The 285,428-nt window shown below is 48.1% G+C and overlaps 5 protein-coding genes, 1 long non-coding RNA gene and 1 pseudogene across 18 annotated transcripts in view; 2 read left to right on the top strand and 5 right to left on the bottom strand.

Annotated features, from left to right (window-relative positions):
• BAIAP2L1 (BAR/IMD domain containing adaptor protein 2 like 1) overlaps positions 1-92,826 on the top strand; it is a 109,323-nt gene extending 16,497 nt beyond the window's left edge. Inside the window, exons 2-14 of the mRNA XM_054494920.2 lie at positions 21,574-21,649; positions 28,892-28,978; positions 63,577-63,638; positions 63,746-63,817; positions 66,810-66,947; positions 68,547-68,699; positions 71,889-72,056; positions 73,574-73,721; positions 77,943-78,150; positions 79,345-79,422; positions 81,488-81,668; positions 91,720-91,757; positions 92,235-92,826. Of these exons, the coding sequence (XP_054350895.1) occupies positions 21,574-21,649; positions 28,892-28,978; positions 63,577-63,638; positions 63,746-63,817; positions 66,810-66,947; positions 68,547-68,699; positions 71,889-72,056; positions 73,574-73,721; positions 77,943-78,150; positions 79,345-79,422; positions 81,488-81,668; positions 91,720-91,757; positions 92,235-92,310 (1,485 nt within the window). The 3' untranslated portion in view covers positions 92,311-92,826. The remainder of the gene's footprint in view (positions 1-21,573; positions 21,650-28,891; positions 28,979-63,576; positions 63,639-63,745; positions 63,818-66,809; positions 66,948-68,546; positions 68,700-71,888; positions 72,057-73,573; positions 73,722-77,942; positions 78,151-79,344; positions 79,423-81,487; positions 81,669-91,719; positions 91,758-92,234) is intronic.
• Positions 59,505-59,554, bottom strand: LOC129041814 (U7 small nuclear RNA; annotated as a pseudogene).
• A 1,480-nt stretch (positions 92,827-94,306) lies between the features above and the next one.
• Positions 94,307-103,879, bottom strand: BRI3 (brain protein I3). Of its 2 annotated transcripts, none has more exons than XM_054494921.2 (3): positions 103,503-103,879; positions 103,065-103,167; positions 94,307-94,720 (listed from the first exon to the last, which is right to left on the bottom strand). In XM_054494921.2, the coding sequence occupies exons 1-3, from the start codon at positions 103,720-103,722 to the stop codon at positions 94,588-94,590; spliced, it is 456 nt and encodes a 151-aa protein (XP_054350896.1). In that variant the 5' UTR covers positions 103,723-103,879; the 3' UTR covers positions 94,307-94,587. The 2 variants fall into 2 exon arrangements, with proteins under 2 accessions (XP_054350896.1, XP_054350897.1); XM_054494922.2 differs by having other exon boundaries at positions 103,581-103,864.
• A 7,200-nt stretch (positions 103,880-111,079) lies between these two features.
• Positions 111,080-132,279, bottom strand: LOC134739917 (uncharacterized). Its single transcript, XR_010127028.1, has 3 exons — positions 129,206-132,279; positions 116,072-116,907; positions 111,080-111,794 (listed from the first exon to the last, which is right to left on the bottom strand). It is a non-coding gene; the product is annotated as an uncharacterized LOC134739917 (long non-coding RNA).
• A 1,703-nt stretch (positions 132,280-133,982) lies between these two features.
• On the top strand, positions 133,983-170,761 carry TECPR1 (tectonin beta-propeller repeat containing 1). 7 transcript variants are annotated; one of them, XM_054495348.2, is made up of 26 exons: positions 133,983-134,089; positions 134,665-134,796; positions 140,035-140,278; positions 141,134-141,316; positions 141,513-141,635; positions 142,616-142,741; positions 144,943-145,117; positions 145,236-145,336; positions 147,584-147,685; positions 149,304-149,449; positions 152,314-152,804; positions 153,253-153,398; positions 154,270-154,425; positions 154,939-155,088; positions 155,194-155,351; positions 157,129-157,256; positions 158,178-158,280; positions 161,185-161,281; positions 161,407-161,486; positions 162,570-162,626; positions 163,117-163,297; positions 163,766-163,901; positions 164,514-164,606; positions 168,263-168,369; positions 168,492-168,611; positions 168,766-170,761. In XM_054495348.2, exons 3-26 carry the CDS (start codon positions 140,054-140,056, stop codon positions 168,877-168,879), a joined length of 3,498 nt encoding a protein of 1,165 aa, XP_054351323.1. In that variant the 5' UTR covers positions 133,983-134,089; positions 134,665-134,796; positions 140,035-140,053; the 3' UTR covers positions 168,880-170,761. The 7 variants fall into 7 exon arrangements, with proteins under 7 accessions (XP_054351323.1, XP_054351324.1, XP_054351325.1 ...); XM_054495349.2 differs by having other exon boundaries at positions 134,665-134,821; XM_054495350.2 differs by lacking the exon at positions 147,584-147,685.
• Positions 170,762-170,816: 55 nt separating this feature from the next.
• Positions 170,817-174,892, bottom strand: BHLHA15 (basic helix-loop-helix family member a15). Its single transcript, XM_054495352.1, has 2 exons — positions 174,747-174,892; positions 170,817-174,016 (listed from the first exon to the last, which is right to left on the bottom strand). The coding sequence occupies exon 2, from the start codon at positions 173,960-173,962 to the stop codon at positions 173,390-173,392; it is 573 nt and encodes a 190-aa protein (XP_054351327.1). The 5' UTR covers positions 173,963-174,016; positions 174,747-174,892; the 3' UTR covers positions 170,817-173,389.
• Positions 174,893-178,916: 4,024 nt separating this feature from the next.
• Positions 178,917-279,450, bottom strand: LMTK2 (lemur tyrosine kinase 2). Of its 6 annotated transcripts, none has more exons than XM_054494812.2 (14): positions 279,028-279,450; positions 248,823-248,950; positions 244,816-244,960; positions 234,568-234,641; positions 231,145-231,263; positions 226,563-226,650; positions 214,280-214,413; positions 200,905-200,989; positions 199,041-199,162; positions 195,156-195,305; positions 191,453-194,411; positions 182,470-182,602; positions 181,989-182,231; positions 178,917-180,704 (listed from the first exon to the last, which is right to left on the bottom strand). In XM_054494812.2, the coding sequence occupies exons 1-14, from the start codon at positions 279,125-279,127 to the stop codon at positions 180,676-180,678; spliced, it is 4,509 nt and encodes a 1,502-aa protein (XP_054350787.1). In that variant the 5' UTR covers positions 279,128-279,450; the 3' UTR covers positions 178,917-180,675. The 6 variants fall into 6 exon arrangements, with proteins under 6 accessions (XP_054350787.1, XP_054350788.1, XP_063524177.1 ...); XM_054494813.2 differs by having other exon boundaries at positions 279,034-279,447; XM_063668107.1 differs by lacking the exon at positions 195,156-195,305 and having other exon boundaries at positions 279,028-279,435.
• Positions 279,451-285,428: the final 5,978 nt, after the last annotated feature.

Raw genomic sequence — 285,428 nt, 5'->3', positions numbered from 1 at the left:
TGCCACCATGCCCAGCTAATTTTTGTATTTTTAGTAGAGACAGGGTTTCACCTTGTTGGCCAGGCTGGTCTCAAACTCCTGACCTCAGGTGATCTGCCCGCCTCCATCTCCCAAAGTGCTGGGATTACAGGCGTGAGCCACCATGCCCGGTCTGGAGCTCTTTCTTCATTCATCTTTGTGTTTCCTGAGTCCAGGATGGGGTGGGTTCAACGTAGGCATAATAATAAAGGTCACAGAAATGTGTAGATTTTTATGATGTTTCAAAGCCCGAAATGTGAGACTTTACAGAGTTGGTGGAATGAAACGTAAGTATACACACATTCACATGTTACCTCTCTGTCTCTCCCACACATGCACAAACTTACACAAAGAGGAAATCCCAGAAAAGAGGCATATTTTCAGATTCTGGTTAAAATGTTACTTTTAAGACTGAAAGTTATGGCCGGACGCAGTGGCTCATGCCTGTAATCCCAGCACTTTAGGAGGCCGAGGTGGGTGGATCACCTGAGGTCTGGAGTTCCCGAGACCAGCCTGACCAACATGGAGAAACCCCGTCTCTACTGAAAATACAAAAAAAAATTAGCCAAGCGTGGGGGCGCATGCCTGGAATCCCAGCTGCTTGGGAGGCTGAGGCAGGAGAATCGCTTGAACTGGGGAAGCAGAGGTTGTGGTGAGCCAAGATCGCACCATTGCACTCCAGCCTGGTCAACAAGAAGGAAACTGTCTGGGAAAAAAAAAAAAGATTTAAAGTTATGTTACATGGTAGTCATCTTGGTACAGCAGCTTAGAATAGGAAGGGTTGTGTTTCCATTCTTTCTTTTCTTTTTTTTTTTTTTTTTTGTTTGTTTCTTTTTTGAGACTTTGAGACAGAGTCTTGGTCTCTTGCCCAGGCTGGAGTGTGGTGGCGCCATCTCAGCTCATTGCAGCCTCTGCCTCCCGGGTTCAAGTGATTCTCCTGCCTCACCCTCCCAAGTAGCTGGGATTACAGGCGCGTGCTACCATGCTCGGCTAATTTTTTGTATTTTTAGTAGAGACAGGGTTTCACCGTGTTGATCAGGCTGGTCTTGAACTCCTGACCTCAGGTTTCATTCTTTCAAATAAGAACATGTACCTCTAAGAACAAAGCAAACGTGGATACTAGTATTGTCCTAGTAGGAATTTCAAGAAATGATTTTTACTTCAGTCTTACAGGCATTACTTATTCCCTCTGAAGTTCAGAATTTAAAAACCTGCTTCAATTCTGGGGCAGGGTTCCACAGTCCCTCATCTGATGGAGGCCGGTGTGGTTGAGACATTGTTCCAAAGTTTGATAGCTTGCTAATTGCCAAAGCTTCAACCTGAAAGCTTTCCTGGCATTGCCAAGAAATAAACATAACTATATAGGGTTATAGTATCTGTGGACCTTAAATCTAGTATAATCATCCACACTTAACTACAAGGGAAAGTGATTTTGAACGATTCCATTCATAGGCAAATGTAAAACCTTTGTCTAGTAATTAAAATAGAATGAAATTTTCTAGTCTTTTTTTGAATTTTATTTTTTTATTTTTTGTAGAGACACAGTCTCCCTGTGTTGCTTAGGCTGGTTTCAAACTCCTGGCCTCAAGCAATCCTCCTGCCTTGGCCTCCCAAAGTGCTGGGATTACAGGCGTGAGCCACTGTACCTGGCTGAAATTTTCTAATCTTGAACTAGGTTAAAGACCATTATTTTTTCCTTCAAATTACTTTCTCAGATGGGCTGAGCTCAGTTTTCCTGTACATTGTTCTCCCTCCCCACTCTTTTTTCCAAATTAACAATTGAAAACCTAGATTTTGGCTGGGCACAGTTGCTCACGCCTATAATCCCAGCACTTTGGGAGGCTGACGCAGGCGGATCACGAGGTCAGGAGATCGAGACTATCCTGACTAACACGGTGAAACTCCCTCTCTACTGAAAATGCCAAAAAGCCGGGCGTGGTGGCGGGCACCTGTAGTCCCCGCTACTCGGGAGGCTGAGGCAGGAGAATGGCGTGAACTCAGGAGGTGGAACTTGCAGTGAGCTGAGATATCGCCACTGCACTCCAACCTGGGCGACAGAGCAAGACTCCATCTCAAAAAAAAAAAAAAAAAACCCTTAGATTTTTTACCCTAATGTGGGTGGGGGTAGCTCTGGGACTTAATTTTCTTAACGGGCTTGATACTTTTGTCCAGAAGATGTGAACAGTTGTAGGACATCCTTCTTTCTTACCTCAGTGTATTGGGGCCATGTTTTGGCTTAATTGTGCTTTAGCTGCAGAATAATTCTTGCTGCCTAAGGGAGTAGGAAGCAAAGAGTTTGTCACAGAAATCTGTTTCTTTAAGCAACGAAATGAAAGGTCGCAGCAATGTGATTGCGTCTAGTAATATATCAGAAGAGGCAGCGGTGCATGTCTTTCAATGATCACACTGGTCCCGATTGCTTGGTTGGCCTTAGAGAGCTCAGGCTCTCATAGGTGCTCCCAGGACTCTGAGAATATTCTTCTATGACAGGCTAAGCCCAAAGACTACCTGCATGCCCAGTGGAGGCTCAGGCCACATTGCTAGGGATGGGGCCTCGTAAGCCTGCAGGCCTCTTGGCTTCCTTTGTGCTATGACCTTTGCACCTGGAAGGACAATTTTGTAGCAATAATTCTGTATAAACCAAAACCTAGATTGTGGGTGAAGATGGGAAAAGAAGAATGAAGTCAAAACAATGATTATGTCATAATGAAATTCTCACGGAGAGTTTTCTCAGTGCGCTGAAGATTTCCTAAGAAACCCCGCCTTTTAGAAGGACACAGTAAGGACTTTTGCCTGGAAAAACATTTGCCAAACTCCCTCCCCAATCATAGCTGGAAAAACAACTGCTACGCCAGCCGGAGATCTGCCTCAAAATAGCTGGGTTATCATTTTCTACTAATGGGTCAAATTGATTTTCACCCTAGAAGGGGAAATGGCTGTGGACGACTCCATAGGCATAAATGCTTTGCAGACCAGTGGTGCATGTCCAGCTGTCTGGGACCCATGTTCCCAAAGGATGGGGGATGACCTGTGTGTCTCAGTATGCCGGGCTGTGCTGTGGGCAGGCTAGTTAGAGACCACCAAAGAATGAGCAAAGGCACCCATCTCTGTGGCCATTCCATAACATTAGAGATTTAGATCCCTGAATCCTGAGCAGCCTGTAATGGAAGAAGGGGCGGGGCAGGGGGGGGCGGGGTCAGGTGGTGGCGATGGTGGTAGTGGCGGCGGTGGTGGTGGTTGTTCCTTTTTTTATTTAACAAAAAAAAAGGACCGGGTATGGTGGCTCATGCTCGTAATCCCAGCACTTCAGGAGGCTGAGGTGGGAGGATTGCTTGAGGCCAAGAGTCTGAAACCAGCCTGGGTGATGTGGTTTGGCTCTGTGTCCCCACCCGAATCTCATTTTGAATTGTATTCATATGATTTCCATGTGTTGTGGGAGGAACCTGGTGGGAGATAATTTGAGTCATGGGGGCGGTTTCCACCATACTGTCCTCATGGAGTGAATAAGTCTCACAAGATCTGGTGGGTTAATCAGGGGTTTCCGCTTTTGCTTCTTTATCATTTTCTCTTGCCGCCGCCGTGTTACAAGTGCCTTTCGCCTCCCACCGTGATTCTGAGACCAGCCGCGTGGAAGCGTAAGTCCAGTGAAGCCTCTTTTTCCTCCCAGTCCTGGGTATGTCCTTATCAGCAGCATGAAAACAGACTAATACACTGGGCAACATGGCAAGAGCCCATCTCTAGAAAAAATTTAAAAATTAGCTGGGTGTGTTGGTGCGTACCTGAAGTCCCTGCTACATGAGAGGCTGAGGCAGAAGGATCGCTTGAGCCTGGGAGTTTGAGATTACCATGAGGTCTGATCACACCACTGCACTCCAACCTGAGTGACAGAGTGAGAGTCCCTATCTCAAAAAAAAAAAAAAAAAAGCATTTTTGAGGTGTAATTTATACGTTATAAAATTCACTCATTTTAAGCGTACAATTTAATGGTTTTTAGTAAATTTATAAAGTTGTGCAGCTGTCACCACAACTTAAATTTATTAACACTTTTGTCACCTCAGAAAGATCCTTCATCCCCATTTGCTATCATTACTCATTCTCGCTTCCAGCCCCAGGCAACCACTAATAGATTTTCTGTCTCTACAGATTTGTCTTTTCTGTACTTTTTATATAAATAGAGTCATACAGTATTTGGTCTTTTGTGACTGGCTTCTTAGCGTAATGGGTTTTATCCATGTTGTAGAGTGTCTTAATATTTTATTCCTTTTCTATGGCTGAATAATATTCTATTAAATGGATATACCACATTTTGTTCCTTCACCAGTTGATGGACATGTGGGTTGTTTCTAAACAAGCTTTTTTTTAAGAGGCCACATTAATGCCTTGTATTTAACAGGTAATTTAAATGACAGCTTAGAAAAACATAGGATTGGGAAGCAAAATTCACAGACAGCCCTGGTATTTGCAGATTTGTAAGCCTGTTAGGACTTAGTAGGTAGAAGGCCGAGCCTGGCAGCTTTTGTGAACCTTGGTTGGAGTTATCGCCTTGAGCTAGGGAAGTTGCAAGCAGTGGCACCATTACCTAATGCTCAATTTTCGAGGCTAATTGGCCCACGGGGACTTTGTGTCTGTAGCGATGTGTTCAGATGAGCTGGTGGAGCTGAAGGTACAGCCTGCAGCTGGTTCATCCGTGGGTGCAGGCGTCTCTTATGAAATACAGATGTCAGAACCTGCTGCTGCTGAGGACACTGTGAGGCATTAAATCAGATGATCCAGGCAGTGTTCTTGGTGCTGGAAATGTGATGGTGGTTACATTAAGAGTCCTAGCTTTGGCTAGGCTTGGTGGCTCATGCCTGGAATCCCAGCACTTTGGGAGGCTGAGGCGGGCAGATCGCCTGAGGTCAGGAATTCGAGACCAGTCTGGCCAACCACGAGGTCAGATCACGAGGTCAGGAGATCGGGACCATCCTGGCTAACACAGTGAAACCCAGTCTCTACTAAAAATACAAAAAATTAGCCAGGCGCGGTGGCAGACGCCTGTAGTCCCAGCTACTCGGGAAGCTGAGGCAGCAGAATTGAACTGGGAGGCGGAGGTTGCAGTGAGCCGAGATCACGCCACTGCACACCAACCTGAGCGACAGAGCGAGACTCCATCTCAAAAAAAAAAAAAAAGAGTGAGCCTTCTGCCTTGGCCTCCCAAAGTGCTGAACCATGGATGTGGTGGTGTGTGCCTATAGTCCCAGCTACTGGAGAGGCTGAGGCACGAGAATTGCTTGAACCTGGGAGGCAGAGGTTGCAGTGAGCCGAGATCACGCCACTGTACTCCATCCTGGGTGACAGAGCAAGACTCAGTCTTAAAAAGAAAAAAAAAAAAGATCCCTAGCCTTGATTACATGTAGTTTCTACCAAGGAGACAGAGAGTAAACAGATAGGGAATATCTTATACAGTATGATAAGCACTGTAAAGAAAGAGAAGCCAGGAACAGAGCTAGAGAGAGGCTGGGGTTGCCACCATTTGTGGAAGAGGTCAAGGAAGGTGTCTCTGAGAGTTTGTGGGAATGGATGTGACCTGTTTGGAGAACAGCCCGGAGGCCAGCGTGCCTCAGCCCAAACCCAGGTGGAGCATGCAGCTGCAGGCAATGTCCTGGCTTTCAATGCCTCTTCCCACCCTGTGTTAAAAGGACAGAAGTCACTGATGACATTCACTTATGATAGACCTGAGAACTGAGGCTAAAACACACCAGGAAACTACCTTTCATCATTTCTCTCCCCATGCTTAGCTATTTCCAGTCATGTGTTATTTTTTAATGCTGATGAGAAATAGTGTATGGCACTTTTTTCTGTTCGTTTTTGTTTTTGTTTTTGTTTGTTTTTTTTTTGAGAGAGTCTCGCTCTGTCGCCCAGGCTGGAGTGCAATGGCGCAATCCCGGCTCACTGCAACCTCCGCCTCCTAGGTTCAAGCAATTCTCCTGCCTCAGCTTCCCAAGTAGCTGGAACTATAGGCATGCGCCACCACGCCCAGCTAATGTTTGTATTTTTTTAGTAGAGATGGGGTTTCACTATGTGTTGGCCAGGCTGATCTTGAACTCCTGACCTCAGGTGATCCGCCCGTCTCGGCCTCCCAAAGTGCTGGGATTACAGGTGTGAGCCGGCCTTTTTTTGTTTTGGTCTTTTTTTTTGGAGACCGAGTCTCACTCTGTCGCCCAGGCTGGAGAGTCAGTGGTGAGATCCTGGCTCACTGCAACTTCTGCCTCCCGGGTTCAAGCGATTCTCCTGCCTCAGCCTCCTGAGTAGCTGGGATTACAGGCGCGTGCCACCACACCCAGCTAATTTTGTATATTTAGTAGAAATGGGGTTTCACCATGTTAGCCAGGCTGATCTCGATCTCCCGACGTCTGGTGATCCGCCCGCCTTGGCCTCCCAAAGTGCTGGGATCACAGGCTTGAGCCACCGGGCCTGGCCTAGTGTATGGTACTTTTTAAAAGATACTATTGTTTGCCTATCAGGCAAAAAGTATGACAGTACCAAGTGTTGGGGAGAATGTGGCAAAACAGTACTTTGGCACAGTGGTTTCCGGCACGGAAATGGCTACAGTTGCTGTCTTCAAATTTGGGAGTATCTAACAAAATGGAGAAATCTGTCACATACCCTGTGTCTCTGCAGTTCTGTTTCTGGGTAAATTCTTACCTGTATGTACAAGGAGACATGTATCATTCCTTACCACGTCATTGTCATTAGCAGAAGCTTGTAAGCCATGTAAATGCCTGTCAGTCAAGAAATAGATGGGTAAAATGCAGTCTCTTTATATGATGGGATATATATGTATATGTATATCTATATATAAATGAAAAGATTTATTTCAAGAAATTGGCTTCCGTGATTGTGGGGCTGACTGGTCCAAGATCTGTAGGGCAGCCTGGGAGCTGGTTTTGCAACCCTTAAGCAGAATATCTTCTTCCTTAGGGAAACCTCAATTTGTCCTTAAGGCTTTCGACTGATTAGATTACACCCACCCTGATTATTGAAGATAATCTTTTATTTAAAGTCAACTTTAAATAAAAGTTGTAGTGTAGATGTTGACCATATCTACAAAATACCTTTATAGCAACACTGTGTTTAGACAACACTGTGTTAGATTAGTGGGTTGGTTTGTTGTTGTTTGAGATGGAGTTTTGTTCTTGTTGCCTAGGCTGGAGTACAATGGCATAATCTCAGCTCACTGCAACCTCCGCCTCCCGGGTTCAAGTGATTCTCCTGCCTCAGCCCCCGGAGTAGCTGAGATTACAGGCATGCACCACCACACCCAGCTTTTTTTTTTTTTTGTAAAGATGGGATTTCTCCATGTTGGTCAGGCTGGTCTCAAACTCCTGACCTCAGGTGTTCTGCCCGCCTCAGCCTCCCAAAGTGCTGGGATTACAGGCATGAGCCACCGCTCCCAGCCAGTGGGTTGGTTTTGTTCTGTTTTTTGAGACAAGGTCTCCCTCTGTTGCTCAGGTTGGAGTATGGTTGTGCGATCGTGGCTCGCTGTGACCTCGACCTCACGCAATTCTCCCACCTCAGCCTCTAAGTAGCTGGGACCACAAGCACACGCCATGCCACCCCACCTGGCTAATTTTTTTTTTTGTTTTTGGTAGAGACAGGGTCTCACTATGTTGCCCAGGCTGATCTCAACTCCTGGGCTCAAGCCGTCCTCCTGCCTCAGCCTCCCAAAGTGCTGGGATTACAGGCATGAGCTCCCATGCCCAGCCTAGATTAGTGTTTAATTGACTGAATGCTGTAGCTTTGCTACGTGGACACTTAAACCATCATAAAGGGATACCGTGTAGAAGTTAAATAGGAAGAACCTTGGTCAGTACAGACCAAGGTGAGCAGATCTCAGAAGTATAACACTGAATAAAGAAGTAAGATGTAAGAGTGAAATGTATTATGTGATACCATTTAAGGATTTATGTAAGTATTTTTTAACACACAAAGCAAAATTTTATGTTAATCTTGACTAAATATATACGTGTGTGTGAAAATATAAAATATCGGCTATATATTTAACAGCAGTCTGAATTAGTGGCTCCCCCAGGGGAGAAAAGAAAGGGTATGAGACTTGGATGGGGTGACTAAGGCGTCCTGTCCTTTTATCTCTAGTGCTTTAGTGCTTTTTCAGCAAAGGGAACCAGTGACTGTTAACTATTAGTAATTTTTTTTTCTTTTCTTTTTTTTTTTTTTTTTTTTGAGATGGAGTTTCGCTTTTGTTGCCCAGGCTGGAGTGCGGGGGCGTGATCACCACAACCTCTGCCTCCCAGATTCAAGCGATTCTCCTGTCTCAGCCTCCTGAGTAGCTGGGATTAGAGGTGCCCGCCACCATGCCCGGCTAATTTTGTATTTTTAGTAGAGACGGGATTTCTCCATATTGGTCAGGCTGGTCTCGAACTCCTTACCTCAGGTGATCTGCCAGCCTCGGCCTCCCAAAGTGCTGGGATTACAGGCGTGAGCCATCACGCCTGGCCAACTGTTAGTAATTCTTGTGGGGACTACAGGTGGTTGTGGATTCTACACTCTCACAAATTTTTTTTTTTTTTTAGACGGAGTCTTGCACTCTTGCCTGGGCTGGAGTGCAGTGGCCGGATGTCGGCTCACTGCAACCTCCGCCTCCCAGGTTCAAGTGATTTTCCTACCTCAGCCTCCCGAGTAGCTGGGATTACAGGCTCTCGCCACCACGCCCGGCTAAGTTTTATATTTTTAGTAGAGATGGGGTTTCACTATGTTGGCCAGGCTGGTCTCAGACTCCTGACCTCGTGATCCACCCGCCTCCCAAAGTGCTGGGATTATGGGGTGAGCCACCACGCCTGGCCTTTTTGTTTTTGGTTTTTTGTTTTGTTTTGTTTGTCGTTGTTTTTTTGAGGCAGGGTCTCACTGTGTCACCCAAGCTGGAGTACAATGGCACAATCTTGGCTCATTGAAACCTCCGCCTCCTAGGGTCAAGCACTTCTCCTGCTTCAGCCTCCCAAGTAGCCAGGACCACAGGTACACACTGCTACGCCCAGCTAATTTTTTGAATTTTTGGTAGAGACAGGGTTTTGCTATGTTGCCCAGGCTGGTCTTGAATCCCTGACCTCAAGCGATCCTCCCACCTTGGCCTCCCAAAGTGCTGGGATTACAGGCATTAGCGACCATGCCCGGCCAGATTCCCCTTTTTCTTTCTTCCATTTTATTTATCTTTTTTTTTTTTTTTTAATGGGAAAGAAAAGGAGAGGGAGGGTCAGGAGTATTTGTTTGCCCAGGCAGAATTGCTCCACATTATGCTATTTAGATTAATTATATTCACCAAAAATCAGGAGTAAGATTACAAGAAAGCTTCTAAAAGAAAAAAAAAAAAAAGTACTGTAGAGACACCTACAATCACTCATACCAAAATATGTCAGTGCTCTGACCTCATAAAATGCATTTTCATCTCACTTTTTTTCACCATTCATTTGAAGGAACTATTGAGGCCTAAGGCAAAGGCCAGTAGGGAAACTGCCTGGAGCTGACTCCACCCCACCTCTTGCTGCTGGTAGGACCTTCAGCAGGGTTTTAAAATTCAACATTTCAAAGTTTTGGTATCTTGTCTGTAAAGTGGGGTTAATAACAGCCACGATGTTAGGATCAGTTGAGACGATCCATGTAAAATGTTAGCCATAGAGCCAGATTCATAGTAGCCCTCTGTAAATGTTAAAATGTGCCTCAAATGGAAAAAATTAATGACACAAATGTTCTAGGGCCAGATATGGTAGCTCACACCTGTAATCCCAGCACTTTGGGAGGCTGAAGTAGGAGGATTGCTTGAGTCCAGGAGTTCAAGACCAGCCTGGGCAACATAGCAAGACCCCGTCTCTACAAAAAATCCAAAAATTAGCTGGATATGGTTTGCGTCTGTAGTCCCACCTACTCAGGAGGCTGAGGTGGGAGGAGTGCTTGATCTCAGGAGGTCAAGGCTGCGGTAAACCATGTTCTTGCCTTTATACTCCAACCTGGGCAACAGAGCAAGACCCTATCTCAAAATAAATAAAATGTTCTCAACTGAATAAAGCAGAAGATCATAACACCTTCAATGTCCTTTGTCCCGTACCCTTCTCCAGAGGTGCTGTGTTCGTGATCTCCCTCATCCTGACAATGACACCAGGGTGGAAGAGCTGATGCCATTTAACAGGAAGTGGAGGTTCCTGGAGATACTTCTGTAAATAGGAGTGTTCCTCTGTTTGGAGACTTGACTCATATTTTAGAGCTTTTCTCTTAGAATATTAATTACTACAATTGGTTCAGTGTGTACTGAGTATCAAGTGCTTGCAGAGTACATGATAAGCACTCCATAATGTTAAGCTACCTCACTGAATCCTCATGCCCCTCGTGAGCTAGAAAGTATCATGATTCCCATTGGTAGACAGGAAGAGACTCAGGCTTTCTAGAGGCTCACAGAGGTGGTGATGTGATTTGCCCAAGAATTCAAGGCCAAATTTTCTTTCTGCCAAGTTCCCCACACCTTCCAGGCCCATTGCTATTGAGATGGCATCTTATAAGTTATAGATAATGCAAACTAATACATAATGCAAGATAGCTCATATAATAGCTAATATAGACCAATAGGTAACCAAAACATTACTCATATTTGACCAACAAAAAGCATTTTTGTGGGTTTATATATTTCAGTGAGTATTTCTGATCTAACTCAATTCCTCAAAGAGAAACATCTCAGTTGTCTAATTTTTCTGTACTTGGCTTGTGCTTCAAATTCATGATGGGTATGAACAGCATGACTCTTGTGACCATCTGTTAGCCCACAGGCAGCTGTCTCCTTGCCAGATTTGCTTACTAATACTTTCCCTAAAGGAAGAGCAGGTGATCAAGTATTGGTGATGTTAGTCCAGGAATAGCAGCTTCCAGCAACACTCAAGGAAGAAGGAAGCAAGATTTCCTACAAATAAAATTGATCTTGACCGGGCGTGGTGGCTCACGCCTGTAGTCCCAGCACTTTGGGAGGCCAAGGCGGCCAGATCACCTGAGGTCAGGAGCTCGAGACCAGCCTGGCCAACATGGCGAAACCCCATCTCTACTAAGAATACAAAAATTAGCTGGGCGTGGTGGTGGGTGCCTGTAATCCCAACTACTCCTTAGGCAGGAAAATCGCTTGAACTCAGGAGGCAGAGGTTGCAGTGAGCCAAGATCAGGCCACTGGCCACTACATTCCAGCCTGGGAGACAGAGCGAGACTGTGTCTCAAAAAAAAAAACAAAACCCCAAAATCGATCTTGACATATCCTCAGTTAACCCTTGTTACAGCTATTTTTGCTACGTGACATTAGAATGTACCTTGATTGGTTTGAACATTTGTGATATCACTCGGTTAATTTGTATGAGATCGTATAGAATAAAATAATATATAAAATTTCAAGGATACTTAAATTACAAGCCACAGGACTGCATATTTACTTAGAGATTCTTAAATCACTTTTAATGCTTATTTATCATAAATGTTACACTTTTAGCTGAGAAAAACAAAGCACTGAAATATCAAATAATTTGCCCTTGTTCATATAGAGAACTTTTTTTTTTTTTTTTTTTTTTTTGAGACTGAGTTTCGTTCTGTCACCCAGGCTGGAGAGCAGTGGCGCCATCTGAGCCCACTGCAACCTCCACCTCCCGGATTCAAGCAATTCTTCTGCCTCAGCTTGCCAAGTAGCTGGGACTACAGGTGCCCGCCCCCACGCCCAGCTAATTTTTGTATTTTTGGTAGAGAAGGGGTTTCACCGTGTTGCCCAGGTTGGTCTCAAACTCCTGACCTCAGGTGATCCGGCCGCCTCGCCTCCCAAAGTGCATGGATTACAGACGTGAGCCACCACACCTGGCCTATACAGAACTACTTAAAGAAACTAAAAGAGGGCCGGGCACGATGGCTCACGCCTGTAATCCCAGCACTTTGGGAGGCCGAGGCAGGTGGATCACGAGGTCAGGAGATCGAGACCATCTTGGCTAACATGGTGAAACCCCGTCTCTAAAAATACAAAAAACTAGCCAGGTGCGGTGGCAGGCACCTGTAGTCCCAGCTACTCGGGAGGCTGAGGCAGGAGAATGGCGTGAACCCAGGAGGCGGAGCTTGCAGTGAGCCGAGATCACGCCACTGCAGCTCCAGCCTGGGTGACAGAGTGAGACAGAGTCTCAAAAAAAAAAAAAAGAAAGAAACTAAAAGAGAAACTAATTTTTAGAAGTTTAAAGTCCGCTCAGCTTCATAACTGAATTAATGTATACTTTATTATAAATATACACAGTTAATTTATGTATAGTTTCATATTGGTAATTCTTTGAAAATGAGTTATAAAAAGTCCAAATGCTAAGGAAGTTAAAACCAACATAAGATTGCGTCATTCATTTCTCATAATTATTCATAGTTCATAATTATGATCTGTAACTCTACGGAGGCAGTAGAAATGCCGAGGTAAACAGGGCAGCTAGAAATCTGGTGGATAGTGTGTGCTGGTTCCAGCAGAACTGTTCTCCAACATTTTATTTAAAATAGCTAATCACTAATTTTCTAATACTGCTAAGGTTTTGCGGTAGAACCAAGCTTCTTTTATGCGACTCAGCACAAGTAGAAGAGTGATATTACCATTAGCCTAGAATGTATTGTGCAACCATAACTATACATGCCCTCCCTGGATGGAAATGAAACTCATTCTGGTTAAAACCAGTTTGGCAGAGTATCCTCCTTGCCAGGCAGTTATCGATAGAGATATAGACTAAGCTATTGCTATTTTTTTTTCTTAGTAACAGTGCTGCTTGGCCCATTTATACTTTTTCTGTTCACTTTGTTAAGATTCACTTGGTATCCTAAGCCCTTTAATTCTTAGTGCCAAACTTAAAATGGATTTGTTCATTACTCCTGATGACTCTTAACATTGTAGGCTGTTTAACAATTCAGGTCTTCACAAGCCTTGCAGTAGCACTGACCTTTGCCTCAACTACAGCTCTCCCCCAAAATGTGGGACCCTTTCTATTCATGAGTGCGTCCACAACTACTATAAAACTTTACAGATTTTGGAATACAAAGGCAGCACTGCTTTTTTGTCCCTGGATTTAAAAATAACATGTACTTCAGCTAAAATAACTAGGTGCATGGCCAAGAGCCAATATAGGAATGGATTTTCCACTGTTAAAAAGACCAAAATTGGCCAGGCGCGGTGGCTCACACCTGTAATCCCAGCACTTTGGGAGGCCGAGGCGGGTGGATCACGAGGTCAGGAGATCGAGACCATCCTGGCTAACATGGTGAAACCCCGTTTCTACTAAAAATACAAAAAATTAGCTGGGCGTGGTGGCGGGCGCCTGTAGTCTCAGCTACTCAGGAGGCTGAGGCAGGGGAATGGTGTGAACCCAGGAGGCGGAGCTTGCAGTGAGCCGAGATCGTGCCACTGCACTCCCTGGGCGACAGTGTGAGATTCCATCTCAAAAAAAAAAAAAAGCCAAAATTTCTGGGAGGAAACATTTCTGTAGCTGAACCTAAGTACAGTAATAAAGAAGTATATATGTTGAACTTTTCAAGCTTAAGAACTCAGTATTGACTACAAACTGTAGTCTCATCTTTTTTTTTTTTGGAGACGGAGCCTTACTCTGTTGCCAGGCTGGAGTGCAGTGGCGCAATCTCAGCTCACTGCAACCTCCACCTCCCGGGTTCAAGGGATTCTCTTGTCTCAGCCTCCTGAATAGCTGGGACTACAAGCGCCCGCCACCATGCCCGGCTAATTTTTGTGTTTTTAGTAGAGACGGGGTTTCGCCACGTTGGCCAGGATGGTCTCGATCTCTTGACCTCGTGATTCACCCGCCTCGGCCTCCCAAAGTGCTGGGATTACAGGCGTGAGCCACTGCGCCCAGCCTAGTCTCAAGTCTTAGTTGAACTTTTTTTTTTTTTGCCCCCTCTGGTAGAATCATTTGGATAGGGATTTGTGTATGGTGTTAACTGTGGAAGTTCTCATTGGTTGTTCTTGGTATTTTAAGATGTTAGGGTTATATGTGAACATTTTAAGAATTATATCAGGAAATTGGCTGGGTGTGATGGCTCATGCCTGTAATCCCAGCACTTTGGGAGACCAAGGCGGGTGAATCACCTGCGGTCAGGAGTTCAAAACCAGCCTGGGCAACACAGTGAAACACCATCTCTACTAAAAAAACAAAAATTAGCTGGGTGTGGTAGCAGGCGCCTGTAATCCCAGTTACTTGGGAGGCCGAGGCACAAGAGTTCCGTGAACCCGGGAGGTGGAGGTTGCAGTGAGCCAAGATGGCACCATTGCACTCCAGCCTGGGCGACAGAGCAAAACTCTGTCTCAAAAAAAAAAAGAATTATATCAGGAAATCAAATGAGACCTTCCTCCTATTGTATTTGGAGAAGGAATATCCGCAGGAAAGAACAGATCTGGGCTGCTTTCTGTGGTGCTCATACATTATTGAGCAGGGTCAGCTCTCTGTCAGTTTTCTTATATTTTTATCTACACCCAGCCTCATAAGAATATCATACAAATGTTATTTTATTTTTTGAGACAGGGTCTCGCTGTATCGCCCAGGCTGGAGTGCAGTGGCACGATCTCACTGCTACCTCCGTCTGTTAGGTTCAAGTGATTCTCCTACCTCAGCCTCCTGAGTTGCTGGGACTATAGGCACCCACCACCGCGGCCACCAAATTTTTGTATTTTTGGTAGAGATGGGGTTTCACCATGTTGCCCAGGCTGGTCTCGAACTCCTGGGCTCAAACAACCCACCTCCCTCGGCCTCCCAAAGTGCTTGGGATTACAGGCATGAGTCACCACGCGTGGCCTGTAAGAATTTTCAGTAACTTTAAAATAGTTTTATCTTTTAATTAGAAAGTAGCTGTGTGCTAATGAAATTATCAGATTTTGAAAATGAGTGAAATCTCAGAGTGCTAATGGGGAAGTAAAATGGTGCAGCTGTTCTGGGAAAAAAAAAAAAAAAGTTTGGCAGTTTCTTAAAAAGTTAAACACGTGCCTACCGTGTGACGCAGCCATTGAACCCCCAGGTTATCCTAGAGATAGAAAACGTAAGCTCACATAAAAACCTGTATGTGATCGCTCATAGCAGCTTTGCTTGGAATTGTCAAAACCTGGAAACAAGCCAGGTCTTCAACAAGTATGTGGATAAACAAAGTGCAATATATCCATACCATGGAAGGCTACTAGCGAAAAAAAAAAAAAAGTGATAAACTACATCCAACAACTTGGATACATCTTAAGGCATTGTGCTGGGTGAAAAGGGCAAATCTTAAAATGCCACATATGATAGATTCCTTTTTTTTTTTTTTTTTTTTTTGAGACAGAGTCTCGCTCTGTCACCAGGCTAGAGTGCAGTGGTGCGATCTCGACTCAATGCAACCTCCGCCTCCTAGGTTCAAACGATTCTCCTGCCTCAGCCCCTCAAGTAGCTGGGATTACAAGCACGCGCCACCACACCTAGCTAATTCATGTATTTTTAGTAGAGGCGGGGTTTCACCATGTTGGCCAGAATGGTGTCAATCTTCTGACCTTGTGATCCACCCACCTTGGCCTCCCATGATTCCTTTTTTTGTTTTGTTTTGTTTTTGAGATGGAGTCTCGCTCTGTCACCCAGGCTGGAGTGCAATGGCACAGTCTTAGCTCACTGCAACCTCTGCCTCCCAGATTCAAGCAATTCTCCGGCCTCAGCCTCCTGAGCAGCTAGGATTACAGGCACATGCCACCACGCCCACTGATTTTTGTATTTTTTAGTAGAGACGGAGTTTCACCGTGTTGGCCAGGCTGGTCTTGAACTCCTGACCTCAGGTGATCTGCCCAACTTGGCCTCCCAAAGTGCTGGGATTACAGGCATGAGACACTGTGCCCGGCCATGGTTCCTTTTATATAGCATTCTCACAATGACAGAATCATAGATTGAGCTCAGGAATTGCCAGAGGCGAGGATTGGTGAGGAGGGCGTGATTATTAAGTGGTGGCACAAAGAGGCATGTGTGTTAGTGGAACAGTTCCGTATTTTACTTGCGGTGATGATCGTAGCAACCTACATGTATGATAAAATTTCATAGAAATGATGAAACCCGGCCAGGCGTGGTGGCTCACGCTTGTAATCCCAGCACTTTGGGAGGCCGAGGCGGGTGGATCATATGAGGTCGGGAGTTCAAGACCAGCCTGACCAACATGGCGAAACCCCATCTCTATTAAAAATGCAAAAATTAGGCAGGCCGCAGTGGCTCACACCTGTAATCCCAGCACTTTGGGAGGCCGAGGCGGGGGGATCACAAGGTCAGGAAATCAAGACCATCCTGGCTAACAGTGAAACCCCATCTCTACTAAAAATACAAAAAATTAGCCAGGCGTGGTGGTGGGTGCCTGTAGTCCCAGCTACTCGGGAGGCCGAGGCAGGAGAATGGCGTGAACCCCAGAAGCAGAGCTTGCAGTGAGCCGAGATTGCGCCACTGAACTCCAGCCTGGGCGACAGAGCGAGACTCTGTCTCAAAAAAAAAAAAAAAAAGCCAGGTGTGGTGGTGCGCACCTATAATCCCAGCTACTCAGGAGGCTGAGGCAGGAGAATTGCTTGAACCCGGGAGGCAGAGGTTGCAGTGAGCTGAGATTGTACCACTGCACTCCAACCCGGGCAACAGAGCAACACTCCATCTCAAAAAAAGAAAAAAGAAATGATGAAACCCTCCCCCAAAAATGAGTGATACAAAAAGTGGGAAAATCCAAATAAGGTCTGTAGTTGAGTTAATAGAACTGTAGCAGTGACAGTTTCCTGGGTTTGATAATATACTATGGTTATAGAAGATACCATTGCAGGAAGCATACCTGGGAACTCTGTGTATTATTTTTACAACTCTTATGAGTCTTAAACTATTTCAAAAAAGCCCCAAAACAAAAGAATTGAGAAGAGATGACAGAAATAACAGCTGTGGACAGACCAGCCTGGACAACATAGCAAGACCCTGTCTCTAAAAAAAAAAAAAAAAAAATTTAATTACCTGGGCATGGTGGCACACACCTCCCAGCTACTTGGGCAGCTGAGGCAGGAGGATCACTTGAGCCCAAGGGTTTGAGGCTACAGTGTGTGGTGATCATGTCACTGCATTCCAGCCTGTGCGACAGATCAAAACCCTGTCTCAGAAAGAGAGAAGGAGGAAGAAAGGGAAGAAGGGAGGGAAGGAAGAAAAGAAAGAAAAGGAAGGAAAAGAAAAAGAGCAGCTGTGGCTACGTACTGAGGCTTCACCATCTTGTAGAGAGGATCGTGGGGGAGTTGGCTGGCTCTGGGGCTTCCTGGCCACTGGTTGCGCGTAGGTGCCAAGCACCTGACTGCGTCTAGTGATACCAGGTGAGCGGGCTTCCAGGCAGGCATGGGAGAGGCACCTTGGGTATTTTATTTTCTTCCTTTTGAGAACCCATTAAAATGATGGCAAAGGAATTAAAAACAATACCCAATAAATCCACAGTGCAAAAAGACCTGGAAAACATCCATTGACAAGAGACCTAAAGAAATCTGGGGTGATAGAAAATGGACAGAGAGTGCTCAGTGACCTCAGAGATCCTGAAGAACCTGGGGAAAGGAGTCTGATGGGAACTGAGCCATTCACCCCGGGGGCCCCAGAGGCTGAGGACCGGGCCGCAGAAGGTGGGGGCGGGAATCGGAGTCTGGTGTGCAGGGTGGCAGAGCTCCTGGCTTCCCTTCCCTACCCCAGCCACCACCACTAGCAGCTCCCTCTGGCAGAGCAGAGATTGAACCTCAGGATAATCTGAGGTGCTCTAGACTTGGAAACAGCAGCCAAGGGTGGAGGAGGCAGAACTCTGAGCTGAAAACAGAGGAATTCCCTGAAAATCAGCTCCGAACTGTCCAGTCCCGGCCCCCTTCCTGACTGCGAAAGCTGACCATCCGATGATTGTCCCCTACCCAATGACAGGAAATTAGAAACTTCTCAGCAGAAGCCCAGTGGCCTCTGATGACTGTAGAGTGGCCATTCGCTTGGAATGAAGCCAGCAGGTCAGCCACTACCCTGTGCACACACCCACAGCTTCCAGCCAGCAGTGACAGGCTGCACGCCTAAATACAAACTGACCATCAGGGATCACCACACGTTTGAGGAGAGTCTCTAACATGAAAGACAGGGATATCAAACAGTGAAAGGTAATCAGGAGATGATACGGGAACTGGAATAAAACACACCAAAAAATTCAGACAGGAGAAGATACTGCATCTATAAAACAAGAACAGGAGAGTACTTTTAAAAAGAAGCAATCAAAAGGCTGGGCGCAGTGGCTCACACCTGTAATCTCAGCACTTTGGGAGGCCAGGGCGGGTGGATTGCTTGAGCTCAGAAGTTCTAGACCAGCCTGGGCAACATGGCGAAACCCTGTCTCTACCAAAAATACAAAAAATTAGCCAGGCGTGGTGGCGCATGCCTGTGATCCCAGCTACTTGGGAGGTTGGGGCGGAAGGATCACTTGAGCCTGGGAGGCCGAGGTTGTAGTGAGCCAGGATCACACCACTGCACTCCAGCCTGGGCAATGGAGTGAAACTCCATCTCAAAAACCAAAACAAAAAGAGCAATCAAGAAACATGAACATGCTTTTAGAAATTAAGATATATCAAATTAAAAAAATAGAATTGGAACATAAAGTTGAGGATATCTGTTAGAGTTATAGAGTAAAACTACTGAAAGTGGAAAATCAAAAAAGATTAGAGAATAAATCCAGGATATATAAAATCTTCATCAGAGTTCCAGAAAGAATGAAGAGACAAGAAATAAAACAGGAACGATATTTGGACCTGAAGGACATAATTTTCCACATGGCTAGGGGTCCCACTGAGTGTCCAGTAAAATAAATGAAAAACAAAAAAAAACGTTGGGACAGACCATGGTGCAATTTCAGAACACAGGAATAAAGAGAAGGCTTCCAGAAATAAGCTTTAAAAAAAAGTCACATAGGAAGAAATGGCAGCTGACTGCAGCAGACCCGGCTGCTAAAGACAGTGGAGTAATATCTCTCTGAGACATATCCTCACTCTGTCACCCAAATTGGAGTGAAGTGGTGCAGTCACAACTAACTGCAGCCTCAAACTCCTGGGCTCAAGTGATCCTCCCACCTCAGCCTCCCGAGTAGCTGGGACCACAGGCACAAGCCACCACCCCTGGCTAATTGTTTTTATTTTTTGTAGCGATGGGAGTCTCGATATGTTGTCCCGGTTGGTCTCGAACTCCTGGGCTCAAGCAGTGATCCTCCCACTTCAGCCTCCCAAAGTTCTGGGATTACAAGCATGAGCCATCACACCTGACCAAGTGATGTCTTAAAAATTCTAAGGAAAATAGTTTCAATCTATTCTGCTCTACTCAGCAAAATAGCAAACAAACATCAAGGTAAAGATAATTTTAGACACATGGGGACTCAGATTTACCTCTCATGCATTAGTTCTTAGATCATTTTTGGAGTGTGATCTCCATTTTGGAGAAATAGGAAGACGTGGACCTACCTGGCTGACAAGAGCGCTGCCACAGGCCACCAGGAGAGCCATGCTAGGGCAACCGTGACAGTCAAGCCACACTGAGCAAGATGGTGGAGAGTGCTTAGAGGAAGTCAGGGGAAAAACGGAACGGGAGATTAGCTGAGAGTTTTGTACATTTGAAAAATAACACTGATAGGCCTCAGCCAAGTCTAATACAGCATGGGGACAAGTTTAAGGTAGATAAACAGAAAACTAAGCAAAGGTGGCGGGGCGGAAAGAAACAATTATCCATCCCAGGAAAAACAGCCAGGCTTTACTGAGAAAGGGAACCATCAGCCTTAGTACAAAGTCATAATGAACACTGACTATAGTTTCATCAGGAAAATGCCATCTAATTGCATAGAGAGTCCATTGGAAAGGAAGAGTGAGAGGTATAGAGACCTGAGGCCTCATCTACTGTCCGTAGGAAGCTGCAGTTACTCCCCAAAATCAAGAAATCAAGAATATTAAAATATATATATACTCAAAACTGTAGCAATAAATACAAAAATAGGAGCGCAGTTGAAAGTGCTCTTGGGCGTAAGACCAGGGCTATGGAAAGGTCGAGGCGTGGGTTGTTTTTCATTGTTATCACTGTTTGATTAAAAACAAGAGTCGTCCTATTGTCTCTCTCCTCTTTATTCATTTATTCTGAAGGGTATGTGTGTAAAGCACCTGCCTCTTTGAATGTTGGGTAGTTGTTCATTCTTTTTTGCATCTGGTCGTCTATATAAATGGAGCATGCATTTGGGGAAGGGGTCGATGAGACTTGAATGGTCTCTTTGGGGTGGTTAATATTGTGAAGCTTGTTGTTCCTAGACGGAACAAACACATACAATCACCACGTGTTGTGAGTCGTGAAGTCTGAGTACCGTAGGAATGACTTATTGTCTGTACTTCAAAGTTAGGGTATTTTAAAATTTAGACCCACATCCTAAATAGTTTGTCTTATACTTGTCCTAGCATTTGTCCTTATGACTTTCTACTGATACAGGAATAACACGTGCTAAAATGAAACCTGGACACTGGCTGCACCATGAAATCCATGAGAGGGAAACAGTGCTTCCTCATCCTTAGCTGTGTGCACAGGGTCTGGCCCATGGTAGTTACTCCACACACCTTTAGTGAATAAACCAATCAGTGGGAAAATGCCAGGGAGGCCGGGAGCAGTGGCTCATGCCTGTAATCCCAGCATTTTGGGAGGCCAAGGTACTCGGATAACCTGAGGTCAGGAGTTTGAGACCAGCCTGGCCAACATGGTGAAACCCTGCCTCTACTGAAAATATAAAAATTAGCTGGGTGTGGTGGTGGGCTCCTGTAATCCCAGCTACTCGGGAGGCTGGGGCAGGAGAATTGCTTGAACCCGGGAGGCAGAGATTGCAGTGAGCCGAGATCGCGCCACTGTACTCAGCCTGACAGACTGAGACTCTGTCTCAAAAAAAAAAATGCCAGGGACACCCAAAAAGAAGTTTCCAGGTAGGCCTGTGTCCTGGGGCCATCAGCAACATGCCACCAACGCCCCCTTCCACATCCCTCCCCTATCATTAGGCAGAGTAAAAACAAAATCTCCTGGAAATTTCTATTCAGTGGATAGAAATTCATTGAAATCTATTCAAAACATTGCCTTTGTAATTAAGTACAGGTAGCTGATCCTGCACAGGCATTCCTTAACACTAGAATGAGAACCATTAGCAATCCACTGAAACCCAAGAGGATGCCAGGCACACAGTCCCTGCAGCGTATGGTAGAGACGTGAATGCCTGCTGCCTACTCCGCTTATAGCAGATTCCAGGCAGCCTCTCGGGCAACTGAGAACTGCCAGGGTTACGGGCACCTTGCCACCTGTGAGCCTTGTTCCATCAGGTAAGGGAATAGGTGTGCTTCATTATTTTTACATCAGCATTCATTACTTTGTAGACTGTGCAGTTAGGCATCCATAGCTATCCTGGGCCACACAGTGACAAAATCTGAAGATGACTCGGTTTATTGTTTATTTTATTAATTTGTGTGTTATGTTTGTTTGGCAGAATGTTATGGAACAGTTCAATCCTGGGCTGCGAAATTTAATAAACCTGGGGAAAAATTATGAGAAAGCTGTAAATGGTAAGTCTGTTTTTCTGAATTGATTATATATAAAGCCACTCAGTAAATATTTAATTATTTTTAAATGCTTAGTATTGAATTTTTAAATATCTTAAAGTGGTTAAAATTGTTCACAATGAATTTAATCTACAGAACTTTGCAATGACAGTACACAATGATATTAGCGTATTTGAAACAAGTCAATTGAATGAAAGCAAGGCTACTATAAGTGATGTCTTTTAACTATAAAATGGTGCTTTCTACTTTTAAAACCAAATTCTTGGTAAACAAATATAAAATGTGTACATAAGACATTTGTAAGTTAGGGTCCTACAGCACAGAAATTATTCTCCTTTTATGTATATAAAAGAATTTCTTGTCTTTAGATGTATCATTTTTTTCATCTTTTTTTCCTGATGTGTCACTTTTGAAGTTACATGAGAAACAATATTTTTAGCTTGAATGAAATTAGCTCATCGTGGTGGTGCGCGCCTGTAGTCTCAGCTACTCAGGAGTGTGTGGCGGGATGATCACTTGCGCCTGGGAGGTTGAGGCTGCAGTGAGCTGTGATCGTGCCACTGCACCCCAGCCTGAGCAACAGAGTAAGGGCCTGTCTCAAAAAAGAGAGAAAAAAAGAAATTTTTTTTAGCCTGAATGGAAAAACATCTAAATTAAATGGTTGGACTTAGGTTCTCATTTCAAAATATATGCTTCATTTAAAATGAACTTGAGTATTGGTATTGGCCTGTCTTTGTGATTAAAATGCGTCAGTGATCACCTTAAAAACTTAAAAATGCTAGCAATCACCAAATTCTAACATGGTCAAGACAGTTCTTCCCCAAAAATGTAGCAAGTATCACCCCAAAACACTCAGACCCCAGTTTCACCCTCGCGCATAGTTCTACTTATGTCACCAAGCAACATAAGTAGAAATGTAGTTTCTGACAGTTAGATTTGAAGGCAGCTTCAGATCAAGTTTTACATCTTCTTCTTATCTCTTCTTTCTGTTTTTTTTTTTTTTTTTTCCAGACAGAGTCTTGCTCTGTCGCCCAGGCTGGAGTGCAGTGGAACAATCTCGGCTCACTGCAACCTCTGCCTCCCGGGCTCAAGCGATTCTTCTGCCTCAGCCTCCCAAGTAGCTGGGATTATAGGTGTGTACCACCATGCCCGGCTAATTTTTGTATTTTTAGTAGAGATAGGATTTCACCATGTTGGCCAGGCTGGTCTCGAACTCCTGACCTCAGGTAATCCACCCCCCTCAGCCTCCCAAAGTGCTAGGATTATAAACTTGAGCCACCACACCCAGCCTCTTATCTTTTTTGCCATACCGGTTGCTCCCTGTTGATATTTTGAAAATAAACCTGTGAACCTGCCCCAGGAAAGGGCGTGAGCTGGCTAGACTGTGGACTCTGGGTGAGGAGGAGCACCATTGTGTGTAGTCGCTGGAAAAGTATACTGCTCATTTACTCTCTTCTGCCTCGCTGTGCTTTCGGGGATTTCAGCAGCAGGAAGTGCAGCACGTCTGGGATTTTGCTCCCTTGCCCTCCAGCGGTCCCCATGACTTCTGCAGGTGCCCCCGTCCTCCAGACAGCCAGAGCTGTGCACTGCTGACTCTCCCCCGAAGATTGCTTAGTCACAAGGCCACAAAGTCATTGCTTTAGATGTCCTTGTGAAGGAAATCACTGTGACCTGCAGTGTTTTTTTTTTCTTTCTAGCATGAGCTGCCTCTTTTTTTTTTTTTTCTAGCATGAGCTGCAGAGTTTTACAAGGTGAGCCAGTGAGCTGCCTACAGCTTAGCTTCCTGCTAACAAGGCTTCTCCCCAAAGGGCTCTTGCCACTTTAGCACCTCCTGGGGAGTAAATACTTCAGAAAGTATTTCCAGAATTTCTGCAGGCCATCTGGTTGTGCCTCTGCTGAAGCCATTGAGAAACGTAGGTAAACGTGTAAAGTCCTTGGTGAGAATTTGGAAATAGTTGAGGCTGCCAGGTGTGCAGTTCACAGTTATGTTAGAATACAAGGCAGGCTGGGTGTGGTGGCTCATGCCTGTAATTCCAGCACTTTGGGAGTCTGAGGCAGGAGGATAGCTTTAGCCCAGGAATTCGAGATCCCGTCACTACAAAAAAAAATTTAAAAATTAGCTCAGGCCAGGCGCGGTGGCTCATGCCTGTAATCTCAGCAATTTGGGAGGCCAAGGTGGGCAGATTACCTGAGGTCAGAAGTTCAAAACCAGCCTGGCCAAAATGGTAAATCCCTGTCTCTACTAAAAATACAAAATTTAGCCAGGCGTGGTGGCACGTGCCTGTGATCCCAACTACGTGGGAGGCTGAGGCAGGAGAATCACTTGAACCCGGGAGGCAGAGGTTGCAATGAGCCAAGATCATGCCACTGCACTCCAGCCTGGGCAACAGAGTGAGACTTGGCCTCAAAAAAAAAAAAAAAATTAGCTGGGCATGGTGGCATGCACCTGTGGTCCTACCTATCAGGAGTCTGGGGTGGGAGGATTGCTTGAGTCCAGAAGTTTGAGGCTGCAATGAGCTGTGATTGTACCACTGTACTCCAGCCTAGGAGACAGAGCAAGACCCTGTCTCAAAAAAATAAAAAATAATAATAATAAAAACCCAAGTCTACAGGTGAATGGCTAGGAGCATTGTACAGACCAGTGTCATGAGTGGTGTGGGTTGGTGTGGCCTAGAACAGGGAGGAGGCCCTGCAGGAGCTGAGCCATCTACCAGATGTTAGGTTTCAGCAGGCAGACACTACTGCACGCATAAAAGACAGCAAGTCGGCCGGGCGCGACGGCTTACACCTGTAATCCCAGCACATTGGGAGGCCGAAGCGGGCAGATCACGAGGTCAAGAGATTGAGACCAGCCTGGCCAACATGGTGAAACCCCATCTCTGCTAAAGTTACAAGAATTAGCCAGGTGTGGTGGCGGGCGCCTGTAATCCCACCTACTCAGGAGGCTGAGGCAGGAGAATCGTTTGAACCTGGGAGGTGGAGGTTGCAGTGAGCGGAGATCGTGCCATTGCACTCCAGCCTGGTGACAGAGCAAGACTCTGTCTCAAAAAAAAAAAAAAAGACAGCAAGTAAGCCAGGACCTGGGGTCCACACTGGCATGGGTGGCACACTGTTGGGGTGTGGGCGGGATAGGGTCAGATCACTGTACACTTGAATGCACACGGCAGAGCTCGTTATGCTGTGTCACGCTGCATACCTCACTGCCCTCAAACTTGGTGGCTTCAGACAGCAACACTTTCTTATTTCTCCTATAAAGGCAGGGCAGTTCTCCAGACCCTCCAGGCTCACTCTTGCACCTACAGTCTTCTGTGGCCCGTGTGGGGCTGTGGGCTGGATGCAGCCCTGCAATGGGGTCTTTCCCCTTCAAGGAGGCCAGACTCTGTCCTCACTCAGTAGCAGTGGTGTCCTAAGAGTATAAGCCCCAGTGCCCAGCAGCTCTCAAGCCCCTGCAGGAGTCATGCTTGCTGATAACCCGTGGGTCAAAGCAGGTCCCACGGCCACGCCACCTGATAGGGGACCACATACCGGTGGAGTTCCGGGAGATGTGATTCCTGGAAGGCCATTACTGTAAAAATCTACCATGGGCTCTGGGGTGTGTGACCTTACCTCATAGGCAGTGGGAGGACACTAAAGGCTTTGAGCAGAATGTTCACCCAATGAAACCATATTTTAAGGAAAAATTATCAGGTAGAAGTACATAGATTGGTCTAGACTGATGAAGTATTTGGCCAATCACTAAAATAGAACTACGCTAGGTATGGTGGCTCATGCCTGTAATGCCAGCACTTTGGGAGGCTGAGGTGGGAGGATCGCTTGAGCCCAGGAGTTCAAGACCAGTCTGGGCAACATAGTGAGACCCTATTTCTAGAAAAAATAAAAAATTAGGTAGGTGTGGTAGTGTGTTCCTGTAGTCCCAGTTGCTCAGGAGGCTGAGGTGGGAGGATGGCTTGAGTCCAGGAGGTGGAGGCTGCAGTGAGTTATGATCACACCACTGCACTCCAGTGTGGGCAACAGAGTGAGACCCTGACTCTTAACAACAACAACAACAACAAAAAAAAAACTAATATGCTTCTTTCCTTAAAACAATAAGTAGTAGAAAATATCTTAATGTGCTCACAAAAGGGAAGCAAAATTATGAAAGTATTATTTATCTCTTCTGGCTAAATTTCATAATTTTCAAGTTAATTTAACTTTATCATCATAGCAAAGATATTTTACAAGACTGAGAAGGTTACATGGTTTTCAATGTAAGTCAACAATTAATGAAAAATTGTGATTTCATGTGTGGATGCAAACCAAACATTTTGCTTAAATATTGTGTAATCCTGCATGCCATTCCCGCACTAATTTGCTTTTCAGATGATCAGTACTTTACAACTTAAAATCTTCATACTAAGATGTTCCATCTTACAACTTGACAGTTTCCTGGCTACACACCTTGTTTTTAGGTGGAGTCACTTCTTTCTTAGTTCTAGCCGAGACCAAAGAATCAGAAAGCACCATAATTTAGAGCTGAGGAAGTGAAGTGCCCAGCCAGAGCTGTGTGCCTTCCCGCTGACTCAACATTGACCTTGGGTATGTCCAGAATATCTCCACTCCGCTGCCCTTAGCGCAACGGGCTATGACATTGTGGACCATGTCTCAACATCATTGGATAGATGAACTAAGTATATATATAAATGCTAATTGCTATTGTTCTTTTTACATTTACACTTTAAGGTTATTCTGAGTGTTATAATAGTACGGTAGATAGAGTATTGTGTTTCCTAAAGTTGGATACGTATATAGTAAAAACCATAACTTTTATATATATATAAATATATATATATATATATTTTTTTTGAGACTGAGTCTCACTCTGTCGCCAGGCTGGAGTGCAGTGGCGCGATCTCAGCTCACTGTAACCTCTGCCTCCCGAGTTCAAGCGATTCTCCTGCCTCAGCCTCCCGAGTAGCTGGGATTACAGGCATGCACCACCACACTCGGCTAATTTTTGTATTTTTAGTGGAGATAGGGTTTCACCATGTTGGCCAGGATGGTCTCAATCTCTTGACCTCGTGATCCTCCCGCCTCAGCCTCCCAAAGTACTGGGATCACAGGTGTGAGCCACAGCACCTGGCCATAAATTTTTAACTCTACAATAAATCCTAAAGTAGATTAATTTGCCAGAAAAAAAAATACTACTGTTTTGGCTTTTCATACCTTCAGCTGGACCTGCACATGAATTAATTCTGCGGCTCACAACTATAATCCAAACACTTTGGGAAGCTCAGGCAGGAGGATCGCTTGAGCCCAGGAGTTCAAGACTAGCCTGGGCAACAGAGTGAGATCCCTACTCTTAAAAAAAAAAAAAAAAAAAAAATATATTTTTTGTTTTGTTTTAGAGACAGAGGCCTCACTCCGTTGCCCAGGCTGGAGTACAGTGGTACAGTTGGGGTTCACTGCAGTCTTGACCTTCTGGGCTCCAGCGATTCTCCCACCTCAGTTTCCTGAGTAGCTGGGACTACTATAGGCGTGTGCCCCCACCACCATGCCTGGCTAGTTTTTTTTGTTTCTTTTCAATAGAGATATGGGGTCTCCTTATGTTGCCAAGGGTGGTCTCGAACTCTTGGGCTCAAGTGATCCTCCTACCTCAGCCTCACAAAATGCTAGGAGTACAGGTGTAAGCCACTGCACCCAGCCCCTTTCATTTTTTTTTTTTTTTTTTTTTTTTAAATTAGCCAGGAATGGCGGCACGTGCCTATGGTAGCTACTCGGGAGGCTGAGGCAGAAGGATCCTTTGAGCCCAGGAGGTCAAGGCTGCAGTGAGCTGTGATCATGCCACTGCACTCCAGCCTGGGTGAAAGAACAAGACTCTGCTCCTAAAAAAATAAAATAAAATCCACCTTGTTAAAACAATTGCCCATTATACATTGGGGCATTGCAGCTGGTATAGCCTCTGGGATTCCCGAGGGCTCTTTTAGCTTCAAAGCTGTGTGGTCTCCAAAGCTCCAGGAGAAACTGATTTCTATGTCTGAAACCAATCTTAGAGTAAAATTCCAAATAAATGCTTTTCTCCAAAATTACACTAACCAGGCTGGGTCTCTATCATACACCTTCAATACCCTCAAACCTAGATTGTAAAGTGAAAAAAGTATATTAGCACCTTCCATTTGTTCATCTGTCGCTCACATTCTTAGGGCATTTTAAGGATGAGCAACCTTTGTTTCAGAAAGGGTAAGTAATTTGCCCCAGGAGGTCATGTAGTTATAATTTAGTCTTCAGAATCAGTTTGAAGGGGGCAGTATTATTTTTAAGATAATTAGAACCCACCTTGTAGCAATAAAAGTTTTCCTGTCTTTGCCAAAAAAGAAAAAAAAGTAGAGCATTCAGTTATTTTTTCAGACAATTGTGTTGCTTTTTGGAATGATAATATATTTCAAATTTCATATATTCTCTCCTGGCAATAAATAGGTTGGTTGGTTGTGGCTCAAAATGTCTTTTTCAATAGAAAAATTAAGCACTGCCATCAAAGGACCAGGCTCCTAGGCCACCTCACACAACTCCTCCTAACTAAGAATGTTGCAGACCTGGAGTGCTAGAGAAGAACTAGCTCAGAAAAGATTTCTGGCTGGAGAGGATGTGTTTCTTTTTTTATTTTTATTTTTGAGACAATATCTGGCTCTGTCACCCAGACTAGAATGCAGTGTCACGATCTCGGCTCACTTGCAACCTCCACCTCCTGGGTTCAAGCGATCCTCTCACCTTAGCCTCCCAAGTAGCTGAGACTGCAGGCACACTCCACCATGCCTGGCTAATTTATGTATTTTTTTTTTTTGTAGAGGCGGGGTTTTACCATGTTGCCCAGGCTGGTCTCAAACTCCTCCCACCTCAGCCTCCCAAAGTGCTGGGATTACAGGTGTGAGCCACCGTGCCCAGGCAAAGCCTTAGTTCAACGTTAGGAACACATCCACTCTGAAACTGGCATCAGGAGCAAGCTGAGCCTTCTCTGGACTTTCAGCACCTGCTGCTGAAGGTTCCCCGGGGCTGGTCAGAGATGAGGATCTCATGGGGCTGTCCCGTGGCTGGGGGGCCTCCACCCCGGCACCGCTCTCAACACAGGTCTTACCTCCTGAGAGCCACACCTGCCACAGCCCAAACCTTCCTGCAGCCAGAAGGGACCGAGGGGTGTTTGGAAGAAAACTTGTGTCGCTTCCTCCTTTCCTTGTCTAAGTGACGATTTTGTGTGTCACCTTTCGTGTCTAGCTATGATCCTGGCAGGAAAAGCCTACTACGATGGAGTGGCCAAGATCGGTGAGATTGCCACCGGGTCCCCCGTGTCGACCGAACTGGGTGAGCGATCTGTCCCTTTATACATAAACCCCACTTGTCATCCTGTGAACCCCGAGAGAAACGCGTGGGATGGCTCAGTCCAGAACAGAGGAGAGATCTGGGCCAGCATGCTGCGGTTCTACTTCATCTCGGTCTGTGGAAATTGATGCTTAGTCGGAGGGTGGGCTGGGGCTGGGGCTGGTGCCGGAGGGCGAGTGTGGAGGCCTTGTTTTCTGGCCAGCCTCCCTCCTCTCCTGGGAACTTGAGCTTTTGCCCTGGGTGCCTGGGCTCTCACCCTTCCCCCTGGGAGTTTGACCTACATTCCTGATGGGCGAGCCGGGCCTCCTGGGGCCTCGGACTGCGGCCAGAGTGTTTCCTGTGACTCACCTAGTAGAAAATCCAACTCCTTTACATTGCTCTCTTGGCCCTTGCCTCTTCCCTGGTTGCTTTCAGCTGTGATTTTTCCGGTTCTGCTGGTATGAATCGCTCTCCTGTGCAGGCAGAGAGGGCGGTTACACCCTGGGCAGTGCCCGCTGCCGAGGGGATCTGAGCTTCTGTTTACAGAACACTTCATTGTCGGGAGGTAGGGAAGGGTGGGCTTTTAAAACAGCCCCACACAGCACTCTCATTTTAAAAACTTGTTGAATATGTTTTATTGCACAAAGGGTAAAATTTCCGGCTTACCCGGAGGAAAATCATGGTAAAGTGTGTGTGTTTGAAGAAAAGCGCATCCATGTCCAGTTAAGAAGTGAAGGGGAAGCAGAGGAGTGGGGGCATCACCAAGGGAAGGTGCGGGCAAGTCACATGGTTTCTCGATGGGGTTGGCCTGAGGGTTTTTAGGATTGTTTGGGAAGCTCTTAACTGACCCATAAAAGACAGGGACAAATGAGAGGCCTGACAGTGGAGTTGGGGAGCTGGGCTGTTGGGTGCAGAGGCGATCTGGGTCCTCATGGTTTCTGTATAAAGCCATAGGCACACGGGAGACCATATGCTGGAAGTGATGCCCTGTTAGTGAATAAGTCAGTACTGCGAGAAAGAGATCTATATATTTTTTAATTTTTTTTTTTTTTTTTTAATTGAGATAGAGTCTCGCTCTGTCACCCAGGCTAGAGTGCAGCGGCACGATCTCGGCTCACTGTAACCTCTGCTGCCCAGGTTCAAGCGATTCTCCTGCCTCAGCCTCTTAAGTAGCTGAGACTACAGATGCCCGCCACCACGCCTGGCTAATTTTTTTGTATTTTTAGTAGAGACGGGGTTTCGCCATGTTGGTCAGGCTGGTCTCGAACTCCTGATTTCAGGTGATCCTCCTGCCTCAGTCTACCAAAGTACTGAGATTACAGGTGTGAGCCACCACGTCCAGCCTATATATATATATATAAATAGGCTATAATATTATATATATATAAATACATTTATATAAATATATATAAATATAAATAAAAAATTATATATATATTTATATATATTTTAGGGGTCTCTCTGTGTTGGCCAGGTTGGTCTTGAACTCTTGGCTTCTAGGATTCCCCCTGCCTTGGCCTCTCAAAGTGCTAGGATGACCGGCCTCACCCAGCCCAGTACTGCTATATTTAATAGACTCAGTTACATGCAGAAATTTTCCAAAATCCTGCTTGTGCCCTGGTTGGTGCCATAATCCTGCATGTGCCAGCGAGGACTGAACTGTAGTAACTCTGTTCTAAGCACGATGAATTTAATAAAATACGGAGGCTGCCGGATGTAGACAGAAGCAGACAGCAAAACCTAGGATATTTAGGGGAGTCGTTGAGATGATTATAGGGTTCCAAAAATAGCATGAATAAAAAGAAACATCCTTACATTAAAACATATGGTGCTCTGACTCACCACACCCAGTTTGCCTTTTTAATGTTTTATGGGTCCTGCCACTGTTTAAATAAGACTTCTGCTCCACACCTTACTTGAGTCAGCCGTGAGTTCCTAATGTTGAAACAGCTATTTCCACAGCAACGATGTTGGTATAAACAACACAGGCTTAGAACTTTCATTTCAGTGAGGAAAATATTTTGTGATGGTGAAATTTCTTTCATGTGCATGCATATATATATATATATATATATATATATATGGGGTTTTTTTTGTTTGTTTTTGTTTGATTTTTTGAGACGGAGCCTCACTCCATCACCCAGGCTGGAGTGCAGTGGCATGATCTTGGCTCCCTGCAGCCTCTGCCTCCAGGGTTCAAGCAATTCTCGTGCCTCAGCCTTCCGAGCAACTGGGATTACAGGTGTCCACCACCATACTCGGCTAATTTTCATATTTTTAGTAGACACATGGTTTCACCATCTTGGCCAGGCTGGTCTCAAACTCCTGACCTCAGGTGACCCACCCGCCTCCGCCTCTCAAAATGCTAGGATTACAGGTGTGTGCCACTGTGCCCGGCCACTTGTGCGTATGTATTTTATTCAGAGGGAACAGAAATAACTTTCTGTTTTATTTAGTTTCAAGCTGTCCTTTTGCTTAATACTTGCTATCTCATGGGGTTACTGGTTTTTCTTCTCGTTTCTAACAATTCCATGGTACAATGCTATCTCAGGAGGAGTTACTTTCTTGACTGGCTCCATTTTTCTTTTATTGATACAGTTCAGACTAAAAAGGCACCCCGTATCTGTTTAAATTCCCTGTATGGAAGAGTCATGGACAATTCATAGAAAAAAAAAAAAAAAGACCAAAGATAGATTGTATTTTTCTCATCTTCCAAGAAGATTTTATTGTCTAGTTACTCCGTTTTGGTATTTGGTATTCACAACTTCATCATGGAACTTTATAACTCTCATATGAGAAAACTCGAAGGGGTGTTATCACATACATGAAAATCATGAATCATTTCAAAACATTCATTCTGTGCGCCTCGAGGGTCGGCCTCTGTGACAGCGGTGCCATTTCTGATGTCTAGCAGTGGACACTTAAACTTAGCTCCCTCCTGGCATCGGCTCACTCACTGCTGTGTGAAAAATGTAGGATGCTTTTGCCCAGAAGTAAAAAATAAAATACCCAATGAACAGTGAGTTAAGCAATCCGCATCTCTATTATTCCACATGAGGAGCGGCAGGTTGTCAGTTAATCATCACTAGGGACCCAGGTTCCTTCTCTCTGTCTTCTCATCCTATACTCATTTCCTCATGGTGCCAGGATGGCTGCCACTACCTCTCCAAGCATCACATCCTCTCTCTCCCCATTGTCTCCAAAGGCAGGAAGGGGAATTTCTTCTCAGGTGTGCTGACAACCTTTGCCCCAAAGCTCCAGCACACAGCGCCTTATACCCCATGGCCTAATTTAGATCACACTCCCAGGACCCAGCTGCTAGCAAAGCTCCCCAGGCATGAGCCAAGGAACACCAGGGCAGAGAGGGTGTGGCTGTTAGGAGATGGCCTGGTGACAGCCCCCACGTCGGCATCTCTGGTATTAAAGGTCTGTTTTCAACAACTTTCAGTGAAAGGGCAGGACTGATAGAAATGTTAGCGGTGCTCTGGGTGTACATGGTGCTTCTGCGTTTTGTGTGTGTGTAAGTGGAGTGATGTTTTTCTCTCTCGTGGGCTGGTGTGTGGTTTTACCAGCATGCGTATACTTCAGACTTCGTAATTGTGGCCGGGTACAGTGGCTCAGGCCTGTAATCCCAGAACTTTGGAAGGCCAAGGCGGGCGGATCTCCTGAGGTCAGGAGTTCGAGCCTAGCCTGGCCAACATGGTGAAACCTGTCTGTACTAAAAAAATACCAAAAAATTAGCCAGGCATGGTGGCGCATGCCTGTAATTCCAGCTACTCGAGAGGCTGATACAGGAGAATCACTTGAACCCAGGAGGCAGAGTTTGCAGTGAGCCAAGATCGCGCCACTACAGTCCAGCCTGGGCAACAGAGTGAGACTCCATCTCAAAAAACAAACAAAAACTTCATAATTGCTGTTTTTTCAGGGCCCTCCCACTTTTTTCCCCAGAAGACCACAGCCATCCTTTCCAGTCTGTTTCTATTTGGGAAGGGGGGATCTAAGCACAGAGGAAGAAATAGGGACCGTGGGGTAGGGGGCCTTAGGGTAGCTGTAGGTTTTTTCTGCTGATTTTGTTTTTTTATTTTTGTTTTTGTTCTTGAGACGAAGTCTCTCTGTGTCGCCCAGGCTGGAGTGCAGTGGCGCGATCTCGACTCACTCACTGCAACCTCTGTGTCCCAGGTTTAAGCAATTCTCCTGCCTCAGCCTCCTGAGTAGCTGGGACTACAGGTACGCACCACCACGCCCAGCTAATTTTTGTATTTTTAGTAGAGGCGGCGTTGTTTCACCATGTTTGCCAGGCTGGTCTCAATCTCTTGACCTCGTGATCTACCCGCCTCAGCCTCCCAAAGTGCTGGGATTACAGGCGCGAGCCACCGCGCCCAGCCTTCTGCTGTATTTTTTTTTTTTTTTTTTTTTAAGCCTTTGGGTATCTTGTAACCATGGACTCTGGTGCATTTCCCCTGCCTCTGCCTCTCTCCTTTCTTTTTCCTCTTCTCATCTTTCTCGCTGCCAAGGTACCTGAATGGTCTGGTCAGCAGCCACTGACTCATGGTTGAAAACAGGGGGAATAGAGAAAATTAAAAACCATCACCCGTGATGTGAACACTCTAAGGCAAACACTTTATCATCCTTGTCTTTCTTTCTAGCCTTTTTTTCCAGTGAGTATGTTCTTTTTTTTTCCCCCTCTTTTTGAGGCAGGGTCTTACTTTGAAACCCGGGCTGTACCATCACGGCTCATTGCAGCCTCGATCTTCTGGGCTCAAGTCATCCTCCTGCCTCAGCCTCCCTCGTAGATGGGACATATGCATACACCACCATGCCTGGTGATTCTTCTGCCTTAGTCTCCCAAGTAGCTGGGATTACAGGCATGAGCCACCATGCCTGGCTAATTTTTGTACTTTTAGTAGAGATGGGGTTTCTCCATGTTGGTCAGGCTGGTCTCAAACTCCCGACTTCAGGTGATCTGCCCCTATCGGCCTCCCAAAGTGCTGGGATTACAGGCATGAGCCACCGCCCCTGGCCGTATTTTTTTTTTTTTTTTTTTTTTTTTTTTGTAGTACAGATGGGGTTTTACCATGCTGGCCAGGCTAGTCTTGAACTCCTGACTTAAGGTAATCCACCTGCCTCGGCCTCCCGAAGAGCTGGGATTACAGGTGTGAACCACTGCACCCAGGCTGACAGGGGACTTTTCAAGAAGGGGATGAGAGGTTGTCGTTAGTGTCTGAACGGCTGGCAGGTGTCATGATTAGCGGTCACAGTCCCCTTGGAAGTGGTGGTTTCACTGGGGTTCCGACCATAAACGCCAGGAGTTAAGGGGTAAGGATGGTGGAAATCACAGAGGCGTAGCGTGGGTGTGGCTCTTCTTAGAAGTATTGCTCCGCTCTTGTGCCGTCTTAGAAGTATTTCCCTGCTCTTGCGCCACGTGTTTCCATACAGAAACACGGGTCTCCAGACGTGTCCACTGCGTGCCGGGCACTTCTGTTGTATCATTTCATCCTCAGTAGCCTCCTGCGTGACTTCTTCCTCAGGGGTTGCAGAGTGCAGTGTTTCTTCAGGGTGGCTGATAGGCCCTAAGGGTAAACGTAGCCGTCACCTTTTTCTGCATGGGCCTAAGAGATAACAAGAGATAACCTCCATGGGCAACCACATTGGGTCACATGTCCCCCCAAGGGGTTTTGCAGCCAAGCTAGGCAGAGCATGGACTGTGGGGCTGGTTACCCCTCCAGGGATGGTAGGGACGTGGGTGCTGCCTGGGTTGCAGAGCTCACCCCGCCCAGGCAAGTCCGGGAAAGATCCTGTGACCCAGGACAATCAGGCCGGGCCACATCTCACTTTCCCCTGAGACTGCCGGATAGCATGCCGCCTGGCACCTAAGAGATGCTCGGGAGTGGTGACGTTGCCACATTCCTGCTGTTAACTTGTGTGACCCCGGGCAACCCTTCACCTTTGGCAGTGGGTTATTTACTCACCATGGAGGTGACAGCCACGCCTTCCAGGTCATTAGATGAAATGAGATGATGTGCTTTGTGGCTTCTGTATCAAAGACTAGAAGGATGCCTCTCTGTTTCTACTTCACACATTCGCAAATATTTCAGAATTTAAAAACAGTGGCAATTTTTTTCATTGACATTCTTCTCCTCATAAAGTAGGTAATAAAAGTTTGTAAGAATATATAACATTTTTCTTTTCTTTTCTTTTCTTTTCTTTTTTTTTTTTTTTGGAGGCAGAGTCTCACTCTGTCACCCAGGCTGAAGTGCAGTGGTATGATCTTGGCTCACTGCAACCTCTGCCTCCCGGGTTCAAGCGATTCTCGTGACGCATCCTCCTGAGTAGCTGGGATTATAGGTGCCCGCCACCATGCCCAGCTAATTTTTGTATTTTCAGTAGAGATGGGGTTTTGTCATGTTGCCCAGGCTGATCTTGAACTCCTGACCTCAAGTGATCTGGCCTCGGCCTCTCAAAGTGCTGGGATTACAGACGTGAGCCACTGTGCCTGGCCAGAATATATTTTTCTTGATTATTCATGAACCAGTTGTTCAAGTCTCTCCATTGTATCTTTGTTTTCTGTTTCATTGGTGTCTTCTTTACTGTCTTCCATGTATCTTTGAGATGACTCTGTTATTCTTTTTCTCATTTCTTTTTTTATTATACTTTAAGTTCTGGGATACATGTGAAGAACGTGCAGGTTTGTTACATAGATATACACGTGCCATGGTGGTTTGCTGCATCCATTAACCCGTCATCTACATTAGGTATTTCTCCTAATGCTATCCCTCCCCTAGCCCCCCACCCAACAACAGGCCCCGGTGTGTGATGTTCCCCTCCCTGTGTCCATGTTCTCATTGTTCAACTCCTACTTAGGAGTGAGAACATGCGGTGTTTGGTTTTCTGTTCCTGTGTTAGTTTCCTGAGAATGATGGTTTCCAGCTTCATTCATGTCCCTGCAAAGGGCATGAACTCATCCTTTTTTATGGCAGCTCTTTTTCTAATTTCTTTTCTCTTTTTTTTTTTTTTTGAGACAGAGTTTCGCTCTGTCGCCCAGGCAGACAGAGTGCAGTGGTGCGATCTCGGCTCACTGCAAGCTCCGCTTCCTGGGTTCACGCCATTCTCCTGCCTCAGCCTCCCGAGTAGCTGGGACTACAGGCGCCTGCCACGGCACCCGGCTAATTTTTTGTATTCTTTAGTAGAGGCGGGGTTTCACCGTGTTAGCCAGGATGGTCTCGATCTCCTGACTTCTTGATCCACCCGCCTCGGCCTCCCAAAGTGCTGGGATTACAGGCATGAGCCACCGCGCCCAGCCTTTCTAATTTCTTAAGTGGTACATTTAACTCATTAATTTTAAAAACAGGCAGCCGGTTTTGCATGGTAATGGCATCATAAAAATGTGCAAGCTGAAACCACACGAAGTCATCTTGATACTGCAAAATTATGTTGTTCTATGACCTTTAAAAATGTTTGTTAAAAACCCTCTCATTGTCACTTATAAATGTATAGGGCAATTAAAAAATAGGAAAACTAATATTAGTACACTTTAAAGCATTAGAAACATTGGGAATTAGAGTTTTTCTTTGTAAAAATCCTATCAGGAGTGGTGTAAATAGTGCTTGCCACCTTCTTCTCATGACTTACGATAGGGCGAGCATCTTTTCTATGCTTTAGCAAATTGCCATACTCCTTGCCAAATTTGGATCAGCTTCCAACATTTTATCCTTGCGATTACAATGTTGTGAAATATCTTCAAGAGTTCCTTTAAGGTGAAGTTGTTTTTTTGTTTTGTTGTTGTTGTTGTTGTTGTTTTTGCTGGCATCGCTTTCCCTGAAACATCTTCAACCTTTTCATCACAGCCACTTGGCTCAATTACGTTGATAAGTTTTGGCCTCACTCAGTTCCTGTGGCCATTCATCCAGTGCCGCAAAGGCCAACAGTGTCAGCATTTCCAGTCAGATATTTCTTCTCTAACTCCGTCTACGTTTGACTCAGTGTTGCTACTTTTCATTTCATTTCCACGTCTTCAGTTTTGTTGGCCAGTTTCTCTTGCAGTTACTCATTTTTGTAACATCACCTGGGTTATCACTGGGAGACAAGGAGGCAGCACAGCTACACACTTGGCTGTCTGTGGGGATGCTCTGCTATCCTTGCACCAATAGCAGACTGTCTTAATTACTGCAACTTTCTAATCTTGGTATCTAGTTGCATAAGTCCTCTAGCTTTGTGTTTATTTGAGAGAGTACCTTGGCTATTCTAGGACCTCTGCATTTGTTTATATTTTAGAATCAGCTTGTCAATTTCCACTTTAAAAAATTCGCTTGGAATTTTGATTGGAATACATTGAATTTACAGGTGGATTTAGGTGGAGTTGACATCTTAGCAATATTGGATTTTCTAATCCATGAAAATGGTAGATGCTTTCATTTATTTGAGATTTCTTTCATTTCTGTAGCACTATTTTGTATTTTTTATTGTGGAAGTCTCCTTTTTTATAGACTCATTCTTTATGTATTTTGTCCTATTGTAAGTGGTATTTTTAAATTTTTATTTCCTAATTGCTGGTTCCATTGAATTTTTTATTTCAGTGCCTGTCTTTCATTACTGGAAGTCCTATTTAGTTCTTTTCTGATATCTGCAAGTTAATTTTTTGTTGTATTTATTTTTATAGCAGCTTGAGATACAGTTCACCCATTTAAAGTATACAGTTCACTGGTTTTTAGTATATTCACAAAGTTGTGTGATTATAACCACAATTAACTTTAGGATATTTTCATCACCTCAAAAAGAAACCCTTACCCATTAGCAGTTGCTTCCCATTTAACTCCAACCGTATCCAACCATTCATTTGCTGTACATCTTTAACACTTGTTATTGTCTCTTTTTTTTTTTTTTTTTTTTTTTTTTTTTTTTTTTTTTTTAGTATAGCCATCCTATAAATGATTTTACACATCCTATAGTGTGAAATGGGCTCTCATTTTGGCTTTCATTCACATCTCCCTAGTGACTAACGACATTGAGCATCTTTTCATGTTCTTACTGGCCATTTGCATATCTTCTTTGGAGAACTGTATATTCAGATCCTTTGACCATTTTAAATTAATTTTTTTTAATTATTGAGTTTGCAAATTGACTTTTAGGCTGGAGTGCAGTGGCGTGATCTCAGCTCACTGCAATCTCTGCCTCCCAGGTTGAAGCGATTCTCGTGCCTCAGCCTCCCAAGTAGCTGGGACTACAGTACCCCGCCACCACACCCAGCTAATTTTTGTATTTTTTAGTAGAGACAGGGTTTCACGATATTGGTCAGGCTGGTCTCGAACTCCTTACCTCAGGTGATCCACCTGCCTCAGCCTCCCAAAGTGCTGGGATTACAGGCGTGAGCCACTGTGCCCGGCCATCCTTTCATGTTCTTACTGGCCATTTGCATATCTTCTTTGGAGAAATGTCTGTTCAGATCCTTTGCCCATTTTAAATTTTTTTTTTTATTATTGAGTTTGCAAATTGACTTTTGTCATTTATAAAGCCGTTCCCTTGCTTGAAGTTCTTGAGAGTCAAATTCCGCTAGGTGTTTTTATTGTATCTCTTGATGACCGTTCATGAAGGATTCTTTCTATAAGGCTTTTGTCAAGTCCTCTTATTGTTCTCTTCCATGTCGGGCTGGTTTTTCTCTTTACTGCGGGTGTAAATTTTTTTTGTTTTTAAAGACAGGGTCTCGCTATGTTGCCCAGGCTGGTCTTGAACTCCTGGGCTCAAGCAGCCCTCCTGCCTCAGCCTCATGGAAGATGTAAAAGTTTTGCCATTGGAAATCACCAGGAAATGAAACGGAGAAATGCCAAGCAATGGGAGAGCCTCTCTGATTCTCTGAAAAATAATATAGTTCACTTCTTTTTCTTTTTTTGAGACAGAGTTTCGCTCTTGTTGCCCAGGCTGGAGTACGATGGCGTGATCTCAGCTCACAGCAACCTCCGCCTCCTGAGTTCAAGCAATTCTCCTGTCTCAGCCTCCCAAGTAGCTGGGATTACAGGCATGCGCCACGCCTGGCTAATTTTTTGCATTTTTAGTAGAGACGGGGTTTCACCATGTTGGTCAGGCTGGTCTCAAACTCCTGACCTCAGGTGATCCGCCCACCTCAGCCTCCCAAAGTGCTGGATTACAGGCGTGAGCCACCACGTCAAGCCTACTTCTTAGGAAGAAGATACACTTTGATATACATATGCAAAATTTGCAAGTTAGTCTTAGTATCTAAAACTTAAGAAATAATGACGGATTTAAATGATCTGCAAATCTGTCAGATCTACGTTTTACCCCCACCAGAGAACTCATTTCTTGATTTTCCTCCTTAAAATAAAAGGTCCTTTATGAATAGAATCTATTCTATTAGAGAGATGATTCAGAAAATGTATTCTTGCTCTTTTTTCAAGTATATTTGAAAGTGATAGAAAAAATTGATGATTTAAAGAGAAATACCACATTCTAGTTGTTTTCATGCTGAATGTTCTCAATGACTTGAAGACAAGAGTTAGCATATAATTTGAAACCTTTCATTTTGCTAAAATATCACCTTTACCAGATGTACCTTAACTGCAGGGGTGAGCAAACTACAGCCAGGGATGACCAGGGTCTGCTTATAAAGAAAGTTGGTTGTTTGTTTTTTGAGACGGAGTCTTGCTCTGTCACCAGGCTGGAGTGCAGTGGCGCGATCTCAGCTCACTGCAACCTCCACCTACGGGGTTCAAGTGATTCTCTTGCCTCACCCTCCCTAGTAGCTGGGACTACAGGCACCCGCCACCATGCCCAGCTGATTTTTTTTGGTATTTTTAGTAGAGACAGGGTTTCACCATATTGGCCAGGATGGTCTTGATCTTTTGACCTCGTGATCCACCCGCCTCGGCCTCCCAAAGTGCTGGGATTACAGGCATGAGCCTTCGTGCCAGCCAGAAAAGTTTTATTGGAACACAGCTGTGCCCATTTGTTCCTGTCTGGGGTTATATTCAGGATACAGTAGGAGAGCTGAGTGGCTGCAGCAGAGATGTTTGGCCCACAGGTCCTAAAATTTTTGCAATTTGGCCCTTACCCAGACAGTAGAAGATCTCTTGTGTCATACAGTTGCTTGCTTCAGTTGGGGTAATCTTGTGAGGGATTTGGTATCCTTTTCTCCAAAGAAAAACCACTAGTGTCTGTGTTTAAGGTGCATTAACGACATAATCCTAACAACCACAGTAGCATGGGGTAGTCAAGTCCTAACCTCTTCGTCTTGTTGGGCAGAACAAACAAACCGTCAACCCAAATCCAGAGGTCTGTAGTCAGGGTTTGGCCAGTAACATATTTTAATCCAACTGTTTATTTTATTTATTTATTTATTTATTTTGAGACAGAGTCTCACTCTGTTGCCCAGACTGGAGTGCAGTGGCGCGATCTTGGCTCACTGCAAGCTCCACCTCCTGGGCTCAAGCAATTCTCCCACCTCAGCCTCCCAAGTAGCTGGGACTACCGGCGCCTGCCACCACACTCAGCGTGTGTGTGTGTGTGTGCGTGTGCGTGTGCGTGTGCGTGTGCGTGTGCGTGTGCGTGTGCGTGTGTGTGTGTGTGTGTGTGTGTGTGTGTGTGTGTTTTGTTTTTTCCCCCAGTAGAGACAGGGTTTCACCATGTTGGCCAGGCTGGCCTCGAACTCCTGACCTCAAGTGTTCCACCCGCCTCAGCCTCCCAAAGTGCTAGGATTACAGGCATGAGCTACTGCGCCCAGCCGCTCCCACTGTTTAATTGTTAAATAATAGGTCATGGGGTCAAATTCATGCCACTCAACAGGTTGTCAGTGTGTGTACCTAAAGTCACTCATGTGACTTTATCACGTGTGATAAAGTTAAATCCTTTATCACACGTGATAAAGGTAAATCCTTCATCACCTGTACACAGTTCAGTTCAAGGCAGCACAGCTACCCAGCAGTGCCCATTTAAAAAAGGAATGTGACATTTTCATAAACTTCTAGTTTTGTTCCTAAATCAAGCAAGGTTTATTTTTATAACTCAGAAAATATTGAAAAGGTGAAAGGGAAAACAGAAATGGTAAGGGGAAAATGTTTTGCCAAAATCTTTAGAAGAAGCTTTGAGTCAGTTTTTTCATCCTTAAAGCAGAGAAAAATAAAGGATGTTCTCATTGACCTCTCAGGAAATAAGACTTTCTTTGGGGAGTTTATAAATTTGCTTTGAGCTTTTTAGAGCTCACCATTATGTAAATTTAGGCTATGTTATTTTGTTGTAGTTTAGTCAGCCATTGCATTTTGAATCATTTATTGTTTGGGCCAGTTTCTGAAATTGGGCACAAAACAGAAGATTTTATCTCCTCACTATCAGGGAACCTAGAAAATCATGGATTTCCTTTAATCATTGATAGAATGCTTATGGATCATGCAGTTTTTAAAAACTATATTATATATTTGTCTTGCTGATACTCAGAATCCAATCTGACAGTCTTTGGTCTAAAAATTAGAGCAGAAGTCAGGCACGGTGGCTCAGGCCGGGCGCAGTGGCTCACGCCTGTAATCCTAGCACTTTGGGAGGCCGAGGTGGGTGGACCTGAGGCCAGGAGTTTGAGACCAGCTAGGCCAACATGGTAAAACCCCATCTCTACTAAAAATACAAAAGTTAGCCGGGCATGGTGGTGTGCACCTGTAATCCCAGCTACTTGGGAGGCTGAGGCACGAGAATCATTTGAACCTGGGAGGCGGAGGTTGCAGTGAGCCATGATTACACCACCGCACTCCAGCCTGGATGACAGAGCAAGACTCCGTCTTAAAAAAAAAAATTTTTTTCAGAAAAAAAATTTCTGAAACATTTTTGAAATGTTACTAATTCACAACAATATTACAAATATATTCCTAAGATCTGGATAAAAGAATTCGTATCACAGTAGGGAAAGAGCTGAGCTGAGCTACAGCAGTTATACTTGACCAAAATCACTTATCTTTTAGTTACAGGTTAGACTCACTTTAAAGAGATTAAAATTCTTCCACAAAAATAGCAAAGAAACAAGAGGAGATTTTATTTACTGAACACTGTACCTGCTATATGCCAGGCACAGTTCTAAGCACATTATAAATGTAATATTAACTCCTGTAATCGTCGTGACAGCACTGTGAGGCCCGTGCTTGTTATTTCCATTTTACAGATGAAGAGACTGAGGTACAAAGGCAGTAACTTGCTGAGGTCACATATCTGGTCAGTGGCTGGTTCATCTGACCCCAGGCTACCTACCAGGTATATGACATAGTCTGCCAACTTAATTTTCTATATGTCCAAAAGATGTGCTTTTTTAAAAAATAAAAAATTTTTTTTAGAGATGGGGTCTTTCTGTGTTGCCCAGGCTGGTTTCGAACTCCCAGGCTGAAGCAGTCCTCCCACCTCAGCCTCCCAGAGTGCTAAGATTACAGGCATGAGCCACTGCACCTGGACTGTGCTTTTCTAATGTGCTTTACTTTATGGCTGTCAGATTTTCCTGCCAATTAGAGTTCAGCAAAATAAAGGATTATGTTAAATCGCAAACCATCATATGGTCTGTGCTGACTAACCATGTGAGTATGAGTCTGTATTTTGTTGGATATTTCTCAGCTGTAATCACAATTTTGCCGGTTTTACTTAGAAGCATTTATAATGCAATCATTTATTCCAGCTTTTTTTCTTGAGTAATTTCAGTTTGGGGTTTGGAAAATAATTTTTTTCCTGGAAGCAAGCACATGATAAATGCCTTTAGACCTTGAAGGTGGCTTTTCTCATCTCAATTTTTGGGTGGATGTTCTTTCTTCTCCCTTTTGGAGCAGGAAAGGTCTCAGCTAGAATAATTAGAGAGAAAGGTAGGGTTATAATTTATAAAACCTGTAAGAGACAAAAAAAAAAAAAAAATTAGCTGGGCCTGGTGGCAGGCACCTGTAATCCCAGCTACTCGGGAGGCTGAGGCAGGAGAATCGCTTGAACCCAGGAGGCGGAGGTGAGCTGAGGTCACACCATTGCTCTCCAGCCTGGGCGACAGAGCGAAACTCTGTCCCCTGCAAAAAAAAAAAAAAAAACAAAAAAACCTGTAACAGCATGTACTCTGGAAGTCCATGTGTCATGTAAGCACATTGGTATAACTATGTATACATTCCTAAAGTTTAGGAAGATGTTCTGTATTGTAAATTGTACTTGTTTACAAAAGTTGTTACAAGAAGAACATTCCATCTCTCAGCTTTGAAGTCAGTATATATATACTCGATGTACTATAATTAGTAAATATTACTTACATAGCCGGGCGTGGTGGCTCACGCCTGTAATCACAGCACTTTGGGAGGCCGAGGCGGGTGGATCACGAGGCCAGGAGATCGAGACCATCCTGGCTAACACGGTGAAACCCTGTCTCTACTAAAAAATACAAAAAATTAGCCGGGCATGGTGGCTGGCGCCTGTAGTCCCAGCTACTCAGGAGGCTGAGGCAGGAGAATGGCGTGAACCTGGGAGGCAGAGCTTGCAGTGAGCCGAAATCGGGCCACTGCATTCCAGCCTGGGTGACAAGGCAAGACTCTGTCTCAAAAAATAAATAAATAAATAAAAATAAATAAATAAATAAATAAATAAATAAATAAATATTACTTACATAGAAGCTAAATCATCAAATCGAGATTAGCCATTTCATACTTCATGCTTCCAGATTGCTTGCTGAGCATATCCTAAGTGTCAATCTGAAACGTCATTGCCTGTTTTTCATTGTAACTTTATTATGTTTGCCCGTTCTCTTAAATCTTTGGATTTTTAAGTGTTTGAACAGAAAATTGTTTAAACCCAATTTTCACAGTTACTCAAATTGGTCTTTTTCTCCTTGAAGTATATTGTATGTCCTAGTAACTCAAGATGGAGACGGTGTAAGTGTCCCTGTCCTCACGCTGTCAGCCACAGCCAAAGGACAGCTGGCCAAAGGGCTGCAACAACTGGGCCGGATAATTGGCCTGTCATGGTGAGGATGTGGCGCAAAGGACCTGGGGCTGTGCCTCTGTCGTCATCACCATCCTTGTTCACAAGCGCTACTTACATCCTCTTACAAATAGGTGTGGATTTCTTACTTTTTCACAGCACCATGCTGCGCCTGCAGTGAAGGGTCAGGAACAAAAACACTAGGTTATGACACCCAAATTGGGGAGTGGGGTTGAGAGCATGCCAAGAAAGAGCTGCTGCGGTCACACGCACAGGTAGTAGCAAAGGGCGTAGCTCCCGTGACAGGTTGAAGAGAGGGATACTCAAAGATGGATGCGGCTAGAATCATGAAGCGAGTGAGGCCTGGCCACGCCAGATGCACTCCCAGGCACACCATGGTGCCACGGTGGAGGGTAGACAGTTCTGGTGGGGGGGGGTTAGAGTCTTTGTTAGTGCATGTGGGGTTCTAGAAGTTTTTTGGTCTTTAGCAACTTGGGAGTAAATGTACTTCCTTATGTACTCTTTCCTCTTTCGAGTGACTTAACAAAACTGTTAAAAGTAAGAGTGCCAACAAGCACATGAAAAGATGCGCAACATCATTAGCCATTAGGGAAACACCTATCCAAACCACAAGATAGCTACAGCACACCCAATAGAGTGGCCACAATTAAAAAGTCAGACAATAACAAGTGTTGGCAAAGATGCAGAGAAATTGGAACCCTTGACCATTGCTGGTGGGCATGTAAAATGGAGCAGCCACATTGGAGCTGTCTGCCAGTTCCTTAAAACTCAAGCATAGAATTACCGTGTGACCAAGGATTCCATTCTAGACACCAACCCAAGGGAAATGAAATATATGCCCACACACAGTCTTTTTTTTTTTTTTTTTTTTTTTTTTTTTTTTTTTATAGACAGAGTCTTGCTCTGGTGGTCAGACTGGAGTGCAATGGTACAGTCTCACCTCACCTCAACCTCTGCCTCCTGGGTTCAAGCAATTCTCCTGCCTCAGCCTCTCAAGTAGCTGGAATTACAGGCATGCACTACCACGCCCAGCTAATTTTGTATTTTTAGTAGAGACGGTGTTTCTCCATGTTGGTCAGGTTGGTCAGGCTGGTCTCAAACTCCTGACCTCAGGTGATCCACCCACCTCAGCCTCCCAAAGTGCTGGGATTAAAGGCGTGAGCCACCACGCCCGACCCACACATAGTCTTGACCACAAATGTTCAGAGCAGCACAATTCACAATAGCCAAAAGGTGGAGGCAGCCCAGATGTCCGCCTGCTGATAAGTGGAAAAACAAAATGGAATATTATTTAGTCACGAAAAAGAATGAAGTACCACTATATGCTGCAATACGAGTGAACCTTGGACATGTGCCACATCAAAGAAGCCAGATAAAAAGGCCGTTTATGGTATGATTTTGTTTATATGAAACGCCCAGCGTCAGCAAATCCACATAGAAAGCAAATTTTGAGGCTTCACGTGGGAAATGGGAATGGGGAATGGCTGCTTAACGGCATGTCTTTTTTTTTTTTTTTTTTTTAAGATGGAGTCTTGCTCTGTCTCCCAGGCTGGAGTGCAGTGGCGCGATCTCAGCTCACTGCAAGCTCCACCTCCCGGGTTCACGCCATTCTCCTGCCTCAGCCTTCCAAGTAGCTGGGACCACAGGCGCCCGCCACCACACCCGGCTAATTTTTTTTGTATTTTTAGTAGAGATGGGGTTTCACCGTGGTCTCGATCTCCTGACTTTGTGATACACCCGCCTCGGCCTCCCAAAGTGCTGGGATTACAGGCGTGAGCCACTGTGCCCCGCCTAACAGCATCTCTTAAGGTAATGAAGATGATTTTGAACTGGGTAGTGGTGATGGTTGCACAATATTGTGAATGTACTAATGTTACCCTTGGTAAACTTATGTATATTATACCACTAAAAAGAAGGAGTTAAGTATGCCAATATGGGGTATCCTAATGAATTCATACTAAAATCAGTAAAATAGGCATTGTAATAACTCAAGAGGCTAGGTGTACATATTTGTTTGTTTGTTTGTTTTTTTGGAGATGGAGTCTTGCTCTGTCACCCAGGCTGGAGTGCAGTGGCGTGATCTCGGCTCACTGCAACCTCCACCTCCTGGGTTCAAGCAATTCTCCCACCTTAGCCTCCTGAGTAGCTGGGATTACAGGTGCACGTCACCATGCCCAGCTAATTTTTGTATCTTTTTAGTAGAGATGGGGTTTCACCATGTTGGCCAGGCTGATCTCGAACTCCTGACCTTGTGATCCACCCTCCTCAGCCTCCCAAAGTGCTGGGATTACAGGCATGAGCCACCGCGCCCGGCCACATACCCAACTATGAAACCTGTAGGAGTAGCAGTTATTTGACCAGTGTTTTCTGGCACTCTGGAATATTCAGGCAGTCTGGCAGCAATGCCATTAACATCTGATTGCCGCCTTATTCTCCTCAACTGTTCACACAAGAAGGTATCTGAGGCCAAGGCGGGCGGATCACTTGAGGTCAGGAGTTCAAGACCATCGTGGACAAATGGCAAAGCCCCGTCTCTACTAAAAATAAAAAAATTAGCTGAGTGTGATGGCACACGCCTGTAATCTCAGCTGCTTGGAAGACTGAGGCAGGAGAATTGCTTGCACCCAGGAGGCAGAGGTTTCAGTGAGCCAAGATTGCACCATTGCACTCCAGCCTGGGCAACAGAGTGAGACTCTCTCAAAAAAAAAAAAAAAAAAAGGTATCTGAAAACCAGAATTGGGTCCTGGTTAGTCAGAGATCTTTCAGACAATGTGCCACACACTTTCCAGCACTTCCCACGTGCGCTGCCTCGTAACCTCGCCGTGACCCCGTGAAGAGTTTTAGTTGGCCCTGACTCAGTGCGCTTTGCACAGTCAATGAATTTTATTAGCATTAATGGAAATACGAAATTCAGGAGTCTCATTTAGTTTTCACAGCAGTCCTCTCAGGTAAGAGGTATTATTCCCATTTTATGGACAAGAAAATGGAAGCTTAGGTTAAGCCGCTTGTCTAATTTCATCCAACTAAGGAGTACACACAACAGGTAAGGAGCAAAGTTGGGGTTTATATTCAAAGTCCCTGATTCCATGGATAGTGAAATATTCACCACAAAACTCACGGCGCTCAACCTTAGGCCTTTCCAGTCTCTCCACCCCTTCTAAAACCTTGTAGGGCACTTCATTTTCAATTTGTAGTTTTGTATTCTCTTTCTTAAGGGCAACCCTTAAATGTTGGATGCCTATGCAGGGAGCAAATCATGAAAGCAGTCTTCAAAAACTGGAAGACCAGGCATGTAAGAGAATGATATATTTATGCATTTATTTTATTTTATTTTTTTGAGACAGAGTCTCTCTGTGTCACCCAGGCTGGTGTGCAGTGGTGCAATCTCCACTCATTGCAACCTCTGCCTTCCGGGTTCAGGCAATTCTCCTGCCTCAGCCTCCCAAGTAGCTGGGACTACAGGCATCCTCCACCACACCCGGCTAATTTTTGTAGTTTTAGTAGAGACAGCGTTTCACCATGTTGGCCAGGCTGGTCTCGAACTCCTGACCTCAAGTGATTTGCCCACCTCGGCCTCCCAAAGTGCTGGGATTACAGGCGTGAGCCACCACGCCTGGCCTATTTATGCATTTATTTATTTTACTTTCAAGTTGCATTTTGACTCGGGGGGTGCATATGTGGGTTTGTTACCTGGGTGTATCATGTGATGCCGAGGTTTGGAGTATAACTGATCTTGTCACCCAGGTAGTGAGCATAGCACACAATAGTTACTTTTTCAACCCTTATTCCCCTCTCTCCCACCCCTCTTCATAGTCCCCAGTGTCTGTTGTTCCCATCTTTATGTCCACGAGTACCCCATGTGGAGCTCCCACTTATAAGTGAGATATGCGGTATTTGGATTTCTGTTCCTGCGTTAATTCACTTAGGATACTGGCCTCCAGCTGCATCCATGCTGCTGCAAAGGACATGATTTCCCTTTTTATGGCTGCGGAGAGGAGGATTTAGACCTCCTGTGTATCGTTCCTTCAGTCCAGTTGAAGGAGGATCCAGGAAGCCAGAATTTGGTTCAGTATAAAAAATGGCCTTGGGACAAGCCCTTCTGTAAAACCTGGACAGGAACTGTGAATGGGTGTGCCACTGCAGTGTCTCAAGAATGGGACTGAAGCTGAGGGAAGGTGTCCCGGTGGTCCTTCAGGGGCATCTGCTGGAGGGGAGTCCCAGCGGGGGAGCTGGCAGCAGTTACCACCCCTGTGCCACTGCTGCCCGCCTCAGTGATAAACTTCTGGTAAGGCAAGGATGTGAGAATTGGATATAGTTAAGGATGAGCTTAGAAATGTTTGTTGATTGACTAAATGGGTGTATCAGATAAGAGTATTGGGCTCTAATCCAATGAATCAAATTTATCTGGGCTTTCTTAAAATCAAGGTCCTCATTTACAGCATTAATAAGACTTGGTCCCCACCTTCAAGATACCTGCAACGCAGTAAAGGAGATGATGAAATATATACACACATACACACACACGTGTACATTTATACACATAGTTTTAATACAGGATGGAATGCAAGAGTAAAATGGTACAAAGGCTACAGGATTTCATGGGAAGAGATGATCCCACCTATGTGGGGGTGGAAGGAAACTGAGTGTCAGGGGATATGTAATATTCCCATGGTCAGCGTTGGGAGTGGAAAGGGTGATCTTTTCTGGAGAAGGGAACAGAAAAAAGGGATGGGATATTTCCATTGACCTGGGATTTAGGGCTCATGGAGAGGATCATGGGAGATAATTTTTTTTTTTTTTTGAGATGGAGTCTTGCTGTGTCACCCAGGCTGGAGTGCAGTGGCGCCATCTCGGCTCACTGGCAACTCCGTCTCCCGGGTTCACACCATTCTTCTGCCTCAGACTCCTGAGTGGCTGGGACTACGGGCGCCCGCCACCATGCCTGGCTAATTTTTTGTATTTTTTAGTAGAGATGGGGTTTCACCGTGTTAGGATGGTCTCGATCTCCTGACCTCGTGATCCGCCCGCCTCAGCCTCCCAAAGTGCTGGGATTACAGGCGTGAGCCACCGTGCCCGGCCAGAGATAAATTTTTAAGAACTTGGCCAGGCACGGTGGCTCACACCTGTAATCCCAGCACTTTGGGAGGCTGAGGCGGGCGGATCACCTGAGGTCAGGAGTTCGAGACCAGCCTGACCAATATGGTGAAACCCCACATCTACTAAATATACAAAAAGTAGCCGGGCGTGGTGGGGGGGCACCTATAGTCAGTCCCAGCTACTCGGGAGGCTGAGACAGAATTGCTTGAACCTAGGAGGCAGAGGTTGCCGTGAGCCGAGATCGTGCCACTGCACTCCAGCCTGGGTGACAGAGCAAGACTCTGTCTCAAAAAAACAAAAACCCCTTAATGAGCCTCGTTATTTTGTGTGCCAGGCTGCAGATTCTGGGTTTGTATGTTCTTGTTTCAAATTGAAGTAAGAATTAGTATTATTAGGACTAAAAGGTTTTGAGTTATTAAAAAAAAACTGACTAATATTTTAGAAGCATGGGTTCAAAGGTAAAATAAAAATTACTAGGTGACTAAAGAGGCATATTAAATGGTGAGCTCTTTACAATGAAGCTGGACTTTTAGGCTCCAGAATAAGTCTGTTCCTATAACTCTTGGGTGCACTGTTGCTGGTCTGTGTGACTCAGGCATCTAAACTCGAAGGCAGGGCTGTTAGTAGCTACCATTTTTATAACTATAGAAATTTGTGACCTACTCTCTCTTTTTCTCCTTATTTGATAAAACATTTTAATCTTATGCTATGTTTATTCTTCTGCCTAATTTCTCATTTCATATTAACATTTTAAAATAGCTTATGAGTCCCCCGGGAACTTTAGAAACGTACTTTCATTTTAAAATGGGAATTAAAATTTATGTATTTTTTAAATGTATACCTTTACTGAGAAATGAACCTAATAAACATCAAACTCAATTTCTAACTTTATTATTTTCAAATGCCTCTTTTTACATAATTAAAACCTGTGCCATAGACTTTGTGCACCGCTTTTTAAAATGTAACCTTCCACACGTGAGCCTTGGCACCATCGTGGAGCCGTGCCAGGGAGGGAGATGAAGACTGGAGTACTGGGATTGGGTACAGGGTTGGTTTCTTCTTGGTTCGTGGGGAAAATTGTCCCTTAGTTTGGGGGAGGGGGTAGTTATCCCTTGGTATTCTGAAAATGACATAAAACCAAATACCTAATAATCAAGAAACTGCAGTAGTTTTTCTTTCATATTTAAATACCAGTGTGCTCATTCATTTTTTATTTATTTATTTATTTATTTTGAGACAGAGTCTTCCTCTGTTGCCCAGGCTGGGGTGCAGTGCCGCGATCTCACCGTAACCTCCACCTCCCAGGTTGAAGTGATTCTGCTGCCTCGGCCTCCCGAGTAGCTGGGATTACAGACGCCCACCACCACGCCCAGCTAATTTTTTGTATTTTTCGTAGAGGTGAGGTTTCACCATGTTGGCCAAGCTGGTCTTGAACTCCTGACCTCAGGTGATCCGCCCGCCTCAGCCTCCCAAAGTGCTGGGATTACAGGCGTGAGCCACCTTACCTGGCCCAGTGTGCTCATTTAAATGAGCATCTCCTGTCTCGTAGGCATTGTTCTAGTCACTAGGGATAAATCAATGAAACAGAAGTCCCTGCCATGAGTGAACTAACATTCTAGTGGGGTGGACAGATAAACAAGTCTAATATCCAGGTAGTAATAAGGCAAGGGGCCACCGAGTGATAGGAGGGGTGGGAGGCAGCTGGTTTAGGTAGGGTGGTCAGGGACATGCACTGGGGGGGATCTCATCAGGCAGGTGTCTGGGGAGAACATTCTAGTGGGAGCTGGCAAGTGCAAAGGCCCTGAGGCTTTAGTGGGCTTGGGTCATGCATGTAAGCCAGTGTGGCTGAGGGGCAGGCGAGGAACGAGGTCTGCAGACAGAAGGCATGAGGCTGGGTCGCATAGGGCTTTGAGGGTCCTGGCAAGGGCTCTACCTCTTAACCCCGGGTGCAGATGGGGCCTCTGGAGGTTGTCAACTGAGGAGGGATGCCACCTAACTTTTTTTTTTTTTTTTTTGAGATGGAGTCGCATTCTGTAACCCAGGCTGGAGTGCAGTGGCATGATCTCAGCTCACTGCAACCTCTGCCTCCCAGGTTCAAGTAATTCTCCTGCCTCAGCCTCCTGAGTAGCTAGGATTACAGGTGCCCACCACTAGGCCCAGCTAATTTTTTGTATTTTTAGTAGGGACGGGGTTTCACCTTGTTGGCCAGGCTGGTCTCGAACTCCTGACCTTCTGATTCGCCCGCCTCGGCCTCCCAAAGTGCTAGGATTACTAGTGTGAGCCACCGCGCCGGGCTTGCATACTTTGTTATACTTTTCGGAGGAGACATCTTTACTAAGTACTACCTTAGGCATTGGAAGACTAGATTGCACCTCACTGAAAAGATGTGACATTAAAATATCCAGAATGTTGTCTTTTTTTTTTTTTTTTTGAGATGGAGTCTTGTTCTGTCACCCAGGCTGGAGTGCAGTGGAATGATCTCGGGTCACTGCAACCTCCGCCTCCCGGGTTCAAGCAATTCTCCTGCCTCAGCCTCCTGAGTAGCTGGGATTACAGGCGCACGCCACCACACCCGGCTAATTTTTATATTTTTGGTAGAGACAGAGTTCCACCATGTTGGCCAGGCTGGTCTCGAACTCCTGGCCTCAAGTGATCCACCCGCCTCAGCCTCCCAAAAGTTCTGGAATTACAGGTGTGAGCCACCACACCCAGCCCTGTTCCTTTCTTTATGTAGATCCAAAGTTCTGACCTATGTGATTTTTGTCTCTGAAGAACTTCTTTTAACATCTTTTCCCAAGTCAGACCTACTGGTAACCAATCCCCTCAGTTTTTGTTTGTCTGAGAATGTCTTTATCTCTTCTTCACTTTTGAAGGATGATTTTGCTAAAGAATTCTATGTTGGCGAATTTTTTTCTTCCAACACTTAAGTATTTTACTCCACTCTCTTCTTGCTTGCATGGTTTGTAAATAGAAGTCTGATGTCATTCTTATCATTGTTCCTCTAGAAGCAAGGTGTTTTCCTCTGGCTTCTTTTAAGATTTTTCTTGGCCAGGCACGGTGACTCACGCCTGTAATCCCAGCACTTTGGGAAGCTGAGGCAGGTGGATCACCTGAGGTCAGGATTTCGAAACACAGTCTGGCCAACATGGTGAAACCCCATCCTTACTAAAAATACAAAATTAGCTGGGTGTGGTGGTGCATGCCTGTAATCCCAGCTACTTGGGAGGCTGAGGCAGGAGGATCACTTGAACCCGGTAGGCGGAGGTCACGGTGAGCCGAGATCATGCCATTGCACTCCAGCCTGGACGACAAGAGTGAAACTCTGTCTCCAAAAAAAAAAAAAAAAAAAAAAAAGATTTTTCTTTTTGCTAGTCTACAGTTTGAATATGCTACACCAAGGTGTAGATTTTCTAGTATTTATCCTGTCCTGTGTTCTCTGAGCTTTTTGGGTCTGTGGTTTGGTGTCTGTCATTAACTTTGGAAGATTCTCAGATATTATTACATCAGTTTTTATTGTTTTTGTTCATTTGTATCTTTTTCTCCTGGTATTTCCATTGTGGGTATTTACACCTTTTGTAATTTTCCCACAGTTCTTGGATATTCTGTTTCATTTTTTGTTCTTTATTCTCCTTGCATTTCAGTTTCGGAGGTTCATGTTGACATATCTTCAAGCTCATTCATTCTTCCCTTGGTTGTGTCCAGTCTACTGGTGAACTTATCAAAGGCATTCTTTGTTTCTTCATTTCAGTGTTTTTGATTTCTAGTATTTCTTTTTGAATCTTTGAGTTTCTATTCGATATAGTTTGGATATTTGTCCCCTCCAAATTTTATGTTGAAATGTGACCCCTACTGTTGGAAGTGTGGGCCTAGTGGGAGGTATTTGTGTCATGGGGGCAGATCCCTCGTGAAAGGCTTGGTGCCCTCCTTGCAGTAATGAGTGAGTTCTCACTCTATTAGTCCACGTAAGATCTGGTTGCTTAATAGAGAGGGCACCCCTCCCACTCTCTTGCTCCCTCTCTCACCATGTGACATGCCTGTGCCCACTTTGCCTTCTGCCATGAGTAGAAGTTTCCTGAGGGCTCGCCAGAAGCCAAGCAGATGCTGGTACCACACAGAACCATGAGCCAAATAAACTTCCTTTATTTTTATTATTATTTTTTTGAAACAGTTTTGCTCTGTCACCCAGGCTGGAGTGCAATGGCGCGAACTCAGCTCACTGCAACCTCCGCCTCCTGGGTTCAAGCGATTCTTCTGCCTCAGCCTCCCAAGTAGCTGGGATTACAGGCGTGTGCCACCACGCCCAGCTAATTTTGTGTTTTTAGTAGAGACAGGGTTTCATCATGTTGGTCCAGCTGGTCTCGAACTCTCCTGACCTCAGATGATCCGCCCGCCTCGGTCTCCCAAAGTGCTGGCATTACAGGCGTGAGCCACCATGCCTGGCCTAAACCTCCTTTATTAATGAATTACCCAGTCTCAGGTATTCTTTATAAGCAACACAAAACGGACTAACACACCATCTCTCTGCTTCCGTTACCCGTCTCTTCTTGCACGTTGCCCATTTTTTCCCAGTAGAACCCTCAGCGTATTAGTCATGGTGGTTGTTAGTTCTCTGTCTGATAATTCCAGATTCTCTACCACATCTGAATCTGGTTTTTTTTCTTAGCATGCCTGTAATGTTTGTTGCTTTTAGAAGCTGAACGTGACGTGTCGGATAATAGGAACTGAGGTAGATGAGCCTTTAGTGTGAGGATTTATGTTTATCTGGCTAGGAGTTCGCATGGATTTAACGATAGAGGAAGCTGTTTCTGTAACGGAGTCAGAGGCTTTGGTTTTCCTCTGATATCCTTGTTTTTTGTCTCTGCTGTTGTCTTTGGTTTTCCCAAGAAAATTCTTCTAAATGAAGCCTGGGTCTTACGTACGGCTCTGTGCTGTAATCCACAGATATTGTCCCGGAGCCCTGTTGATGGATGACTTGGTGGTCAAGTACTAGGGAGGGGAAGAATCTTCCTCTTATGTTTAAATCCCTGTGTTTGGATGGGTGCGGGGTGATAGGCCAGAGTTCCTGGGATGCCTTTCGGAAGAGTTTCTGAGTCTTTTTTTTTTTTTTTTTTTTTTTCTCCCTTTACTTGAGACAGGAAGACTGGAGGGGGCTGTCTTTCCCTGGTCGGATAAGGCTTTATTACAGCAGATTCCCTTGAGGCCTGGCCTTCTATACAGAGAACATAACTGGAACAGAACAAAGCTCTGGGCATATCTCAGAATGTTTACCTCCCACCCCCTCTGCCAGAAGCCCCAGGGGAAGTTTCTCCAACCTCCCCAGTGAGAATGTGGTGGGACTCCTAGACATAAAACTCATGAAAGTGTGGGGACCGCCCGAAAAGACTGACCCCCTGAAGTTTTCAACTCTCAGACTCCTCCATGCCAAGCCCCCAGCAATTCTTCCATTGCAGTGTAAGAGTTTCTGCCAGGAATGGCCCCAGCATTGGTCTCTGCTCCCTGTGAACTGTGAGTCTCTGCATCACCCTGTCTGTCCAGTTTTCAGGGCACATCTTTACCCTGTGAGCTTAGTTCTGTCATGAATCTCAGAATGACTGTTTCTTATTTTAGCTTGTTTCCATTTGTTTAGCTTATTCTTATTATAAGGGAGTGACGACCTCTAAGCTCTTAGACGTGCTGGAGTGGAAACCGAAAGTGCCTTGCAATTGTTTTTGCATCAGCGATGACCAGATGTGTGTGTTCTCTGACGGATCAATCCTGATGGATGCATCTTAAACTATAGGAGAAATGTCAGCGCTTCAGACTGAGGTTCTCAGTATTCTGTTTAAGGTTTTAAAAGATAGAGGAAAATAGAGTATACTCTACAGGTATGTTCCCTTCGATAATAGGAGATTGACAGTTTTTCCTTTGAGGACTCTGGGACTGGAGAAAGAAAGGCTATGACAGAAGTATCGAGCTGAATGTATAGATGGATATGTGTAAAGTGCACCCAAAAATGGTGACTACAGGCTGAACAATCGCATGTGTGGATTTTATTTCCAGAAAACAAGTACTCGCCCAGAAAATGGCCTGTTAAGGAGTGTATGGGCCCATTTTTGTTGGTGTGTATCCCGAATTTTTTATTTCATTTTATTTATTTATTTATTTATTTAGAGATGGGATCTTTCCATGTTGCCAGGCTGGTCTAGAACTCCTGGGCTCAAGCAGTCTTCCCACCTCAGCCTCTCAAGTAGCTGGGACTGCAGGTACAAGCCAGTGCATTATTGAACCCATCTGCTCCACGTGTCTGGACTCGGGCACCTCAGCAGCCAGTGTTTCTCTCCAGAACACTGGAAAGCACAGTACCCACCAAAGCCTGTGGAGCAGGCACTCTACACAGAATACCACAGCTCTAAGAAATACTGCAGAAAGAGGTTAGGGAACTTCCCAGGGATGCACAGGTACTAAGAGACCTGTCTGACGTCATTGCATCTTCCTGCGGATGCTGTGACCTTTGCCCCGTCTTCGTGTCCTTGAGTTCTCTGTAGAGGCTGATCCAGAACCTTCTGCCTTCTGAAGGCAGAAGCTGCGTCCAGTATTTTCCCTTTCATGGTGCCTGGCCCTTCTCCAGCCTCCTCAGCCAGCCTTCCCATCTTCCTCATGAGCTCTTCTTCCTAAAGATCTTGTATTCTATTACTCAGAGGTCAGCAGTCGCTTCTGACTTTTTAGTATGAAAAAAATCAATGTCCTTTGAGCAATCCATTCTAGACTTATATATAAAATGAAGGTGTGTCTAAAAGGGAACCCATTTTCCAAAAAAAAAAAAAAGAAATGTTCGGGTTTCTGCTCGCGGCTCTTTTTGGCTTTTCACCTCCAAGTCTTCAGCCATGCCTCTCATTTTCTAAAATTGAGGTTGCCAGAGATTTTACTGTTAAGCAAAGCGTTAATAATATTTATCCTGTTAACACACTTCTCCCTTTGCCCTTTACCTCCCTCAACCACACTGGATTAACCGCCGGAGGCAGATAAAATCATTTTATTCCTCTCTAAAAAGAAATAAGTAAATCTATTTAGTAGTGCAATAAAGAATTGGCACAGGCATGAACCCACGTCAGAAATGCTAAACAAGGATGAATAGTCAGGAATACAAAATCTTCACTTTTCTTTTTTTTTTTTTTTTTTGGGACAGAGTTTTGCTCTTTTCACCCAGGCTGGAGTACAGTGGCGCGATCTCAGCTCACTGCAACCTCTGCCTCCCGAGTTCAAGTGATTCTCCCGCCTCAGCCTCCCAGGTAGCTGGGATCACAGGCGTGCACCACCATGCCCGGCTAATTTTGTATTTTTAGTAGAGACAGAGTTTCACCATGTTGGCCAGGCTGGTCTCAAACTCCTTACTTCAGGTGATCCGCCCGCCTTGGTCTCCAGAAGTGCTGGGATTACAGGCGTGAGCCACCACAACTGGCTTTTTTTTTTTTTTTTTTGGGATCTTGCTCTGTTGCCCAGGCTGGAGTGCAGTGGCATGATCTCAGCTTACTGCAACCTCTGCCTCGCTGATTCAAGCAATTCGCATGCTTCAGCTTCCCAAGTAGCTGGAATTAGAGATGTGCACCACCACACCCGACTAATTTTTATATTTTTAATAGAGACAGGGTTTCATCACATTGGCCAGGCTGGTCTCAAACTCCTGACCTCCGGTGATCCACCCGCCTTGGCCTCCCAGAGTACTGGGATTCCAGGCATGAGCCACCATGCCTGGCCGGGATCCTCACTTTCAAATACCAAATCTCCTTGATTAGATTCAGATTGTGTGTTCTCAGCTGGAATACTGTCCAAGTCATTTTGTGTCCACTGAGTATAAAATTTGAGCACACAGTGTTCATTTTCCTCTCATTTGTTATGTTAGTTTTGATTGTGCATTGAAGGTGTTGTCTGGTCTCTATGCTGTATAGTTAATATATATATATATTTTTTAATCACGACTGGTAAGCAATTTGTGGGGAAAACACTTTCAGACCATACAAACCTCTCTTTCCTCGTCAACACTTGTGCCCTAGTTGAGCATCTGTTGATGATTTCTGCCCAGACAAGTCTTCCCTGCCCTGTGGTGATGATTTTCCATCTCTGTACTCCCTCTTCATTTACTGATTGGCACTGTGCAACTCTACTTCTAGCAAGAGCTGTCCCTGGTCCCCCATTTCTGTTTTCTAATCTGTTTACTGTGGACTCACAGATTCCTAGACTTTTCCAGGACTTATAATTTATGACTGCCTTTATTTTGGTGCTCAAGTTGTCCAGTATGAGCTTCTTCATGGCCAGTACTAGCTCCTTCAAGCCGGCTCTTGTGGCATACCCGCTAGTTAGTTAAGTTAGTTAGTTAGTTTTGAGCACAGTGTACAGTAACTATAGTCTCCTTGTAAGACATTGATTAGGATGTGGTGCCATTGTTATTTAAGTCAGCAGCTAGACACGGAGGAATGATCCATGCAATGCTCACCCTATCACTTATTTGGGGTCACCCCTACAAGCACTTTGGTTGTTTGTACGTGTTTTTGTTTTGGTTTTTTGAGACTGTGCCTTGCTCTGTTGCCCAGGCCAGAGTATCGTGGCACGGTCATGGCTCACTGTAGCCTCAACCTCCTGGGCTCAAGTGATCCTCCTGCCCCAGCCTCCCGAGTAGCTGGGACCACAGGCACGCACCACCACACCTAGCTTATCATTGTGTCTTTTGGAGAGATGGGGTTTCACTGTGTGGCCCATCTCCTGGGCTCAAGCGATCCTCCTGCCTTGGCCTCCCAAAACTGGGAGCTGTGATTACAGATGTGAGCCACTGCACCCAGCTGCTTCTGCAGTGTTGGTGCTGACCCCAGGAGGGCACCTCACCTCCAACTGCGTCCAGGGACTGCAGGTTCTCAGATGCTGACAGAGCCTTTTGAATTTGATCACGTTTGTGGTCGCTAATCTGCCTCTGCACTGATTCAGTGTAGGTGACTCTAATCTTCAGAGCCCATACTCGTTTATTTAACGCATCCCGTGTGTGTTTTGGGGAGCGGTTTGCTTTTACTTCCACTGTTTTCTCCTCATCCCATTTGAAACTTGGAAAATTGTCAGAAAAATTCAGTCCTTTTTCCAATGACATTTTTATTTTTATTTTTTTTAATATGTATATATTTTTTGAGACGAAGTCTTGCTCTGTCACCTGGGCTGGAGTGCAGTAGCACGACCTTGGCTCACTGCAACCTCCGCCTCCTGGGTTCAAGCAATTCTCCTGCCTCAGCCTCCTGAGTAGCTAGGACTACAGGCACGCGCCACCAAGCCCGGCTAATTTTTGTATTTTTAGTAGAGATGGAGTTTTCCCATGTTGGCCAGGCTGGTCTCGAACTACTGACCTCAACTGATCCACCCACCCCAGCCTCCCAAAGTGCTGGGATTACAGGCGTGAGCCACCATACCTGGCCTCCAATTATTATTATTATTATTTTTTTTTTTTTTTTTTTTAGAGTCTCTGTTGCCCAGGCTGGAGTGCAGTGGCCTGATCTGGGCTCACTGCCACCTCTGCCTCCTGGGTTCAAGTGATTCTCCTGCCTCAGCCTCCCTAGTAGGTGGGACTACAGGCACCTGCCACCACGCCCAGCTAATTTTTGTATTTTGAATAGAGACAGGGTTTCACCATATTGGCCAGGCTGGTCTCGAACTCCTGACCTTGTGATCTGCCTGCCTCCACCTCCCAAAGTGCTAGGATTACAGGCGTGAGCCACTGCACCTGGCCTCCAATGATATTTTTAATCAATTTTACTTTAATCTGTGCAGCATAGCTTTAGAACAGTACTAGATTGGCTGCTTCCAGTTTTTACTGTCTGACTTTACTGTCTGACTCCACTTGTAGTGATGTGTAGGAAGTAGTGCGTGACTCAGGCGTTGCTCTGCATTCTCTGGAAATAAAGCAGGTTCTGATTATCCATGATCAGATATAAATGGAAAGAATCTTTATGCCTACATGTCCTATGCGGTTCAGGTGCATTAGTAATCCCCATCTGGTTTCTCTAAATTTGTACTGTGAACTGATGAAGGAAATATATTAATAGTCCAATGACTGTATTCTTTTTCTTTTTCTTTTTGGAGACAGGGTCTTGCTCTGTCTCCTGAGTAGCTGGGACTACAGGCATGTTCCATGAAGCCCAGCTAATTTTTAAATTTTTTTTGTAGAGATGGGGAGTGGTCTCACTGTGTTGCCCAGGCTGGTCTTGAACTCCTGGCCTCAAGCGATCTTCCCGCCTGAACCCGAAAAAGTGCTGGGACTCTCATTGAGACACCACACCTGGCCCTGTGTTTCTAATGAAAATGTTCTAGGCGTTCATACCAATAATCTTCCTGAAGTTTTGTTCTTTTTTTGTTTTAACTCCATACCACCTATTGGCTAAATGCATCTCTATATAATAGTGTCCAAAATGTTGGGCATATTTGTTCACAGTTTCTAAAATCAGAGTGATACCACCATCAACCATTCTTTTTTTGTTGGGGATTTCCACAACCTGCTAGACAAACTCTCGCAGAGCTGTAACACTCTATGTGAATTATTTCTGCGAATATCGAGGAAAAATTGATGGTAGAAAATGTCTTTGAGTTATGTTGAGTTCCAGCTTTTGAAATACGTGTATATTGCCACTTATTCGACTGAATCACAGTACTGTAATGACGGCGCTGAGTTTCTTCCCAAAAGGGTGACTCCAAATGTAACCGGGGGAAAAAGGAAGCAGGCGCCCCAGTGTGCACAGCACAGTGGTGTGGTTCTTATTGGGGCGCATGCTTAGCTTTGCTTCATCTGATTCCAGGCTGTGCCTGCTTCGCCCTACCCTCAGGGTTTTTTTTTCCCCCTTCTCAAATGTAATTTCTGAAAAAGTAGGTTACCGAACTAAGAGCAAACAAACCCATGTGGCATCGCATTTTAAACATAAAGTAACACTTGCTCTATTTAAGATGAAACTTCTGCAGATCGAACATAAAGAGTGTTTTCATCTTCCGCTTCAAGATACACTTTCGGCTACTTGCAGAATCGCAGCCAAGATGTGTGTTAATCCTTTCTGTGACCGCGGACTTCGCGGCTGCCAGCTGCTGTGAGGCCGACATCTGAATTGCAGGAGCAGTGAGGGACAGGAATAACAAGGCCAGGTGTTGCCCGCCTGCCCGCAGAGTGAAAGAGCTGCTTCACTGCGCCTCTCCCCCGCGCTGCAGGAAGCCACGGGCAGGAGCATGGATCGTGCTCAGAGGCCCGGCCAGGCCAGAGCACCAGGTTCAGTGGTGTTGGCGTCCACCCTAGCACACACCTTGGTTTTGGCAGCACGCTTCCCAGAGATCCACATTATATAAGGCTGTGGAAATAAAGTTCATGAAAGAGAACAGTATGAGAAAAAAATGTGAATGTGTTTCCTCTAGCTCAAACCACCGAATGCTTTGAGCCACATTATTTTTAGATGTTTATTTATTTATTTATTTTAAGTAGATCTCCCTTGCCAAGAATAGAGTGTCTGATTTTCTAAATAACTGGAGTGGGTTTTGTTGTTGTTTATATTTCATCCCCAATGAGGAATTGTTTGTGGGTTTAAAATAGATGTGAAAGTAACTGAGATTGTATCTGAAATGACGGAGGGGCTATAAAATGGCATACTAATGGAATTATGCTCTTGGCTGTGTGAAGGCGGCTTTTGTGAAGAATTCTGGTCTGTCGGTTTTCTCATGCCGCGTTCTGGAAGATGAAGCCGGCGTTGCTAAGGATGTGGAGTGGGAAGCTCACTTACTCGGAGGGTGGAGCCCTGAGCGCTGGGATGGTTCTGTCCTTACTCCCCGTGTTTAGCCATTGAGTTACTCTGTCAGAGCGCCGTAAAATCCCACAGGGTTTAGGGACTAGGTTATATACCTGTCACAAGCCCTGCAAGTTCTGCTTCTCTGAGAGCCTCTGACCCTGCCTTGTCTAGGTAGCACCGTTTGCAGAGGGCTCTGAAGTACAGCTCGGGAGCTGGTTTCCCTGGAACACCATGGGGGGAGCAGGGGAGCGACATGTTACGCCTGCATTTTGGAAAGATCCCTGGCATCTGTGAGGAAGGTGATCCGGGAAAGAATAAGCTGGGAGTCCAGAGAGAGGATGAGAGATGGAAGCAGGCATTGGGGTTGGGCAGGCATGAGAGAGGACCTCCTCGAAAGCCCACGTGGTGGGACGTGATTGCTGGGGGTGGATGGGAGAATCCTCCGCCATCTCTGGTGGAACAGATCACCTGGTGAACATGTCTTGGTGGCTTCCCACGCCATTCCTCATGCCTTCTGCCCTGGGCAGGGAAGAGATCACAGAGCTTAGGAAGGGACATGGCTGCACCCTACAGGTGGCTCTGATAATGGCCTCGTATCCCTAAGGGATCGTCAGGTATTACATGTGGGCGAGAGGTTGATCCTTGGCTGGCTGGCAGCTGAGAGCTGGAATTAGAGAATGCAGGGCAGCCAGAGAGGTCACTTTGAGACATGTCGAGGATGAGGTGTGCCCGATGGGACGTCTGCGTGGTCGTGTTCAGCAAGGGTTGAATCCTGAGCTGGGACAAGGGAAGCCTGGGTGGCCAGTGTCAGACTCAGATGTCTTCAGATGTACCTAGAACAGGACACGATAGGGTCATTTGTATGGTGATCATAGCCGAGGCCATAGTCCAGTCTGTGCTTTCTCTCTCTCCCCATATTCTACCACAGTCCTCATTCTGATCCCTCCCCTGCAGCCTCTCAGTTCCCCACTAGAATTCCTGTTTTGGGGGGCGGGGAGACAGGGTCTCACTCTGTCACCCAGGCTGGAGTGCAGTGGCGCGATCCCGGCTCACTGCATCCTCCACCTCCCAGGTTGAAGCAATTCTCCCACCTCAGCCTCCCGAGTAGCTGGGATTACAGGCACGCACCATCATGCCCAGCTAATTTTTGTATTTTTAATAGAGATGGAGTTTCACCGTGTTGGCCAGGATGGTCTCGAACTCCTTACCTCATGATCCTCCCACCTCAGCCTCCCAAAAGTGCTGGGATGACAGGCGTGAGCCACCACACCCAGCCTGGAATTCCTTTTTATCTGGCCGCTGAGCTGTAGGATGGTCCGCTGGCACATTTTGCTGTTGGTCGGCATTGTTTGATGGTGGTGGTAATGGTGGTTCTAGATGATTCTATGTGTTTCTCCCATTTCTTAGGTGTCAGACCCTAGGAAACCCATTTGGTTCCTGCAGATAAGTTGGCAGAGAGAGGCCCTTGTTCACCTTTATCAGATGTCACCCGTAGGAAGGTGGCAGAGAGCTGGCGCACTGCCACTCACTACAGAGATATGATTGCAAACCCGGGGGCCTGATTGCTGCCCTCGGCGGTGAGGCTCCTCTATCCTGGAGCATCCTGCCCGTCACGTGACTGTGCTTGGTTTCAGGGGCTGGTGTATTCCCAGGAGAGGCAGGGCTGAGCACTCTTCCTGCTGCGAGTTCCCCTGGCGTTAGTATTTTCCAAAACATTATAAGAACTAACATGAGAAAAAAGAAATAGCCTTTATCTCTCGTGCCTGACAGATAATCAGATTACTCTGGGGATTCGATAAAAATAAATCATTTTTTATTCCTAGAGTTAGCTACTGTGATGACTGAAGTAATCATTTATGAGACAATTTCAAAATTTAAATCAGATACATAGAACTTGGCTTAGGGAAAAAGTACATATAGAAAGGGCCATGCGGGGCCATGTACAGTGGCTCACACCTGTCATCCCAGCACTTTGGGAGGCCGAGGTGGGCGTATCACTTGAGGTCAGGAGTTCGAGACCAACCTGGGCAAGATGGTGAAAAACCCTCCCCACAAAATGTCCCAAAAAAATAGCTGAGCGTGGTGGTGCACGCCTGTAGTCCCAGCTACTTGGGAGGCTGAGGTGGAAGGATAACTTGAACCCAGGAGGTGGAGGCTGCAGTGAGCCAAGGTCGCGCCACTGCACTCCAGCCTGCGTGACAGAGCCAGACCCTGTCTCAAAAAACAAAAGACAAAACAGACTAATGTGAATTTGGAGAGAATTTGCATTTGTCTGATTAATTATGTTGTAAAAGCTGTTTGCTCTCAGCTGTGTCCCCCTGGAAGCCACTGTGGGGACCCTGTCGTGCTCCTGATGTGTCTCAGGGATGATGCTTAGAGACCCTGAGGACAGTGTATTTCTGTGTTTCCCTGTCCTGTTTCACTTTTCCTAATACTTTACAAAACTGCAATGGGCCGGGTGTGGCGGCTCACACCTGTAATCCCAGAACTTTGAGAGGCCAAGGCAGTTGATCACCTGAGGTTAGGAGTTCAAGACCAGCCTGGCCAACACGGTGAAACCCTGTCTCTACTAAAAATGCAAAAAATTAGCCGGGCATGATGGTGCATACCTGTAATCCAGCTACTTGGGAGGCTGAGGCAGGAGAATAGTTTGAACCCGGGAGGGCGGAGGTTGCAGCGAGCCGAGATCGTGCCTTTGCACTCCAGCCTGGGCGACAGAGCAAAAACTGTTTCAAAACAAAAAAATACGCAATGGCTTCCCGCTAACATATCTGGTTTTGTTCCCAGGACATGTCCTCATAGAGATTTCAAGTACCCACAAGAAACTCAACGAGAGTCTTGATGAAAATGTACGTGATCTGTGTTTCTATTTACAAAATACACTCGTTTCAGGTTTTAGAACTTATTTTGCTTAAAGTTTCAAATCTGGTATGAATTTATTTCCTTTTGTTAACAGTTTAAAAAATTCCACAAAGAGATTATCCATGAGCTGGAGAAGAAGATAGAACTTGACGTGAAATATATGAACGTAAGTGCATGGTTTTCCTCCAGCCCTAGCCTTGGGCTGCCTGACCTCCCAGCCTGGGGAGAACTTGTTCCCGCTGTTGACTCATCAGCAGCAGACAGGAGTGAAGCTCCGTGTTGATGATGCCCAGATGCATGAAACCGACAAGCTCCCTTTGGGATGCGTGGGCCGGTTTTCCCTAACACTTGGGATCTTATTAGAAAGCATAGGGGCCAGGTGCGGTGGCTCATGCCTGTAATCCCAGCACTTTGGGAGGCCGAGGCAGGTGGATCACTTGAGGTCAGTAGTTCAAGACCAGCCTGGCCAACATAGTGAAACCCCGTCTCTACTCAAAATACAAAAAAAAATTAGCCGAGCATGGTGGCACGTGCCTGTCATCCCAGCTACTCGGGAGGATGAGGCAGGAGAATGGCTTGAATCCGGGAGGCGGAGGTTGCAGTGAGCCAAGATCGCGCCACTGCACTCCAGCCTGGGCGACAGAGCAAGACTCCATCCCCCCCCCAAAAAAAAGCATAGGAAAAAGTATTGCAGGAAATCACACTGCTTCCAGAAAGCGTTGTCTTCACAGAACACATTCACGCTGTAGGACATTTGTGCTTGTGTCGCTGCAGCTGATGCAGACATAACACTTCCTAAGCCAGCAGCACTTCAGGCTGTGGGTGGTGTGCGGGAGAGCGCTGTCCCGGGGCTCCCGGTGTGCCCTGGCCCATCTGCAGAGACCGCTCCTGCATGGCGCCCCTTCTCTGTGCGCTATTGTCCATTCCAGCAGGTTTCTCCAGGTCCCCTTCAGGGTGGCCCTACAGCCCCGGTATTGAGGGCTCTTGCCATCTTCCCTTGCTGCTATAGAGTACTTAACTTTCTCCTGCCACCCAAAGTCTCCTTTCTGCTCACCCAGACCCCCGTGTGGCAGTGAGTGTGCGAGTTGCCCTGGAATCATCCCTCCCCTGTCGTCCTCGTGAGGACTGCTGCCTGGCTGCACCCTCCCGGCAGGAGGCCACAGGACCCGGACAGCTGCTAAGGTGCATTTCATGCCAAGTGATTTACATACGTTATCTAATTGTCATCCCTTCAGAAACTCCAAAACATAGACACCGTTCTTTTTTTTTTTTTTTTTTTTTTTTTTTGAGATGGCGTCCTGCTCTGTTGCCCAGGCTGGACTGCAGTGGCATGATCTCGGGGCTCACTGCAACCTCCACCTCCTGGGTTCCAGCGATTCTCCTACCTCAGCCTCCCAATTAGCTGGGATTACAGGCACCCACCACTGCACCCGGCTAATTTTTGTATTTTTTAGTAGAGACAGGGTTTCACCATCTTAGCCAGGCTGCTCTCAAACTTCTGACCTCGTGATCCACCTGCCTCCACCTCCTAAAGTGCTGGGATTAGAGGCGTGAGCCACCGTGCCGGCCAGGCACCCTTCTTATCTGCACTTCACAGATTATAGGGAAAACAGGGATTTGAATTCTGACGCCAGTCCCTTTAAGACCCTGTGTTCTCTGGGCGTGGTGGCTCACGCCTGTAATCCCAGCACTTTGGGAGGCCAAGGTGGGTGGATCCGAGGTCAGGAGTTCGAGACCAGCCTGGCTAACATGGTGAAACCTCATCTCTACTAAAAATACAGCCGGGCGTGGTGGTGTGCGTCTGTAATCCCAGCTACTGGAGAGGCTGAGGCACAAGAAGTGCTTGAACCTGGGAGGCGGAGAATGCAGTGGCTTGATCTCGGCTTGCTGCAACCACCTTGGTGGCTGAGTGCTTTGGATGGGACTTTGAGACTTTGGGTGGCAGAAGAAAGTTAACCACCCAGCATCAAAAAGCCTTTGAGGAAAGAAGGAATAAAAAGAAAGAGAAGATGTCCTCAGAGACTTGCCTTCTGGTTGGGGGCTCCTCATTTAAACAGTAACCTTTAGAACAAAGCCAAGACATTAAAGTTGAATGAAGGGGGCCATGTGAACTGAGGGGCGAGGGCTCTAACCAGCATGCAGATGGTGTGAACTGCAGGGTGACGGTTCCAGCCAGTGTAAGGATGGTGTGAAATTAGCGAGGGCCCCGGCCAGTGTGATGATGATGTGAACTGCGGGGTGAGGGTCCCAGCCGGCATGCAGATGGTGTAAATTGCAGAGTGAGGGTCCCAGCCATCGTTCAGATGGTGTGAACTGTGGGGTGACAGTCCTAGCCAGTGTAAGGATGGTGTGAAATGGGTGAGGGCCCTGGGCAGTGTGAGGATGATGTGAACTGCGGGGTGAGGGTCCCAGCCATCGTGCAGATGGTGTGAACTGTGGGGTGAGGGTCCCAGCCATCGTGCAGATGGTGTGAACTGCGGGGTGACAGTTCCAGCCAGTGTAAGGATGGTGTGAAATTAGCGAGGGCCCCGGCCAGTGTGAGGATGGTGTGAACTGTGGGGTGATGGTCCCAGCCAGTGTAAGGATGGTGTGAAATGGGTGAGGGCCCTGGAAAGTGTGAGGATGATGCGTACTGTGGGGTGAGGGTCCCAGCCATTGTGCAGATGGTGTGAACTGCAGGGTGACGGTTCCAGCCAGTGTAAGGATGGTATGAAATGGGTGAGGGCCCTGGGCAGTGTGAGGATGATGTGAACTGTGGGGTGAGGGTCCCAGCCAACATGGAGATGGTGTGAACTGTGGGGTGACGGTCCCAGCCAGTGTAAGGAAGGTGTGAAATGACGAGTGAGGGCCCTGGGCAGTGTGAGGATGATGTGAACTGTGTGGTGAGTTGTCCCAGCCAACATGCAGATGGTGTGAACTGAGGGGTGAGGGCCCTGGTCAGCATGAGGATGGTGTGAAGTGTGGGCATGGGGACCCCAGCCAGCAGGAGGATGGTGTGAACTGGTGTGGGTGTGGGGGCCCCAGCCAGTGTGAGGATGGCATGAAGTGAGGGTGTCAGGGCCCCGTTGAGCCACATACAGTGGAAGTGTGAGCAAAAGCAACTGTGTGACAATTTGTATGGTTACACAATAAAATAAGCACAGCCATTTAACTTACAGGCAACTCTTAAAAGATACCAAACAGAACACAAGAATAAATTAGAGTCTTTGGAGAAATCCCAAGCTGAGTTGAAGAAGATCAGAAGGAAAAGCCAAGGAAGCCGAAACGCACTCAAATATGAACACAAAGAAATTGAGGTGAGCTTTTCAGCAATATCTTGTTTTCTTTTGTTGTTGACAATTTGTACAGTTTAAGAGGGGGTTGTCCAGGTGCGGTGGCTCATGCCTGTAATCCCAGCACTTTGGGAGGTCGAGGCAGTAGGATCATATGAGGTCAGGAGTTTGAGACCAGCCTGGCCAATGTGGTGAAACCTCGCCTCTACAGAAATTAGCTGGGGTGATGGTAGTAGGTACCTGTAGCCCGAGCTACTCAGGAGGCTGAGGCAGGAGAATTGCTTGAACTTGGGAGGCAGAGATTGCAGTGAGCTGAGATTATGCCACTGCACTCCAGCCTGGGTAACAGAGCGAGACTCCATCTCAAAAAAAAAAAAAAAGAAAAGTTTTGAAGTTGATCTCATGGAAGTGGGGAGTAGAATGATGGTTACCTGTCATTCTCTAGATAGCTGAGGATGGTCAGTGTGTCAACTAGGGGGTGGATGAAGGAGAGGTTGGTTAATGGGTCCAAACATACAGTTGGATAAAAAAGTTCTAGTGTCCAATAGCAGAGTAGGGTGACTATAGTTAACAGCAATGCATTATTTTAAAATAGTTAGAAGAGAGGTCTTGGAATGTTCCCAACACACAGAAATAATAAGAACTTGAGGTGATGGGCACCCAAGGACCCTGCTTTGATCATTATCACATATGCCCTATAAATATATAATCTATGAGTTTTTAAAAATAAGCATTTTGACTGAGAGCTGAAGGCTGTAGAGTTTTCCTGAGTTAAGTATAATTAATCAGTGACCTCCTGCCAAAACATGGGCTTTTTATCCTGGCTCTGAAAGAAGAAGGGACTCTCCATGATCAGTGTTACTATTCCCATTGTACAGATGGGGAAAATGAGGCTTAGGTTAAATCATATTTTATTAGTCCGTTTTCATGCTGCTGATAAACACATACCCCAAGACTGGGCAATTTACAAAAGAAAGAGGTTTATTGGACTCACAGTTGCACATGTCCGGGGAGGCCTCACAATCATGGCGGAAGGGAAGCAGGAGCAAGTCACATGTTACATGGATGGCAGCAAGCAAAGAGAGAGCTTGTGCAGGGAAACTCCCCCTTATGAAGCCATCAGATCTTGTGAGACTTATTCACTATCACAAGAATAGCATGGGAAAGACCTGCCCCCATGATTCAATTACCTCCCACCAGCTCCCTCCCGAAACACATAGGAATTATGGGAGCTACAATTCAAGATGAGATTTGGGTGGGGGGACAGCCAAAGCATATTGTTGGCATTTGGAACTGGGTTTGAACCCAGAACTTTCTGGTTCCAGAGCCCATGGTGCTTTCCAGTAGGACACGATCATATCTCTGGAGTACAAAGTAATATTTGTGCAAATTGCCCTGTGGGAATGTCAAGCCCTTGGGCAACTTCTCTCTGGACACGAGTCAGGGACCTCAAGGAGAACGATGGTATCTACTTAGGTCAGGTTACAGCATTCTTTCCTCTCGTGTATTTACTGTATTATTCAAATAAAGCAGGCGTAAAGATGGCAGAAGATAAACGTCAGACTGCATGCTATCTGATGCTCATGTCATCCTTATGTAATTATTATTATTATTTTTTTTTAGTACGTGGAGACCGTTACTTCTCGTCAGAGTGAAATCCAGAAATTCATTGCAGATGGTTGCAAAGAGGCTCTGCTTGAAGAAAAGAGGCGCTTCTGCTTTCTGGTTGATAAGCACTGTGGCTTTGCAAACCACATACATTATTATCACTTACAGGTGGGTGTGGTGGCAAATTGCCTTGAGTGTATTAATAACTTTATTTCATATTTAAATGCCCCAGAAGGCTGGGCCATGGCCCACGCCTGTAATCCCAGCACTTTGGGAGGCTGAGGTGGGCCTGGGCAATATGGCAAAACTCTGTGTCTATAAAAAATAAAAAAAAAAAACTAGCCAGTCATGGTAGCATGTGCCTGTAGTCCCAGCTACTCAGGAGGCTGAGGTGGGAGGATCCCTTCAGCCTGGGAAGTTGAGGCCGCAGTGAGCTATGATTGTGCCACTGCACTCCAACCTGAGCAACAGAGCGGGACCCTGTCTCAATCAGTCCATACATACAGAGATACACATACATGCACGCCACTCACCTTCCACACATGCCCAGTATAAAGCAGTGGGCCATTTTGCCAATGAAAAGATCCCAGAGAAACTGTTTTTGGCTAACTTGAACATACAAACTTATAGAAATACAGCTGAAATGGTCAAATGTCCGTGTATAATGTTTAATTAATTAATAATACATCCATATTTAAAGTCCTTCATAAAATAATGCTTCATCATTGAAAAATAGCACGTGTTTGCTCTTCTCACCTGCGAGTCAGCTTTCCCCAGGCCCTTTCTGATGTGTCCTCAGCATCAGTGTCTTCACCATGGCTGCTGGTGAGTCCCAGCGGGCCCAGGTCTACCGCACCTGGGCGATTTGAGATGCTCCCTTCATGGGTCCGTGTCCAGGGGTCCCGGGCAGCTCTGCCCCAGCCCATGGGCCCCCATTCACGCACATCAGGACAGCTGGGCTCAGTGATGCGTTCATTCCTCTTGGTGGTATTGGTTCCTGGTTTATTCAACTGAATGACCTCATCACCTTCCTTCCAACATACACAGCTGTGAGGTTCGAACCCCCAGGAATCATTATGCAACACATGTCACATTTCCTTTCCTTTGTTTTAAATTATGAACTCTGTTGGGCCTTTGTAAACATCCAAAACTAGCACTGGTTGAGGTCAGAAATTCATTGTTTTTCATAGTAAAGTTAGAGAGTGTTCCAATATAGGAGAAGCTTTGCAAAAGCTTGAATATAAGTCAGCTTTGTCTTTGTTTTAAAGGAAAAATACTTTGGCCTTGTATGTATGCAAATGTTGTATTTTCTGTAAACTTTTTACAACTTTAAGGAATATTCAGGACTGGGCATGGTGGCTCACGCCTGTAATCCCAGCACTTTGGGAGACCAAAGTGGGTGAATCACTTGAGGTCAGGACTTTGAGACCAGCCTGGCCAACATGGTGAAACCCTGTCTCTACTAAAAATACAAAAATTAATCACATGTGGTGGGCACCAGTAATCCCAGCTACTCAGGAGGCTGAAGCAGGAGAATTGCTTGAACCCAGGAGGCTGAGGTTGCAGTGAGCCCAGATCACACCACTGCTCTCCAGCCTGGGCAACAGAACAAGACTCTTTCTCAGAAAAAAAAAAAGGAAGAAAAAGGTATATTCAGCTCCCTAAACTAAATAAGATTTAAAATTAGTACAGCAGGCCAGGCACAGTGGCTCATGCCTATAATCCCAACTCTTTGGAAACCAAGGCGGGAGGATCACTTGAGCCCAGGAGTTCCAGACCAGCCTGGGCAACATAGCGAGACCCTGTCTCTAAAAAAAAAAAAAAAAAAAAAAAAACACAACAGTTTAGTTTTAATTAGCCAGGTGTGGTGGTGTGCACCTGTGGCCCCAGCTACTCAGGAGGCTGAGGTGGAAGGATTGTTTGAGCCCAGGAGTTCGAGGTTGCAGTGAGCCCGGATTGTGCCAGCGCACTCCAGCCTGGGTGACAGAGCCAAAATCCTCTCTCAAAAAAGAAGAAGAAAATGGTTACAGCAAAGGAAATAATTGCTGTATTAGGTGATCACTTTTGTCAACAGCACGTCTGTGCTAGTTTCGGGAATGTAGAGTTCACTTTAGAATCTTCTCTTCCCAGAGTGAGGGCATCCTGTGGCACCGGGGTCGCAGGCTGGAGAGGGCAGAGGTGACCTGGAGGTTCTCTTCCTGCGTGACGTCCCCACCATGTCATGAGGCAGCCTAGCACCTTTTCAGGGAGCTCCAGTTATCAGCAGAGTCTTTCTTAGACTTAACCATCGGTCCCAGTAATGCTTTATAGAGTGACGCAGACCAAATCTGCTCCTTTCTATACTGGAAGTTTCTTCGAGTATCTGAAAACTGGTTTTGTGGCTTCCCTTAATTCAGCTAAAGCGCCCCAGTCCTTTCTGTGGAGTTGGGATGAAGCAGGCCCAAGCAGCTGGTCCACGGTGCTGCAGAGTGTCAGGGTGACAGTTGGGGGTGGGGTGGCATTTGGGGACAGGGGTGGTGTGAAGGGGGGTCTTTGCCCTTCCCCAGGACTGACATCAGCCCCCCACCACTCTTGATAAACTCAGAGGCTGAGTAAAAGCAGTGTGACTGCCATGCACACAGCCGCAGGACAGACTCCTGCCTCCCCTTTTCCAACCAGAGTGCCGTTCAGAAAAGGTGTTCACTGGAAGCGCTTGGGGGACCTCTGAGAGTCCAGTTGTCAGGAGCAGAGCCAGGCTTGTGGGTGCTGGAGGGGTGCTCTGCCTCCAGGGTTGCAGGTTCTCGCCCCTGCTGGTCAGGTCTGCTCTGCAAAGCCTTGTTTGGCCTGTGGTGGGGGCGTCCCTCAGCACTGCCCACCACTCACCCACAGTGTCTCTTCCCCATAGACAGGCTCTCAGGACAGTGTCTGATTCGCTTCTTTAATGTCTGAATTGGTCAGAGTCAACTCCCGGGCCGGTGGCCTGTGTTGGCGGCACTGCTTTTAGTAGGAGTGGGAGGGAGAAAGTGATGGTTGGCGTTTCTGGGGCCACCTGGAAAACGGGATTCATATAGATTGCTCACTCCCTTTGAGTTTCTGTTCTTGTTCTTAACCATTTACCATCCCCGTATTAGTCCCATGCTCTGTATTCACACTGAGGGAGCAGAAAATTTCCTTTTGAGTCAGAGCCATTGCCCCTCTCAGCCGGTGAGACACAGCTGATCCTCTAGGTGCTTAAAGTGCTCACCGAGTTTAACCCAGAGCCCCCACACTCCTGGTGCTAAGCCAGTAATCTGTTATCAGCGATATGACATGATGTCATTTTTCTCAGCTCTTCAGACAATCATCTTTGTCTTTAGTCTTCTTCTTTTGGCTTTGCAGTCTGCAGAACTACTGAATTCCAAGCTGCCTCGGTGGCAGGAGACCTGTGTTGATGCCATCAAAGTGCCTGAGAAAATCATGAATATGATCGAAGAAATAAAGACCCCAGCCTCTACCCCCGTGTCCGGAACGCCTCAGCCTTCACCCATGATCGAGAGAAGCAATGTGGTAGGAACCAGTTTTCTCTTCCAGATTTCAGTCGTGTGTTTCCTAACTTGATCTGAGCCAAATTTGCTTGTGTTGGTGGGAATCACAGGTCCTCCTTTATTACTTCCAGGACCACCTTTTCGCACCTCTATCCCCTTACCTTTAGGGGCGAAGGTAGCTGGGCACATGTTTGTTTTTTGTTGTTGTTGTTGAGGTGGATCCTTTCTTGCTCTGTCACCCAGGCTGGAGTACAGTGGAGTGATCTCAGCTCACTGCAACCTCCACCTCCCGGGTTCAAGTGATTCTCTTGCCTCAGCCTCCTCAGTAGCTGGGATTACTGGGGCGCACCACCATGCCCGGCTAATTTTTGTATTATTAGTAGAGACAGGGTTTCGCCATGTTGGTCAGGCTGGTCTCAAACTCCTGACCTCGTGATCTATCTGCCTCAGCCTCCCAAAGTGCTGGGTTTATAGGCATGAGCCACCATAAGCTGGGCACATGTTTTATACTATGTTTGGCGCTATTATCTTTGTTTTGGAAATTTTATCCTTACTGTTTTGTTTTTTTGTTTGTTTTGTTTTTAAGACAGAGTCTTGCTCTGTCACCCAGGCTGGAGTGCAGTGGCGCAATCTCGGCTCACTGTAGGCTCCGCCTCCTGGGTTCATGCCATTCTTCTTCCTCAGCCTCCCAAGTAGCTGGGACTACAGGTGCCTGCCACCACGCCTGGCTAATTTTTTTTGTATTTTTAGTGGAAACAGGGTTTCACCATGTTAGCCAGGATGGTCACGATCTCCTGACCTCGTGATCCGCCTGCCTCGGCCTCCCAAAGTGCTGGGGTTACAGGCGTGAGCCACCACACCCAGCCATACTTACTGTTTTTATTTGTAATCATTCCAACTAAGTTTACTCCCAAGGAAGGAAGTATAGGTATCTCAGAATAAATTAGACACACTCTGATGGCATTCATCACAACTTAAGGCACTTCAGGAAAAAAAATAGGCATCAAAGTATTCACAGTAATGAATTCACACATTTGTAGTTTGCTGATCTTTGAACCTGGGCTCTATGTGGAGACTGGGATGCAGCAGGTACTTTGAACACATGGATCCACTCTTTCTGCCCATCTCAAACCCCCTGAAATGTGGCCAGGCATGGTGGCTCACACCTGTAATCCCAGCACTTTGGGAGGCCTAGTCGGGCGGATCACTTGAGGTCAGAAGTTTGAGACCAGCCTGGCCAACATGGTGAAACCTCGTCTCGTCTCTACTAAAAATACAAAAAATAGCCGGATATGGTAGTACGTGCCTGTTGTCCAGCTACTCAAGAGGCTGAGGCACGAGAATCACTTGAACCTGGGAGGCAGAGGTTGCAGTGAGCCGAGATTGCGCCACTGTACTCCAGTCTGGGCAACACGGCGAGACTCTGTCTCAAAATAAATAAATAAATAGCCTATTATTTAAAAAAAAACAGCCTTGGGAATCTGTGTAATTCCAATTCTGCATTATACTAATATTGGACTAATAAAGAATTTTTCACAGGTTAGGAAAGATTACGACACCCTTTCTAAATGCTCACCAAAGATGCCCCCCGCTCCTTCAGGCAGAGCATATACCAGTCCCTTGATCGATATGTTTAATAACCCAGCCACGGCTGCCCCGAATTCACAAAGGGTAAATAATTCAACAGGTAAGAGATTCAGTCTGATTTATTTGAAGATACCTTTTACATTTGTTTTAAGATAAGCTGTGAAATAAATATTTTGGATAAATGTATTTGCAAGGTCTGGAGGTAAACAAGCAGGTATGGTGGATACATTCAGCCCTGGCTTTGCAGAGCGCGAGTTCAGAAGAAATACAGGACTAGACTGTGAGACGCTCTGATAATTGATATATTTCTCTGACATTTACCAGTTCTATGCACTGACTGATGTTTATCCAGAGTAAACATACTGTTGAGAATTACCTATTTACAAATAAATGGAGGCCAGGCGTGGTGGCTCACGCCTGTAATTCCAGCCCTTTGGGAGGCCGAGGCAGGAGGATCACCTGAGGTCAGGAGTTTGAGACCAGCCTGGCCAACATGATGAAACCCCATCGTTACTAAAAATACAAAAAATTAGCCGGGCATGGTGGTGCCTGCCTATAATTCCAGCTACTCGGGAGGCTGAGGCAGGAGAATCGCTTGCACCCAGAAGGCGGAGGTTGCAGTGAGCTGAGATCACACCACTGCATTCTAGCCTGGGTGACAAGTGGGAAACTCTGTCTCAACTAATCCATCAGTCAATCAGTCAATAAATAAGAAACATGCATAGCCTTGCTGTGTGTTCCATATTTGGTGGCAATTGTAATAAAACTTTTTTTGCAATAAAATAGGCTATAAAAGTTCACATTGAAATGGGAAAGGTTCCCTTGTCCCCCTTGCAGGGCCTGCGATGGGGATGTGGCTCGCCTCTTCAGTGCCCCGGTGCTGAAACCTCTAGGGGAGTAGACAGACGGGCAGGCTGTGGGGCTCCCACCTCACAGCAGTGTCTAGGGATGAATGTTTACAGCTGAAGCCCCAGTGGGCGCATGTTACTGTGAGCTCTTTTAGTTTTAGTTTTAGTCTATAGGTGGCTTGTGTTAACCAGCTCAATTACACCCTCTACCTTGTCACAGGGAAAGAGGGTTTTCTGTATCCCAGGTTCTTGCCTTGGTGTACTGGAAGAATCGGATCACACGTGGGCTTGGAGAATGAGTGCAAGGTTTTATTGAGTGGAGGTAGCTCTCAGCAGATGGGGGATGGAGTGGGGAGGTTTTCCCCTGGAGTCGGGCCACTCGGTGACCTTGGCCAACTGTCAGAGCCCAACTCCATGTCGTTCTGCTGTTCAGTGGCCTGCCAGTGTGCTGGAGCCTGTCGGTGCCTCCCTCTTGACACCTAGCCACTGTGTTTGTTCCTCCAGCAACAGGCTCCTTTCAACATTCAGCAGCTTGTGTGTCTGCCTGCTTAGGGTCTTGAGGGTTTTTATAGGCACAGGATGGGACATGGCAGGCCAGGGTGGTCTTGGGAAATGCAACATTTGGGCAGGAAATGCCTGTCCTCACCTAGGTCCTTAGGAGTGGAACCCTAGCCAGAGACCACACCCTCCTCTACCCAGCACTTTCCTTCCCCAGTTCTGTATCATTTAAAGGGACCACGCTCTTCCCTTCCCAGCACTTCATAATTATCAACATGACAAAATTATGATTATTAAGCTTACCAATAAGCTTGGTTTTGAATTTTTTTTTTTTTTTTTTTTTGAGATCAAGTCTCACTCTGTTGCCCAGGCTGGAATGCAGTGGCGCGATCTCAGCTCACCACAACCTCTGCCTCCCAGGTTCAAGCGATTCTCCTCCCTCAGCTTCCCAAGTAGCTGAGACTACAGGCATGCACCACCAAGCTTGGCTAATTTTTGTATTTTTAGTAGAGACGGGGCCTCACCATGTTGGCCAGGCTGGTCTTGAACTCCTGACCTCAGGTGATCCACCCGCCTGGGCCTCCCAAACTGCTGGGATTACAGGTGTGAGCCTCCATGTCCAGCTGGTTTGAATTCTAATCAGTGTTTTTCAGAGCACCGCATGCTCTTTGAAGAACTTCAGTTCCAACTTGGATTTCTTAATTCTGTTGACTATATTTTAACAAGTTGGGGCCGGACACAGTGGCTCACGCCTGTAATCCCAGCACTTTGGGAGGCCGAGGCGGGCGGATCACGAGGTCAGGAGATCGAGACCAGCCTGGCCAACGTGGCAAAACCCCGTCTCTACTAAAAATACAAAAACTAGCTGGGCGTGGTAGCTCACACCTATAATCCCAGCTACTCAGGAGGCTGAGGCACGAGAATTATTTGAACCCAGGAGGCGGAGGTTGCAATGAGCTGAGGTTGTACCACTGTACTCCAGCCTGGGTGACACAGTGACAAAAACAAAAGTTGGAGCCAGTTACTGTCTGCAGATGTTGCCGGCTTTTTCACTAGTCAGACCCTGTCCTTCTGCACGGTCTTTAGCACCAAGGACTCTCGAGACCTGTGCCGTGGCCCCAACCCATCCACATGGGGTGTCTCACAGGCCCCCATGGTGTGAAGGTTGCAGCAGTCAAGCTGTTTGTGAGAGAGAGCCCCTGGACCAGAGCGTTTGAAGCTATTGGGCAAAAGAACAGAGTTTTCCAGAATGATGACTAGGATGGCCCAGCAGAGGAAGATGATGGTGTGTAGGCATTTGTCTTTGAAGGAAGTCTTGTCAGTTAACTAAAATACACGGTTAAAGTATGTAATACTCTATGCGTCCCAGTGATTCTGATGACTCTGGTTCTTACTGGTAAAAGCAGAATGAAAATTGCTGGTGGAGGGTTGGGCGTGGTGGCTCATGCCTGTAATCCCAGCACTTTGGGAGGCCGAGGCAGGTGAATCTCGAGGTCAGAAGTTCAAGACCAGCCTGGCCAATATGGTGAAACCCTGTCTCTACTAAAAATACAAAAATGAGCCAAGCATGGTAGCACGCACCTGTAATCCCAGCTGCTTAGGAGGCTGAGGCAGGAGAATCACTTGAACCCGGGAGGTGGAGGTTGCAGTGAGCCCAGATCACACCACTGCACTCCAGCCTGGGGGACAGAGCAAGACTCCGTCTCGAAAAAGAAAGAAAATTGCTGGTGGGTTCAACATCAGCTAGGTAGAGAGTGGCAGGTTAAGGGGGCGCAAGGTTTATGTTGTAATCGTGAAGAATCTGCAAGAATAAAGCAGCCAGAGATCTTGCATTGTTTTAAATGAAAGATGCTTGCTGTATTACTAGCCTGGGAAAATTTGAATGGAAAAAAGGCCAGAAACAGTGGCTCACAGTTGTAATCCCAGCACTTTGGGAGGCCAAGGTGGGAGGATCACTTGAGGCCAGGAGGTCAAGACCAGGCTGGGCAACATAGCGAGACACCGTCTCTACAAAAAAATTTAAAAATGAGCCTGGCATGGTGGTGTGTGCCTGTAGTCCCAGCTACTTAGAAGGCTGAGGAGGGAGGATCCTTTAAGCCTGGGAAGTCCAGGCTGCAGTGAGCTGTGATCCTGCCACTGCACTCCAGCCTGGGCAACAGAGTGAGACTCTGTCTCAAATGTATATACATACATATATATATATATATTTTTTTTTTTCAATCTTTTTTTCCCTGGAGTGGAAATATCAGCCTGTGTTTGAATGGAGACATGAACAGCACAGCCTCGTGCTCATGGGTAGAGAGTATGGGACGAACCTGCCCTAGCTGGTTGCTGGCCCAGCCACTTGCCAGCTGTGGGGTCTGTCCTGTAGATAATAGCAGCACCTTCCTCCTGGGAGCCTGGCGGGGTGGCAGCTGTGAGACATTGAGATCGGTGACTGGCACCTGGTGAGGACTTTGTAAATGGAACTCATCCTCACCTCGTCCTTCTTAGGCCTGGGGGTGAGAAGCTGAGCGGCCAGCATGGCAAGACCGACTGCATTTCCAGCTTTCTTCTTTTCTTTGTGGACATTGGCAATTGGGTTTGAACTGTGGCCCTAGCCTGCCTTTGCGATTGGAATTGCGAGGGCAGTTTGGCATTGGAGCGGTTTGCCTCTCTAAGAAGAGCCATCCTGGCTAAAGCAGAGTGCAGATCAACCCGGCACACACTGCCTTGTCCTTGGGCCTGGAAAAGAGCCCGCAGGGATCCTCTTCTGCATGGTGCATGCCTTCAGGCTGCATGCTGCCTCTGTTTCTCAACAGTCTCTGTCCCTTCTGGGCAATGATCAAAGCGAGGAAATAGGACAGGGTCAGTTTCCGTGGAAGGAGCATTGTTGGCAAGATGAGAACAGGTGGATTCCTGGGGTTTGCTCATTGGAATGTGCCTCTTGATTCTCATGCTTTGAAAAGCCATTACTGCTACACTCCCTCCAACAGGTACTTCCGAAGATCCCAGTTTACAGCGATCAGTTTCGGTTGCAACGGGACTGAACATGATGAAGAAGCAGAAAGTGAAGACCATCTTCCCGCACACTGCAGGCTCCAACAAGACCTTACTCAGCTTTGCACAGGGAGACGTCATCACGCTGCTCATCCCCGAGGAGAAGGATGGCTGGCTCTATGGAGAACACGACGTGTCCAAGGCGTAAGTCTGGGCGTGATGGTCCCCGCAGGGCTCCAGACGGCCTGTCCCTTCCAGAGCAGCCAAGCTGCAAATTGTCTTTGTGGACATGCTCACGTTTTAGCCAAAGTTAAGTTTATGGTTTAGTTCTAGTTTAGTTAAGTTATTCGATCCCAGGCTGTTTTCTGTATGTCTGTGCATGTAGAGATACATTTGGTGCATGCATACTTATTAGAGCATATGAAGTCACCTGTCTGAAAGTAGTTCAAACATTCTTTTGTTTTTTAAAAAAATTTAGCATTTGGCTGGTGCAGTGGCTCATGCTTGTAATCCCAGCACTTTGGGAGGCTGAGGCGGGCAGATCACCTGAGGTTAGGAGTTCCAGACCAGCCTGGCCAACATGGTGAAACCCCATCTCTACTAAAAATACAAAAATTAGCTGAGCATGGTGGCAGGCGCCTGTAATCCCAGCTACTCGGGAGGCTGAGGCAGGAAAATCTGGGACTGAACCTGGGAGGCGGAGGTTGCAGTGAGCCGAGATCTCGCCACTGCACTCCAGCCTTGGGTGACAGAGCAAGACTCCGCCTCAAAAAAATAAATAAAATTAGCATTTGATTTATTGAGGATAATCTGCATATCAGATATACTTTGTTAAGGTTTAGCACGTAGGTAGTTTGAATGCAGTCCTCTTAATTTCAGCCATAATTATGTGCACAAGCTTTCCTGTAACTAGCTTGTCAGTTTTCTAGACAGATTGTTCAGATGTATTAAATAAAACCAATATGAAAAAAAGGGGTAATCCAAATCAAATTAATGTTATACATACAACGTATATTGCTTTTTAGCTAGGCATGGTGGTGCACACTTCTAGTCACAGCTACTCGGATGCTGAGGCAGGGGGATTGCTTGAGTCCATGAGTTCAAGGCCGCTGTGAGCTATGATCGCACCACTGCACTCCAGCCCGGGCAACAGAGCAAGACCCTGTCTCCATTAAAAAAAAAAAAAAAAGAAAAAAGAAAAATTGTTAATAATACACATTGTTCAGTGTATGTGAAAGTCCATATTTACCTCTTAAAAACCTTAATTTCATTTCCTGCACACGTGGGCGTTTCTGGAGGAGTGGACCGGTCTGCCCTGAGCTCTCACCAGGCTGTTCAGGGCAGTTGCCATCCGCTTGTCTACCACTGATAGGGTCTTTTCTCCCTCTTTGCCGGTAGGAGGGGTTGGTTCCCGTCGTCGTACACGAAGTTACTGGAAGAAAATGAGACGGAAGCAGTGACCGTGCCCACACCAAGGTAGCCCTGAACGTGGCTGAGCTCTCCCGGCAGCAGAAACCCCTGCCCTGTCGTTTCCATAACACACCACCATCTAGCTCTGTCGCAGGCCCTGCCCTAAGCCTCAGCTCTCGTGGACTAGTCAGAGATGAGACCATGACTCACAGTGCTGTCTGCCGTGATTTCTGTTGTCCCCGAGCTTTGCTGCCGTGAGGAGACCCAGCCCAGGCCACCTACTCCCCGCAGTCCTGCAGCCCTCTGAAACTCCCTCCCTGTGCCCTGCACCTCCTGGTCGCTAAACCCAAAGCATGTGTTTTCCGTCCTTATCTTACGCTTATCTTACCGTTCTTATCTTACAGCCCTTAACGCTGCTGTATGCTTTTTCTGGAATGTTCTCTGGCCCCAGCTGCTTGACCTGTGCTCTGTTTGTCTTCTGCTTCACCAGCTCTTTGCACCCCTCTTCTGCCCATCAATTAAACATCAGTGTTCTTGGAGGTCACCCTGGGTCTGTCCTTCCTGCCTGTGCTGGGCCATCTCGTCCACTCCCATGGCTTAAAATACACTGATGGGCTTTGCTGAGCACCTCCATGCCGAAAACCCCCAAATCCCTGTTCCAGATCAGATAATAACAGTAGTTACTGCCTAGAGACTGTCCAAAGGACTTTGCATTGATTTGCTCACTTAATTCTCACAGCAGCCCCATGAGGTGGGCCCCTACTTTAAAAAATGAGGAAACTGGCCGGGTATGGTGGCTTGTGCCTGTAATCCCAGCACTTTGGGAGATGGAGGTAGGAGGATTACTTGAGGCCACAAGTTCAAGACCAGCCTGCACAACATAGCAAGACCCCCATCTCTACAAAAAAAAAAAAACAATTAGCCAGGGCAGAGTGGCATATGCCCATTGTCCCATCTACTCTGGAGGCTGAGGCAGGAGGATCGAAGTTCACGGAACCCCCATAACCCATCCAGCTAGCCAGGTAGAAGGCCTCCAGGTCCGACGTTGCATTCCCCAGGGTCTGTTGCTGTCTGCAGTCTTCATCCCTAGCAGAAGAGCTAAAATGCCATTGTGCTGGGGAACAAAAACTGAGTAACACTTTAAGGATGTTAAAATTTCAAGTGTTTACTTTTTTTTTTTTTTTTTTTTTTTTTAAAACTCTTAGCTCATTGCTCACTCCAGCTTTTGCTAGTCTCCAATTTCTTTCCTTAGATTAAATCAATCAAGAGCCAGCCCCTAGTTTAAAAGCTTTCCTCTCTTTTGTCATGTCTTTTAAATGATTTTTTGGCCAGGGGCAGGGGCTCATGCCTGTAATCCCAGCAGTTTGGGAGACCGAGGCGGGCCGATCACCTGAGATCAAGAGTTCGAGACCAGCCTGGCCAACATAATGAAACCCTGTCTCTACTAAAAAAAAAAAAAAAAAAAATACAAGAAAAATTAGCCGGGCGTGGTGGCAGGCACCTGTAAACCTGGCTACTTGGGAGGCTGAGGCAGGAGAATCACTTGAACCAGGGAGGCGGATGTTGCAGTGAGCCAAGATCACACCACTGCACTCCACCCTGTGCAATAAGAGCGAAACCCCGTCTCAAAAAAAAAAAAAAATTTCTTGTGAGGATATGTTTAGAAACCGCTAAAAGCATTACAGTGTTTTAGGCTGGGTGTGGTAGCTCACGCTGTAATCCCAGCTGAGGTCAGGAGTTCGAGACCAGCCTGGCCAATATGGTGAAACCCCATCTCAACTAAAAATACAAAAAATTAGCTGGGCACACTGGCGTGCACCTGTAATCCCAGCTACTCAGGAGGCTGAAGCAGAAGAATCGCTTAAACCTGGAAGGCAGAGGTTGCAGTGAGCTGAGATCATGTCATTGCACTCCAGCCTGGGTGACAGAGTGAGACTCTGTCGCAAAAAAATTTTAAAAATACAGTGTTTTGTATTGATACATGTACTGTGTGTGTCTGTGTGTGAGATCAAGATCAGGTTTTGACTGGTGATGTACCGTTACTGTTGTCCTTGGTCAGGGATACGGAGGATGTTTGGGGTTTGGTGGTGAGACATTATCTAACATGTGCTGTGTCCTTTTTGGGTTTGAGCCCTGCGCCGATGAGAAGCATCAGCACCGTGAACTTGTCTGAGAATAGCAGTGTTGTCATCCCCCCACCCGACTACTTGGAATGCTTGTCCATGGGGGCAGCTGCTGACAGGACAGCAGATGCAGTCAGAACGACATCCACCTTTAAGGCCCCGGCGTCCAAGCCCGAGACCGCGGCTCCTGTGAGTAAAGCCACAGCGGGGCGTCCTGTGTCCTGGACTCGCCATCCCCGACTGGGAGGCACAGGTCGCTGTTCCTGCGGTGACCGCCTTGCTCTGCTCTGTCCCCAGGGGGAGGGTCGTGTCCCCGGGGAGGAGGGAGGAGGGGCCTTGCAGCCTTTGATCCTCTAGATTCCCTTCTTTGTCATGCAGCCTTTCACCTCCTTCAGCCCTTCTTTCATGTGGACTGTATCTTGTCAGAGTTTACACACAGTCTAGATTTTATTAGGTTTCTTATCTCTCCTGCCTGGCTGCAGTCTTTTAGCCATTGAATCACCATTTTCTTTCATTTTCTTATTTTCTGAAGAGAGGCTTACGTTAAAAGTGGTAACTTCATCTTTCTTCAGAAAGTCTTTATACTCCCAGGCACTGCGGATGTTATCTTTAACCCTAAACCCTCTAGGCACGGGGTTTAGGGTTAAAGATAACCCTGAAAGATAACCCTAACCTGCCTCTGGGGGCCCAGCATGGAGGTCCTGGGCTCCCGGAACCAATTCATCCATTCCTGCCACCGCACATGTCTGCTGGGCACCAGGCCCTGGTGCGGGCTCTCCAGCTAGAGGAGAACAAGGCCAGACTCTGCCTGCCTCTTCAGAACTTCTGTTCTGGTGATAGGAAGCAGACAATAAAAAATAAACAAAAACACCGACGCTAGAAGCCATGCAGAAGAATAACACAAGGTGAGGTGATGGTGGGGTAGGGAGCAGCACAGCTGGACATCACTCCTGGGCTGGGTTGGCCGAGGTTAGTGTGCCCTGGCGTGAGACCTGTGGGTGAAGGGGAGGAGGCTGGGTGGTGGTGTCTGCACCCCTCGCTCCAGGAGCTGTCTTGCTTTGCGGAGAAGGAGCCAGGCCCCTATACCTTGTATCTGGGGCCTTTGTTCAGCTGTGAGTGGTGCCCAGGCGTGGAGTCTCTCGATGATATGAAATGGATGTGCTTCTAAAATGTGCCTGCCCCGGACCTATACATGAGCCTTGAGGAGTCTGGGAACGTAGACCTGCCTCGTTGTAGACTACAATGGCATGGTTTGGTTTAGGAATGCTAGCTTTTGAAACTTCATTCAAAATGTCTTTGAGGCCAGGTGCAATGGCTCATGTCTGTGTAATTCCAACACTTTGGGAGGCGAAGGTAGGAGGATCACTTGAGCCCAGGAGTTTTAGACCAACCTGGGCAACACAGCAAAACCCTATATAGACAAAAAATATAAAAATTAGCCAGGTATGGTGGCACATGTCTGTAGTCCCAGCTGTTCAGGAGGCTGTGGTGGGAGGATCACTTGAACCCAGAAGTTCGAGGCTGCTGTGAACTGTGATCATACCACTGCACGCCAGCCTGGATGACAGAGACCCTGTCTCATAAAAAAAGAAAAGAAAAATGGTTTACAGTGTAGTAGTTTGAATCTGGATCCAAATCAGCTCCATACATTGTAATTGGTGGATAGGTTTTGTGAGGCCTTTTCTAGCTGCAGGTCCCCCCCTCTGCCTCTTGTCCTTAGCAGCCTCTTTGTAGAAGAGCCAGTCATTTGTCCTGGAGGGTGTCCCCCATCTGGGTTTTGCTGATGGTGTCCTTTCTGCGTTCCCCCATGTCTCCTGTATTTCTTTAATTTGGTAGTTAGACCTCAGGCCCTGCTCAGAGTCTGTTGCTGTTTTGCTTGTTTGCCTGTTGTGTTTTGCTGGAGCATTTCACCAGTGAGGAGGCACATGTGGACATCCGTCTCTTTTTGTGATGTTAGTAGCTGTTGATGTTCGCCTAGCCTGCTGCTTTATTGAGGTTGGATAATGCCTTTTAAGGTAAAAGAATCTTGCCCCCAAAAATCACAGCTCTGGCACTGTAAGTGAGAGCACTGACACTTTGGCCAACCCTGGATAGTTTTCAGTGTTAGAAAATGAAAACGTGTCATTGTCAGTGTATTTACCGTGTGGATAATGCTTGGTGAAGAAAGTACTGTCGCCGCAATTCTTACTGCAGGGAATTGGATAAATGGAAGAAGCCTGGTTGTAAGTATCAGTGTACTCAGTAATGACAGATTCCTCCTTACTTAGCACTGGGGAGTGGAAAGGTGACCTGGCTTCATTCTTAAACCTCTTCGTTGGCTGGATCATGACATTCTGTCAGTGTCGGGAGGCTGCCAGCACACGGTGCACACCTTTTACCGGCTTCCCACTTCCTCGGACAGCAGAGCTTTAAGCACACCACTGTCCCCAAGGGCCCTGACCTGGAGGGCTGGGCTGAGCTGGGGCTGCCTGCAGGGGCGACCTGGTGTCCTGTAGCCTCCACCAGCGCAGCTGGCCCATGTGGACACCACCGCCACCCTTCCCACCTGAGCTGGTATTCTCAGTTCACACCTGCAAGCTTCAGGCTGTCCTCTCCACAGGAGAGATTCCCAGTCATCCTGTCCCCAGCTGCCTCCACGGGCCGCACCTGCCAAAGCTCACTTCCCCACAGACCAGCCTCCCTCTAAACCCCACCACACACACAGACACACACACGCACACACTCACGCGTGCACACACACCATCATCTTCAGGTTCCCCCTTTCTGTCTCGAAAGCTAGAAGGCTGGGCCGGGCGCGGTGGCTCACGCCTGTAATCCCAGCACTTTGGGAGTCCAAAGTGGGCGGATCACGAGGTCAGGGGATCAAAACCATCCTGGCTAACACAGTGAAACCCCGTCTCCACTAAAAAAAAAAAAAAGAAAGCTAGAAGGCTTTCAGGCTTTCATTTTAGCAGCCTTTCATTTCTGGTTTCATCCAAGAACATTCAAAAGACCCAGATACCTCATGAGAATACCCTCCTTATGCAGATTCTAATCATTTCAGTTGTCATTGATTCTGCACGTGTTTGAGTGCTGACTGCTGATTAACTTCATGATCACTGAAATCGATGAGAAGACCCGTCCAGCACAGGGGTGGAGGTGACGCCCACAGGGAGGTCATGTTTATCACTGATAGCAACTGAGATTTCCTGGGCCGCAGACCTCTGAGGCCAGCAGACTTCTGTCAACACAGTCACATGGCAGTGAGGGTATGGCTGTGGGGGAGGGGTTTTGAGGACACAGATGAGACCGTCCCATCAGCATTCATCCAGCCGGCCTCTACTGGGTGGCCTAGAGCCAAGCCCTCAGGACACAAAGAGGAATGAGACCCACGCAGGGGTGGAGTCTAGGGAGCGCTCAATGCATGGGGCGAGGACAAGGGGAGAGGCCGGGGTTCCTGGGACGCATCAGGGGAGGCTTCTAGGCGGAAAGCGTTGGAGCCAGGCTCTGAGGCATGAGCTTCGGCAAAAACACAAGACCTGGGTGTTGCGGTGACTTGGGGGGCTCAAGAGCTGGGGTTGGGCAGCAGCCAGAGAGGCAGGATGAGCCCCCACACTGCTGCCTGGCTTCTGGCTGGACTGCGAGGGGAGTGGTGCCGCCGGCCCGTGGCGCCCTCCTGTCTTTCGTACCTTCACAGCCTTCGCACCTCACGGTGGTGCTTCCTGAGCGGTGCCTGTGCTGGGACCTCCTGGGGAGGTCGAGGGGTCGCGGGGCCTCGTGAAATGGAGAAAGGGAGGCACAGAACAGAAGAATGGCAGCTGCTGTCCAAGGCCCACGGCAGGTTAGAAACCCGGTTCCGAAATCTCAGCCAGCAGCTTCTTGGCCTCCACATCAGTACACTTTCCCGATAAGACACGCCGCGGTCATCCGCGTGCTGTTACTCTAACATCCTATGCAGACTGCAAAAGCATTGCGGGGAGGGACCGCAACTGTCACCCGCATCCAGCCTCTGTAGACAGCGCTCCTGTTAAACAAGTGACCACATTTCATCCAAACCGATCCCAGTCAGGAGTTCCGGGAGTGCAGCTGTGGGAAACGGCCTACAGACGCATTGGTGCTGCTCCAAGGGCGGGAGCAGGGGAATGGCCGTGTGTTCTGGGCCTCCTGGCCTCGCAGCCTCCTGCACCAGCAGGGAGCACGGATCAAGCATCTGTGTGTCAGAGACGAACAGCACAGATGCAAATGTTCCCTGCCCAGTCCAGCAGCCACAGGGCACCCAGGGCAGCGGAGCGCTTGAAAAACGAATGGTGCAACAAAGCAACTAGACGTTTACATTTGTTTGTTTGTTTATTTATTTATGAGACGGAGTCTTGCTCTGTCGCCCAGCCTGGAGTGCAGTGGCATGATCTTGGTTCACAGCAACCTCCACTTCCCAGGCTCAAGCAATTCTCCTGCCTCAGCCTCCCAAGTAGCTGGGACTACAGGTGCGTGCCACCACACCCAGCTAATTTTTGTATTTTTAGTAGAGACAGGGTTTCACCATGTTGGCCAGGCTGGTCTCGAACTTCTGACCTCAGGTGATCCGCCCGCCTCAGCCTCCCAAATTGCTGGGATTACAGGCGTGAGCCACCACGCCCGGCAAATTTTATTTTATTTTAAGTAGCCATATACAGCTAGTGGTTGCCACATTGGACAGTTAGGAATAGATCATACAAAATAGTACAGTGTTCCATTTAAAAACTTGCTGTAGCTGGGCACGGTGGCTCGCGCCTGTGATCCCTGCTACTAGGAAGGCCAAGGGGGTAGAATCACTTGAGCCCAGGAACTCAAGTCCAGCCTGAGCGACAGAGAAAGAACCCGTCTCAATATATATATAAAAATGAGAAGCTTGATCCATAACATGGCGGTCAAGAAGCAGGTACCATGGCTGAGGCTCAAAAGATGGCAGCCTACCGGGCACAGTGGCTCACACCTGTAATCCCAGCACTTTGGGAGGCCGAGGCAAGAGGATCATTTGAGCCTAGGAGTTCAAGATCAGCCTGGGCAATATAGTGGGGACCTCGTCTATATAGAAAATTAACTAAAAAACCAGCCAGGCATGGTGGCTCATGCCTGTAATCCCAGCACTTTGGGAGGCCGAGGCAGGTGGATCACCTGACGTCAAGAGTTTGAGACCAGCCTGGCCAACATGGTGAAACCCTGTCTCTACTAAAAATACAAAAAATAATTAGCTGGGCATGGTGGCAGGAGCCTGTAATCCCAGCTACTCGGGAGGCTGAGGCAGGAGAATCAGTTGAAGCCGGGAGGCAGAGGTTGCAGTGAGCCAAGATCACGCCACTGCACTCCAGCCTGGGCAACAAGAGGAAAACTCCATCTCAAAAAACCACCAAAAAACAGAAAGAAAATTAAAAAGCCAGGCATGGTGGCATACACCTGTAGTCTACTCAGGAGCCTGAGGCGAAAGGATCGATTGAGCCCAGGAGGTCGAGGCTGCAGTGAGCTGTCATTGTGCCACCGCACTGCAGCCTGGGTGACAGAGCAAGACCTGTCTCAGAAACAATGGCAGCCTTTGCCACCTGAAAGCCCCGGGGGGCTCTGGTACCCTTGAGGGCCGGGGACACAGTCCTGGAATTAAGTGTCTCAGCCTTTTTATGTCCACCTGGATTAACTTAGCTTTCCCTAACCAAAATGCCTAAACCAGCTGATGATATTGGGGAAAGCTGTGTTATATCCCAGGCCAAACACTGGGATCCATGAGAGCTGGGAAAGCATCCTCATGTTTTTTTTGTTTTGTTTTGTTTTGAGACAGAGTCTCACTCTGTTGCCCAGGCTAGAGTGCAGTGGCACCATCTCGGCTCTCTGCAAGCTCCACCTTCCGGGTTCACGCCATTCTTCTGCCTCAGCATCCTGAGTAGCTGGGACTACAGGCACCCCCCACCATGCCCAACTAAGTTTTTTGTATTTTTAGTAGAGACGGCGTTTCACCGTGTTAGCCAGGATGATCTCGATCTCCTGACCTTGTGATCTGCCCGCCTCAGCCTCCCAAAGTGTTGGGATTACAGGCATGAGCCACCACTCCCAGCCCCTAATGTTTTTTAAAAGCATTTTTATACATAGTTTTATATCCAGCTCCTGTGAGTTGCAGCTCGTGTAACCCTGGAATGCTTAGGCTTAGGTGTCCATAGAGCATCCCACTCACCTGGGAAGCCCCACAGCTGCCTGTGACGGCACGTCTTAGACGATCTGAGAGCAGGGGCTTCTGCCCGGGGGCAAGGGAGACTTGAGAGGACTCAAGCTGGGGGCTTGCCACAGGTCACATGATATCTCTTAAGTTTTTATTAATAACGATAAGATCCTGTTATGTTGCCCAGGCTGGTCTTGAACTCCTGACCTCAGGCAGTCCTCCTGCCTCGGCCTCCCAAGGTGCTGGGATTACAGGCGTGAGCCACTGTGCCCGGCCTGAATTTTTTTAATTTACGTATTTTCTACTGCAGTTCCAAGTGAGGAAGTATTGGCTCCCTCCCAACATTTTAAATAAGCACACGGCTCTCCTTTTTAAAAGCAAGCCTGCATTTCACAGCGCACGTTCACATGGCGTGAGCCCCTCCTGAGAGCAGCCAGTGGCCCGTGTGCAGGCCTGCACGCATCTTCGTTTGTGTCACAACGTGGGCACCTCGGCTTCCAAAAAGATCCCGGTGACTCGGAGCAGTTGGCTTTTCCCTGTTTGGGCCTCAGCGTCCCCCTTTTGAGAATAAAGGGGTTGAACTAGATCAGAAGTGAACTGGAAGACAAGTCCGGGCCACAGACGAGGACTGGAATGGGTTTTCACACTGAAGACAGGTGTCAGTGAGTCTTCTGTTGCGAGTAACTGGCCTCCAGCTGGCTTGGAAATGTTCCTTAGGGATGTTCCGTTCTGCTCAGGAGCAAGGCCACCTACACTGGCCCTGTTCACTCTGTCCTGCCCTCTGCAGTGAGGGCCACCAGCATTCTCTGCTGCAGCCCAAGGAAAAAGTGGTGCTGGTGCTTCGAGCTGCCCGGGACCCCTCTGAAAGCCAGGTCAACTAGTCGCCCAACCTGGGCGCATGGCTATGCGGTGGGCACCCCGGAAGCTCCGTACAGTCAGGAAGGGGGTGTGGACCAGGCATCGAGTGATGGGTGGTCAGCCAGTGTCCACACACGCATTTTGGATTCTTGGATTCTTGCGGGAGATGGGGGATCACAAGATGTGAACACCCTGGCCACAGTCAGCCGCTTGCTGGCCTCGCTCTATAGTCTCCAGTTGCAGCCCAACCACTCTCATAGTGGCTGCTGGTTTCGTGGCCTTAGTGGTCTCCTGTCTTGTTGGGGACACAGGACATGCAGCAGGCAGTGCCCGCGGGGCCCTGGGTGCCGGTGGCAGTGCTGTCTCTGGCTTGGAGGTGTCCCCCACTGCAAGGAAAGGGAACAGAGAGGAGGGCAGGTCTAGGTTCAGTGACCACCACAGTGGGCTGAGTGTGAGGTGTGCGGTTGAGACAGGGACGCAGGGAGGATGCTGTGAGACCCTTGGGGGCCACCAGATAAGAGGCACCATATGTGCCAAGCCCCTGCCCTCGTGGGTGTCCTTTGCGGTGGAGAGGGAGGCAGAGAGGCTCCTGCCAGCCTTGTATCCAGAGTGCTGAGGGTTCAGGTCCCTGAGAAACATGCAGATGTTAAACGGGAAATCTGCCTGAACACATCCAGTATGTTTTTGTTTTTGTTTTTGTTTGTTCTGTTTTTTGTTTTTTGTTTTTTAAAGATGGAGTCTCACTCTGTTGCCCTGGCTGGGGTGCAGTGGTGCAATCTCAGCTCACCACAACCTCTGCCTCCCGGTTCAAGCGATTCTCCTGCCTCAGCCTCCTGAGTAGCTGGGATTACAGGCGTCTGCCACCACGCCCAGCTAATTTTGTATTTTTAGTAGAGACGGGGTTTCTCCATGTTGGTCAGGCTGGTCTCGAACTCCCAACCTCAGGTGATGTGCCCATCTTGGCCTCCCAAAGTGCTGGGATTACAGGCATGAGCCACCGTCCCTGGCCGAATACATATTTTAAAGTAAACATTGTATTACAGAATACCACAGACAGAAAAGCACACAATGAATTTTCATGATGTGACTCCGTATACCCAGCAGGACGTTCCCGGCCCCCATGATCACCCGGCATGGCCCACCTCCGTGACCATCCCTTCTCCAACACCAGATTCCCCAAGCCCTGGCACAGAGATGGCCGTCTGGGGTGGCCCCGTAGGGACAGTCGCTCAGCACTGTGTGGTGACCTGCTGTCTGCACAGAAGCTGGTTCTGGCTCTCCCATTGATGGGTGTCTGGTGTTTCCGGTCTGGGCTGTTTCTCCAGGGCTGCCCAAGTGTCTCGGTGCCCATGGGTGTGTGCCCTGCTTGTTCCTACAGGGAGCAGGATTGTTGGGCCCCAGGCGTGCATGCACAGGGTTAGCCCGACACTGAGTGGCTTCAAGCTGTCATCTCAGGCGTTCTTTTTCCTCCTCAGTCCTCCTGGCAGGAGTCGGTGCTTCTTGCTGCATTCTTTGTGAGGATTCACTGGGACCGTTTTAAAGTCCTGTGGGGGCCCAGGAGGCTCTTAACAAGCTCCGGGGTGTGCTTGGGGTGGGCAGAGGGTGTTTCTGGTTTCTAGTTTGGAAAGCGCCTTCCCCTAGCATAAGCTGCACGTGGGAGGGAGACGGTGTTGGCCCCAAGGAGTCCGATGACTCCAGTGGGAGAGGAGGGGAGGGTAGAGCGGAGTCAGGTTTGGCATGAATCGCGCCTCAGGTCCAGCCACGGCCCTTCTGCAACAAGGTCCACGAATGCCAGCACCGTGAGCACATGCGACAGGCACCCTGGTGCATTTAATCATAAATCAGCCCATCATAATCGCAGAGCACGAGCCTCACACCAGCAAGGACTTCCTCTGAGGCCTGCTAGGGAAGCGTTGCGTTCCCCGCAGGGAGAAGTCACTTTTGCGGCCATTTAAAGCCCTGTAGGATGTGCAAGGCAGGTCAGTGGCTTTGTGCTCCGGTGATGAAAAGCAGACAATGAATTGGCCCCAGCTGCCCTGCCCAGGGGGTCTGGGGAGGGTGGGACAGGTCTCAGGCCACAGCCCTGGGGCTCCCAACCTGCCTTCTATCTCCACAGTCCGTACACCCAACATGCAGTGGAGGCCTGGCCTGGGCCTCCATGTCCAGGAACGGCCTGCGCTCTAGCGCTGGCATCGGGCATGAGAGGGCCTCCCCTAAGTCAGTCTTGAGAGGTCTGCGTGCTCCCTGAGACCCCCCAGGGGTGCTGGGACGCTTCCTGGGGCTGTCAGGACAGTGTGGCCGGGCCACAGGCTGGTTACACAGTGGTTACACAGTGTTACACTGCCCTCTCCTGGGCGGCTGCCTGACTCCGCTCCCTGTGTGCAGGCAGGAAAGATTGTTAAACCCTGCAGGCTTTTTGGAGTGAGGAAAAGAAGGCGCGCACACACCTGGCCCTGGCTCGCCCTGGGTGGCAGGTGCTGGAAGGAGGTGCTCCCCGCCCGAGCCCTGCAGGCACCTTTGCACTTTGGTTCCACCTTCTCTTTTCCTCAGTTTGAGCTTCCTACAAGATCCCAGGCTCTAGCAGCCCCAAAGCCGGTGGGGTTTTATTTTTACTTCCTGTTTCTTTGTGTCATGCTTCAGGAGTCACCTCCCAAAAAGCACACCCCAGTCACTAGATTCTGCGCTCAAAAGACCGTGCCTGAGGACCTGCGGGATCTCTGTTTCCCCCGGGTCTGAGAGGTTCTGTTTGGCACAAATATTTTCTTCTGTGATGTCGCTCTGTTGCTCAAGCTTCATGTTGTGAAACTGTTTGCAAGTTTAGCAGGCGGCTCGTTCACACATGAGCTCCCGACATCACGGGTGACCCGCGCAGGCAGTGCCATGCTCTGTTCACGCTCTGATACCTGGGAGGGCCGCTACCGCCTTTCAGAGCGTTTTCTGTTCTTGCCTTATTCTTCCAAGTGAATTCAGACAGTCTCACAGATTGGGACAGGGCACTTTTAAACATCCCTTATGTTTTAGATGTCTTTACCTCCAATACAGGCCAGTTGCAGCGGCTCACACCTGTAGTCCCAGCACATTAGGAGGCCAAGGTGCAAGGATCACGTGAGCTCAGGAGTTGACCAGCCTGGGCAACATAGCAAATCCCCATCTCTACCTAAAATAATTTTAAAAAGACCAGTTCCAAGCCCTCCATAAACTTCTTTATCTTTCTCACAGAACGATGCCAACGGGACTGCAAAGCCGCCTTTTCTCAGGTAGGCGTGGCTTCTTACGTGAGCCTCAGCATGTGACATTGCTCTTCCCCGTAGTGTCACCCGGAAGGGCCTTCGGTGCCCAGCCCAGGGGGTCCAGCCTGAGAAAGGCCTCGGCCTGTGGAGCCATGGGGGACTGCGGCCCCCTGCTCTCTTTACCAACTGCTTTAGACCACCCTGGGAGCAGGGCCTGCCCACCCCCGAGTGGCCCCCATATCACACACAGTGCAGGACTAAAGAGGTGTGGGTGCCCACGTCCAGAACGCTTAAAACCTGGGATCGTTCTGCAGCGGGTGGTATGGTGTAGGAATCATCACTGAGCAAAACTTTCACACTCAGAAAACGCTGCTGGGACCTGTACAAGCTGGGGAGGTGGTCAGCCGCCCAGTCTCACAGGGCAAGAATGGGTTATTAGCACTGTTAAAATCCAGTTTCCCTCGTAGAGCGGAAGTTCTGAAAGATTTTTCTTATGCCCTGCAGCGGAGAAAACCCCTTTGCCACTGTGAAACTCCGCCCGACTGTGACGAATGATCGCTCGGCACCCATCATTCGATGAGAAGGCAGCCAAGGACTCTCCCGGGCCTCTCCGGTTCTCCCTTGTGGAATGATGGGCGTGTCCTATCTGCCACGTGCTGACGGTCGGGAAGCTTCAGCGGAGAGGCCTAAACTGTCGCCTGCCTGAGCAAATCATGCTTCTGTTTCACGTAGTTGGGTTGACACGTTTCTGCCTTTAAGATAAATGAGTAATAGTCTAATGACCAGCTCAGTCATTTAAAATATTTTCTTCCTATTCTGTTCAAGAAACAGTAAACTTGGTTTCAATCTTTACTGTATTTTTTTAAATGAATTTTTTTCCTTAATAACAGCCAGAATAAGGGATAGTCTATGCTTTCAGGACTGGCTTTCTGCACCTGATGTGAATGAGACTAGTTTTATTTTATAAAACATGTGCTCTTAATAGCATTATGTCTAAAGAAGATATCACATAAGTTTGCATCTTAGCATGCAAATCATAATTTTAAGCAATATAAATTATGAAAATACTATATAAATGTAATTTTTTAACTTAAAATGTTTAATCAAGTGTACAGCTTCCAAAGATGGAGAAACCCCCGCCCTCCCTCCAACCACACCAGAGCTGTAGAGTGCTAAGACGCTTTGCCTGCCCTTATCACAGCCACCCGTAGCACTCGACGAAATTCTCCGAGAGCTCCTTTTCTTGGTAGTTAGGAGTCACCGACGGATTCGCCGCACACGGCCCATCCAGGACACAGGCCTGGGCGTCGGAGTCATGGCTCCTTGTGTTCTCACTCAGCTAGTTGGCCAAAGCTGCATCCATTACCACTACACTCAAACTGCTCGGGGTCCTGGTTTCTCCGTGTTTGAATCAGGTACGGACTCTCAAAGGATACGTGTAAAGCCAGGATGACCTCTGGTGCCTGGAGAGGGCGGGTTTTTCAGCCTAGCAGCCATGACGCCCTCAGAACCTGGCCCTATGGTACGGATGTGAGGACTACGCACTGGCTGCCCTGAGCCCGGGGCTGGAAATCACCTCTGGCTGCCAAGGATCTGGACCTATTTTGGAGTGGAGAGTCATAGTTAAAATTCCCAGCCAGGCCCAGGTACGGGAATCCCAGCATTTTGTGAGGCTGAGGCAGGTGGATCACCTGAGGTCAGGAGTCTCTACTAAAAATACAAAAATTAGACATGTGTGGTGGTGGGCGCCACTCAGGAGGCTGAGGCAGGAGAATCACTTGAACCTAGGAGGCAGAGGTTGCGGTGAGCCAGATCATGCCGCTGCACTCCAGCCCGGCCGCTCACCGTGTGTGTTGCGGGGTGCTGGGGCTGTGACTTATCCCCTCTCCTTTGGCCTTGCCATAAGTGTAGTATCCTATGAGGCTGAGATTGGGAAAGGTTACATGCAGGTAAGCCAGTGGACGTGGCCGATGCTTCAGGCTCCTTCCAGCCAGGTCCAGCAGTGTCACCATCTGCTTCTCCTGGGAGGACCAACCAGGCACCCCCCCATGAAGGGCTGCAGGCACCATGAACTATGTTCACAACCCCAGTCTGTCCTACAGAAAAGGCTGCAGCCACGTGAGAATTCAGTCCACACAAGCCCCGTGGCATGTTCCCCACTTCAGACGCAGGGCTCAGGGAGCCCCATCTGGCGCCGAGGGGAACTGCTGGGGTGTGGGTGACACCTGGCCTTTGGCGTTCCGCCTTGGGGATGTTTCTGGTTTTGTTACGGGGTCGAAGAATAGGACCTGTGGGTCTCGGATGCAACCCGCAGGTCCCGTGGCTCACCCAACCCCAGGTTCCGCCTCCCAGACCAGAACAGGGGGATGGCCTGGTCCTTGGCACCGAGGTGCCTGCTCTGTAAATATCAAGGGATTATAACTTTAATAATAAAGCAGAACTTGAAAACATTTTCTTGAGCTGTAAGCACCTGCTGAATACAACTGTGGTCAGGACTGGCCAGGGGAGCACTGGGGGGCGTCGTTCCGGTCTTTCCTGGGTGTCTGAAAGCACCGCGTAAGCAGCACCAGGTCAACAATGGTATGAATCTCATTTATTGAAAACATTATTTCTCACCTTTCTCAAATTGAAGACTGCAAAAAATAAAAGCAGTGCTTTATTGAGTTGTCATGAGCCTCGGGCGGGAGCAGCAGCGCTGCCTCTCCGCGCTCCGGGAAACCGCAGCTGCCGTGTGCCACATCGGTCCCACCTCGCTTTACAAAACAGTCCTGAAGCTTAATCAAATAAAACTATTGTACACAACATTTACATTAGAAAGAGAGAGCTGGGTGTAGGAAAGCCGGGCCTGGTGTTCTCTTTAAGCAAAGGTGGCTCCACAGTTGGGGCATCTTCGCTTCCTCAGGGCAAAACAGCAGATGAACCCGAAGGGGAACAGGACGATGGCCAGGAAGATGCCCAGGAAGGTGAAGCAGTCTTCCAGCACCCCAACCCTGCAGCAGAGATGGGCAGAGAGGGTGGCACCATAAGGACCCGGGCAGCCAGAACCCTCACCCCTCCCACCCTCACATTCAAGAACCAACCAGTGGCCATGACTGACATGGGGACCTCTGGTGAGTGAGAAAACAGCCCCCCACCGCCCAGCTACAGCCCACTGGCCTGGAGAGCCCCAAGAACCAGCTGCATGTACCCGTTCATAGAATGGCCATAGCTATTTAATCACTACATGTAACATTCAAAGAAAAGGGGAAGAATAAAACAGTTGAAAGGACTCATCAGTTAACCTTGAAAGGCAAGGCAGGGTGTGTGGTGGCTCACGCCTGTAATCCCAGCACTCTGGGAGGCGGGTGGATCACCTGAGTTCAGGAGTTCAAGACCAGCCTGGCCAACACGGTGAAACCCTGTGTCTACTAACAATACAAAAATCCGCCAGGCGTGGTGGCACATGCCTGTAGTCCTGGCTACTTGGGAGGCTGAGGCAGGAGAATCGCTTGAAACCAGGAGGCAGAGGTTGCAGTGAGCCGAGATTAAGCCACTACACTCCAGACTGGGCGACAGAGCGAGACTCCATCTCAAAAAGTAAAACCTTGAGAGGCAAGATCATTTTGGTGCCACAAGCCACAAACATCTGCTCTTAGAAAAGGAGCAACTAGCAGCTTAGTGATCCAGTCAGGTTTGGGCTTTTATTCGATTTCCGTTCCTTTGGTGGGGGGGTGGGTTAATGGGAGACTACAGTCGGCCATGTTCACACAATGTCTGAAGGCCACTTATGTTGAGAAATGTGATCTCAAAGCCGCCTCTTCAACAAAGTTCAATGTAACAGACTAAACTAAGACACCCGCAGGGCATCCCTCAAAATCGTGCGCCAGTGAGCCTAGGTTCAGTGACCTAAAATCATCATCGAACCCAACTGTCAGTTTCAGAGGCCCTAAAAGTAGGAAGCCAGAAGCCGAGTGCTCAGCTCAGCTCCTTAGGCTATTTCTGGAAAGTTCTGGACACAGCTGAAATTAACCACACTAGCCAGCTCAGCCCAAATGAGAAAAGCTTTGCTCCCACCAGACAGGCAGACCGCAACGGGCTCCTTCTGGGCCTCCTGGGGGCCCAAACCCCCCATCCAGCCAGTACTGGAGTGAGTGAGTACTGGAGTGAGTGGGTGGGGCTGTCTGACAGGTGATGGGACCTGCTGCTTAGGGGGGAAGGGGAGCCTACAGCAAGGCGGTGCGGTCACCTGCCTGCGACAGGGAAGCGTGACTACCTGTACCTTGCTAAGGGGAGAAAACTTGGCCATCTGGGGAACCCTACTCCCATCCCAGCCCCCTGCATGTTTCCAAGCTGCTTCCTGGGGGTCTGGACTCATGAGGGCCACTGCCCCCACCCCTGCTGGGCAAGGCAGGCTGGGGAGCCCAAACCCCACCCACAGAACCTGTTCCCTGCTTCTCCGGGGATTATGGAAAAATAAACCAGAATATTCTGAAGTCGGGCTTTCCACTGCTGAAAGAAAAAGTTGCAAAGTGCGGTGGCTCATGCTTGTCATCCCAGCACTTTGGGAGGCCGAGGTGGGTGGATGACCTGAGGTCAGGAGTTCAAGACCAGCCTGGTCAACATGGTGAAACCACGTTTCTACTAAAAATACAGAAATTAGCCGGGCGTAGTGGTGGGTACTTGTAATCCCAGCTACTCGGGAAGCTGAAACAGAATTGCTTGAACCCGGGAGGCAAAGGTTGCAGTGAGCTGAGATCGTGCCACTGCACTCCAGCCTGGGCAACAAGAGCAAAACTCCGTCTCAAAAAAAAAAACAAAAAAAAAACTTCATGCCCACCTGCCTCCCTCCAGGCTACTCAGGGAGGTCCCTTCAGCAATCTCCAATGGAGTTGGACACCGTGGCTCACGCCTGCAACTGCAGCACTTTGGGAGGCTGAGGCGGATCGCTTAAAGCCAGCAGTTCAAAACCAGCCTGGGCAACAAAGACCCCCCCCTCAACAAAAATTTAAAATTAGCCAGACACGGTGGTACGTATTTGGAAAAGGGGGATTGTTCAGCCGATTTTGGGAAACTTTTCTCCTAGAGTCCCTATGTCCATTCGTTCTCAAAAGGCTCTGAGAAGTCCTGCGGCACTCTTGTACCCAGTGTTTCCCAAACTCACACAACGCCACCTGTCTGTGTGGAGGGGCTGAGCTGGGCTGCAGGACACACCATGAAGCTCCAAGGCAAAGCCAAGCAGAAGACCGGAGTCTGTCAGGAAAGTTTCTACTTCTTGTGTGGGCTTTTACAAAAGTGTCCCCTATCTAAGCACCACAAGGTCGTCAGGCCACCACACTGCTTCAACCTTGCCCAGGGCTGCCCCTGCCAGTCCAGACTGGGCAGGACACCTCTGCCCAGCCCTGCCGAGTGCAGCACGCCCTGCCTGGCTCCAGGACCTTCTCCCCCAGTGCCACAGCTCCCAAGACCACACTGTTGAGGTGGGGGAGCCTCGGGAAGGCCGAGCACCAGCTGTGTCCCCACAGATGGCCATGACAGGCTCTGGGGGAGCTGGAGGGAGCCAGTGGCCTCGGGCCTCTCAAGGGAGCTTCCTCTTCCCTTTTCTTCCTGGCATCTACGGTCAAATCCCAGGAAACACACTGGCTGTATATTCCGGTTAGAAAATGTCCCATGAAAAAGCAGACAGGGAGGGTGAACCCCCTGAGAAATCCTTCTAGGGGAGAAGCCCGCACCCCCCTGGAGTGGTCCCCAGTGTCACCAGGCACCCCTCAGCCAGCCCAATCAGTGACCATCTGAGCACTTCGCCTCACGAGCAAAGCTGCTGAGAGGCAGGGCTGCAGGCAGAGCTGACTGCCTGTTCAAAGGCCCAGAGATGCCTGGGAGGAGGCTGGGCAAAGGGGTGTGGGTGGGGAGCCCGCCCAGGGGGTGCAACAGAGACATCCAGGTGTGATGGTGCAATGGGCGGGGGTGGGGCTTCACGGTACTGCCTGGGGGCCCCGCCCACACCAGCCTCCCACCTGCAGCTGCTGCTTGGGCCTGGGACCCAAGTCCAAGGGCAGCAGCGCCCTCCTGCTTCCTAATTCTCCATCCAGACCCAAAACCTACCTACTCTGTCAGAGCTGAGAAGTGCAGGAAGGCTGCTCACTCTTGCTGCACTCCCACTGCCACGGGCCAGGGCGCCGGCCCACCTGAGTGCTAGGATTTCCAGCAGCGCCAGCCCAGCCCACCCTGGCCCCGGCACCTCACTTCCCAGCACCTTGATTCCCAGCCCCGGGGCTGCAAGCAGCACCATGGGCCAAACCTAATGCGCTGACCCCACAGCCTCCAGGCACAGGGAAACACCCTCCTTCTTCCAACCCACGGAATTTCCGTCCAGACCCATCCCATCCTCAGCCAGAGCACAGGGCTGGGCCGTTTGTGCCACCCTGGCCTGAGCCGCTCAGTCCGGGGACCCACTCTGGCACCTCCTAAGGCAGCCTCCCCATCCCTGGTCCATTCAACCCCCGCCCTCCTGCCCACCTCCACGCCGCTTAAAGAGAGGGTAGGAGGGCCGAGGCCCCCAGGTCTCTGGGGAGAGCGAGCCTGTTTCCCTGCAGTGCCGCCCGGGAGCTGGACAGATCCAGCCGTCCCAGGAGGCTCAGGCCTCCGCCAGCAACAGAAGGCTGTGATCCAGACCCGAGAACCCCGGCCCGGGAGAACGAGCACTTGGGCCTGAGAGCTCTGAACGGGCTTCGAAGGCCCGAGGGCTGGCTGGGAGAGTTCGGCCCTCACCTCTGGCTCTGGGGTCAGCCTGAGGGTGGGCAGCATACCCTACCCCCAGGATTCCACAGCCGTACCCACAACTTCAAACACCAAGAGGCGCTGAAGGCAGAACTCGCTGTCACTTGACAGCAAACTCACCTGGCAGCAACATGTGACCTGAACTGGTGTGTGGCTATTTATAGTCGTAATTTATCCTACTTTATCTGAATATTCATGTCTTGCTGCAGAAATATTAATGTTTTAACTGCAGTACTGCCCTAGACCTCAAAGGGAGTGTTGGCATCATTTACTTTTTAAAACCCCAAATCTTCTGAACTGAGAAGCACAATCCAGCTTCTAGGTCAAGACTCCCCAAGCTGCAGGGCAGGCCCGTCCCCAGCACTGGAGGGCAGAAGGGGAACCCCTGCCCTGGAAAACCTGCGGTCCCCACAGCCTCGAGTTCTCCCCCTTCCAAACCCGGAAGAGCCCACCTGAGTTGGTGGGGTGGGTTTCAACCTTCTCAACCGCTCCGGTCCTGACGGCTCCCTCTAGCCGCCCCTCCCCCACTCTTGCGCAATAGGCCACGAGGCCAGGGAGGGACCATGGCCACTGGCGAAATTAGGGAACTGACTAATTCCAAGAGCACTCCCTTAAGGCGACTCCAATCCTGCAGTGAAAGTGGCCAGTCATGCCACTGTCATCCGCCCGGAGCTGGGCCCTGGGACAGTGGAGGCCGCGGGGCTCCCGCCTCACCAAGGACAGAGGGGGCTGGCAGCAGGGCTCTGAGCTGCCCAGGGAGAAGGCCATCCTCGCCCTTCCTGTGTCCCCATAGGCACTTTACAGGAGGCTGAAGCTCAGGGTGTATCCAGGGACTCCCAGCCGGGAAAGGCGTGGCTGGGATCTGAACCCGGATGGGCTCCCCAGTCACGAGCACCCATCCTGCAGGTCCCAGTTCTCCCTCCCAGGCAGCCCCCAAAGGCAGTGTCCCAGGGGACTGGCCCCAGGGCACCCAGCTGCGCTCTGTGCACAGGGTGGCCTCAAGGCACCATCCACGCCTAGGAACAACCCCAGACCACCACCCCGCTGGAAGGCCAGGCCTCACCAGGAAAAGGGGAGACACAGGGCTTCCTCAGAGGGCTGCAGGCCTGAAGCCATGTTCAGCGCAGGGCGAGGTGGCCCCAAAGCAGCTCCAGCCAGCCTCTGGCTGTCCCAGGGTGCCCACTCCCCACAGGGGAGCTGCCTGGCTTAGGGACAGTTCACCAGGACCTCCCAGGGCCATTCCCAGCAAACCCAATGGCCAAGGCCAGCCCTCGCCTCCCCTGTGGAAGAAAGGCCTGAGCAGGTGCCCGGAGACTCTGCCTGCCACCACACCCACCCCAGCATTGCCACCTGGCCCACAGCTGGGGGGCTGAGCCCAAGGTCAGAGACTCAGGAGGCCACCGAGGCAGCACTTGGGCCCCGAGGTCCGCAGCCTTGCCCAGCAAGCAGCCCAGGCCCAAGCTCCGGCCCATCCGCTGCCCCCACACCTCAGGCCAAGACTGTCAGGACGGGAACAGCCCACAGGTCATGCATATGGGCAGAGCCATCCCAGCTAACTCAGCCACTTCCTCAACCAGGGGAGTTCTGGCTTCCAGGTCACAGGTGGTAGGAGGGAGCAGCCCCTCCACCTCTGTCATCTGGAAGTCCAAGGCTGTCACAGGCTCCTTCCCCTCCAGCCCTTCCCAGGCTCCACAGTCCCCACCCCGTGCCCTCTACAGCCCACCTCTACCCCCCAAGGGCCGTGGCAGCCTCCACGCTGGCCACTGAGCCACACCCTGGGCCTCTGAGCGACATCCGCCCTCCACAGCTGTTCTTTTCACCTTCCCTAGGAAAGGTGAAATCCTTTCCAGGATTTCCTCTCTCTCTGGTCACCCCCAAAACTAAATACCCAATGACAGCCCAGCCAGTACTCATGGGGGCCTGGTGCAGGCCAGGGGCCTTCCCCACTCCTGCCTTCCCCGCTTGCAGGGCGCAGGCTCTGCTCCAGCCCAGGAGAGCCTCCCAGCACAGCCACCTCATCCTGCACCTAGGTACAACCACACCCCCAGCAAAGAACGACTGGCCTCCCTGCGCAAGGGAGAACCTGGTTTCAGAAAGGCCCAGGCCTTGGGCAGGGCAGGGCAGGGTAAGGTAAGGTAAGGTAAGGTAAGGCAGGGCAGGGCAGGGCAGGGCAGGGCAGGGCAGGGCAGGGCAGGGGTGAAGCAGGAGGGTGGGAGGAGCAGGGACATATCCGCTGCCGGGCTGCGGAAATGCTTCCTCATAAATGGCTAAAAAGGGCAGACAGAGTCAGGCAGCTTCAGCAAAGGCCTGGCCAGGGCAGCAGAGCCATAAGGGACATGGGCTTCTCTGGCCAAGCCTCACTCAGAAGGACTAACAGACGTGTGACTTGGGCAAATTCCTGCCATGCCACCAGGCAGGGAGGGGGACAGAGCCCGGCGGGCTGGACCTGGGGCAGGAGGAAGTGTGCTCATGTGAGTGGTATCCTGTCTCCAGGGCCCGAGACGCCAGGCGGCGGCCAGACGTGTGTGTTGTGTGTTCAGGGAACCGTCTCCACTCTCCTCGAAGAGAGGAGTGGCCCAGGGACCGCACACCCCACCCACGCCAGCAGCAGAGCACCCAGCCCCCTGCTTGTCCTCTGGCTACCACAGGGCACAGAGACCCATCCCATGCCAAATGCAGCTGCAGAGGCAAAGCCTCGGGGAGCCAGAGCCACTCTCCAGCATCCAGGGCACCACGGGCAGAGCGCAGGGACGTGTGTGCTGGGAGGGCCTGGCTGCAACCCGAGGGGTCGCCGGAGGATCCAAGAGTGCTCTGGTCCCAACTTAAGGGACTAAGGACCCCCCAACCTTGTCCAGAGAGGACCCAGCCTCCACCCTGCCTGATGCAGCTGCCCAGGGGCACAGAGCAGTGATCAAGTAACCAAGGACCCTACCCCTGCAGCCTCTGAGGGCCGAGCCCAAGATCCTTCCCAGCAGAGCACAGCCTGACCCCGCTTCAGGTTCTGCATAACTGGAGAGCACCTCCAGGTTAGCGGAAGCCATGGGCCTCCGCAAGGACACAGCTCCCACCCAGGGAAGGGGAAGTGGCAGGGCCAGTGCCCCTATACCGACAGCAACTGCGCCACCACCTGGGCGCCCCCCAGCCCTGGGATATCTGGGCCATCCCTCGCTGCCGCTGGTCTCCCACCTCTCCAAGTTCAGGGGCTTAGGCAGAGAAGAGCTAAGAGCCTCAGAGACACCTCACCAGACACCCCCACGTCCCAGGTGGGGAAAGGCCCCGCTGTTCCTGGCAGGACCAGGACCGGAACCCGGCTCCTCTGGCAGGCTGGACACCAGGATGGCAGGGCATGGACAATGACACGCAGGCAGACCCTCTGCTCCTCCATGTTCTGAGTCCCCTCCATGTGCCTTCACACTCACACAGCTCTGCCAGCCCCCACAACCCGGTGCAGCTCCGGGAGAGAACTATGTCCCGAAAGCAGCCAGCGCCTGCCCTCCCTCCACCTTCACTCCAAAGGCTAATGTTTCTGCTGGGTGGTGACCAACTGTGTCAAACTTACGTCCCAGTTAGGGTTTGTCACAGGGTCCCTGTGCAGGCAAGCAGCCACAACCTGCCCCCGAGGTCCCAGCCTCTTGTCCCCACCTCTAGGATGCCTCCTTCCCAGGAAGTTGTCTGCTAAGTCTCTGAAATCACTCACTTCCCCATGACTCCACTCTAGGCCTTACACACACCCTTTTGAAATCAAGTCTAAGTCCAAACCAGGGTTTCTTAATTCCATCTCAGCGGCTTCAACTTCCTCCTCCCAGACACAGCTGAAAACCCTGTCCCCGCCAACTCTGCCCCTACTTTCTAAGCAATCTGAATACCCCCAGCTACCAAGGGTTTATATTTAATTAATCCTTATTTAAACGTGAATCCTCAAAACCTCCATAAACAAGCCTCTAGCTGCACCTCGGGGCCCTACAAAAACCAAAAAGTGTGTGCAGGTCCAATGCGAGGATTTGAAAAAAATAACTCCTGCCTCAAAGAAACAGGGGGTTTCCATTCTGGTCCAGTTCGTGGAAGAGCGTTTCAAGCCAGCTTTGAAAAAAGCAGCTCTTACAGCCGTCGCTTCTCCCACTGAGGTCTCTCCTGCTGGTGCACTTACTTCCAAATGCCCCTTCCGGGAAAACGAAACCTTCCGCCACCTTCGACGATCAACTGCAGAGTAAACTTGCGGAAATGGAAGGAAAAAGCAGACACCTGATTCCTTGCAAGTCCCAGAACAAAGACGAAAGGACCACGAGTCCCGTTGTTACCATTTCTACATCGCAATCACTTGGGGTGCAATGCCCCAAAATCTAGGAAAAGGAATCCACCCTTTTGCCCCCACAAAATGTGTTCAGCGCCAAGGGTGAGCGGACCCGCGCTCTCCCACACCGCATACGGGCAGCCTGTCTGTCCCTCCCATAAAGGGCTCTGGTCAAGATCCAAGTCAAGCCGGACCCACTCCCACAAGCAGAGATGTGAGGGCCTGGGGGTTAGGGTGGGGGTCCTCAGCGCTTCCACGGCCAGTCCCCAGGCTGCAGACCCACTCACCTGCAGACGGGACAGCCTCCCACGACCACGATAGAGTTGGCAGGATAGCGGGTGACGGTCCGGCTGTGGATGTTGTAGACCCTGGGATGGTGGGTGGGTATCCCTGTGGGCAAGAAGGCAGGTCATTAGGGTGCAGGGAGGAGAAATCGGACCGCGACGGAGACTACTCATCCGGTCCCCCCAACCTCCACCCCGCTAAAAAAGCCCCCGGTCTTTTCCACCCTCGGGACGGCCACCGCGGGCCTGATTCGGCGCTAATCTGCCAACAGCGAGCGCCTCGTGACAGAAAGTTCATCTGGGGCAGGGATCCGGCCCCGCCGGGTTACGACGGGCCCGAGGACGACAGCCCCGGGGGGGAGGCTGGCCCTCGGCGGCGCGGGGTCCCGAAGCCGGCCCGGGGACCTCCAGCTCCAGGAAGGACACCCGGACGGGCCCCACCTGCCTCCGGACCCGCGTCCCCCGACCGGGCTTGCCACCTCGGAAGCCGCCGGCGGGGAAAGTTGGTTCCGGGCCCACCTGTGACGAGGTAGGGGTAGGGCGGCGGCGGGGGCGCGGCGGGGATGGCGCCGTAGCCGTGCGGGCCGCACGCGTAGTCGCCCTGGCCGGCCTCCAGGTTGTAGGCGGGCGGCCGCTCCTGCAGCAGCGGCTTGTGGTCCATGGCGGCCCGGCCGCGCCCGCCGCTCCGGCCCGGCTCGGCTCGGTCGGCCCCGGCGGGGGACGCGGCGGCGGCGGCGGCGGCGGCGGGGACGCGGCGGACCGGGTGGCTCGGGCCCCTCTGAAGCAGACGCGGGGCGGGGCGGGGCAGGCGCGAGCCGCGGGCTTCCCCCGCCCTCCCCGGCCCAGTCACAAGACCGGGGTCACGTGGGCGACGGGAGGCGGGGCGCGGGGGCGGGGCCGGCGGGGCATCTTAAAGGGGCCGCACCCTCCCGAAGCCGCCCCGCCGGCTGCGCCTCTGCACTCCGCCCGGTCCCGCCGCGCCGCGGCTGCTCTCTAGACCTCCTGTGGCGGGGAGACCCCCCCCCATCCCCCCACCACGACCCAGAGAAGCCCCATAGGGTCGTGACCTTCAGGGCTCGCGGATACACCCCCACCTCCCCCTACGCCCCGATCTCCCAGGCCGGCCGAGGTCCACCTACCCGTGGAGAAGGGGGAGGGCGGGGCCTGGGAGGGGGCGGCGCCGGGTGGGTCCCAGGCCGCCCCAACCCCAGCCCTCTCCAACCCCAGCCCTCTGCCCCCACGATCGCCAGCGCTCCCAGCAATACAAAGGGCACACCCGGGCGTGCACCCTAGCTGCGGCCTGCGCGGTGCTCAGCTGCGGCGCATTCCCTCCGTTTGCCTTTTTTTGGACAATTAGGTGATTTACAGGGGTAGTAGCCAGTGCTTACAAATAACTCCCCCGTTTGGGGACAAAACCATAAATACTGGGCACCTGCCGCGTCTCCTCAGTTTCCCTAATCTTCAGGCAGCCCTGCCAGGTGTTTTGCTAACCCCTGGAGGATAACACGGGACCGGGCTCAGAAGGGGGAGGGGTTTGGCTGTGGCAGGTGCGGGTCAGAGCCTGTATGTAAACCTGGGTGTTTTCTGGCCTCGGGGACTGCGTCAGGCACCCTCGTTGAAACATTTCCTCATACAGGGCTTCACGGGTTTGCCAGGACAACTTTAAAACGAACGATTGGAACGTTCAGGATTGCTTGCGTCCTTAGCGCCTCTGCACCTTTTCAGGGGCACCTGTATCCGTTACTGTATTCTGTCTCCAGTTTTCTCACCTGCATTTTGATCTCACCTGCACTGTAGCTCTGGGACGACTACAGCTCTTCTCGAACTGCGCCTTTTTAATTTAAAAAAAAAAATTGTAGGGGGTGCTGGGGGGGCTCTCTTGCTCTGTCACCCAGGCTGCAGTAGAGTGACACAGTCATTGCTCAATGCAGTCTCGACCTCCTGGGCCCAAGCCATCCTCCCACCTCAGCCTCCTCAGTAGCTGGGGACCACAGGCGCACGCCACCATGCCCAGCTAATTTTTAAAAATTTTTGTATGGGATCTTGGTATGTTGCCCAGGCCAGTCTCAAACTCTTGGCCTCAAGCAGTCCTTTTGCGTCAGCCTCCCAAAGTGCTGGAATTACAGGTGTCAGCCCCTGCGCCCGGCCTTATTTTTATTTTTTAATGGGGATCATCATTCACATATATATATATACACATATACGTATATACACATATATGTATATACACATATACGTAGATACATATGTATATACATATATACATATATATACACATATATATGTGTGCATATATATATATATAGTTTTTTTAAAACAGAGTCTCACTCTATGGCCCAGGCTGGAGTGCAGTGATGCAACCCTGGCTCACTGCAGCATCGACCTCCTGGGCTCAAGTGATCCTCCCATCTCAGCTTCCTAAGTAGCTGGGGACTACAGGTGCACGCCACAGTGCCCAGCTAATTTTTTTTATATTTTGTAGAGATGGGGTGTTGCTATGTTTCCCAGGCTGGTCTCAAACTCCTGGGCTCAAGTGATCCTCCTCCCTCAGCCTCACAAGGTGCTGGGATTATAGGCGTCAGCCACCAAGCCCACCTGACCATCATATTTCTTTATCACAAGACCAGCTCTTCGAAGCCCATTCCCATCGATCTTGTACCTCCTGTCCTAGTCATCGTACCCACAGTCCTCGAAAGAGGAACTGAGGGGTGGTCCAGGTACACTAGGGAACTGAGGGGTGGCCCCTGGCACTAACGAGCAGCCAGATCAAGAGTGAAGACTGGGCTGGGCATGGTGGCTCACGCCTGTAATCCCAGCTCTTTGGGAGGGTGAGGTGGGTGGATGACTTGAGGTCAGGAGTTCAAGACCAGCTGGCCAACATGGTGAAACCCCGTCTCTACTAAAAATACAAAAATTGGCTGAGCATGGTGGGGGGTACCTGTAATCCCAGCTACTCGGGAGGCTGAGGCACGAGGATCACATGAACCTGGGAGGCAGAGGTTACAGTGAGCCAAGATCGTGCCGTTGCACTCCAGTCTGGATGACAGAGTGAGATTCCATCTCAAAAAAAAAAAAAAAAAAAAAAAGAGTGGAGACTGGCCAGTAGTGGCCAAGGGCTTTGGAGCCAGTAGAGGCTCTGGTAGACAGTGAGGAGGCCATTGTTCCTGGGGGCAGCTGTCCAGGCACTATAGGGTGACAGCCCCTGGCCAGAGAATACTGGGGTGCAACCTCGTGCCTCATCAACCATGAAGAGATGTGGCTCACGTCAACCCTCCTAACACCTGGTCAACCAGGGCCACCTGGATTCTCCTCCCAGCCTCGGAAACTGCTGAAGAGTAGCAGCTGCAGGCCCGGTGATCTCCTTTCCTATCAGATCAACAAAAGCTGGCACATTTCCCTTCAATTTCATGGTGAATTGTCCCTTCACCGCTTGCCTGCATTTCCTGATAAACCCTACAAAATCCATAGCCGCTGGTCTCCTTCTCTTCCAATCATTGTTTTTGCCCCAGCAATGCCCCTGGGTTTGGAACTCCAAGTCTGTGAATGCTGAGGTGTGACTTTGGGATGTCCCGGCATGGCTTTTACCAGTGCTGCCCTCAGACACAAAGCAGTTCCTGTCCCTCCAAAAGTGCAGCGTGTGGAAGATGGAACTGCTATCCTGGGCTCTGTGTGCAAGCCCTGCGGGGCCAAAGAGGACGATGACAGGGACACAAGTAGCAGACAGGGAGCCAGACAGTAACTGTGGTGGAGGCAGCTTTGTATGGTGAGAGGGTTGGAGGTGCCACACACAGGGTGGTGATGAGCCTGGGTGCCTGGAGAGTTCCAGGGCCACAGCCTGGCTTGGAAGGCCAGTGGCGAGTCAGCCCCAAGGACCAGTGGCAGAGCATTCCAGGCAGAGTGAACTGCAATCCCAAAGAGTACACAGTGGCTCATTATATGCCAGGACTCGTCACTTGGTGTGGCCGGAGCCCTGGAAGAGTCTCTAGAAGGCAGAGGTGGGGCTGGCCAGGGGAGGCGGTGCCGGGCATTGGAGTTGGGATAGCATCCTGTAAGAGCTTATTGGGGAACTGCGTAGAGTTTGAACAGGGGAGTGTGAGCATCAGATTTCAGTATTAGAAAAATGTCTTTGAAGGGAGGGGCACAGTAGCTTCACCGTCATCCCAGCACTTTTGGAGGCCAAGGTGGGAGGATCGCTACAGGCCAGGAGTTCGAGACCAGCATGAGCATCATAGCGAGACCCCCGCCCCCTGCCTATCTCTACAGAAAATTTAAAAATTAACTGAATGTGGTGGCGCGTGCCTCTAGTCCCAGCTACCCTAGAGGCTGAAGTGGGAGGATCACTTGAGCCCAGGAGTTTGAGGCTGCAGTGAGTCATGATCGCACCACTGCTGACAAAATAAAGTGAGGCCAGCAATCATCTTGGCTGCTATGTGATGATAAACTCGCATGTGCCAGGCTCTGTACACAGCACTTTATATGCTTGGCATCTCTGCTCATCCACAGGACCATCCCATGAAAGTGGGCATTCCTTTCCCCCAGGTGCTTGGTGAGGAAACTGAGAACTGGGCACAGTGGCTCATGCCCGTAATCCCAGCACTTTGGGAGGCCAAGGCAGGCGGATCACTTGAGGCCAGGAGTTCAAGACCAGCCTGGCCAACATGGCGAAACCCTGTCTCTACTAAAAATACAAAAATCAGCCAGTGTAGTGGTTCACGCCTGTAATCCCAGCTACTCAGGAGGCTGAGGCACAAGATTGCTTGAACCTGAGAGGTGGAGGCTGCAGTGAACTGAGATCACGCCACTGCACTCCTGCCTGGGTGATAGCAAGACCCTGTAAAAAAAAAAAACAAAAAACAGGGGCCAGGCACGGTGGCTCATGCCTGTAATCCCAGCACTTTGGGAGGCTGAGGCGGGTGGATCACCTGAGGTCGGGAGTTTGACACCAGCCTGACCAACATTGAGAAACCCCATCTCTACTAAAAATACAAAATTAGTCAGGCCTGGTGGCGCATGCCTGTAATCCCAGCTACTCAGGAGGCTGAGGCAGGAGAATCACTTGAACCTGGGAGGCGGAGGTTGTGGTGAGCCAAAATCGTGCCATTGCACTCCAGCCTGGGCAACAAGAACAAAATTCTGTCTCAAAAAAAAAAAAAACGGCCAGGAGTGGTGGCTTACGCCTATAATCACAGCACTTTGGGAGGCTGAGGCGGGCAGCTCACTTGAAGTCAGGAGTTTGAGACCCGCCTGGCCAACATGGTGAAACCTCAGCTCTACTGAAAATACAAAATCGGCTGGGTGTGGTGGCTCATGCCTGTAATCCCAGCACTTTGGGAGGCTGAGGCGGGTGGATCATGAGGTCAGGAGATCGAGAGCATCCTGGCTAACATGGTGAAACCCCGTCTCTACTAAAAATTACAAAAAATTAGCTGGGCGTTTTGGTACACGCCTGTAGTCCCAGCTACTCGGGAGGCTGAGGCAAGAGAATCACTTAAACCCAGGAGACAGAGGTTGCAGTGAGCCAAGACTGTGCCATTGCACTCCAGCCTGGCGACAGAGCGAGACCCTGTCTCAAAAAAAACAAAGGAAACTAAGGCACAGAGGGCCTCCATACGTTTCCAAAGCCTCCCAACCAGTAGAGGTGGGTCTTCAAACAACAGATGTACCACACTTAATCCTAGGATCACCCCACGCTGCCTCCATGCCAAGTATACAAGAGAAGTATGCCGCCTCTTGCTGGATTTTTTGTTTGGTTTGGTTTTGGTTTTTGTTTGTTTGTTTGTTTTTTGAGATGGAGTTTTGCTGTTGTTGCCCAGGCTGGAGTGCAGTTGCAGGATCTCAGCTCACCGCAACCTCTGCCTCCTGGGTTCAAGCGATTCTCCTGCCTCAGCCTCCCGAGTAGCTGGGATTACAGGCATGTGCCACCACGCCCAGCTAATTTTTTCGTATTTTTAGTAGAGATGGGGTTTCTCCATGTTGGTCAAGCTGGTCTCGAACCCCCAACCGCAGGTGATCCGCCTGCCTCGGCCTCCCAAAGTGCTGGGATTACAGGTGTGAGCCACCATGCCCAGCCTCTTGCTGGTTTTAAGAGAAATGCATTCCTATCAAAGACTTGGAATACATAAATATGCGTATGTTTCAGATTGCCAAAATTCTGCTACAGAGCAGAATACAAAATACAAAATACAGAATACAGAATACAAATACAAAAGTGGATACAGTCCACTTTTGGATTTCTTTTTTGTTTTTTTTAGAGACAGAGTCTTGCTCTGCTTGCCTGGCTGGAGTGCAGTGGTGCAATCACAACTCACTGCAGCCTCAACCTCCCGGGCTCAGCGACCTCCCACCTCGACCTCCCACCTCAGCCTCCCCAAGTAGCTGGGACTACAAGTGTGCCATCACCACACCTGGCTAATTTTTAAATTTTTTTGAGATGGGGTCTCCCTCTGTTGCCCAAGCTGGTCTTGAATTCCTGGCTTCAAGCGATCCTCCTACCTTGGTCTCCCAAAGTGCTGGGATTACTGGAGTGAGCCATTGCGCCCGGCCTTTTATCCACTTTTGTATTATGCAGACATTTATTTTTCTTTTTATTTTTTTGAGACAGAGTCTCACTCTGTCACCCAGGCTGGAATGCGGTAGCATGATCACTGCAACCTCCACCTCCCAGGTTCAAGTGATTCTCCTGCTGCCTCAGCCTCCCCAGTAGCTGGGATTACAGGTGTGTGCCACCACACCCAGCTAATTTTTGTATTTTTCGTAGAGATGGGGTTTCACCATGTTGGCCAGGCTGGTCTCAAACTCTTGACCTCGGCCTTCCCCAAGTGCTGGGATTACAGGTGTGACCCACCGCACCAGGCCTCATGCAGACATTTAAAAAATTATTTTTAGTACTGCCATTCCCATACAAATGAATGCATGTGATTTTTGTTGCTCTGTGTGAATGTTTTCACTGGGGGCACTCAGCAAGGAGACCTGGCTGGACAGTGGAGGTCCTGGCCCCCGCCTGGGGGACGAGGGAGATATCTTGTTCCGGAAACCTTGACAGTCACCATTGACTCTCCTCCAATGCACCAGAGGAAACCTAAACCAGGATCATGCCCTTTCTTGAATACTCTTGAGAAAGGCTGATAACCCACCACGTGAGCTTCTGGGAACACACAAGCAGCAAGTATCTCACATGGTAGAGACTGGGACCAAAAAGAAAAATAAGAAAAAAAAAAGGAAGCAAATATAATTTCAAAATCCAAGGCTGTAACCAATTACAAGCGCCTGGCTCAGGGAAGGCGCTTGCCAAATATTTGCTGAATATTTGCTAAATGTTTATCTTAGATAAACACTTTAAGTTCTGAGTTTTATGGTTAGCCTGAGGTAAGCCTTACGGTTCTACTAGGCAAATATTTCTAAATATTTTATAACTTAAGCACGTAAGTTTCTACATGACACAGACAAAAATTTCTCTTGCTGAGTGACAAGACAAATTATATCACAAGTCATGTGTGTATATATATATATATATATCCTCTATGTATGTATTTACATATTTAAATCTATATTACACTCTTCATTCTCTAATGGGGTAGTCCTCACTACATAAATCTGCTTGGTAGAACATACTTAACTCACACAATGAAACATAGAAAGCATTTCTTTTGTAATCCACATTTTCAAGCACTTGCCACAAGAACAATGAACAAATTCTGGGCCAGATATGGTGGTTCATGCCTGTAATCCCAATACTTTGGGAGGCCAAGGCGGGAGGATTGCTTGGGGCCAGGAGTTCGAGACCAGCCTGAGCAACATAGTGAGACTCTGCCTCTACAAAAAAAATGTAAAAAGAAAGCGCAGTGGTTCACACCTTTAATCTCAGCACTTTCGGAGGCCAAGGTGGGTGGATCACTTGAGGTCAGGAATTCGAGACCAGCCTGGCCAACATGGTGAAACCCTGTCTCTATTAAAAACACAAAAATTAGGGCTGAGCACAGTGGCTCACACCTGTAATCCCAGCACTTTGGGAGGCCGAGGCAGGCGGCTCACGAGGTCAGGAGTTCGAGACCAGCCTGGCCAGCATGGTGAAACCCCGTCTCTAATAAAAATACAAAAAAAAAAATTAGCCGGGCGTGGTGGCACACACCTGTAGTCCCAGCTACCTGGGAGGCTGAGGCAGTAGAATTGTTTGAACCTGGCAGGCAGAGTTTACAGTGAGCCGAGATTGTGCCACTGCACTCCAGCCTGGGCGACAGACGAGACTCCATCTCAAAAAAAATAAAATAAAATAAAAAATACAAAAATACAAAAATTAGCTGGGCGTGCTGGCGCATGCCTGTAATCCTAGCTTCTCAGGAGGCTGAGGCAGGAGAATGACTTGATCTCAGGAGATGGAGGTTGAAAAAAAAAAATTAACGAAAGCACAAATTCGGAATGGCAAGTTTCTGGCTAAGTAAGTTTCCAAGCTGCTGTACTCAAAACCCCTGAGAAGCAGCTGCAGGATTAACAGATGCACCGATACCTCCAGGCTAAAACGTGGATGTGAACACATTTCTGGCAACACATGCAGAATTCAGTGGACACCTTTTATCTCTGCTATATTCAGAGTAACAGAACAGGGTGCTTTTCCAAGACTTCTTCTTGATCGGTGGCAGGGTGGAATCCAATAAAACATCAGCCAAATTTGGATGTCGAGGGCAGTGAGTTGTGATTGAAACAAGTGGTTCTTATTCAGACTGTTCTATCTCCTCCCTGGGGGACAGGCACAGGTCAGTTAACCTCAGGGAGCCAGGCTTTCTAAAACCAGAGACCTCAAGCATCCTTTCCGAATTATAATCATGTGTATTCTTTGGGGGCATTTTTATCTCATCACCTTCCAGAATGACAGAGTCATCATTTCTAAATGCAACTTCACGGCCAGGTACGGTGGCTTATGCCTGTAATCCCAGCACTCTGGGAGGCCAAGGAGGGAGGAAAACTTGAGCCCAGGAGTTCAAGACCAGCCTGGGCAACAAGATCTCTACAAAAAATAAAAACCAGGCTAGGCGTGGTGGCTCACGCCTGTAATCCCAGCACTCTGGGAGGCCGAGCAGGTTTGGAGTTCAAGACCATTCTGGCCAACATGGTGAAACCCCATCTCTACTAAAAATACAAAAATTAGCCAGGTATGGTGGCGGACACCTGTAATCCCAGCTACTTGGGAGGCTGAAACAGGTGAATTGCGTGAACCCACGGGGCAGAGGTTGCGGTGAGCCAAGATCACGCCACTGCACTCCAGCCTGGGTGACAGAGCAAGACTCTGTCTCAAAAATAAAAAATAAAAATAAAAAAGCTTAGCCGGGCATGGTGGCATGCACCTGTAGTCCCAGAGACTCAGGAAGCTGAGGCGGGAGGATCACCTGAGCCCGGGAGGTGGAGGCCGAAGTGAGCTATGATCGCACCAGTGCACTCCAGCCTCGGTGACAGAGCAAGACCCTGTTTCTAAATAAATAAATAAATGGAACTTCAGGGGAGAAGGCAGCAGCATATCCCACTGCTCTCTTTTGTGTTGAGTACCGTGTTGTGATTCATACTTCCATATTCTGTCGTCACGATTAACCCCAGAGCCATGATGAACAGATATTATCATCCCCGATTTACAGATGAGGCAAGAGCCGGGCTGTTCATTGAGCAGGTCCCCTGAGCCCTTTGTGGGCCTTATCTCTGTATCCACAATGCCTCAGATGTAGTAGGAGCTCACTAAATGTTTAATTGAACTCAAGGTCATGTGCCCACAATCATTTGACTGCTAAGTGGGGATTCAAACCTAGGTTCTCCCACCTCCAGACTCAAGCTCTGGTTCCTAGACCATAAAGGGCATCCTCTCTTCAGGCTAGAAGTATGTCTGGATCATGACATAAGGCCATTCCTCATTTTAAAAAATCAAGAGCAGCCAGGTGCGGTGGCTCACTCCTGTAATCCCAGAACTTTGTAATCTCAGAAGCTGACGCGGGAGGATTGCTTGAGCTCAGGAGTTCGAGACCAGCCTGGGCAACATAGCAAGACCCCATCTCTTTTTTTTTTTTTTTTTCTGGAGATGGAGTCTCACTCTGTCGCCCAGGCTGGAGTGCAATAGTGCAACCTCGGCTCACTGCACCTTGAACTCCACCTCCTGGGCTGGCTCAAGTGATTCTCCTGCCTCAGCCTCCTGAGTAGCTGGGATTACAGGCACCCACCACCACGCCTGGCTAATTTCTGTATTTTTAGTAGAGATGGGGTTTCACCATGTTGGCCAGGCTGGTCTTGAACTCCTGACCTCAGGTAATCCACCCGCATTGGCCTACCAAAGTGCTGGGATTACAGGCGTGAGCCACCACGCCTGGCCCCCATCTCTATTTTTAAAAATAAAGAAAAAAGAAAAATAAACTGAAGCCAGGCATGGTGGCTCATGCTTGTAATCCCAGCACTTTGGGATGCCGAGGTGGGCAGATCATGAGGTCAGGAGTTCCAGACCAGCCTGGCCAACACAGTGAAACCCCGTCTCTACTAAAAATACAAAAATTAGCTGGGTGTGGTGGCAGACACCTGTAATCCCAGCTACTTGGGAGGCTGAGGCAGGAGAATCAGTTGAACCCGGAAGGCGGAGGTTGCAGTGGACTGAGATCATACCACTGCACTCCAGCCTGGACGATAGAGCTAGACTCTGTCTCCACAAAACAAAAAAAATTTTTAAAAATAAAATAGGCCGGGCGTGGTGGCTCACGCCTGTAATCCCAGGACTTTGGGAGGCCAAGGCGGGTGAATCACAAGGTCAGGAGATCAAAACCATCCTGGCTAACACAGTGAAACCCCGTCTCTACTAAAAATACAAAAAATTAGCTGGGTTCGGTGGTAGGCGCCTGTAGTCCCAGCTACTCGAGAGATTGAGGCAGGAGAATGGCGTGAACCCAGGAGGTGGAACTTGCAGTGAGCAGAGATTGCGCCACTGCACTCCAGCCTGGGCGACAGAGCAAGACTCCGTCTCATAAATAAATAAATAAAATAAAATAAAATAAATTGAGAGTGCCTAGATGGCAGGGAAGATGCCAGTGGAGATGATTGATGCTCTTTGGGATCTCACTCGATAGTTTTGGAGATTACGAGTGTCATTCAGGGAAAATGAGGCACCTCTGTGACTTTTCTATTCTCTATCAGATGACAATGAAAGTTATCCTGATTGTTGGCCAGGCGCGGTGGCTCACGCCTGTAATTCCATCACTTTGGGAGGCCGAGGCGGGTAGATCACCTGAGGTCAGGAGTTCGAGACCATCCTCGCCAACATGGTGAAACCCCATCTCTACTAAAAATACAAAACTTAACTGGGTGTGGTGGTGCGCACCTGCAATCCCAGCTGCTCAGGAGGCTGAGGCAGGAGAATTGCTTAAACCTGGGAGGTGGAGGTTGCAGTGAGCCAAGTTCGCGCAACTGCAGTCCAGGCTGGATGACAGAGTAAGACTCCATCTCAGAAAAAAAAAAAAAAAGTTATCCAGACTGACAGAAGGTCTTTCCCTATTGGATCTGTTAGCTGTGGTTTAATTTATGATGGCATGTTCTCACTTATATGTGGGAGCTAAACGATGGGTACCCACAGACATACTGAGTGGCAGAATAGACGTTGGAGACTGAAACAGGTGGGACGGCAGGAGGGGGGTGAGGTCTGAAAATTACCTGTTGGGTACAGTGTTCACGATTCTGGTGACAGGTGCACTGAAGGCACAGACTTCAGCACTATGCAATACCTGCATGTAAGGCATCTGTCCTTGTGGCTGGCTGGCTGCAGTGTCTCACGCCTGTAATCCCAGCATTTTGGGAGGCCAAGACAGGAGGATTGCTTGAGCCCAGGAGTTTGAGACCAGCCTGGGCAACACAGCAAGACCCCGTCTCTACAAAAAAATATTTAAAAATTAGCCGGGCATGGTGATGTGCACCTGTGTTCCCAGCTACTCAGGGTGCTGAGGTGTTTTAAGGCTGGGAGGTTGAGGCTGCCTTGATCTGTGATCGTGCCACTGCACTCCAGCCTGGGCAGCAGAGCGAGACTCCATCTCAAAAAAAAAAAAAAAAAAGCCGGGCGCGGTGGCTCATGCCTGTAATTCCCTCACTTTGGGAGCCAAGGCGGGCAGATCACTTGAGGTTAGGAGTTCGAGACCAGCCTGGCCAACATGGTGAACCTCATGTATACTAAAAATACAAAAATTAGCTGGGTGTGGTGGTACACACCTGTAATCCCAGTTACTTGTTAGACTGAGGCAGGAGAATCGCTTGAACCCAGGAGGCAGAGGGTGCAGTGAGCCGAGATCACGCCACTGCACTCCAGCCTTGGACAACAGAGCGAGACTCCGTTTCAAAAAAAAAAGAAAAATAAAAAAGAAATCTGTACTTGTACCCTCTGAATATATAAACATTATATTATAAAACTGAAATAATCTACGATGGTAGAGAGAATTGAAGTGGAACTTGAGGCAAACTTGTCCCCAATCACCAGAGCTCTGAGTGTGGTGACAGGAGGCATCATCTTTGGTTAGGATGAAGCATAAAAATGACCACTCCCAGGCTGAGATGGAGAGGTCACTTCCTTTGGTTAGTAAGGGAGCGGCTTTCAGGACCCACCCCCAAACGATGATGTTTAGGGGACCCTCTCAGGGCCTACAAGGATCTGGGTCTCCTCCTCTCCGTCATTATTCTGTTTTGCCAGCAGTACCCAGAACTCGATTCTGCTTCAAGCCACAGAGTGGAGAAGACACCGAGGCTTGGAGATGCTGTTTCATGGAGTCTTGGCTTTGTGGAACATGTGAGCTTGGGGGGCAGCAGTGGGGAGGGGTTCTCCAAAGAAGAGAGGCTGCCATGGTGAAGGGACAAAGGGAAGGAGCCCCCAGGGCCTCCCGATGCCACTGCGGCAGGAGGGTCCCCTCTCCTCTCCCCCATCCCTTCTCTTCCCCAGCAGGTACCCCCCATCCTCTCTCTGGCCCAGCCCACCCTCCGCTGCCTCCCTGGTCTGTTCCGGGGGCTCCTACCTTCAGCTTGCACTGTGGAGGCCATGGCCGTTCTTGGGGACACGCCCAGGAATGATGCGGGGGTGCCTCAGTACGGGGCGGGGGAAAGCCCCCTTAAGCTCCAGCAGAAGCCAAGCAGTCACCGGTGGGCCAGCGACCGACATGAAGGAGGGACCGGACAGACAGCCAGGGGGAAGGAGCCATCGGGGGTGTTGGGAGGCCCGGGAGGAACTGGGCAGAGCCAGGTCTCGCCGGGGACAGAATGTGGCCTCACAATCCTGCCCCACCGCCAAGATTCTCAGGTTCTGAGCCTGGAGTCCGGCTGCTAGCCAGTGACTCATGGTGCCCACAGCCAGGTGCCACCACTCGGAGCAGGAACGGTTTGGGGAGAAGCTGGATTAATACCAATGCCAAGGGAATCCTTGATAAAAACACTGACTTATGAGAAGTGGCAACGGAGAACCAGCCACATGAACACAAAATGTGACAAGACAATGCCCAAGTTGCCAAGTGACAAATGCCCAAGCCAGCAGCTCAGTTTCAGGCTTTCCCTGAGGCCCTAGAAAGTGTCTTTAGGGGCCAGGCGTGGTGGCTCATGCCTGTAATCCCAGCACTTTAGGAGGCCGAGGCCAGCGGATCACCTGAGGTCAGGAATTTGAGACCAGCCTGGCCAACATGGTAAAACCCTGTTTCTACTTAAAATACAAAAATTAGCTGGGCGTGGTGGTATGCACCTGTAATCCCAGCTACTAGGGAGGCTGAGGCAGGAGAATCACTTGAACCCGGGAGGCGGAGGTTGCAGTGAGCTGAGATCGCACCATTGCACTCCAGACTGGAGGATAAAAGCAAGACTTTGTCTGAAAAAAAAAAAAAGAAAGTGTCTTTAGGGTCAGTTGAGGTGAGCAGATAGTCTGATCCATGAGTAGACAGGAGTGGCCCCTCAGTTCCATGAACTAAGCCCCCCTCAGAGACCCCCACCTCAGGCTGGGCTCATGCCTGTAATGCTCATGCCTATAATCTCAGCACTTTGGGAGGCTGAGGTAGGAGGATGGCTTGAGCCCAGAGTTTGAGAACAGCCTGGGCAACACAGCGAGACCCCATCTCTACAAAAAATAAAAATTAAAAAAAAAAAAGATCATCATTCATTCATTCTAGTGGATCATTTTCCTTACTTTCCTGGGACAATTCCTTTTTTGCATTTATAATATAGCATTAGAAAAAGGGATATGGGCCGGGCGCGGTGGCTCACGCCTGTAACCCCAGCACTTTGGAGCCAAGGGGGATGGATCACCCGAGGTCAGGAGTTCGAGACCAGCCTGGCCAACATGGTGAAACCCCATGTCTACTAAAAATACAAAAACTAACCAGGTGTGACGGTGCGCACCTATAGTCCCAACTACTCAGGAGGCTGAGGTGGGAGGATCGCTTGAGGCCACAAGGTCAAGACATGGCCTCCCAAAGTGCTGGGATTACAGGCGTGAGCCACCATGCCTGGGCTCTTCAGTTTTTGAGAAACGCTTTTCCATGGAAACACACAAACACACGATCCTCTTGTATTCCTCTATCCAGGAACTATGACTTGTAGTCTGTCGTGTGTGTGTGTACAGCCTTATTGAGGTGTAATAAGGGTGTCTTGCTTTTTTTTTTTTTTTTTTTTTTAAGAGACAGGGTCTTGCTGTGTTGCCCAGGCTGGTCTCAAACTCCTGAGCTCAAGTGATCCTCATGCCTTGGCCTGCCGAAGTGGTGGGATTACAGGCGTGAGCCACTGCTCCTAGCCCTTGTGTCTTGCTTTTAAAGCCTACACAGCCTTCTTATCCATCTCATGACCTAGACTAGTCCCAGCCCCTGTCACCTGCAAGCCTCCTGTCTCTGCGTATCCCTCCCACCATCAGAGTAATCTTCCTTGAGTGGCTGTGCTCAGCTGAGCCACCAGCTCTCCCTGCTTAAAAACCTTCAGTGGCTCTCGGCAGCCCATGGTGTGAGATCCTGGCCCTTCAGCGTGCCATTCGGGACCACCCTGCCCTGCATCCATTGACCCTGAGTGCCCAAGAGAAGCACCTTCCACACGAGCTGGTCTTTTTTTTTTTTTAGAAGGAGTTTCGCTCTTGCTGCCCAGGCTGGAGTGCAGTGGCGTGATCTCTCCTCACCGCAACCTCCGCCTCCCAGGTTCAAGCAATTCTCTTGCCTCAGCCTCCCGAGTAGCTGGGATTACAGGCATGTGCCACCATGCCAGGCTAATTTTTCTGTTTTTAGTAGAGATGGGGTTTTACCCTGTTGGCCAGGCTGGTCTCGAACTCCTGATCTCAGGTTGTCAGCCCACCTTGGCCTCCCAAAGTGTTGAGATTACAGGCGTGAGCCACTGCACCTGGCCTTCTTCGTGTTTTTCTTAATTTGACTTCCTTGAGATCAGCAGGCATATTTATCTATGGCTCCCTCTCCATACCAAAATCAAATTATCTTTGTCTCACTCATTCCACTGTGGCTGACAGACCCTAGGGTGGCTCCCAGCCTCTCTGCCTCCTATGTAACCCCCTTTCCTTGAATTGAACTCTATCTTCCTTCTAGCTAATAGAATATGGAAAAGATGAAAGGGTTTGGCAGATGTACTTAACTGAATTGAGTTGCTTTTGAGTGCCTCAAAAGGGAGAATATCTTGGGTGAACTTGTTTTAATTAATAGAAGCCCTTGGAAGAGGGATTTGGCCCTTTTGGAGGCTAGAGCCTCTCTGTCCTGCTGGCCTTGCAGAAGCAAGCAACTATGTTGTGATCAGCCCCCGGAGAGGGTCATGTGGCAGGAAATGGCAGGTGGCTCCAGGACCTGAGGGAAGCCAGCAGTCAGCGAGACACAGGGTGCCTTCCATCATCGGTTGCAAGGAAATGAATTCTGCCAAGTTGGACGAGCTTGACAGCAGATTCTTCCCCACTCGCACCTCCAGATGAGAATGCAGGCTCTCCCTCCAACACCTTGACTGTAGCCCCAAGAGACCCTGAGCAGAAGACACAGCCAAGCAGTGCCCAGACTTCGCCCGTGGAAACTGTGGAAGAATAAATGTGTGCTGTTGGGAGCTGATAAATTTGTGACCATTTGTTGTGCAGTGTCTTAGTTTCTTTGGGATGTTATAACAAAATATCTTAGACTAGGTAATTTATAAATGATAGAAATTTATTTCTCATGGTTCTAGAGACTGGGGAGTCCAATATCAAGGCCCCAGCATATTCAACGCTTGGTCAGGGCTCACTCTTGCTTCATAGTTGCCCGCTTGCTGTGCCACCGTGTGGCAGATGGAGTGAACAGCTGCCTCAAACCTCTTTTTTTCTAAGTTATTATTATTATTATTATTTTTGAGACAGTCTTGCTGTGTCGCCCAGGCTGGAGTACAGTGGCACGATTTTGGCTCACTGCAACCTCCTGCAGCCTCCATCTCCAGGGTTCAAGCAATCCTCCTGCCTCAGCCTCCCGAGTAGCTGGGATTACAGGCACGTGCCATCATGTCTGGCTGATTTTTCTATTTTTAGTAGAGACGGGGTTTCGCCATGTTGGCCAGGCTGGTCTCGAACTCCTCATCTTACATGATCGCCCGCCTCAGCCTCCCAAAGTGCTGGGATTACAGGCATGAGCCACTGTGCCCGGCCTATGTTTTTCTTTTTTTTTTTTGAGATGGAGTCTCACTCTGTTGCCCAGGCTGGAGTGCAGTGGCGTGATTTCAGCTCACTGCAAGCTCCGCCTCCTGGGTTCATGCATTCTCCTGCCTCAGTCTCCCGAGTAGCTGAGACTACAGGCGCCCGTCATCACGCCTGGCTAATTTTTTGTATTTTTAGTAGAGATGGGGTTTCACCATGTTAGCCAGGATGGTCTCGATCTCCTGACCTCGTGATCCGCCCGTCTCGGCCTCCTAAAGTGCTGGGATTACAGGCGTGAGCCACCGCACCTGGCCGTTTTTCTTAATTTGACATCCTGTAGATCAACAGGCATATTTTATCTTTGGCCGCCTGTGGAAGCCTTTTCATACTGCAATCAAATTCTCCTTCTTGTTTCTCTGAATCACTTCCACCGTCTGCCCCCATCTCTGACCTTTCACAGGCGCTTACTGAACACTTACAATACCTAAAGATCTATGCCTGGCAGTGAAGGAGCTGGTCAAACTGTGCATTAAGAAATCCACATTCCTGGCCAGAGAGAGCCTCGAGCGGGAGGCCTTTAGGGACACAACACCATTTACCCACCACGGGGCATGGATATGGCCCCTGGTGACTTGTTTAAAGAAAGACAGAAGGAACAGGAGGAATTCATGTCATCCCAGGCATCTGTCCCAGCCCTGCCGCTGAGCTGATGAGCTCGAAGGGACAATGACTGGGTTTTTGACAGTTCAGTATGTGAAAGAATTCAAATTTACAGCTGTTGGAATTTTAAATTATTCTGACCTCTGAGAGGAATGTGGCTAGGTGACTTGACTCACGTGGCATGCAGCTTTTTTTTTTTTTTTTTTTGAGACAGTCTTGCTCTGTTGCCCAGGCTGGAGTGCAGTGGCACGATCTTGGCTCACTGCAACCTCCACCTCCCAGGTTCAAGCGATTCTCCTGCCTCAGCCTCCCGAGTAGCTGGGATTACAGGCACCTGCCACCATGCCCAGCTAATTTTTGTATTTTTAGTAGAGACAGGGTTTCACCATGTTGGCCAGGCTGGTCTCGAACTCCCGACCTTGTGATCCACCCACCTTGGCCTCCCAAAGTGTTGGAATTATAGGCATGAGCCACCGTGCCTGACAACTTCTGTCTTTTTTTTCTGTAAATAATTAGGAAGACTAGGCTGGGTGTGGTGGCACATGTCTATACCCACTGCTTTGGGAGGCTGAGGCAGGAGAATGGCTAGAGCCCAGGAGTTCCAGACCAGCCAGGGCAACATAGTGAGACCCTGTCTCTATAAAATTGTTTTTAATAAATAAATACTTAGGAAGACTAAATGGAGCCAGAGATAAGACCCTCACAGATTACGATCCCTACAGAGGGAGTAATAAATTATCTTCCTTGAAACTACACCAATAAAATTGCTGTAATGTATACACTGGTCTCGTATGGAAAATGTAATCCTGGCAGGGCGTGGTGGCTCATGGCTGTAATCCCAGCACTTTGGGAGGCCAAAGCAAGCAGATCGCTTCAGTTCAGGAGTTCGAGACCAGCCTGGGGAACATGGTAAAACCCCATCTTTACTAAAAATACAGAAAAAATAGCTGGGTGTGGTGGTGCATGCCTGTAGTCCCAGCTACTCGGGAGGCTGAGGTAGGAGAAACACTTGAACTTGAGAGGCAGAGGTTGCAGTGTGCTGAGATAGTGCCACTGCACTCCAGCCTGGGAGACAGAGTGAGACTCTGTCTCAAAAGAAAAAAAAAAAAAGGCAGACACGGTGGCTCATGCCTGTGATTCCAACAATTTGGGAGACTAAGGTGGGCGGATCAACTGAGGTCAGAAGTTCAAGACTAGCCTCGCCAACATGGTGAAACCCCATCTCTACTAAAAATACAAAAATTACCCAAGCATGGTGGCGGGTGCTGTAATCCCAGGTACGTGGGAGGCTGAGGCAGGAGCATCACTTGAACTCAAGAGGCAGAGGTTGCAGTGAGCCGAGATTATGCCACTGCACTCCAGCCTGGGTGACAGAGTGAGACTCTGTCTCAAAAAAATTAATAAATAGCCAGGCATGGTGGCTCACGCCTGTAATCCCAGCACTTTAGGAGGCTGAGGTGGGCAGATCACCTGAGGTCAGGAGTTCAAGACCAGGCCTCTATTAAAAATACAAAATTAGCTGGGCGTGGTGGCGGGCGCCTGTAATCCCAGCTACTCGGGAGGCTGAGGCCGGAGAATCGCTTGAATCCGGGAGGCAGGGGTTGTGGTGAGCTGAGATCGCGCCATTGCACTCCAGCCTGGGCAATAAGAGCAAAACTCCATCTCAAAAATAAATAAATAAATAAGATACAATAATTTTTTTAAAAAAGAAAATGTAATTCTGCTAAAACTTCTGTCTCTGCCTATCTCCGCCAATGTAAGCTAAATCTTAACTTCTCCGCTTCAGAATGCTGGCCTTCATTTGTTGGGAGTTGGTGTTCCCGGGTGGTCATCCTTGAGCTCTATAACTAACTGTATTTTCTCCATTACATTATTTAAGGTGGACAAGTATGCCAACTCCCCTCTGTTGCTTGGGAAATCTGGATGTCTTTGTAGGTGTGGTATAATAAGAAATATATTTGACTTCTGTCCCTAGTTCTTGGCTCAGAGCACCCCTTGACCTTGGAATTTCCTGAGTGATAGGCGTGTCTTTTGTTATTAATCACACCTGAGTTTCTGCTAATATGGTGACTTTAGCCCCTCGATAGTGGCTGGCAGTCAGAAAGACCAAGTGATTAGAGTTGGAATTGTAAGCCCCACCCTTTGACCTCTGGAAACGGGGAGGAGGCTGGAGATTAATCTCTATAAGAACTTTTGGGCCAGGCACTGTGGCTCACACCTGTAATTCCAGCACTTTGGGAGGCCGTGGTGGGAAGCTCACTTCAGCCCAAGAGTTCAAACCAGCCTGGGGAACATAGCAAGACCCCATCTCGACGAGAAATTTAAAAATTAGCGTAGGAAGACTATAGTCCCAACCACTCGGGAGGCTGAGGTGGGAGGATCGCTGGAGCCCAGGGAGGTCAAGGCTGCAGTGAACCAAGATTGTGTCACTGTACTCCAGCCTGGGCAACAGAGCAAGACCTTGTCTCAGAAAAAAACTTTTGGCCAGGCATGGTGGCTCACGCTTGTAATCCCAGCACTTTGGGAGGCTGAGGCGGGCGGATCACCTGAGGTCAGGAGTTCCAGACCAGCCTGGCCAGCATCGTGAGGCCCCGTCTCTACAAGAGTACAAAAATCAGCCAGGCATGATGGCAGTGCCTATAATCACTTCAACCTGGGAGGCAGAGGTTGCAGTCAGCCGAGATCGGGCCATTGTACTCTAGCCTGGGTGACAAGAGTGAGACTCCATCTCAAAAAAAAAAAAAAAAAAAGAACTTTTGATTGAGATCTGATGAGGAAGGTGGAGTGCCCAGAGAGGGTGTAAAGCTCCATGTACCACCGTCTCTCCATACCTTGCCCCATGCACCTCTTCCATCTAGTTGTTCCTGACTTTTAACTTTTATAAGAACCTGGTCGGCCGGATACGGTGGCTCATGCCTGTAATCCCAGCACTTTGGGAGGCCAAGGCAGGCGGATCACAAGGTCAGGAGTTCGAGACCAGCCTGGCCAATATGGTGAAACCCCGTCTCTACTAAAAATACAAAAATTAGCTGGGCATGGTGGCGGGTGCCTGAAGTCCCAGCTACTCAGGAGGCTGAGGCAGGAGAATCGCTTGAACTTGGGAGGCAGAGGTTACAGTGAGCTGAGATCACACCACTGCACTCTTTCTAGCCTGGGGGAACAGAGTGAGACTCCATCTCAAAAAAAAAAAAAAAAAAAAAATGAACCTGGTCAACATAAGTGATGTTTCCCTAAATCATTCTAGCAAATTTTTAAACCCAAGGATGGGGTTGTGCTGTTAATCTGGTTTGGATGTTTGTCCCCTGCAAATCTCATGCTGAAACGTGACCCCCGGTGTTGAAGGCACGGCTCAGTGGGAGGTGTCTGGGTCATGGGGGCAGATCCCTCATGAATGGCTTGGTACCACCCTCATGGTAATGAATGAGTTCTTGCTCTAATAGTTCATGCAAGATCTGGGTTTTTTTTTTTTCTTTTTTTTTGGGCAGAGTCTCACTGTCACCCAGGCCAAGGAGGGTGGATCACCTGAGGTCAGGCGTACGAGATCAGCCTGGCCAATATGGTGAAACCCCATCTCTACTAAAAATACAAAAGTTAGTTGGGTGTGGTGGCGCGCGCCTATAATCCCAGCTACTCGGGAGGCTGAGGCAGGAGAATCACTTGAATCTGGGAGGCGGAGGTTGCAGTAAGCTGAGACTGCGCCACTGCACTCCAGCCTGGGCAACAAGAGCAAAACTCCATCTCAATAAATAAATAAGTCAATAAATAAATGGGAAGCAGAGCATAAAAGTTTGGAAATTTGTAGCCTGGCCATGTGGTACGTAGAGAAGGAAAGAACATTTTCGGGGGTGGAATTCAAGGAGCTTGTGGAGCAATCATTTGGTAGAGAGATTTACATGACTAAAAGGGAGCCAAGTGCTAAGAGTCAAGAGATGGAAAACAGGCCTGGAAGCCATTTTGGAAGTCTTCAGGACAGCCCCTCCCATCACAGGCCCAGAGGCTTAGGAAGAAAGCATGGCTTCAGGGGCCAGGCCCAGGGCTCCACTGTCCTGTGCAGCCTCAGCACACTGCTTCCTACATTTTGGCTCCAGCTCCAGCCGCAGGCCAAAGGTCCCAGATCTAACGGAACTGCTACTCCTAAAGGCACGATCTGTAAGACCCGGCAGCTTCCACGCGGTGTTAAACCTGCAGGTGCACAGAATGCAAGAATGAAGGAGGCTTAACAGCTTCCACCTAGATTTCACAGGGTGCATCAGAAAGCCCAGGTGCCCAGGCAGAAGCCTGCAGCAGAGATGGAGCCCCTGCAGAGAGACTCTACTAGGGGAGTGCTGAGGGGAAATGTGGGGTTGGATCCCACACATAGAGGCTCCACTGGGGCACTGCCTAGTGCAGCTGTGGGAAGGGGACCACTACCCTCCAGACCAGACCCAAGAAAGGTAGATCCACCAGCAGCTGGCATCCTCAGCCTGGAAAAGCCACAGGCAGCAGACTCTAACCTGGGAGAACAGTCATGGGGGCTCTCCCTTGACATGGAGTAAAAGGAGATTAAGCTTTAAGGCTTAATGTCTGCCCTGCTGGGTTTCAGACTTGCCTGGAGCCTGTTACCTCTTTCTGTTGGCCAATTTCTCCCTTTTGGAATGGGAATGTTTACCCATTGCTGGTATCACCATTGTATATTGGAAGTAACCAACTTGTTTTTTATCTTATAGGCTTTTATCTTACAGCGATTCTTCTGCCTCAGCCTCCCAAGTAGCTGGGATTACAGGTGCTCGCCACCATGCCTGGCTAATTTTTGCATTTTTAGTAAAGATGGGGTTTCGCCATGTTGAACAGGCTGGTCTCAAACTCCTGACTTCAAGTGATCCACCCACCTGCCCAGGCCTCCCAAAGTACTGGGATTACAAGGTCTTGCTATATTGCCCAGGTTGCAATGGCTATTCACCAGCAGAGTCCCACTACTGATCTGCACCTGGCTACTCAGGCAGCTGAGGCAGGAAGATTGCTTGAGCCCAGGAGTTTGAGGCTGTCGTGTGCAATGATCACACCTGCACTTTGGCTTGGGCAATATAGTGAGACTGCATCTCTAAAAACAAAAAAAGATACTAAAGATAATCTCTCTACAAAATGTGATTTGAAATATGTACATAATGGCTGGGTGCAGTGGCTCATGCCTGTAATCCCAACACTTTGGGAGGCTGTGGCGGGTGGATCACTTGAGGTCAGGAGTTTGAGACCAGCCTGGCCAACATGGCAAAACTCCGTCTCTACTAAAAATACAAAAATTAGCCAGGCATGGTGGTGAGCACCTGTAATCCCAGCTACTGCAGAGGTTGAGGCACGAGAATCACTTGAGGCAGAGGTTGCAATGAGACGAGATCACGCCATTGCACTCCAGCCTGGGTGACAGCGAGACTGTATCTCAAAAAAAAAAAAAAAAAAAAAAAAAAAGAAAAGAAAAAAGAAAAATGTAGGTAAAACCAAATTAATAAGTATTATAAATACACATGTATTATTTTCATTCTCAAAAAGTTGAGCCAACGTTTATAAAATTATTTGAAGGAGTTTTGACCTATTTCATTTCCAGCCTATGATGGTTCATCCTTCCTCAGCAACCCAAGAATTCTGACTAGCTGTGTGAACTTAGGCAAGTTACTTTCTCTCTGTTGACAGATGGGGCTGATAACAGCTACTGGGTCTGCCCTTACATGTGGTGAGCTCCAAGGAAGGCTCTCTCAAATAATCGTGAGATCACGCCACTGCACTCCAGCCTGGCGATAGAGTGAGACTCCGTCTCAGAAAAAAAAAAAAAGTTAGTGGCTGGGTGCGGTGGCTCACACCTGTAATCCCAGCACTTTGGGAGGCCAAGGCCGGCAGATCACAAGGTCAGGAGTTTGAGACCAGTCTGGCCAACATGGTGAAACCCTGTCTCTACTAAAAATACAAAAATTATCAAGGCGTGGTTGTGTGCGCCTGTAATCTCAGCTACTCAGGAGGCTGAAGCAGGAGAATCGCTTGAAATCAGAAGGCGGAGTTTGCAGTGAGCCAAGATTACGCCACCGCACTCTGGGCTGGGCAATAAGAGCAAAACTCCATCTCAAAAAACAAAAAAAAAACAAAAAAATTAGCCAGGCATAGTGGTGCAGACCTATACTCACAGCTACTCAAGAGGCTGGGGGTGGAGGATTGCTTGAGCCCAGGAGGTTGAGGCTACCGTGAACTATGATTATGGCACTGCACTCCAGCCTGGGTGACAGAGCGAGACCCCATCACACACACACACACACGAATCATGTGATGCTGTCACTTGATAAGTTATCCCATTCATGTAAAATTAGGTGAGTTGCTCCACCTCCCAGGCTCAAGTGATCCTCCCACCTCAGCCTCCCAAGTAGCTGGGACTACAGGCCTGTACCACCATGCCCAGCTAATTCTGCATTTTTTAGTAGAGACAGTATGTTTAGTAGAGACACTATGTTGGCCAGGCTGGACCATATGTGCTTTGTAAAACCCTTCCTTAATTGTAAAACATAAGACACAGAGAAAAGCATATCAGACATAAATCTTGTGAATTATTTTAAAGCAAAACCTGACACCACCAAGGTCAAGCATGAGAATCTTGCCGGCCAGGGCCAACCCTCTGTGTTCCTTTGCTGCCCCAAAGGCATCCACATCCTAGTTGTTGTAACATTATGCTAATCACCTCCTTGTCTTTATACCTTTTTTTTTCTGAGATGGAGTCTCGCTCTGTTGCCCAGGCTGGAGTGCAGTGGCACTATTTCAGCTTACAGCAACCTCTGCCTCCTGGGTTTAAGTGATTCTTCTGCCTCAGCCTCCCAAATAGCTGGGATTACAGGCGCACACCACCACTCCCAGCTAATTTTTTGTATTTTTAGTAGAGACGGGGTTTCACCATGTTGGCCAGGCTGGTCTCGAACTCCTGACCTTGTGATCCACCCGCCTCGGCCTCCCAAAGTGCTAGGATTACAAGGGTGAGCCACCGCGCCTGGCCGTCTTTATACTTTTACTACCAAACATACACTCTCAAACACTATAATAAAGTTCTTGGCTGTTTTTGAAATTCGCATGTCAATGGGATCACATATATTCTTTTGTGTTTGGTTTTTCTCTCCTTGGCATATGTTCAAGACTCACTCATGTTGTTGCATTTAGTTGTACTTCATTGTTTTGTTACCAATAATATTACACTGTATTAGGTTGGTGCCAAAGAAATTGTGGTTTTTGTCATTACTTTTACTTATTTATTTTTGAGGAGTCTTACTCTGTCACCCAGGCTGGGGTGCAGTGGTGTGATGCGATCTCAGCTCACTGCAACCTCCGCCGCCGTTGGGGTTCAAGTGATTCTCCTGCCTCAGCCTCCCGAGTAGCTGGGATTACAGGCATGTGCCACTATGCCCAATTAATTTTTGTATTTTTAGTAGAGATGAGGTTTTGCCATGTTGGCCAGGCTGGTCTCGAACTCCTGACCTCAGGTGATGCAGCTGCCTCGGCCTCCCAAAGTGCTAGGATTACAGGCGTGAGCCACCATGCCTGGCCTTTTTTTTTTTCTTTTTTTTTTTTTTTTGAGATGGAGTCTCACTCTGTTGCCCAGGCTAGAGTGTAGTTGCATGATCTCATCTCACTGCAACTTCCACCTCCTGGGTTCAAGCGATTTTCCTGCCTCAGCCTCCTGAGTAGATGGGATTACAGGTGTGTGCCACCATGCCCAGCTAATTTTTGTATTTTGAACAGAAACAGGGTTTTGCCATTCTGGTCAGGCTGGTCTCAAACTCCTGACCTCAAGTGATCTGCCCACCTCGGCCTCCCAAAGTGTTAGGATAACTGGTGTGAGCCATCGCACCCACTCTGTCATTACTTTTAATGGCCAAAACCGCAAGTCCTTTTGCAGCAACCTAATGTGACTCCATAACACCGATCATGCATTCCACTACAGGTGGACACCTGGGGCTGTTGTTACATAGAGAATGCTGGTAAGGTGTGTACGTACAGCACCTAAATCACTGCTGGGCCACAGCACAGTCCTAGCTTCAGTTCTATGAGGTCATGTCACTGATTTCCCCAGTGATGGCACCAGCTCGTACTTCTACTCCCTTAGCCTGTCTGGCAGGCAACTCATTGTGGGTTTAATTTGCATTTTCCTGCTTATCGCTGTAGTTGAGCACTTTTTCATAAGTTTATTGACCATTTGTTTCTTTTTCTTCTTTCTTCTTTTTTCATTTTTTTTTTTTTTTTGAGACAGAGTCTTGCCTTGTCACCCAGGCTGGAGTGCAGTGGCACGATATCGGCTCACTGCAACCTCCGCTTCCCGGGTTCAAGCGATTCTCCTGTCTCGCCCTACCGAGTAGCTGGGACTACAGGCATGTGCCACCACGCCCAGCTGATTTTTTGTATTTTTAGTAGAGACAGGGTTTCACCGTGTTAGCCAGGATGGTCTCAATCTCCTGACCTCGTTATCCGCCCGCCTCGGCCTCCCAAACTGCTGGGATTACAGGAGTGAGCCACCGTGCCCGGCCCTTCTTTTTTCTTTTGAGACAGGGTCTTGCTCTGTCGCCTAGGCTGCAGTGCAGTGGTGCAATCACAGCTCACTGCAGCTTTAAACCTCCTGGGCTTAAGCGATCCTCTTGCCTCAGCCTCCCTAGTAACTGGGACTATAGGCACGCACTACCACACCTGGCTAATTAAAAAAATGTTTTGTAGGGATAGAGGCTGGCTTTGATGCCCAGGCTGGTTTCAAACTCCTGACCTGAAGTGATCCTCCCACCTCCGCTTTCCAAAACTCTGACGTTACAGGCATGAGCCACCATGCCGGGAGATTACTGGCTTTCAGAGACGCATAAGAGAATGTTGTGGAAGGTCACACCTGCTGCCAGGTGCCATCAATCCTCAGGACCCTGTTTGCCTGGGATTTGCTATGGAAGGCTCAGCAGAGCAGAGACCAGGAGGTGCTTCAGTTGTTCACAGGTCCTGCCTTTGGCGATGGTTAGTGGAATCTGTTTCTGTGCTGGAAAGAGAGCTGACAAAGTTGGGGTGAGAAACATCACACTGGACTAGGTTAATTACATGAAATGAAACTCATTTGTGTAAATTACTATAAAACACAGCGCAAGACATTTTAGGTACGATAAGTGGTTTGACAAATTATATTTCTGGAGTCGAAATATACAGACATGTTCCTTGTGAAACATACAGGCGTAACACAGATTGTAGGTTGGTTTTGAACATACTGTGCAAGTTTACCATCATCAGAAGCTCCTCAAATTACTGTCAGGAGCAGTCATGTGGTGTCGTGCAGAGTAATGTACGAAGTGAGCTTCCAGCCACTGGTAAATACAGAGACCATATGGATGCCTACTGGGACACAAACATTAGGGACTTCAATTAAAGGGAGATAGCAAGTTTTATCTTGTTTGCTGGAGAGTAGATTCTGTTGAGCCAGGGACCTGGACTTTTCTTTGTCTACTCCTGATCCTTGTTATACTGCAAAGGGGCCTCGATCCAGACCCCAAGAGAGGGTTCTTGGACCTCACATAATAAAGAGTTTGGGGCAAGTCCATAAAGTGAAAGCAAGCTTATTAAGAAAGTAAACGAATAGGCTGGGTGCAGTGGTTTACATCTGTAATCCCAGCACTTTAGGAGGCCAAGGTGGGCGGATCACTTGAGGTCAAGAGTTCAAGAACATCCTGGCCAACATGGTGAAACCACGTCTCTACTAAAAATACAAAAATTAGCTGGGTGTGGTGGCGTTCACCTGTAATCCCAGCTACTCAGGAGGTTGAGGCAGGAGAAACGCTTGAATCTGGGAGGTGGAGGTTGCAGTGAGCTGAGATAGTGCCACTGCACTCCAGTCTGGGCAGCAGAGCAAGATTCTATCTCAAAAATAATAATAATAATAAAGCAAAGGAATAAAAGACTACTCCAGGCCAGGCGTGGTAGCTCACGCCTGTAATCCCAGCACTTTGGGAGGCCGAGGTGAGCGGATCACCTGAGGTCAGGAGTTCGAGGCCAGCCTGGCCAACATGGTGAAACCCCATCTCTACTAAAAGTATAAAAATTAGCCGGGCATGCTGGCGTGCGCCTGTAATCCCAGCTACTCAGGAGGCTGAGGCAGGAGAATCGCTTGAACCCAGGAGGCGGAGGTTGCACTGAGCCAAGACCGCGCCACTGCACTCCAGCCTAGGTGACAGAGACTCCACCTCAAATAAAATAATAGTAATAATAATAAATAAAAAATAAAAGAAAGTAAAGGAATAAAAGAATGACTACTCTACAGCCAGAGCAGCAGCATGAGCTGCTGGACTGAGTATACTTATAGTTACTTCTTGGTTCTATGCTAAACAAGGGGGTGGATTATTCATGAGTTTTCCAGGAAAGCAGAGGGCAATTCCTGGAACTAAGGTTTCCCCTCCTTTTCAGACCATATAGGGTAACTTCCTGACGTTGCCATGGCATCTATAAACTGTCATGGCACCGGTAGGAGTGTCTTTTAGCATGCTAATGTTTATAATTAGCGTATAATGAGCGGTGAGGACAACCAGAGTCACCTTCATCACCGTCGTGGTTTTGGCGGGCTTCTTTACCGCATCCTCTTCTATCAGCAGGGGCTTTGTGACCTGTATCTTGTGATACCAAACCTGCTGACCTCCTGTTTCATCCTGTAACCAAGAATGCCCAGCCTCCTGGGGATGGAGCCCAGCCGTTCTCAGCCTCATTTTACCCAGCCCCTGTTCAAGATGGAGTCGCTCGGGTTCAAACGCTTCTGACCCTTGTACTGTAGCACTGACCTGATCAATGTATCCTACTGTGAAAGGAAAATAAATCTCGGGATCCCAAGATCACTAAGCCAGAGAGGTCAAGCTGAGGGTTGCGTCAGACAAACCTGCCTCCCGTTTTATTCTTCAATAAGATAGCTAGAAAGTTCAAAAGAGCTACATACCCCCCTCACAATTTCTCCACAGACAAATTCCTTTTGGGCCTCAAGATCTTTGTCCTAAAACAGTTCTGATGAATTTTCCCTGGCAATGTAAATTGATAGCTTATCTTCACAGGTACAATGCAGAAAGTCATCCCTCCGCTCACTGAAGACAAATGCATATGGATTTCTTCCTCTGCCCTATTGTTTATACAAAAATGCAGATTCACCGAGCCAGACAGTGAATAAGGCATATGTGACTATTCCTCTACCCACTCTCACATGTAAATTGTGTATTCAGTGAAAGGCTGATCACAGACTCAAAACAAAGCAAACTTCTGGCTGGGCATGCTGGCTCACGCCTATAATCCCAGCACTTTGGGAGGCTGAGGTGGGTAGATTACCTGAGGCCAGGAGTTCAAGACCAGCCTGGCCAACATGGTGAGATCCTGTCTCTACTAAAAATTAAAAAATTAGCCTGGCGTGGTGGCACACACCTGTAGTCCCAGCTACTCAGGAGGCTGAGAAAGGAGAATCACTTGAACCTGGGAGGTGGAGGTTGCAGTGAGCTGAGATCTCACCACTGCACTGCAGCCTGGGCGACAGAGTGAGACTCCCTCTCAAAAAAAAAAAAAGAAAAAAAGAACTTGGGGTAGGGGGACATGGGTCCCCAGCCCCTGAATTCAGGAAAACTGTATCGAACTTTGTCACCACACATGAAAACTGCAAGGGGCCACAGAAAGCTCCTAATTCAATGCCTCTTTTTCATTTTTTTTCAATGCCTCTTTTAATGTGGAAACTAAAGCTAAAGAAGAGATAAATGGCTACAGAGTGTCACAGGCAGGACAGAACCCAGGGCTCCCTACCTCTAGACTGTTTCTCCAGCAGTCTACCAACCACTCATCCTCCTCCTTTTTTTTTGAGACAGAGTTTCACTCTGTTGCCCAGGCTGGAGCGCAGTGGCACGATCTCAGCTCACTGCAACCTCTGCCTCCTGGGTTCACCCCATTCTCCTGCCTCAGCCTCCCGAGTAGCTGGGACTACAGGCGCCCGCCACCACACCCAGCTAATTTTTTGAATTTTTAGTAGAGACGGGGTTTCACCATGTTAGCCAGGATGGTCTCCATCTCCTGACCTCGTGATCCACCTGCCTCAGCCTCCCAAAGTGCTGGGATTACAGGCGTGAACCACTGCGCCCGGCCCACTCATCCTCCTTCTGCTAATAGTACCCTCATCTTCCTCTGAGGAGCCATCCCCTGTGCCTGGCTGAGCCCTTATGCTTGAGGGGGGCTCTGCCCACATCTCCAGATGAAGTCCACAAATGCCAGTCCCTCAGGCCCAAGCTAAAGTCAGGGTCAGACACAGGACTCCGCAGAGCCATCTGGGGTGAACAAGAGGCTTCTGGGGGCGTTTTCTTCCACTGGAGCTGACCTGTGTGGGGCTTCCCCAGACATGAAGGCCCAGGAAAAGCCTGTCTGCAAGCCCAGAAATGAGACAGAACTTGGGGGGGGAGGGGGAGAAGGAATAGGTCCCTAGGTCCAACCAGGTGACATTGTTTTAGCTCAATGTCAGGTAGTATCTAGCCTTTCACCAGATGCCCTTTTTTTTTCTTTTTTGAGAAGGAGTTTTGCTCTTGTCGCCCAGGCTGTAGTGCAGTGGCACAGTGGCACGATCTCAGCTCACTGCAACTTCCACCTTCCCGGTTCAAGCGATTTTCCTGCCTCAGTCTCCCGAGTAGCTGAGATTACAGGCATGCGCCACCATCCCTGGCTAATTTTGCATTTTTACTAGAGTCAGGGTTTCACCATCTTGGCCAGGCTGGTCTCAAACCCCTGACCTCAAGTGATCCGCCCGCCTCGGCCTCCCAAAGTGCTGGGATTACAGGTATGAACGGCCGCACCTGGCCCAGACATCTTTCTTTTTTCTCCTTTCTCCATCCTAACCTTGCCAGTTTTCTGCCAGGCGGGATACAGTGCTTTCAAATCCCAGCTCCATCGCTTACAACGTGAGTCGCTCCACCTCTGAGCCTGTGTTCGCATTTGTAAAATGGGAATGACGCCGCCAGCTCTTTGGGTTGTTGGGAGGATGAAATGAGAAGACCCAAGTAAAGCACTTAAGTCAATGCCCGCCACCCCGGAAGGTCTCGCATATTACTATTAATATATTAGGCCAGCTTACACTGGGTTTTGTCACTGACAATAGAGTTTGAGCAATCCAGGGCCTGTTACTGACACCACACCATGCTATAGTCACAAAATCACATATGCTTCCAGGACCCCTCCTCGAAAGAGTAAAGCTTTAAGTGTAGTGTGTGCTCAAGGGCTACGTTTCAGTTCGATGGATACCAGGAAGACACCTGTTCCCTGCGTCCTCTCCACGCCCCAGGCCGGGCGCCCACACGCTGCTCCTCCTGTCGCCGCAGAGCCACGCACCCAGGTACCCTCCCCGCTACCCCTTCTCCTCGCCTGCAGGGGGTGTCCACACCGCCCTCTCCGCTCCTGCAGACCGGGTCCCGAAGGGCGGCCGGGCGGTCCACGGGCCGGTGTCGCGCCGCCAGAGAGAACGCGGGAACTCGCTTCAGCCGACTCCGGACTCCTGACCTGGCACGACCCCGGAAGTGGGCGGGCGCGCGACCTCGAAGCCAGCGCCGACGCGGCGCACCGCAGCCAATCGCACATCCCAGGCCGCAGCGTCCTGGCGAGGCTGGCCAATGGGCACGGGGCCTGATGCCGCTTCCGGCCCACCCTCTCGCCTGGGCCCCGGGAGGACCGGTCCGCTCCTCCCGGACGCCGAGGACCTACCACCGCGACTCCGCCCCGCACGGTGCGGGCCCAGGTGAGTGCAGCGCGGCACCCCAGCTGCAGCGGCGGCCAGGGCCGTGGGAAAGGTTGGGGCGATGAAGGGCCGGGCACGCCGCCTTCCCCACCACCCCCAGGCTGTTTGCTCGCGGGGAGGGAGGAAGGAGGGACCGCACTTGTCCTCTCGCCTGCACACCTGGAGGGTGCCGCCCCCGTGCCTTGCCCTGGAACGCCCACAGGCTAGCGAAGTGGCCTGGTGCAGGTGACGCCCACATTCCAGCCTTTGAACTGGAGACAGGAGAAGCGGATCGCGGGATCCTGGTTGTTTTCGAGAATCACGCAGCAAGGGGCCTGCCTAGCCCTCTCCCTGGGCATTGATGGGAGCAAATCTGCTTGTCGTAAGATTAGCTTTGGCAGATGGTCAGGGCCCAGAGCTCCGACATATGCTACTGGTGGCAGTGCAGGGGCCCCACCTGTCACCCAAGTGCACAGCACTGGGCTGAACGCCAGGCTGACTCAGGGCACCTCCTGCCCGGTGGGGCTGGGCGGACCCTATTCTTCAGGAAAGAATCAACTACCATGCAAGTTCTGCTGCTTTTTCCCACCTTTTAGGACCCCGATGTCGCTTTTGAACAGCCCCTGCACCTGGCAGCCAGCGAGCTACTGTAGTAGGCATTGCCGACTCTGTTTGCATACCGGATCGGAGTGACAGTGTAATAGAAAAACAAGCAAGAAACCTTTTAGGTAGGACTCCTAAGGCTCAGAGGAAGTAAGTGCTTGCGGAGCGTTCTTGGTACTGTGTCTTTTCCTCTACCACATCTCTGTCCCCGCCTCTCTTGGGTGCTTTTTTTGGTCTCTGAAAGGATCTGTGAATAAACTGAGACAGAAAGGCAGATGGCTTTGAGGGTGGCGAGCAGACCTTCTTCGTGGAACGACTGAAGGTTCAACTCAAATTCATCTTGTAGAAATTCTTGGTGAATTCGAGGCTGCTGATTTGGAAGATTTTCCTCCGTCTCTCTAACCCTACAAAACAAACAAGTCCCAGGATCCCTGAATCATGGGGCTTCATGTTCCAACCCCCCTTTCAAGAGTCCTCTGACCCAGTGACCCTGTGTAAGTTGTCTGATCAGCTCACAGCCAGAAAGTGGCCCATGAGGAGCTAGGGAGAGCCTCTTGGCAGAGGCAGAAAGAAAGTATGGCTGACCAAGGATGGTTACCGCATGTCAGCTGTAGCTGGGAAGTGACGACGGGTGCCTGGGTCTCCACTCTGAAGGGAGTTTGTAAATACAGCAACCCCCCACCCCTTCCTTTCACTGTAGCAGAGTCTCCTCCCATTAACTGCCCAGAAGATTCAATGATGTCTATGAGGAAATTAGTGCTTAGTCATTTATCTGAAGGAAAGTCAAAATCTTTCATTGAGCTCAACCTGCAGACTGAGTCTAGCTAACCTGCTTGCTTATCCAGTGAATTCTGAGCTATCTTTGTTTTGTTGTTGTTGTTGTTGTTGTTTGTTTTCCTTTTTGAGACAGGGTCTCACTCTGCTGCCCAGGCTGGAGTGCAGTGGCACAATCATAGCTCACTGTAGCCTCAAACTCCTGGGCTCAAGTGATCCTCCTGCCTCAGGCTCCCAAGTAGCTAGGATCACAGGCATGTGCCTGGCTAATTTTTTTTTTTTAACTTTTTATTTTTGTAGAGATGGGGTCTCCCTGTGTTGCTTAGGCTGGTTTTGAACTCCTGGGCTCAAGCGATCCTCCCACCTGAGCCTCTAAAAGTGCTGGGATTACAGGCATGAGCTACTGCACCTGGCCTCTGAGCTGTCTTTGAAGACTAACTTACATTTAACACTATAGAAAGTGACAATTAAAAAAAAAAAAAAAACCTTCATCTTCCCCTAGCATTTTATTGAAGATTTTCACACATACAGCCAAGTTGAAAGAATTATACAGTCAGCATCCCCATCCTCACCAACTAGATTCTACTATTGACACTTTACTTGCTTTATCACATATCTGTCCACCAATTATGACCTTACTTTTCAAGTTATTTGTGGCATTTATTTTCCCTGGAGAAGTATTTCTGTTTTAGATCAGGGAGTTGGCAGTGTGTTGGAGGTAGGTGGTGGTGATTATCCTTAAATGTTGTTTCAACACCCACTGTGTGCAGAGACTGTTATGGAAATGAAGAGGCTGAAGACTCAGACCTGAAAGGGACTTGGTTTTTTGTTTTTCTTTCTTTCTTTTTTTTTTTTTGAGATGGAGTCTTGCTGTGTTGGCCAGGCTGGAGTGTGGTAACACGATCTTGGCTCAGTACAACTTCCTCCTCCCAGGTTCAAGCGATTTTCCTGCCTCAGCCTCCCAAGTCAGCTAATTTTTGTAGTTTTAGTAGAGACGGGTTTCACCGTGTTGGCCGGGCTGGTCTCAAACTCCTGGCCTCAAGCGATCTGCCCGCCTTGGCCTCCCAAAGTTTTGGGATTACAGGCGTGAGCCACCACGCCCAGCCCCATTCTGCCTTTTATAGATTAGGAAATTAAGGCACAGAGAGGTTAGTTAGCTTTTGGTGGTACAAGAAAGTGAGGACCCCAGAATGCAGCATTCTGAGATCCAGGCAGCTCTGGACTCTCTTAGTCACTGTGAAGGTGCTAGAGGGACGCTTAGTCCTGATCAGTGAGGCACGAAGGGTCATCAGGGGTCCCAGCTCAGTTTCAAAGCTGGTGTTCTGATTTTCTCATATGTTTGACGGGCATTGTTGTCCTGGGGTGGAGGAGGTCAGCTGCTCTGGGAGGAGCTCTTACTCCCGGGGCTTCCTCCATTCTGCTGGGCAGTCTCCCTCCTATTCTTTTCCCCTGCTTCCTGTTATGGGAGTTTCCCAGAGCTGAGCTTTTGTTCTGCTTCCTGTCTCCCTGTTCCTCACCCTCTCACTCACTTCCTTCTCAACCTGCATTCCGTCTTCTTGGTGTTTGTAAGATATACCTTGTCCCGGCCGGGGCCAGGGGCCTATGCCTGTAATCCTAGCACTTTGGGACGGATCACCTGAGGCCAGGAGTTCGAGAACAGCCTGGCCAACATGGCAAAACCCCATCTCTACTAAAAATACAAAAATGGGCCATATGTGGTGGTGCAGGTCTGTAATCCCAGCTACTTGGGAGGCTGAGGCAGGAGAATCACTTGAACCCAGAAGGTGGAGGTTGCAGTGAGCCGAGATCATGCCACTGCACTCCAGCCTGGGAGTAGAAAAAGACTCTGTCAAAAAAAAAAAAAAAAAAAAAAAAAGATATACCTTGTCCCCAAAGAGCCTAGTTTTTTTTTTTGTTTTTTTTTTTTTTTTGAGACGGAGTCTCGCTCTGTTGTCCAGGCTGGAGTGCAGTGGTGCAATCTCGGCTCTCTGCAACCTCCACCTCCTGGTCCCAGCGATTCTCCTGCCTCACTCTGCTGAGTAGCTGAGGTTACAGGCACGCGCCACTGCGCCTGGCTAATTTTTGCCTTTTTTTTAAATAAAGATGGAGTCTTACCATGTTGGCCAGGCTGGTCTCGAACTCCTGGCCTCAGGTGATCCATCCGCCTCGGCCTCCCAAAGTGCTGGGTTTACAGGCATGAGCCACCGCACCTGGCTTTTTTTTTTTTTTTTTTGCCAGTGGCAGCTGCTCCTCTTTTCAGACATGCTTCTATCTTGTGTCATCGTCACAGTCACCCGGCCGTCTGGAGCACCCGCATGGCTCTGGCATGCTGCGGGAGCACTGGGCCCAGCCTCCAGGCACCTAAATAAACTCTGCTTGTCTCCTTTTGCTCCGGTTTTTAAGTCAGACTGGCCATGTCTTCATCTGTAGGCTCTTTCCTGTCTTCAGGCCCCGGGGCAGTGTTCCGTGTTGGATCTAGGAGCCGCCCTGTCGGGCAGAGCTTCTCAGGTGATGGCCCTGGTGGCTTCATCCGGTAGCTCTGTGTTTGGCTGCCTTGTGCCTGGCCACCTGGCCCTGCCACAGTGGAAAGACTGTTCCTATCAGGAGCCAGGGCTCCTGGAAGGACACCCCTGGGTGCAACAGCACTGTGGGCCCTGGAGGTGGGGCCAGGGGTGGTCAGTGGCAGAGCTTAGCAATAGCCTTGGCTATGCCTACAAAGCACAGAGAAAGAAGAGAGAAAGGGCTGGGTGCAATGGCTCACGCCTGTAATCCCAGCGCTTCGGGAGGCCAAGGTGGGAGGATCGCTTGAGGCCAGGAGTTCAAGACCAGCCTGGGCAACATAGCGAGACCCCATCTCTACAAAAAAATTTTAAAAAATTAGCCAGGTACGGTGGCACATGCCTGTAGTCCCAGCCACTCAGGAGGCTGAGGCAGGAGGATAGCTTGAGCTCAGGATTTCAAGGCTGCAGTGAGCTATGATTGCACCACTGCACTCCAATCTGGACAACAGAGCAAGATATTCTCTTAAAAAAGAAAAAAGAAAAAAAAAGAAAGGAGTAGAGAATGGCAGAAGAAGAGAGCTGGGGGAAGAGAAGGAGGGAGTCACTGAAGGCGCATGAAGAGAAGACCCCTACGTCCTTGAATTCACATGGTCACGTTGGCTCTGGCTAGAATGCCCTCACTATGCCCAGATAGAGGCCAACATGGCGGGGAGACCTGCCCACTCTGGGGAAGGACCCCTGGGAAGGCAGTGGCGTACTTATATCTTTTGAGATTCAACTAAACCTGTAAGCTTTCATTGATTCTTTTGAAAACAAAGATCTGGCCAGGCATGGTGGCTCAAGGCTGTAATCCTAGCAGTTTGGGAGGCCGAGATGGGAGGATTGCTTGAGACCAGGAGTTTGAGACCAGCTTGGGCAACATAGTGAGACTCTGTCTCTACAAAAAAATTTTTTTAATTATCTGGGTATGGTGGTGCATGCCTGCTGTCCCAGGAGGCTGAGGCGGGAGGATCACTTGAACCCAGGAGTTCGAGGCCGCAACGAGCTGTAATCAAACCACTGCACTCCAGCCTGGGCGACCGAGCAAGACCCTGTCTCTACTTTTTAAATTCTTTTTTTTGAGACAGGGTCTCCCTCTGTCACCTAGGCTGCAGTGCAGTGGCACTGTGTCTGCTCACTGCAACCTCCATCTCCCCGGTTTAAGCCATTATCCTGCCTCAGCCACCCGAGTAGCTGGGACTACAGGCACACACTACCGTGCCTGGCTAATTTTTGTATTTTTAGTAGAGATGAGGTTTCACCATGTTGACCAGGCTGGTCTTGAACTCCTGGCCTCAAGTGATCTATTTTTAAATTCTTTCAAAAACAAAAAAGAGGCCGGGCGTGGTGGTTCATGCCTGTAATCCCAACACTTCGGGAGGCAGAGGCAGGTGGATCACCTGAGGTCAGGAGTTCGAGACCAGCCTGTCCAACATGGTGAAATCATGTCTCTACTGAAAATACAAAAATTAGCCAGGCGTGGTGGCGTGCACCTGTAGTCCCAACTACTGGGGAGGCTGAGGCAGGAGAAAACCTGGGAGGTGGAGGTTGCAGTGAGCCAAGATCCCAAGATCGTGCCATTGCACTACAGCCTGGGCAACAGAGTGAGACTCCGTCTCAAAAAAATAAACAAAAAAACAAAGAATAAGCAGTTGGCCGGGCGCGGTGGCTCACGCCTGTAATCCCAGCACTTTGGGAGGCCGAGGCGGGCAGATCACAAGGTCAGGAGATCGAGACCAGCCTGGCCAACGTGGCAAAACCCCGTCTCTACTAAAAATACAAAAACTAGCTGGGTGTGGTGGCAGGTGCCTGTAATCTCAGCTACTCGGGAGGCTGAGGCAGGAGAATTGCTTGAACCCGGGAGGTGGAGGTTGCAGTGAGCCAAGATTGCGCCACTGCACTCCAGCCTGGGCGACAGAGTGAGACTCCATCTCAAAAAAAAAAAAGAGAAAAAGAATAAATAGTCACAGTAGAAGTCTCCCAGGTTTCACATGACTCTGATGTCCCCTGGGCTGGGAGCCTGAACGCTGGCCCTCGTTCCTGCCGCAGGTTACCTCCAGCCTCCGCCATGCCCAACTCAGTGCTGTGGGCGGTGGACCTCTTCGGGAGAGTGTACACGCTGTCCACAGCAGGCCAGTACTGGGAGCTGTGCAAGGACTCCCAGCTGGAGTTCAAGCGCGTCAGCGCCACCACACAGTGCTGCTGGGGCATTGCCTGTGACAACCAGGTCTACGTGTATGTGTGTGCCAGCGATGTCCCCATCCGCCGCCGAGAGGAGGCCTATGAGAATCAGGTAGCGACCCTCATGGTTGGAGCTGCCAAGCGGGTCAGTTTGCTGGGTTATTGGTTAAAATGACGAACCACAGAAGGGAAATAGAGTCCCCAGATTCCCCACCAGTTCCTGCCTTCATTTCCTTCCTTGTACTTAAAATCTGTGTTGCTGCCAGGCGTGGTGACTCACGCCTGTAATTCCAGCACTTTGGAAGGCTGTGGCGGGCAGATCGCTTGAGCTCAGGAGTTTGAGACCAGCCTGGGCATCATGGCGAATCTCTGCCTCTACAAAAAAAATACAAGAATTAGCAGGGTGTGGTGGTGTGCACCTTTAGTCCCAGCTACTCAGGAGGCTGAGGCAGGAGGATCACTTGAGCCAGGGAGGTGAAGGCTGCAGTGAGCCATAATCGTGCCCTGCACTCCAGCCTGGGCAACAGAGCAAGACCCTGTCCCCCTGCACCCCGCCCCTCCAAAAAAAATCCAAGTTGCATAGTATCCAGGGTCTTTGAGGCTGAAGCCACTATTGTGTCCTCACCAAAGCAGTCTGGCCAGGTCCCCATGAGAGCAGGCTCCAGTGGTTTCTGGGAGCCCAGGACAAGGTGTGCCCTCCACCGCCTGCCCTGCTCACAGCGCCGTGGCTGGCAGGACGGTTCTTTGCCCTTTGGGGCTGCGCTGATGTACTTGCTGGCTCATGATGAAGTGGTGTGGGGATCCCCAGTTGCTGGGTCCCACACAGGCCCTCTGCTCACTTCCTATTCTGGAGATCAATGATGGGGTCGGCTGGGCAGGGTCAGCTGGTCCTGGAGATACCTGGCCCGCCTGGGTTCCCGCCCAGCAGGCTTGGGTCCAAGGCTGCCTCTGTGTCCCCGGCCCTCAGCGCTGGAATCCCGTGGGCGGCTTCTGTGAGAAGCTCCTGCTGAGTGACCGCTGGGCGTGGAGTGATGTGAGTGGGCTCCAGCACCGGCCGCTGGACGGGGTGGCACTGCCCTCGCCGCACTGGGAGTGGGAGTCTGACTGGTACGTGGATGAGAATTTTGGAGGCGAACCCACCGAGAAAGGGGTAGGTGAACTCGGGACCCTCCATGACTGCCCTGTGGGGAGGGGGGGCCTGGGGCTCCGCCTGTCGCTGCTTCTGTCTCCTGCACCCTGTGGTGCTTGAGTTCGGGTGTTTTAGGCCACACCCTCCCTCCCCACCTTCCCCAGCTCTTCAAATGCCTTCCCCGCAGAGCCTGAGAGCCCCTTCCTCGGTGTTTCAGGGGTGGACGTATGCCATCGACTTCCCCGCCACCTACACGAAAGAAAAGAAGTGGAATTCTTGCGTGCGGCGCCGGAAATGGATCCGGTACAGGAGATACAAGTCCCGGGACATCTGGGCCAAGGTCTGTGTTCCTGAATGTGGCTTGGGGGCAGGATAGGGCCAGGACAGACTGTCACATGCAGCCTCCTCTCCGCCTTCCCCACCTGTGTGCACCAGGGGACGCCACGCCCACCTCGGGACCTGGCCTTTGAGCTGTTTCCTGTCCCGGGAACACCACGGCACTGTGTGTCCCTTCACTTGGGAGATAGTCACACAGGGAGCCAGGCCAGGCCCAGGACGGCACAGAACTTGCCCTGATCCTGGTGTCCAAGCTGCTGTGTCCCAGACCGAGCCTCCATCTGGCACTCTGTCCCCCTCAGCCAGGGGAGGCACCTCTGGCTCTAGTGTTGCTCCATGACCCAGAGGAACCTCCCAGCTTAGGGAGCACAGCCCTGGATCCGGGTCTTGGCGTGGTCTCCAGTGAGTGGAGGCCTCCCTGGGATGTCCAGGGCTCTCAGGTGGGACTGCCCCTGGGACTGGGAGAAGCCAGGAGACCAGGGAGCTGGCCCTATTTTTTTTTCTTTTTAGAGATAGGGTCTCGCTCTGTTGCCCAGACAGTGCTCTGTTGCACTCTGTTGAGTGCAGTGGTACAGTCACAGCTCACTGCAGCGTCGAACTCCTGAGCTCAAGCAATCCTCCCACCTCAGCCTCCCTAGTAGCTGGGACTACAGGCATGCACCACCATGCCCGGTTAACTTTTAAATTTTTTGTAGAGGCTGGGTGCCATGGCTCATGCCTGTAATCCTAACACTTGAGAAGCCAAGGCAGGTGGATCACTTGAGGCCAGCCTGGCCAACATGGTGAAACCCTGTCTCTACTGAAAATACAAAAATTAGCCGGGCAGGGGCCCCCACAGTCCTGATGCTGCCTTCCCTGTGAATTAAGGCAGCTGCAGGCTGGGCTGGAGAATGAACGTCCAGATGGCAGGCGGGCGGTAGGTGGGTGCACGCCCAGGTGCCCACTGGGCGCTGACTGCTACCGCTTCTCACTTTCTTGCTTCAGATCCCCTCGAAGGACGACCCCAAGGAGCTGCCCGACCCCTTCAGCGACCTCTCTGTAGGGGGCTGGGAGATCACGGAGGAGCCCGTGGGCCGCCTGTCAGTGTGGGCTGTGTCTCTGCAGGGCAAGGTAAGGCCAACCCCTCTCTCTGCCCTGGCTCTCCACGATCCCACCTCCTGTGGGTCCTGTCCTGTGCACCCCCTGGGTCTTGCTCCTCCCAGGAGCTCCAGCCCCCCCACCCCATGCCAGCTCCTGGCCTTTCTCTCCTCCGAGCCCCCAGCGTGCTGATCAGTGCCCAGCCTCAGCTCAGGTACATCAGTGCGGCCTCCTCAAGACAGATTCTGAGCTCCCTGCCCGCTCCCTGCTGGTGCCTCCCACAGTCTTCAGGAATAGTGTGGGGGTGGGTGTGTGGGTGACAGAAGGTATGCCAGTGGACGGATGGGTGGTGTGTGGGCAGAAGGATGGATAGGTGGGTGTGTGGATGGATGGGTGGATGGATGGGTATGTGGGCAGATGGATGGGTGGGTGGGTGGGTGTGTGGATGGATGTGTGGGTGTGTGTGTGGATGGATGGGTGTGTAGGTGGGTGTGTGGATGGGTGAGTGAGTGGGTGGGTGGGTGTATGGGTAGATGGATATATGGGTATATGTGTGGATGGATGGAAGGTATGTGCAGATGGACAGATGGGTGGATGTGTGGATGGATGGGTGGGTGGGTGTGTGGATGGGTGGGTGAGTGGGTGGGTGGGTGTATGGATAGATGGATAGGTGGGTATATGTGTGGATGGATGGAAGGTACATGCAGATGGACAGATGGGTGGGTGTGCGGATGGATGGATGGATGGGTGGATGGATGGGCAGATGGATGGGTGTGTGGGTAGATGTGTGGATGGATGGGTGGGTGGGTGTGTGGATGGGTGGATGGGTGTGTGGGTGGGTGGGTGAGTGGATGGATGGATGGGTGTGTGGGTGGGTGAGTGAGTGGGTGAGTGGGTGTATGGATAGATGGATAGGTGGTTATATGTGTGGGTGGATGGAAGGTGTGTGCAGGTGGACAGATGGGTGGGTGTGCAGGTGGACAGATGGGTGGGTGTGCAGGTGGATGGATGGATGGGTGGATGGATGGATGGGTGGATGGGTGGATGGGTGGATGGGTGGGTGGGTAGGTGGGTAGTGGATCTGTGGCTGTTTAGAGAGAGGCAATCCTGTCTCAAGGAGTTTGTGAACTAAGCAGAGGAATCGAAGCAGCCCCTGAGGGCAGCAGAGGCCCCGAGGTTCCTGAGCTCAGGGCACTGACACTCGAGTCACGGCTTTCAGTTGCACAGCAGGATTCTTCAGTTGCTCTCACCACACACTGACCACAGCTCCCCAGTGGGCTTAGCAGTTATCAGAAGTTGTGGGTTTTGTCGCAGCCCCCCTCTGCGGCCACGTTGGCCTGGGCATAGGCGAACACAGTTGCTTCCTCAGCCCTGCTGAAGGGCGGTGGCGAGGGGCCAGGCACAGTGAGGGCCTGGCCCAGGACTGAGCCCCCATCAGGGCGCCATGCCTATCTGGATGCAAAGAGAGAGAGGGGAGAACAGGGGCCCCAGAGCTGTGTTTGTGTTCCGGAATGTCAGCCATGAGCTGGTGCTGCCTGCACCACACCTGTGGTCCATGAGAGGTGGCACCAGGACCTGGGCTTCTGTAGAAGCTGGGGAGACAGATGGGCCACCTGCTAGCCAAAGGGAGGCTCCTAGGCCTAGTCCTGCAGGGCCTGCTGTAGGGGGATGGTGGCAGGATTGGGAGGCTGGGTCCCCCATCTGAAGACAGCCCTATGGGGAGGGTCCCTTGCCCTTTCTGGATCACGAAGTGACATGTAGTCTCCCCCAGGTAAAATGAGCCAAACAGTTCGGACACTCTGAGCACGTTGCTCCCAGTCTTAACCATTCAGTGAAGGAAAAAAGAACTGACGTCTTAGATAGTTTTATGAATGGGAGTTGGAGCCTCCCCTGGAGCCGGGTGTCGTGAGAGCACATCGCCACAAGGGGGCGTGGGACACACGGGCTGGCCAGAGTGGCTGGAGACCCACGTGCCTGAGACTGGAATCAGGTGGTGGGTGGGTGTCCATGAGTGGGTGGGGTTGGGGGCGTCACCTCAAACAGATGAATGGAACAAGTGTATCCCCCAGGACCGCCAGAATCCAGGGTTTGCATTTTTTGGCCGGGGTAGGGGTCAGGAGTGAGATCTGGACGGTCAGGGGACATAGGTCCTACCCACCACCACACCGAGACCCCCATGCTTGGCTGGTGTGAATGAGTTGATGCAGGTTCTATGTCCCTGTCTTGCGTCCCAGGTGTGGTACAGAGAGGACGTCAGCCACTCCAACCCCGAAGGGTCCTCCTGGTCCCTGCTGGACACCCCCGGGGAGGTGGTTCAGATCAGCTGTGGGCCCCACGACCTCCTGTGGGCCACACTCTGGGAGGGGCAGGCCCTGGTCCGGGAAGGAATCAACAGGAGCAATCCCAAAGGTGGGCAGCCTGGCCCCCCCACCCACATACCCTGTACTGGGGAGAAGGGTGAGGGTCACTCGCTCCCCAGCTGTCCAGGCTGATGGGGGCCACTGGGGGTTTCTTGGGGGCCCGGTAGGAAGTTCCTGGTCCATCGTGGAGCCTCCTGGATCTGACAATGGGATCATGCACGTCTCGGTGGGAGTCAGTGTGGTCTGGGCTGTCACCAAGGACTGGAAGGTAAGATAGGGATGAGGCTGGGCAATCACTTGAGCCCAGGAGTCGGAGACTGCAGTGAGCTGTGATCGCACCACTGGACTCCAGCCTGGGTGACAGAGCAAGACCCTGTCTCAAATTAAAAAAAAAAGAAAAACCCAGGCCGGGTGTGGTGGCTCACGTCTGTAATCCCAGCACTTTGGGAGGCCTAGGTGGGCAGATTGCCTGAGGTCAGGAGTTCGAGACCAGCCTGGCCAACATGGTGAAACCTTGTTTCTACTAAAAATACAAAAAATTAGCTGGGTGTGGTGGCGGGCACCTGTAATCCTAGCTACTTGGGAGGCAGGAGAATCGCTTGAACCTGGGAGGCGGAGGTTGCAGTGAGCCGAGATTGCACTACAGCACTCCAGCCTGGGCAACGAGAAAGACTCCGTCTCAAAAAAGAAAAACCCATTAGAACAAATCCGGCACCAGCCGAGCACCATGCATTGTTTGTTGCTGAAATTGTTGCCAATCTCCAGGACGTTTGGTGCCGTAAAATCCTCCTCCACCCACACGCTGGTACCCAAATGCAGCAACTGCGAGTATCACCTAATAGGCTGCAACATTTCGAAGAATCAGAAGCGAATTTCCTGAAGCCCTCGGTTAACCGAGCGCCTCCCCATCCTCTAGTCACTGCTTGTCTTTTGCATCTTATCAGTGGCAAGTCCAATAAAACCAGCTGATTTCCGATTACTCACAGGGTTTTTCTTTTGTTTTTTTTTTTTTTTTTTTTTGAGATGGAGTCTCACTCCATCGCCCAGGCTGGAGTGCAGTGGCGTGATCTCGGCTCACTGCAAGCTCTGCCTCCCAGGTTCATGCCATTCTCCTGCCTCAGTCTCCCGAGTAGCTGGGACTACAGGCGCCCGCCACCACGCCCGGCTAATTTTTTGTATTTTTAGTAGAGATGGGGTATCACCGTGTTAGCCAGGATGGTCTCGAACTCCTGACCTCATGATCCGCCTGCTTCAGCCTCCCAAAGTGCTGGGATTACAGGCGTGAGCCACCATGCCCGGCCAGTCATGGGGTTTTTCTAACTGCTTGTCAAGGGGGTTTCCCTGGCCCGGGGGATGGACAGCCCACACGTCTGCGTCTGTATCTCCAGTGCTGAAGCTCTCAAGAACCTGAGGCCACTCCCAGCCCACAAAAATACAGACCAGACTGTCCCCTACATTGGATCCTGGTCACCCCACTTCCCAGAGACCACAACTTCCAAGCCCCTCTTACAGCAATGTGTCACTTTCTTTGGATTAAATGGGCAACATTGGATTTCTTTTTTTTATTTTTTAATTTGAGACAGAGTCTCGTTCTGTCGCCCAGACTGGAATGCCATGGCGTAATCTCAGCTCACTGTAACCTCCGCCTCCTGGATTCAAGCGATTCTCCTGCCGTGGCCTCCCAAGTAGCTGGAGTTCCAAGCGTGTACCACCACACCCGACTAGTATTTGTAGTAGTTTTTAGTAGAGGCAGGGTTTCACCATGTCGTTCAGGCTGGTCTCCAACTCCTGACCTCAGGTGATCCACCCACCTCAGCCTCCCAAAGTGCTGGGATTACAGGCGTGAGCCACCGTGTCTGGCAGCATCTCGGGAGTTCTGATAGCACAAGGTCTCCAGTAGGTCTGAGACTAACGGGGCCTCCCAGGCCACCATGGAGAATGTATAAGAACAGCCCAGATGGAATGCCAGGTGGCGGGGTGGAGCATGACCAGCCGCTGAATCACAGAGCCACAGGTAGTCTGGGAAAATCTAGTGGGAGTGTGTGTGTTTTTACACGTTGACATGAAAATACTTTAAGTACTTCTTGAAGTACTAAGAATAGACCCAAAATAGGGGTCTTGTTTTTTCTAATAATGAGCTTTTTAAAAACTAGTTTTCCTAAATAACAGTATTAAGGCCGTTGTCTTTCACAGGGACCAACTCAATTCAAATAAAGTAGCCTTTTCCAAGCGTTAGGCTGGAGAATGGGCAGGAAGCTGCCAGGACACATGTGGCTGAGGCCAGGGGATCCTCAGCCCTCGTGGGACAGTGCCAGGCACAGGAGATGCGGTCGGGGTGTGGGAAGAGCAACGTAGATCATGGATAAGGGCTTCCTCGCTAAATGCTGTGCCACTGCTCATTTGTGACGTGAACCAAAGGATCAAATTATTCACTTGTTCTCCCTGAGGCTTAAACGAACGAACTGTCTGTTTCAGTGGCCCTCCAGGAAGGCATGTTTATTTCTGACTTCCCCAGGTGTGGTTCCGAAGAGGCATCAACTCTCACAATCCCTGTGGCACCAGCTGGATTGAGATGGTTGGTGAGATGACGATGGTGAACGTGGGAATGAACGACCAGGTGTGCACGTGGGTCCGCAGCCCCTAAACAGCAGGGGTCTCAGAATGGGGGCTCCTGATGCCACACAATAGCCCAGTGGCCCCTTCCCACTGTAGGAGAGCCCCCCACTCCATTGTACTGAGCAAGAAGTTCTTTCTGAGGTGCCAGGCTTCCCTCTGCTGCCACACCCTCCTCCCACCCCCCCTGGTGGCACAGCACCCAGAGGCCAGGGGGAGACAGGCACCTGCTAGTGCACAGGAGTGCTGAGCCCGAGGTGACTCAGCTGAGCCTGAGCCTGAGCCTGCCAGGGCCAAGGGACAGAGATGCCACAGCCTACCTAGCCAGGCCACCTGGGCCCTTTAGCAAACCTTACTTCTTGCCCAAAGGCAGAAAGTAGGATGCCTACCCAGAAACCTTTTCCATGGAAAGTGAGGTCAGAATCAGGGAGGTTACTTTGCATCTTAAAAAAAAAACACACACACACACACCACGGCCAGGTGTGGTGGCTCACACTTGCAAATCCCAGCACGTTAGGAGGCTAAGGTGGGAGGACCACTTGAGCCTAGGAGTTTGAGACCAGCCTGGGCAATATAGTGAGACCCCATCTCTACAAAAATTTAAACATTAGCCAAGTGTGGTGGTGTGCACCTGTAGTCCCATCTACTCAGGAGGCCAAGGCAGGAGGATTGCTTGAGCCCAGGAGGTCGAGGCTGCAATGAGCCATGATTGCACCACCGCACTCCAGCCTGGGTGACAGAGTGAGATCCTGTCTCTAAAAAAGACACCAAAAACATTCCGGGCACAGTGGCTCACGCCTGTAATCCCAGCACTTTGGGAGGCCGAAGCGGGTGGATCGCCTGAGGTCAGGAGTTTGAGACTAGCCTGGCCAACACAGTGAAACCTCGTGTCTACTAAAACTACAAAAATTAGCTGGGCATGGTAGCACGTGACTGTACTCCCAGCCACTCTTGAAGCTGAAGCAGGAGAATCAGTTGAAGCTCGGAGGCGGAGGTTGCAGTGAGCCGAGATCACACCACTACACTCCAGCCTGGGCGACAGAGCAAGACTCCATCTCAAAAACAAAACAAAACAAAACAAAACTTAGCCGGGTGTGGTGATGGGAGCCTGTAATCCCAGCTACTCGGGAGGCTGAGGCAGGAGAATCACTTGAGCCCTGGAGGTGGAGGTTTCAGTGAGCCAAGATTTTGTCATTGCACTCCAGCCTGGGCAACAGAGCAAGACTCTGTCTCAACAGCAAAAACAAAAACAACAAAACCAGGACCACCTCGGGGTTCACTGGGGGCATCTGCTTCCCACCAGAGGGCACACGCAAGACAGGGAGGCAGGTGAACCTCATTTCCTAACACAGCGTCCCCCAGCCCCGCCACTTCCCCTGGACCTTGTCACCTTGAAACCGTGGGTCTGCCTGAGGTCAGGGAGACGGGACCAGGTCGCAGCTTCTCCTGAGCCCCCTTCCAGTATTTGACTTCTGTGCCCACCACACAGCCCCAGCATGGACTTTCCCAGCCCACACACACCTGCACATGGAGGACCCTGCCTGCATTTTGCACCCCTAGGAAGTGAGAAGAGCCCCCGGGCCTGCGCCCAGCTTCCCTGGAACACAACCTCTCTCTTCCAGGTGTGGGGCGTTGGCTGTGAGGACCGAGCCGTGTACTTCCGGCAGGGTGTCACCCCCAGCGAGCTCAGCGGGAAGACCTGGAAGGCCATTGTCGCGGCCCGAGAGTGTGACCGGTCACACTCTGGCAGCTCATCTAGTCTCCTCAGGTGACCAGGGGTGGCAGGGTGCGCAGAGGTCAGGCTGGGATGGGCTGTCTAAGCCTAGGTGGTCACGTCCAGAAGAGGCTGCCACCTGCCCCACTGGGTCTTGGGAGTTGTCCCAGGCAGGAGAAAATGGGTCTCCACTCACAAGAGCCACAAGAGCCAAAGCCCTCCTGCCTCGGTCCCACAGAGAAGAGGTCCTGGGGGCAGCCCCGGGTGGCCGCTGGAGGTGTTTGACACACTCTGGGCTGCTGGTGGCGGCAGCCTGGGAGCAGGGTAAGGCTGGGCAGTCGTGATGGAGGTGAGGCTCGACCCTGAGCTGGGTTGTCCCATTGGGTCCAAGGCTGAAGATCTGGGGCAAAAACAGTTTCTCTGGGGTAGAAGTAAAGGCCCCTCTGTCCAGGGGAAACAAGGACAAGACAGAGGGTCTCTGCCTAGCCTGCAGCAGTGGTCTCAGGGTCAGGCATCGGGGTCTCCTGGAGGGTTTGTTCAGACTTTGATCTCCGGGTCTCACCCTGAGTTTGTTTGAGACTTGGTATTTCTCACCAGCCCCCAGGTGATGCTGCTGCAGTTTTGGGGCTGCACCTGGTGGTCCGTGGGTCTAAAGAGCATGGACAAGCCCCAGCTCTGCCTACCGGCCGTGAGAGCACAGGCAGACAACTCAGTGGATGAGCTGGGGACATCTCAGCTCTCCAGCAGGCGTGTCCACATCATGGGCGTGGATGGAGATGGTGCTCAGGGCCCGGGCTCTGCAGCCGTCCACGTTCCCACCTGTAGTTGTGACCCCTCCCTAGCCCCCGGTCCATACCCCTCTGGGCCCTGAGCCTGGTGGTTGCCACCCTGCTGTGCTGTCAGCCCAGAGGGCCAGGGAGGACGGCCAGGGCAGGTGTTTGCTCATGTGTCACCTGAGGGTTTAGTCTGCTCAGATGGTTGGGTTTTTTTTGGTTTTTTTTTTTTTGAGACAGTCTCACTCTGTCATCCAGGCTGGAGTGCAGTGGTATGATCATGGCTCACTGCAGCCTCAAACTCCTGGGCCCAAGTGATCCTCCCACCTCAGCCTCCCAAGTAGCTAGGATTACAGGTGTTCACCATCACACCTGGCTAATTCTTGTATTTTTAGTATAGACAGGGTTTCCCCATGTTGGCTAGGCTGGTCTTGAACTCCTGACCTCAAGTGACCCTCCCATCTCTGTCTCCCAAAGTGTTGGGATTACAGGCATGAGCCACCGCACCTGGCCAGCTGGTAGTTTTTTTTTTTTTTTTTAGATGGAGTCTCGCTCTGTCGCCCAGGCTGGAGTGCCGTGGCATGATCTTGGCTCACTGCAAGCTCCACCTCCCGGGTTCACGCCGTTCTCCTGCCTCAGCCTCCCAAGTAGCTGGGACTACAGGCGCCCGCCACCACACCTGGCTAATTTTTTGTATTTTTAGTAGAGATCAGGTTTCACCGTGTTAGCCAGGATGGTCTCGATCTCCTGACCTTGTGATCCTCCCGCCTTGGCCTCTCAAAGTGCTGAGATTACAGGTGTGAGCCACTGCGCCTGGCCCCAGCTGTTAGTTCTTAAACTGGAAAGCACATTAGAATCAGCTGAGAAGCTTCAAAAACTACAGATGCCAAATCTTTATAACTTTGAGGTTAGCGATAACTTCTTAGATATGACACCAAAAGCACCGGCAATGAGGAAATACAGATAAGTTGGACTTCATCAGAATTAAAAACTTTTGTGAATCAAAAGGACATTATCAAGAGAGTGAAAAGTCAGTGGAAGAAAGGCAAGGCTGGGTGCGGTAGCTCACACCTGCAATCCCAGCACTTCGGGAGGCCAAAGTGGGAGGATTGCTTGAGCCCAGGAGTTCAAGGTCAGCCTGGACAACGTAGTGAGACCCCATCTCTACAAGAATTAAAAAAAAATTATCTGGGTGCTGTGGCATGGGCCTGTAGTCCTAGCTACTTATGAGGCAGAGGTGGGAGGATCACATGAGCCCAGGAGGTCGAGGCTGCAGTGAGCTATGATCATGTCACTACACTCCAGCCTGGGCAACAGAGAAAGACTCTGTCTCAAAAAAAAAAAGACAATAACAAATGCTAGTGAGAACATGGAGAAATTGGAAGCATCATGCACTGCTGGTAGGAATGTGAAATGGTACAGCCACTGTGGAGAACAATTTAGCAATTCCTCAAGACATGAAACCCAGAACTGCCATGTGAGCCAGCACATCCACTGCTGGGTGTATACCCAAGAGGCTTGAAAACATGTTTTAGTCCATTTTGTGTTGTTATAAGGGAATCCTGAAGCTGGGTCTTTTTTAAAGAAAAGGGATTTATGGTCGGGCATGGTGGCTCACGCCTGTAATCCCAGCACTTTGGGAGGCTGAGCCCAGCGGATCACTTGAGGTCAGGAGTTCAAGACCAGCCTGGCCAACATGGTGAAACCCCGTCTCTACTAAAAATACAAAAATTAGCCAGGCGTGGTGGTGCATGCCTGTAATCACTCAGCTACTCGGGAGGCAGAGGCAGGAGAATCGCTTGAACCTGGGAGGCGGAGGTTGCAGTGAGCCAAGATTGTGCCGCTGCACCCCAGCCCGGGTGACAGTGAGACTCCGTCTCAAAAAAAAAAAAAAGAAATACTAATTCTAGATCTTCACTCTCAGATATGTCGATGTGATTGGTCTGCAGGGTGTCCCAGGTGTCAGCTCCCTGGAAGCAGGTGCTGATGTATACCTTGCACAGAGGAAGAGACAGGAGTTCAGAGAGGTTCTGACTTGCCCAGGGTTCCACAGGCAGTCATGGTGGAGCATGCTGGAGCCAGGCCTGCCTGACAGCGCCTGTTCCCCTGCAAGGGAGTGATGGGTCTGCCCTGATTTGTCCCCAGTGCCGGCTGCTTCTTCGGTGATGAGGTGAGGGGTAGTGGCGAGTCTGCCCCCAGCGACACTGATGCCTCCTCGGAAGTTGAGAGACCAGGGCCTGGCCAGACTCTCCCTGCAGAGCCTCTAGATGATTCCAAGAATGCCATGGAGAACTCAGCCTCAGGCCCAGGGGCTGGCAGGACCACAGAAGATACCGTGGAGGATGCCTGCCCAGCCGAGGGCAGCAGGGAGGCCAGACCCAACACACACCCCGGCCCAGCCCCTACCCCGGCCGAGCTGCCCTGGACCAATATTGACCTCAAGGAGCCCAAGAAAGTGCCCAGCCACTCGGCCGCTGGCTTCCCCGAGACCACCAGCCTCTCCTCGCTGGGGCTCTTCCCGCTGGGCTTGGAGGAGCCGTATGGGGTGGATGACCACCCGCTGTGGGCCTGGGTGTCGGGAGGCGGCTGCATGGTGGAGGCATGTGCCGTGCCCAGGTGGTTCACTGTCCAGGCGGGTAAGGGCTCCTGCAGGGCCTGGGGGCATCCACATGGCCAGGTGCCCTGGGGGTGTGGGGTATGGGAGGAGGCCGGGGTGGGGGGGCTCGGGCAGGCCTGCTGTCCTCCCTGGATGCCTCACTGTGCTCAGCAGCCCTGAGCCAGACATTGCGCTCCTCTGTGGCCTCCAGAGACCAGCCTGAGGCTGTCAGGACCTGGAAGCACAGTGGCCAGTGCCCCTTCCCCTGTCTGCAGCCCCTCCCCTGTGCTAGCGGTGGTGGCCGCTTTCTAGGCTGAATTACTTGGGGAGAGCAACTTGTCCATCAGGATGAAGAGTGGAAGGAGGCTTAACAGAGAGCGTAGCTTTTGAGCTAGAAAGGGCTGATTTGGTGGAGGGGAGTGCCGTGGCTTCCTGCCCAGCTGCGGGCAGGACGGTGCCCCGGCCCTGAGGCTCTGTCTGCCCCACAGGCCTGTCCTCCTCGGTACACATGCTGTCCCTGTCCATCACACCGGCCCAGACCGCTGCCTGGAGGAAGCAGATCTTCCAGCAGCTCACAGAAAGGACCAAGCGGGAGCTGGAGAACTTCAGACACTATGAGCAGGCCGTGGAGCAGGTGGGCGTCCCAGTGGCTGTGCACACATTTTTTTTTTTTTTTCCAGCAATCATTCATTAAGCACCTGCTGTGTACCAGCTCTGAGAGAAACGGATGCCTCCATCCCCCGGTCTCCCTCCCAGATGCAGGCATAGAGAAATGAGCTCAGGGTTTCTTCGTCCATCCTGAAGACTTTGGTTTGGGCCCCACTGTGTTCCGGACTCACTGGAGGCCCTGGGGACCCAGAGACGGCAGCAACCTCAGAGGGTGGTGGGTGGGGAGGGGAGGGTGACCAGGGAGGGGAACCACGTCATCCTCTCCCTGCTGGAGGGAACCCTGGGAGCCCAGGGGTGTAGCGTGTGATTGCAGGGAGTTAGCACAGAGGGCGGCCGGAGACCCCACCCATGGGCCGACCCTGCTTCTGCCCCGCTATCCTGTGGCAGAGCCTGGCCCTCAGAGGCTCACAGTCAAGTGTGGGGGTGACAGGGAAGTCACACAGAGCATGTGACCCACCTCATTCCAAAGGCCCCTGGACACAACTAGGCTGTGGTTTGGGTTCTAGCTCTGCCACTGGCTCACTCTGTGACACCAAGCCAGGCACGGAACCTCCCGAGCCTGTCTCCCCATGCAGAAGGTGGGGTGGCAGTGCCCACTCTCTGGCTGTTTGAGAGAGAGGAGGTTGTATGGAACAGCCCTGGCTCAGCCTGCACCTATCGGGTATCTGGCAGTGTCACTGTTATCATTAGCGTAGGAGGAGCTGGGCTGACGGCCGGGAGTGCCGGGTGGGCCCTACCCCAGCCCTGCCTCCTCCTCTGGGCTCCCCCAGCCCCGCCCTCCTCCCCTGGCACCCCGGGCCTGCCTGTGATGGTGTCCACTGCCCCGGCCTACGCAGTCGGTGTGGGTGAAGACCGGGGCGCTGCAGTGGTGGTGCGACTGGAAGCCCCACAAGTGGGTGGACGTACGCGTGGCCCTGGAGCAGTTCACGGGGCATGATGGCGCCCGGGACAGCATCCTCTTCATCTACTACGTAGTCCACGAGGAGAAGAAGGTGCCCGCAGGTCCCACGGGAGATGGGGCCAGGGAGGGGACACAGGGCTGGGGTACCAGGGGAGGGGTACAGAAATGGGGGTGCCCAGGGGAGGGGTACAGAAATAAGGGTGTCCAGGGAGGGACACAGAAATGAGGGTGCCCGGGGAGGGATACAGAAATGGGGGCACCAGGGGAGGGGGTACAGAAATGGGGGTGCCCGGGGGAGGGGGTACAGAAATGGTGCCCCAGGAGAGGGAGTACAGAAATGGGGGTGCCCAGGGGAGAGGGTACAGAAATGGGGGCACCAGAGGAGGGGGTACAGAAATGGGGGGTGCCCGGGGAGGGGGTAAAGAAATGAAGTACCAAGGGAGGGGGCAGGGCTGGGGGTACCCAGGGGAGGGGGCAGGGCTGGGGGTGCCAGGAGAGAGGGTGTCCGAGGGCCAGGATCCCAGGGCAAAGCACAGTGGGGGTTGCCCTCCAGAGGCCTCCTGCCCTGGGTGACAGCCCTGCCGGGCGCCTGCTCTGTGAACAGTACATCCATATATTCCTGAATGAGGTAGTGGCGCTGGTCCCGGTGCTGAACGAGACCAAGCACTCCTTTGCACTGTACACCCCCGAGCGGACACGGCAGAGGTGGCCGGTGCGTCTGGCTGCCGCCACCGAGCAGGACATGAATGACTGGGTGAGTGGCTGGTGGTCCCCTCAGGCCGGGGGGAGGGACAGCCATGGTGGGGCAGCCTGGCCTGGCCTGGCCTGCTCAGCAGTGACTGGCGTTGTGGCACACCAGCTCGCCCTGCTCAGCCTGTCCTGCTGCGAGAGCCGGAAGGTGCAGGGCCGCCCGTCCCCGCAGGCCATCTGGTCCATCACCTGCAAGGGGGACATCTTCGTGAGCGAGCCCAGCCCGGACCTGGAGGCCCACGAGCACCCCCTGCCCTGCGACCAGATGTGAGTGGGCCGCACTCCGGGTGGGTTCTGGGGCCTGGCCTCACCCCGAACTCGTGGTTACAGAAGGGGGATCCAGAGGACTGGAGTCCACGCAGGGTCAAGCTTCTCGCTGACCAGCCAGAGGCACGGCCACTGGTTCCTAGGCCCCCAAGTCCCCCTGGGCCTGTCCATAGACCCCAAGAGGGGGCACCAGAAGCCCCACTGGGCCCAGGGTGGGTCAGTGCCGCCCAGCAGCCTCTGAGCATCGGGAGGAATGTGGAGTGTGGGTGAGGGGCACAATTCTCCACCCCAGGGGGCTTGCAGGCCATAGCAAAGCAGTCACATCTCTCCACCTGCACAGGGCACAGACCCGGTGCTCAGCCACCTCCAGCTCCAGCTGAGCGGCCTGGGGCCTGGGGGCAGAGAAGAGAGAACCGCTGTGGGAGGAGAGTTTGGGGGCGTGGTGAAGGCAGAGCTGGTGGGGTTTGAAGTCCAGCGGGAGTGGGCGGAGAGAGGACTTGACGTTTGGCACTGGGAAGTGCCGGTGGATACCGGACCAGGGGGACCCGGAGTAGCCAGGCTGGAGTGGGGTGAGGGCGGGGCCGGGCGCACAAGCCTAGGAGGCATTGTTCTGCTGGGGACATTGAGAGCCACAAGGCGGGGCTAGGCAGGTTGACTCACGCCTGCAATCTCATCACTTTGGGAGGCTGAGGTAGGAGGATCACTTGAGGTCAGAAGTTCAAGACCAGCCTGGGCAACATAGCCAGACTCGTCTCTACAAAAAACAAAAAGAAACCAAAAAAATTAGCAAGGCATAGTGTCACGCACTTGTAGTTCCAGCTACTTGGAGGGCTGAGGTGGGAAGATCACTTGAGCCCAGGAGTTCAAGGCTGCAGTGAGGTGTGATCACACCCACACCACGGCACTCCAGCCTGGGCAACAGAGCGAGACCCTGTCTCAGAAAAAAAAAAAAAAGCCACAAAGGGGGAATGAGGTTCCCTGGGGGGGATCTGAACTGAGTCCTGAGGAGGAGGGCCCGGCAGGGGACATGGGGGCTATAATTCTGTCCCCTGTGGGACAGAGGCTGCCCCGGGGGTGTTCCCAAGCTGACGAGGTCCTGGGCTTCATTACCCATGGGCACTGGGGCTGGGGACATAGTGAGCCAGAAGCCCTGGCTGCAGGAGGAGACAGCAATATCCTGTCAGAGGATTCAGACTACCTCTGGTGACAGTGACAGTGACAAGGTCTCAGCCACAGGAGGCTGTGACCTGCACCAGCCACAGCCTGCACTCTGCCCGCCCAGGAGGCCATGCTGTGCTGGCGCCACCTCCCATCGACACCCTGGAAGCCCAAGGGCCGTGCTGTCACTCATGCAGAGGATTAGACGTCATGTCCGGCTCTGTTCTGTGACATTCAAGCCTGGCTGCACCTGCCACTGTGGCCAGCCCGTTCCCCCAGGTCCCAGACCCCAAGGGGCCCTGTGAAACACGCCGCTGGCCTCATCCCCCTCCATGTCACCATGGGGCTGAAGTGGGTGGGTTCCAGAAGACTCCCAGCCCGTGGAGAGGGTCTGACCTGCACAGCCCCAGTGCCGAGACCCTGCACCTCTCGTGGGCTGAGTCTCTTTAGCGTTGATTAATATGAACATGGAGGTCAGGCAGGGTGGATGGTCTGTGCTTGGAGACCAAGGGCTGGGAAAATCCCAGAACCACGGGAGGCCACGGAACAAAAGGGCGGCCAGGCAGGGTTGGAAGGTGGGGCCTGAGGGGTTTCCACCCGCCCTCTCCCATCCTTCCAGGTTTTGGCGGCAGATGGGAGGCCACCTGCGGATGGTGGAGGCCAACAGCCGGGGCGTGGTGTGGGGCATCGGCTATGACCACACGGCCTGGGTGTACACAGGTGGCTATGGAGGCGGCTGCTTCCAAGGTGAGGGCGGCCCGCGGCCCCCCCGGAGCCTTCCTGGGCGTTCTTTCCTCTAGTCCCCGTCTGGGTTCCCTGCCCAAGGCCAGGGCCACTGTCCCAGTGTTCACACTCGGCTAACAGCTGGCCGACAGGTGACCTTCACCACTGCCAGCCTCCACCCGGGATGGTCCCTGCCAGTACCCACTTCCAGCTGAGGGCCTCGAAGGTTCCAGAGAGGCAGCGGCCAGGGTCCACCGGCATGTCCGGCCCCTCATTTTCAGGGCATTCGGTGGGTTCTTCCTTCAGGGTAGGCACTCGCTGAACTTCTGTGGCCCCCCGATTTCTAGGAGCCAGGGTCCCTCTGTTCCTGCTGGAAAACGAAGGCAGAAACAGACACTGAAATGGGGCGTTCCAGGTCACAGCCCACATGCCCCACGGGGGAGCAGCTAACCCCGGAGAACTGTGGTCCCCTGACACCCCAGGAACGCATATCTGAGCAGGCTTTCCAGCTTCCCTGTGTATGAGGCAGGAATGACCTCTGTCTTCATTTTACAAGTGAGGAAGCCGGGGCTCACAGAGGTTCCGTTGATGGTCCCAGGTGCCTTTGGTAACAGAGTGAGCTGGGTGGGCCTCATGTCTCCCTGGTGCTAAGTAGGAGGGCAAGGTGGGAAGAGGTGCTGGAGGGGTGTGGATGGGAGGTTTAATGCACAGCAGGCTGTGCTCATCGAGGTTGCATAATCCCAGAATAATCACAGTCCCAGAGGAGAAAACCCAAGCCAGGCCGACCCCCATGAGATAAGCTCAACAGGACTGTTTGCCCCTCTCCGCTGACCTGGCTCCAGCCCGCCCTCCCCGTCTCTCTGGGAATCTGTGCTTCAGACGGAAAGCCAGAGTCCCAAGCGGAGCGTATGTGGCCTGGGTCCCAGCAGCCACCTCTCCCCACAGGCCTGGCCAGCAGCACCAGTAACATCTACATGCAGTCAGATGTGAAGTGTGTTCACATCTATGAGAACCAGCGCTGGAACCCCGTCACAGGCTACACCAGCAGGTAGGTGGCACAGGTGCCCGGCCAGGATGCTGCCTGGCACAGGCCTTAGTCCTGGCAAAAACAGGACAGCAACATCCACCGTAGCGTGGAGTCCAGCAGAGCCTGATGTCAGGCCCCCAGCAGGAAACTAACCGGATCTTACCACTCACTGAGATTTCTTTTTCCTTGAATCTTTTTTTTTTTTTTTTTGATACAGAGTCTTGCTCTGTCACCCAGGCTGGAGTGCAGTGGCATGATCTCAGCTCACCGCAACCTCCGCCTCTTGGGTTCAAGCAATTCTCCTGCCTCAGCCTCCCGAATAGCTGGGATTACAGGCGCCTGGCACCACGCATGGCTAATTTTTTGTATTGTTAGTAGAGACAGGGTTTCACCATGTTGGCCAGACTGGTCTTGAACTCTTGACCTCAAGTGATCTGCCCACCTTAGCCTCCCAAAGTGCTGGGGTTACAGGCATGAGCCACTGCGCCCGGCCGAAAGTCTCTAACTGTATTGACAAAGTTTCTACCTCCAAGAAATGTATGTAATTCCTTCTTAATCAGATTCTGTTCCTGATTCAAGCACCAGAGATAGAAGAAAGAGAGGTTTTGTACTTTTGTTTTCTTTTTCTTTTTTTTTTTTTTTTTTGAGACCGAGTCTTGCCCTGTCGGCCAGGCTGGAGTGCAGTGGCGTGATCTTGGCTCACTGCAACCTCTGCCTCCCAGGTTCAAGCGATTCTCCTGCCTCAGCCTAACAAGTAGCTGGGATTACAAGCATGCTCCACTATGTCACGGCTAATTTTCGTATTTTTAGTAGAGACGGGGTTTCACCATGTTGGTCCGGCTGGTCTCGAACTCCTGACCTCATGATCCGCCCGCCTCAGCCTCCCAAAGTGCTAGGATTACAGGTGTGAGCCACCGCGCCTGACCTATAGTTTTCTATATTGGAGCTTTGACATCTTTTATTAGATGGTATTTCATATTTTTGGACACTATTATAAGTGGCATATTCAAAGTTTTAAATTTTTTTTTAGCTTTTTGAGGCTGTCTAAAGAAATGCAGTTGATTTCCTCTCCTGCTTTTCTTTGTTTTTTTTGTTTTGTTTTGTTTTGTTTTTTGAGACACAGTCTCACTCTGTCACCCAGGCTGGAGTACAGTGGCACGATCTTGGCTCACTGCAGCCTTTGCCTCCTGGGTTCAAGCGATTCTCCTACCTCAGCCTCCCAAGTAGTTGGGATTACAGGCACGTACCACCACACCTGGCTGATTTTTGTATTTTTAGTAGAGACAGGATTTCACCATGTTGGTCAGGCTGGTCTCCAACTCCTGAACTCTCGAAGCCCGCCTCAGCCTCCCAAAGTGTTGAGATTACAGGCATCGTCAGGCGTGAGCCACCGCGCCTGTCCTCCACTTCTGCCTTTTCCAAATTGATGAAATAAACACTTAGTAATAGAAACAACAAACTCTCTGACGACTCTAATCTCACCAGCCAAAGACAGCAACTGCGATTAGCATGTGGGGTGTGGCCTTCCAGCCATCCTGTGTGTCCGTGTTGGGGGCAGACAAGGCCAGGCACAGGGAGGTGGCTCCATGGCCTCACTGTTCCGTACCCAGAGTGGACCCAGTGTATCTGACTTCACTCAGCCTTGGACGTCTCGACCATATGTGACCTTTTCAGCGTCCTATGGAACCATTTAAAGGATGTCCCTGTGTGTAAATATTTGTGTGTCTGTGTGTTTACCCCAGTAAATCAGGGGATTTGAGATTTTCTAAGGCGGTTGGCACATATCGCCAAAATATTTCCATCCTGAAAACCTCCGCCTCAGCTGTGGGCAGTGTCCACACAGCCTGGCAGCACGCTTGTATCTCCACCCGCTCCTCACATCCTCCTCAGTTCCGACGGAGGGCAGGGCAGGGCAGGGCAGGGCTGCGCGCCCCCATCTGTCTCAGAGAGGCCGAAAGGGCCACAGCTGGTCATCACAAATGCGTGCCCCAGCTGCGTTCTCCAGGCATCTCAGCCTCAGCCGCCCCCAAAACTGCCCTATGGGCTGCTTCCTGCCACTGGAGTGTCCTGTGGTGACACTAACAAAGTACCACAGACCACATGGTTTGAACAAGAGAAATGTGGCCACATGTGGGGACTCATGCCTGTAATCCCAGTGCTTTGCAAGGCAAGATCAGCCTGGGCAACAAAGCAAGACTCCATCTCTACAGGACATTTAAAAATAAATTAGCCAGGTGTGGTGGAATGTGTCTGTAGTCCCAGCTACTCAGGAGGCTGAGTTGGGAGGATCACTTGAGCCCAGGAATTCGAGGCTGCAGTGAGCTATGATCATACCCCTGCACTCCAGCCTAGGTGACAGAGCGACAGCCTGTCTCTGAAAAGTAAGAAAGAAAGAGAGAGAGAGCGAGAGAGAGAAAGAGAGAAAGAAAGTCTTCTCCCCTCTATGCATGTGTCTGTGTCCAAATCCCCCCCTGCCTTTTTTTTTTGAGACGAAGTCTTGCTCTGTCGCCAGGCTGGAGTGCAGTGGCGTAGTGGCACAATCTCGGCTCACTGCAACCTCCGCCTCCCGGGTTCAAGCGATTCCCCTGCCTCAGCCTCCCGAGCAGCTGGGACTACAGGCATCTGCCACCACACCTGGCTAATTTTTTGCCTTTTAGTAGAGATGGGGTTTCACCATGTTGGCCAGGATGGTCTCGAACTCCTGACCTCAGGTGACCTGCCCGCGTCGGCCTCCCAAAGTGCTGGGATTACAGGCGTCAGCCACTGTGCCCAGCAGGCTGTCACCTCTTAGGAGTGCGAGTGCCTGAAGGTGGCTGGTTCTGAGACTGGAGCTCGGTGCTTCCCTGTGGGGTGTTATGGGGGTGTCTGAGTGAGCCAGTTGGTTACCCAGTCGCCCTCGTCACCCGCCCTGTCGTCCTGCCGCAGGGGTCTGCCCACGGACCGGTACATGTGGAGCGATGCCTCGGGGCTGCAGGAGTGCACGAAGGCTGGCACGAAGCCCCCGTCCCTGCAGTGGGCCTGGGTGAGGCCCCGCTGCCCCCTGGGGGGTTGGGAATCTGCCCTCCCACCCCTCGTTGCCCCTCCTCGAGTGTTCTGACTGCCCTCTGGATTTGGGGGGTCCCAACTTCACTGACTCACTCCTCCCAGGTTTCCGACTGGTTCGTGGATTTCAGCGTTCCGGGGGGCACGGACCAGGAGGGGTGGCAGTATGCCAGCGACTTCCCTGCGTAAGCCTCTCCCTGCACAGGGCCTTCGGGCTGGGTCCTGAATGTCAGGGCCCTGGAGTGTGTGGCCTCTGGCCTCACTGCTCTTCCAGGCTGGACCCTGGCCCCTAGGCCTGGCCAAGGAGCAGACCCCTGGTGCCAGCCCTGCTACTGGAGGGGGAGGAGCCAGCGGAGGGGCCGGGAGGGGCCCAGGGGAGTGCTCCCTGCACACGTGGCACCCCTGGCCTCCGTGCGTGGCATGGGTAGGAGCGCCATGGCTCCCCCGCGCCACGTTCATCCCTGCTGTGCCAGGCACGGGCTCTGGGAGGATCAGATGGTGGCATCCAGGGCACCAGATTGAGGGGCTTGAGGAGGGCGAGTGGCCTCGACAGCCTTAGCAGGGTGAGCTCTGGGGGGCTTTGAGCCAGGCCCTGAGTGTTGGGGGGCCCAACACGAGATGTTAGGTGAAGGGGCAGTGTGAGCCCCTTGGAGAGATGCAGTCGCTGTCGCGAGGCCCTGGACCCTGGCGGTGCAGGTGCACGGTGTGGGCAGGCCCTTCACGGCACAGTCTCAGCCTGTTGGAAGATGGAGCCAGGACAGCCTGAGCTGGGGCCCAGAGCCAGGTGGCTTCTGAGCAGACCAGGACCGTCCCCTCGGCCACAGCCAGGCCTCCTGGACCACCCTCTGCTCAGCCTCGGGCCTCATCCTGACCAAGGGCTCTTGCTCCCCAAAAGGGCTCTGACGGGGCCTGGGGAGGGGAGGGCTGAGTCCCCTTAGCCTGACCCCTGACAAGTGACTGCTCTGCTCCAGCCCCAGGGAGGCCCCGACCCCCTTCCCCAGGGAGCGCCCTGCCCCTGGGAGGCCCCAACCCCCAGGAGGCCCTCCCTGCAGGTCCCTGGGGCTGCACTCAGCCCTGACCCCGCCGGGGCAGCCAGGAAGCACCTCCTGAGAGCCGCGCGTGGTGACACCTCCTCCTCTGAACCCCATCCGTGACTTCCACCCAGTCCCCATGCCCTGTAACGGGTAGAACAAGAATGTTTACATGCACGGTCCCTTTCCGGAAACTTCCACGAAGTGGCCCTGATTTCATCTTCTTCCTCCTTGCAGCTCATACCATGGGTCCAAAACGATGAAGGATTTTGTGAGGAGGAGGTGCTGGGCCAGGTGAGGCAGGGCTGCGGGTGACTGTCACGGTCAGGCTCCTGGAGGAGCCGCCCCTGAGGGAGCTCTGGTTCCCCGCACCCTGGGCCAGATCTCCTGGCCTCTGACCTCAGTCCCAAGGGAAGAATCAGTGGGGAGTAGGGTGAAGAGGGAAGCTGAATCTAAGTAAATGTCAGCCCAGGAAATGCCCGCAGGCTCCCAGTGCTCTCTGGTTTCAGAATAGTTTGTTTTCATGAACAAATAAGAGAAATGTCACTGGCACACTCCACCTGTGAGCTGGACAGAGAACGGGGCCTGGCTGGAGCTGGGGGTGGGGGTGGGGGCCTGGCTGGGCCTGGATAGGGGTGGGGGTGGGGAGGAGGCCACCTCTGGGCCCCTCTTTCTACCCACCCCAGGGTTGGCTGCTTTCCTCCTCCTGGCTCCAGGGGCAGAGGCCCTGGAGCCTGGCAGTCACCTTGGGGTCCCCGGGCTGTGTCCTCTCTCCACTGTACAGAAAATGCAAGCTGGTGACCAGTGGGCCCTGGCTGGAGGTGCCCCCCATCGCCCTCAGGGACGTGTCCATCATCCCGGAGAGCCCGGGTGCCGAGGGGAGCGGGCACAGCATCGCCCTCTGGGCCGTCAGCGACAAGGGGGATGTGCTGTGCCGCCTGGGCGTGTCGGAGCTCAACCCTGCGGTGAGTGCTGGGGCCAGACGGATTCTTCTTAAAATGAGACCCTTGCTCTGGAGTCCGGCTGGGCTCGGACCCTGCTCAGGACAAGCCCCTAGGACCAGTGGACACTGCCTGTGCTCCGAGTGGGTCCCTGTGCCCTGGGGCAGTTGGCCCAGGAATGAGGCCGGTGGGGCGGGGGTGACAGAGGTGGGCCCAGGGGACACCGCGGCTCTTTGGCACCCGGTCCTTGGTGGTCAGCACCCCGGTGAGGTGCACACGCCCATGGAGGCGCTTTCCCTGCTCGCAGGAGGGTGAGATGCGCCCAGGATTTCAACAAGCACCGAGATCAGGCCGGGTGGGGCTGTGTGACTCCTGGCTGTCCCCCAGCCACCTGTGCTGCCCACCCGCTAGGCCCATTTCTGCTGGGCCTGGAGGTGGGGCCCTGGGGGTGGAGGTCCTGGTGACCTCAGCGCCCCTCCTTGCCGTCCCCAGGGCTCCTCCTGGCTGCACGTTGGCACCGACCAGCCCTTCACCTCCATCTCCATCGGGGCCTGCTACCAGGTGTGGGCCGTGGCAAGGGACGGCTCCACCTTCTACCGGGGCTCTGTGTACCCCTCGCAGCCAGCCGGTGAGTGCCGCGCCCCAGGAGCCCCTGCAGTGTTCACCTTCCGTCCAAGCTGATGTTTGCTGAACATCTTCTCTGGGCCAGGGTCCCCCAGAAGCCGTGTCCCCCTCCCACTGGGACTGACTGGGAGGTGGTCACCCTGGTGATGGGGCAGCCAGAGCCAGGCCTGCCTGGCCCTTCCCGGGGTGGCCCCTGTGTCTCGGCCCTGCAGGGTCCACTCCACAGTGACCAATCTGGTGGCCGCCCGGGAGGACGGGCTGTGCTGGCTTGTTCTTCTCCAGATGTCCAGTGTCCAACACGGGGACGCTGGTACTCAGCTGCCCTCTGCACAGGGATGGGTTAGCAGGGCAGCCCCTGAGGCTGGGTCTCCACCATGAGCTGCACAGGAAGCCTTCATGTTGTGCTGGCAAGATGAGTCCATCGGAGCCCGCCACGGCTTCCAGAGACCCCAGGCACAGTGCTGGGTGGACGGCAGGGCACGGGTCAGCTCTGTGTGGCCCACAGCTGACACCAGGCTACACATCCGAGAGGCAGCTGGGGACCGAGGCCCACAGCCCCACCTGGCCCATGCGAGCAGGAGAAGGCCGCATGCCTGAGTCAGCGTCCCCTTCACAGGTGACTGCTGGTACCACATCCCGTCCCCGCCGAGACAGAGGCTGAAGCAGGTGTCCGTGGGGCAGACGTCCGTGTACGCCCTGGATGAGAATGGCAAGTTGCTCTTTTTTTAAATTTTTAATGTTTTGGCTGGGCATGGTGGCTCACACCTGTAATCTCAGCGCTTTGGGAGGCTGAGGCCAGCGGATCACCTGAGATCAGGAATTCGAGACCAGCCTGGCCAACATGGTCTGCATGACACAGCGAGACTCTATCTCAAAAAAAAAAAAAAACTTTAATTTTTATGGGTACAGAGTGGGTGTGTATATTTATGGGGTACATGAGATGTTTTGATACAGGCATGCATGCATAATATCACCTCAGGGTAAAGGGAGTATCCACCTCCTCAAGCCTTTATGTTACAAACAATCCAATTATACTCTTTTAGTTATTATTATTATTATTATTATTTTTTTGAGATGGAGTTTTGCTCTTGTCTCCCAGGCTGGAGTGCAGTGGCGCGATCTCGGCTCACTGCAACCTCCACCTACTGAGTTCAAGCGATTCTCCTGCCTCAGCCTCCCAAGTAGCTGGGATTACAGACACGCACCACCACACCTGGCTAATTTTTATATTTTTAGTAGAGGCGGGGTTTCACTATATTGGCCAGTCTGGTCTCAAACTCCTGACCTCAAGTGACCTGCCCACCTCGGCCTCCCAAAGTGCTGGGATTACAGGCGTGAGCTACCACGCCTGGCCCTCTTTCAGTTATTTTAAAATGTACCATTAGCCAGGCGCAGTGGCTCATGCCTATAATTCCAGCACTTTGGGAGGCCGAGTTGGGCGGATCACTTGAGATCAGGAGTTTGAGACCAGCCTGGCCAACTTAGTGAAACCCGTCTCTACTAAAAACACAAAAATTAGGCCAGGCGTGGTGGGTCACACCTGTAATCCCAGCGCTTTGGGAGGCCGAGGCAGGTGGATCACAAGGTCAGAAAATCGAGACCATCCTGGCTAACAGTGAAACCCCATCTCTACTAAAAATACAAAAAATTAGCCAGGCGTGGTGGCGGGTGCCTGTAGTCCCAGCTAATCAGGAGGCTGAGGCAAGAGAATGGCGTGAACCCCAGAGGCGGAGCTTGCAGTGAGCCGAGATTGCGTCACCGCACTCTAGCCTGGGCAACAGAGTGAGACTCCGTCTCAAAAAAAAAAAAAAAAAAAAAGCCAGGTGTGGTGGTGCGCACCTATAATCCCAGCTACTCAGGAGGCTGAGGCAGGAGAATCGCTTGAACCTGGGAGAAGGAGGATATTGATTGCAGTGCACCAAGGCATGCCACTGCACTCCAGCCTGGGTGACAGAGCAAGACTCTGTCTCAAAAAATAAAATAAAATAAAAATAAAAATAAATAAAGTAAAATGTACCATTAAAAAAATTTTTTTGTTGTTTTTGAGACGGAGTTTCACTCTTGTTGCCCAGGCTAGAGTACAGTGACATGATCTCGGCTTACTGCAACCTCCGCCTCCCAGGTTCAAGCGATTCTTCTGTCTCGGCCTCCCAAGTAACTGGGATTACAGGTCCCCGCCATCATGCCAGGCTAATTTTTTTGTATTTTTAGTAGAGATGGGGTTTAGTAGAGATGGGGTTTGTATTTTTAGTAGAGATGGGGCCATGTTGGGCAGGCTGGTCTCGAACTCCTGACCTCAGGTGATCCGCCGACCTCCGCCTCCCTAAGTGCTGGGATTACAGGCAGGAGCCACTGCGCCTGGCTCTGTTGTTTTTTGACTTTATAATAATGGCCAGTCTTGCAGAAATAAAGTGGTATTAATATCTCAGTGTGGTTTAGATTTGCATTTCTCGGATGATTAGTGGTGGTGAGCATTTTTTCATGTTTGTTGGTCATTTGTATATCTTCTTTTTTTTTTTTATTTGAGATGGAGTTCTGCTCTTGTTGCTCAGGGTGGAGTGCAGTGGTGAGATCTCGGCTCACTGCAACCTCTGCCTCCCGGGTTCAAGCGATTCTCCTGCCTCAGCCTCCCGAGTAGCTGGGATTACAGCCATGCACCACCACGCCCGGCTAATTTTGTATTTTTAGTAGAGATGGGGTTTCTCTATGTTGGTCAGGCTGGTCTCGAACTCTCAACCTCAGGTGATCCACCTGCCTTGGCCTCCCAAAGTGCTGGGATTAAAGGCATGAGCCACCGCGCTCGGCCGCATATCTTCTTTTGAGAAATGTCTATTCATGTCATTTGGCCACTTTTGGATGGGATTATTGGTTTTGTGTGTGTGTGTGTGTGCTGATTTGTTTGAGTCCTTCTAGATTCTGGTTATGAGTCCTTTGTCAGTTGCATAGTTTGCAAATATTTCCTCCTATCCTGTGGGTTGTCTGTTTACTCTGATGATTATTTCTTTTGCTCTGCAGAAACTTTTTAGTTTAATTAGGGCTCATTTATTTATTTTTATTTTTGTTGCATTTGCTTTTGGGATCTTAGTCAGAAATCCTTTGCCTAGGCAAAGCCCTTGAATAGTTTTTCCTAGGTTTTCTTGTAGAATTTGTATGGTTTTAGGTCTAGATGTAAGTCTTTGATTCATCTTGAGTTGATTTTTTAACATGGTGAGAGATACGGATCCAGTTTCATTATTCTACATGCGACTATCCAGTTTACTCAGCACCATTTATTGTATAAAGTGTCCTTTCCCCAATTTATGCTTTTGTATGCTTTCGCAAAGATCAATTGGTTGTGGGTATCTGGCTTTATTTCTTGGTTCTCTCTTCTGTTCCACTGGTCTATGTGTCTACTTTTATAGCAGCACCATGCTGTTTTTGTTACTGTAGGCTTGTAGTATAATTTGAAGTCCAGTAATGTGATGCCTGCGGATTTGTTCTTTTTGGTTAGAATTGCTTTGGGCATTCAGGCTCTTTATGGGTTCCATATGAATTTTAGGATTTTTTTTTTTTCTAATTCTGTAAAAAATGATGACAGTATTTTAATAGGAATTGCATTGAATCTGTAGATTGCTTTGGGCAGTATGATCATTTTCATGATATTGATTCTTCCACTGATTCATCCCATACTCATCAATCCATTTGTTTCTGTCATCTATGATTTCTTTCAGCAGTGTTTTGTAGTTCTCCTTACAGAGATCTTTCACCTCCTTGGTTAAGTACATTCCCAGGTATTTTACGTTATTTTTTGCAGCTGTTGTAAAAGGGGTTAATTTGATTCTCAGCCTGGTTGCTGCTGGCATGTAGCAGTGCTACTAATTTGTGTGCATTGATTTTGTAACCTGAGACTTTCCTGAACTCATGTCAAATCTAGGAGTCTTTTGGAGACGTCTTTAGGGTTTTCTAGGTATTTGATCCTATCATGGGCAAACAGAAACACCGTGACTTCCTCTTTTTCGATTTGGATGCCCTTTCTTTCTTTCTCTTGCCTGATTGCTCTGGCTAGGACTTCCCTTGTCCACAGTTTCTGCCTCAGCAGAAAGAGGATCAGGACGCCGGCCATGCCCAGCACAATAGGGTGATTATGAGGCTTGGGGGATGCCCCGAGTGTGCAGAAGGCGGAGCTGGCTACAGCCCAGGCTCCTGAGTGTGGAGAAGTGGAGGAGGCTGTGGCCCTGACTCAGGGGCCAGGACCCTCCTGCCTCCCCGGCAGCTTCCCAAACCCCGAAGTGGTTAGAGCAGGATCTGGCCACCGGCTGCCGGGCCACACGGGAAGGAGGGGCCCGGAAGGTCTTCCCCTTTGACCCTCACTGCTTCTCTCCCCAGGAAACCTGTGGTATCGCCAAGGGATCACGCCCAGCTACCCGCAGGGCTCCAGCTGGGAGCACGTGTCCAACAACGTGTGCCGGGTGTCCGTGGGGCCCCTGGACCAGGTGGGGGTACTCGGGGTATCGGGCACTTGGGGTGCTCTGGTTCCGTCTCTGGTCTCCCCCATCCCATGCCCAGCCGTCCCACGGCAGGTGGGGCTGAGGGCTTCATGGGGTCTGTGCTCCAGGTCTGGGTGATCGCCGACAAAGTGCAGGGCAGCCATAGCCTGAGCCGGGGGACAGTGTGTCATCGCACCGGAGTGCAGCCTCACGAGCCCAAGGGCCACGGCTGGGACTACGGCATCGGGGTGAGCGGGACCCGCAGCCTGGGGCTGTGTTGTCACCTTGTGCCTGCACTGGGTGCTGGAGATGGGGACGGCCACTGTGGGAGGCCCCCAGGCAGAGCCCCTCCAGGATCCTCGAGTCCCCGAGTCCCCTGGTGACGCAGCTCTCTCCTTCCAGGGAGGCTGGGACCATATCTCTGTCCGGGCCAACGCCACCAGGGCCCCCCGGAGCTCGTCCCAGGAGCAGGAGCCGAGTGCCCCACCAGAGGCCCATGGCCCCGTCTGCTGCTGAGGCCTTCCCCACACACCTACATGCAGGGACGGTGCCCAGTTTGGGGGATCAAGGCTGAGCCATTCTTGTGCTGGAGTGTGCACTGTGGGAGCGATGTAGCCCAGGCGGACTCAGGAGGGAACCTGGCCCCAAGGCTGCGGCCACTTCAGAGGCACTGGCTGAGACGGCCCTGAAATGTGAAGCTCCGCGGACACTCCCGCACGTGTCCCCGTCTGCGAGAGTCCCCGGGGTGTGGGGCATGGGGTGGAGCTGCACTTCCCAGAGGCCCCTCCCACCCTTCCCTTCCCGTCTCCCTCCTGCCTTTCCAGGACTAGAACCCAGAACCTGGAGCCCTCCGGGAACGCCGGCCCTGGGGCAGCAGAGCCCAGGACGGAGCCCTTCTGAGCCGGCATCTCAGACAGCACCCGGGCCCCACCAACCCTCACCAAGAGAGACGGCCGTGGGGCTCAAGGCCTCTTTACCATGTGCAGTGACCATTTCTCAGAGCAGGACTTGCAAAGAGGCTTTAATTTCAAAAGTGAAGGAAGGCGGCCGGGCGCTGTGGCTCACGCCTGTAATCCTAGCACTTTGGGAGGCTGAGGTGGGCAGATCACCTGAGGTCAAGAGTTTCAAACCAGACTGGCCAACATGGTGAAACCCCATCTCCACTAAAAATACAAAAAAAAATAAAAAAATTAGCAGGGCGTGGTGGTGGGCGCCTGTAATCCCAGCTACTCGGGAGGCTGAGGCAGGAGAATCGTTTGGACCTGGGAGGCAGAGGCTGCAGTGAGCCAAGATCGTGCCACTGCACTCTAGCCTGGGCAACAGAGCGAGACTCCATCTCAAAAAAAAAAAAAAGTGAAGGAAGGAGACAGCAGATTGGAAATAACACTGGAGTGGATGGGATGTCCTCTTCCCTGAGGGGGCCGGGGTACCAGACGGGAGGCTGGGAGAGGACGAGAGGCTGCCCCGTGGCTGGAGGCAGCGTCCATGTGCGCAGTCACCATCATCAACCCCCATTTGGCCCCTTCCCCAGATGTGCTGGCGACGGGCTTCTTGGATGTCAAATCATGTTGTAGGGGGGTGCAGACTGCAGGCTTCTGTGGGGAGCAGTACTGTGTCCGTCGGCAGTGGCCATGGGACCCTCAGCCCGTCCTGCACGTGGAGCAGGGCGCACAGTCACCCTCCGTCCTGTGGCAAGAGCCCAGCCTGGCCCAGCCCGGCCAGGCGAGGCAGAAAGTGTCGGCCAAGTGGCCCTGAACCCCATCCCGCAATCTCTCAGCTGCTTTTTATCCCTTTGTGCTCCACTGGGAGTTTGCTTCCTCCACCTGGACACTTTGCCCGGGAGGTCATCAGAGCCCAACCCCAGGCTCTGCTCGGTTGGAGAGGGGATGACTTCGCCACCACCTGACCTTCCTAGGGTCCTGGTCTCACTGTCAGCAGGGGGTCTGTTGTGTGTATTTGTACAGTTTTGCTGTATGGGGTTTGTCACCCAAAAGCTGATGCTGAGGAAGCCCTCCCTGGGGCCCTTCCCGTGGGCATCTGAGAGACCTGGTGCTCCAGTGTTTCTGGAAGTGGGTCCCAGTGCCGCCGGCTGTGAAGCTCTCAGATCAATCATGGGAAGGGCCTGGCGGTGGCGGCCACCTGGAACCACCCTGTCCTGTCTGTTTACATTTCACTATCAGGTTTTCTCTGGGCATTACGGTTTGTTCCCCTACAACAGTGACCTGTGCATTCTGCTCTGGCCTGCTGTGTCTGCAAGTGGCTCTCAGCGAGGTACGGGGAGGGCGTCACCCTGCAGAACGGCAGAGCGACGCGTCCCCTCGCTGCTGAGCCCCAACTGTTTACCTGCCCTGCATCACTTCCTCGGATGCTTTACTCAATAAACATTTTTCCTGGCGCATCCATGCCCCGGTGTTTTTTATCGATACGTTGATTAAAACGCGTGGTTCCCCGTGTGCCTGAAGCAGACATTGCCGTGAAATTTTTTATTTTTGTTTTATGACACAGCATCAATTTCATGAATACTTTGAAAGGGCCATTAGAAAAAATAAGAGCCAATTTGGGTCATTTGAGAAACATTTTCAGCACAATTACAGCGGGGGCACAGGCCGTTCGGCTCCAGCTGGGTTTTCCCAGACGCAACAATTGCGGTTCTGGCTTCTCCGCTGGTGGGGATCGGGCTCGCGCCTCCGGAGCTCTCAGGGCGCCTGTCTGCCGGGGGGGTGGGTACATCCACAGCCCTGGGGGACGGCGCATGGGGTAGCCCAGGAACGGCATGTGGGTCTCTGACCCACTTGTGCAGGGACTTGAGGGAACTCATCCCGATGGCCGCGGCAGGGGCTCCCCACAGGATAAAAGGATCCGGCCTGGCCTTGGGGTCCAAGAGGAGGGCCAAGGGAGTGGACCTGGCCCCTGTCCCCTCTCCTCCTCGAAACACTGGACACCCTGAAGCGAGACTATGGCTGCTGAGGATCCTGTGTGATGTGGCCGCGGGGCGTCCCCTCTGGCCTCAGGGGAAGAAGGACTGGGTGGCTCGGCCCAGGTCACCCTCTAGGAAGCAGAGGAGGTACAGATGCCAGTTCTGGGCAGAAAGAAAGAGCCACTGAGGCCATTGTCCTGAAGGCGGTGACCCCCAGGCCTTCCTGTTGCCCCCCGGGAAGCCCTGGGCTGCGCTGGACACCAGGCCGGGTCTCCATCTCCTGGACTGAGGCTCTTCTGGGCTTTCAGGCTTAGCTTGTCGGTCCATTCAGCAAGTTCAGGGGCGGACTGAGCCCTGCTCTGGCCATGGTTGAGCCGGAAACAAGAGCTGCCATGTTCATAGCACCTGAGTACCCCCGCCGGGGAGGTCTCTGTCATCTCGTGTCCCCGCTGGGCAGGTGCCCCGCAGCAGGGGAGCCCCGGGCTCTCTCTGTCCCAAGTTCCCAGCTGCATCCAACCTCAGCTCACAGTGGTGGATCACCCTGACCTTCCAGAGTGCCCCTCCCAAGGGGCAGACCCAGCGTCCTGGAGTCCCCACTCCAAGCTGTGCTGAAGGACAGCTGGGGAGGTAGGGCCAGGACCAGACCAGGCCTCTGATAAAATCTCATCGAAATGAAACCAATGTGCCCAGGCCACCTTAAGGGGCCCTGACCAGGAAAGTTAGGCCTGAAGCTGCCAGTGCCAGATCCTCAGGGTGTTACCTGTGTCCTTATGTGGCTAGGCCTAACCCCAAGTGCCACGACCCCCAACTTGGGGAGGGCAAGGCCACCTGGTGGGGATGGGCCAGCCAGAGCCCTTGGTCCCAGCTGTGGCAGCCACATCCCTGGCCCGGCTTGGCCCTGAGGGCCTTTGGGACATCTCTGGGCAGACGCATGAGGGAGGGGAGAGTCAAGTAGCCAAGTCCGGCAGAGCCAGTGAGGCAGGAACGCCCAGCAGAAGGAAGCTGGGCTTGGGGCAGCAGAGACGTGCCAAGCCACCAGGCCCGGCCATGAGGATGAAGCACCTGGGCGGGGGAAGGGACGTACCTGCCACCCCAAGGCTCCACCAGGCAGAGAGACCCAACGGGCTGCCAACTCAAACCAGGACCCAAGCACGTCGTAATGTCCTACAGACAGCCAATTACATGATAACCCCCCATCAGTGAGAATAAGTAATGGCGGTGGCAGGGGCTGGGTGGGGGGCACACTCGCTCCCCGCACAGGCCAGGGCTGAGCAGGAGGCCTCAGATCAGCTCCTGGGGAGCAACCCAGGGCCTTGGGGCTTCTCTCCCATGCCCAGAAGGGCTGCTCCAGGAACACCCAACCCTGTCTCCTGCTCCAGCTCCACGACGCCCCTCACACCCTGCCCCAGACCCTCCACAACCAGGCACAGCCTGGGGTCAACACATCCAGGAGTCCCAACTCGGAAGGAGGGAGGAAGAGACTCCAGCCCCTCCCCACCATTCAACTTTTGAGGATGAATTGAAGGTCATCCTGATTAGAGTTTCTGGCAGCTCCAACCATCTCGGATTGGCCCCACTCCCCGAGCAGCCTTGGGCTCTGCCGGGCTTGTCCCGGGACTCAGTTTACCCCAAATGAGGATGCTGAGCCCAGGCCCCATGTGGCCCTATAACAAAGGTTGGAGAGGGGATCCCTTGCTGAGGCTTTGGCCTTGGAAAACCTGCAGGTAAACCTTTTCCTGGAATCTCCCTTGCCCTGGAGGAAGTCAGGGTGAAGAGACGTTAGTTCCAAGGCTAAGGAGGCCTTTCAACTCCGGCTGAGACTGCCTGACTCAGTGAAAAATCAGGATCCGACTGGGCCCTACCCAGAGGTTTGGGCCTCACGGCGCTGTCCAGGGCCACAGCCGCAACTAGGCCACTCGCTGGTCCCCAGCGGGGCAGGAAAAATTGCTCCAGGGAAGTGGCTGAATGTTCGGGGGAAAATGGAACCGCTGAGGCCGAGTCCTTGTGGGGTGTCACCACCCATCTGGGGCTCGCGGCTTGGAGGGACTGGGGCTAGGAGGAGCAGGCCGGGCAGCTGCGGCCACCACCACCCCCACCCAGGGCTGGGTGCTAGGTGCCCTCTCGGAAGCTGTGGATCTGCGTGGAGTACCTCTGCAGGTGGCCCTGGGGCTGGGCCTCGGTGGCCCCCAACGCGCCCCCCGCCACCTGCTGCTGCTGCTGCTGGTAGTGCTGGTAGAGCTTGGGGCCCGGCCCCTCCAGGCCCGGGAGGCGGCTGCTGGACATGGTCAGGATGGTGGCCGTCAGCGATTTGATGTAGTTCTTGGCCAGCGTGAGCGTCTCGATCTTGGAGAGCTTCTTATCCGCGCGCACGTGCGGGATGACTTCACGTAGGGCCTGGAAGGCGTTATTCAGCTTGTGCATCCGCTGCCGCTCCCTCTCGTTGCTCTCCAGACGCCGCTGGATGCTGCTGTCACGACGGCCAGCGGGCCCCGAGGGTCCGGGCCGCCTGCGCCTGCCCTCGCCTGGAGCCCCTGCTGCGGCCCGGGCCGGCCGGCTCCGCAGACCCTTGGCCGGCTCTGGCCCCGGGTTCGGCAGGGACCCGTCTGGCGTCCCTTCCCCGGGGGTGGCCTCTGTGTCCTGCACCGGGGCCCGGCGCCGCGGGGGCCGGTTCTTGGTCTTCATGGCCCTAGACTGGCTGTCCTAGGAGCTGGTGGCAGGGAGGTGAGGCCCTTGGAGCTGAAATCCAGAACACAGGACACTCTGTGTTCACCCCACATGGCCAGGGGACCCGCTGGGGTGCCGTCCCCGGCAGCTTCCTCCTTGCTGACAGCAATGGTACCAGGGGCAGGGGTTAGCGCTCCGCGACTGGAGGTCCTTCTGTTCACACGCTTAGCCCTGGGCTGACCCTCCACACACCCACGCCCTTGCTTTACCTCATACAGACCTCTGGAACCTGTCCTTGTCCCTGCGTCCCCGTTCCCCCAGGGTGACTCACCCTGACCCCTAGATCTTCCTCTGGCTCATGCCCCTCACTGCCCCCCGAGTGCCTCCTGAGCTCGGTGACCTTTGACACTTTGCCTAGACCACCCTGAGATGCGTCCCCCACCCTAGCTTAGGGGGCGTCTCTGCCGGAGGCGGCACTGACTCCTTCATCCCGTGGGCGGGCAGCGACTCCAGCCACCAGGCTCTCGCTGTCCTGACCCGCTGGACGTGACACGTGCAGGGACAGCACTGGGGCCAGAACCGCTGCGGACACGGGGCAGCCGTGGAGGTCAGAGGTCGGCAATGGCCAGGGCCTGGCGGCAACCCCCAATCCCACCACGTGGATGGCCCCCGTGGGGGCTCCAGACAGACCAGAAGTCCCCCACCCGGGTTTCCCCACAGCCCCCACAACCCAGCCGCCAGGTCCTGCCCCTGGGTCCCCTCCCCGCGGCCCTCTAACCCGAGTTCCCAGCTCCCGGGTTACCTGGGGATCCGCGGCCGCACGCGCCGAGGCTGCCCACGGGGGACAAGGACACGTCGCTTTAGCCGCTCCGGGCGGGGCCGCGGACGCATGCAAATGAGCCCTCGGGGCGGGGCCGGGGCCGGGTGTCCCGGCGGGCGCGGGGCAGCAGTGGCGGCACCTGCGGGCGGACGGCCGGCCGGCGCCTGGGGCTCCCGGACCAGGTGGCCACGCAGCCCCGCCCCCAGCTTCCGCCCCGCCCCCAAGATAGACAACCTCCCCCGCCCGCCTCTCCCTATCCTCTCCCTACTGCCCCCCCACCCTCGTCCCCCAAGACAGCCACCCCCGCCCGCCTCTCCCCATCCTCCCCCGACAGCCCCCCACCCTCGTTCCCCCAGACAACCTCCCCCACACGCCTCTCCCCATCCTCCCCCGACAGCCCCCCGACCGCCCCGAGATACCCTCCCCCCATCCGTCTCTCCCCATTCTCCCGCTACAGCCCCCCCAAGACAGCCTGCGTCCCCACCTCCCCTACTCCCGTCCCCCGACAGCCTCCCCACAACCTGCTTTTTCCCATCCTCCCCCTCAATTTCCACCCGCACTTTCCGCACCGGCCTACCCCATATCCGTGCCCGAGACAGCCTCCCACCGCCCGCTTTCCCCGACCCTCCCCCTGACACAGCACCCCCGCATCCATGCCTTCCGCGATCCTCCTTGCCCGGCCTCTCCACTCGTGGCGGGGTCCCGGGCCCATTCCGCCAATGGGAAACAGGTCTCTGGGTGCCGCCGGACGGAGAGGTGGCCCGGGTTCAGGCTCAGCACACAGAGCCCAAGTCCCAGGAGCACCCCGAGACGAGCCACTCCGCGAAAACGCGGGCATCTCCCAGGGGCTCCCCTGCCCCGCCCCCGGGATGTTTAGCGGAACCTGGGGCTCCTACGGGCTGAGGGCGGAGCCCGAGTTGGGGTGGGGGTGGGGGTTCCTTGGGCAGGTGTGCAGTCCACGGGAACGCCTATTTGTTTTTTTTTTTTTTGAGACTGAGTTTCGCTCTTGCTGCCCAGGCTGGGGTGCAATGGAGCGAGATGATCTCGGCTCACGGCAACCTCCGCCTCCCGGGTTCAAACGATTCTCCTTCCTCAGCCTCCCGAGTAGCTGGGATTACTGGCATGCACCACCACGCCCGGCTAATTTTTGTATTTTTAGTAGAGACGGGGTTTCTCCACGTTGGCCAGGCTGGTCTTGAACTCCTGACCTCAAGTGATCCACCCGCCTCGGCCTCCCAAAGTGCTGGGATTACAGGCGTGAGCCACCACACCCAGCCAAAGCAGCATCTTGCTCAGGGACCATTCGGGGCTGCTAGGGGTGCGGTGACTGCGAGTGTCACGCTGGCTGGCAGGCCTGGGCTCCACACTCATGGGTCTGGCTGCTCTGTCTCAGTACCTCTGGGTGGGAACTCAGGTTCTGAGCGGGGTGGGGGGCCGGCACAGAAAGGCTGGCTTGGAGCCAAGGTTAGTTAGTTCTTCTCTTGGCCTAGAGGCTCATTTGAGGCTGGGCCAAACGAGGTCCTTGGAAATGAAAATGCTTCCGAAATTCATGAGTGCAAAGGCATGGATTATAGACACGCTTCAAGGTGGCAGGAACACTAAACAGGTTTGGTTTTCCAGTGGTTATACAAAGCTTTATGTCCTCGGGAGTGCGGGGAGTTTAGGTCTGTCACGCAAGCTCCAGAGGGTCCAGGGCAGGGGCCCGGGGCACAGGCTGCGGGCGCTCACAGCAGGGCAGGGCCAGGCCACCCACCCAGATGGCCCTTGCACGGTGGACAAAACACAGAAGAAACGCGGCCAACAGAGTTTATAAATATATAACTATATTTATTTTGAATATTAAATAGTTTTTAAATTACAAGCAATTTATTGAATCACACTATGCATCAATATACAGTAAAAATCTTACAATTTAAAAATGTACACAATTTAAACTGAAAGTTCATTGACTGTTATATTGCCATGAACCTCTTCTGCCTGTGTTAAAGGACAGCACGGAGGCCTGGTGGCTGTGACGGCCCCCTACGTCCTCCTCTGCAGACGGAATCCGACGGTGGATCCATACACCAGCCCCATGATCAAGATCCCGCTTGGCACATGTAGGCCTGAGCACTTAACCAGCACGTGTCCAGGCCGGTCAAACTGATCTTCACAGGCTGTTGGTAATTCAACACTGTCAACGCATCTTTAAGAATTTCTTTATAGATGAAAGAGAATGTTCTTTGTTAATAAAGACTTGAGCCAACCCCATTGCTACTTAGGAATATTGTTTTGGAGATTTCCATCGGAAGTCACTGCGTATACCCATTCTTTTTTTAAGGCTACTTCTCATAAGGCTCATGTTTTGAAGCCACTCTAACAGAAGCCCAACCTTTGGTGTCTAACCCTTGGTTCACTTCTGAATTTTCAGATGATGGGCTGAGTCAAGGAAGAGCAGGTGCTGCCTTCCTTCCACTGGGTCCCTGGGGACAGACATGCAGTAGGTCCTTAACTCTACAAATACCCTATTTTGGGAAACAGGAATAAAAGGAGGGGTTCGGAAAGGCCTTTTACAGCAGCAAGACAAACCAAGAATTTTCTTAGATAAACCCATTTCTATAGAAACGATCGAACCTGTACATTTAAAAATAGAACGAACGCTGTTTGCAATTCGGCTTGGTCGAGCTTTCTGCACCCTTACGGTGAATGGCTTCTCGTCCACACACACACGGGCCAAGTCTCAGAAGGATTTGGGGAGCACTTTTTCTGTGTTGCCCTTTCTGGCTTATTGACAGGATCATTTGAAAAGACAAATTCGCATCTAGCTAGGAAGGAAATGAAAACTAGATTATTTTTGTTATAGGATTTAAAATGCACAAACTCCACCAAAATAGGACTGATTCAGATTGATTCTGGGTTGCTACCCCATAGAAGGCCAGAAAATATTCTAACCTTCCCCCACATTATCTAGAGAATGCCACTGATTTCACTGTACAACTTATTAGAACAAGTACATTTTGAAAACCCACCACTGATGACCAACTTATTAGTTAAAAAATAACAAAACAAACAACAAAAACCTGAACTGAACACAGCACATGCTGACATTTCAAAAATGGGCTGCAATTTTTATTCTACTTAAATTTCCTGTGTATTGCTTGGATTTCAAAAAAACATGTTAACCCACATGTTGATTATAAATATAAAATCTCGCCCCTCCATGCAACACCACACTAAGATCCACTACCCCCCAACTCAATGTATAAAATGCTTTTTTGGCAATTAATTATGAGAGACTCAAAATAAATAAAAATGGGAATTATATTATGAAAAAAAAATTTTTTTTTTTGAGACAGGGTCTGGCTGTACCCAGGCTAGAGTACAGTGGCATGGTCTCGGCTCACTGCAACATCCATCTCCTGGGCTCTAGCCACTCCCACCTCAGACTCCCAAGCAGCTGGGACTACAGGTGCACACCACTATGTGCCCAGCTAGTATATATTTTTTTCTTTCTTTTTTTTTTGTATTTTTAGTAGAGACGGGGTTTCGCCATGTTGCCCAGGCTGGTCTTGAACTCCTGGGCTCAAAGTGATCCGTCCGCCTCGACCTCTCAATGTGCTGGGACTGCAGGCATGAGCCCCCGCGCCCGGCCAAAATCTTAATCCTAGTGGAAAACTGACAGCCCCAAAAGGTCAATAAATGTACTCGAGGCTGACACTGTATAAGAAGACGACAGATTCCATGATCTGCGTGACTTTGGTCATTAAATCTGAACTCCTTAAACCTGCAATTGAAAAGGTAGTATAATCACGTCTCATTTCTCCTCAGCCAAGACTAATCTTAGATGTAAAAACTGAGAAAACTCAGGAAGTCCCCACAGCAAGAATTCAGAGTCATGGCAATTTTGGCAAAATCATCTTCTAATGCCCTGTTAATTAAAAAAAAAAAAATTCGCGCATCCCGAGAGCCAGTGGTGCTCCCCACACAGCCCAGGTGGGCACCGCGTCCACCCCATTCCTAGACAGGAGTGGACTCTCTCCATCCTGAACGTCTTGCTGTGGAAAGTTATTGCTTAGTATAAAAAATGAGAGAAGTGGGGTGGAACTGGCAATGAAGGTCATTTGCTGCCCACGCTCTGGCAACGTCCGCCTGCATTTTGCACTAGGACTCAACTTCCTTCCGTGTACCCCAGGCGGCCCCTGCATGGGTCTGGAGAGTGCCCCAGGTTGCGCTGGAGTCTGGAAACGTATCAGCACCGGAAAATATGTGGGGTGAAGGGCGAGTGTGAGGGGACTGCAGGCCCGAGGACCCCCGAAGGAACGGCTGCCTCCCCAGCACAGCACGGCACAGCCGCGCTGCACCAGCCACTGGGGATTTCTTATGTCAGAGCAGAACTCAGGGAGGGAGGTGTGAGGTCGCCCATGACCACACGGGCTCGTGCCAATGTGACGAAGCTACACTGGGAGCACTCGGGCCCTTTCAAAGCCAGAAGAGAACCTGGGGCTTAATGCAGAACGGAGGGTCCGTGAGATGAGTCCCGGGCCACGCAGGACCACCCAAGGCCCCGACCCGGACTATGTGTCGGCTGCTGATGCTCTGCCGTCGTCCCTTGTCTGCTCCCCTTCACAGCTGCAGGATGTGGTGTTATCTCATCCCACACGGATAACCACAGACTGGCCAGGCCCAGCTGGACGTGACGTGGAGTGGCTCGGAGGAGAAGATTCGGCTGTGGAGGTTTTTTTAAAGCTCAAGTTCCCACCACCTGAAGTGTGCACACATCATCAAGTCAAACCGTCCCCCACGGCCGGCGTGCTCTGCGGGGATGAGTCTGCCTGAGTTCCCCGGCTTCTTCCCAGCAGCCTGGCCTCCGAAAACCAGGCAGAAGAGCTGCGTGGAGAGAAGCGGTGCGGTGCCCCGTGCGGGGTGCAGCTCTCTGGACCTGCCACACCAGCACGTCCCCAGGGATGGGCTGGGTACATCTGAGGTCGGCGGCCACAACCTGTCGGTTTTTACCAAAAGGGCTTTAAAAAATGGGACGTGGGGTGGAAGAATGACAAGGAGAGGCTGCAAGACCTCTCAGCTCCTCAGAGAGAAGCCTCATTTGCTGCGGGGAAGCCACTTCATCAAGAAGAGACAAAAATGCATTCAATTCCATCAACAAAACAGTGGTATTTTGGACTCATTGAAAATATTTCCTATATGAACATAAAACACTAACATTCAGAATCATTTATCATTTATGAAAGAGTACCATATGTACAATCCCAACAATCCTAGACACAGTAGAACACTCAAAATATTTAAGCTTTACAAGTACCATGCAGCGCAAACTATAAAACAGAAAAAAAAAATCAAACTAGTGGATAGCATCGGCTTGACCTGCCTCATTTTCCTTGAATAATTTAAGATTCTGTACAACAATGGAGACTCTCGGAACATTTATCCACAGTGCAATTACAGAAAGCAATTCGTGATTTCTCTAGAAATAATAAATATGGCTCACTGGTGACCATTCCCCTCACGTGTCCTCTGTGGTGCCCACACGTGTGCCGGGATGTGCAGGCGTGGACGCAGAGACGCCCCTGTGGAAAGCACACACGTGGTGCGCACAGCTCCACACACGCGCGCACATTGAGGCCGTGCCCCTGCCTCCCCCGACGGCCAGCGCGTGAGCACTGCCTGGGAGGCCGCGGCCGCGGGTGCACGGGGCACTGAGGGACGCCGGCTCCTGGACACGGCCTCGCTCCGCACCTGGGCTCCCGAGGGCCCCGCCTTGAACGCAGCTCAGAGCCATCTCCCTCTTCACCTCTGGATTCTTCCTCCCAATCTCATGTCAGCAAATGGCGAGTGGATGTCGCTGCTCGGGCTGAGGGCGCAGGGGCGCCGCTCCAGGGGAGCAGCCTCGGACCCGAGCGTGCGCGTTGGCAGCCACCTAGTCCTTTTCTCCGTCTTCGCTGCTTCCTGTTGAGAGAGGAAGCGAGACGACAAAGCTGGGTTTTCAAAATTATCAGACAGGCACGGCGTGGAGGCCTGTGCGCCGCACCACAGGAACGGAAGCGGGTGTTTTGAGCCCAGCACTGCGCGAGCCACCCTTCCTGTCCTTTCCTTCGGAAGCAGCCCCTGCCTGACTCTCCCACAAACACATCTGCTAAGCTCAAATGCCAGCTGGGCGCTAAGGGTCAGGGTGCAGAAGAAGTCAGCTGGGATCCACACATCTGCCCCCACAGACTGGCAGATAGCAGGTGTTATCTAATCGGCACAAATGAAGCCTAGCGCCGATGCAAATAAAGCCTCTTTGTATTCCATATTTATTATTTGATCTGTAAACTTCCAGTCAAAAAATGAGCCTATTAACCTTTATCTTTCAATCTAGTGATGGGGAAAGAAGGCTCCCTATGTTCAGATACCTCCACTTCAAACGGCCCCTGCCCATTCACCCCACCTCGCCCTCGGGAGCCACACCAGGACCAAGACTCAGTAGCAAACCCAACATTCCAGGGGCAGCACCAGAGGGCATGTGGGCTGGTCCCAAGGCCAGGGGTCAAGTGCTCTTACGAGCCTGCTGAAGAGCAGGTTCTCTCTGGGAAAGGAGGAGACAGAGTGTGGAGGGGGGACTATGCAGCCACAGGAGAAAAAGAGGAGATGGCACGCAGCCTGGGCATTCCTGGGACCCAGAGCCCCTCTGCCTCAGCCTGGCCCCACAGGGTGGGCGATAAGGAGCCTGAGAGTGACCACAACAGGCAGCGGGCGTGGCCCCGAAAGCACACTCAGGATGCTGGCAGTTTTACTTATTTATTTATTTTAGAGACAGGGTCTTGCTCTGTCACCCATGCTGGAGGGCAGTGGCACAATCATAGGTCACTGCAGCCTTGAACTCCTGGGCTCAAGCATTCCTCCCACCTCAGTCTCCTGAGTAGCTGGAAGTGCAGGTGCACACCACCACACCCAGCTAATTTTTTAGTTTTTAATTTTTGTAGAGATGGGGTCTCACTATGTTGCCCAGGCTGGTCTCACACTCCCAGGCTCAACTGATCCTCCCACCTCAGCCTCCTGAGTAGCTGGGATTACAGGCAGGAGTCACTGCACCCAGCTGATGATGGGAGTTTTATAAAAACGAGTTTGTAATCTACTCAGCAAATGTGAAGAAGACATGAGATTATCAGGCCTGCAAGACCACCGTCTCCCAGCTGCAGCGCCCCACCCCCGACCCCGCACTCCCAACCCCCAGCACGCGGCGCCTCTCACCGCCCTGCTCGATGTCTGAGTCGGTCAGGTGTGTGAGGGAAAAGCTGGCAATGTTGGCGGGAGAGATGGAGAACCGGGAGTAAGGCGCCAAGTGCGGCCAGCTCTGCTCCGTGCTCCGGGCCGGTGGTGGCGGGGAAAAGTACTTGGATGTTTGGAGAGAAGGCTTGGAGCTGAGCAGGTTACTTGTTGTCTTTGACATAAAAGGATCTGGGGAGAAGTCATCATCCCACTCAAAGCCGCCGCCTAGAAATAAAAAATAAAACCCCACCCTTTTTATCACTGCGTGATGAGGGAGAGGGGGAGCCTCTGGGCAGGTGCACCCTGCAGGTTGGAAGACACAGCCCGGCCCGGCTGGCAGATGGCAGCGCTGTGCCCATGTCAGGGGGGCGTCACTAAAGCAACATGGGAAGTTACCCTCAAAAAACCTTTACATTACTCAATTTTTCAGTTTCCTTTAAAACTAGTCAATGACGTGAAATACCTTCTTCGTCGGTGGAGCTTTCAGAGTTGATGCACCTGCTCAGGTAGGGAGAGCCTGAGGCTGGGGCTGGGCTGCTCAGGTCCGGGCCACACGCCTCTCCTCCACAGGGCCCCAGCTCTTTGGTTGGGGTCTCCTGAAAAGCCAAACAGAAACTCCTGTCAGCAAAGGCCTGCTCACAGGAACCCCCGTGTGACCGCTTCCCCACTGGCAGGCGCATCAGACTGATTGACTGAGAAGTGAGCGTCTCAAGACAAAGGCGGCTCCGGGCCTGGGAGGACGGACAGACACGAGGCTCCGTCTCTCCCTCTGCCTGCAGCTCTGACCTGGGCAGAGGCATGAAGCACCTCTCTGAGGCTGCAGAGAAGCGCAGAGCAGCAGGCAGGCGGGGACGAGCAGCAGCGCTCCAGGTGCCACCCGCCAGCAACAAGTGTGTCGGCTTCTCCTCCACAATCCCCTGCCTGGACTCAGTTCAGCCTGGAATCCAAAGTGGGCACTGCCCTGGACAGAGTGCTCCGGGAGAAGCCCTTGGTTCTGGCTTCGGAGCAGGAAGGGGGTCTTCTGATGCTCAGAAAGAGAAGGGGGAATTCCAGCTTTCTTCTCTTCTCTGTTCTCTTGCTCTCCAGTCCCAAGCAATCCCGGGGCAGCAGCTGCCTATAATCCTGAGGGCCATGAAGCCTCCTCTCCACTGGAGGACTGTGACCCCGAGCGGGAGGGGACCCTCACTGGGTTTTTTTCCCTTCTGTCCTCCCACTGCTTGGCTCCAGATGTGCGTGCGATTGCAGGAAGTATGGCACATCATGTAACTAAAGCCTCAACTTTCTAGCTAGGGGACCAGAGAGGCCCAAATAACTGCAAGTATCAGGGACATCACAGAAGAGGGAGGAGCTCAAAAGGGTGACCTGACGAGGCTGTTGGGGGGCTCCTGGGCTGTGTGTGGTAGATCTGACTCTGAACACACCAAAGCTTTGAAAATGAACCTCAGGGGAGACCGGGGTGGCGTGCGGGGCACACACGTGGGGCAGGTTCAAACAGCACAGCGAAGGCTTTGAAAGGGGAACTGGGAACTGACACTGAAACCACAGCCCACAGAACGCCGCTTGGAACTTGTGGCCTGCACCCACCGGGTTAAGGCCTGCTAAGATAAAAATATCAACATGATTCACAGCATTTAAACATGGCACAGACTGCCTAACATGATAGGAGGATTCAAAAGCTAAAATTACTTTGCATTCAAAAAACGAGGAACACCTCAATTTACCTGGGAAAAGAAAATCAACAGGTGCCAGTGTCACGGTGCCACCGATGTTGGAATTATCTGAAAAAGGACTACTATAAAAATGCTCCTACAACTAAGGGGAAACACTCTTACCATGAATAGAAATAGGGAAAATCTTAGCAAAGGAACAGATGATAAGAAGAATGACAAAAAGCAAAACTCAGAAAAGTACAATAACCAAAATCTAGCAACTCAATGGATGGGCTCAACAGCAGAATGGAGATGACGAAGGAAATCATCAGGGACCTTGAAAATAGAGCAACAGAAATCACCCAATCCAAACAAGAGCAAGAAAGAAAAAACCTGGAGGAGGAAAGGACCAGAGCCACAGAACCTGTGAGAGAATACACAGGGTCTAACCCTGGAGTCCCAGGAGGAGAGGAGACAGGGCGTGGGGCAGAAAAAGTACTAGAAGAAAATACTGATTGAAAACTTCTCAAATTTGGTGAAAGATACAAAACTACAGATTTAAGAAGTTTAGCAAAACAAAAACGGGATAAATACAAAGAAACTAGGCTAGGTGGGGTGGCTCACATCTGGGATCCCAGCACTTTGGGTGGCTGAAGCAGCAGGATCCCTTGAGGCCAGGAGTTCAAAACCAGCCTGGGCAACACAGTGAGACACTGTCTCTACAAACAATTTAAAAATTAGCTAGGAGTGGTGGTGCATGCCTGTAGCCCCAGCTACTCAGGAGGCTGAGGAGGGAGGATCACTGGAGCCCAGGAGTTCAAGGGTGCAGTGACCTATGATCGTGCCACACTGTACTCCAGCTGGGGGACAGAGCAAGACTCTGTCTCAAATAAAACAAAACAAAACAAAACACACACACGAAGAAATCCACCCTCAGATGCACCATAATCAAACTGCTGAAAGCTAAAGACAAAGATTTGAAAGCAGCCAGGGATAAAAGATGTATTACAGCTCGAGCATCCCAAATCTGAAAACCAAAAATCCAAAATGCTCCAAAATCCAAAACCTTTTGAGCGCTGACATGACGCCCAAAGTGTTCACTGGAGCACTTGGCATTTCGAATTTTCAGATTTGGGATGCTGAACTGGTGCATATAATGCAAATATTCCAAAATCTGAAAAAATCAGAAATCTAAATGCTTCTGGTCCCAGGCATTTCAGACAAGGGACGCTCCACTTGCACTTCTAGGAGAAGAATGATCTGAGTGACTGCAAATTTCTCATGAGAGACCGTGGAGGGCGAAAGGAAGGGATACATTTTTAAAATGCTGAAAGAAAACAATTATCAACACAGAATTCTACACTCAGAGAAAACAGGCTTCAGGAATGAGTGTGAAATAAAGACAGCCTTAGATGGAAAAAAAAAACTAAGAGAATTTATTTAAAAATAAAAGGAATCCTGCAAAAAATGGGTTTTTAAAAAAAAAGAGAGAAAAGAAAAGCTAGTTCAATTTCTTTAATTAGAAGGGAAAGAGTCCCAGAAGGAAACCTGGAACATCAACAATGAAAAAGAACAACAGAAGGACAGGAGGCCCTCCAGATCAGAGTTCCACATCCTCAGAGTCAACCAACCAGGACAGAAAACATTCAGAAACAACCACAAATGAGAAATAACAGTATAACAACAACAAAAACAAAATAAATAATACAGTATAATAACTATTTTCATGGCATTTACAGTGTATGAGGCATTATAAGTAATCTAGAGATGACTGAAAGTCTGTAGAAGGATGTGTGTAGGTTATATGCAAATATGATGCCATTTCATATAAAGCACTTGGGCATCCTCTAATTATGGTATCCAAATTATGGAACCACCACTTCTTGGAAACCAAGGGACAACTCCAGAAATGATCTGAACAGAGGTCAGTGACAAGACCGCCCGTGCATAACCACACCTGTGCATACTAAGTCCTGTGGTTAGCCTTGCGGAACCCACATATACAAAAAGTCAGCCCTCCATATCTATACACAGGTTCTACATCCCGAGAATACTGTGCTTTTGATCTGTTTTGGGTTGAAAAGAAGCCATGTGTAAGTGCACTCACACAGTTCAAACCCATGTTGCTCCAGGGCCAACTGTATAATACTATTCATTTCCTCTTGAGTTTCTTAGAATGTGTTTGATGACATAAAGTCAAATGTGTTGCACTGTCTTGAGGGGTTATCAGTGTACATGTATGCAACATAGAAGAAAGAGCATGTCAAGATGGGGACGGAAGGCAAAAGGCCTAAGTGACAGTAGGGTTTCCACATTCCATCTGAAATATGCAAATACAGATTCTAAGTAGATTGTGAGAAGTTTAATACATACATTGTAACCCCCAGAACAACCACTACAAAAACTACACAAAGAGAACAGTGTTAAAAAAAAAAAAAAAGAAAAAGAAAAATGTAATACTAAAAATGTTCAATTTATTAAAAAGAGGAAGAATAGAAATAAAAATAGAACAAATAAAATGGTATACATAAATCCAAAATAGCAATAATTTTATTAAAGGTAAATGATCTAAACATACCATTAAAAGGCAGATTTTTCAGAACAGAGTTTTAAAAACCCCACCTAACTATAAGATCTGCAAGAAACTCATGTCAAATATAATGATACAGGTAAATTAAAAGTAAAAGGATGCAAAAGATACACCACGCAAACATTAACCAAAACAACGTGGCCAGGAGCGGTGGCTCACGCCTGTAATCCCAACACTTTTGAAGACCGAGGTGGGTGGATCACTTGAGCTCAGGAGTTTGAAACCAGCCTGGCCAACATGGTGAAACCCCATCTCTACAAAAAATACAAAAATTAGCTGTGTGTGGTGGTGTGCGCCCGTAGTCCCAGTTACTTGCGGGGCTGAGGCAGGAGGACTGCTTGAGCCCAGGAGGTCAAGGCTGCAGTGAGCCAAAATCATACCACTGCACTCCAGCCTGGGTGACAAAGTGAAACTCTGTCTCCGAAAAAAGAAAGAAAGCTGGAGCAGCTCTATGAATATAAGACAAAGGAATACGGAAGGACATTACGAAAGGATAAAAAGGTCAATTCAGCAAGAAGACCTCATCATCCTAAATGTATATGCACCAACAGAGCTGCAAAATACAGGAAGCAAAAATGAACAGAAATGAAAAGAGAAATAGACAAATCTAAAAATCACAGCTGGAGACTTCAACAACCTCTCTCTGAGTAATAGAACAAGCATGCAGAAAAATCAGCAATGACAGAGAAGAACTAATACCATCAACAAATTAAATCTGACATTTATAGAACGATCCACCCACTAAAACCAAAATACACACTCTTTCAGGTACACATGGAATAATTCACCAAGAAAGACCACATCCTGGCTCTAAGATAAACCTTAACAAATTTAAAAGCATTGAAACCATATTAAATATGTTCTCTGCCCATAATGGAATTAGACTAAAACTTAATAACAAAAAGATACAATAAAATCTCCAACTCTTGGAAATTAAACAATATACTTACTAAACAATATATTAACAAATTATTAGTAATTATTAATTATAACAATATATTAAACTATACTTATTAAACTATGCTCCCAAGACGAAGTCTTACAAAAAACTTTTTGATCTGAATGAAAACGAAAACTCCACACATTAAAATTTGCTGGGTGCAGCTAAAGTAGTACATAAAGGGAAATTTATAGCATTAAATTATTAGAAAAGAAGAGGCCGGGTGCAGTGGCTCACGTCTATAATCCCAGCACTTCGGGAAGCCAAGGCAGGCAGATTCACCTGAGCTCAGGAATTCGAGACCAGCCTGGGCAACATGACAAAACAAAAAATACAAAAATTAGCCAGGCACGGTTGGTGGGCACCTGTGGTCCCAGCTACTTCAGGAGGCTGAGGCAGGAGAATCCTTTGAGCCTGGGAGGTGGAGGCTGCAGTGAGCAGAGATTGCACTACTGCACTACTACAGCCTGGGCGACAGAGCGAGACCCAGTCTCAAAAAAAGAGAAAAGAGGTCAGGCACGGTAGCTCAGGCCTGTAATCCCAGCACTCTGGAAGGCCGAGGTGGGCGGATCATGAGGTCAAGAGATTGAGACCATCCTGGCCAACATGGTGAAACCTCGTCTCTACTAAAAATACAAAAATTAGCCAAGCGCGGTGGCACATGCCTGTAATCCCAGCTATTCGGGAGGTGGAGGCAGGAGAATTGCTTGAACCCGGGAGGCGGAGGTTGCAGTGAGCCGAGATCACGCCACTGCCCTCCAACCTGGCGACAGAGTGAGACTTCGTCTCAAAAAAAAAAAAAAAAAAAAGCAAAATAAATTCAAAGCAAGGAGAAGGAAGGAAATAATAAAGACAAAGCAGAAAAATCAATGAAATAGAAAAGAAAAAAAAATCCATGAAAACAAAAGCAATTTTTTGGAAAGATCAACAAATCTACATAATCTCTTCCAAACACTATCAGAGAAGGAAATACTTTCCAACTCATTTTATGAGACCAGCATTAATTACTCCGATAACAAAACCAAAGACAGTGCCAGCAAACAAACAAAACCCAAACCAACGAAAAAAACCTAGGTGGAGCCCACGAATGTTTATTCCTCAAAGCTGGAGAGCAGGAGCCTCTCAGGGTCTCACCCTGCCGCCCCAGCTGCAGTGCAGTGATGCAATCATAGCTCACTGCACTCTCAAACTTCTGGGTTTAAGCGATCCTCCTACCTCAGCTTTCCAAAATGTTAGGATTATGGGAGTGAACTACTGTGCCCAGCCTTCAGTGCTTGTTTATAGTATGATGGATCAGGCTGGAGGGAATGCTGTTGCACTAATTGCAAATAAGCATCATTACCTGCTACTTTTGTCTCAAGAACACTGTGCACTGAGGAGGGACACTGCAAGTGCTAAAAGTTGAATGCGATGCCAGGCTGCAGACTGTAAAGGCGCATGCAAGAGGTGGCAGGGCTCAGTGGTGAAAAGTTCTGTGCTCGGTCCAGGAGACTCGGGTCAAGCCCTAGCACTGCTACTCACTGGGGCCAGACCCTGTGCAAAGTTTACCTACTCTGAGCCTCAGGGTCCTCTCCATGAAGATGGTGACAACCACCCCCACATGGGGAAGCAAAACAAGACTCAATGTATAATAAGGTGCTGGCACCCACAGACTGTTCACCAGCCTTTACTACTTTACACGGTAAGTGCTGGTTAAGTATTTGCTGAACTGACAAACAGTGATATAACCGAGAAACAATGCTGCCCAATCTCATGAACACTCAGTTAAAAGTTTGGAGCCAAGATACTTCAACTGCTTAAAAACTACACAACTTCAAAACCAGCTCATTAAAAAAGAAAGCAGGAGTGGGAGGAAACCCTCAGTCCTCGGCCTGAACGCTTGGTGGCTGTCGCTTCAAGGCACGCTGCATGAGACGCATAAGCAAACGAATTTCAGATCATCAGAAAGATCTTCCTCATTTTCTTCTGGCCCTGACGCACCTTCCGACTTTCTCCTTGACACTAACTTCCTTGTCAAAGCTTCGCGTCCATTAAGCATGTCTGGTATTTGATCTCTGTACTTTCCATCCCATAACTAGTGTGCCCTTGTCACAGATCTTCATCTTTTGCAATTCTGTCTTCTAAAGCCGGAAAAACATAACATCCTCCACAAAGACTTGTGAAAGGGGCCCATGCTCTGCGGCCCCAGGGAGTTTTCTCCGCACGCTGCTTCCACTGGGACTGCGTCCCTCTCACTACTCCAGCTACCCCCAGGCTTTCAGGAAGTGGGGACAGCGTGCTCCCTAGCTCCTACCCGCAGTGCTCACCGAGCACAGTTGACAGTTCCGTCCCACCTACACATGACCCCATCCATGGAGAAATGCAGCAATAATCCAAGTTCACAGACATGGTAGAGAAAGGGCTATGTGGATGCACTGAAAACAAAACACAAACCCGAGGGGCCAGGTGATCCCTTCTCCCTTCCACTCTTACTAGAAAACGGCAGCTTGTTTTCCCAGGCTCCCTGAGCTCAGAGGCTCCTGAGTTCGAGATCTGCCTAGGAACCACCTGGGGAATGAAACGAGAAAGACGGCCTCCTGGCCCCTCTCACAGAATCAGGTTCAAGAGGTCAGGCTGAGTTCAGGAGGCTACTTTTTTTTTTTTCCTGAGACAGGTCTCACTCTGTCACCCAGGCTGGAGTGCAGTGGTGCAATCTTGGCTCACTGCAACCTCTGCCTCCCAGGTTCAAGCAATTCTCATGCCTCAGCCTCCCAAGTAGCTGGGCCTGCAGTCTTGCCTACCATGACTGGCTAATTTTTACATTTTTAGTAGAGATGGGGTTTCGCCTTGTTGCCCAGGCTGGTCTTGAATTCCTGACGTCAGGTGATCCGCCCACCTTGGCCTCCCAAAGTGCTGGGATTGCAGGCATGAGCCACTGTGCCTGGCCTTAAACTTTTCATTTTTAAACATCCAGTTCCCCGCCGTATATGCTATAGCTCAAATGTGGGTGACTTAACGATTTTTAAAGAAACATCATAAAAACCAAAGTGAACAGAACACAGAGGAACAACAAGGCATAAAGTGATGTTCAACAGACGCAGCTCCTGGGGGAGGAGGTAGAACAGTGCTTGGACCCGCCATAGCCACGGACCCATGAGGGATGGTGCCACGCAGGGGCTGAGACCAAGGTCTGGGTTCCCAGAACGGAGCAAAAGGGAGGGTAAGCAATGTGAAGGAGACGGCGACGACTCCTGCACCTTCTAGAAGGTGAGGGGACCCCATTCTCATGTCCCACCACTGAGCTCTCCCAACAATCCAGCTGATTCAAGCAGCAAATTCAAGGGCTACAAAGACTAGTATGAAAAGAACTTTTTTTTTTTTTTTAAAGCATGCTTGAATTATACGGCGTTACATTTTTAAAGGAGCCTAAATCCATGCCCACTCAGCAGTGCACACTAAGCTGCCTGCTCCAAAGCAGGGAAAGAGGACAGGTCAGGGGACAGAGCAGAAGGACCACAGACACTTCTGCTGTGTGTCCCACCACCCTCCAGACACCCACTGCAGGGCTTCTGGTTGGCCCCTCTCCTGAGCTGTCTCCAGGGCTGCACGCCAGCCATGGTTCCAGGCTTGTACCCAAGTGGTGGGTCCTACTGCCAACTGTCAGGTTCTAAAAATTGGAGGCCGAGCACAGTGGCTCATGCCTGTAATCCCAAAACTTTGAGAGGCTGAGGTGGGAGGATGGCTTGAGCCCAGGAGTTTGAAAGCAGCCTAGGCAACATAGCAAGATTGTGTGTCTACAAAAATTAAAAAAAAACAAAAACAAAAAAACCCACAAAACCTTAGCCAGCCATGGTGGCATGAACCTGTGGGCCCAGCTATTATGGAAGGTGGGAGGATCGCTTGAGCCCAGGAGTTCAAGGCTGCAGTGAGCTGCAACTGTACCACTGCATTCCAGCCTGGGCCACGGAGCAAGGCTGTCTCAAAAGAAAAATAAAAAGTAAAACAGTAAAAATTTGGTGTGTAAAGGGTGACTAATTCAGGAAGACTCCATTAGAAGACCCAGGAAGAGCATTCAGGTCTCTTTCTCTTAATTTAATACGAACTCCCTGAGCAGATGACATTTCTGCATATTCTTAGAACTCTAACCAAGCCCAAATTACTTTTTATGAGTAATCACAATCTGCTGCCTCAAAATGGCAACTAGAAAACAGACCACACTCAATTTCCTAGCACATTTTGGAATCCTTATATGGATATATAGAGAAAATGATTTAGAGGGAACAGATACCTGGTCAAACAGGTAGACTGTGACATCATCGAAAAACGTGACTGCCTTCTTTTCCTTCTTCCAGTCCTCGGGCAGTGGGTCGGGGGCATCGGCTGCTGTGGGCTTCAACAGACTCCGCAGGTGCCTTCCGTCCTCATTGCTGAGGATGATGGGCACGGGGTGCTCGGTCTCATCCTCCGACTCGGAGCTGAGGCTGTGCAGGTTGAAGGCCCGCAGGTCCTCGTCCGAGTCATCGCTGTTTTCGTCCTCCTCGTCCGCATCCATCCCGTCCTCTGAGAGGTCGAGCATCCCCGACACCCCGAGTTTCCCCAGGTACTTCCCTTCGATGTCCGGCTCCTTCAACTTCAGGCCCTCGGTGTGGCTGGACAGGGACTTGTCCAGCGCGGAATTGGTGTAGGCAAGGAGTTCGTTCGTGTTGGTCCCCGTGGAAGCGAGGGTGCAGGGGTGATCGTCCTGTGTCTCGAAGTCATCACCGCTGCTAAGTTCTGCGTTCAGCACACTCCAGGGACTGCTGGCCTCATCTTCCGTGGGATGCACCTGCTGGGCAACACCAGTCTGTGCTGGCTCCGGCGTGGCTCTTAATTCCAGGTCACTGGAGTTGTGCAAAGCAGACAGACAACTTTCATCTGGCTGGCTCTTTCTGGCTTCCAGGCAGCTATCCTGGGCAGCAGGACTTTGCTCGGGGAGGACTGGCTCAGGTAGGGGCTGCTCCTGTACCAACACCAAGGCGGATGGGGAGGTTCCCGGGACCTCCTCAGACCTTTTCTCGGGCTCAGAGTCATTGTCTGAGAAGTACGCAGAGTCTCGGTATGAACCCTGGGAGCCAGCTGTGAACGTCTGAGGGGTCACTTCTGTGCCTCTGTGACCATCGCCGGCATCTGAGATGACAATGACCGGGTTGGGAGGGAGACCGCTGTGGCCGCCATCGCCTGCGGTGGCTGGTTCTGAGTCTGCAGTGCCCTCGGGAGCGGGATGCAAGGTCCACTCAGGAGACTCCAAGTTCTCTGTTTCGTAGCCGCTGTCTGCCGGCTTATCGGGGGGCACTAATTTCTGGGGAGTGTGAGATCCTAAAGAGTCCAGTAGCGCTTCGTGGACATCCACTGACTCCAGAGAGTCCGGCGTTTCCAGGGACGGCTCAGAGGCTGGGAAGGGTGCTGACAAGCTGTCTTCCAGGAGGCTGTCCTGACTGGTTGAGTCTGAGGAGAGGGCAGACACCAAGCCTGCTTCTTTTGCTGCATCTTTAGAATTGAGCTGATTTAAAGTCTCCACAGCCTCCAAGTTTTTCTCTAGCTGGCGATGACTGTGATGGTCTTCCGAAAATGGTTTATTGTGTACTTCCTGTCCCAGTTCTGGGAGACTACTCCCCACACTCACCCTGCTGGCAAGGATGTCATCAGCAAGAACAGAGTTACTTTCGGTGAGTTGCAGGGTCTCCTCACTCTCGCCAGGAGAGTCCTGGGACCTGTCATCCAGGCTGTGGGTTTTGGCATCGGTCGAGAGAATTTCAACCGGGACAGTCACAGCGTCTGGACTGATGTCCTGGCAGAGACAGTCCTCCGGGACAATAACGTCTAAACACGTGGGCTGGGTTTCTCCCTGTGTCGGGAGTGAGTCTGGGGGTACCCGACGGGGCGTTTCTTCTGTTTCGAAGGAGGTAGGAGGTACCTGCACTTCCGGGGAAGACTGCAATGAGGTGCTCAAAGTGTCACCTGTGAGCATGACATCTGTATCGTCACCCTTTGTGCTTATGTTTTCCTGCAACAAAGACAAGCCTGGCTTATTTTCAGCAAACTGAAGCTCAGTATCTAAAGAGTTTCTACGTGACGTTTCTAACATAGCTTCAGTAAAACCAGCATTCTTAAGTTCTGTCTGAAGATCATTTATGTGTTCTTTGCTGGACAATGAGCCTTTTAGTAAGTTTTTCTCTTGAAGAAATAAAAAGTTTTCGGACAATTCTTGAACATTCAATGGATCAAAATTATCTTGGTGCATAAGATTATCTGATAGGCAGAGAGGCTCACTGTCAAAAAGCTTACGGGGCTTTTCTTTCTCAAAGTGGCCCGTTATGACTGACTCTTTGGGGTTATCCAAACTGGAACTTAAAGTGGCAGGTTTAAAGTCGGCCTGAACTCCGTTTAATTCCATTAAGTCGAATATTTTTTGGTGACTGGGCAAATCTTCCGATTTGTCCAGATCATTAAATATATTGTTGAAAGGGCTCTCGGGGCCACTGGTCATGTGTAAGTCCCCTGGTACGCTAGAGTCTTTGGGGTCTGTACTGCTTTGGAAGAAGTCCTCATCCGTACTGGACTCCTCAAGTTCAACGCTCCTGAGCGCCGTGAGCTGGGACGGTTCAGGGCCAGTCCTTTCTGGATTATCCATGTCGGTTGTGAGCAGCGCTGGTGGGTAATCAAGCTCCAAGTTACTACCACTTTTTTCTTCTAACTGGATATAATAGTCACTTCCAACAGAAAGGTTGTGGGCATCAAAAACAGGAACCACTCCGGGGACCCTCAGGGGGACGTCCTGGCCGCTGTCATCTTGCTTTCCGGGCCCGGGATCTGAAAGCGAACTCTCAAAAACTTCAACCGGATAGAAGATGCTCGTGTAGGACAAGGCTTCGTCCAGGTGGCCCTGGCTGCGCTCATCGAAGTGGTCGTGCTTAGCGGCCTCCCAGACATACTCGAAGCTCAGGCCCTGGCTGGTTTCGGTCACGGTGAGGACTTCCTCCATTTCACGACCCAGCCGGTCCCTGGCAAAGTGGTCAAGAATTGGGAATGCAGCATTGTTGGAGGAGTCTCTGCTGTTTGTGTTCGGCTTCAGAGCGTTCCACTGCTGTTCAAAGTCGACCTCTGAGTCCCGCTGGCTCTGCAGCCTCAGGTAAGTCAGCAGCCTGTGCACGTCTTCAGCTGCAGGTCTCTTTTCTGGTGACAGCCAACAGAACTGTAAGACTTCATACCTGAGCAGCACATGACAAGCAATCAGTGGAACCATCACGAATCTTTTTTTTTTTTTTTTTTTTGTTCGAGACAGAGTCTTGCTCTGTCACCCAGGCTGGAGTGCAGTGGCATGATCTCGGCTCACTGCAACCTCTGCCTCCTGGGTTCAAGCAATTCTCTTGCCTCAGCCTCCCGAGTAGCTGGGATTACAGGCGCCTGCCACCGCGCCCAGCTAATTTTTGTATTTTTAGTACAGACGGGGTTTCACCATGTTGGCCAGGCTGGTCTCGAACTCCTGACCTCGTAATCTGCCTGTCTCAGCCTCCCAAAGTGCTGGGATTACAGGCATGAGCCACTGTGCCTGGCCGAATCAGTTAAAAATATCAAAAGAGGCCAGGCACCCTGGCTCACACTTGTAATCCTGGGGCAATGGGAGGCTGAAGTGGGAGGATCACTTGAGCCAGGAGTTTGAGAACAGCCTGGGCAACATAGTGAGACCCTGTCTCTACCTTTTTTTTTTTAAAATACAAATAAATAAATAAACAATATGAAAAGACTTTACAAGGACCCTAAAGCCAACTCAACACCCCAAACATTTCTACACCTTCATCACTGCCAACCACATTAAGTAGTTCAGCTCATGGCGAGATCATGGTGAAAGAGGAAATGAAGAAATATAATATTTGGCCCACGAATTTTTTTGTGTTTTGGGGACACCTCACAGTGAAGACTAAACAGAACAGGCGGAATGTGAGGCTACCAACCATCTATCAGAGTAGGGCTGCTCCAGCTGGGGCTTCGGGAGTTTTGTGTCTCTCTCTCTAATGACTTGGTTGAGGACGTCTAAGTTGGAAAGGTTTGAATACGGCTGTGTGGCATTGTCAAAAAGCTCCCAAAGTGTCACACCCAGGGACCTGTTGGAAAAAGAAAATGGCTGTTTCTCTCTCCCTTTAGATGTCAAATTTTTAACACTCACACTTGTTACATAGCCAGTAATTTTAAGGACAAGGTGTGTATTGAAAAGATTATTAATAGGATCTTTTTTGTTGTTTTTTTTTTTTTTTTTTTTGAGACGGAGTCTCACTGTCGCCCAGGCTGGAGTGCAATGGCGTGATTTCCACTCACTGCAACCTCTGCCTCCCGGGTTCAAGAGATTCTCCTGCCTCAGCCTCCCAAGTAACTGGGATTACAGGCACCAGCCATCATGCCCTGCCAATTTTTGTAATTTTAGTAGAGATGGGGTTTCACCATGTTGGCCAGGCTGCTCTCAAAGTCCTGACCTCAGGTGATCCACCTGCCTTGGCCTTCCAAAGTGCTGAGATTACAGGCGTGAGCCACCACAACCAGCCAAGACCGTTCTTTAATCTCAAACCAATAATCAACAGCACAATAGCAAAAACAGAGGCATTTCTGTTAAAATGAGGAAGACCACGCCTATTTGCTACTGAATACCACCCTAGAAGTTTTGGCCAATGAAAAAAGTACAAAACAGAGATAATAGGTGTAATTATGTGGATGAGATGACTATCAACTTTTAACTACTCAATAAATTATTGTAAAGACCATCAGAATGTTCTAAAACTTTGGCAGAATGGCTGGAAACAAGATAAATACCCTTAATTCTGATTTTTTTTTTTGGTAGAAAAATACACCTATTAACAACAGTAGTATACACCAGAAAGTATCTAAAAGGAATCTTTACATGGGCAAGACGATGTCCTCTCTGTGAGACCCACAAGTTTGGTTTGAGTTACTCCCCAGTATCGTGGGTTTTGCTGCTATTCTGAAGGGATCCTCCATCACACTGGCAGCTGTCTGTATGCCAGGAGAGGCCCTGAGGGCTGCCTCACCACAGCAGGAACGCCCTTCTCAGTCTCAGCCCTATCCTCTCTCACACCCTGGTGCTCTGTCCCCACTGAAACAGCCTCTGCTGGCTTCCTGGGTCACAGGAGCTGCCTCTCATTTCCTCCACAAGGTCTCTGCATTTCCTCCCCACCACGCACTGCCTCCATCCTGCATTTGTGTCTATTTACTGCAATGTTCCCAAACCTGACTCTCATCTGTGTCCTCTGGGAAGCCGTGAACACACACACTGGTAGGTCAGGTCCACCCCTAAGGATGCTTAGTTGGTAGATCCAGGTGTGGCCTAGAAAACTCGCGTTTTAAAAAGTTCCCCAGTGATTCTGATGTCCAGCTAACCCCTCCACGACACGCCCCAAACAACAAAGAAGCAACTACATTTTGACAAAAATCACTAAAGGAGAGCACCAGAGCACATCAAAGGAGTAACAGGGACTCAGGAAATTCAGGACAGCCACAGCGAGAGTGTGGAAGGAAACGCCTGGCCTCCACCACCCCATCCCCGGCAAGGGCAGCCAGGAACCAGGAGCAACTTTCTTTTCCAGGTAACGGCAAGTAAGAGGATCTCACTGTGGACACCTACATCCTCACACTGCTCACCGTGGACACTACGGTCCTCACACTGGGGTCGCCTGGGGTCCTCACAGGCAGTAAGCCCAGCTGAAGAATTCAATAAATGAAATAAAAAGAAAGACAGAACTTCAACAACAGACTCAAGCAGAAGAACCTCTCAACTTGAAGAAAGGTTGTTTGAAATTACCCAGTCAGAGGGAAAAAGAGAGAAGAATGAAAAGGAGTGAAGGAAGGCTTCAGGGCTTATGGGAGACTACAGAGCAAACAAATACACACATTACGGGAGTTACAGAAATAAAAGAGCTAGGAGAAGGCAGAGAAAGGCTATTTAAGGAAAGAACAGCTAAAAACTTCCCAACTCTTGGGAGAGATACAGACATCCGGATCCAGGAAGCTCAAAGGTCCTCAAAATACAATCAACCCCAAAAGGTCATTTCAGAGGCACATTATAGTCAAATTGTCAAAAGCCAAATACAAAGATAAAAATTCTAAAAACACCCAGAGAAAAGCATTAAGTCACATAGGAGGGAAGTAGAGAATGGGATGATATATTCAAAGTACTGAAATTGGCAGCCAAGAACACTATGCCCTGCAAAGATAATCCTTGAGAAATGAAGGATGGCTGGGCGCGATGGCTCATGTCTATAATCCCAGCACTCTAGGAGACTAAGGCATGAGAATTGCTTGGGGCCAGGAGTTCAAGACCAGCCTGGGCAACACAGCATGACCTCGTCTCTACTAAAAAAATATATATAATAACTTTTTTTTAAAAAATGGAGAAATAAAGTCTTTCCCAGATAAGCAAAAACTGAAGGAATTCATCACTATGAGACATGCCTTAAGAGAAATGGTCCAGGAGTCCTGTATCTAGAAGCTAAAGGAGGATAACCATCATCATGAAAAAACACAAAAGTATCAAACTCACGATACACAAGGTAGAGCAGATACACAAGAGAGACAGAAAAAGGAAGAAAACCTCATCACTCATGTGGAAGCTAAAAAGGTTGATCTCATAGAAGTAGAGAGTAGAAGAGTGATTACTTGAGGCTGGGAAGGGGAGGGAGAGGAGGAATAGTGAGAAGCTGACTAACGAATACAAAATTTCAGCTGGGAAGGAGGAATAAGATCTAGTGTTCTAAAGCACTGAAGGGTGACTATAATTAACAACACATTTTTGTATATTTTCAAACAGCTCTAAGAGCAGCTTTTGAATGTTCCCAAAAACAAAAAGAAAAAATGATACATGTCTGAAGTGAAGGGGATACTAGTTACCCTGATCTGATCATCACACACTGTATATAGGTATCAAAATATTACACTGGGCCAGGTGCGGTGGCTCACGCCTGTAATCCCAGTACTTTGGGAGGACAAGGCAGGCGGATCACTTGAGTTCAGGAGTTCGAGACCAGCCTGGCCAACATGGCAAAACCCCATCTCTACTAAAAGTACAAAAATGGTGTGGTAGTACATATTGGTAATCCCAACTACTCGGGAGGCTGAGGCACAAGAATTACTTGAACCAGGGAGGTGGACACTGCAGTGAGCCGTGAGCCGAGACTGCACCACTGTACTCCAGCCAGGGCGACAGTGAGACTCTACCTCAAAAAAATATATATATATATATATCACACTGTACCCCATAAATATGTCCAATTATACACATCAATGAAAAAAATAATAAAAGCAAAAAAATTGTTTTAAAGAAATCAATCCAAAAGAAAGCAAGGAGAGAAAAAAAAAACCAAAAAGCAGGACAACAGCACATAAAACATAGCTATAAATTAAGAAGGCTGTGACAAAAACTGTTAGTCAAAGTTTTAGGTGCATCTTTTTAGCTCCCATTAAACTGACTCCTATAAATCATAGTATAAACATGATAGTCCACACCCCTTTCAGTTTCTTCTTTCACTTCAATAAATACATATTAAATATCTATTATATGTCAGGCCCTGTGGGAGGCACGGAATATGAAACAGACTTGGTTCCTGCTTTTCTAAAGGAAAATGGGTAGCAGAGGCAGTATTCAAAACGTTAACTCCATCACCACAATTGTGATAATTACTATTTACGTCTCTTAAACTGTCTTTTTCATACCATCAGGCACTCTTTTCTTCCTACATCTTATACAACTACTTTCCTTTAAGGAAGTACTCAAAGAGGAAGAAGTTAGGACTTTGCCAAAGAAATGCCTAATAAAACGGTAAGCCAATACATACCAGATATTACTATACTTAGTCTGATCTGCAGTTAGCAGTCTGTCTTGAAAGCTGGTTACTAATTCTGGAGCAGTCCATCGCAGAGGGAAAACTTTTTTATCATCTGTTTCAATATAATCCTCCTGTTTTGTTAGAAAGCACACAGAATTTTGAATACAATTATACTTTTGGTGAGTTCAAGAATTTAAATCCATGGTATTCTCAGAAAACATACACCCAATCCAAAAAACCAGGTCAGAAAAAAAAGCAGGCATGAAGAGCAACTTTCTGGGCAGAAAGTGGGTAAGGAGTTTCTCTGAAGCCTCCTGGGCTTCATTAGCTCATCTGCGAGCCATGAACGCTTGCTAAGTCATCCTTCTTAGAAAAGGAAAGTACGCTGTGTCTGATGCGTATAACATAGACTTTGAGCAAAACACTACAACAATATATACTGGGCCTTATGCGCTGAATAGTGAAGCCAGTTAGTGAGTAAGACCGTGGGCTTTAGACTGACAGATCGGGGTTTGAAGTCCTCATTCTACCATTTACCAGCTGTGTGATTCTACGCGAGCAACAACTTTGTGAAGTTTTTTCCTGATCTGTGAAACGAGGAGAACACAAACCTCCCCTCTGTGGTGAGGATTAAATGAGATGATGCAGGCTGGGCTCAGTGGCTCACGCCTGTAATCCCAGCACTTTGGGAGGCTGAGGTGGGCGGATCACAAGGTCAGGAGTTGGAGACCAGCCTGGCCAACAGGGTGAAACCCCGTCTCTACTACAAATACAAAAATTAGCCGGGCGTGGTGGCGGGAGCCTGTAGTCCCAGCTACTCGGAAGGCTAAGGCAGGAGAATCGCTTGAACCCAGGAGGCGGAGGTTGCAGTGAGCCGAGATCGCGCCACTGCACTCCAGCCTGGGTGACAGCGAGACCCCATCTCAAAAAAAGAAAAAAAAAAAGAGATGATGCAGGATGCAGGCAGGTGCTAAGTGCCTGGCATCTAGCAAGTGCTCAAGACACTAGAGCTACTATGTAGATGAATAACCAATTTCTATTTGCATAATATTTTTTGAAAATATTACCCGTTTGGTCCTCACAAGAACTCCGAAAAATAGAACAGATCTTATCCGTATGTTGCTGCTCAGAAAGCGGAGGTCAAGGCTGGGTGGGGTGACTCACACCTGTAATCCTAGTACTCTGGGAGGCCGAGGCAGGCAAGTTGCTTGAACCCAGGAGTTTGAGAACAGCCTGGGCAATATATAGCAAGACTCCATTTAAGAAAAAAAAAAGGAAAGGAAAAGAAAATGGAGGTCAAGTGGCTTATCCGAGGTCTCCTGACAGCCTGGAGCTGGGACAGTCCCATTCCCTGCCCCAGAACGCTCTACCTCATTCACTGGGGCTACATAGACACACACAAATGGAAACTTCATTGACTTCTTCACTTATTTCCTTTAGGATATATTCATGACAGAGTTTAAAAAAACCTAAATCCCCAGGTTACTGAACATGAGCTGAAATTTTACTGACCACGTAATGGAGAAACATTTATACGATATGTATATTTTATCATAACAGGTAATAATAATAACTTTTGCTCATGTGTTCACTCTAAAATTTATTATGTACCATCAGACTACATCATTTACAGTGTTTATAAATATTTTTAAACAAAACTTTTGGAAAGCTGTTGCAAAACCTCGGACGCAAAGCCGCAGACTTACACAAGCCACACACCAGAAGCCTAGACCACCTTAAGATGACTGCTGCAAATCCCTCTCCAGAAAGCCTCATGACTAAGATTCTTATACAAACAGTGGGGCATTTGGTGACATTACAACTTCACAATTCAAATTAAATCAGACTGAAAACATTTAAACCTCTGGCTTACCTTGTACCTGCTGAATCCTATTCCGTAATCTCCCACTTTCACATTTAAGTCGGAGGTGAGAAAACAATTCCGCAGGGCTAAATCACTGAAAACAGAGGGAAGTGAACACGGCAAGAAGAATCAACAACCAGGATCATGCTGTATGGAAATGCCACAGAAATGGGCTTTCTCTCGGGATCCGAGTAAGTATATTGAGCTCTCTGCTTAAGAATTAACCTCTTAAAATTCTTTTTCATAGTAGAAGTATTATATATGTCATCAATCACTTAAATAATAAAGATGATCACACTTTTTGGCAAGTAACTAGCTCAGGTTAAATACTGACCATATCTGTACCATGTTCTGCATTAAAACCGGATTTACGGCTTGTTTCCTTGTATTTTCTTTTTTTCTTTTTTCTTTTTTTTTCTCATTCAATTTAGAAGTTTATTTTGCCAAGGTTAAGGACATGCCTGTGACACAGCCTCAAGAGATCTTGACGACATGTGTCCAACGTGGTCAGGCTACAGCTCAATTTTATACATTTTAGGAAGACATAACACATCAATCAATACATGTAAGATGTACAATGGTTCAGTCAAGAAAGGCAGAACAACTCAAACACTCTAAGTGGAGGCCTTCCAGCTCATAGGTATGTTAGAGTAGGTAGTTAGGCAGATGTGGACAGGTCAGGAGAGCACCCCCACACACATACCCCCAACCCCTGTTGCCCCCAGGACTGTCAGGCGACAATAAAGTGATGGTCAGGTGGTTGTTAAACTGTCTCTCTAAAATGGTAAGTGGTCACAGCCAGCACCAGGAAAAGACAGTCTCCTAACAGACAGAAAACACTCGGAGCTGGTGTTATCGTCTTCTCAGTAAGACCTCAAACAGGCACACTAAGAGGCAAAATGGCCTCTTATATGACCTTCCACTGGGAACGCTCGACAGGTAAGGGAAAAACTCCTCAAGTGAACATGTGCGCAACTTCAGCAAACCCCAGAACCATAACAATGTATAAAACCCCAAGTCAAGGGATGAACAGGGCACTTGGATCATGCAAGTCACCCGCTTGGCCCTTCCAAGTGTACTGCTTCCTTTCACTCCTGCTCTAAAACTTTTTAACAAATTCTCACCCCTGTTCTAAAACTTGCCTCAGTCTCTCCCTCTGCCTTAAACCAACTACTGCCTCTCAGCGAAATTCTGTCCTCCAAGGAGGCAAGAATCAAGTTGTTGCAGACCCATATAGATTCACCACTGCTAACAGGTGGATTCAAAGATTTTCCGATTAGCAACTTGTCAAATGAGTTTACCTAAAGACCAGAAACCCAATCGGGCATGGTGGCTCACACCTGTAATCCCAGCATCTCGGGAGGCTAAGGCAGGTGGATCACTCGAGGCCAGGAGTTCAAGACCAGCCTGGCCAACATGGCAAAATCCTGTCTCTACTGAAAATACAAAAAGCTGGAGTGAGGCCAGATCGTGGTGGATCACGCTTGTAATCCCAGTACTCTGGGAGGCCGAGGCAGGTGGAACACTTGAGGTCAAGACCAGCCTGGCCAACATGGTGAAATCCCATCTCTACTAAAAATACAAAAAAATTAACCGGGCATGGTGGTGCATGCCTGTAATCCCAGCCACTCAGGAGGCTGAGGCACGAGAATCATGTGAAACCCAGAGGCGGAGGCTGCAATAAGCCGAGATCACACTACTGCAATCCAGCCTGGGTACTCAAAAAATAAAAAATAAAAATAAATAAAAAATACACACCTGAAATTCCATATAAGGGAGTGTCTGGGTTAAGATAAGGGGTTGTAGAGACCATGGTTCTTATTATGCAGATGAAGACTCCAAGTAGCAGGATTCAGAAAGAATAGACTGTAAATGTTTCTTATGAGACTTAAAATGATGAAAGACTCAAGATAATTCTCTCCAGGATCAGAGAAAAGACCTAGAAAGGGAAAGGCATTCTCTACAGAATGTAGATTTTGCCTGTAAGAGACAGTTTTGCAGGGCCATTTTTAAGTATGTCAAAGGAATATATTTTGGGGCAAAATACTTCAATTTCTTCCAGGGCCTGCTATCTGTCATGTGATGCTTTACTTTAGTCAGGCTGGAATATGGTGTCTTATTGCTACAAAAAGTCGTAAGATCTCTGTTTTAATGTTAATGCTGGTCAGTTATGCCTGAATTCCAAAGGGAGAGTATAATGGGGAATCTGATCGCCCCCTCCCCATCATGTCCTGAACTGTGACATGTCCTTGGCTGACAGGACGAGTTCATTCAGACAATTAGGAAGCTTAAAGTTTTATTTTTAGTTTACACTTCCATATTTCAGCTACTGTGAATAATGCTGGTATGAATATGGGTGTACAAATTATCTCTTTAAGACCCTGTTTTCAACCATTTTGGGGATACACCCATAAGTGGTATCACTCCATCATATGGACATTCTATTTTCAATATTTATAAGGAGCCACCATACTGCTTCCCACTGTGACTGTACCATTTTACCTTCCCACCAACAGAGCACAAGGGTTCCAATTTTTTCCACATCCTCACCAAACATATTATTGTCTGATGTTGATAGTAGCCATCCTAATGGGTGTAAGGTGGTATTTCATTATGGTTTGACTTGGATTTTCCTAATGATCAGTGACGCTGGGCATCTTTTGGTGTACCTATTGCCATTTGTATATTTCCTTTGGAGAAATGTTTTTCCAAGTCACCCATTTTCCAATCAAGCTGTTTGTTTTGTTGTCGAGTTGCAGGAATTCTCCATATACGCTTTATATAACCCTTTTCAGATATATAATTTGCAAATACTTTCTCCATTCGGTGGTTATCTTTTTACCCTATTGATAGTGTCTTTTGATTAACAAAGTTTAAACATTTTCATGTAGTCTTCTATGTTGTTGTTGCTTGTGCCTTTGATGTCATACCCAATAAATAACTGCCGAATAAATCACTGTCATAAAGTTTTTTCCTTACTTTCTTCTAAGACTTTTATAGTTTTGGGTCTTACATTTAGGTCTTTGATCCATTTTGAGTTAATTTTTGTATATGGTGTTAGTTAAGGGTTCAACTTCATTTTTTGCATGTGGATATCCCATTTTCCCAGCAGCATTTGTTGAAAACACTATCCTTTCTCCATTGAATAGTCCTGGTACTCTTGTTAAAAATCATTTGACCGGCTGGGCACAGTGGCTCACACCTGTAATCCCAGCACTTTGGGAGGCCAAGGCAGGCAGATCACGAGGTCAAGAGATCAACATCTTCCTGGCCAACATGGTGAAACCCCATCTCTACTAAAAATACAAAAATTAGCCGGGCATGATGGTGGGTGCCTGTAATTCCAGCTACTGGGGAGGCTGAGGCAGGAGAATCACTTGAACCTAGGAGGCGGAGGTTGCAGTGAGCTGAGATCGTGCCACTGCACTCCAGCCTGGCAACAGAGCAAGGCTCCATCTCAAAAAAAAAGAAAAAAATCATTTGACCATACAAATGAGGTTTTATTTCTGGGCTCTCTCTTCTATTTCATTGGTCTATATGTCTTCCTTATGCTAGTACAACACTGTTTTGATTACTGTAGCTTTGTAGTAAGTTTTAAAATCAGAAAAGGTGAGTCTTCTAGCTTTGTTCTTCTGTTTCGAGACTGTATTGTATTATTTGAGGTCCCTTCAGATTCCATATGAATTTTAGGATATGCTTTTCTATATCTGTAATCCCAGATACCTGGGAGGCCTAGGAGGGAGGATCCCTTGAGTCCTTGAGATGGAGGCTACAATGTGCTATAATTGCACCACTATTCCAGCCTGGATGGCAGGGTGAGAGCCCATCTCTTTGGGGAGAACTTTACTGGTCCACAAATCTAGCTGACATGTGAAAATGCATGTTCTTGTTGTAGATCAAAAATGACTTAGGCTTAGTACAATAGAGTTCTCCAAACACAAGTCTTGGTTTGCAAACAGAAATTGAAGAGGAATCAAGAAACAGAGACAAGCTAAGTTCTCCCTCAACTGAGCTGCTGGAAAAACAGCATCTCCAGATTTTCTTTCAGGCTTTGAGAATTTTTCTCCCATTCCACACTTTTATCTTGATACTGGTATCACTGTGGTGCAGAAGGGCTCTGCAGAAGGGCTCCCCAGCTTCTATTCCCTGAATCCTCCTCCTCCTCCCCTCCTCTTTCTCTCTCTCTCTCCCTCAGTCTGCCAGGCACTCATGGAACCGGAACCAGCTGGGCCCGGCCCGACCTGAAAGAGCATTTCCTTGTATTTTCAGAGTGACTAAGAAGGAACTCTAAAATTCTATTAGCAAAATTGGTGAATTTTTTTTACAGCTTGTATTACTTGAGTAATAGTCTAGTAATAGTCTGTTATAAGTAAATATTAATATAATTTATAACTTCAAGCACCCCAAAATAATCCACATTATTAAAAATGTTTATTTTTCCCCTTTTTCAAAGATATGCAAGCGTTGTGGTCAGGCCCTTTCCAAATTACTTTCATGATTTCCAAACTCTACTTCTCCACAAGGGAGGTAAAGAGCATATTTCAAGACATAGAACAATTATAGAATTTATTTTAAGAAAAAGTTAATTTTCAAAAACACAATTTGACAAGTAAAAACTACTTTTTCTAAAGGAACTTCCCATACACACAACAGATTAAGTTTTTTGGCTTTTGGCTTTAACCCTTAGAGTCTTTATCATCACCAACTGGTATACAAATAAAAAAGCCATTAAATTAAAATAGAAAAGGAGGCCTAATCTACAGTTTTAAGTTGTAAACTGAAGATATCAAAGCTGAATTTCCATAGTCCAAAATGTATGCCTTTACAGAACGGCAAAAGACCAAAAACTTAAACTATTACATTCATATTTTCAAAAATTTTAATTTCCAAAGCTCACATGTCCAAAATACAAGGATAATGGAGGTGATGATGGCAATGGCTAACACTGATATAATTCGTTAACAGCTTGGTACATAACACTGATTCAATAACATAATCATGGCTAATATTCACAAAGTACTTACTTCACAAGAGGCATTTTACATTTTCTCTAAGTATTTAATCTTCACAACAAACCTGTGAGGTGGGTACTATTATTTTCCTCATTAACAAATATGGACACTGAGGCAGAGAACTGAAGTGACTTCGCTAGGGCCACAAAGCTAGCAAGGTAGTGTTCGGTAGTATGTTTGTGTTTTCACCGTCAATAACTCTCAACGACGGTGCAGTGACACTTGCAGCTGCTGTTCCAAGCGTGCAGCTGGTCCTCAATGTGGATTCCAGTTAGCTACATCACATCACTTGCCACACTCTTTGTGCTTACAAGTGATTTTCTGCACTCCATCCAGAAGCCTTCAGGCCTGCTGAAGTGCCTGGGAAAAACCTTGGGACACCTGTGACTCCACTGTTATGAACAACATAGAATCTTCTAATTGTAAGAAGAACGTTGGTCCCCACTTCTTGGAATTAAGCAAGGGAGAGAGGGAGGGAGGGAGACAGGGAGGAGGAACATGCCATTTGAGGACAGAAAACTGAAAATGCTTTAAGTAAGGCTGCTCTATCCACTGGGCCAACAGCTGTGACTGCAGATACAGGTTTTGCCAATAGAGGCTCCATCACTGGGCACCACCAATGACCGCCTCTAGGGTCTATAAACAGACCCTGTGAACCTTCCCGACATCTCCCTCCTGAGACCAGGACAAGGAGCTGGATGCCAGCATCCCAACAAGGGCAAGCACGAGTCCTGCTAGGCCAGGGGCAGCAGCCTGAGGCTAGCTTGGGTGATGTCGAGCTCAGGCACTTCCTGGACGGCAGGATGACTGTCCCACTCCCTCCCTCCTCTTCTCTCTCCATACTAACATTCCACGTAGGTCTTTGGATACTTAAAATGTGAAGGCTTGGTAAAAGATGAACAATTACGCCTGCAGAAGGTCCTTGGCTCTCATTATAAAACTCCAAAGCAAGCAACTGGTGTTCCTGGGGAAAAGGCAATGCTTCTCACGACCTGAAACCTAGAGGTGGTGAGGAAGCAAACAGTGGCAGGACTGGGTCCTGCCCCACTCCTCCCCAAGCGCCCAGGCTCCACAATGCAGTGGGAGGGAGCCCTGGGCAGTCGGGAGGCCAGGAGCTCATCTCAGTTCCACTGCTGCAAGACCATGTGATGCTGGGCTGGTCACGTGCATAGCAGAGGAGCCTCAGTTTCCTCACAAAACAACAGGATGCACTTGAAATGGTTAACTCACAAGGCTGTTGCAAGGGTAACACTGAAAAATACATGAAATGTTTTGAAAACATAAAAGTGCTGTACAGATTCAAAGTAATGATACAATTTGGGCCAAAGTTGGTAAAAATAAATACTATCTGAAGCCCAACAACGTGCAAAGCTAAAGAAAAACACACAGGTGTCACTTCTTAACAACAGAGGGAACTCTTGACGTCAATGGCTGCTTTTGTCAGGAAATGCAAACACACAGCCAGTCTGCTCTCCCTTCAAGTTGAAAAACAGGTCCAGGGATGAGGCTACCAGTGGCACCAGCCCCGAACGGCTCTCAGAAAGCTCTGGCAGGGTCGCCTGAGCTTGGCAGCACTTGCTGTGACTGAGACCACAGTAACCACGAGACTCAGGGCCGCATGAGCAGAGCGATGGACAGAAAGTGGGAGCCCACGGTTCTGAAGGGTTCCCACCCCGATTCACAAGGAAGCACTACTGCTTGCTGCTCACTCATGCTAGGACTAGTTTGCACGTCTTCAGGGTTCTCCAATGCAAACTCAACATGCAGGAGGCATTTTCAAAATAATCCACACCTCTATTATGTGAACTACTTATGCTTTCCAGAGTAACCTGGATTCCTGATAAGAAGAGTTCACAGACAGGAAGCAAAATACCGGAAAGTTACTGAATACTCTTCTAGCAGCTTGGCATACTTTATCTCCATCTTGACAACAGCACTCCAGGGCTTTAAAGATGATCCCCATTTTATAGAAGAGACAGAGCTCCGAAGGATGAAATAACCAGGCTTATACTGGTAAAGCTCGTGAGAGGTGAATGAAAACTTCAATTCCAAAGCCTCTCTCTGCTCGTCACGTCATTCTGACTCTGGCAGCCACAAAGACTTAAGCTTCCGAAGGGACTCTGCACTTAACACTCTAAGATGGGATGGAGACGTACCAGGAGAGGATTAAAACAAGAGGATTCCGATAAAGCACACAGAGGCAACTTTATACTAGAGTTTTGACAGTGTTTGCCCTGCTTATTAGGTCAGTCTTTGCTAGCTGGGCAATGGTACATTTACTGAGTGCCTGCTGTGTGTAACTCAGGCACCTGCTAGGATTTGGGTACACAGAGTTCTTCCACAGGGTGTGAAATTCTTATTACACCCTAGGGAAAACGCTTCTGGCTGGAATAGGGTCCACCACTGATAGTGCATATGTATAGCCCCAGCTACCTGCGAGGCTGAGACGAGAGGATTGCTTGAGCCTGGGAAGTCAAGGCGAAGCAAGTCAGCCATGATCGTGCCATGCACTCAAGCCTGGGTGACAGAGCAAGACCCTGTCTCGAAAAAAATAAAAAATAAATAAAAACCCTGTTCAGATTCGAATGGGAATTCTTTGAGTGAACTGGCATTTTTGTGTGGCCTCCCCACCATAAATCATGGTGCATCTTTCCATGTGTCCACATGTTATTTTACATTCTTCAATAAGATTTCACAGTGTTCTTCATACAGTCCTGTATCTTTCTCACATAATATATACCCAGATAATTTATAATTTTGGCATTATTCAGAATAAAATGGTTTTTATCCATCTTCACTGCTGGGTACATAATTACACCTTGTAGACTTATGTATAATGTCTTATAAAAAGCCACAACAAATTCTTTTATGAATTCTAATTTTTTAAAAGCATAGTTTCTTGGTTTTTCTAAACATACGACATGATGGCACCAGTAAAGAAGGGCAATGTTCTCTTCTTTTCCAATGATTGTGTGGTGTAGCTCGGTGGTTAACAGTGTGAAATGTGGAGGCAGAGGGTGTAGCTTTGAATCCCAGCTCTGCTGGCTTCCAGCTGCACGACCCTGAACAAGTCAGTATACCTGTCTGTGCCTGCGTCTCCTGACCTGTAACACAGATGGGAAAACCAGCACTACCACTTAAGAGTTGGTGTAAAGTAGCTGGCATGTGGGAAGCATTCAGTAAATCATTATTATTGAGATGGAGTCTCGCTCTGTCATGCAGGCTGCAGTGCAGTGGCGCGATCTCAGGTCACTGCAACCTCTGCCTCCCGGGTTCAAGCGATTCTCCTGCCTCAGCCTCCCGAGTAGCTGGGATTACAGGCGTGTGCCACCAGGCCTGGCTAATTTTTTTGTATTTTTAGTAGAGATGGGGTTTCACCATGTTGGCCAGGCTGGTCTCAAACTCCTGACCTCAAGTGAACTGCCCACCTCGGCCTCCCAAAGTGCTGAGATTACAGATGTGAGCCACTGTGCCTGGCCTATTATTATTTTTTTCTTTTTTTCCCCCTTATTTCTTGGGCTTATTATTTTTAAACTGATAATTTTATAGTTTGTGTTTGTATTCGCTAGTACCTCCAGTGAAATGTTGGAAGGTAACAGAAACAGTGGGCATCTCTGCCTGGTTTCTCATTTAATTGAAAGGACTTTATTATTTTGCCATTTAGCAATAGCATGATATTGCTATTGAGTTTTGGTAAAGTTTGGAGTCTTAGTCCATATGATATTTAAGTTGTATCTTTCCTTTCCTATCCGAAGAAATGTTTCCCATTAGAGGAGAATATGTTTACATAGTTTATGTAAACATAGAATAGCTGCTGAATTATACTAAACAATGTTTCTGCGATCTACTGCTATAATGTATTTCTCCTCTTTTATTCTGTCAATGGAATGAATTATGTGGACATATTTTTATAATACACATCTACCCTTACAGTCCTAGAATAAGTCTTAATTGTTTTGTTCACACACTGCTAGATGCGGTTTGCTAGTATTTGTGCCTATGTTCATTCAGGAGAATCGTCAATAATTTCTTTATGTCATCTTTTGCTATTAAGCTTGTGTTGGATTCATGATGAGTTATAGAAATTTCCATCTTCTTTATGGTCCAGAATAGTTGAAATACACTGGAGCCACCTGTTCATTAAAGGTCAGACAGAGGACACCCATGAAACCCTCTGGACCTAGAGCCTTTTAAAATGAAAGCTCTTTAATCACCTTCCCAGTGTAGCTACTCGGCTGATTACAGTCTTTCCATCTCTTCCTGGGTTGTAGCTGCAGTCAAACTGGTTCCTTTCCCTTGAAGCCTTTCCTCATTTCTATGTGACATACATCATGGGAGATACAAAGGTCAGGAAGATACAATCCCTGCCTTCAGCAAGTCTTCCATGTAGAGAGGGAAATAGGGAAACTTCATGGACACCCGCCACATGTAAATTCCTGTTTGGTTTTCTTTTCGGTAGCGTCTTCTCTTTCTAAACCAGCCTAAGCTGTAGTGCAAGTGATTAAACACGCACACACGTGAACACACAAAGCTCTGGGCATGCCATCCCACTGCCTACAGAACACAGCCTGAAGGCCTTTTCCTGGCACTCAGGCCCTCTGTAATTTGGTTTCAAGCTGCGTCTCTATTCTTATCTCCCACTATCTTCTCTCCTGAGTCTTCTGTTCTAGTAACACTGGACTATCTGACATTTCCCTAAACTCCCTTTCTTTTCCTCCTACCACATACATCATCTTGCTACTCCCTTCTCCAGCAATTCTGAATGTCCTCCAGTCTTCAACTGATGCCCATTCTTCAAGGATCACTAAAACGCCACCTCCTTCCAAAAACCGACCTGGACTCTTCCCAGACAAAAGTAACTCTTCCTCCTCCTGCAGAAATGACCACACACGGTATGTGCACCTGGGTACAAACTGCTCATCAAATGATCAAATGAGTGGCTGAGACAGACCAACCACTCAGCACCCCGAGCCTCAGTATTCTCCTCTGTGAGTGGGATGAATAATGGCACCTGCCTCGTGGCACATGGGGTGGCCCTGACGATCAAATCACTACTCACAGAAAGTTCTGCAAATGCATGGAACACGGCAAACACCCTGCCAAATGAGAACGCGTGTTTCCACTCTCCTGCTGGGGTGGTAGTGAGCAACAGGTGTGCATTTTGCTTTGATTTTAAATGTATTTCTCTGTCTCTCACCTTGTCACTGGATTTTAAATGCATTTCTCTACCTCTCACCTTGTCATTGAACTCTGCAGGCAGTGGAAGTTCGCTGCACACTAACGCCAGTGTTGCACAGCAGAAAGTAACTGTAACACTACAACTGGGCAAATCCTATAGAGGTTCTTTTGTACACAATGGTCACCCAGGTACTCCGCGAGGCTACCCCCTCCAGGTCTCCAGCTCCATGAGCTGCTGCGAGGAGACAGGCCGCCCATGAGAACCCCCTGGCTCAGCTCATCACAGCGACCTGGTGGCATCTCACAGATGGGCTGCTCAGGAGACTGGCAGGCAGGGGACAAGAAGTCCTGGGCTCCAGGCCAGCAAGGCGAGCGGGATGGCACAGCAGCAAGCTGGCAGCGCCTGCTGTTTACATGGCTTTCCAAAACTCACATGCACGACTTCCGAGACGCAGGCTCCTCAGACTCCAGGTTAAGGCTCTTTTTAAACAATAGGTAGAAATACAACTTCACCGTGGGTGCCTTACTAGATTAGTTTCCAAATGGAGCTAAGAACTTTAATTGGACGTGTAGGTTGTTCTATTTTCAACCAACAGAGGAAGTCCTACTTTAAGTCAACCAATAAATATTCTAAATTCCAACTTAAAAATATACTATATGATATGCTACTGACAAAAAAGATCTTAAAACACAAAACTTTGGCCCAAACAGAAATTTAATATAGATATGATTTTTTTTTTTTTTTTTTTTACAACAAAATGAAACAGCTGTCAATGGTTTCAAGGGTTTTTTTTTTTTTTTTTTTTTTTGAGACAGAATCTCGCTCTGTCACCCAGACTAGAGTGCAGTGGCGTGATCTTGGCTCACTGCAAGCTCTGCCTCCCGGGTTCACGCCATTCTCCTGCCTCAGCCTCCCGAGTAGCTCGGACTACAGGCGCCCGCCACCACGTCCGGCTAATTTTTTGTATTTTTAGTAGAGACGGGGTTTCACCGTGTTAGCCAGGATGGTCTCCATCTCCTGACCTTGTGATCCGCCCGCGTCGGCCTCCCAAAGCACAGGGATTACAGGCATGAGCCACCATGCCCGGCCTCAAGGATTTTCTTTAACTTGAGTTTTAGAACTTGAATAAAATCCAAACTATGTGATTTACTCATCATCTTTACTTGTTCTAAAGTCCACAAGATTTGAAATTAAGTAAAACTTTAACTTGAAACTCATAGGAAAATACTATTTACTCTGATATCTTTGCCAATTTAAAAAATACAGATTCTAGTTGTCTTTGATAATTTTACATTGCTGATTCCAATATGATGCTCTTTTAAAATTAAACCCCCTTCTCCAAAATTTAAGAATTCCTAAACCAGTATTAGTAATTATCTGCATTTTGTAAGATATTAACAATGTAAATTATGCTAGATAATAGCCTGCTATAAAAGACATCAAAAGCTAAATATAGGCTTTCTCCATTATGAAATCTTTATAAAGCTTCATGTAAGGGATTCTGCTTTGGGTCTTAAGAAACTGGTAACTTTTTGAGTCTTTAAAAAAAAAAAAAAACACTTTACCAGAGTGATTTGTTTACTATCGCAAATCAAACAAGATATAAATGTGTAAGAAGAAGGTTAATAATTTTCCTCCGTCCCCCCTTGAAGGAATGTTGACAGTCTGATAGGCACAGTACTTTTCCACGCCTGTTTAGACACACACACCTCTAGAAATACAACCAGGTGTTTTCATACTTAAAACAAAAAATGGAATCACACTGTAAGTATATTACTGTGAAATCTGCTTTTTACAAAAAAGAATACTTCAAGCCAGGCACGGTGGCTCACACCTGTAATCCCAGCACTTCAGGAGGCCGAGGCGGATGGATCATCTGAGGTCAGGAGTTTGAGACCAGCCTGGCCAACATGGTGAAACCCCATCTCTACTGAAAATACAAAAATTAGCCAGGCCTGGTGGCGTGTGCCTGTAGCCCCAGCTACTCGGGAGGCTGAGGCAGGAGAATCACTTGAACCCCAGGGGTGGAGGTTGTAGCGAGCCGAGATCACATCACTGCACTCCAGCCTGGGCGATAGAGACTCTGTCTCAAAAAAATAATACATAAATAAATAAAAAATAGAATACTTCATACACATCCCTTCAAGTCAAGACACACAGGTGTTCCTTTTTAGGTCAATGGATTACTAAGAGTTAAATGATTTACTTAAAGTCGACTAAAGAAATACTGCCTGGTTTCCCTGGAGACCTAAGAAATAATTTTAAATATATCGTGTTGTTTTTAAACATAAAGCACAGCTCAAAAGCCTAGAGGAGAATAAGCAGAAATCTCCTTTCGGGTTCACAGAACAGACTTGTCATTTGAGACAGGACTCCAAGTCCTTTGATGTTTTAATTACGAAAATCACCATCGATGGTCTGAACAAAATACAACGTGTTCCAAAGAACTATGGTCATTCAAGGCGTGAACCCGGGAGGCGGAGCTTGCAGTGAGCCGAGATCGCGCCACTGCACTCCAGCCTGGGCAACAGAGCAAGACTCCGTCTCAAAAAAAAAAAAAAAAGAACTATGGTCATTCAAGTGGGCCTGAAAGGTTGCAACAGAAATGTGCTACACAGATCGCTGTGCTGCTCACAAGCAGCCCCTGACTACCCACCCGGGGGGGGGGGGGGGGCTCTTCAGATCGGATCCCATGACACCTCTGCTTCCAAATGGGCACCTGAAGCCCACCCTTCAGCTGGCCAGAAACCAGTGTTATGACCTTGTACAAACAGAAGCTGCTGGCCTAGAGATTCTCTCTTCCTCTCTCAGGAACGTGAACTGGGACGCACCGTGAAACCGGGCGGGTGGCACCAGAAGCCTAAAGCTGGTGTGGCAAGGATGAAACACGCGAGGTGTCATACGGTGGATCGGGACTGTTTACTCCCAACTCTGAGGCAGGTACAACTGTTCACATTCTTTGAAATGCTGGAAATAATAAACGTATTAAGACATCTTATTCCCTGGTACTGGTTTCAATGAAGCCCAACTCAACCCTGATCCGGACATGGGCAAGAACGAGATCGCTTCTACCTACATGTGCTGGGTTCATTCTGCCACCTCCTGTCCTCCTTAAGTTTCACAAACCCGGCAGCGTCTCTGGACTGGCCCGCTGGCACTGTGTGGGGCGTGCACCGTTGACGCAGGGACCCACCTGTGCAGGAAGTGCAGCTTGTGCATGGCGGCCAGCCCCGCGGCGATCTCGCATGCCATCCTCTGCAGCAGCATGGTCTGTGAGTCCCCCCGTATGTGCTCCTGCTCTGTGCGCAGGTACGCCTTCAGGTCGCCCTGCAAAAGTCAGCCCCTTTGAGTTTCAAAACGAGCCACAGGAACAAAGTGAGCGCTTAAATACGTGCCTCGGTGAACACTAACTGTTAAGATTATTTATTGGAAACTTCTTTTGTTCATACTTAAAGAAGTTCCAACCCAATACTGCAAAAGTATAGAACACTATTACGCTTTTAGGAACATTCTAACTAGTTAACATTTTTGTCACATAAACACATGGAAAACAAAACAGTTTAAAAAAAGATAGTTTTGCAATGATGCACATTTAAACTAAATGCTGTGTAGAATTAAAGAAACTCCCAGGTTACCTAGGAGATGACACGGAGAGTGTAAGAAATGGTGCCATTCACACTGCCTGTTCTATGGACTCCAGGCGGCCCCTGGGCAGTGAGCGCTTCATCACGAAGGCGCCGTGGCTACTGCCAAAGCTTGGAGGAGCAATGGAGTGGGAGAGAGGGAAAGAAAAATGGGTGGGAAAGGAGGAGAAGTCCAGGCAGTGCAGCAACAACTGCTTCAGGTCTCCCCCAGCTTCCCCAGGACCCTGGGCTATCCTGAGACAGTGAAGAGAAAGAACATTTCAGCCACTCCAGAAAAACTCACCATGTTAACAAGCCTACTCTTCAAAGGGGAGCAACCTGAGCAGGAAAATAAACAAACTTACAGTCAGACGCCCAGCACACGGCCATGACACTGCGGGGCTCCCCAGGCCTCCTCCAAGACTTCCCTGTGTTACGCTGTCTTTATTTCATGATTTTCATTTAGGATACTATGTTTCGGGGAGTTTACAGTGTATCTGTTTATAGGGAATACCCTTTTGAGGGAATAAAATCTTCCATATTCTCCTTACCACATGATTAAATATTTATTGATACGATTTCATTCCAAATTAAAGTTTCCTCGAATCAGTTAATAAAATTTAGAAAGCAAGCCAATAGCTTTCAGTGTTCTTTAAATCTGAGTCAAGAAAAGACGGCTGGAGGCGGGGAGCGGGAAAAAAAAGAAAAAAAAAAAAAAGACTCCTGAGGAAGGACATTTTCCTTGACCAACTAAAGAGTACATGTCTTGTAACTGTTACTGAAGATAGCCAATTTATCAAATACCTCCCAGAATAAAACCTTAAAACACAGTATTCCTTTACAAACATTTACCCACATTTAATACTGAGTACATTCTGAGGTAACTTCTAGGTCCACTCCAAGAATCTAAATTTGTTTCCATTCCCAGTTTCCAAGATCTTTACATGAGTGATAATGTTGATATTAATAGTTGCCACCATTTGTGCTTTGAGCCCTGAGCCAAGCGTTATGTTAGGAGTTTTTGCACTTGTTACTGCAAATACAATGTGAGATGTTTACCAGATATGGAACTGAGGCTTAGGGAGGGTAAGAAATTTGCCCAAGGCCACAGAGCTAATAAATGGTAGTGCCGTGCTTCTACTTTTCGGTTTACCAACTAGTCAAGAAAGTTCTATTTAGCAAGTGAATTAAATCAGTATGCAGACAACATCAATGTATTTTATAAGAATGAACATAAAATAACTGAAGGTCCAACCCATCAATCTGCTGGGGGTCTCCCAAGCGTCATGTGACTGTTCTGCCAGTGGAGCAGTGGCCTTCCCTCGGTGCCATCCACCCGGCCATCGCTGTCCTTCACACATTTCCTTCCAAACGTGGTGCCCTCTCCTTTGTTTCCAATGAAATTAGAAGCCACTCCAGAGGAGAAAGAGACAACTTTTTTTTTTTTTCTTGTAAAAACATATGCCCCTCCATCCAGGTTAGGCTCTGTGGAGCTTGGGAGTTGTAAGGATAACAAATGATTCAGAAGACAATTAAATTCACCCAGAAAAATTCCAGCAAAAAACTCCAGGACTACAGGCGGATGGGAATTTCATAAGGTAGCCCATAGAGAAAGTACACATGAAAAAAGCTTAAGTCTATCTACATTACCAATGAAATGGCAATGAAATTCTTCTGCCTAACCCCTCCGCCACCAATACCCATCTAAGGAAAAACTTACTCTCACACGAAAACATGGTTTTGCTGGGCTGAATCTGGCCAATCCTCAAATCCAACAGCAGCTGCTGCAGGCAGTGAACTGCCACGAAGGCAGAGGAAGCGCAGAGAGGGCGTGGCTGCTTCTCAAGGGTATCTAAAGTATATTCACCATCACTCACTGTTCTTAAAATGTCTTCTCTTCATAATAGCCCACTTCCCAAATTTCACTCAAAGACAGAATATAATCAACAGAAGGGGATTTTACTTAAGAATAGATAAAATCAGTACATTCCAGGCAAAAATATCTTTAACCCAGGAACAGGGAAGAACATCAAAGATTACTGGAGGCCCCTGGTCATGGTTCTCATGGCTGAGACTTGTCATGGATTGTGTAGGATCCAGGGTTAGTTCTATGTTCCAGAAAGGTCCATAGAGCTCTCCTGGTACCACAGTTTAAAAGAAAAAGTCAACATAAAATCTTTAATTAGAGTAAAGATGTTTATGTTAAGCAAGTACTAAAATTTGATTCATTCTATCCAAAACAGACATATTTAGTTACCTGATTTATTTGTACTTTAATGGTGCCTAGTGAATAGACATGATTATTTTGGTCCACTGTTTAAAGAAAAAAAGCTCAACAGCAATGTATTCTGAATTAAAATAAACATTCCTTTATCCAAGTTTTAAAAATTTCTCAGCTTCCCAAAACCCCCCAAAAAAACTCCCGAAGGAAAACTTATGACACTAGATGGCAGCAGAGCGCTACACCAAGCTCTCCACCAGCAGAGCAAGTGACCTGCAACGCCTTTGTGGAATGAGTCATTCAAACACCTGTAAATGGGTTCCTCGCAAGCCCCCTCCTCAATACCGACATGAATGGCCAGGGGGGGCTTTATATAGCTTTTCTGCAGGACACTAGGAGCAATTAATTAATTTCAATACTGTGTAAAAAGTCAACAAGTAAACAGCTTTAGAACTGAAAAATTAAAGTCATTTATATGTTTAATAGGATGATTCTGGGGAAAAACATAATCTTCAATAATTTTATTGAAAGGATGAAAGAATGATATAGACAGCGCAACACCCCCGCTTCTGCTAATGAAATAGAAGACCTGCAGACTGGGGCAGCTGACGCCGCCACGCCTCCGCGCAGCCCGGGGCCTCTCTTCCCTCCCAGCAGCTCTCTGCCTGTGTCTATTTTTTCTCAGCACCACTGGTCCCCCCGCCCACTGGCATCCATAACCTTATACATCATCTCCTCTTTGGTTGCCATGGATTCTTCGTCTTCTGCCTTTCTAAGCTCAGTCCTCTCGAGGGTCCATCTCTTCTCTGCTGTGGCCCCAAACACCTCCCAGGTAAACCCAGCCCTCCCCTCCCCAGCCCTCCACTTCTCTCTCCTTTCCGTGGTTAAACTCCTCAGAAGCCTGGTCGATCCTGGCTCCTTGTTCAGGAACCCCTTGCCGCCATCAGAAGCACTTGCATCCACCATTCAGTGGCAGCTGCTCTCGCCAGGCCTATCAAGGAGCGACCTGCCCACTTCTCCCCAAGCACAGCTGGTCGGGTCTCATCTCACCAGCGTTAACAGAGACCGGCCCGTTCCTTCCTTGCTTAAACATGTCCTTCTTCACCAGCCTTTGGGCACCGCAACCTCCTGTGTTTCTTCTTATCCCACTGGCCGCTCCTTCCTTGGCCCCCCCAACTGGCTCTCCCTCCTCTCGCTGATCCATAAGGACCCCGGAGCTCCGTCCTGGTCCTCAGCCCTGGGGACGCTCTCCACCCAGGGGTTTCAGCCACCCCATGGCTTGAAAGCCCATGCCTCACGTACACCTCTCTGGCCCAGCCCCTCATCTCCTGACTCGACTTCCCTCCCTGTATGCCTAAGAGCCCTCTGGCACAAACCTCTGCCAATCTCAGTAAGTGGCATCGCCGTTTTCCAAGTGGGTCAGACCAAAAGTGAAGATGTCATTTGTGAGTTCTGCCTCTAGGCGGCCACATCCAACCTGTCACCAAGTTCTGGGTCTGTTTTCAAACTACCTCCCACGCCTCCGCTGCTGTGGTGTTGGTCCCAGCACCACCCCATCTTGAGGACACATCTGCGCCAGTCTCCCTGCAGCCTCCCTGCATCCATTCGCCTGAGCAGCCAAAGCCAGTCCCTGAAAACATAAATCCAACCGTGATAGCCTGGGTTCCTCCCTGCTGTTTTATTTCCTTGTCTGTCTCTATCACTAGAAAGCAAGCTAGACATGGCTAGGACTCCGTCTAGTTCCCTATTGTGTCTCTAAAACCTAGAACAGTGCTGGGCACACAGCATGTGTTTAATATTTGCTTAATGAATGGGAGAAAAAAGAAAAAACACTTAGGCAGACATTCTAAATGATGTCCTACAGGTTAAAGTCGGGACAACTGTTTTCCCAAAGCAGCCCCATCCTATCATTTCCATTTCATAATCTAATAAGAATGAACTTGGGAGTAAATCTGAAATTTCACATTTTTACTGGGCTTTTAAATTTATTACTTCATTACTCTGTACATTAAAGCTTGCCAAAGACACTTAATTTGGGAAAATAATATTCTTTAGTAAAATCTGATTCTCTTTGAAAGTTTATCTTTGTATAGTAAATGTTACTTGGAGAACAGAGTCTAAATTATTCCAAAATTCTGTTAAAATACAGTCATGTGTCACTTAACACTGGAGATGCCTTCTGAGAAATGTGTTGTTAGGCAATTTCACCATCGTGCAAACGTCACAGAGTATACTTACATGAACCTAGACGGTCAGCCTACTGTACCCCGAGGCCACAGAGGGTGGTTTCTTGCTATAGCCTAGGCTTCAAACCTATAGAGCATGTTACTGCACTGAATAGTGTAAGCCACTGTAACACAATGGCAAGTATTTCTGTATGCAGCCTTGACCTCCTGGGCTCAAGAGACCCTTAGGCCACACTAAATCTATATAAAAATTTTTTCTTTCTCAATAATATACCTTAGCTTACTGTAACTTTTTTTACTTTTTAATTTTTTAAAACTTTTGAGTCTTTTTGTAATAACACTTAGCTGAAAACAAAAACACATTGTACAGTTGTACAAAAATATTTTTCTTTATATCGTTATTCTGCAAGTTTTTCTATTAAAAGTGTTTTTCTTTTTAAACTTTTTCGGACAACAGTGAGGCCCCCACTAGCCTGCCCAAGCACCATCGGAGGGCGCCAGAGAACCTCTGCTGAGATCACAGCTGCCACTCCGTGTGGCTCCAGCGCTCCAGCTACAGGTGCACACCTTGGTTATAAGCAGCAATGACCTGTCACTGCAGCAACAGGGGAGAATGAAGACAGCACCTAGGAGCAGGGTGGCCACTCACATGGGGAAGCAGTGCTGATGGAGGAAACGCAGGGGAGGGGGAGCAGGCACCAGGGAAGACCGGAAGGGCCTGGCCAGAGGCAGCCGGGGCAGATTCGGCAAGGGCCAAGGCCATAGTGCCCGGGCTGCAGCCAGCCGTGGGGAGGGCCAAGGCCACTGGCAGGGCCGCAGCACAGGGCCGGGCACCGGAACAGGGCAGACCCAGGGACTGGGAACGTACCCCCGACCCAATCACCCCCACACCTCAACCCATGCGGTCGCCCAGCACAGGCCTCCCCTCTGCTGGCTCTGGTCAGGGACCCCGTCCACCTGTGCCCCTGGCTCTCCTCACGCCTGTTCCACCGTGACTCCGTGTCCCCTCTCCTCTACATGAGCTCCTTAGGGGCAATGACACGTCATCCATCTTGGTGTGCCCGGTGCCTGAGGAGAAACTGCTGACCTGAGGTGCCCTGGTGCATGGGGCTTATTAATAACTACATTCATAAAGAAGAGCTGCCCATTAATTAGGCATTTCTGCACCAAAGGCCGATTCTAAAATGGAGGCCTCCCACTGGTGGTGGCATTAAACCACGTGGTATAAAAGCATACAGGGCCGGATCATTCCAGCACTTTGGGAGGCTGAGGTGGGAAGATCGCTTGAGACCAGGAGTTTGAGACCAGCCTGGGCAATGTAGTGAGACCCCATCTCTATTTTTAAAACAATAGAATAAAATTAGAATAAAATCAAGCCACCCGTACACACACTCACTTTGGCACTGGTAACTCTGCACCCTCAGGCAAGTCCATCACCAACCCTGACACACGCAGCCTGGGTCTGATTCTTCAGCCAGTCCCTTCCCCTCTCTCAGCCTCGGTTTCCTCATCTGTAGACTGAAGCTACTGCTACGGGTCTCACAGCGTTGTCAAGACAACTCACTCGATGGGAACACATATCAAATGCCCAGCACTGGGCCTAGCCCAGAATGCTCAGAGCTTCCCCATCGTACTCCCCGTTGTGGGCTGTGGCCAAGGTTCCTTCCAGGTCTAAGAGCCCATGGGTCTAAGCTCCTCTGATTCTGCCCCCAAGTCACTGCTCTTCATGAGGGACAGAAGAGCACAAGTCCCACAGAGCAATGCGCTGCTGTCAAAGAATAGCCAGTGGATGCCCTCCCCTTCTCCACTGCGAACTGCCTTCAGAAACAGTGGACGTCCTTCCCCTTCTCCACTGCAAACTGCCTTCAGAAACTGACTCCGTGTTTTACTGGCTGAATTTAGTAAAGGAGCTCAGGATACAACATTAAAGAACACAGTATCATCTGCTCCGGAGCCAGGTGATGGAGCTGAAGAAACTGCTGACCAATAAGAAAGATTAGGATGTGGCAAAGGTTAGTCTACATCCTCCTTTTTCTCTCCCCGCTGGCAGCCTGGTCTCCAGCGTGCTTTTTTCCCTGTCCTTACCCCTTCCACTTGAGCCTTCCCAACAGACCCAGCTGGCCTTGCCACCAGGGCACAGCGTCCCCCATCTCCTCACTTCCTTTACAAAGCCTTCCCTAGTGATCCTGGTTAGGACTCCCGTACTTCTATACGCACTACCCAAGCTTTTATTTAATAATTAGAATCAATCAATTTTAGTAACTAAAAATGGCCACCACTTACTGAGCATTTTCCTTCTGCTCGGTAATTTCATCCATCATCTTACTTAATGGTCAGGGCAGTTCTAAGGGGAGACAGTATTACTGCCATTTTACAGAAGAGGTTAAGGGATTTTCCAAGGTGATAAACCAGTGAGTGGCAGAATGAACATCTGAGCAGGCAAGTCAGGGGCGGGGCTTATTCACTTCTGTGTTCCTTAAAGCACCAGGCAGCTCCCGGCACTTCGAATTTGCTCAATCCATTTTTGTTGAGTGAGTGATCCTTAATCAAAAGTCTCATTGCCTTGATATTCACGTGAGAGCGGTGTGTACCTGCCATGGCAACAAGTTCTATAAAACACCCTCCAGTCATCTCTCGGCTCCTTTCATAAACATTGTCACCATCAGCATTGCAAATCTGTGGCTGCAGGCCAGCTACCAAATGCACTCAGAAGAGTTTTCATTTACTTTCATAAAAATTCCATGATTAAGTGCCTTTTAAAAACAGGCTGGTTAATTCCATCTTACAAGGAATTAAGTAAGTGTAAAAATATTTTCTCCTTTCTACTTGGGAGATGTTATCACTGGGCATGAAGACTGCAGGATGACGACTGACAAGGCCACTGTTCATTCAATCGCTCTTGACCTGCTAAGACAGGCAGCGATAGCCGGTCCTTCACCGTGGCCACAGTGGCTTTTTACACAGCCCGGACCGCTGCCCTCTGTGCCCTTTGTATTGCGGCCAGGGGGCAGGTCCTGCCTTGGGTTATGCCCCTCTGATCAGAAAGGCCTATTTCTGGGCAGGTTTTGGGTCATCCAGGCTGGGAGCTGGGCTCAGTGTCAAAGTGACACTTTGGTGTGTCCCATGGGACAACCCTCGGTCCCTTCAAGTGGATGCCCTCTCTGGCTCCCTGGGCTGGTGCTACCTGACTGCTCTTGCCACACAGTGGGAGCCCAGAGAAACTGGACTTCAGTGCCAAGAACCCTGTCAGGTCCCTAGTCCTTGCTGCTGGAAAACCTGTTCCTTTTCAAGTTTACGAGGGCCCAGAAGTGATATGTATGAAATTGCCCAAGGAAACAATGTGACCTCCCACTGCTGGACAAGTTGGTGGCACCCTGTGTTTATGACCTTGACTCTGACACAAGACTGGCCACGCCAAATGACAACCAAAGATTTCCAAAGGGCATCCTAGCCTCCTAACATAGGTAGCACCTGACATGGCACCTTAAATTGTGGGAGGTAATTATCCATTTTTTTTCTACTGGGGTAAAAAAAAAATGCACAAAATACCATTTGGCATTGTAACCATGTCTAAGTTTACAATTCCAGAGTTAAGTACATTCTCCTTGCTGCACAACCATTACCGCCAGCCCCCTCCAGAACTTGTTCAACTCACAGAACTGAAGCTTTGCATCCATTAAACAACTCCCCATTTCCCAGTCCCAGCCCGCCCCTGGCACCCACCTTTCTACTTTCTGTCTCTAGGAATCTGACTACTCTAGGTCCCTCCTGTAAGTAGAATTACCCAGAACTTGTCTTTTTGTGACTGGCTTGTTTCACTTCCCATAATGGCCTCAAGGTTCATTTATGCTGTAGCCTGTGTTGGAATTTCCTTCCTTTTAACAATCCTCCATTGCACAGAGAGAGCAGATTTGGTTTATCCATTCACCAATCGATGGACCCCTGGCCACTTCCACCTGCCAGCTACTGTGAATAGTGGTTTCGATATTAATCCATTATTGTGAATAACGTGTGCAAATATCTGCTTTCACTTCTTTTGTATATATCCCCAGAAGTGGAACTAGCTGGATCATATGGTAATTGTATTTTTAATTATTTGAGGAACGATGATTGTTTAAAAAATTTTATTGATCAATGTACCATTAGGTGGGACGCTTAAATTAAACACAGCTATTAGCTCTGCACTGCCAGTGGAAGCTTTTGGTGGGGACCAGAGCTCCTCGGGATGTTCAGGAGTGACCGTCCCCGAGTGACTTAGGAGGGTCACATAAAATGTGTTTCATGAAGTCACATCTGCTCATTCTAGAAGGCTGTATGCATAATATTCACCCCAAAGTATAAGAGCCAATCAAATTTAGGTAAGTTAATATGCTTTGAATACTTAGTCTAAGTATTTGGATAACATGTATTTAAGTCTGAGCTCTAAAATTGCTGGGGAAAAAATTATAAGGATGCTGAGTTAAAGAACAGATGTATTTCTTATAATTTCATAAAAATGATGTCTGTACAATGATAAAGATACAAATAATCCTCTAGATCAATACTGGGTCATTTATGGTAACATAAAGGAGTTATTTCGCTATGTTTTTGTGTTTCTTTATAAAACAGGTTAAATTACTAGTCCCAAAAAGGACAGCTGCCATAAAAAATAAATTAAAATAGCATTAAAACAAAGCCCATCTTCTGAACCCATTCAGGAGAAAACATGAAGCGGAGTGGCCAAGGTCTTTGACCATTGTATGAAAAAACTAACATTGTCTACTGGAACTTTCAGGAACGGATGCAGAAGGGCAAAGAACTGGAAAATGCTAAAATATATGAGATAGTTTTCCAAGCCACCTCCATCAGCTGGGAAATGGGCAACTGTCAAATAGATGCTGACTCCGGCTCTATTGCTGTGATGGTCACTCACAAAGACTATGCCTCAACTGTTATTTATAATTAATATAAGGAGCTTAGGGACCAAAAAAGGCAACATGAAACAGCTCAGAACAGTGGACCTCTGACAAGCAGACTTGCCTTGTCACCTAAGGGCGCATCTCTGTGTCCTAACTTTTTTTTTGTTGATGCTGTGTCAGTGCCAAAATCACCTTCCACGGGTCACACAGAGCTAGACTAAAAGGAAGCTATTTTTATATCACAATAACCTAGGATCATAAATTTTATAACTCTGATCATATTGAGATCATCAAAACCAATTATATAATAATATGCAATAACACCCTGAGAAATCCCAGCGAGAACTCCTTCCTCTTAGTTCTCACGCCTCTACTAAATAATTGATCATGTGTCACCTCTCACTGGGAGACCTGGAGGACAACAAGCACACTGAGTCTCGGTATCTCCAGGTGAGTCTCGGTATCTCCAGATACTGAGCCTCGGTATCTCCAGGTGCAGATACTCCATGCTGCCTTACTTCAGTTAAGTGTCCAATGAATAAGCATCCTCCACAATGGCAGAGAATATGGGGTGGCCCAGAAAAGTAGGTTTAATTCCAATTTTCCTTACATGGAGAGAGAGCTCTAGGAGGTTCCAGCTCCTTTGGGGGCAGGATTAAAATATTAATTTTAGACTTTGTTAGGTTAAAAAATGTGCATGCTGTAATTTCTAGTGCGAACACACAAAAAATTAAGAAACAAACATCTCAAGTCCAGACTTGTAGATGGGGAAAATTGCAACAAACAAAAAAAATTGAGAATCCCAAAGAAGAACAGAAAAAAAGCAAAAAAGAAAAATTGTAACAGGTACAAAAAAGAATACCAAATAGGCAGATAAAATTACAAATATCTCACTAATTACAAGAAACGTAAATGAACTACATATTCCATTTTAAATGACCACGATTGCAAGATTTAAAAATTTTTTAACAACAAACTATTTACAAGAGGTGTAAACCAGAGAAGAAAAGGATTGACAGAAATATAATTTGACAAGCAAATTCTAACCAAAAGAAAGTTGGTCTAACTATATTAGTATCAATAAAGCCAGACTTTATTAATGCTTTTAACCTTAAAGATAGCCCCTTCATAATGACAGAAGGTTCAAATTATAGGAAATTATACCAACCTTAAATGTTCATCCCTACATAACAGGGCATCAAAATGTAAAAACAACCAGAATTATAAGGAAAATCTATAACCAGAGCCTCTCTCAGTAACCAATAGAAAACTGACTCAAACCCCCTCCACACTCCTTCCCCCAAATCAGAAGATATGAGAGATTTAAACAACCTCACAAACTTGACCCAGAGGACCCATGAAGAATGCTTTAAGGAATGACATCAGAATACACTTTTTCTTTTTTTCTTTTCCAGCATCTACAGGCACAAAAAAACACTGATCCTAGAGTGAAGATGAACGCAGCCCAGAAGAGAGCCACAGCTGACTGAAAGCCAACACCTAAGATGAGCGAGAACTACTTTGTTGCAATGAGCCACAGATATTTGAGGGTAACTATTACATAATCCAATGAAAGCTAATGTTATCAAGTTTATTAATCAACCACCTCTGCCAATGAGAGAAATATTCGAATCACACTTAGGAATTAAAACAAAAAATCAGGATGCTTACTGTTCTTTATTTAAACAGATGAAAATGTTATTTGAATTAACTGGGAATTTGTTTTGGGGTACTCCTATTTTTCTATGCACAGCCACGGAAGTTTCAACGTTCCGAAAACTGAGATGATGCAAAGAAATCAATGAAAACCTGACTCATCCAATTAACAGCTCACCACTGTTTTTGGAAGATAACAATTACATGCTAAAAATGGGCTTTTAAAAAAGATGAAATATTCTGCATGCAGGAAAAGATGTTTAGAGGAAATTTCACACAGAAATTACTATTGAAATTATTCATGAAACTGCACAAAGAACAATCTTTCCGACTGTCCGATAAATAATACTATCATGCTAAGAAATAAGGTTTTTAAGAAAATAAATCTAACTCTTTAAACATATAAATGTCACATACATTTGCTATTTTCAGATGCTGACAGATGAGGAGTACTCTAGGTAAAGGGATTCTTGGGCTCTCTCAGGGGGTTAAAGTGTTTCAAGATGTTTCAAGGCCAGTTCAGGCTCTTAGGAGGGCACATCTAGATCCAAGCTCTGGCTCTGGCTCTGGCTCTGCTATACACTTGATCCACACCATGGCCATCACATGGAAAGTATGGACAAATATTGGTACCTAACTCTGGAGTTTGTTATCATTAAGTGTGGTAAGGCAATTAAATAGCTTAGCACAGGGACTGGAGTGTAACAAACCACTATGTAAGTGTCAGTCAACACTATCACTATCACCAAAGGTAATAAAAGTAACTCATCATAAAGTTCTTCAACTGGGGGACAGACATGAAAGCAACCCCTCATCCAGCACGTCCATCTGTCAAAAACGCTTGAATACAACCTTTGGAATGCTCGAACCTGAATTCCTTCAAAAAACTTACCAAGTCACAGAACTCAAACACCAGGAGGTAGGGGATTGCTTCTACGCACTGTCCAACACACTGAAGAATATTTGGATGCTGAAGAATGCTGGGAAAAATAAAAGCCATAATATTGTTTATCAGGAAGCATGATAATAACATTATTCAAACAAAAGCATAATAATAAAATTATTCAAACAGTAATCCAAATTTTTTCATAATTTATACAATATTTACATAAATGACAGGCTAAAAAGATCACGAAGATTATACTTAAAAGGTGTATACTAAGTTATCTAGCAAGTAATTCAAAGCCAATCAAGTGAATATTTTCACAAAGTAAAAAAGAAATCTTAACATAAGAAACTTTAAAACATTTTTTTCAAGAGACAGGGTCTCGTTCTGTCACCCCGGCTGGAGTGCAGTGGTGCAATCATAGCTCACTGCAGCCTCCAACTCCTGGGCTCAAGTGATCCTCCCACCTCAGATGGCCAAATAGCTGGCATTACAGGCACGTGCCACCATGCCTGGCCTCAAGAATTTTTATCTTTAGTAATTTAAGTTTAGAGATAATATTTTAAAGCAGCATTTAAAAGAGGGCAGACTATACAGTCATCCCTTAGTACCTGTGGGAGACCGGTTCCATGAATCCCTGAAGATACCAAAATCCAAACCAAAGATGATTAAGTCTCTTACATAAAATGGTGTCATATCTACACATAACCTATGCACATCCGCCCATATAAATAGTCTCTAGATTACTTGTAATACCTAATACGATGTAAATGCTATGTAAAAAGCTGTTATACTGTATTGTTTATTTACATATTTTTTACTATTGCATTGTTATTTCTTTCCATTTTTTTTTTTTTAAATATTTTCCATCCACCATTGGTTGAATCCATGGATACAGAACCCGTGGATACAGAGAGCCAACTGTATATACAAATTCAATAAGTATTTCAGCCAGGACAAAAAAGGGAGACCAGAGATCTGTGCAAAAGACAGAAAAACTAACTGGGTGTGAGGACGCGTAACTGTGGTCCCAGCTCCTCAGGAAGCTGAGCCAGGAGTACTGCGTGAGCACAGCTGGTGGAGGCTGCAGTGAGCCATGACTACACCACTGCGCTCCAGCCTGGGAGACAAAACAAGACCCTGCTTCAAAACAACGACAACAACAAAACAAATTCAATATGTATTTCAATCCAGATATTAAATAGCTCAGTTTCTCCTTCAGCCTATCTAGCTTATACAATTCTTTTCCATAAATTTCCATAGTATATGCAAACTCCTTTTGGAAAATATTGTGTCCAAAAGAAAATATAGTTAAGTAAAAGGTATGCCAAAATAATTTTTAAAAAAAACCTTTATTTTGATACAATTATGAATTTACAGGAGTTGCAAAGACAGCAGAGAGAGGCCTGGATACCCTTCACCCAGTTTCCCCTGTTGGTTACATATGACACAATGACGTATAGTACAACACCCAAACCCGGGAACTGCCACTGTGATAAAGTGTGTGCAGGGCTCCATGCCAGGTCTGCATGTGCACAGATGTGTGTAACCACCACCTCAATGGAGACTCAGAACTATCCCATCACCACAAAGATCTTCCTACCCCACCCATGTGTACCCCTGGCAGCCACTAACCTGTCCTTCATTTCTAGAATGTTCTCATTCTAAGAATATTATATAAATGGAATCGGTATAGTATGTGACCTTTTGAGATTGATTTTTTCACTCAACATAATCCCCCTGAAGTCATCCAAGGTGTTCCATGTGTCAATGGTTCATTTTTTTTTTTTTTAATGTGGGAGCAGTGCTCCAGGAATGTACCGCTTTGCTGAACCACTCACCTACTGACGGACATGTTAGTTTTTCCAATTGTTAGCTATTACAAATAAAGCTGCTATGAACAATCATGCAATGGTTTTTGTATGGAAAAAAGTTTTCACTGCTCTGGAATAAATGACAAGGGATGCAACTGCAGAGTTGTATGATGTGCCGGTTAATTTTGTGTGTCACTTTGGCTGGGCCATAGTGCCCAGGTATTTGGTCAAATATTATCCTTATTATGTTTCTGTGAGGGTGTTTTTTGATGAAATTATTGTCTGTCTGTATCTATCTATCTATCTATCTATCTATCTATCACCTATCTATCTATCTATCTATCATCTATCTATCTATCTACCTACCTACCTACCTACCTACCTACCTACCGAGACAGGGTCTCACTCTGTCATCCAAGCTAGAGTACGGTGGTGTGATCATGGCTCACTGCAGCCTTGTACACCTGGGCTCAAGTGATCTTCCTGCCTCAGCCTCCTGAGGAGCTGAGACTACAGGTGCGTGGTGCCACCATGCCCAACTAATTTTTTTGATTTTTTGTACAGACAGGGTCTCACCACATTACCCAGGCTGGTCTCGAACTCCTGGGCTCAAGCAATCCTCCAGCCTCAGCTTCTCAAAAGGCTAGGATTATAGACCTGAGGTACCGTGCCCAGCGATGACTACTTAAATCAGTGGACTTGGAGTAAAGCAGTCCCTGCAACAATGGTGGGCCTCATCTATCAGTTGAAGACCCTAACAGAACAAAGACTGACCTCCCCCACAGAAGGAGGAATTCTGCCAGCAGACAGCCTTCAGCCTTGAACTACAATATCGACTATTTCCTGGGTCTCCAGCCCCCTGGTCCACCCTGCAGACTCTAGACTTTCCAGCCTCCATAACTTCATGAGCCAATTCCTTTAAAAACATCTCTCTCTAGATATACATGTACATACACATCCTATTGGTTCTGTTCCTCTGGAGAATGCTAATATATAACTAATGCTAAAATATAACTAAATGTATGTTTTGTTTAAGAAACTGCCAAGCTATTTTCTACAGTGGCTCTATCATTTTACATTTCTACCAGCATTGTATGAGGGATCTAGTTTCTCCACATCCTTGCCAGCATTTGGTATTGTCACTATTTTTTCATTACAGTTTTTTTTTTTTTTTTTTTGAGACGGAGTCTTGTTTTGTCGCCCAGGCTGGAGTGCAGTGGCGCGATCTCAGCTCACTGCAAGCTCCGCCTCCCGGGTTCACGCCATTCTCCTGCCTCAGCCTCCTGAGTAGCTGGGACTACAGGCGCCCGCCACCATGCCCGGCTAATTTTTTGTATTTTTAGTAGAGACGGGGCTTCACCGTGTTAGCCAGGATGGTCTCGATCTCCTCACCTTGTGATCCGCCCGCCTCGGCCTCCCAAAGTACTGGGATTACAGGCGTGAGCCACTGCGCCCGGCCATTACAGCTTTTCTAATAGGTATGAAGGGATCTTAATTCATTACTTTAGTGGCTCGTGACACTGAATGTCTTTTCATGTGCTTATTTGCTATCCATGTTATCTCCTCTTTGGTGAAATGTCTCTTAATGTCTTCTGACAATTTTCGAATTAGGTTATTTTTTTTCTGTTGAGTTTTGAGAGTTTCTTATAAATTCTAGGTGTGAGTCCTATGTCAGCTATGTGGTTTCCAGCTATTTTCTCCCAGTCTGTGGCTTGTCTTTTCACTGTTACCAAGGTCTTTCACAATGCAAATGTTTTTAATTCTGATGATACAATTTATCAGCTTTTTTAAGGAAGTTTAGCCATATTTTTGTTCTTCTTTTCTGATGTTCCAAGACGCCTCCTTTTATCAGTTCTTTTCTGTTTAGAAAACTCATTCTTTTCAGGCAGGTCTGCTGGTAATAAATTCTCTTAGTTTTCTTTCATCTGAGAATGTCTTGATATTCCCCTTCATTCCTGAAGGATATTTTCTCTGGAGAAAGAATTTCAGAGTTCTTTTCTTTAGAAAAGTGAAAAACGTGCTGATTCCTTCTGGCCTCCAGGTTTCTGATGAGAAATCGGCTGTCCTCCACATTGCTTCCCGCTATAGGTAAAGTTCTGTTTCTGTCTCCCTGCTTTTAGGATTTTTTGTCTTTCATTTTCAGAAGTTTGACCATGTGTCTTGGCATGGATTTCCTTGGGTTGATCCTGTTTAGCATTTTCTCAATTTCTTAAATCTATAGGCTTTTTCTTTTCCAAATGTAGAAAATTTTAGCCACTACTGCTTTGAATTCTTTTTCAGCCCCATCCTCTACCTCCTTTCCTTCTGAGACATCTATGACATGAATAATGCTGGATCTTTTGTTATATTTCCCCATGTCCCTGAGGCTGTAACTGAAATGATGAGTTCCTGTATTTCTCAGTCCTGAGGTTTCCATTTAGGTCTTCTTTATGTCTTCTATTTCTCTGCTGAAACTGTATTTTTTTGTTTTAAATGTGATGCAATTGCTCACAAAGCATTTTTATGATGAGTGCTTTAAAATTCTTGTCACGTAATTCTAACATCTCTGTCATCTGTGTTGGAATCTGTTGTCTTTTCTGGTTTAGGCTGAGTTCTCCTGGTTCTTGGAATGCTAAGTGATTTTCAGATGACGCCTGGACATTTTAGGTCTTATGAGACCTTGGAACTTACTTAATCATGTATGTTGCAGGCAGAAATCCCACAGCAGTTTTAAACACCTGACCTTCAACAGACCACAGACTAGCCTTACAGAACACATGACGAGGTTTACTTACTAGTAAGGTTCTCCATTTTTCAAAAAAGTGTCTTGTTCCTTTGGGCTGGCACTTGCTTTTAACTCCTTCACAATGACTCTTGCTACGCTAGTGCCCGTGTAAATCTCTCCCAAGAGAACCTAAAATCAAAGAACAGTTTTTTGTGTCATTTCCATCAAAATGATAAAGGAGTCTGTCGCATTTACCAGGAAATGGAATACAGGTGAACAAGTTAAGCAATAAGCAGGTGACCTTCTATTCTTTTACATACCAACTCACCAAAAGTTTGGAAAACTCAAATATTTTTCTTCAGTAAAAGGAGCATTTTAAACCATTCACCAGATATTTACAATGTTCACATATTTACGTATATTTCTTTTCTATTTATTTTAAAATGTATTTATACTTATTTGTGTTTGATTTATTTAAAAATGTATTCTACTTCAAGGAAATTCACTATGACTTTATGGAAGTGCAATTTATAGGTTCAGTTCCAACATAACTCAACTCAAAAACACTTCCACTAAGTTTTGTTATTTAGTCTGCTATACATATGAGAAAGTAAACTGACAAAAGCTGATTACAGTCAATCATTGCCCTGAAACTTAAACACCCATCGCACTCCATCCAATGATACCCGGCCTTGATCTCCTACCAAAACTCCATTCAAAACACCCACTGAAATCAACAGAACACAAAATAAGAATCTGCTGCCTCACATGAGAACTAGCTACAAGGGAAATGCTAAATATAAAACAGGACAACGCCAAGGTATTCCAAAGTGCAATATTTAAGATGAAAATGCGAATAAAGGTTTTTATTTAACTCTAGAGAATGATTTTTAAAAAAAGAGAATGATCAAAATAAAAATACTTCTTTTAAAATATTCCTTTTAAAATAGATTTTAATGTCCTGAAAATACAGTAAGAACCTGAACAGAAATCAATGTGTTTATTAGAAATATAAGGACAGAAAAAAGGAGAACAAGAAATTCTGATAATTAACTAAATCACCCTCTCTCTCTCTCTTTTTTTTTTTTTTTTGAGACAGTCTTGCTCTGTCACTCTGTATGGAGCACAGTGGTGCAAATATGGCTCACTGCAGCCTCGAACTCCTGGGCCCAGGTGATCCTCCTGCTTCACCCTTCCGTGTAGCTGGGACCACAGGTGTGTGCCATCCCACTCAGCGAATTTTTTTTTAGAGATGGGGTTGTGCTATGTTGCGAAGGCTGGTCTCAAACTCCTCGCCTCAAGTGATCCTCCCCACCTGGGCCTCCCAAAGCACTGGAATTACAGGCGTGAGCTACCGCATCCAGCCTATTGCTCCTTAAGGAGTAAAACTCCTCAAGAGAGTTGTCTAAATGCACCATCTCCTCTTTCTCTCTTGAATCCATTCCATGCAAGGATGTGCCATCACCATTTCCCGCTGAACAACTTTTCTTTCAAGGACGCCAAGGAACTCACGCTGCTGAATCCTCATTCTCCCAGGCTTCATCTTACTCCATTTATAAGCTGCAGCATTACTACAATTAATCTTCTTGGAACTTTCAGAAGACTCCTGTCTCCTGGGCTTCTCCCTCCTCACTGCTTCTCCCTGACTGCACTGGCCTCTCCCTGGGGCAGAGCCTCCCCCTGGTTTCCACTTTGAAATTCTCCATGACTTCACCTAGTCTCCCAGCTTTGAATACACTCTATAAAATGAGATCACTAGGATTTACATGTCCAGCCAGGACCCTCTCTCCTTAACTCTGCATTTCCAGTTCAGCTACTTGGTGCCCCCACTGAGTTGTGTAACAGCCAACTCACACCTGACATAGCAAAGGTGAACTCCCGACTTCCTCCTGCCTCTCCTGCAGTGTCTGTTGCATTTCAGTTGACAGCGACTCTATTCTTCCAGTTCATCAGGCCCTCAGCAGTCAACCTGACTGCCTCTTCCTCCACAGTCCATGTCTCATCCCCCCTAAGTCTACACCCGCATGCTCCCGTCTGAACATCTGTCTTGGGTCCTACCACTTCTTGCCGCCTCCACCGCTAGCATCCAGGTTCAAGCTGCCTGGGCCTCTCCCTGGATGCCTGCAGGAGCCTTCTAGCCCATCTCCTCCCTGCTTTCACCTTCCCCCTCTATGACTTCCAGAATGATCCTTTTAAAAAGGTAACTTAATTACATCATGATCTCTCAAGCACCAGAGTATTTCCCCATTTCACTCTGAGCAAGGCAGTCTCTAGGCACACAATATCCCAGATCACCTGCCTGCCCCCTACCTCTCTGAGCCCACCTCCCACAATTGACTGTTTGCTGTGTGACCCTCCCAACTAGATATCTAAGCCTTGTGAAGACAGGGTTTTGTTTGATATCTCATACAGGACTCCACACAGGTCAAGGTTTGACCCATCTTCCTCCACATCGTGCCCCTAGCACCAATAACAATGGCTGCTACGTAACAGGTTTTGCTGAATGGTGCAGAAGAGAACTCAAACAGTTGGGAGGACGTGAAAGATACAGACAACGCTGAAGGGAAGGAGAAGCAGCAGCAGATGGCTGACTACTGGGAAGTGCATCCTCCCGTTGTAAGCACCGTGCTTACGATGTAATCCCTACTCCATTAGGAACCTCTTGCAGAGCACGACTGCAGTACTGTGGAAATGGCTGTAGGAGATTACTCCTTCTGAGCCATCTATGATAAAAAGATCAACAAAGCATTGTTACTACAGGCCACTAGACAGGCTATGAGAGAAGACTAGTTGTTCATGGTGGTCTTCATTGTAAGCCTGTATTTACAGTTCTAAAGTGGCTTAAGTGCTATAAGGGCAAGGGATTAAAAAAACAATCTAACCTGAGGAGGATACAAAGCTGAAGCTGCTAGGATTCCAGGTCTCTTCTCCCCTCTTACTTTCTTATGTCAACAATTAGAAAAGTCTCTGATATATTTTTTTAAAGGCCTTTGTTATGATCGAAAGTTTGCGTCCTGTGTCCTGCCCAAATCCGTAATGACAAATGTGATGGAGAGGAGGAAGGCCTTTGGGAGGGAACGGGATTTGCATCCTTCCAAAAGGTTCCAGAGAGCTGCCCTGCTCCTTCAACCACGTGAGGACGCAGCAGGAAGGCGCCACCTTCAGCTGATCCTGAATCAGCCAGCACCTTGATCTCGGACTTCCCAGTCTCCAGGATTGTGAGAAATAAATTTCTGTTGTTTATAAGCCACCCAGTTTATGATATTTTGTTATAACAGCCTGTATGCCATAAGACATCCTTCCTGGAAAAGGCTCGACATACAGCAAGGCTGAAGCTCACGCCCCCACACTGCCACAGGGGGAATGGGGAAACTCAATTAGTACTGCAGGGCCCACAGGGCACATGGAACTCCGCACAACACAATTCTTCATCAGCCCTGCACTGAACACAGATCATTCAGAGGAAAACAAACGCAAGTGAAGAGCATCTTACCTTTCCAAACCAGCCATTTCCAATTTCCTGTATGTAGTTTAGACTGTGGCGGGCAACTTGAGACTTCAATCCCTCTGTAGAGAAAAAAACATTAAAAATGAAATATAAGTATCTAAATATTAAATATATAACCTATAAAGTATGAACACTAACATAAAGGCTTGTGCAAATAAAGGTAGGAATAAATACATAAAACACCTCTTTTAAACGAATCACGCCAAAACAGTTTTAGGCTTTAGAACTGACAATATTTTTTAATGAGTTTCCTACCAGTTCTTTAATACCTTGCATTGTTTTTTTTCCGATCCAGCTACTCTCGTGTAACCACCAATCACCACGCCAATGGCCTTTACTTAGTCTTCATTTTCATGTCTCTTGAACAGCTCACCTAGACATATGATTAGCGCTCTTAAACTACTCTCCTTAATTTTTAAAAGTTTTACTGAAGTATAATCAATATACAATGAAGTCCACATATTTAAAGTATACATTTTGATACACTTTAATATTTGTATGCACCTGTGAAACCATCACCTAAATAAAATACGGAACATCTCCATTACCCCCAAGTCTTCTCATACCCCCAGTAATCCCTTTCTCCTGCCCCCATCTCTACACAACCATTCACGTGTTTTCTGCACTATAATTTACATTTTCTAAAATGTTATGCAACTAGAATCATATGGTATGTACTCTTTTTTCGATGGTATGGCTTACATAAATTATTTTAAGATTCAATCAAGGTCTGGAGTGTATCAAGAGTTTATTCTTACTTTTATCACAGAAGAGTTGTCCACTGAATGAATATACCACAGTTTGTTTATTCATTCACAAGTGGATGGACATTCATGTCGTTTACAGGTTGCGGCTATCACAAATCAAGATGCTATAAATACATGCGTGCAAATCTTTGTAGGGACAAGTGCTTTCATCTCTCTTGAATAAATATGAAGGAGTGGAATGATGAGATCATATGGGAGGTGTCTCTTTAACTTGTAAGAAGCTGCCAACTGCTTCCTAAAACATGAGTAGCACATGAGGGTTCCAGTTGCTCCGTCTCTTTGCCATCACTTGGTGTAGTCAGTCTTATTCATGTTAGCCATTCTAAAGGGTATGCAATCTTACTTTAGTTTTCATTTTTCCTTTCTTTTTTTTTTTTGAGACAGAGTCTCACTCTGTCACCCAGGCTGGAGTGCAATGATGTGATCTCAGCTCACTGCAACCTATGCCTCCCGGGTTCAAGCGATTCTCCCGCCTCAGCCTCCCGAGTAGATGGGACTACAGGCACCTGCTACCACGCCCAACTAAATTTTTGTATTTTTAGTAGAGACAGGGTTTCACCATATTGACCAGGCTGGTCTCAAACTCCTGACCTTGTGATCCACCTGCCTTGGCCTCCCAAAGTGCATTTTTATTTTCTTAATGCCTAATGATCTCAAGTCCCTTTTCATTTGCCTATCTGCCATCTGTATATCGTCTGAGGTGACATATCTATGCAAATCTTTGCCTCATTTTTATTGCGCTGTTTCTTATTATTGAGTTTTGAAAATTCTTTCTATCTTCTGAAACCAAGTCCTTTAACAAATATGTAATTTGCAAATGTTTTCTCCCAGTCCATGGCTTCACTTTTCATTCTCTTAACACTGTTTTCCAAAACACTTTAAATTTTAAATTTTAATTTGAATTTCCAAAAAGCTTTTAATTTTGATAAGGTCCAATTTATAAATATTTCCTTTTGTGAATGATGCTTTTAATGTCCTATCTAATAAATCTTTGTCTAACTAAAGATTATAAAGAGTTTATTCTAGAAGTTTTATAATTTTAGGTTCTACATTTAGGTTTGTGATGCATTCTGAGTTAATTTTTACATATGGTGCAAGGTATGGATCAAAGTTCATTTGTTTGCCAATGAATATCCAGTTGTTCCAGTACCATTAACTGCACCTCTATTGAATTAACTGACAGCAGTGGAAACGGTGACAGCAGTGGAAATGGTGGAGCAGAGACGTCTCCTCTGGCAGCCGTCCCTTCCAAGAAACACTAAAAGACTTTTTTTAAACTGCCAGTGTCAACCTTACAAAAACTCTAGAAGATGGTCAAAGGTTTACAGCAACCAAAGCGAGCCAGGAGAAAGTCCACTGACATAGGGTGGAATATCTCTGTGGCTTTGACTTACCCTACTTCTCCAATCTCCCTTCCCAGTGCAGCCGCAGTCTTAAAGATGACCTGTGTTCCCAGGTGGGTACCAGGGTCCACAGGGAGCACAGTGGACCTTATTCCCAAGGAACTATGTTTGTATTGACCTAACTGGGGTTGTCCTGAGGAACTGCCACAAGTGGCTTCTCTTTGTTTCACATAACTCACAATTCTATCAGGATGGAGTAGTCACATATTCCTCGAAAACAACAAAAGGCAAATGAGAACAAGCTACTGCCACCTAGGACAAAAAATAACAGTTGAGGCCAACAGTACACATGCTGAAAGTTTTGGCAGAAAAGCTGGGGAGTGAGATTTTGGAGGAGAAAGGGGGCTTTGGAAAGCTCCTGTGTAGACGGGAACACAGATAGCCGCGTGTATGCTCAGGGCAGGATGCGTGCTCAGAAAGGCTGAGGAAGAACACAGGCTTTCAGCTGGAGCCAGTTTTCAGGCCCAACACAAGAAGAAAGCAAAGGCTAAGGCAGGGTTATAAACGGCCTGGCTAGGTGTTGAAGGAGTGCCCTAGCAGAGCCAATCTGCAAAGATCTAGACAATATTTTTTGTTTTCTTTCTTTTCTACTACTTCTCTTTTGCACATCATATTATTCAAAATGTCCAGTTTCCAACAAAGAAATTATGAAACATGCAAAGAAACAAAAATGTGGCCCATTCACAGGTAAAAATGAATGAAAGGAAACTGTCGCTGAGAAAACAGATATTGGACTAATTATTAGACAAGACTTTATTTTTTATTTTGTTTTATTTATTATTATTATTTTTTGAGATGTAGTCTCTCTCTGCCACCCAGGCTGGAGTACACTGGCACCATCTCAGCTCACTGCAAGCTCCGCCTCCTAGGTTCATGCCATTCTCCTGCCTCAGCCTCCCGAGTAGCTGGGACTACAGGTGCCACCACCACGCCTGGCTAATTTTTTGTATTTTTAGTAGAGACGAGGTTTCACCATGTTAGCCAGGATGGTCTCGATCTCCTGACCTTGTGATCCGTCTGCCTCGGCCTCCCAAAATGCTGGGATTACAGGCATGAGCCACCGCGCCTGGCCCCAGACTTTATTTTTGTAAATTAATTTTTTTTCTTTTGAGACGTAGTCTTGCTCTGTCACCTAGGCTGGAGTGCAGTGGTGCAATCTTGGCTCACTGCAACCTCTGCCTGCCGGGCTCAAGCGATTCTTCTGCTTCAGCCTCTCAAGTAGCTGTGACTACAGGCAAGCGCCACCACGCCCGGCTAACTTTTTTTGTATTTTTCGTAGAGATGGGGTTTCCCCATGTTGGGCAGGCAGGTCTTGAACTCATGGCCTCAGGTGATCCACCCACCTTGGCCTCTCAAAGTGCTGAGATTACACGCATAAGCCATCACACTTGGCCTAATTTTTTTTCTTTGAGACAGGGTCTCACTCTGTCACTCAGGCTGGAGTGCAATGGTGCGATCTCACACTGCAACCTCTGCCTCTTGGGTTCAAGTGATTCTCCTACCTCAGCCTCCTGAGTAGCTGGGACTACAGACACAAGCTACCACAGCTGGCTAATTTTTGTATTTTTTTGTAGAGATGGGGTTTCCCTACGTTGGCCAGGCTGGTCTCAAACTCCTGACCTTGGCCTCTCAAAGTGCTAGGATTACAGGTGTGAACCACCACGCCAGGCCTAGACAAGACTTTACATCAACTGTGGTGAATATGTTCAGAGAGCTAAAGGAAATGATGGACAAAGAACCAAAGGAAACCAGGAGAATGAGTTTCTCCCAAATAGAGAAGAATTTCTCTAGAAATTCTAGAAGAAGCTTGACCTGAAAAGCACAGTTAAGTGTTTCAACAACAAATTTGGGCAGACAGAATCAGTGAACTTAAAGATGGATCAAATGAAATTATCTAGTCTGAAAAGCAGAAAGGAAAAAGGATGAAGAAAAAGGAACAGAGCCCAAGGAACTTGTGGGACACTGTCAAATAAACCAAGAGACATATTATCAATTAGAGTCCCAGAAGGAGGTGAGAAAGAAAAGGAAACAGAGGGCATGAATCTACACACTCAAAAAACTCCAAGTAAGATAAACTTGGCCAGGCACAGTGGCTCATGCCTGTAATCCCAACACTTTGGGAGGCTGAGATGGGAGGACTGCTTGAGCCCAGAAGTTTGAGACCAGTTTAGGCAACACAGTGAGATGCTGTCTCTATAAGAAATTAAAAATAAATTAGTCAGGAGTGGTAGCGTGCAACTGTAGTTCCAGCTACTTGGGAGGTTGAGGTGGGAGGATCACTGGAGCCCAGGAAGTCGAGGCTGCAGCGAACCATGATTGCACCACTGCAATCTAGCCTGGGTGACAAAGCGAGACTTAAAAAAAAAAAAAAAGTGACATAAACTCAAAGAGATCCATAATGAGACACAAACTGTAGAAAACCGAAGACACAGAATCCCGAAAGCAGCAAGAGAAAAGCAATTCATCATGTACAAGGGATCCTCAATAAGATTAACAACCAATTACTCAAAAGAATCCGTGGAGGCTAGAAGGCAGTGGGATGACACAGAGAAAGTGCTGAAAGCAAACACCTGTGAATTCTGTATCTGGCCAAACTATCTTTTAAAAATGAAGTAGAAATTAAGATATTCTGAGATAAAAGTTTAGGGAGTTTGCTGCCAGTATACCTGCCCTACAACAAAAGCTAATGGGAGTCCTCCAGGCTGAAATAAAAGAACACTAAACAGTAACTCAAAGCCATCTGAAGAAATAAAGATCTCCAGTAAAGGTAACTATGTAGGTAAATACGAAAGCCGTTATTACTGTATTATTGATGTCTAACTCCTCTTTTTATTTCCTACACAATTTAAAATACGAATGCATTAAAAAAATTATAACTCTGTGTTAATAGGCACAAAATGTATAAAGATGTAATTTGTGACAACAACATAAAGGGATGGCACTGAGCTGTAAAGGAGCAGAGTTTGTGTGCTGTTGAAGCTAAGCTGATAGCAATTCAAAAGTGTTATCAATTTGGGATGTTAATTGTAATCATTATAATCACTAAGAAAACATCTAAAAATATAATCCAAAGGGAATGAGAAGGGAATCAAAATATGGTACATGAAAAAAAATTCCTTGATTACAACCATTACAGATTATTTTGTTCCTTCTCCACTCCCACTAATTCACTTGGACTAAAAAAAACAAAAAACAAAAAACAAAAAACACTATCAGAATCCCAGTGGCCTGTTTTACAGAAATAGGAAGGCTGATCCTTACATTCAGTTGGAATTGTAAGAAATCCCAAATAGGCAAAAGGATTTTGAAAAATTAAAACAAAGAAGACTCATACATCTTGATTTCAAAACTTACTATAAAACCAAAGCTACAGCAATCAAAATGGTGTGGTACTGGCATAGGGACAGACATACAGATCAAGAGTCTGTATCAAGATGGACATACAGCCAAAAGTCCAGAAATAACCCCCAAAAATATAGTAAACTGATTTTCAAAAAGGGTTCCAAGACAATTCAATAGGAGAACAACAGTCTCTCAAACACTGTTAACTGAGACAACTGGATATCCACGTATAAAAGAATTAAGGTGGATCCTGACCTCACACCATATAAAAGAATTAACTCAAAATAGATCAAGGAGCAAGAGCTAAAACTATAAAACTTACAGAAGACAACATAGAGATAAATCTTCATGACCAGGGATTTGGCAAGTTTCTTAAATATGACACCAAAAGCACAAGCAACAAAAGTAAAAAACAGATAAACTGGACTTCATCAAAATTAAAACGGAAAACTTTTATGCATCAAAGGACACTATTAAGAGAGTGAAAGAGAACATATAGAATTTGAGAAATATTTGTAATTCATGTTATTATGACATGATTATGGTTAAGAGAATGGTATTGGGACAAGAAATACACAAATTAATGACAGAGAATAGAAAGCCTAAAATAGACCCATACAACATATGGAGGCAGAGAGAAAAGGAAAGATCAGTGCATGAATGAAGCTGAAAAATCACAGCAATCTATAAGGAAAGCTGAAGTTGGATTTCCTCCTAACACCATCCTCAAAAATCAACTCAAGATGGGTTTTAGATCTAAATGTCAAAGCAAAAGCTTAAAATATTTTTTAAAAAGGTATTATTTTAATCACAGAATAAGAAAGAATTTCTTAAGACCACAAAAAGTTCTAACTCTAAAAAGGGCTTAAATTTCAAACTCTAAAAAAAACTGTAAAATTTACTATATTAAAATTAAGAATCCTGTTCATCAAAAATCCTTTTTTGTATATGTGTGATTGATTTTTTTTTTTTAGTGTACCATTTTGATTCCCTCTTCATTTCCCTTTCTGTAAATTTTTTAGTGGTTACCATGGGGATTACAGTTAGCATCCTAAATTTATAACAATCTAGTTTGAATTGATACCAATTTAGCTTCAAAAGCAATGGCATTTACCATTAGATACCCAACTGGCAGGAAGATAAATTGGTACAACTCCTGCAGAGGGTAAGCTGGCAAGACCCATCAAAATTATAAACACATGTACTCTTTGACCCACTTTAAGAAATGTATTCTATGGATACCAGTACAACCACTACCTGCAAAACAACACAGAAACAAGCTTTATTTGTTTTCGCATTAGAAACAAGCCAAATATCCATCAACAGGGGGCTGCTTAAATAAACTGTGCTAAACTATACAATCTACATAGTACGAACCTAGAAGCAAGAATACATATGCTTTAATGATATGGAAAGATCTCCAAGGTACATTGGTAAGTGAAAAAAAAGCAAGATGCAGAATAATGAACTTATCATGACACCTTTGAGTTAAAAAAAAAAAAAAAAGAAGGACTATGCATGTGTGTGGGTGGGGGCATATAGGTATGTCTGTACCTACCTTCCTCTAAATTTTCCTGTGAACCTCAAATTTCTCTATAAAAAGTCTTTTAAAAAACAAAAAATTAAAAAATTAAAGTAAATGTGAATGGGAGTGAGGGGAGATACCTGCATCAACAAATTTTAGAAAGCTGTATGAAAAACCAGAACCAACAGTGCAGCTGTTACTTAGAGAAGGCAGCAGTGGAAAATAGGTCAGATTTAAATACCACAGGGAGACTTTTCAATATATATATATTTTTTCTTTCTTTCTTTCTTTTCTTTTTTTTTTTTTTTTTGAGACAGAGTCTCGCTTTGTCCCCCAGGCTGGAGTGCAATGGTGAGATATTGGCTCACTGCAAGCTCCACCTCCTGGGTTCACGCCATTCTCCTGCCTCAGCCTCCCGACTAGCTGGGAATACAGGTGCCCACCACCATGCCTAGCTAATTTTTTTTTGTATTTTTAGTAGAGACAGGGTTTCATCGTGTTAGCCAGGATGGTCTCAATCTCCTGACCTCGTGATCCACCTACCTTGGCCTCCCAAAGTGCTGGGATTACAGGCATGAACCACCGCTCCCAGCCTAAATATATATATTTTTTGTAATGTTATGGTTTTTGAACCAAGTGAATATATTATCTATGCAAAAAATAAAATACATTTTAAAAACAGAAAAAAAGAAAAAAATGGTAGAACTTGTAGAACTGGTTGTATTTGGTATATCTTTTTCATGTAATATATCACAAATATCTTTCATAGTCAAATACAGTTCACCTTGATCCTTTTATAGGAACACATAAATCGCCATTGTATTGATTGACTGTAATTTAGCAAATCGCATATTGACAGACATTTAATCTGTTTCCATCTTACCCTGCCAAACAATGCTGCAATAAATTCCTTTGTACGTGCATATTTGCACACTCGCCCAATTAGTTCCTAAAGATAAATTACTAAAAGTGGAACTGCTCAATCAGGAGTCAACATGTCTCATATTTTGATACATGTTGCCCGACTACCCCTCCAGAAAGAACACCTTCAGCAATTTATAGCTGCACTAATCCTAGTGGATGAGACTCCCTGCTGCCCTCCACACGCTCGCCGATCACTACCTGGTATCATTTCATCTTTATCTATCTGCTCTCAGCTTAAGTCAGCATTTCTTTAATTAATAACAAGGTTACTATGTTTATTGGCCATTTAAGATTCTCCTTTCATGTCCTCAGCTTATTTATTCTAGTAGCGTGTTACTTTTTATCCCACGTTTGTTTGTACTCTTGATATGTAACCGTTTTTAATCCTGTTTGTAGTTCACAAATATTTTTTGAGACTCTGTCAATTTGTGTGTGGTGTCTTTTTCTATAAAGAATATTTCATTTTTGTAAATCAGATTTGGCAGTATGTTCCTTTATGGATTCTGGATTTGGTGCATGCTTGGAAAGGCCCCTCGTATCCCAAGATGATAAAAATATTCTGAGGGTATTCTACACAGAGAAATTTAAAATAATTTCTTCCTATGAAGAGGGATATTAGGGTACGGGGCTTCAGTAAAACAGAAAGTGGTGTGTATATAAACAAAATTACAATGGCTGCCCAGGTCACCATAATTTCTCTTCTGCCCGCATCTGACTGTGCTCCCATCCATCCCCAGTAGATCCTGAAGAGAAGCTGTCTGTCTGTCCCCACCTTCCTGACCAGTGATGGCTCTGCATCTCGTGACTTAGGTGAGGATAACCAGAATGTCCCTCCAAAGGGTTTTCTTTCTGGTCTAAGGAGAGAGAGAAAGAAGCTCCTTTCCTCTATGGTTATAAAACTACAAGGGAATGGGCGTGGAGCTGCTGGCAGCCAACCTTCCTACTGAGCAGAGAAGCTGCCTAAGAGATTCAGCAGATATGCAAAGAGAAGAGAAAATCAGAAATGAATTAAAATGCTGATGATGTTCCAGGCCCTGGTTCTAGCTGTCTCCAAGGTCAGCTGAACCCCTGCTCTTCCTACGGTCTGGGTCCATGTGTGAGAAAATTCTCTTTCCACTTAGGCTGATCTAATTTGGAATTCAGCTACTTGAAATGAATCCACCGGGGATTGACTATGGGCCTGTAAAAGCTCTGAGAAGTCTCTCAAGGTTTTTCTTAAGTATAAAGGAAAGCAAATTATCAAACAAGCAACAATAAAATATTTCCATTTAAAGTAAGTATACTTAAGTTATCCCAAGAATATATTAGACCTCTTTTTAAACTTCATTATTTTGGTTGGAGTAGGGGTATTGTTATTTACAGCAATTAAACACTCCAGGTTGTTTTTTTTAATGCTGCAAAACCTATAAATTTAAATATATTCTTACTTTACAAATATTTAAATGAAATGCACCAGCTATGTCACGTTCCATCTGGCTTTTTCTTGTAGTCATGCCTGCCTGCAGTGGCATCAGTTCAGGGGTTTATTCTGCCCTAGGCAGAGCCCACAGCGTGTGTCACACCAGAAAAGGTAGTCCTAGCATCTACAGACTTACACAGCCTTCTTGCAGCAATCTCAGAAAACCCTACTTCTTGAACCTACTTCTTTTGTCAAAGCAAAAGCTTAAAATATTTTTTAAAAGGTATTATTTTAATCACAGAATAAGAATTTCTTAAGACCACAAAAAGTTCTAACTCTAAAAAGGGCTTAAATTTCAAACTCTAAAAAAAAAAAAACATAGTCACATTCTATTTTTCTAGTCACATTCTATTTTTTCACAAGACATCAATTAACATAGAACCAAACCTGTATCTGAAGAAGCTTAGAAAAGTCAATCTGATTAACATATCCAAACTTTCCTCTCCTACCCAAATGCAGGGCATCCCAGTAGAAGCCAGCAGTGTCCTACTCAGCAAGGTCAGCCGTGGCCAGAACTAGCAGAGAAACCAGCTCCAAAACAGAGCCTGGGAGTTCTGTCCAAGTGTTCAATGTCAATGAATCAAGGAGATCCGTTTTATTCTCATACCAGACCCAGGGTCCAGAAAGCAGAAGACAAAGCTATTGCAGGAATACGATGGGCCTGACCACTAGAATTCAGCTTCACTGGGAGCAGAAGGAAGAGAAATAAACCAAAGAGGAGATGGGCGGTCCAATATTTATGATGGCTAGGCTCCCATTCTCACATCTCAGAAACAATTCATGAAAACGTGGCATTAGGCTGTACGGTCTTACCTACAGAAGGCTGGAATTGCGAGGGAGCTGGGAGTGAAATATTTGGTACTGAAAGTGTGAAGACCTCTGCTGGGGACTGAACAGAGGGAGTATCTTCTGCTGGTGGTGTGAAATCTATCTCATCATCAAAATTATCTTCAAATTCCTAAAATGAAAGAGAGCAAGCATTAAAAACCATTGGCTAACACTTAAAATAGGAACATATTTGCGCAATCATTTGGAACTTGCTGCCACAATTTTTTTCCAGTTCATACTTAATGTTAAGTAAAAAGCATATGTAATTTTGTTCTCTGACTCCCAACAGCAGAATACATAAGACAGGAAAATAAATTATACATATTTCATGTAACTTTTTAAACTGTTAGTTTGAAGTTAAATGCAATGGAATTTACACGAAAATAGTTTTCTAGGCTTAAAAATTTACTCTTAAATGACTACAGTTTAAGCAATTCTTTCTTTTTTTTTTTTGAGACAAGGTTTTGCTCTGTTGCCTGGCTGGAGCACAGTGACTGGAACAGTGGCATGATCATGGCTCACTGCAGCCTGGACCTCCAGGAACCAAGTGAAACTCCTACCTCAGCCTCCCAAGTAGCTGGGACCACAGGCACGCATCACCACGCCCAGGTAATTTTTTGAATTTTTTTTTTTGTAAAGGCAGAGTCTCCCTATGTTGCTCAGGCTGGTCTCAAACTCCTGATCTCAAGCAAGCCTCCTGTCTTAGGCTCCAAAAGTGTTAGGATTACAGATGTTAGCCACAGCACCTGGCCAAGCAATTCTTTTAAAATTATTACTTTTGTGACATGATTCTTTGTACACTGAATCAAAATAAATCATTTTATTTTGAAGTTGTATATGCATTTCTAATTGAAATGTGATTTCTATCAAAATAAACGTTGAAAGACTCAGAAAAGATATTTTTAAGTGAGTTCTATTTCTCTGAAAAGAGTAACAATGGAAACATTACTAAATTAGCTAAAAACCCACCAGGATCTGAACCACAAAGGTCACTAAAAAAACTGTGCGACGCATAAGTGTAATTAACATATAAGCACATCTGGCTTTCTAAAGATGACAACTTTACAATTGAGGATGCAGGCAGGCGAAGTGGCTCATGCCTATAATCCCAGCACTTTGGGAAGCTGAGGCAGGTGGATCACTTGAGCCCAAGAGCTCTAGGCCAACCTGGGCAACATGGCAAGACCCTGTTTCTACAAATAATAATTTAAAAAAATTAGTCAGGTAGGGTGGCGCAGGACTACTGGAGTAGTCCTAGCTACTCAGGAGGCTGAGGGAGGACTGCTTGAGCCCGGGAGGTCAAGGCTGGGTGATAGGGCGAGACCCTGTCTCTAAATAAATAAATATATAAATAAATAAAGTTGTGGAAATCTTTTACATGACATTCGGTGGGAAGCTATCGCAATTCTTCTGTCACCATTCTGGTGAACTGGTATACCTTGATATCCATGTTAGTTTACCATAGACACGGCCAATTATCAAGTCATTGATCAAATCATTTGTTCAGATAATTAACATGTATTACCCCTCCAGGCACCATAACAGAAGCTGGGAACAGATCATTCAACAAGACTGTTCTCCATTGAACGGTCTATGAACTTTTATTTTCATTTTCTCTACTACCTCTCCTAGCCCCCATCTAATACAAGAAAGAAACTAAAAGTTACAATGGTAGATTTCTCTAACACTTGTGTTTCCATATGCATGTGAGAAGACATTATTCTCATGTATGTTCTCCAGTGCATTAAAGGACATTATTGCTATTTGTACTGATGGAGTTGGGAGCAAGAAAAATGAGGTACTGTAACTTCAATCTGGGAGTGGATTTTTGAACAGAGGAAATCCTTCAATTTTCCTTTTGGACATTCCTAAATAGGGCTCTCTCTGTAAAATGATTTTGTCCATCACTCCTACCTGAAAATAATGCCATTCAAAATCTGGCAGCAGCATGATGTACCACTAGATATACCAACAGATGATTCTTAAGATTCAGACCAGGTTATGTAGTATAAAAATAACAAAAATGGCCAGGTCCGGTGGCTCACGCCTGTAATCCTAGTACTTTGGGAGGCAGAGGCAGGAGGATCCCTTGAGCCCAGGAGTTCAAGATCAGCCTGGGCAACATGGTGAAACCCTGTCTCTACAAAAAATACAAAACTTAGCCGAGAATGATGGCGTGTGCCTGTAGTAACCTTAGCTACTCGGGAGGCTAAGGTGGGAGGATTGCTTGAGCCTGGGGGGTTGAGGCTGCAGTGAAGTGTGATCCAGCCTGGGTGACAGAGAGAGACCCTGTCTGAAAAAAGAAAAGAAGAAAAATTAGATAAGCCTGGGTCACTTTTAAAGTTTTGCTGCTGGCTATCTGGATGAACATGGGCAAGTCACCTGTGTTACTAGACTGTAGCTTCCTGGTCTGTAAAATGACTTCCATGGACCATCAGCTCTAAAACTGCACAGCTTTAAATCTAGAGAAAGCCAACAAATCACAGATGGAAATACTCTTATGCAGTCAGACTCTAGAGCTGGAGAGTCCTCTAAGACACTGCGGCCCCTGCGCCAGCATCTCCGGGGGAAGCTTGGTAACAACACAGATTCCTGGCTCTCAAATGAGCTCCCGCATTCAATCCTGAGATTCAAAAAGCTTTGCATGATCTAAGGCAAGAATGAGGGATCACGAAACGTGAGATGGAGACTGGATTTCAGTATCAGCAACACTGATCAGGCTTTATCTTTGTCCTGAAATGGCCAGGTTTCTGCGTAAAGTCCCACAGCAAGACTAACAAGCAAGGGACACAAACTGTCTACCTACAACTGTGCCCCTACTACTAGTGCAGTCAGCAGGTGCCACAGCAGTGTGTGTAGGGGTTCTAAGGCCTAGGGACTGATGTTGTGAGTAAAACTCTACAGGTCTGGGACAAAATCTTCTAAAGGAACTGATCTCCATTAGTGTTTTCCGACTGCCCTCCTGTGTTCTCAGCCCTCTGTGTGTATACGGCCAGTGCTGACCCAAGAAAACAGCACATCTGTGTGTCTCCTCAGGGCTACTAGAAGGCTCGGGGTAAAGACAGCACACAAAAACAGCCATGAGGTTCTAAAGACCAGGGCCCCATGTCCAGGGAAAACAAGGCTTTAGCCAGAAGACGACCTTTTTTTTCCCTCAATTTGAACCACTGGACCTCCAGCCTCCTGGGCCAGCCCTGTGTGGTCAACAGGGAGCGACATTAAGGACCATTTTCTCTGCATGCTGCATTCCTTCCTTCTTCCCTCCGTGTATTCCTTTATAACGAGTATTTACACAGGCCGAATGCACTCCAGCAGGCATGCAGTAAGTTCTAGAGGCCTTCCCGGCTGGTTCACTGGTCGATTCCACTGTCTGCTGCTACAACCAGATCTTCTCTATTACCCTCCCTGGCCAGGACTTTACAATCTGCAGCCTCCTCCTCCCTGTTAGGGAACTCGAGGTTTCGATGATCTTCCTCTTTCACGAAACACACTGGGGGATCCCTCTGCCTCAGTAATCTCAGTGACCACAAATTCACCGGTCTACAGAAGTTTGGGGGTGGAGGGGAACAATCATCTTGCTCTTCCTCATAGGCCTTATGGACAACAGTGAATTCAATCACCACACTTCACTCCTCACTCAGCAAAAACCTCAACTCACCACAGGCAAGTGGTTATTGTCAATGATGGAGGCGGGGCAAACGACAGCCGGTGCACCAAATCCAAACCTCCTATTTGTGTAAATAAAGTTTTATTGGCACAAAGCCGTGACCATTTGTTAACAGTGTCTATCCTGGCAGAGTTGAGCTGCTGTTTTAGAGACTGTATGGCCCACAATATTTACTATTCACTAAGGTAGAAAATATTTACTATTTTTTGGCCATTAGGGGGAAAAAATATGCTGATCCTGTTCTCAAAGGACGGTGCTATCCAGTTAATTCTATTGAAAAACATTTTGGAAGACCATTTTAAATGTTCCTACCCTCTGTGCTCACCTTAAAGTCTATTTCTGGGTCCTTACAGCAGGACACACAGTTTGCAATTAACACTATTAATATTATTAAACTGCACACACACAGGATCACAAAAGATGAGGAAACTTCTGCAGCAGGTGGCGCCTCCCCTGGAAAGAGAGATAAATAATATTACAAACATGTACATTCCAAAATCAACTTTAATTAGTGAATCAATATATTTTCCTCTACATACAAATGGGTGTAAGGGTTAATAAAATAATGCTCGAGAAAAAGCTGATGATCCATCCAGGATAAGAAGCTGTCGTTTCTTTGAAATAATTTAGATTTACAGAGGAGTTACAGAGACAATGCAGAGAGTTCACATACACCCTTCACCCAGCTTCCACTAATGCTAACATCGTACATTACCATAATACGCTGATCAAAACTAAGACAGTAACGCTGGTAACAAGGCTATGAAGTGAACTTCAGGCTTTATTCGGATTTTACTGTTTTCTCCACTTTAGTCTTTTTTTCTTTTCAGACTCAATCCAAACTACCAATGTTGCATTTAATCACCACATGCCCCTCAGCTGCTCCTCCAGTCTCTGACAGCTTCTCGTCTTTCCTCGCATTTCATAACTCTTGACACTTGAAGAGTGCTGGTCAGTTATTTTGTGGAATGTCTCTCAACCTGGGCCACCCAATGTCTTCTCAGGATTAGACCAAGGTTGTGGCTAGCTGGGAAGGAGTCAGAGAATTCCAGTGGGGTGAACTGTCCTGCTTGCACAGCAGGGCGCATGACCTACGCCTGGTGAGGTGACCTTTGATCCCATGGGCCAGGTGGCTCCCACCAGGCGTCACCAAACCACTGCAGGCCTACCTTTTCCTTCTCATACTCTATTCCTCGAAAGCAATGCTGGCCCACAGGGAAGGGACGTAAGCTGTACTTCCTGGAGGGAGGAGTGGTAGAGTCTGTAGACACAGGTTAAAAACCCTCCAGTAATTAGTAATATCAGGGGAAGAAATTTTGAGGCTATGCAACTGCCTGTTTCTCCTTCAGGTCTTGCATACTAGTTTTCTGCATCTGTCAGCGCATCTTGCCTACAGCAATTACTACTGTGATGTTTGGAAGGTGATTTTCTATTTCCCTCATTTCTTCTACATTTGTTATTTGGAATTCTGTAAGGAAGATTGGTCTCCTCTCCTCCCCTTATTTATTTTATTCAGTCATGTATATACTTATGGACTCATGGATGTTTATTCTCCGGGCTGTAATCCAAAGTCATCATCACTTATTTTGTGGCTCCAATGGTTCCAGCCTTGTCACTGGGAGCTCTGTCAAGGTGACTACTGGATCTTTTTGGCATGCCCCATCCTTCCCTTTTTCTCCAACTCTTCCTTACTTCCGGGCACTACAGGAAGCTCCAGGCTCCTCATATTTTCCCTACTCTGCTTGAGAACCAGCCATTGCTCCAAGGAGCTCTGGTCATGATAAGCAGGGAGGGAGGCGGCCTGCAGACTACAGCCTGAGGCCTGCTGTTGCGTGGGGGGCCTCCCCTGACTCTCCAGCAAAGAATGATTTCTACATCTTTAAGGGGCTGTTTAAAAAAAAAAAAAAGAATATGCCAAGGATACTGCCTGTGAGCCACAAAGCCTAAAATATTTTACCGCCTGGCCTTTTCCCATCCCTATCTAGAGCATAAGGATTTTTACATCTTATTTTTAGCAAGTTCTTCGTTATCCGGAAAACATATTATTCAACTAGGATAGTTGTGAACCTTTTCTTTGTTAGAGCAAACTATTAAAGTCTCAGCTACTGGAGTTTTACTGAGAAATAAACTTTTCCTTAAAATCCTCATCCATGGCAGGCACAGTGAGCACGCCTGTAATCCCAGCACTTTGGGAGGCCAAGGTGGGAGGATCGCTTGAGCCCAGGAGTTCGAGACCAGCCTGGGCAACAAAGTGAGACTCCATCTCTACAAAAAATAGAAATAAAAATAAAAATTAGCTGGGCATGGTGACATGTGCCCGAAGTCCCAGCTACTCAGGAGCCTGAGGTGGGAGGATGGCTTGAGCTCAGGAGGAGGAGGCTGCAGTGAGCTATAAGCACATCACTGCACTCCAGTCTGGGTGACAGAGCAAGACCCTGTCTCAAAAAATAAAAATAAAAAATAAAAATAAATCCTCATCTATGGCTAATTAAGTGTTCAAATGCACCAAAAGGAAGGTAGAGAGATAAATTAATGAGGCTATTTTTTTCTTAAATGAAGCTAGGGTACTTGAAGAAAAGAAAAACTAACCCAAACTCCTAGGTGAGCAAAACACATTCTTGAATCTAAAATAAGCTTCAGTGAAGATCAGGGCAGTCTAAAATGAACTGCAAACAGAACTAAGTTCTTTTTCAATAACAAAAGGTCCCTTTGTGAAAGCAATGCTGAAACACCATTGTTACATGCAGGCTCAGTCTGTGCTTAAGAATAATATAGTTAACCAATGGGTGTCGAGAATCTCCGAGTTCTAAATCAACAAAGTCTAAAACAGAGGAAAGCCCATACATTTAACACAGGAGGTAACTCGGTGCTTCCTCTTGAAACCAATCTGGAGGAAGTCAGCTTTCAATGAGAACAAGAATTTCCTAACCACAGACACACTTGTGTCCATTTGGAAAACCTAAACTAAGTGAGGAGCTTGAGGCACTGACAGCCAATTCTTACGAAGACCAAGAGGGATGATTTTCTTCTCTTCCTCCTTGCAGTGAACTGTTCACTCATCCAGACAAGTGAAGCCTGTGCTTCCCCACTGGAATTTCTTCTTTTTTTTTTTCTATTAAGACATGGGGGTCTTACTACGTTGTCCAGGCTGGTCTTGAACTCCTGGGCTCAAGCGCGCCTCCCACCTCAGCCTCCCAAAGCGCTGGGATTACAGGCATGAGCCACCGCGCCAGACTGCTGGAATTATTTCTGAAGAACTGTGCTTCACTCCCGATTCACATAATAAAAATTAAATTTGACTCCCGAGGATTATATTGCAAAGCACTTTCACGTACATTGTTTTTTATTGATTGTTTTTAAAGACGCATTTGGATTGTAAGGGAGAATAAAAAGAAAAAATAAGACATAGTTTGTCCACTGCATCTCTGAATTTCAAGTGCATCTCACACTTCAAATTAGTTTAACTGGCAGCATTTCTTCTTTTTAATGGTACAAAAATAAGGGTGTGACTTATCATCAACCTCATCTGACATTTGATAAAATACAGTATTATTTCATTTGGTTGTCACAATACCTCTGAGGTAATACGACCAGCTCCACGTCACAGATGAAGAAACTGATATGCCCATGAACCCAGGGGGGACAGTGGCAGGCCAGACTGAGTTTAGGTGTGCTGGGTGCAAGTTCCCTCGCTTTCCTTGAAACCCCACTGCTCTGCCTCAACGTGGCTAACTTTTAACACTTAAAAACAGCCCACTGTCCTTTGAACCCAAGTCTGTCATTAATTAGGGTAGTTTATACTTCTTCAAACTCCACAAAGCTGATCTTGACTTACTTTTTCCTCTCTTGCACCCAGAGTTTTTGTTTTGTTTTTTTTTAATCATCACCAACTACCCATTTATTACAGAACTGGATAAGGACTGTATGAATGCCAGCCTAATTATCTGACTCATGAAAGTGTCCTCTGTGAGTCACTAGATAGGCATGAAGAGTATAACTAGGTTAAGACCAATGAACTATGCCAAGCTTTGCCCTAGCTCTCTGTTATACTTACTTCTGCTAGGGGCTGCAGGGCACCTACTCTCCCTTAGATTTCCTCAGTGTGAACCACACTTACTCAACCTCAGTATCTAACAGTCCCATTAAAACTACTGCCTGAGAAATTGACTAGGTAGCTTCAAGCAGACATTTTTAGTTACTCCTTTTTAAAATTTTAAAGTATTTTTCTTTTGATGAGTCCAAAAGCACTGTGCTTTAAAAAAAAACTCTATTTAGTAATGAAAAAAAAAAAAAAAACTTCCATGAAATGAGGAAATCAAACATAGGCTGGAAGGTGAGATGGGTCTGCAGAAACCACAGAGAGGAAGTAAATTCTAGACTTGAGGAACCACAAATAAAATCCCCATACCACCGTGGTCAAACTAGAAACCAGGCCCTGACACAGTTCCTGACTGCAGCTGTTAGAACCTGATAAAGAAAGGCAGCTTTAACATGCAGCCTACAGCACTGAGAAGTGCATACGTCGAGCCAGTCATCTACCAAACAACATCAAGAACAGGCATCACCATACATTTAGGCAGCTTTCCCCATCACAAATTGAGAGCAAGTACCACTTAAGGTCTGGGGGACTACGTAGGCTTCCCCCAAGACACTGATGAAAAAATACCTGGCATGTCTACAGCACATTCTGTGAGTTTTCATTTAATAGTTTTCAAAGCATTTTAATAGCTATCTAGAACTTGATTCAATAAGCAGAAAACTTGAGAAACTCTAAGAGGTAGGTACATATTATCTGTTTTAGAGACAGGTAATTTGCAGAATGCAATTTCTCAGTAATGACTCAGGGTAAGCCAGGGATACCACCTATTAATTCAACCATTATAACTCCAGCCCAATTATCTGATTCATGATCTCTAGAACCTCAGATGAAACTGGACCCATATGTAATTAACTAAGGAGTTGTCTGTGAAGCCATTTTGGGACTCAATAAAAAAAAAAATTAAAGGCCACAGATAAAAAGAAATGATGATCAATGTTTAGATCCAGTAGGGATTACAAAATGCTGGATATCCTAATGTTGTCATTCCTTGTTCATTCACTAGTGGATATGCTTTTATAAAGAGAAATTTCCTCCCATTAACTATTTGGTTACCCAGTGGTTCAAGTCATAAGGAAAAGGCAGACTAGATACTTAAATCTTTCTCTTTCTTTGCCAGTTTTTAAAAAATGAGTTGGTGGTTGGGTGCAGTGGCTCACGCCTGTAATCTCAGCACTTTGGGAGGCCAAGGTGGGGGGACCACAAGGTCAGGAGATTGACACCATCCTGACCATCATGGTGAAACCCCGTCTCTACTAAAATACAAAAACTTAGCCAGGCGTGGTGCTGTGCACCTGTGGTCCCAGCTACTCGGGAGGCTGAGGCAGGGGAATTGCTTGAACCCAGGAGGCAGAGGTTGCAGTGAGCCGAGATTGCGCCACTGCACTCCAGCCTGGGCGACAGAGTGAGACTCCGTCTCAAAAAAAAAAAAAAGTTGGTTCACTAGCACCCTCTGGCAGTGACCAGTTCAGAGAGCTGCTGTCACTGTTTTGTGATATCATTATGAGCTAATGGATCTAAAGCACCCACGGGCTTGTTGTGGTTGTTCTGATTGACACTCCCATTGTCCTGTCTTTGGCAAGCAGGGCCTCTAAAGCGGTTTGCTCCCAAGCCCTCCCACAGGGTCGCAGCAGGCCTGGGTGGAGTTCTTGTTCCCTGGGTTGTTCCAGGCTCATCTTTTATAGTTTCTGTTTCAGACCTCCTATCAATCATTTCCCCAAAGAGCCCCGGTTTCTTTTAAAGTAAACTGCTAATGTAAAGACCTCAGTTTCAGGAAGTAGAGCTGCTTATTCACTGCCGGTGTCACAACTACCTTAGAAAACAATGTATCACGGTTTTGTAACATCGAACTTTGGTGCCCCTGTGGTCTAAGCAGCTGCCCTCTTCGGGTAATAGGGATCAGGAAACTGTGGCCACTGGGTGAAAGAAATCCTGCCCACAGTTTTTGTTTGGGTATGGCCTGAAAGCTAAGAATAATTAAGAATTCACATTTTTAAATCGTATTTTTAATCCAAAATAACATTTTATGACACATGAAATTTATATCAATAGCTGACAACACAGAAAGACAGACATTATGTATCTCCTGATAGAAAAACACATCACCACTTATGCACCAGTACTGCCCAAAACCAGCAAACAAAAACAATATCAAACCTGAATCTAATCAACCACCTAGATCCAAATGTCAATGTATAGGAAACATTATGAATAGTGAGACATGTGAAATACCATCACAAGAATGTAATCAGCAAAATACAGGCTGTGAAAAACACTTGGGGAGAAAAGCCTAGGAAATTGTAAAAAAGAAAGAGATGAAGAGAGGGAGAATGGCGAACATTAAAAGACTTAAACAACCTACCCACCAATTCCAACATATGGATGTTATTTGAATCATGATTCAACCTATTTTAAAAATTATGACATTTCAGGCTATTGGAAATCTGAACACTAACTGACCATATTAAGAAAATGTAATTCATTTCTCCTTGGAGTGATAATGGTCATGTGCTTGTTTTTAAATGTAGTCCTTATCTTTTGGAGATAGTGACCTACTTAATGATGTCTGGAATTTGCTTCCAAACAGCACGAGGGCGTGGAGAAAGTGGACGGGGGCAGCATGAAGAAAGATGGGCCGCAGCTAATTCAGGCTGGGTGGAAGCTGTGTGGGAATTCATTACAGTATCTATGTATTGCATGCTTGAAGCTTTCATTTATTAAATGAATTTAAAAGTTTAAATGGAAGAAAGCAGATATCATAATTTATAATCCATATTCTTGCCTACTCTTGATATGGCCATTAACGTGCTAGGGCTGTCATAAACCAAGCATCACAAACTGGGTGACTCAAATAACCAAAATTTATTCTTCAGTTTTGGACGCTCCAAGTCCAAGATCAAGGTGGCAGCAGGACGTGCTCCTTCTGAGGGCTGTGGTGGCAGGGTTTGTTCTAGGCCTCTCCTTGCTTCTGGCAGCTGGCTGCCTTTTCCCTAAGTCTCTTCCCATCATCTCCCCTCTACGTGTGTCTGTGTCCAAATTTCCTCTTCCTATATATAAGGACAGCAGTTACACTGGATTAGGCCCACGCTCATGACCGCATTTTCACTTGATCATCCCTGCAAAGACCCTCTCTCCAAATAAGGTCACATTCTGAGGCACTGAGGTTAGGGTTTCCATGTACGAATTTAGGGGGAACACCATCCAACCCATCTGTAGTACAGATGCCTAAATGAAAATAAGGAAAAACAAAGAAGAGCCAGAGACCAGTAGGTGCACATATCAACAGCAGCTACCTGCAAGGACGGAAACAGAGTGGCTGGGGGACAGGGTGTGCTATATCCTTTCCTATTTGTTGGTATAGCACAAAGGTGCTATATCCTTTCCTATTTGTTGAATTTGGTACCCCCAGCTTCTCGCCATCTTTAACCTAATGGCAAAACTCCTTAACAAGGCTTTAGCATCCATCGTTGCCTGGCTACTCCTGACCTCCCAGCCCCGACTCCATCACACCCCGCCAGCTCTCTACTATGAGCTATGATGACCCTCTCTCCATCCTTCCAGATGGTTCTTCTGCCACTTCATTCTCATATCTTCCACCACCCAGAGACGTTACCAAGACACGCTCCCCTGCCCCCACCATTCATTCATCCCTGCCCATCAGAGCTCAACTCGGAAACCATCCTTGAGGCCCGCGGTTGGAGTCCCTGCCTGTGCACCCCCAATTACCCTGCATCGCCCCATGGAATCTGTCACTCCATGTTATAAATGCCCATATGCCTTCCCCACTAGGCTGCAAGCTGAATGGGGTCACGGGCCAGGCTTGTATAATCCACCAATGACTCCCCAGAGCCTAGCCCAGCGCCTAGCACTCAGGTAGAAGTCGGGGTAAGAAAAAGGGAAAAAAGTTAGAGAGCAATGAAGGGGCATGAGCAAGTGAGGGAAAATAAGCAAGCAAGGGAACGAAACAGGAAAAACAACAACAACAGAAAGAAACCATAACCAACCTACCAGATCACAGAATAAATTTACGAGCTAGGCACGGTGGCTCACGCCTGTAATCCCAGTGCTTTGGGAGGCTGAGGTAGGAGGATCACTTGAGCCCAGGAGTTCAAGACCAGCATGGGCAACATAGTGAGACATCATCTCTACAAAAAGTGTGAAAAATCAGCCAGGTATGGTGATACACACCTGTAGTCCCAGCTACTTGGGAGGCTCACCTGAGCACAGGAGGTCAAGGCTGAAGTAAGCTACGATCACACCACTGCACTCCAGCCTGGACAACAAAGTGAGACTCTATCTCCAAACAAAACAAAACTGAATAAACTTATGGGCCAGGTACGGCGGCTCATGCCTGTAATCCCAGTGCTTGAGCTCAGGAGTTCAAAACCAGCCTGGGTCTCTACAAAAAAATACAAAAACTTAGCTGTGCGTGGCGGCATGAGCCTATAGTCCCAGCTACTCAAGAGGCTGAGGTGGGAGGATGGCTTGAGCCCAGGATGTTAAGGCTGCAGTGGTCTGCGATCATGCCACTGCACTACAGCCTGGGTGACAGCCTGGGTGACAGAGTGAAGACTGTCTCAAAAATAATAATAATAAACTTACGTTTTCAGGGTCAAAGAAATAAGATTATAAGAGAAGCATCCTTCAATAATTTTACACCCTTACTCGGGACATTTTCCCACTGTTAACATACACTGTATTGGGGTGGCGAGATGCTTACTCCCCAGGGCTCCAAGAACTCCCACAAACATGTACCCATTTTGCTTCAGCTGCCTAACTAAGGTGTTTTATTAAGAAATACATTATCTCAAAAAGTGGATTTCCTCCCATTTATGTTCTTCCTCAAAAACGGGTGTTTACCCACATGCACCATATTCTCGCACAGCCTCGTCTCACTGGAGGCCATCAGTGCATTCTACTCAGTGCAGGCAAAGCGAGAATCCAAAGGCACCCTCTTCCCCAGGGAGCCCCTGGAGCACAGAACTAAGAAGAAAGCCCCACACGCGGGCAGAGCCACAGCCCTCGGACCTCTACGCCAACATGTGTTTAGGAACAAAACAGGAATCTTAATTGGTGCCATCTAACATGTGATTTAAATTTGTTTTAGTCTGAACACTGCGTGTATTAGTTTGCTAGGGCTGCTAAAACAAAATACTACCGGCTGGGGGCTTCAACAGCAGAACTTGACTTTCTCACTCACAGTCCTAGAGGACTAGGTGTTGGCAGGGCTGGTTTCTCCTGAGGCCTCTCTCCTTGGCCTGTGGACAGCGGTCTCCTCCCTGCATTCTCAAAGGGGCTTTCTTCTGTGTGCATCCCTGGTGTCTCTGTGTGGTCTAAAGTTCCCCATTTTACAAGGACAACAGTGAGAATGGACTACGGCCCGCCTTCAGGACTCACCTGTTTAAAAAGCCCTATCTCCAAATACAGTTACAGTTTGAGGTACATGGAGGGGTAAAACTCAGCCCCTAGCACTGTGTCAATTTACTAATCTTTTCACCTTTTTAATTATGTATTTACTTATTTATTTATTTAGAGATGGAGTCTTGCTCTGTCTCCCAGGCTGGAGTGCAGTGGCGCGATCTCGGCTCACTGCAACCTCCACCTCCTGGGTTCAAGAGATTCTCCTGCCTCCGCCTTTCGAGTAGCTGGTATTATAGGCACCTGCTACCGCGCCCAGCTAATTTTTGTATTTTTTAGTAGAGACTGGGTTTCGCCATCTTGGCCAGGCTAATCTCAAACTCCTGACCTCAGGTGATCCACCCACCTTGGCCTCCCAAAGTGCTGGGATTACAGGCATGAGCCACCACACCCGGCCTTAGTATTTTTTATTTTTAAGTGTATAAATAGGTGTATATATTTATGGCATATGTGTGACGCTCTGATACAGGCTTACAAAGTGTAATAACCACATCAGGGTATTTGGGGTGTCCGTCACCTCAGGCATCGATCATTTCTTTGTGTTAGGAACACTCCAATTCCACTCCTTTAGTTATTTTAACATATACTTTGGTCCATGTGTTAACTGAAGAAAGCCAATCCCACTGGCAGGGGTCCATCCTTGACAGCACAGGCACGGGCATGGGGGCATCCTGCCTTCTAACTGGAAAAGCAAGTGTAAAGCAAGGGCCAGGTCCTTACACAGTGCCTGTTTTCTGTTTTGCCCAGACCCTCTCGCCTCAGGGAATTTGCATAGGAGAATTCTGTGCCTACTTGAAAATTAACAATGGTGGCTACTTAGACAAAGGATTAGACAAAGAAAACTCATAGAATCGAGGGAAGCTAAGGGCCAGCAACCTTGCAAATGGGCCCAACATAAAGCCCATCTCTAAAACACATCGTTTGGGCCTTTTTCTCTTAGCACGTTAGGACCACTAAGCTTGTCTTCCTCTTCTAACACCCTGACAAGTAGCATTGCAGCCCAGAGACTTAATAAAATGAATCATCATCACTCTACTTGGGGAAAAAAATTTGAACAATTATTGCAGATCACACATTTTTATTTAACGCCTCAAACTTAAAAACCCATCTATCATCAAGGTTTCCTGTACACAGAATTTTAAGTCACAAAGTGTTTTCCTTGCCATAATATAACAATATATCTATTTATAAGAATATTAAATAACCTAGAATCTCCCTCAGGTATTCTAATACAGGAAAGGAAAAGGGAAATGAAGCATGGCAGTAAATATACTCAGCCACACACAACAGTAAAGAGTGCACTGATGATCCCGTTCACTAATCAGAGATTCCACAAAGACCCTAAGCCAGAATCTCAACAGCCTAGAGAAACAGATCGCTCTGTGCGCTCATCACAGACAGGGAAGAGTTCCTCTGTTCAAAAGTGATTTTCAAGGTCAGCCAGCCCAACTGCTCCCTCACACTTGCAGAAAGGTTATATAATTTGAGTGCTAATTAAATACCTGTGAATGAGATCATTTTATACGAAGCTGCTGGTTTCTCTCAGACTATTCCACAGACTATTCCACTAAAATTTGTTATCAAAGAGCCATTTCATTCCCATTTTAAAACACTAACAAGGATGGAGACTACTACAGAAAAGCTCATCTAAGGCAGCACGGTGTGGCCAAAAGAATGTCGGGCTTGAATGACTTCTGCCAGATGACTGGGCCCCCACACCCCAAGAAATGAAGGGCTGGATATTCCGGGAACTGGAACCTTGGTTAAGTTGCTGGCATAGCTGAGCTATGGCGTCATCCACGGCGCTTCCATGTCTTTAACAGCTTTGAATGGTGGTTCCACACTCCAGGAAGCCGATGCAGGAACAGGAAGCATCTAGTCCCAGAAGGAGAGACTCAGAGCCAGATTCCCAGGGCTCACCCCTACAACCATCTCTGCAGTGGACCACCAACGTCTAGGGGAAGGATATTCTGTTTTGTCACACAACTTCCCATGTGCGTCTGCAGAGATGTGCAGGCAAGTCAATGGCAGTACTAGATTCACAACACTTACCCAATCCAACTTCGCACAATACAGCTGAAAGGATGGGAGAAGTGCCCTAAATGTCTGCTCCTTACTTCCCATGTAGGGCAGACCCTAAATAGCCTAGAAAAACATGTCTACTTTTTCTTTCAAATCTCCTACAATCCCTTGATGGAGTCTATGTTCTCAGAGCCCTTCTGGCTTCCTAAAGCCTAACTTAAGTTCTTGCAAATATAACTGAAATGCAATCTTAGGCAATGTGTCCTTCCAAGTTCGCTCTTCAGAGAGGAAGTACCTGGTAGTACTATTGAATATTGAAGCAGGACTGGCGATGAGAGATGGCCGGGCCCGGATATGGGGAGAGAGAATTCATTATACTCTTCTCTCTACTTCTGCATATGTTCAAAATTCTCTACAATGAAGTTTTGATTTTTAAGTACTATCTTCAAACTAAGTCAGAAACTGGTTACAACAGTGACCTTGACAAGGTTCTACAGCACACAAAGGCAAGATCATCTAGGGTTTTCTATTTGATAATGCTTCAACTGTTGTCTTTATGTCATACAGAAAAATAAGCCCAAAGATAATTCAATATCTAATTAGGTGCTTCCAGATACTCAGGTATCCAGCCCAAGATAAAATACCCCCAAATAGTTAAGAGGGCTATGGGACAGAGGTGTCACCTACTGAAATGGCTGCGCAGTCAACCTACTGTGAAGCTCACCAGGCAGAAAGACCCACCAACACATTCATTCATTCAACAAACATTTACTAAGCATCTTATAAGACAGGTGCTGCTATAGGTTCTGAGAATAAAGAAGTGAAAAAAACAAAGTCCCTGCACACAGGGCAGGCAATAAGCAACTAAGTAAATATATGATATGTCAGATGGCAAGAAGCAATATGGAAAAATAAAACAAAGGACTGGGGAGTTTTTTGTTTGTTTGTTTGTTTGAGATGGAGTCTCGCTCTGTCGCCCAGGCTGGAGTGCAGTGGTGTGATCTCGGCTCACTGCAAGCTCTGCCTCCCAGGTTCATGCCATTCTCCTGCCTCAGCCTCCTGAGTAGCTGAGACTACAGGCGCCCGCCACCACACCCGGCTAATTTTTTGTATATTTAGTAGAAACGGGGTTTCACCGTGTTAGCCAGGATGGTCTCAATCTCCTGACCTCATGATCTGCCCGCCTCGGCCTCCCAAAATGCTGGGATTACAGGCGTGAGCCACGTGCCTGGCCTGGACTGGGGAGACTGTTATTTTATATAGAATGACCAGGGAACACATTTCTGATATTAAAACTAAATCATGCAAGAAATGACAGTGATTTGGTCCCAGGAGGGTTATAAAAATAGTCAATATTTACATGTTGCTTACAATGTTCCAGGCAGTATCCTAAACTCTTCCAATTCCACAACAACTCTTTGAGGTAGGTAGTATCATTAGCCCCATTTTATGTTATTTTTTAGAGACACAGTCTTGCTCTGTCACCTAGGCTGGAATCAGTGGTATGATCACAGCTCACTGCAGCTTTGAACTCCTGGGCTCAAGCGATCCTCCCACCTCAGCCTCCCGAGTAGCTGGGACTACAGGTGTGCACCACCACGCCCAGATAATTTTTTAATTTTTTGTAGAGACAGGGTCTTACTATATCGCCCAGGCTGGTCTCCGTCTCTTGGCCTCAAGTGATCCTCCCACCTTGGCCTCCCAAAGTGCTGAGATGACACGCATGGGCCACCACCCTTGGCTAATTTTTAAAATTTATTGCAGAGATGGAGTCTCACTATGTTGCCCGGGCTTGTCTTGAACTCCTGGCCTCAAATGATTCTCCCCACTTTGGCCTCCCAAAGTGCTGGGAAACAGTCATGAGCCACCGTGCCTGATGAGCCCCATTTTAAAATGAAGAAACGGAGCACTGAAGAGGCAAAGTAACTTCTCCAAGGTCAGACAATACATGGTGAGGCTCAGAGTGCAAGCTCTTCCTGCTCCATGACAGCGCAGGGGACAAAAGCAGGCGGAGCCAGGACTTGCTGGCAGATGCGAGGTGAAGCTGGAGGGAAAAGGAGGCATGGAGCGCATCTCCAATCCATTTATCAACTCCCTGCTCTGAAACAGGAACAGACTTTCAAGTATCACCTGACATTTGAAAAACCTCTTAGGTAAAAGACAGTGTCCAACCCAAACAGATACAAAGGAACCTGAGGGAAACAGACAATGCAAGGGCTAAAAAATAATAAAAAACAACAACTATATTCTCAGAAATAACAAGAGACAGTATACTCATGAGAAGAAAGAGGCTATTTAAAAAGTGGGGAGAGGAGGCCTCCTGGAAATCAAATGAAATTGAAAAAAATACTTGCACATAGCAGTAGAACACAGACAAAAAGACCAACAGAAGTAAAGTAGAAGCTCATTCCCAAACATCCAACGATCTGCGGATAGAAGCTTTAGATGGAAAGAACTAAGAGAAGGAAGAAAAGATAATTCTTTTCAAAAAGTGTGTGCATATATACACATACATGTGTATGTCTCTGTGTGTTTGTGTGTATATATATGAAAATTGTCCAGAACTAAAGCACACAACTTTCAAGGTTCAAAGGGCCCATTGTGCATCCATGTTGATGAATTAAATGGATGAAACGAGACTCATACCAAGGCACAGCTTTACAACTGTTCAGAATATAGACGCAGAGGAAGTCTTAAAAGCTTCAGACCTCTCTATAGGCTGGACAGCGGCCACAGACACACCACTGCAAGACTGGCATAGGACACAGGCTTCCAGGACACAACAGCCAAACACACGGAGAGGAGATTTAAGCTCCTGACGAGGCACCTGGGACGGATTAATGATGTACTCATAAAAAACTAACAAAAGTAAAAGAACTGTAATCATCACCAACACTATAGGGTCAGTTGTAAATAATGTTTGTAGCCATAAAAATGTAAATAATGAATGGTGATTTAATCGAAAAGTTTAAGTGACTGTGTTGAGAAGAAGGGTGAATGCACGTATGTGTGTGTGAATATATAAATCCTTGTCATGCATAGTAGAAACTCAGTATCTGATGAAAGCAACAAACAGTGCTACAAGCACATTAGCCCACGATGTGGCTAAAAGAGCTGCAGGGCGTTGCCACTGGCAGCCAGCAGCAGGGATGGGGAGCAATGGGACAGGACAGGGATTCACGATTTTTATGAGAAACCCTGAAAAACTATTTCATTTTTTAAAACTATTTACATGCATCATTTGCAAATATAATTTATAAAATAGATCAAGGGGGAAGAAAAAAAAAAGAGAACCAAGGAGATAAGAAACAACATTTAAGGGAGGGGACAAAGAAACAGAGCTGATAGGAAACAGCAAAGAGGATGTTTCGGAGGCAACACGCAGGCACGCCACCGTGGAAGGCAGAGGAGAAAAGCATGTTTCAAAGTGTTATGGAGGCCAGGCACAGTGGCTCAGCCTGTAAGCCCAGCACTTTGGGAGGGGACACTCCAGCCTAGGGGACAGAGTGAGATCCAGTTACACACACACACACACACACACACACACACCATGTAGAGATATTCACTGAACTGTTATTTATTATATAAGCTGAGAGCAAGGGTCCAGGAGCGGAAGGCAAAGAGGATGTAAGTGAGGGATGCTGCAGCTGCCAGGAAAGGGTGGGATGAGAGGCAAGGGTCACAAAGCTTGTCTTAAAGAGCTGAGAGAAAGAGGAGGAGAAAAATGACATTTGTTGACTGTTCCACACGCTTTTTAAAATACCTGTCCATGACTCTTGAAAGGATATACAAAATATCCGCCAATGAGCATTATTCTTGGGATCTACAGCAGTCGGCGGATTCCTAAAACCATCCGGGGTTGGAGGAGGGTGAGAACTGGGAAACTGCCTATGGGGTACTATGCTGATTGCTGGGTGACAAAATTATCTATACACCAAATCCCCACGACATGCAATTTACCCACGTGACAAACCTGCACATGTACCCCCCGAAACTAAAACAAAAGTTGGAAAGAAAAAAAGAGTCCAGACCTCCACAAAAGCATATAAATCAATGGTGGTGTTTAAAGTATCTTTCATGTTTACAAATGAATGCTTACAAGTTTATGATTACACTTCTTAAAAGTCAGAAACATTTTTATCACCTTTAATTAAATGGTATAATGTCATCTCATAGGTAGAAACTAAATAGTTGTTCTTACAATTTTTTTTTTACCCCGAGATAGGGTCTCGACAGTCTGGCTCTGTCGCCCAGGCTGGAGTGCAGAGGTGCGATCACAGCCTAGACCTCCCAGGCTCAAGCGATCCTCCCACCTCAGCCTCTTGAGTAGCTGTAACCACAGGTGCACACCACCACGCCCAGCTAATTTTTTAAAAAACTTTTTGTAGCGTCAAGGTCTTGCCATGTTGCCCAGGCTGGTCTCGAACTCCTGGCCTCAAGCGATCCAGCCGCCTCAGCCTCCCAAAGTGCTGGGATTACAGCCCTGAGCCACCATGCCCAGCACAAATTTAAAAACAATATGAATGTGATTTTTTTCAGCCTAATTATGGAAGCTAGCACTTTGGTTTCCTAATTTTCTTTCTTTTTTTTTTTTTTTTTTGAGATGGAGTCTGGCTCTGTCGCCAGGCTGGAATGCAGTGGCGCAATCTCGGCTCACTGCAACCTCCACCCTCCTGGGTTCAAGCGATTCCTCTGCCTCAGCCTCCCGAGTTGCTGGGACTAAAGGTGCACACCACCACGCGTGGCTAATTTTTTTTTTTTTTTTTGTATTTTAGTAGAAACAAGGTTTCACCACGTTGGCCAGGATGGTCTTGATCTCCTAACCTCGTGATCCACCTGCCTTAGCCTCCCAAAGTACTGGGATTACAGGCGTGAGCCACCACGCCAGGCTTGGTTTCCTTTTCAATATGGCATTTCTTTAGTACTTCAAGAGTCCATCTTATGATTCGTAGTTTAACATTTCACCCCAGTACTTTCAGTGAATATATAGAAATCAATATCCAGAGAAGTGGCTGGAGTTGGGTCTCCGTGTGTGTGCGTGTGCATCGCACTACAGAGGTTCTTTAAAGCACAATGCGGTTCACCGGGGTGAACTGGTGGCCTGGACTTTAGGATCCTCACTCTTGAATCGGATCTGCCCCTAACTGGCGGTGTGGGACTGATTTCACTAATCAACTTCTCTGGGCCTCAGTTCCTTCATCTGTAAAACTGGCATTTTAACTCTAAAATTCTACAGACAAGGATTTATGGCCCCAACATTTTCTAAGTCTACCGAGTGCCTATACGGTTAATATTGGTGATCAGATCTTTATTAAAGTGAATTTTCTTTTCAATACAGAAAACCAAGTTAGATGACAGATTCCTGAACTGTACTGCTGTGGCAGGCCTCTGGGAGAGCGTTCCCAGGGGGCTATTTTGGTAAGTTGGTTATTTTTCAGTGCCTTACCAGCAATCAGTGTCCGGGTGTTGCATTTTAATAACAGTCTGAGGTAAGAGTCAAGTGGGGCTCTGCTCAGTAACTGACAGGCTGGATCCGGGGAAGCAACCGCTGCTGCCTAGATAGGGAACCCTTCTACAGGGGCAAACTGCCAGGAGGGAATGGGGACAGGATATCTTTTCCTCTTGAAAGGGGCACAAGTTTAATTTATTGAGGGTTCTGAGAAGAATCTACGATGAGAAAAATACTTTAAACTTAAATTTAGTGGCTAATCTGAGAGGCCACCAATAAATCACAACACTTTAGTTTTGCAGTAAAAAGCTGAAACTACAAAATTTTATAATTACTAGTTGGTTAAAACAGATATTTTAAACATGCAAAATGATTGCAAACTTCTCCTCCTTTATCTTCTAAGTCCAAGATGTCTTGGGGATTTACTTCCTATAATTAAAGGTTGCAATTATACCATGTCAAACTCAAGTCCCTTCTTCAGTCTAGCAAAAACAGCGAAAACAAAGTTTGGGGATGGACTGAGAATATGAGCCTGAAGGGTGAAAAAAGACATAAGCCTTTTAAAATTACAGTGGTTTCACTTTTAAATAAGAGCAGCTCCTCTCTCAAAAACCGCTATCATAGATGTTTGTAACTAAATTCTTTTCTCCCACCCAAGGCATACATGTTGCCAAAAAATAGTCTGTACTAGTACAAGAGCCTATGGTGTTCTTCATTAAACCCGACTGATGATTATACAATCATTATAATGTAGCAGCTTCAGAGACAGTTTACTTTTTTTAGCTCATCATAAGAAAATTTTGTACAGATCAATCATCCACAGCAAATATATCAAAATACAACAACAAACAGCCTTTAAAAAAAAGTACCTATCAAAAAATATGAAATAGGCTACAAATCCTAGGCTATACCTAAATGACTTAGCTTAGAAAAATAAACTTTTTAAAAGCAAGATGCTAACAACATATTATCCCAGCAAAACAAAACACCCTGCAAGTTACCGTACAGATCATGAATCAGGGGTTCTCATGTTACAGCACACACATTTATCACCCAGGGAATTAAGAATGTCACAGTTTTATACCTGCTCTCAAAATTTCCCTACGAGTCACCTGCCACCCCGACTCTAGCTGCAGTGAGCTGAGGCCTGGTGGTCCAGGACTGGCACCAAGATTCTCAGCTCACGGTACCAGCATCTGATTGTCGGACTACCTGCTGTTTTCCCTGATATTTATACAGGATATTCGTAAAATGTAAAGAAGCTATTATTCATACAGACATCTAGAGAAGGAGTGAAGTTTTTTAAAAAATAAAAAAATACTTATTTCAAGCTTTAGCTGTGTTCTGCCCTGGAGCGCTTGAATTCCTTTGTGGTGATGGCATATGTACTCACAGGGAGATATTTACACGTGGTGCTCAGGATGAGTGAGCTCTTCAGATTTCAGGTGTTGGCATTCATTTTAAAATCTCAAGTTTTTAATTAAATGGAATGTTTTCCTCCTTTCCCTGATTCTCACTAGTTACACAAGTCAATAGATTTCCAGTAAATAACTGGTATTATTTTGTATGTAGTAGAAGATGAAGTATGTGTGTTGTGGCAGTGAGGGGATGAGGGGAGAAATAACCAGAAAACTATGATAAATGCAGAATTCCAGCCCAGCCTTCAGCATTTTGATTCAGCTGGTTAGTTTGGGACCCAGAAATCTGCATTTCTATTTTTTTTTTTTTTTGAGACGGATTCTCACTCTGTCGCCCAGGCGGGAGTGCAGTGACACTATCTTGGCTCACTGCAACCTCCGCCTCCCTGGTTCAAGTGATTATCTTGCCTCAGCCTCCTGAGTAGCTGGGACTACAGGCGCCTGCCACCACACCCGGCTAATTTTTTGTATTTTTAGTAGAGACGCGATTTCACCATGTTAGCCAGGACGGTCTCGATCTCCTGACCTCGTGATCTGCCTGCCTCGGTTTCCCAAAGTGTTGGGATTACAGGCATGAGCCACTGCGCCCGGCTGAAATCTGCATTTCTACAAATACCTAGGTGATCTTCACACAAGCCATCCTGTTTTATAAAAACACCCTTACTTCTTCCTGAAGCATTTTCAGCTGCACTGATCCATCACTGAGATTTACATCAATACAACAAAGGCCAGGGCAGAGGGAAGGGTAAAGGTGAAACAAGATGAACCACAAATGAAAATACTGTGGATGCTGGGTGACGGGAACACGAGGGTCCACTATACCACTTCACTCTATTTTTCTGTATGTTTGAAATTTTCTATAATAAAAAGAAAAAAAAAAAAAGCAAAGCAAAGCTCAGTAAACAGATCAAAGCAAGTCTACAGCCCCATGCTCTTCAAGAGACTTGCCAGTAGAAATTTCATCTGAACTTTTACCAATTCAAGGAGTTGCCTATAATCCCTTTCAGCAATTCCAACACTGAAAGACCCCCAAAGTAATCCTCTCTAACTAAATTCTTAAGCCAAAGAGGTTTCGTTCATATTCTCAGAGATTAAGCTGCTCTTGGAGGAGGTAAATCGAATCTATTTTTCATATATCTATTACTCTAAAAAGAAAAATAAGATTCTGCCAATATCATTATAATGCAGTTAGTACCACAAACATGGTATTTAGAATGTTTATGGTGGTATTTAATAGTTTCAGTGACAGGGAGAAAACATGGACAGAGTCCTTCCAGCTCATCTGTCTCTAAGAAGTCCGAAAGTTGCTCTCTCCTCCCCTCCCCACAACCCCAAAGATTAGGCACAGGAAGCAGAGGATCAAAAATCTATTAAAAATGCCCAGAAGCAATGAGCAAACCCAGCACCCAGATCCTGTTCTGCTTTTTTTTTTTTTTTTTTGAGATAGTCTCACTCTGTCACCCAGACTGGAGTGCAGTGGTCCGATCTCGGCTCATTGCAACTTCCATCTCCTGGGTTCAAGTGATTCTCCTGCCTCAACCTCCCGAGTAGCTGAGATTACAGGCGCGCACCACCACACCTGGCTAATTTTTGTATTGTTAGTAGAGATGAGGTTTCACCATGTTGGTCAGGCTAGTCTCGAACTCCTGACCTCAAGTGATCCGCCCACCTCGGCCTCCCAAAGTGCTGGGATTACAGGCATGAGCCACTGCGCCTGGCCCAGATCTTGGTTTCTCCTATCACTCTCCAATCAGAGGAACCAGAGCTCCTTGAAGAAAAGGCTGATTCTAGGACTGGGGCAGGGAATATACAAGATGAACATGTAGCTTCTTGAAATGCCAGAAAATAAGGAAATGCTTAAAAAAAAAAATGAGGATATGTCAGCAGGGCACCCAGGAGCTAACTGAAAGAGCTCCCAATGGCCAAAGCTGGTACAACGTAAGAATAAATAAACCACACCCTGGAATCAACTCGAAGTATAAAATAAATATCCATGCATCCACACTGACATAAGTAAATGCTTGAATAAAGAAATAAACAGAGGATCGCTTGGGCCCAGGAGTTCAAGACTGCAGTGAGTCATGACTGTGCTACTGCACTCCAGTTTGGACTACAGAGCAAGACCTGTCAAGGAAAGGGAAGGGGAAGAGGAAGAAAAAAAGAAAAGAAGAGAATAGGCAAGTCTCCTAAACAGAACTCCAAAGAATGTCTACAGACACTTCCTTGCAAAGAAGTGGAGCATAGCTTGCCACTCATTAAGTGTTGACCCTGCACTCGTACACCATGGGGAGGGGAGGACAGAGTAACTTTACACGGTGAACGCTGACAAACACTTCTCAGCCAGGTGATCAAGTGACAAGTCATGTTGTATGATGTTGTGTGCACATGCCCTTGATGTGATATGATGAGAATGGCACTTTAACTCTGTGGTCTTCCTCCCAAAAACCCACACCCTCAGTCTAATCGTGAGAAAAACATCAGACGAATCCCAGTTGAGGGACATTCTACAAAATATCTGACCAGTATCCTCAAAGCTGTCCAGGTCACTCTAAACAAGGAATGGACTGGGGGAGCCCAAGGGGCATAACTACTAAATGTAATGTGGTTTCCTGGAAGAGAAAAAAAGACACTAGAGAAATATTAAAGAAACTGAATAAGCTGTGGATTTATTTAACAGCAATATATTAATACTGGTTCCTTAGTTGTGACAAATGTACTACATTAATATAGGATGTTAACAACAGGGACTGGGTAAAAGATACACAGGAACACTCTGTACTATCTTTGCAATGTTTCTGTAAATCTAAAATTGTTCTAAAAGAAAAAGGTTTTAATAAAAAAAAAACTATAAATGGCCTCATTCCAGGTGAAGGTCTGTGGCTGCATGGAAAGTCAAGTCTGCAAGAGAATGAGAGGCTCCAGCTCATACCCTCTCCTTCACACACACACACACGCACACAAACACACACACACGCACATGCACACACACACACGCACATGCACACACACATGCACACACACACACACTGGGGTACTGGTTTGGAGAACTTAGTTCTCTAGTATCATCTTCATCATCCTCAGTTACAAATGCTGACGGAGCATCTACAACCTGTGACATACCATCCAAACACCAATCCCAAAAATGTGCTATCCCAAGGATATAAGACACAGTCCTTGCAAACTAGGTAAAGAGACAGGACTTAAACAATGATGTAGGCCGGACACTGTGGCTCACACCTATAATCCCAATACCGTGGGAGGCCAAGGCCAGAGGACTGCTTGAGGCCAGGAGTTTGAGACCAGCCTGGGCAACATGGCAACTTTACTTTGGTAGCCCATCTCTACAAAAAGTAAAAATTGGCCAAGCATGGTTGCATGAGCCTATAGTCCCAGCTACTCAGGAGCTGAGGTGGGAGGACTGCTTGAGCCTAGGAGTTCAGGGATGCAGTAAGCCATGACAGTTCCTCTGCACTCCAGCCTGGGCAACAGAGCAAGACTTTGTCTCTTAAGCAAACAAACAAAAAACCAATGATATGAAGATATAAAGTGGTATTTGGTATTTGTTAAGTGCAAGTAGTAGACTGGTATGATGAAACCAAACCTTTCTTTTTTTGCTTTTTTTGAGGTGGAGTCTTGCTCTGTCACCAGGCCCAGGCACAGTGGTGCAATCTCAGCTCACTGCAACCTCCACCTCCCGGGTTCAACCTCAGCCTCCCGAGTAGCTGGGACTACAAGTGCCCGCCACCACACCCAGCTAACTTTCTAGTAGAGACAGGGTTTCACCATGTTGGCCAGGATGGTCTCAATCTCTTGACCTCGCAATCCACCCGCCTCGGCCTCCCAAAGTGCTGAGATTACAGGTGTGAGCCACCGCACCCGGCCCGAAACCAAACCTTTTTTAATTTCAGCCAGCAGTAATTTCTCTCTCCTCTCTCCCTCCCTCCCTTCCTTCCTCTTTCTTTCTTTCTTCTCTTTCTTTCTCTCTTTCTTTGAGTCTTGCTCTGTCGCCCAGGCTGGTGTGCAATGGCATGATCTCGGCTCACTGCAACCTCCACCTCCTGGGTTCAAGCGATTCTCCTGCCTCAGCCTCCTGAGTAGCTGGGACTTTAGGAGTGTGCCACCATACCCAGCTAATTTTTGTATTTTTAGTATAGAAGGGGTTTCTCCATGTTGTCCAGGCTGGTCTTGAACTCCTGACCTCACGTGATCCACCCACCTTGACCTCCCACCACGCTGGGATTACAGGCACGAGCCACTGTACCCAGGCAGTACATTTTATGTTCTTTCCATCCTATGTCATTGATAAATAAAAAAATGTGTTAGTGTACCACATGTTCTATACCTTAAAACATCACATAAGTTGACCTTTTAAGAGAATGAAATGAGAATAAACATCGGTTCCAATGTTTTCGTCTGGCACCCCATGAAACATCTTGCTCCACAGGTATACACTCTCAAGTTCACCAGCGGAAGGAATCTCTAAGGGCTGGGCCAGGATCAATAACTCAGTAGAGAAGGTGGGTATGCAAAGAGGTTTTAAAAAAATAAAAAGATGGCAGCACTTAAAGAAGCAGGAAAAGAGGCAACTGCAAACAGGGAGAATATATGGAGAGCCAGAAGATGGGAATTTGCATGGAATATTTTGCAAGCAATAGGCAGATCAAGTTAGCTCTGAAGAAAGTGCTGTGGAAGGTGGAGGCAAGAACAACAACAGATGCGCTGCAGCAGACACCCCGATGCAACGGTCTCCCTTCACCAGATGCAGGGAGCCAGGGGCTACTTTAGCCATAGCACATGGTCCTGGCACACCTAATTTGACCTGATGGTAACTCAAGCCTTTTAAAATATGAAAACTACCCAGGTGCAGTGGCTCATGCCTGTAATCCCAGCACTTTGGGAGGCTGAGGCGGGAGGATTACTTGAGTCCAGGAGTTTGAGACCAGCCTGGGCGATATAGTAAGATCCCATCTCTATAGAAAAAAAATGTTTTACATCAGTCAGGCATGGTGATGTGCACTTGTAGTCCCAGCTATTCAGGAGGCTGAGGTGGGAGGATCGTTTTAGCCCAAAAAGTTGAGACTGCAGTGAATATGACTGCACCACTGCATTCCAGCCCGAGTGACAGAACAAGACCGTCTCTAAAAAAAAAACAAACAAAAAAAACTTTAAAAAAACACATATAATAAAATGCAAAACCTACCAAATTGTCAAAAATTAAACAGAAGGTTTACCACCACCACCCCCTCCCACCAAAGGCCCAGGTGGGCAGAGGAGTACAGAGTCACTCTTTTGTGGCTGGGGAAGGAAAAAAAGGCAGAGAAAATGAAAGATATTGATCAATGTTGTGGCTGCGGGTATCTGAGACATCTGGCATAAATAGTGCTCACTTTTCCCACCTGAATCACAATACAATAAGTGAGATTTGGAATCACTGCACTGAGCTAACTTTTGCAAAAAAAAAAAAAAAAAAAAAAAAAAATGTAATGATGAGGTTACTTTTCTGATATGCCTGCTCTTTGTGACAAACAATTGTAATGCCAAGGCAGGGCTCCGAATTAGCCACTTGCTGCAATTTTAAAAGACATCAATCCAATATTTTGCTCTGCAGACACACTAATTTTACCATACTTCCCCAGTTTTCTGCAACAGTATCTTCACAAGAAGATTCAAAGAAAAGCTGATAATAGAATCTAAAAACCCTAGAGGGAGCAGTCTTTCTAGATCAGAGATGGTTGTCCAGCATCTCCTCCGAGAATATTCCTTCCCTCATTTTAGTAAATACAAAGTTTTAAAATAGTAATAAAGCACAGCCAGTCGACTATAAAAGCACATGATTTTAAATGAGAAAGGGCCGGGTGCGGTGGCTCACACCTATAATCCTACCACTTTTGGAGACTGAGGCAGGAGGATCACTTGAGGCCAGGAATTTGAGACCAGCCTGGGCAACATAGTGAGACCCCAGCTGTATTAGTCCATTCTCACAGTGCTATAAAGAACCGCTCAAGACTGGATAATTTATCAAGGAAAGAGGTTTAATTGACTCACAGTTCCACATGGCTGGGGAGGCCTCAGGAAACTTACAAACATGGCGGAAGGGGAAGTAAACATGTCCTTCTTCACATGGCAGCAGGAGAGAGAAGTGCCAAGCAAAGGGGGCAAAGTCCTTATAAAACCATCAGATCTTGTGAGAACTCATTCACTATCACAAGAATAGCATGGGGGTAACCACCCTCGTGATTCAACTATCTCCCACAGGGTCCCTCACACGACACATGGAGATTACGGGAACTACAATTCAAGATAAGAATTGGGTGCGGAAACAGCCAAACCATATCACCATCTCTACAAAAAAATAAAGTGGGCATGGTGGCACACACCTGTAGTCACACACCTACAGCTAAGTGTGTGTAGGTGACACACACCTACTCAGGAGGCTGAGGCAGGAGGACTGCTTGAGCCTGGGAGTTTGAGGCTACAGTGAGCTATGATCGTGCCACTGCACTTCAGCCTGGGTGACAGAGCAAGACTGTTTTTCCCTTAAGTCTCTTTCTTCTGTTCTGCAGTGGGGAGCTGAGGTTGTGCTACCTCAGTTCTCATCTCTTCACCAGCAAAAACTCCGCAATTATTTTGTCTTTTCTTTTTTCAAAGCCCTCTTCTCACTTCCCTCACCCTTGTAGTGGGCCTAGATTTGGGAGTTCACGAAGAATCAGGATCACAATCATAATTATAATCCCAGCTGGCCTTACATGTCCTAACCAAGGACTGGGCACTGTACCTGCCTCACACCAGCACTGTCCCACAGAACCTTTTTCCATAATGGGAAGTTCTCTTCTGTGCTGTCCAATGCCGTAGTCACTAGCCACCTGTAGTTATCAAGCCCTTAACTTGTGGCCAGTGCCACTGAAGAACTGAAGCTTTCGTTCTAAAACATTTACGTTTAAGCAGCCACAGGGCTACTGTAAGTGGCTACTGTACTAGACGACACAGGTTTGGACCTTCACAAGACTGTAACTATTCTCCCCGTTTTACAGATAAACCAAGTCTTGCCTGGTGCAGTGACTCATGCCTATAACCCCAGCACTTTGGGAGGCTGAAATGGGAGGATCTCTTGAGGCCAGGAGTTGGAGGTTGCAGTGAGCTATGATCGCACCACTGCACTCTAGCCTGGGCAGCAGAGCAAGGTCCTGTCTCTTAAAAAAAAGAAAAATGAGAGGGAGAAAGAAAAACATCAGTCACATTCATCTCTCTGGTTTCTAAGAGAAAGCATCAGCTCTGGGCCTGTTCCACTACAACCTGGGTTAATCAGGGATGCCTCATGACAATATACAATTGTGTTTAAGATCAAGAAAAACTTTCAAGTGCTCATGATTCCTTTAAATAAATTAAAATCAGCAACTGTTCACATGCAAGAGCTTTAGTCATCTTCCACTTTAAAAACAGGTTTATTACATAAAAGCAGACTAACCCAGATGATCCTAAAAATTTCCAGCATAGTTCTCCAACACTACGAATTTCAAGTAGTAACAATACCAGCTTAGACTTAAATAAACCAGATTTCTCTCTAAAGCATCTCCATCCACCATAAAAAAGCTATTTTGAGCAACAAAGATTTTTTAAATCCAGTAAATTCTAGACATGCCATGTTAAGCAGCTACCACTCTGAGCTCCTGCTTTGAAGCCATACCACCTACCATTAGTCAATTTGATGATAACCAAATTTACAAAGAAATCTGAAACAATGAAGCAATCTAGTGTGAGAGGGTATACCACTGTGCCCCCCACAACCCTTTGGGTAAATATTGTCATCGCCACCCTTTTTAATGATGGAGTTCTAAGCCCAGAGGTCGAGTAACTGACCCAGGGTCCTTAAGCTATTCCAGTGGCAGCCAAGGCTTCACACTCAGATCTCACTACAAAGCCCAAGCTCTTCCTATACAACACTCTGTTCCAGCTAGGATTGGTTCATGAATTTTACTCTCAATTAAACGAAAAAGCTGGATTATTTCTATATGTCCATTTACAAGAACTTTTTTGAGGACTCATTTGTTTACTGTTTCAGAACCCTGGACGTCCCTTATTTACATGACAGTGTCTTTTTAAAATTATATCTACAGCTGTTATCTAAGTGACACAATACACAGGGGCCAGAGAGGGCCCAAGGACTCTAAATTTTTAAGAGAATCTGCAGGAACACTCAGCACACTGATTATCAGCAAAACTGTAAGGATTTGATAACTTCAGTGCTAATCAGCTACAAAACTGCAGGACAGACTTCCTATTATTGTTCAAATGAGCATATTTAGTTAACCCCAAAATATCACCAAGTAAAAGTAATTGTAGCAATCCCAACCAAAATCAAATTTCAAGATTTATAGCTGTAAATCCTAAAATAATTTGCATAGAAAGCCTGTTGAAAATAATTTTCTCAGAGGCTGTTAAACACAATAATTCATAATTTAGAAAGCATTTCCTTTACTTTAGAAATCTTTTTCAAAATACAAGTCTGTTTGTTTAATCTAAAACGAGAGGCTCGGTTTCACAAGCTGCGGTTTAATCAGTAGCTGAGTCCCACTGGCTTCACGGGCTTCCGTGAGGTCCTTTATCTGGAGCTGCTAAAAGCTTCCTCTGTACTCTGTGACCTAATATGCTGCAGAACAATAGAACTGGGTTTCCTTGTCTCACCACTATCCTAATATTAATAAGAGAGTGTGAGCTTAGAGAAATTCCTTCACATATACTAGATCTTTCTTTATTTCTAGTCCTCGTTCATGATGTGAATCCTGAGAATCTTGGAAAAGCCGCATCCATGTTTTCTAAGAGAAGAATGATCTGATAACTATGATCTGGGGAAAAGAACTGAACTGTAATCTTAGTTTGGCAATTTAACTGGGTGTGAAAACAGTGAACTTTCTCCCTTTACATAAAAGCTTCCTAGAGAGGACCAGCAAGTCTTAGTCTACATAACAACAAGGGCCCTTACAGAAACACAGATTCTCAGGAAAAGAGGCTCCTAGACGGGGCGGGGGTGCAGGGCATAAGGGCATCCCAGCTCAAAGAAGAGGCCCAAAATAAAGTTCAACCAAGAAATGCCTTCTTGCCTGATGGGCAAATGCAATCTATATATTTACATAGCTTTATTATGACTGAATGAGAAAATATCTTTTTCAGCTTCTGAGCCTAGCAATGAATCTAGATGATGAAGACACCATAGATAAATGATCTTCAGTTTAAAAGCTGAATTTTAGTTAACTGCATGCTTTCTCTAAGGCACCATTAAACTGGATAGACTGATCAGGCTTCAAGCAGAAAGAAGAACAAGGAGGCGAAAAACCCTATGAAATGGGTCTATCCTTATTTGAAAGTGTCTAGCTCTATCTTCACAAGGAGTGCAGGCTCCTGGATCACCACAAGCTTTAGTTATGTTTTCGGCGTGTAACTGCTCTTTTATCTACCATACATGGTCAAGCGGGATTCCTCTTTTTTAACCAGCGAGCTCACTAGTCAGGATTAGCTCAAAGTTTTTTTTTAAATCTTGGTCTAATATATCTTGGTCAAGAACCCACCTCGGTTAACGAGGATCAATAAACTCTTCTGGGTGGAGAGACAAGCCCCTGAATCTACGTCTGACTGTGCACCTTTCTTTCTTTCTTTTTTTTTTTTTTTGAGACGGAGTCTCACTCTGTTGCCCAGGCTATGATGCAGTGGCACAATCTCGGCTCACTGTAAGCTCCGCTCCCTGGGTGCAAGCAATTTTCCTGCCTCAGCCTCCCAAATAGTTGGGATTACAGGCTCCCACCACCATGCACGGCTAATTTTTGTATTTTTAGTAGAGAGGGAGTTTCACCATGTTGGTTAGGCTGGTCTCGAACTCCTAACCTCAAGCAATCCACCCACCTGGGCCTCCCAAAGTGCTGGGATTAACAGGCGTGATCCACTGCTCCCGGCCTGACTGTGCATCTTTTCCACAGACTTTAACCCTAGGTACCCATCATTCATATGCAACACATCAAAACATATACACCTATCCTACAAAGATCAGAATATGAAAGGAAAATTTGTAGCAAAAGTTGCTACAAATTACCAAATATTTCCTTATGCTTTATGTATGTCAAGATTTGGTATCTCTATTTACAGATTAACTTTTCTGATTGCTTTGTTCTACAACACCCCAACAAAACTCAGTTTTTAATAATTCATGACACCATAAAATTGTAAAAGAACGGAATAAAAACCATGTAAGAAGTGTACAGGTGGCCAGGCGCCGTGGCTCACGCCTGTAATCCCAGCACTTTGGGAGGCCGAGGCGGGTGAATCACGAGGTCAGGAGTTCAAGACCAGCCTGGCCAAGATGATGAAACCCGTCTCTACTAAAAATACAAAAATTAGCCGGGCATGGTGGCAGGGGCCTGTAGTCCCAGCTACACGGGAGGCTGAGGCAGAGAATTGCTTGAACCCGGGAGGCGAGGGTTGCAGTCAGCCGATATCACCCCGATGATGCACTCCAGCTTGGGTGACAGAGCAAGACTCCATCTCCAAAAAAAAAAAAAAAAAAAAAAAAAAGGTGTGCAGGCAGACATAGGTTCCTATAAAGAATCAATACTTCAAAATATATAAAAATCCAATTAAGTGTAAAGTCATCTGGAAGCTTCTTGAATCCCCATCATATAAATGCTCTTTACCTACTACCCTATACTAGTGCTAACTTTCAATATCAATATCTTTAAATATCAACATCACCATCCTTCCACATAATCTTTCATTATTTCCCAGGTACTTTCTGTGACTCTTACCGGGGTTGCCTATACACATCTGATAACATTTACTCTTCTTATCTATCAGATCAGAAAACAGAATTCACCTCACAAGTATTTGATCTAAGGCAGTAACAGAAATTTAGTGCTACATTATACGGTACAATGAGGACATTTAATGTTCAACTAAAGGGCACTCAATGACAAACCCTGATGTAGCTCTGAAAGCAATTACATGTAGCTTTCATCGTAGATTTGTTTGAAAAATACGTCTTTACTGGAGACAGTACATCCACATTCTGTACCCAATTAACATTATTCCAAAATAACTCTTGACCTCAAGAGTATTCCAAAACAGTTACAAGACTTAAAAAAAAATCATACAACTAGGGGTATCTAAGACCTGGGGTTGGGGCTCTGCCTACAATGAAGCTGTGTCACCTTGGGTAGGTCATTTGACCCAACATGCCCAGTATCTCCTACTACGTAACGAAGAAATTAGTCTAAATTTTCTTTAAGGTCTCTTCTAACTCTAACATTCTATGAATGTATGAAATTTCAATCTTTCCCCATTTCAAAGGTAATGGCGGCAGTCAATAATGCCAAGTTAGCCTAGATATTTTTTTCCTTTTTAGAAAAATGATCCAACTTGGGATGTTTTCTTGGGTTGAAGTTTTATTTAGGAAAATAAACCCCAAATAAAAACGATGTTGAGAAAATGGGGGGGGGGAGAAAATCATACACTGACGTTAGCTAAAATAGAAACTTCCCTCACCCTTAAGCCAGTTTGTCGATAGTTATTCAACGCCTGCTACTCTATGGCTTCCTAAAATAGAAATATTTATAGTTGTTTCCTTCTCATCCCCGGAGATACATTCCGAATAAAAAGCACAGCGTCTAAAATCAATTTACAACTTCAGAATAAGTTGCAGGGAGCGAAACAAACTCCGCACAGCTCGCCAAGTTATTTGCATTTAAGTATGATTAGGGCTAAGAAACGGTTCTTATTAGGAGATGCGAGAAAAAAGCACAAGAGGCAGGTGACATCTGGAAAGGGAAGCTGAATTGCCAGGAAGCGATATAAGCTGAGGATCTTAAGGCAACAGGTCCAAGGCCGGTACCGCAGCCTATCCCGGGAGGGGTCGGTGGCTGCCACCTCGCCCGCCGCCCTCCCCAGCCCCAACGACGTCGCCTCGCCCCCGCCCCCCCCATCCCACGCCCCTGCGGCAGAAATCTCCCTAATCACTCGCCTCCCTGGGCTTCCCGCCCCCGGCAGGCCCTCCGATCCCTCGGCGTTGAGGCCGGCCCGGCCCTGCCGCCTCCTCCCCTCCACGCCGAAGACCCCGCAGCCCCGTCCCCGCCGCGGGCCCGCTCACCTGCACCTGTTTGCGGAAGTGGCGCGGCCCCAGCACTGCCGGCGATCAGGAGGACCAGCAGCAGCAGCAGCCTCCGCCGCAACGCCGGCGGCCCCGGCATCTCGCCCACGGCGCGGCTCCGGGGCCGGCTCTCCAGTCGCCTTCCGTCCGTCCGTCCGTCCGTTCGCCCGTCAGTCGGTCCTGCCTCCCTCCGCTGTCTCAGCGGCACCCGCGCCGGCTGCTCCCGAGCACACGTTGCTTCTGCCAAACCTCGGTCCGGCTCCCGGTCCGCACCTGCCGCTCCAGTCGCAGAAACACCATCCTTCCCGCCAGCCTGAGCCGCCGCCGCCGCCGCCTCTCAACAGCAGCAACGGCAGCAGCCCTGCGGAGCGGCGGGCCCGGGCAGCCGCGCTCCCGCCGCCATGATGGGCTGCGTCATGTGACGTAGCGCGGGGGCGGGACGTCGTGATGGACAGGGCGGCCAGCCACTCGTCAGTCCACACCGGCCCAGAAGGCCCCGCCCATCATCCTGAAGGAGTGAGCGGTGGCGGCCTGTGCGCCCCCTGCAGACGGAGGAGTGCGTGGGCAGCAGGTAACACCAACAATTATTTTAAATTGAAAAATACAGGAAAATGTAAAGAAGACCATGACAATCATCCTGATATTTTTTTCTCAGTGTTTCATAACATGCAACAATAGGCCTGTCTTGTCTTCTGCCTTTTTTTTTTTTACTTGTCAGAGCTGTTTTAGGCTCTTCTCCTTAAGTTGACCTACACATCCTCTCAGCCATCAAACAGCTTTGGGCTTTTCACTTGAATTGATCAAGAAGAGAATGCCTCTCTCGGCATCACCCACTGACTCACCTCCTGAGCTCAAGCTGTTGCCTCTTGTCCACCTGGCAGACACTCTTCCTTTCATCTGTCGAGACTCACCTGACATATGACTTCATCCATGACTCTCTAGGAGAAATGACTGTCATCTCCTTAGTGCCCCGCCCTAGCCCTGTATGGACTGCTATCCCAGCTGCAGTGTCCTATTGACCCGTGACTGTAAGCTCCCTGAGGACAGCAACTGTGTCTGATTCAGCTGGTGGGAAATCCCTGGTGCAGGACCTGGGTTGGAGCAGGTGTTCTCTAAAGCAATGGTGCATGGCCCTGGTCCCAGGTACCAGGGCAGAGCAGCTCCCAGGGGTGGCCTTCTCCCCACCAAGAGGTGAGGTGAGAACACAGTCCTGCAGAGAGGATAGAGAAAGCACTCTCCAGACACAAGTAATATAGTGGTCAGAGGCATGGGGGTTGGGAAAATGCCAAGCTTTTCTGGAGAGGCACTGTGGTTCAGTGTGTGCATGAGAGGAGCTGATTTCAATCTTATCAGATGAGACTTTGCCACCTGGCAACAGGGTAACCTCCCCAATTCTCCAAATTCCCCAAATGTCCATGCTAAATGCCAGCTGTCGATGATGTTAGCACAGCACTGGACACACAGATGATGCCCAGGGAATATTTGTTGGATGATTGAGGCAAGCCAATAAATATCTAAGGAGACAAATAGCTGGAACGAGAAACATTGAATTTAAAGGTCCATGGCTTGGCCGGGCACGGTGGCTCACGCCTGTAATCTCAGCACTTTGGGAGGCCAAGGTGGGTGAATCACTTCAGGCCAGGAGTTCGAGACAAGCCTGGCCAATATGGTCATACCCCATCTCTACTAAAAATACAAAAAATATTAGCCGGGCATGGTGGTACGTGCCTGTAATCCCAGCTGCTTGGGAGGCTGAGGCAGGAGAATTGCTTGAACCCAGGAGGCGGAGGTTGCAATGAGCTGAGATCACACACCGCTGCACTCCAGCCTGGGCAACACAGCGAGACTCTGTCCTAAAAAAAAAAAAGTTCACGGCTTTCTGCTGATTATATCCGGAATTGGTAAGGAAGGCAAAGGTCTGAGAAAGAGACACAATCACCCTGTTGTACTTCTACTTCTTTTTTTTTTTTTCTTTTTCTTTGAGACAGAGTCTCTGTCTGTCACCAGGCTAGAATGCAGTGGTGCGATCTCAGCTCGCTGCAACCTCTGCCTCCTGGGTTCAAGCAATTCTCCTGCCTCAGCCTCCCGAGTAGCTGGGACTACAGGTGCCCGCCACCACACCTGGCTAATTTTTGTATTTTTAATAGAGACAGGATTTCACCATGTTGGCCAGGATGGTCTCGATCTCTTGACCTCGTGATCTGTCCACTTCGGCCTCCCAAAGTGCTGGGATTACAGGCATGAGCCACCGCACCCAGCCTATACTTCTACTTCTATCAGGAAGCTTCTCACTTTGAGTTCAGAGAAGCCAGGGACACCCACACTGTGTACTGCGAGGAGGCTCGTGACTGCCTGCTGCAGTGCTGGCCTAAGGAAGGCCTTGCCTGATAATCCTGGCAGTGGTTATTTACAACTAAAGTGCACTCCGACAGCACGTCGGACCAGAGTCCCAAAGTAGATTTTGCTATTATTTGAGCAAACCCAAAAGTTAAAACAAACAAACAAACAAACTTCTTTTCCTCTTTCACAGAACAGGGGTTACAGTACACATCCTCCAGAGGATGTCTAAAGGCAACCTTTGCCGCACCACCCACCTCACCGTGTATGCCTTTAACTCAATACTTGAAGACTTCAGTTAGAGATGTTCTTAAACAAACAAAAACCTGTTGGCTTTGTTTAGTTTCACCTAGAAGTCAGAAAACAGCCTTTAGCACAATTTGGAAATCGATGCCTAGATTAGAAGCAATATCTTTCAGTGTTTTACAGCCATTCTTTTTTTTTTTTTTTCTTTTTTGAAACAGGGTCTCACTCTGTCACCCAGGCTGGAGTGCAGTGGTGTGATCTTGGCTCACTGCAACCTCTGCCTCCCAGGCTCAAGTGATTCTCCTGCCTCTGCCTCCTGAGTAGCTGGAGTTACAGGCGCCCGCCACCACACCTGGCTAATTTTTGTATTTTTAGGAGAGATGGGGTTTCACCATGTTGGCCAGGCTGGTCTTGAACTTCTGACCTCAAGTGATCTGCCCACTTCGGCCTCTCAAAGTGTTGGGATTACAGGCATGAGCCACCATGCCCAGCCCTTTACAGCCATTCTTGCAAGTTTTCCTTCATGCCAAGCCTCTTTCAAGTTTTCCTTCATGCCAAGCCATCGCTTGGAAGACCCTCCTGCCTGTGTCTGTCCTGCCAGCAAGCTCTGGCTGAGGCCTGGATGCTGAAGGATGTGGAGTCAGCTTAGTATTGGATGAGCACTTCTGGAGCTCTGGCACCTAGCAGATACTCTAAAGGTTCACAGAGCTCAGCTGGATCAAATGGGGCACCCAGGAGGCCTGTTGGTGTGGTCCTGGAGCTGCTGGTGCCAACTCATGAAAGCCAATTGTTAAATGTTCAGGAATTTTGCACACTGGTTGTTCAACACAGCCATTGTTAAAATTTAAGTTATAGGCAGTGGCTCACGCCTGTAATCCCAGCACTTTAGAAAGCCTAGACGGGTGGATCACTTGAGGTCAGGAGTTCAAGGCCAGCCAGGCCAAGATTGTGAAACCCCATTTCTACTAAGAATACAAAAATTAACCGGGCATGGTGGCGGGCGCCTGTTATCCCGGCTACTCAGGAGGCAGAGGCAGGAGAATCACTTGAACCTAGGAGGCAGAGGTTGCAGTGAGCTGAGATCACGCCATTGCACTCCAGCCTGGGCAACAGAGCGAGACTCCATCTCAAAAATAAATAAATAAATAAAATGAATGTATAATTAAACAAATTATATTAAAAACAAAGGTCATGAGGGAAGCATTTTGATATGATTTGGATTTGTGTCCCCATCCAGTCTCACGTGTGGAGATGTAATCCACAGTTTTGGAGGTAGGGCCTGGTAGGCCATTCATCCATCCATGAGGATCCTCGTGAATGGTTCAGCACCATCCTCTTGGTGCTGTTCTTGTGATGGTGAGTGAGCTTTGACGAGATCTAGTTGTTTAAAAAGTGTGTAGCACCTCCTCCCTCTCTCTCTCTCTCTTTTGTTCCCACCATGTGAGATGCCTTGCTCCTCCTTTGCCTACTGCCATCATAGTAAGTTTTCTGAAGCCTTTTCAGAAGCCAAGCAGATTCTAGCATCATGCTTCCTGCACAACTTGCAGAACCATATGCTAATTAAACCTCTTTTCTTTATACATTACCCAATCTTAGGTATTCCTTATAGCAATGCAAGAATGGACTGGTACTTGAAGAATGGAAGGCAGAAGAACACTAATTGTCCACATAAACTTCTTCAGAACTCTAGGAATTCGCCAAAGGTTTGCAATATCATGAGTCAATTTGTTAATGAAAAATGGCTGAGGCTAGGTGCGGTGGCTCACGCCCGTAATATGAACACTTTGGGAAGCTGAGGTAGGAGGATCACCTGAGCCTGGGAGTTTGAGAGCAGCCTGGGCAACATAGTGAGACCCCCATCTCTACTAAAAATAAATAATTAGCCAGGCACAGTGGCACATGCCTGTAGTCCCAGCACTTTGGCAGGCTGAGATGGGAGGATTGCTTCAGCCCTGAAATTTGAGGCTGCAGTGAACTGTGATTGCACCATTGCACTCCAGCCTGTGCTACATAGTGAAACCCTGTCCCTTAAAACAAAGAAAAGGAAAATGGCCAAATCTCATAAGAACAATGAGCTTCATGAAATTTTTACTTGCCCTATATCCATTCTTCTCTCCCCACCTCTGTGATAGCCTTGAAAACCAGCAACTTCACCACCATGGGAACTGTGGAAATAAGCAGCCTAGCAGCTACCAGAGGGGGCAGAATAGGTTTGGAGCTCCCCCAAAACCTGTATCCCCAAAGAACTCTGACTATCTGACCTGTCTGGCAGCTCCTTAGAAAGGCACTATTTTCAGGGCTTTTCTTCATTTGATATGACTCAGAAATGCCTCAGTGAAAATAGTCCTATCCTGTTTGTTGAAAATAATCAGTGACAACTGTTTAACATTGCAATTGCTTGAGCCAGTGATACCAGTTGGCTGATGAGAAACTTAAAATAAAAATCTAGGGAATAATATGTCAGTGGGAGCTTTGAAAAGATCCACCATATTATTGGAAATCTAGAAAGCCATGTGCATGTACAAGGCTATGAACATGGCTAGGAAATACATGAGAAGGCCCTCGTTTCTCATTCCTAGTTGATCATGAGGCTATGCAAGCAGAAAGTGAGGACTGGGGCAGAATTTTAAACTGCCAGAGCATCAGATGCATGCTCCAACACACATACAGAGACCCTTAGCAAAACCAGGGAGACATATTGGCTCAAATAATTTAAAGACGCCAGGCACAGTGGCACACACCTGTAATCCCAGCACTTTGGTAGGCCAAGTTGGGTGGATTGCCTGAGGTCAGGAGTTTGAGATCAGCCTGGCCAACATAGTGAAACCCTGTCTCTACTAAAAATACAAAAATTAGCTGGGCATGGTGGCATACGCCTGTAATCCCAGCTACTCAGGAGGCTGAGGCAGGAGAATCACTTGGACCCAGGAGGTGGAGGTTGCAGTGAGCCGAGATCACACCATTGCACTCCAGCCTGGGTGACAAGAGCAAAACTCTATATCAAAAAAAAAAAAAAAAAAAAAGAATTTAAGGAAATCTCTGTAGTCATTAGCTGACCACTAAGCTAACTAAACAGAGACTTTGGTGGCCATTCACAAATTTTTCAAAATACAGAATTAGACCAGGAAAGTCCCTTTAAAAATGAATGATGGCAGCGGTAGCAATAACAAACAGCAACAACAATGCAAACCCTGGGGAAGGGGAATATCAGGGAAAACCGATTTCCAGAGTTTCCACATTATGCAATTTTAAATGTCCAGTTTTCGAAAAATGGTTACAAGACAGAAAAAGAAACAAGAAAATATGCTTCATACACGGGATGAAAAATTAGACAACAAAAACTTTCCCTGAGGATTCTGTATTAGTCCATTTTCATGCTGCTCATAAAGACATACTCGCCGAGACTGGGCAATTTACAAAAGAAAGAGATTTAATGGCCGGGCGCAGCAGTCATGCCTGTAACCCCAGGCCTTTGGGAGGCCGAGGCAGGTGGATCACGAGGTCAGGAGATCAAGGAGACCATCCTGGCTAACACATTGAAACCCCGTCTCTACTAAAAATACAAAAACAAAATTAACCAGGCATGGTGGCAGGCGCCTGTAGTCCCAGCTACTCGGGAGACTGAGGTGAGAGAATGGCGTGAACCTGGGAGGCAGAGCTTGCAGTGAGCCGAGATGGCACCACTGCACTCCAGCCTGGGCAACAGAGCAAGAATCCGTCTCAAAAAAAAAAAAAAAAGAAAGAGATTTAATTGGACTACAGTTCCACATGGCTGGGGAAGTCTCACAATCATGGCAGAAGGCAAGGAGGAGTAAGTG

The sequence above is a fragment of the Pongo pygmaeus genome, chromosome 6, assembly GCF_028885625.2.
Source record: "Pongo pygmaeus isolate AG05252 chromosome 6, NHGRI_mPonPyg2-v2.0_pri, whole genome shotgun sequence".
In the NCBI taxonomy this organism is placed as follows: domain Eukaryota; kingdom Metazoa; phylum Chordata; class Mammalia; order Primates; family Hominidae; genus Pongo; species Pongo pygmaeus.
This window is presented reverse-complemented; position numbering and strand designations above follow the sequence as displayed.

What these genes read in the sequence shown, in the direction of transcription:
- TECPR1 (XM_054495348.2), top strand. Translation starts at nt 140,054, where the DNA reads ATGCCCAACTCAGTGCTGTGGGCGGTGGACCTCTTCGGGAGAGTGTAC. An exon ending in CTGTGTCTCTGCAGGGCAAG is followed by an intron (nt 142,742 to 144,942) that starts GTAAGGCCAACC and finishes CTTGCGTCCCAG; the next exon opens with GTGTGGTACAGAGAGGACGT. An exon ending in GTACGCCCTGGATGAGAATG is followed by an intron (nt 164,607 to 168,262) that starts GCAAGTTGCTCT and finishes TTCTCTCCCCAG; the next exon opens with GAAACCTGTGGTATCGCCAA.
- BHLHA15 (XM_054495352.1), bottom strand. Translation starts at nt 173,962, where the DNA reads ATGAAGACCAAGAACCGGCCCCCGCGGCGCCGGGCCCCGGTGCAGGAC.
- LMTK2 (XM_063668106.1), bottom strand. Translation starts at nt 279,127, where the DNA reads ATGCCGGGGCCGCCGGCGTTGCGGCGGAGGCTGCTGCTGCTGCTGGTC. An exon ending in TGTTTGAGTTCTGTGACTTG is followed by an intron (nt 214,414 to 226,562) that starts GTAAGTTTTTTG and finishes TGACTTTTGCAG; the next exon opens with GGCGACCTGAAGGCGTACCT. An exon ending in CAGTCTACCTGTTTGACCAG is followed by an intron (nt 182,603 to 191,452) that starts GTATCTGTTCCC and finishes TTGGCTTTTCAG; the next exon opens with GAGACCCCAACCAAAGAGCT.
- BRI3 (XM_054494921.2), bottom strand. Translation starts at nt 103,722, where the DNA reads ATGGACCACAAGCCGCTGCTGCAGGAGCGGCCGCCCGCCTACAACCTG. An exon ending in GGACGCGGGTCCGGAGGCAG is followed by an intron (nt 103,168 to 103,502) that starts GTGGGGCCCGTC and finishes TCTTGCCCACAG; the next exon opens with GGATACCCACCCACCATCCC. An exon ending in GGAGGCTGTCCCGTCTGCAG is followed by an intron (nt 94,721 to 103,064) that starts GTGAGTGGGTCT and finishes TCTCTGCTGCAG; the next exon opens with GGTTGGGGTGCTGGAAGACT.